The 225,833-nt window shown below is 41.1% G+C and overlaps 4 protein-coding genes and 1 long non-coding RNA gene across 9 annotated transcripts; 2 read left to right on the forward strand and 3 right to left on the reverse strand.

Moving 5' to 3' along the window:
- Positions 1–9,761: 9,761 nt before the first annotated feature.
- Positions 9,762–28,617, reverse strand: LOC117555795 (histamine H2 receptor-like). 5 transcript variants are annotated; one of them, XR_004570443.1, is made up of 4 exons: positions 28,514–28,617; positions 13,263–14,856; positions 12,150–12,327; positions 11,134–11,346 (listed from the first exon to the last, which is right to left on the reverse strand). XR_004570443.1 is itself a non-coding variant. In XM_034230773.1 (4 exons), the coding sequence occupies exons 2-4, from the start codon at positions 14,266–14,268 to the stop codon at positions 12,318–12,320; spliced, it is 1,188 nt and encodes a 395-aa protein (XP_034086664.1). In that variant the 5' UTR covers positions 14,269–14,856; positions 28,514–28,617; the 3' UTR covers positions 12,187–12,317. The 5 variants fall into 5 exon arrangements, 4 of the variants coding, with proteins under 4 accessions (XP_034086666.1, XP_034086665.1, XP_034086664.1 ...); XM_034230773.1 differs by lacking the exon at positions 11,134–11,346 and adding an exon at positions 12,937–13,108 and having other exon boundaries at positions 12,187–12,327; XM_034230775.1 differs by lacking the exon at positions 12,150–12,327 and having other exon boundaries at positions 9,762–11,346.
- Positions 28,618–31,672: 3,055 nt separating this feature from the next.
- Positions 31,673–135,934, forward strand: LOC117555881 (dedicator of cytokinesis protein 2-like). The gene is made up of 51 exons (XM_034230906.1): positions 31,673–31,715; positions 33,583–33,666; positions 33,787–33,827; positions 34,032–34,087; positions 34,179–34,275; positions 34,358–34,506; positions 34,767–34,902; positions 35,468–35,625; positions 37,511–37,592; positions 37,858–37,993; positions 38,539–38,614; positions 38,771–38,847; positions 43,152–43,402; positions 43,926–44,024; positions 44,250–44,322; positions 45,466–45,569; positions 47,037–47,235; positions 49,493–49,590; positions 49,685–49,774; positions 50,016–50,116; positions 54,234–54,368; positions 58,383–58,491; positions 58,872–58,942; positions 60,810–60,940; positions 73,057–73,199; positions 78,381–78,476; positions 109,565–109,663; positions 110,044–110,138; positions 111,451–111,529; positions 111,646–111,746; positions 112,036–112,094; positions 112,553–112,701; positions 112,982–113,067; positions 113,418–113,574; positions 117,888–117,928; positions 120,759–120,849; positions 121,942–122,052; positions 122,714–122,803; positions 123,703–123,807; positions 125,360–125,501; positions 125,918–125,999; positions 126,156–126,240; positions 127,620–127,706; positions 127,959–128,135; positions 128,554–128,637; positions 128,735–128,872; positions 129,356–129,483; positions 133,886–134,090; positions 134,204–134,309; positions 134,949–135,097; positions 135,679–135,934. The coding sequence occupies exons 1-51, from the start codon at positions 31,673–31,675 to the stop codon at positions 135,700–135,702; spliced, it is 5,505 nt and encodes a 1,834-aa protein (XP_034086797.1). The 3' UTR covers positions 135,703–135,934.
- LOC117555882 (serine/arginine repetitive matrix protein 1-like) lies at positions 80,295–102,269 on the reverse strand. The gene is given in 5 exon segments (XM_034230907.1): positions 80,295–80,615; positions 86,366–86,440; positions 88,761–89,926; positions 89,928–90,681; positions 102,134–102,269. Coding segments are annotated over 4 exon segments (1,821 nt in total). The 5' UTR covers positions 90,324–90,681; positions 102,134–102,269; the 3' UTR covers positions 80,295–80,431.
- Positions 135,935–149,477: 13,543 nt separating the features above from the next.
- On the reverse strand, positions 149,478–151,644 carry LOC117555805. The gene is made up of 2 exons (XR_004570447.1): positions 151,352–151,644; positions 149,478–151,073 (listed from the first exon to the last, which is right to left on the reverse strand). It is a non-coding gene; the product is annotated as an uncharacterized LOC117555805 (long non-coding RNA).
- A 9,545-nt stretch (positions 151,645–161,189) lies between these two features.
- LOC117555804 lies at positions 161,190–166,003 on the forward strand. Its single transcript, XM_034230782.1, has 3 exons — positions 161,190–161,300; positions 161,511–161,669; positions 161,941–166,003. Exons 1-3 carry the CDS (start codon positions 161,263–161,265, stop codon positions 162,920–162,922), a joined length of 1,179 nt encoding a protein of 392 aa, XP_034086673.1. The 5' UTR covers positions 161,190–161,262; the 3' UTR covers positions 162,923–166,003.
- The last annotated feature ends 59,830 nt before the right edge of the window (positions 166,004–225,833 follow it).

A 225,833-nucleotide genomic window follows, 5' to 3' on the forward strand; every position in this document is an offset into this window, starting at 1 on the left:
AGATTCAATGTAACAGGCGCCCAAAGTGACCGGGTAATCAGATTTTCACTAACTTGTCTAAGGGACAGACAAATGCGCGTCGGGTTCGGATGCGGCAGGTGGCTTTTTAGGCTATCACATTACAGTACTTAAACAAACTAATGGCCAACATATTCATTTAGTGACAATGGAGTTTATACTTCTCGGCTTTTTAAAATATCTGCTCAACCTGTTCGTTGACATCATTTTTTTAATATGCCTAGTAATGTCTTTATTTATATTTATTTATCTGAACTATTCATGTAGCCTAATTACATTTCGTATTTGGGTTATCCGGTCTTCTTGGCAAAAATGTTATGCTGACTATTAGATATTATTGTCAGTGTTGTATGATAGTTATAGGCTATGCCAATCTGCATTGAACATAACTTAAAAATAACGTCATAATAAATTGTCATTGGTGGGGTTGTACGCAAAAACCACATTGAAATGCAAAGATACTGTAGTGGGTAATACATTTTTAAAAAGATCCGCATCTCGCCCTTCACAATAAAGTCTTATGAAGCAATATGAGACGGGACGAGCCCGAGGTGTTTGTTTGGCAATATGGACAGACTGAGTGTTGGCTGCTCCACCTCGCCATATGTGAGCTCACCGGTGGCTTTTGATGGGGGAGAATTGGTCAGTTATAGCTGTCATCTTTGTGGACATTTTTATGTTTCTCTTGATGACATTTGTTAGAATAATTCACCGTAATTTCCACGGAGTTTGTACATCGAACAAAACATATTGTAATGTATTTAATGTATTCAAACATGTCCAATAGCTGTTTAGGACGACGTTTGCATTGCAACTGATTCACTTTTTTTGGGAAATTAATATTTGTTGTAGAGTGAAGGCAGTCCCTGCAGTCTGTACACAGCAGACGGGGTCCCACTGGTTGCAGATGTTGGGTGTTAGTAATCCGGTGTAATCCAATGATTATGAGTGATTATGTCACATTAGCTCTGACCTACCGGGATACCACCGTGACACCGGTTATCCAAAACTCACCAGTCCGCCTCCAGCCAGCCTTTCTGAATTTATTGATAGTCTGACTGCTGAAGACAGTGTCAGATCATTTCATTGCTTTGTGATTACAGCAGAAAAAGGTAAAACTAATTGATACCAAGAGCCCACTTTTTAAAAACCCACACAAGCCCGTCTACAAAGCAGCCTTGAGGTTATCTCGTTTAGGCCCAAATGTTTAGATAGTGTTTCTGCAAAGCCTGCAGCACACACGAACAATTAACACGCACATCAATCCTCGTTTTTTTCTACAGGCAATATAAAGGCTGACACCCTGATTCCAAAAGTCCAAAAAGAAGCGACAACAAAAGAGTGAAAGAGTGCGATTTGTTTGAGAAATTACCACTTGATCTGCATAATCGGGGGTCTGGGCTGCAGCTCTGTACCCGGGGGCTGCGTTTTTATTGCGCGTCTCTTCGCCGTTATCAATTTCAGCAGCGCGCCTGACTTTTTAAAAGGGGGACGAGGCCGGCTGCTTCTGAATAATGAATGACACGCTTTTATATTGTCGCTAAAGTGCCCGTGATGTTACAATATGAAAAGGCAGCGGTAAGTAATAGTGCATTTAAAAGGGATGTAGTGTATTATTATGATGTAAAAGAGAAGGAGAGAGGCGGTAGAGAGAGGGAGATGAGTGGATATCAGCACCAAGAGAGAGAGAGATTGTTTTATTACAATAAGAGGAGATGAGTTTGCCTCGCAGCGAAATGGGGACCAGTTAATGAAACTTTACCGCAGCTAACGATTTCCCCTCCCTCGCTCTAAAAACCGCCCTTATGAAATATTTAAACTATTTAATATAGGTAGTATTAAGCTGAAAGACACTGGCATCGGCCATCTGACAACATTTACAAGGCTGTGGATTTTTTAAAGTTGGGTAAACAAATCTTTACGGCTCGCTTTCCTTCAACCCACATACAACAAAAGTCGTGTAGTAAATCACCTCACGTTGAGTGCAATATAGAGAAAATGTGTTTTACTGTTGGGAGACTTGATTTAGTCTAATTCACACTTTTCTTCATACCATGCCATGCATCTTCTCACACGCAGATGCAGCAGTTAGAGGCTCATCCTATCAATATAAGCCTGTTTTGTCTGTAATAGGAGGAATAGCCTAGCAAGGCCCCAGTGTGGGGGGATAGTGTTTCATATTGACATGCTCAGTGGGATTGTTGGATGAGAAGAGAGGAATGGGATCCCCCATCAGGGACTCGGTCAGGGCCATCATCTAGCTGTCACTGGACCACTGCTCTGTACACTGAGGACGCTGTTTATTAGCCACACACTTAAAAAGCTGACAAACCATGTAAAATGTCACTGTAAATGTCAAATATAGTCCTAATGCTCCCAAGTTAAAGGGTTTTAATTACTGCATATGAAAGCTTTCATCCAAAACGTTTGTCTTTATTTGCGGAAAGATCAGTTGTTAGAGCATAAATGTTGCTGAAATAAAAACGTTGTTGTAATAATGGACCGAATAGACGGACTCTCAGTGGGGTTTTGTATACAAATCAGTCGCTTTTTTTCTGAAAGTATGATGCACATTTAACCACACAAAGATGCTTGTTTTAATGAACATTGCATTCTTGTGCACTTGAGGAACAATATGCTTTGACTCTGTGTGTGCGTGCGTGTGCGCGCGCGTGTGCGTGTGTGTGTGTGTGTGTGTGTGTGTGTGTGTGTGTGTGTGTGTGTGTGTGTGTGTGTGTGTGTGTGTGTGTGTGTGTGTGTGTGTGTGTGTGTGTGTGTGTGTGTGGTGTGTGTGTGTGTGTGTGTGTGTGTGTGTGTGTGTGTGTGTGTGTGTGTGTGTGTGTGTGTGTGTGTGTGTGTGTGTGGGTAGACCATGTAAGCCTGTCTGATGGTTGAATGCATGGCTGCCTCTTCACGCTGGTTAAAAGTCAGGGAGGGAGGGAGAGGAGGATGGAGAGGAAGAGAGTGAGAAAGGGAAGTAAGTAAACCGCACAGACGTGAATTATAGGGATGGACGGAGAGCAGAGAGCAAAGACAGGAGGGATGGCTGAGACTGAGATGTGAGAGAAAGAGATAAAGCATTAATGGGGATCATTCGGGGCTGATGATGATTGAACACATGGTTTGAGTTTGGACAAGAGAATGCACATAGCTTTGTGGTGCTTGTAAGCATGTGTGTGTGATTGCACGTTTACAAGTTTATCTCTTTTTTTTAATCTATTATGAATGCTGAGTAAAAGTTTCTCTGCCGTTTTTTGTGGAAATATTTTATTACTCTCAGTGGCTTTCAAGGGGATCTGCCATCCACCAAATGACTGTTGTAATTATTAAGTGCATGTGTTTGCTATTGCTTTAATGACTTATGACTGATTTATGTGTGTGTGTGAGGGAGTGTGCCAGTGCGGGTTTGTGTTTAAGAGCAGCTGAGTGCTCCTGAACGCCCCTGGTCGTGGTGCTAATGTGTTAATTCATTACTGCTTGTAGTCAGTTGCATTGTGTCAGAGCTGTGTTTCCCGTCTCTCTCTGTCTGTGTGCTCTCCGGTTCATAAAAGCTGATTATACTGCATGTCGCCACCGTTCCACCCATTTTCTGCTGCCTCTTGACCTCCTAACCCCTCCTGTTGCCTGCCCGCGGGGCGCTGATGCAGGGGAGGAGGGGGGGAGGGACAGAGGACCAGCTGCCACCAGCCATAGTGCTCTGGTGCCTGGCAGAGGGGAGCTACTCCAGCCCCCTGCTTCGCTGGGCCTTCTGGCCCCTCAGGGTGGAGGGGGGGGGCACCAGCCTCATGCCACCAGCCCCACCTGTCTGGCCCCAGGCGCAGTAGTGTGACCGATTAGACACACACGCTCAGATATATGCGGCCACATATGCATATTACTGCCGGATGACCCCAACAATGTCAACTCTCCAGTCACTTTGATTGCATCCAATGTGTTTATAAAATGTGTAATAAGCTGCATTGTTCTCTCAGCCAAGATAATTGAAAGTTACGCCTTATTTTAATTACAAAAAGAGCTGCAAGGAAAACTTGAGGAATGGGTTAGTGGATAAAGTAAAATAATTGCCAACTTTTAACCAATTCATGGCCAAAAAAACTAAACGTTTTACAAACATTTAAGAAGGTACTGTTTTCAACCTTTTGAAGCTCTCTGCTGTTCTCGGTTTTTAATCAATCTGAATATATTTTGGGTTTTGGAATGACAAAACAAGACTATAGGCCAAGCGATTATTCAGTTGTATAGGTAATTGTTTGTTGCAACCCTATTACAAAACAAGAAAAGTTATCTGTTTTCTAAACTCATTTGCACCAGGTGATGGGCCTTTATTTAAATTCTGCTACACACACTAACACAGGTTTACTCAACACACATGCCCCTCTTCACACACACACAACGACACGCACAAATACACAGAGGCACTTTGCTGTGAGGCGTGAAAGAGCGAGAGCTAAGTGAGGCCACTCCAGAGCGCTATTCTCTATATTGATTTCCCATTATCAGACCCCAGTCCCAGTGGAGTCATTAGTGCCGGGATCAAACAGACAGACAGAGAAGGAGACTAATACCAGTCACTTACACCAGCACAGGGAGATCACCTTACCTCCCCGAGGGTAGGAAGGCCAGAGAAGAGCAGGAGGAGGAGAGGAAATGAGGAGGGGGGGTTAGTGGACGGACGAGTGCAACGGGCTAACAGATGGAGACAGCAATGTGTAGAGAGAGAGGAAGAGGAAAGAGGTGGGGTTTTGCAGTGGAACGTTCATGGGCAAATGGTAGACACTCTTTGATCACTTTATCTGGCCGTTCAGTTTTGCCTATTGAAGCGGAAATGTCTTGTTTCACTTTCTTGCCCTTTTTTCTGCTTTTTCTTTTCAGCTAAGCATCCGCACCATCCCAAAACATGGTTACCTTTTGTTATTGCTTGATGAAGTTTTCAAGTTTTCTCTGATGGTTGACTTTTCTCGTTGTCCAACCTTGTAAAATGTAGCCAATAAAGCTCCTCATCCTCTTCCTCTCTGTCAATCATTTGGTGGTAAAGATACAATGATGAATGGTTTTCATGTAGCCAGCAGCTGTCCCCAAACCAGAGAGATACAAAAGAGAGAGAGAAAGTGAAGGAGGAATATGAAATGTGAGATACTCATTTTGGTCCCTTGCTTCATAATTTCTGTGGATGTACTTATTCTCCATGGATTCAGGGGGAGCAATGAATTCAGAGTATGAATCAACACCATCCATCTTATTCACTTCTGCCTGCCAGTGAGCCCTAGAAGTGGTGGTCAGGGTACACACACACACACACACACACGCACACACACACACACACACACACACACACACACACACACACACACACACACACACACACACACACACACACACACACACACACACACACACACACACACACACACACACACACACACACACACACACACACACACACACACACACACACACACAGCTCAGATGGGGGTGACCCTGTCCTGACCCCCCTGCTGACCCCCAATCTGTTCCCCAACCTCACACCATGAGAGACCGGGGCACACCAGGATAGGGGCACAAACACTCAAAGACGCACACACTGTCAAACACACATTGGCACACCATGTGATCTGATGGATATCTCCTCAGACAGTACCATGTGTGTGGGCAGTGTGTGTGCAGACAGTGTGTGTGTCTGAGTATGTGTGGTGCCTTACCCTCTGCCCCCTCCCACTGGTGTTAATTGATTCTTGGAGCGCTTTACTGATTGGTGTGAGGACCCCTAGAGGCGGGCCTAGTCCCCGCCGATGCCCTCTCCTCATTTGTGTAGCACCTATCTCTCTCTCTCTCACACACACACACACACACACACACACACACACACACACACACGCAGTAAACATCACTAAGATCTTTTGCTTATCCCTAAATACATGTCCACAAACTTCAAGGCACATGTGTTGATTGTACATGCACTGGTGAGAAAACACACACATACTCACTTACACACACGCACATAGACACACACACACACACACACACACACACACACACACAACACACACACACACACACACAACACACATAGACACGCACACACACACACACACACACACACACACACACACACACACACACACACACATAGACACGCACACACACACACACACACACACACACACACACACACACACACACACACACACACACACACACACACATAGACACACACACACACACACACACACACACACACACACACACACACACACACACACACACACACACACGCATCTCTTTCAGGGGGTTTTCACACCCCAGTAAAGAGGAAGCTGGCTAGCTGACATGAGCAGATTGCAAATCATATGAGACGATCCACACAGAAAAAAAACACTCTTAGAGGAGATTCAGGAACCGTATAGGTGGGCAAAGGTGTGTGTGTGTGTGTGTGTGTGTGTGTGTGTGTGTGTGTGTGTGTGTGTGTGTGTGTGTGTGTGTGTGTGTGTGTGTGTGTGTGTGTGTGTGTGTGTGTGTGTGTGTGTGTGTGTGTGTGTGTGTGTTGGTGTGTGTGTGAGTGTGAAAGAGAGCCAGAAAGACAGTAAGAGAGATGGATCTCTGGTTATTAATTTCCAGCCGCGGCCCCTGGGTGAGATGTTAATATAGGGCTGATTGTGACTAATTTCTTATTAATTGCCATCAGCGATTACACAGTGGCCAGTAATGTGGCTAATTTGTTGAAATGAATTTGGGTTTTCTGAGGCATTTTAATTGCTGCAGGTGGGCAGCCTGCACACTGTTGCCTTTGTTTTCCAGCTGGAAACTTTTGAAGTTGTCTGCTAACTGCTGTGTACAACTAGTATTAGTATTTTGTGCAAATTATATCACAATATGTATGTGTATATATATTTGTTCATGTATAGTCTTTGCAGGCATGCATGTCTGACATGCACAAACAAATCTTTGCAGCATCACTCTAAATGCCGGTGATATGTTATTCATCAGGTTTATGCATCGCCCTGCATCCATATATCTCTGCACGTTCATGATCATTACAGTAGGGACGGAGGAACATTTAAGTGGTTGCCTTTTGTTTGTTGAATGTTTATAGCTTCCGTTAGCACAGTCTCAACGACCACTGAGGAACCAGATACAAAATCCAAATCCCTCTATAAAAGAGGAGATGCCCTCTGGGCAGCCATAGCTCATAGTTGGCCTGATTTAGTGGCAGCCAGGAATCTGGGCTTGAATAAAGACAGAGAGAGCGAGGGCAGAGTGGGAGAGAGAGAGAGAGGGGAAAAGATAGCTCCCTGTGTGATAAATAGCCCCGGCTCTCTCTATTGCATTAGCCGTCCGGGCCGATAGATTGCGAGCCCAATAGACCCAGACGTATGCGATTGGTTTCTCATATAAAAGTTGCATATTAAATTCCTTCACAGGACTGAGCCCCCCAAGCATGAAGGAGGGAAGGGAGAAATGCGAGTGAAAAAGTAGAGAAAGGAGAAAAAGAGCAAGAAAAAGGCTTTTTATGAGCGGCAACACGCAGGCAGAGAGTTGGGGAAGCCGGAGAAGAAGAGGGAAATATATAATGGCAGGAGAAAAGTAGCTTGATGGTAGAAAAGACTAATGATGATGTCATGTATTTAATAGGTCCGTGGATATTGGGCGATGAGTGCAACCGTACGTCCATTTAATCAGTATTGCATCCCGATGAAGATTTCTCTCTCGTTTTGTGCTCTCTTCCCCCTTCCTCTGTTCTCAGCCGTTCTCCACATGCTAACGACCTCTCTAATTGTTTCCAAGCTCATTACGATGCTGATGTTTTAATAGTAATTAATCCGTGATTTGCCTACATGCAAACACGGGCCACTGAGGTTTGTTCAACGCTGTTTCAATACACTGATAATGCAGTAGCCTAGTCAAAGGAGACAATATCCTGCTAATTTAGCTCATCACCGTTAATTGGTTGTTAAGTGCCTTTAATTACCAGGCAGGCTTTGGGATTTAGGTCGGCAGAAAGAGGGGGATCGCTATGATTGTCCCTGCTGCTGTAATGGATCTTGTGTGAACTTTGAAAATAAGCACACTTTGACCCTCTTCTGTTTTCTATCCCCACCTCACTTTCTTTATCCTAATTTCCTTTCTTCTCTTCCTTCCTTTCCTCCATCCTCCCGTCCCATCCTCCATCCTCATCTCTGTCTCACTCCCTATCTCTTTCTCCATGATATTATTAACTCATTAAGTTTTTTTCATTATTTTTAATAAAAGATGAGTTATGGCTTTAGCCTCACTGTGGCAGCATCCCCCTACACCCTCCCCATCCCTCCTCTCTCCCTTCCCCTTCAACCATTTACTCCCTCCTCTCTTCCCCCTCCCCCCCTCCCCCCACCAGTTTTTTCCTTCCTTCTTGGCCATATTGTGCCTCCCCGATACGTTTGACCCTTGAACTGCAGTTTCTGACCTCAGTGTTGCTGGTTACAACCTTCTGGCCATCTTCTTTGCTTTTGCCTCAGCCCCTCACATCGATCAATCATCTCTCTTTTTCATAGCACTGAGCAGTCTTTAGATGGCATTCATAAGATTTATGATTCATGATTCCCTCTCTTGTGTGTGTGTGTGTGTATGTGTGTGTGTGTGTGTGTATGTCTGTGAGAGAGAAGGAGAGACGGAATAGAGGAAAGGAAGAAGGGAGCGAGTCAGACTGGAGAGAAAGAGAAGTAGAGGGGCTTGTCGATGACAGAGTTGAATAATGACAATATCTATGATTGATAGCTTATACAAAGCTAGCCGGCTGTGTGTACTGTATTGGTGTGTGTGTGTGGGTGTGTGTGTGTGTGTGTGTACATTATAGTGACAGAATGAGAGAAAGAAAGTCCATATGTTTTGTTTCCCCCACATTAATCTGATGTTAAGGAAGCAATGATGAATGGTTTTCATGTACTTTGAGCTGTCAATGGTCAAGAGATGGAGATGGGTAGCAAGTGACCAGAATTACCAGGGGACACATCATGTTTATGAAGGAATAGAGGGACTCAAAGAGATAAAAGTATAATAAATGTCTTTCAGTTAGAGAGGACGGAGTGCAGATAAGACCAACTCTGTGAGTTATTTACATACCTTGCTTCCTAGCCATGAAAAACCCAACTAAGAAATATTTACTGCATCTGTTCGTCATTTTCTTCTTCTCTGAGTCAGATGTTTGAAAAGGCCCTTTAAAGGGCAGTTAAATTATACAATGTTGTTATGATGTTAATAAAATACTCAGTACATGGAAAGAGTGGGTAATCATTCCTCCTCAAAAGTCCCTTCTTGCGCTGCTTCACTGTAAGAAATTGGGATGAGATCTAGTACTTATTCTTTGCAAAAATGCATTGTAACAATCAGCCATGTCTTAGAGGCTTCAACAGTCTGTACATCTACAGCCAAGGCAAGTGGGTATCTTCAAAAATAACAGTTTTTGTCCCTCTGTTAGGAATTATTGTTTGTGTTCTATGCTGAGCCGTGCTGTAACGATGCATCCTGATATGGTCACATTAACAAAAGCCTGAGAAAGGACATAATGGTATGTTTCTGATACGGGTAATAAGTATGCAGCATTTGGGTGACGCTACAATGTGTTGTCTGGTAGCGTGATAGGTATTTGTAATATAGTGATACAAACATGATGGCACAATGGATCTTAGAGAGTGGAGACCCTAGTCAAGGCCTTATCTCATACTACTAACATCTTCACAAATGTAACATGTAACATAACATATTCATAGTTATTATTATAGATTCTTTATTAAATAGATACATTTAATTGGTTCTTCCTTGGCCCTTGCTACACTCTCGCACAACGTTTTTTATGAAAATCAGCTACTACTTTTCCTCTTACCCTGCTGATAAACAACCATACAAACAATACAGGGGTACAGTAATAAAATGCATTCTTCATTATGTAGTACAACACAGACTTATGTGGGTCAAAGTGAGAATGGTGGAGAATTGCATTGAAACATGTATCTAATCACATTTACTAAATGGCATTTTAAAATGGCAAGTTCTCCCTTGAACACTGCTGATTCCTTATGTCAACAATCCCTATATGATTAAGGCAAGTGTAGTACTGTATGTGTATGAGAATAACTGAATGCAGGATTGATTGAAAGCTCTAATTAAAGACAGAGCTGTTTCCACCAAATCTAACAGTATAAGTGCTTTACACAAGTGTTCCTGACCTTGTGCTGTGTGTTTTGTCACTAACGTTTATAGTCTAATTGTACATGAAATAGAGCATTTCCTTGCAAACAGGAGGGAGGGGTAAGAGTAAAATCTGTTGAGCTAAATTGAAAGAATAGCTACCCTAGGTGTTATAAATACCAAGTAAGTGTTTCCATGTGGTTTAATGGCTTGTAAAAATCCTTCTATCACTTGTGTACAGCTGCTACCTTACATGCAGATGGATATTATTTGCACTTCTGTGTCAGTCCTCAAAGGAAATAGCTTGAAGTATGGAGAAGGTTAAATGTTAATGTGGCAATAGTTCGAGGCAATGTGTGCTGACAGCTGTGATGAATTGTTTCCAATGTTCTCATATTACCACTCATACAGTGTTTTCTACATCATCCCACATGATAATCCCTATCCATACTTATCTACAGTCCATCTGTATTGCCTCCAAAATGGAAGCATATATTAGATTGTTTATTGAAGCTGCCCTTTATTGGTACAGTATGGTTGCAGTTTTGTATTTTTGAGTAACGGATAACGTCCAGTCCTCAATTACCTTTACAATATCATACAATACATACACTTGCAAGCGTTATGCCACTGACTGAGCAACAATAAAGACACATTCTGTATTCAAAAAGTAGACACGTAACATTAATTTGTATGCTATACATACACATGTCGTATATTTCAACACATTTGACATGAAATGGTAAGTTTAATAATGGTCTATTTATCAACTATTTATCTTCCATTCTTTTGATTTTGTAAAACACCCATTTGTATTTCCAGGTTAAAGTTGTTATACTTTGTGTTTCCACTGGAGTGCACTCTTGAGTCAGCATAAATTATATAGTTCATACAATTAATGAGCAATAAGTTAATCAGCAGGTCTCAATCGGTCCTCCAGAGCTTCAATATTATCCAGAGTTAGTTTGAGTATATCATGTGTCACCCTGTGTGATGGCTGAGGTGAAAAGATTCCCTTAGATCCATCCACGGAGGCGTCATCTTTGTTCGGTCCTGAACGAGTAGAGGCCGGCTGTGTGTGGAAATGTGTGCCTGCTGATGAGGTGTGGTGTACATGAGGTCCAATTTTCTCCAATTGTTGTTGTTGAATTGGTGGTGAAGTGGTTGCTGACAGGTAGAAGGGACACACAAATCAAGAGGATTCATCACCTTGGGTGTACAAAATGCAGGGATGAAAGAATCATTCACTAAACCACTGTGCTTAGTTTGGATTAGCTCCTACTCAGTTTTCTGCATCAACAATCGCAAACAAATCAAGGCAGCACAGTAGTGTTTAGGAGGTAGGATGGGTGGTACAGGAGGTTATACAGAACGTTTTGTACCCATTCAATTTTTTTTTACGAAGTATATTCTGTAAACAACAATTTTATAGTTTTTCCAGCAGGTATAAAGTAAAATAAATAAAATAGCTTTTATTGTTAGTAAATGAAAGTTTGAAAAAAATAGTTAAAGTAACAAACTGTAAAAGATGATTCACGATGCTAGTTACATTCAAGCCTCATTGTTTTTTTTAAAAATGTTTAGAAAAGGTTTGGAAAGTGTTAATGTTTCAGTTACAATGTATTGAACATTGAGTACAGCTTTTACCAGGCAGCCTTACAATGTTTTGGTAATCTTGAAGAAAAAAATGACTTGCTTTAACTCTAGTTAAACTAGTACACACTTTACAAAGCAGCACATACAAAGAGCAAACCACTTAGTCGAAACTGTTCACAAAGTGTGAACAAAGACATGTGAGCAGGATGTGAAACTGGATAATGTACTTCTGAGCTGAAAGCATATTTCTTGGCCTAATAAGCATAATGCCATATGGCCTGTTGCAGCGTGGGTCTGTGTGTCACAGTTAATTTGTTCTGGGCATGACCTGCTCTGTGGGGGTTGTAGAGATGTCTGTGTCTATATTTACTTACGTCGTCAATTACCGGAGCTTCTACTGCAGTACTGAAGGCTTCCAAATAGAAAGACTGTAAATCTCTGTCTATCTTTTTGACTGTCTGTTGCTCTTCCTCTTATGGTGGATGGATCTGGCTCTTGGTTGCAACCACAGTATGAACACAGCACACCTCACCAGCACAGGCTCAGCACGACCTGCGCTCATAGAGTGAAAGATTAGAGGAGTGTTTGTGTGACTTATTCAGATTATTTGTGTTTGAAAGTAAGACAAACCAGTGCAATTACACACTAAGACATACATGTTTGATGTACTCCCCCCCTGGTGTAACAGGTCAATTTTCATTGATTTTTAGTCATTGAGTTTTATGTTACAATTTCACTGCATCATGTCAGATTCTTTTCATTTTACGTTTGAGTCATGACGCATCAGATGAATCTAGTTGAACTGTGGATGGGCAAAATTACAATATGACAATTTATCGTCTTTCAATGGGATCATATCGTGAGTAAATCATATATCAAGATATCATGATTCATAATTTCAAAAGCAAACACTAATTTAAGGTACCTAAAAGGGAGATGTGAAATATTGTGAGGGAAGATCCTCCCAAGATTAAAGTTCAAATTTCTCTTACATTTATAATTAAATTCAAACAGGATTATACAAAAAACCCTTTAGTGGTTAATTCATTTAGACTATTTATTAAAATGCCAGACAAAGTGCTATACTTGAGATATGTAATATATCAGGATACAAGATTTTGTCCATGTAGCCCAGCCCCAAGCTAAATAATAATAATGTACCTTTCATTCCCATTGACATCTGTGGCTGCAGTGCCATTTGTAAGTTGAATAGTAGCTGTGGCTGTCCCACTGTTCATTTCTTGAAGCATTAAGCTGGGCTCTGTTAGACTGGCCCTGCAGGTGGTTAGGTTGTGGTCGCACAGCAGTGTCACCTCTGTAAGATGTTCTCTGGCTGAGAGGGGGAAAGAGAACGGAATACTAAAAATTGAGAACATATAATGGATTCTATGTGTCCTCAGGAATTAACGTCCACCCAACGACTGTTAAACTGAAGAACTTTAAAGTGTAGATTTGATAGGCAAACTAAAACATTTCTTATGCTTTACCTGCTGTTAAAGTGGGAGACACTTGCCGGCTCCTCCACCCAATGTAGGTGGGGCATCTACATCTCAGTAGATGGTTGTATGCTGACCTGAAGTCCCTGTTGATGGCTCCATACAGTATAGGGTTGAGGGCTGAGTTGGCATAACCCAGCCACAACACAATTGGAAATGCTGCTACTGTGCTTGGGTCCGGGTGCTCCTTTAGGCCCAACACTGTGAACAGGATGAAATATGGCAGCCAGCACACCACAAAAGCCCCTATCACTGCGGCCAGGGTCACCGTGGCTTTGTGCTCCCGCAGAGCCACCGCTGTTACACTGGAGACCACAGTGGTAGTGGTGGAAGGATTGTTACCGCAGTTGTAGCTCGTGATGCAGGTGGGTCGGGCACTGATGATGCGTTTGGCCTGTGCCCGTGCAATGCGAAGTATTCGGAGGTAGGTCCAGCACATAGCCACCAGAGGCAGGTAGAAGGTGAGAAGAGAGTCAGTCAGCACGTAGGGTCTGTTCAGCTCAAAACGACATTTTCTCTCTGGAGCCCAAGGCCCTTGGTTCTGCACCGTGCCATTAACAGTGTTCCAACCCATTTGGATGGGCAAGAAGGACACAGCCACAGACACTGTCCAAACACCGGCCATGGCCAAAGCAACTCTCCATGGCAACACCAGTGAGGTGTATCTCAGAGGCATGGTCACTGCCAGGTAGCGGTCCACACTGATAGCCAGGAGGGTGAGGATGGAGGCGGTGCACAGCATCACATCCATGGAGATGTAGAAGTTGCAGAAGATGGGGCCGAGCGGCCAGTCGTTGGTGAGCTGGTGGAGGGCGGAGAAGGGGAGCACCAAGAGGCCGAGCAGCAAGTCTGTCACAGCCAGCGACACGATGAAGCAGTTTGTGAGGCAGCGGAGGCGTCGGGAGGCGCAGACCGCCACGCACACCAGTACATTACCACCGATCGTCAGGATGATGAGGAGGGTCAGGGTGACACCCAGCACCACTTGTGACAACATTATCGCTGGTGCTTCACTGGAGACAATCTGATGACGTCACCGCTGGAGCTTTATGTGAACCATTGCCACTTTTTTTGTTTGTTAGTTATACGCTTGAAAAGAGGTTGTGACATTTACATTATCAGCCTTAGTCTCACATTTAATGTCGTCACATTAAACACCTGCACAGGGTGTTTTAGGTGCTTCCATTTATTAAGGCGCATGCAGTCTAACCTCAATGTTTCCATGGTCCAATGTAATCCCTCCGTCGCCCAAAATGTCCTTTGCCTTAGCTGTTCATTTACTTGACTGTTTGCTGTTCTTACTGAGCTTAAAATATATATTTGTAACTTTCCTGTGACTCAACCACACAAGTAACCCCATTCACACTTGGTACAATATCCCTAAAATGTCTTGCTAGAAGTTCTTTAAACAACTTTGATCTTTTGAAAAAAGATGCAACTGACTGAAAGTCCCAAATCTGCAGAATGCCTTGCTGGTTTAATGCCTGTGATGGCTGTTAAATAGCTTTCTGTCTGTGTGGCTGATTCTTGTTGGTCCATGGCATCACGTTGGCTTCATCACCGTCTTCTTTGGCTGTAGTGACACCTAGCGGACAGAAATGATAAATACAGTTATTAATCAGCACAGGATTTCCTGCAGTCTCAGATGTTGCACAGCCCTGCTTATATACAAATGAATGATTTACGTATAGTTGATGTAATACATTCCCTCTGATAGATTATTCAACCCTAATTTGCACAACTATTCAAGTACAACCACCATAACCAAACCAATTATGGAAACATTACTCTTTTGACTAAAAATGTGGACAGTGTATTTATCAGTGCATTTTTTCGGCCCAGGATTACATCCATGTGCTATCATGGCCTCTGAGCTATTTTTTCCATCTATGTATTAATATGGTAAACGTTGGAACACACCAATGCAAAGTATTTAAAGTATTTTTGGATACAGACAGGAACTTTCATGAGAAAGGAAAATAATGATAACTCAACTACAAAACAAAAGTCATATAAATCACACAAGTCACTGAATTGGCACTAGTTTATAGGAGGTGATACAAAAATAATGAATAAGCAGCCAATGAAGACTGTCCTGCAGTGTCTACATAAACATCTGTTTAAACTCTCCATTTTTGTGTCTAAACAATTTTTTCATTTTCTGATATGTTTCCAATTATCTGTGATTAATTTAAAAGATGTATCTCCAGACTAAGAAAGACTATCTAACTTTGGCCTATCAGTACACTGACAACTCAGGCTTAATTTGTAGCACCAGGAAACATTGTTTTTTTGTAAAAGTCCGACAGTTCCCTTACACAAACACAACCTAACCAACCCTAACCATCAAAACTAAACATCTTATCCCAACATTAACTTAATTTAAACAACTATTCTAAACTTCTCACAGTCTAAAAAAAGTAGTGGCAACTGGCCAAAATATTTACACTGTGAAGAAACACACTACTTTATGGTATAATACTGAAATTGGTCCTTAAAAGGGCAGAAATATTTCATTTAATTTCATTTTTATTTGTCCTGCTCATGGTACGCAAAACCAAATGTACAATAATTGCCAACAAAACATGACTCTACCAAAACACCATTGAGCGAAAAGGAGCAGGGAGAAGAATACAATCTTATGTGACCTGCCCCTTTCTAAAAAAAACGAAATAAATACAAATAGATGGTCTGCCCTTCATAATAAAAAAATATTTCACAGCCAAACATAACAAGTATCTAAGAGAAACACAAAAAAATACTTATTTCCCACTTGACGGTTAACGGAAAGAAACAAAACAACAAAAAACAACAACACCAAAACATCACATGTATAAGGAAAATAAAAGTGCAACACCCTCATCTGAGTCCTACTGGAGAAGAAGGTGGAAAGCGGCGCATGATAATAATAATAATAATAACAATAACAACAATAACAATGGGACCTGCAAATAAAGAACAGACATCACATCAATCAAAAACATTTAACAATGCAGGACCAGAGTACATAGACTTATTCACATTCTGCTTCATATAGTCCCATCTTTCTTAATTTATACAATATCTTTAACTGAAAAATACATATACAATTCTTTAGATCCTTTTGTTGAGAATTCCACAATTTTACACCAACCACCGAAATACACATTTGCTTAAGAGCAGTCCTTGCATAAGGATGCTTAACATTTAATTTCCTTCTGTGGTCTTCCTTGTCTGATCCAAAAACAAACAACTGTTGTAAATATACTGGTAACATTCTGCTTGTTGCCCTGTGCATTACTGATAATGTCTGCAGCTCAGCTATGTCTTTGAGTTTCAAGAGTCCTGACTTAAAAAACAGTCTGTTGGTGTGTTCTCTTGAGTCAGCTTTATGAATTATTCTTACTGCCCTTTTCTGTAATATTGACAATGGCTTTATGTTGCTCATGTACGTGTTGCCCCACACTTCTATACAATAAATGAAAAATGGCAAAATGAGTGAACAGTACAACATTCTCAATGCCTTGTAATCTAGCAAATACTTTGCCTTGTTTAGAACAGAAATATTCCTAGACACTTTCGTTGTGTGCTATGTGTGATTTCCATGTCAGGTTATCATCCAGCGTCACACCTAAGAATCGAAATTCAGAAACCCTGTCAATAAAAACTCCATCAATGGACAGTGACATTTTTTCATCTTTGTTTCTATATTAGCAAAAACCATAAACTTCGTTTTATTCAAATTTAAGGTTAACTTTTTTCGTCAAACCATCTTTTAAGTTTGACCATTTCATGTCCAATACACTTTGCTAAAATGTTTAAATCATCTTCTGAACAAAATACATTTGTGTCGTCTGCAAACAACACAAATTGCAATAATGTTGACGTTTCACATATGTCATTGATGTACAAAATAAAAAATGTAGGCCCTAAAACCGAGCCCTGCGGGACACCACATTCTATGTTCATACACTCCGATGTACTACCAGCAAATTACATATTGTTGTCTGTTATCTAAATAACTTTTTAACCAATCTAGAACTATAGGTTACTTACGTAACCCCAGTTCTCAGAGTAACATGAAGTGAGATGTCTCACTATGGGATGCGCCTCATCGCGGAGCAAACAGAAGCATCAATCTCATTACGCCAATCCTGATTGGCTGGTGATCTTGACGTCAGCGTCAGGGAATTCACCCCCTATAAGTAGCTTGCGCCACGACGCATGCGTCATTCAAAATAAGCACCTCTTCTCGCTTCACCATAGCAAGGAGGGCCGTCTGGTGAGACATCTCACTTCATGTTACTCTGAGAACTGGGGTTACGTAAGTAACCTATAGTTCTCATTCATAATTGTAGCTCCCGTATTGTCAGACGAGCTTATCTCGAAAATCACCAAACCAACCAGAACTTAACAGGTAGAGCTCTGACTCAACCAGGTGCCCAGCACTGCTTGAGTCACACTGGGAGCAGAACGTCCAGCCTGTTAAGAGGCGGACAAAAGTGAGCGGCGAGGACCAGCTCGCCGCTGCACCAATGTCTTGGATGGGAGACATCCTGGACAGAGTCCAGGATGCAGCCAGACCCTGAGTCGAAAGAGCTCGCGGACCCGAGGGTGCCTGCGAACTCTGATTCGTATGAGCCCCAAAGCAATTGCTTCCACAAACCAGTGGGAGAGCCGTTGCTTAGTAACAGGCTTGCCCTTATAAGGGTTAGCCCAGGACACAAGGGGTTGGTCATTATGACGAAGCACCCTAGATCTGTCCCTGTATGTGCATAAAGCACGGGCTGGACACGGCAAATCCGGCCGCTGTTCCCCGGAGGAATACAGTGGCGGGGAGGATGCCTCAATGTCAAATGTGGTACCTGAACCAACCGCCTTAAGATAAAGGCAGGGTCAGGCTTCAACCACACTCTGTTTGCCCTGGGGCGAACTGAGTGCATGAAGACTGTACAGATAGTGCATGAGTGCCACTGGCTCGCTTGGCAGCTGCCAGGGTCAGCTTCATGTCACACTGTATTCAGATTGTACCACTCACGGGCCAGGCCCATAGAGCCAAGCGCTCTGGGTGTGGGTGAAAGATCGCCCCCCTCCGCTTGGGACAGTATGTCCCTGCGTAGTGGGAGCTGCCATGGCTGCCCGCACAGCAGCTGATATATCTCCGACATAGCTGGCCAGTGCGGAGCTATCAGGATAAGTGTGTGGCGTTGCTCTCTCACTCTGGCCAGAGTTGGGGGTATCAGAGCCAGGGGTGGGAACGCGTACAGAAGGCCCGGGGGCCAATCGTGCGCGAGTGCATCCACGCCTAACGGTGCATTTAGATCGCGCATCGAAAAGAACAGGTGACACTGAGCATTGTCTTTCGATGCGAACAGATCCACCGCGGCTCTGCCGTAACGCACCCACAGCTGGCTCACAATCCTTGGATGTAGAGTCCAGTCTGCATAAAGTGGTATACCTCTGGACAGTAGATCTGCCCCGAGGTTCATCACTCCCGGTACGTGCGTCGCTCTCAGAGAGAAGAGACGTCTACCGCTCCATAGGATCAGTTTGCGCGCCAGTGTGTGTAACTGGAGAGAACGCAAACCCCCTTGGCGGTTAATATACGATATTGTGGTCGTATTGTCTGTCCTCACGAGGACGTGATGTCCCCTGAGGAAAGGCAGAAAGCGTTTTAGGGTGAGAAACACCGCTAAAAGCTCCAGGTAATTTATGTGCGCCCGCTGGAGGTCTCTGCTCCAGAGACCCCTCACCGGGCGACCTTCATAAATACCTCCCCAACCTGTCAGACATGCGTCCGTGGTGACCACTTTCCGTGAAAGGACAGCACCCATAGGCGCACCTCGTACTAGAAAAGTCGGGTGCAGCCAGTGGCGCAGTGCCATTACGCATTTCACAGTAACCATCACTCTCGGGGTTTAGTTTTAGGGCGGCCACCCAGCGCTGAAACTCCCTCATGTGTAAGCGTCCCAGTCGTACGACCAGGATGGCTGACGCCATGAGCCCCAGCAATCGCAGGCATGATCTGAAGAGAACATGTTTGCGCAGCTGGAAAAGAGCGAGACAAGCTCTGAAAGCTTTCACTCTTTCCGCTGACAAGCGAAAAGGGCACCGAGTTCAGGTGTAAACCCAGGAAGCGTATAGTCTGCGCGGGGCACAACATGCTCTTCTCTGTGTTTATTATGAAACCCAGGTTGAGCAGGTGCTTTACGAGGACATTTGTCTGCGTAACAGCCTCCTGCTCCGACTGTGCGAGAAGCAGCCAGTCGTCCAGGTAGGTCGCCAGGCGAATACCCTGTTGTCTTAACGGGGCTATCGCGGCTTCCGTACATCGTACAAACACCCTTGGACTGAGAGACAGACCAAAGGGGAGTACTCATATTCATAACAGATCCCCTGAAATGCGAATCTCAGATATTTCCTGTGTGGGTAATATACTGGGATGTGAAAATACGCATCTTTCAGGTCGACTGATGTAAACCAGTCGTCTTGTCGCACGAGCCGCAGCAGAGATGTGTGAGTGAGCATTCTGAACTTATATATTTTTAGATATTTGTTCAGAGCCCTCAAATCAAGTATTGGCCGAATTCCGTTCCCTCCCCGTTTGGGAACGAGGAAGTACTTGGAATAGAAGCCGCCCTGACTCTGCTCGGCGGGTACAATAGATATAGCCCTCTTTTCTAGGAGTGAGAGAATCTCTCTCTCCAGAATATGGGCTGACTCTCCTCGGGCCTGCGAATGCAGAATGCCTGAGAAGCGAGGGGGCGGTGACGGTGACTTGGAGTCTGTAGCTCCGTGTAACTGTCTTGAGAAACCCAAGCAGATGTCGTGAGCATCTCCCGCTGTATGCTCCTTAGAGCCAGCTGAGATGTCACATCTCTTCCCCTCTGAGTCTCTATTTGTTGTGTTATGGGGCCCTCCAGTGTCTGAGCACTGTGGTGCCCCATTTCGACAATCCCCACCGACACAGCGCATGCGTGTGGTGGTGGTGCCCTTACGGCTCCAGCCGGCACTGCGCATGCGCGTGACGGTGGTGCCTTCACAAACCCGTCAATTGTCCGCCCTTTGAGAGAGGCCGTAGCTGCTCTCAGAAGGGGAACAGTTGACGGACTGTTTATTGTTTTTATTGTTTTTCTTTTCATTTTTTCGAGCTGCGCCCTTGGCTCGAAGCCTGGATGCGTCAGCGGAAAATGTTTTATGACAGAAAAATCAATAAGTGTGTGACATGTGTTTATGCGGACTTGAGGATGGTGTTGAGGCATCTCTCGAGGTGGCGGGAACACATTTAGAGCTGGGGAACCGTAGACTTCCAGCTCTGTCACAGAGGGGAGAAGGAGGGGCTGTCACGCCGCTCGCTTCTTCTTCCTCGACTGCTGGCCGAAATTCTGGGTTGGCTGTGCCTGGGCTGCAGCCGGAACCGGAGATTTTCTAGGCCAGCTCGCCCTCGTCCCCTGCCTGGGCTGGGGACTCGGGGCGGACTGCGACCTCTGCGTTTTCGGTATTTTGAACCGAGCAGGGTTCGGGGCAGCTTGGACGAAGGGCTGCCGCTGCGAAGGCAGCGGCTGGGCCCTTCGAGGGAGGCAGAGGTGGAGGGCCTCGTCCTCCTTCTTTTTCGACTCGCATCTCCTCTGCATGGAGGCAAGAGCGGAGCCGAAAATCCCCTCGGGAACGATGGGCATGTCAAGCACATCCTCCTTTTCCCGGTCTGGGAGGTTGGTGAGGTTGAGCCATCTAGCTCTTTCCTGCCCGTGGCCTGGACGGCGCAGCGTTGGACACGGAGACAAATGTCTGTGACCGCGGCCAACTCATCCAGAACGGCCGGTCCAGGATTACTCAACATATCCTCACAGAGCTCCGCTTGGTATGCGGTTAGCAGTGAGGAAACGTTCAGAGCCCTGGCGGACAACGCTGCGGCTCTGTAGGACCGTTCAGTCATGGTCGACTGGAAACGGTCCACCTTCGCTGGCAGCGTGGGGTTCCTGCTTGGTGACGGGCCCATCCTCGGTAGGAGGTGGGCTGCCACCAGCAGTTCCATCGGCGGTATGCGGAGCAGGCCGAGCCTCTGCGGGCGAGACCATGGTGAGGTCTCGCCGGGAGCTCCCGCCTGGTGAGGCGTGGGGCTCCGTTCCCGCGTCTCTTGCCGCCACCGGGTCCCGGCCTGACACGGCGTGGGATCCCGGTTCCGCAGCTGCCGCTGTTAGTGAGTCCCAGACCGACACAGTGAGGGGCTCAGTCTCTGCGGCGGACGCCCCCGTGTCTTGATTGCCAAACGGCGAATCAGTGGACATGAGGGAGTCCTGTTCCAACAAGCTAGCTTGGTGTGCTAGCCGTCGGTGGAGGCTCTTTCGGATGAAACGGGCACAATGCCCGCACGAGCCGGGGTTGTCGATAGCCTCCTGGGCGTGTTCCAGCCCGAGGCAGGACGAGCAGACCTGGTGTGAGTCTGTGCCTGCTATCTGCAACCCGCAGCCGCATGACCGAGCCTCCGAGTCCCTGACTCCTCTGGTGTGAGGGGGAGAGGCGTCCATCTTGTTCGCCTGGTGGCGTGGAGAGGACCCGCTCGTAACAGGTACGTTGTTGAGAGAAAAAGTGTTACCAACCCGTCCTTAATCCGGAGAAAAAGGGACGGTGTGGGTCCTTTGTTCTCAAAGAATATTGACTGGTGTGTCAATATACTTCTAATCCTTTTCTCCTCCGTGAGAGAGAAAAAGAAAAGCGTCCTCGCTACCGTGGTGTCGGTAGTAAGGGGAAGCTAGCTAGCAACAGGTGCGTAGCTAGCTTGAGAAAAATCAAAACCTTACCTTACTTTCCGCGGAAAGAAACGGCGAGGTCGATTTTAATACTAACTGGCGTTAGTATTACCGTCTTCTTGCGAAGCAGAAGGAGTAGCCGGCGAGCGCCCGTCGACCGAAATGGTTATATTTGGGTTCAGTCTGTGGACCGTTAAGCTTGTCCGGCTACTATAGAGATGTGCTCTGAAGCGAGAAGAGGTGTTTGAATGACGCATGCGTCGTGGCGCAAGCTACTTATAGGGGGTGAATTCCCTGACGCTGACGTCAAGATCACCAGCCAATCAGGATTGGCGTAATGAGATTGATGCTTCTGTTTGCTCCGCGATGAGGCGCATCCCATAGTGAGACATCGAACGGAGTGTTATGAATGAGAACTACTCCTCTCACTCCGTATCTATGTAATTTCGAAATTAATAGGTAATGGTCTATGGTGTCAAATGCCTTTTTTAAGTCAATAAATACACCTATTGTGTATTTCTTTCTTTCTATAGCTGTTGTAATTTCTTCTGTTATTTTCATTAAAGCTAAAGCTGTAGATACATTTTTCCTAAATCCATACTGACTCTCACTCAATAACTCATTTTTTTCAATAAAATTATCAAATTTTTGGACAAACTATTTCTCAAGGACCGTTGAAAATTGTGAAAGCAAGGACACTGGTCTGTAGTTAGTAAATTGGCTTTTGTCCCCTGTTTTAAAAAGTGGGATAACTTTAGCTATTTTCATGCTATCTGGAAAAATACCTGTCTGAAATGAAAGATTAAAGATGTAGCTTAGCGGTTTAATTATACAGTCAATAGTCGTTTTCACTATTGTCATGTCGATCCCATCACTATCTGTCGAAGTCTTATTTTTGCATTTGTCTACAATGGATCTAATTTCAATTTCGTTTATCTCTCCCAGAAACATTGACTGCAACACTTTACTTCCCCCAATTCCGCCATCCTCTTTTTGCCCATCGTGTTGTTTTGGAATAGTCTTTGCAAGATTAGGTCCGACATTTACAAAAAAATATACAGTACTGTATAAGCACACACACAAAAAAGATGGCTGATTTTAGTACGTTTATTTCTAATTCAAAATGTAAGCCTCAAGCATTGCATGCACTGTTTGATGAGTAAGGGATTCAATATGCTGTGTCCTATTAACAGTTAATTCCGAGACAATTATTATTATGTATCATTATAAGGACCCTGCTTTAACAAAAGAGACATATCACTGTCAAATGTTATGGTATTATGTTCACGTTCAGTTGTTTCACTGCCACCAAAAGTAAAGCTGCCATTTTAGAAGTGCAGCTCATGGGAATTCCAATCTATCTCTAATAAAACCATGAACCAACACAGTAGTTTGTTTAGCTAAGGCCAATATGTGCAACTCTGTGTAAACAGTAGCATTCTGCTGCAGCTCAGATAATACAAAGTCTGGCTGTGATTTCAATGTTATCAGATCTGATGTTGCTGCAGAAATGTCTTGAAGATTTGCACTGACTGATGAGAGCAGCTCTGTCAAATGATCAGAGCAAATGTAATGATGTGAATAAAGTATATGCAGTGACCAAATAATGGCCATTCATATGTTTTTAATGCAATGACATTTAAACATAATTACTGCTAGTTTGTTAAGCAAATACTTCTCATGTACCTTTGACAAAAAAAAGAATTTTCTTTCTAACTTAGACCTTGTAAAGAGAGTGTTATTTGTCCTTTGCAAACATACTCATTTATTAAATGGGGACAAGAGTTTTTAATGTGTGCCTGGCGGAATGAGGGTGACCACTTGAGTGTGTGTGTAGTGTGTAGTACATGGGTTTTGCGTCAGCGGGTGGTGGGTAATGTTTGCTCGTCTATTTTCTAACACTGTAATGGATACTGGGACATTTGCCAGACTTAGAGCAGAGCTGCTCACTTATCACCTCAAAGAGAGAGAGACCAAAACAGAGAGGTGGAATTGCTGGCTTCACATGAAGACGAGAATAAAGAGCATTAGACTATATAATGGGGAAAAAAACACAGAAAGAAAGGTTTTAATTACATTTTGGGCTGCATAAAACCAGAACCCCATCTCTAATCTTTGAACTCTTCTAATCTTCACTTCTTTGTTCCATGGACACATTTCTGTCACCGACTGGCGGCTTTGAACTTCATCCAGAGCAAACACTGATAACACGGCTCCTAATGTATCAAGTGCTGCTCTCAAATGCACATGACATCTCCTCCACTATATCTGACAGAGCCACAGACTGACTGACTGACTGAGACCAAACATTTCAACTTTTTTAATCAACAACATCTGTCTCTCACACTGTCAATCACTGTCCTGCTTTGTCTAACAAAAGCACCCACAGAAGCTCACAGTAGAATTGTTTTTTGGATTCGCTCCAACAATGGCCGCTGAGGAATGTCCACATATGGACATGTATTGCAGTCACTAGAAGTTTCTGAATAACCTCGTCTCAACCCTGGGACATAATGTATAAGACTGTGTGTATGTGTGTATTCACTCAGGCCTTCTGGTTGTCTGCCCTCAGTCAAATGCATTACTTATTTTTCCCATGTAACAGTGCATGTGTGTGAGTGCAGCTATAATCCTTTCCTGTTTATTTTTGCATAAACATTTGTGTTTTAATAAAACCATATTAATATACAATCCTGCCCACTCATTTATCAAGAATCACATGTAAGCACAAGATTTTGATTCTTATTTAATACTGGGAAAAAAAATGCAAGTTTCTTACATGCATTTTCACTTTATCAAATCACTGTCAGACTGTGCAGACTGTGGTTTCAGTACAAAGTCACAGTGGAAGTCATTCACCTTAATGTTGAAGTATGATACCTTTATACAGTAAATAAAGCATTGTTCATTTAGACAGTGCTCTACTTTATTACTGACATCTGTTTTCTTTCAAAAACTTCTCATTAGTTCTCCCTAATGGAAAAGGACAGTGAGTGTTACCACATCTGTTTATATCTTTGCAGACACACATGCACACACACTCGCATGTAGGCGTACATGCACACACTAATACTAACACATAACATACATCTTAATAATGGGTTTTCAGGACTGTAATGGATTGTAATGACTGCTGAGTGCTGTGTTTTTCACAGGATGTAAAGGCTGCTCTACTTTAAAAGGTTTTCTGCAGGAGAATGCCATTTCTTGTTTTCAAAAAATGACAAAATGTTGCAGCTGTGTTTGTGGTCTTGAGGACAATGCTTTGAGGGATCATCCTGGGACAGGTCGATCTTTGTGTAATACCCAACAGTTAGTGGACGTAACAGATATGAAATATTAAGTGATTAACTTGAACGAGATCCTTAATCGCTTTCTCTACCCTTCTCCTCTCTTCCAGCACAAAAACGATGCAGATGAGCCGGATAGGCTTCATCCTGCCCCATCAAGACCTGCCATTACTCAGTAAGTGGTCTGATGAAAAGAGCCCAATTTGGGTATTGAGATGAAAGGCAGGCAGAGAAGAAGTTGGAACAGGGGCTCTTTACCAGTCACGATCTGAGCTCGGAGATGAGTAATGAGGTTATTTACTTCTCAGCTGGGACTCGCTTTCTGATTTGCGACATTCTCCAAATACCAAGTGTTCAATCTGTGAGCTTTTTTCTTACCAGCCAGATGTGTCTTTTTTAGAAATAAACATAAGGAAAATCTGCTCTTTTTCAAGCCAATTATTAACTAAAGTAATCAAATGTTTTGTCAGGAATGCACAGACGTGTTTGAATTTGTTTACGCAATCAGTACACTGATTAGTTATGCACCTCTTACATCCAATATTGTTATAAGCTCTGAATCATTAGCAGGGTAAGAAATTAACTTTTTTAATGCTGTTGCTGCAGACTAATTGCACATACAGGAAATAATTTGTAATTCATTCACATCATTAAAACTCCATCACAGCTTGTCTGCCACTTAATGTTGGTAGGAGTCATGGTAGTGTCTTAAGATGACTCACTGAACCAAACCGCTTGCCTCGTCTCTGCAAGGCTGCTGACATGTGGAGAGCGTGGTCTCAGCAGTGTTGCATGACACCATGCACTTCTAATAACATGATATTTTTGGTGGTTGGTTGAAAAGCAAAGTCAAAAGGTTTTAGAAGTATTCTACATTTTAAAAAGCAAGGAATTGAATATGATTTCCTTAAGTAAGACTGCTAATAGGTACATTAATCTATTCATTAACTTGTGAAGACTCTGATACTGAAGAGGCCTACAGATGTCGAAAGTAACTTTTCCCCCTGCACTCAGCACCCGTCAGAGCAACATAATGCAATTAGACATCTGAAGCCTTCATTTATCCTTATACAATTCAATTGAGCAAAAATACTTGGCTCACTCACTTCCTTTGCGTGTGCAAACAAATCTATAATTGTCTGTATTTCTCTGAACGTGTGTCTGGGTCTGTCTTTGTGTTTGTCCTTGACAGAGACACCCAAAGAGAGAGGGGAAGCGGTGTGGGATGGTGTGTTGCCTGGTAACCGGTGTGTGTCCTGACCAGTGGAGGGACGCTGCGGAATCTTGACGAAGCGTGAAAGAGGAACACGGCACGTGACAGACGTGAGGGCACACAGGGGGGGGGGGGGGCAGACACATGAAATATGTATAGATACTAACAGCATGCATTGCTAACGAGTTCAGGTCACATGGGATGATGGATTGCATTCAAAGTCAGAGTTGTCCTGCACCTCTGTTATGACTGCATTACAGCTGTACCGTATACAATGCTTCGACTTGCAATAAACATTTCGACATTATTGTAGAAAAACACAAACTCTCACAGGTCCAGCATCAACCTGTTATATCTTAAAGCGCCATTTTCTACTAGCATCTAAGCAGTGAACTTAATGGCTGCCTATGTCCCCCTGACCCAGTCATGACACTAAACCACATCCCCTCTCTCCCCTGTGGGCGGCTTCAGCTGATACCCGCATTGCACTTGACTTCTTTGTTCTCTTCGGTTAACCCTCCCAGTTTGATCTCTATAAGTCATAATGTGCAACAATTTTTATTAAATAGAAGCTGCTATTCATAATAGAGACTCAACATTGTTCATTAAAGGCTTTCTTGTTTTAAATATCAAATGTTAACTTATTGAAGTGTCAGCTAATTTTTTACTGATTTCAGCAGCAGGCAAAGCAAAATAAGGAACATAAGGTGAATCACATTAGTTATGAACATATAAAATAAATAGCACTAACTAGAACAATTCATGATTCATCAACACAAAGGTCTTCCAATACGGATGTCACAGTACTGGGAGATTTTTTTCAGTCATCTCCCTGGAGTGCAAAGCAGGAAAACCATCACAAAAAATATTTTCAGGGATCCTTTGAATTACTTCTTTAAATAGACGACAGTACAATTAGATGACATTCCTTGGAAGTTAATTATATTCCATTTTCATCAGATGTCCCCATTATTCCAATAGATAGGGAATATTATTACTATATTCAGTCTGTGAGCCATCCAGAGAGGTCCTATCATTATGAACATTCATATCTGTTCATTTGCAATACTGATCTATCCATTGTGCTTACATACAAGGAAATGAGCAAGGACAATGTAAGAATCAGCTCTTCTTCACATTTTGGGTCAGAATATGTTCTTTCTTGCTATCTTTCTTTCTTTTTTGTTCACATCTAGTATAATTATCTATCTGTTTTATATATCTTTTAATATGGAAATTCACACTGTGTTGGTTTGAGAATATGAAACTGGACAGATGAAGCTCAAATGTAGAACTTCAAAGTATGTCATACAGCAGCAACAAGTATAAGATCACACACACACACACACACACACACACACACACACACACACACACACACACCACACACACACACACACACACACACACACACACACACACACACACACACACACTCACACACCGCACATAGCATAATCTAACTTCCTCATTTGAAGTACTGATTAAATGACCCCTTTGTATATTTGTCATTGTGCATAGTTCTCATGCTCAAACCAGGATTGCCTCAGTTTAACTCTCAACATCCACTTGCATTCAAATGTAATCTATAACAAAATGACAAAGGAAACTGCAACTGAGCTGACAAACATTCAGAGCACGACAGACGTTGGATGCCACTAACCACACACAATCTGCTTCTCTATTTTCATCTCGTTCATTCTTTATTTTATTTTGAACTTCCTTTTCAGTTTTTGCATGAACATTAACACTGAGAAACATGAAGGTCAAGTGATAGAATTAAACATCATTTATTTCAGTGTGCTGGTAATTAAGTGAAGGGTTTCTCAAATATTTGATACATTTAGTGCATTCATTATTCTTGTTTGACATCTAAAATGCAAACCAGCAAATCAATGCAGACTTACACCACACACTTGCACATGCGTTGTTTTCACACACAAGTCCTTCACATTTGATGAAATATAAAACAATGTTCAACAATAATAAAGTAGGAATTGATCAACTCACCTGCAAGCTGCTTTTCTGTTTCTGAGAAGACTGCCCTCGCTACTGTGCTCTGCTCCCTGAGAGACGAGAGAGCCACAGTCTCGCTAGTCAAGTCTGTGCGTAATAAGTGTGTGTGGGAAATAGAGGAGGGAGAGAAGCGAGGGAGCACCAGAGACTCACACACTCTCTCTTTCTCTTTCACTCTCTCTGCGGCTCCATCTATTATTGTTCTTTATCTCTTTAGGGTAATTTGCTTTTGAAATCTTTTTAATAGCTCTTCTATTCTCTTATCATGCCTTCGAACATGCGTGCCAGTTGATGTGATAAAGCAAATGCAAACTGGAGACCTGGCTCTATTACCTGAATAATCCAAGCACCTGTTGAATTCAGCCTGAATGGATTGGCCAGCTTTTCAGTCCAGTTTGTAATGGGAAGAGACACGACAAGACATGGTATTCATGCATCCATTACATTAGCTTTTATCCAAAGCGACTTACAATTACCAATTACAGGGACATTCTCCCTGGAGTAACTAAGGGCTAAGTGCCTTACTCAAGGGCACACTAGTGGTGGTGTTCCAGGTGGGATTTGAACTCACAATCTTCCAATCTTCAGCCCACCTCACTATCCATTAGATCCACCACTACCCCATCTGTTTTGGGCTTTAATTCTTTATTTGTCTCAGAAAATACCACTTCTCTCTAAACTTCAAACTGTTAAATAATGTAGGGTTGCTTTAATGCTTCATTGATAGATGGCTTAAGGGCAAATCTATGAGAACTGGCACCAGTTGCAGTAGCGTGATGTCAATGACCCGATAGGTCACACATATTTCTAAATCAATCTCTTTATTTCTGGTGCAGCCTTTAACTCAGCCTTCTCAGTATCTATTTTTCATGTGCTTTGGCCCCCGGTGTGGCTTATCTATCATTTCCAATGTCTATTCATCTTCTGGGCTGCAGACTAACATTCATAATTTATTATCACATCTCTTTTCATGACTTTTATGTGATGTTTCCCACCTTTTCCTTTTCTCTCTCATCTCCGTCTGTCTATGGAACTGTCTCAGTTCCCGTGGTCTTGTTCATAGCTGGTGCTGAATCAAATCTTTCTATGTCTCTTTTTGTACCTTTTATTTATTCCTCTCTCTGTTTCTATTCCTTCATTTATAGAATGGTTGTCTCTTCTCTGGTTATATTAGCCTGTTGCATTGGTTACTTTTGTATTCCACTCACCTCAACGCTCCGCCTTTATTTCTCCTTGTGTCGCAGTAACAAGGCTCCAGTTTTGTTCCACTACACATAACTATGCGATAACATATCTTTCTTTATCATTTAAAAAAAATGTCTTCTTTGTTTTTCTCCTTCTTTGTTCGTCTACATGCCGTCTTTCTCTCACTCTTCCTTTCACACAAATCATATGACTTGTTTTGAAGGTACATACTTGTTAATGTTATAAGCTCACCTTTCTTTCACTTTGTATTCCTTAGTGTGTTGACAAGCTCTATCTCCCCCTCAGGTTTCCATAACAACACGACCTCTGATGTGTCTGAGCTGGTGGAGGATACCTGACTGACACTCCTTAATATAGGTGGATGGTGTCATAAAACAGTATGCGATGTATTTTTTTAATCAACACCATAGTTGGGTGTTGCTTTGCTTTGATGTTGTTGGGCCTCCAGACTTCCCATACAAGGCTGTGTAAGGAAATTATAAGTATATTTAAACTGATATTGTGGCAGTTGGCATTGATACCTCAAATTCCATTAGCTTTGTATACATCTTTATTAACGGGAAGTGAAGTCACATATCTAAGTCTAGGTCAACAGTGTGTTTGTAATATCCCATATCTTGATCTGATAAGATGAAGTAATACCAAGGGAATAAAATGAAAAATAACAAATGATTTAGAACTCTACCACCCTCTTTAGGATTAGCAAAATAATCACATAATTCTTCAGGAAATCAGTCATTTGTTAGCCGCAGGCAGAAGGGCGAGACAAATTCAGCCATAGAAATGAATACGCAGAGAAAAAACTCTCTTATCCAAAATATTCTTTAATTAAAACTTTTTAACGTATCAAACAAGCTGACTAAACTCTGTCAACAGAAACAAAAATTGTAATTCATATGTTCAATTTATTTTGCCAGCTGATAAACAACCGTTTATAATATAAGCTGCAACAAATGTTTTGAATGTATTTCCTTCCTCATGAATCAAATGTAGAGGAGATATTCAACTAATTTAAATCCATGTTGATTTGCTGGCCATCTTTTTCTTCCCTGTCTTATGAGTGTGCATGAGATAAACAAAACAGGGACGCACTCACAGAAAAAAAGGTCCACAAGGAATCCTTGTTTTAGGTTTTGGTTGTCTTTGGACCATCATGCTGATTTTTTGTTTAGAAATAGAGCCTTTCAATTTTACTTCTCCACTGTTAAATACAATATGATGATGTTCCTGTTATTTTCTACTTGAAGCTTTAAGATTGTATTCACAATAATACTTGAGTGGTCTATGATTTTTGAAAAGGTCCCATCTATTATGGATGCTTGTTGCCAGTTGTTATTTAAACATTTAAAGGATGATGATCAAAGATGTGGTGAGGGCACACAGTGTGAGCTGGCAGACTATTGACTGAAGTCATCCACAGTCTACTGACTTCGCACACTGTGTCCTGTCGGGTGCATATTGTGTTAAGGTTGCATTACTTAAGAATTGCAAAAAGAATATGTTTAGATACAGTTTTGACATTGTAGGTAATTTTGCATACTATACATATCACTTTTCATCCCATCTCTAACAGAAGACACTGGCTATTGATGTTTTATTTTCACTTAAAACACAGATAAAGTATTCCACTTAGTCAAAATGAACAAAATGGAGACTTCACACACTGCGCAGGCCGTGGGTCTATAGGACTCCACCTTGTTGCACTCAACCACTTCCCCTCAACGGTCTGAAGGCAGGAAGAGAGAAGAGACAGAAGAGGAAGAGACACAAAGGGGGATGGGCTTGTCGTTTTAATTTAGAGTTACAAAAATACAGAAGTGAGAAGTTTAGTAGACACCCTCCAAATACAGAGGCTGAGAGAGAAATTGGAAGCGAATCCAAAAAAAGACTTTGCAAACTAAAAAGAAGTAGTTCTAAAAGGAAGTAGGCAAAGGGCTACATGTAGTCATGGCTCCTTGGACGAGGACCACAACAGAGCGGTATGGTGTAGGTAAGTTGGTTTGTGTTAACGTTTGGGTATCTTTGTGTGTGTGCGTTCAAGCACTTACATGTTGGTACAGTGTCTATCCGTTAGGTGTAATTGTAACCAATCTATGCTATCAATAAGAATGAGAATATGCCCTTCACTTCCTGCTTAACAGGATGTGAGCAGGTGCTAGTGGACACACATAACTTTAGGATATACACATTACAAGTATATCCCCCAAAATAAAACAAATCCTAAATTCATATTCACCTTTAAACTTCAATGCAACTTAACTCGTAAGAGTTAAGACTCTGTGGGGAATAAAATCAAGAAATGCATCTCTCTTTAACTAATGCATAAATAAGTGGCAGTGAGTAGGCAATCTTCATGCATTTTACATTATGCTTTGCATTTTCTTTGGAAAATAACTATTTTAGGTTTTGGAAAGATTGATTTTTGCTTCAGGAACAAATCGTAGACAGTTAAAGCATAACGTCTCAGTACAATCTGTAGTTATCTGCAGTGTGGGTTGAATATGGTCGAGCTGATCAGCATGTGTTGCCGTTAGATATGCGATGCAGACACAAATTTAGCAGGAATACAGAGTTATGAATTCTAATACAGATTGTTATGGCAGAGCTTCACTGCCTTGTTGCACACAATGCCTTGGTTAATCAGTTGCTTGAAATAAATACGAGATTTAATTTGCATTGTATAAAAAGTAAGGGAAGTGAAGGAAGTTGTTCTACTGCTTGAAGATTGACAGAGAAGAGGGTAGTGAATTTATATAGGTAATTTTTACCTGTTACTAATAAGATTACTGATTTAAAGTGTTGTGGACCTTCTTTATAGAGAATAACATATTCCTGGACTGTATAAGACTACAACACAGGAAGTGGAGGAAGAAAGACTGAAGCTTTTGTTTTTTACTAGTTCTAAGCCGTGAATCTAAATACTGTAAAAAACGCATAATCTTATGAAATTATATAAACATATGTCTTAATTTTCCAAAAAGTATGCATTTCAATGTATTACAGTCAATAATAAAATAAATGGTGATAGCAGTCATTTTGTAGCTGCGTAACTGATGGTTAAGTGTCTAAATCATTATGAGAGGCCAAAGTGGTGCAGACAATTTGTGGTCTTGTCAGATAGTATTTTAGTAGACCTTTTTGGACATTGTCTATTTGAATGTTATGTTATCTTGATTGCTTTTGTTATTTATTGCTCATTATTTAAAACATTAAAAACATAATTTCAATGGGTTTGTTCTTGTATATGAAAGCACCTTGCATTGACTCGTGGTTGTGGTTGAGATGTTCCTTACTGTATAAATAATGCTGCCTTGCCATTTTTAATTTATTTTCTCTTAATTGACTCGACTGTAAATCCTGCAGTGACTGAAGAGGTCATGAAAAAGGGAGAGATGAAGAGCCGTTGTCAATAATAATTTAGGCGTGAATAAACATACGGCTCTGTTGCTCATTGGTTGCTTTTTTGGTGGTTTGACAGGTGATCCATGCTGCGCTTTGGCCCGGTTGACCTGAGCTAGGCTAGCCTTTTTCAACTTTTGTTCATCTAGGGCTAGGCCATATGGTATTAAGCTATGAGTAGTTTTCCTTCATTGGCATAACAAATAAAATCATTCGTTACCCTTTGTGTTTAGCACTTATCACACAGGACAACTTTAGCCGTCGACTCGTTCCCAATAACTGGTGCACTTCACCAATCGGGCTAGCTTACTTTAGCTAACATTCATAACATGATAGCAACATATTAGCCCTGCCCAGCTAGTATACATTTGTTTATGAAGTTTGTTTTGAATAATAGTGCTATTAAACAATGAACTATCATATATGCCCCTTATCAGACTGTAACCATTTCTTTTTAGTTAAGTGGAATTTTTTCGGGAAAGGAGAAAAGCAGCTTTCCCTTGAGGTAGGAGATGCGGTCCAAATCCAGGAGGTCTGTGATGGTAAGAATACATACATATATGAAATATTGTGCGGTATGCAATGCATCATAGCATAGAAAATCATATTATGCAACAAAGATTACAGTATGGCAGAAAACTGATATTGAGTTTTTCTTTCAGGATGGTACAGAGGCCACCTGGTCAGGAACAAAGTCGTGTGGGTAAGAGCTCACACACATTAACCTGTATTCACACCAGACTGTGCATCACATTGTTTTGATCAGAAAGGTGATAATAACACATTATGCATTTCCTTCAATTAGCTTTATTCAACTGAGAGATATTTGTTCTAGTTTTGTGAAAAGGAAAGGTGAGAGCTGCTCTCATTTCTGTACATATCTCGCTTATTACTTGTTCCTTTGCAGGGAGTGTTCCCTGCCAGTTTTGTCCATCTTAGGGAGGTTGTCGTTGAAAAACGAGGGTGAGTGAACTTAAGAAGTCTTCATCTGATTCCGAAAATTATGTTCTTTGAATATTTTGTCATATTTTGTGTGCTGTATGTCTGCCTACAGAGGAGAGGAGGTTGTGCTGTCTGCAGAGATGCCCTTGGTGAAAGAGGTGACCACCACTTTGAGGGAGTGGGGAAGCATATGGAAGCAGCTCTTTGTGGTAAAAAAACAACATAGAAAAACACTTCTTGTATGTGAACGTGTGTATATCTGGGAGTAACAACATATATCTACCTATCCAGGCCAACAAGCGGACGCGTGTGAAGCAGGTCCAGAGGCTGATGTGTGAGCTTATGGAGTGGCGTTCCCAGCTCCTGTCTGGCACTCTGCCTAGTGACGAATTCAAGGAGCTCAAGCAAAAAGTCACCTCGAAGATTGACTATGGCAACAAGTATGTCTGGTCCAAAACAAAATTGCTTGTTTAGATTGGTCAATGTTTGAGCCAATTTTTGTAAACCATTCTGTTGTCCTCCCTTACCTTTCCACATTTTTTGTAACAGAACTTTTCAGACTCTTCTCCCCTTATCGTTATTTCCTCCTTATCCCTCCTTCCTCCAATCCCTCACTTGTTGCCTTTTTTCAGTCCTTTGTACACTTTCCATCCATCTCCCCAATCCTAACCTGAGCGGTATCTCCTTCTTCCCACTACAGGATCCTGGAGCTGGACCAGGTGGTGAGAGACGAGGATGGGAACATCTTGGACCCCGAACGGGCAAACGTCATCAGTCTTTTTCGGGCCCACGAGGAGGCTACAGCCAAGATCAATGAGCGCATCAAAGAGGAGCAGGTAAGGACGAAAGATGAGAAGGCAGGGCAGTGGGGAGCAGATAAAACAGAACCCCATGATGAAATCACAAAAAGTTTCAAGGGACTTCTTTGATATATTGCTATCGTTTCACTGCACTATACTTCCCAGAGGTATCCATGGGATTTTCACTGGGAAACTGTTCATGGGAAAAAGCTGTCATCAACTAGATAAAGGTGGAATCACAGTTTTGTCATTTAATTTGTTTTTATGATAAGAAAGTAGTTAAATTAAACTTCATCTGCATGAAAATGGCAGATAATATATTTCACTTAGCAATCATGTCTGCGAGCCAAGCTTTTTCGATTTCAAATTGTCTTGACTTCACTGCAGCTCTGTAAAGCCTGTGCTACATTTGAACATTGATTCATTAGTAAAAGGAGAATGTATTCCATAATGACATTCTTTCTCATGATTTGATTCTCCTTTACAAACCCATAATCTTCATGCTGCATGAATGTCGCAGAATTAAGTAGTTTGCAGTAAAGGCTTTCGACAGGCATTTTGTCCCAAGTGAACCTCCTTTAACTAATGTCCTCCCCTGCAGTCCAACATCCAGACGGACCACAGCGGGATCTCCGCACGGATCCAGTCGTCCCCCACCCACAGCCTCTACGTGTTTGTCAGGAACTTTGTCTGTCGCATTGGAGAGGACTCGGAGCTCTTCATGTCCCTATACGACCCCGTCAAACAAGCCATTATCAGGTGTCACTTTTCCTTCTTTCTTGGCTTTAGTCCCTTCCCTCCTACAGTGAGCTTTAAAAAGTGTTCTTTTACATGCTGCTGTTTTTCTTTTCGCTGTTATTCTCTTTAATGTATTTTTTTAAACGCATATTTGAAGCCCCAGATTCATATGCAAATTTGAATGTCTGGGTTAAGCCTTCAAATTAAAAATGATGTTAATGTTAAAGTCTGGCAGATTTAATTCATCCCACTGCCATGCAGTTGATTCGATTTTGTCGTGTAGCTTTGTGTCACTTTGAGATAGAAAACAAGGTGCATGACTATGAATAGCTATTGTTGTTTTTTTAAACAAGATGTCTTCGTATGGCACATATTGACAGGATTTAACTTCGGAGTCTGAATTTCATGTCAATCATAAAATAATGCAGTTCAATTAATAACATTTAAAATATGGAGAATTAAGGTGAAGTAGATTTAGCCAACACTATAATCCTCTCATACCCATTCACTGACTGGATTTATTTTTACCATACATTCTTTCATTACATTACATGTCACGTGTTAGACGCTTTTATCCAAAGCGACATACATTCAATGGGCAATCCCCACAGCAGCAATTTGGGGTGAAGTGTCTTTCCCAGGGTCACAACGACATGCTGACAGCAGTGGGACTCGAACTTGCTATCCCCTGATTCAAAGCACAGCGCACTGAGCCACAGCCTCCCGCAGCTGTATATATATATATCTCTCTTTCTCTGCTTTTGTCCTTCTCTGCTCCATTTTTGAACCCCACTTAATTACAACAAAGGGATGCAAAAAGAAGAATACAAAAAACACAAATTATAGGGCAGCCGACACTGACTGGCAGTACTGTGTGGTGGCTGACAGGGTTGATGCTAAGCCCTGTCACTCACTGTCATACTGGGTATATCTAGGTCTCAGCCACTGCAGCTGCAAGTATTAAGATAGAGCATGATCGATCATGTTTTTCTCAACATATATCTTTCACTGTTAAATCTTTGCTTACTTTATTCTGGTTTCTTTTTTTCTGTCTGTGTTCTTGTTATACTTGTGTGAATACTGCTTTATGTTTTGCTTTTTATTTTTGTTCTACCAACTCCCTCAACTTTTTTTATTTGTCTGTCTCTCTCCGGCAGAAATGGTAAATATTGGATTTTATGATAGGAGACTTTTTCTCAGCTTTGATCCACCCTGCTGAACCCATGTGTCTGTCTTGATGTCTATTTTTCTTTACTGTCAGTGGCTGGTGCTCGCATGTCAGGAAAATGCTTCTGGGAATAGATGGGATGTATTTTTAGAACAGGTTTTAATTATTATTCAGCTGCACTGGGTAATATGAATGGATCCACATGCCTGTCAGGGAACATTTTAGCTTTAGCATTTCAGAATTAATATAGTTTTCCATTAGTAAACATACTATGCATATGGTAAAGCCCATGTGACAATGTACACCAGCCTGATTCGTTGGTTTGAGTAGTGGTGTTAGTAAGTGCAATGCATTCATAGATGAGTAATGACGTCTTATATGCTAATCATTTGTTGTATTAGTAATACTTCTTAGCACAGATTATTTTAAGAATCTCTAGGGCTAGTCAAGATCATCAATAAGACACTTATAATTAAAATATGTAATAATTTATAACTGTTGACATAGTACTTCAGGAAGCATTGTGTGTTTGCCAGTATAGACATGGAACATTATGAATGCATTATATTTTGCAGTGAAAGCCTGCATAACGCACTATAGATGTAGTTTTCTTAGAAATTCTTGTTGATTATATTTATTAAAATGGTAATTGTTGATACTATGTCTCGCTGTATGTTAAACTAATGTGAGTTATAGCTTTGCAGAACACTAACAACAGTTCTTGTCATGTTTTTGCAGTGAGAACTACTTAGTTCGCTGGGGCAGCAAAGGATTCCCGAAGGAGATTGACATGCTGAACAACCTGAAGGTTGTCTTTACAGTAAGTGACCACAGGAGGGCACTGTCTCACTGTTCTTTACATCAAAATACACTGTACTTAATAAGAATGAATGGGGTTATTCCTTCTAAGAAGATTGCATTGTTTTTCATTTCCTTCCTCCCCCTCTTTCCCACCTACCCTTTTCCCCCAAACTCTTCTCTCCTCTATCTATTCATCCTTGTATCGGTTATTATCACATTCATCGTGCACTTCTTACTTTGCTTTTTGTTCTCTCTGCTCTCCTGTCTCTGTTTCTCTCCACCAGGACTTGGGTAACAAGGACCTGTGCAGAGAGAAGATTTATCTGATCTGTCAGATAGTGAGAGTGGGCAGGATGGACCTAAAAGAGACTTTGAACAAGAAGTGCACCCAAGGCCTGAGGCGGCCCTTTGGGGTGGCAGGTACTATAAGATCAGCCAGTGCTGTTTAGTTTTGGTCAAAGTTGTTGCTAAATGTTTTATAATGAGTGCAATCAACCATTAAGATATAAACTCAAAACTCTGGGATGTCTTGCCGTCATTTGACGGCCTTATTCAGCTCGGAACGCCCTGAACTCGAGCCGAGGGTGTCCAAAAAAAGACGCCCTCTCAGCCCTGGTCTGGCGGAAACACTGGCTACTGCATTGGCCTCAAATAAGCCAACCCCTTTTTTAAAAGCTACATAGAGAAATAAGACGTTTTTTGCTTGTATCCTTAAACATGGAAGCTCACTAATACAACCACAGTACTTTTTAGCACTAACACAACTAAAATGCTAATGGTCATGGCCAGCCCCTCAGGCTATTATTGGTCCCACTAGCTCCAGTCTGGTCTGTTTTGACTAGTGTGTGATAACAATTTATATGCAAGATGTTCACATGTCTAACATTGTTGACACCATCAGGAACTACTCTTTATAATTGTTTTGTTTGTCATCACTGTCACACTTGTTTTTTTGTTCTTGGCAGTGATGGACATCAGTGATATCATCAAAGGGAAGATTGAATGCGATGAAGAGAAGCAGTTCTTTATCCCATTCTTCCCGTATGTTGTATTTCCCTCTTTTACTATCAAACACTCCATGTAATTCAAAGCAATATTGCATTTTTCATGTGAAGGTTTCAGCATTTGTGAGACTTTTATATTAAACAATTTCTATGGGTTTTAAAGTGTGTTTTTGTGTGTTTTGTTTGGCTCCAGGGTAGTTGCTGAGAATGACTTTCTACACTCCTTGCTGAACAAAGTGACAGCGTCACGAGGAGACAGTGGCGGGCAAGGTACACTTCTGCATTTACCAGCTTCTCTCTCTGTATCCATGTGTGAAAGCCAGGTGATTTTTCTGGCAAAGTAAGTGGCCCTGTATGCTCTAAAGGTTCCCACTGGACTGTGTACGCTGCAGCCAATTGTGGTGAGACAAAATGGCCATGTCTCATCACATCCTCGCCTCTTCTCTCTGCTCTGTGGGTGAGAACGGAGGACATTATCCTGATGGATAGCATGAGCCCTCGAGCTGATGTTTTCATATTACTTACCCTTTATTTCTCCCTCACAAACTTCAGTCTCGCTGCCCACTGCCCAATGTATATGGCAGACTGTGACAGCCCCTATGGGTGGTACCTCATAGACGTAGCCTGCGTGTCGGACTGCAGTGTCATATCACTCAGCTTTATCTTTCCTCACGCTCCTGAAAGCCCTGGGTGTAACCTAGATAGGAAAGGACGAGCAGATATGGAAGGTTCACCTGAGGCCGGCCGATGTCTGTTCTTTACATTACTCACTCCTAATCTCTCCTTCCTCTTACTCATGTTTCTGCCACAGCACACACTGACACACATATCAAGAGTAATCCCTGTAGGTATGTGGTTAGCCTTGAAAATGTGGGTTTGTGACACAGTCTATGTACTATAGTGAAATTACAGGGCTCGACATTATAAATGGCCCGCTGGCCCGGAAGCACTATTTAGACACCCCGGGCCAGCATAACGTACTTTCCACTTGCCCGCTCGGGCCACTAAAAATATTGCTTAAAAAAACAAAACGGTCCTGTGGTATAGGTATTTTGACTAGCAATTTTGTTAAATTTAGTTTATTAACGCTACAACATAGCGTTTTGTGAGGCGGTTGTTGTTGTTGGGTGAAAACAACAGCTGTTTGCTGCACAGTGCGAGCAGGCTCCCGTGAGTGGGAGCGCGCTCGTTCACTACAAACTTTCGCGCCACCTAACCATTCGCAAAAATGTCTTTAATACCAGCGGTAACTGGCCAAGCGCCGGGCCAAAAACAATCTTCAAATAAAAGAAAGTCACCGGAGGAGTTAAAGGAGTGACAGGGAGTATGAGAAGAAGAAGGAGAAAAAGTTTCAGCCACACTGGCTTGATCAATGGAGTTGGCTTCTATATTCAATTATTATATTATACTAAATTCTATATTGTGGACACGTCCTAGAACCCTTTTATAATTTTAGAATCATAAATCTATCGATTAGATTTATGATTAGAAAATTATAAAAGTAGGGTAGACATGTGGATATTATCCGGCTGAACAAAACGTGCATTCATCAAACAGGTTCGTTTTCCACAGACCTTATTTCCAGCTATTTTCCAAAACCCTGTGGAGAAATCCCATTGCTTTTTTGTCGAGGGAACCAGCAGCTTACTTCCTGGTTTTAGGATGCGTTACTGGCTGCACCTCTCAATATGATGCCAATATAAACAAGGTCTTCTGTCGGCTCTGTACATCAATGCCGACCTCTGCTGACAAGTAAGTGAAGAGTAGACAATATAAAAGGTATTGGCTGTAGGGAAATGTCCCAGCAGTTTAGGATAATCAAGGTTCTAATCTAATCTATTACATAGCCATTACATTTATAACTCCTAATGACAGGAAGGCAGAAAGCGCATTATACTAATAATAATATTCATAATAGCAGAATTGTTTTACCAATGACCACAATATCATTATTTTAATAAACCAAATATGAACAATTGAGGAAAATGAGGAAGAACTGATGATTCAAATGTTGTAGTACAAGTAGTAATGTAGTTAGTGCATAAATTACTATTGCAACAAATGTGTTCATTTTCTTCATTATTAGTTTTTTTTTTGGACGAATGCTCCGGGCCAGTGGTTACAATGGTGGGGCCAGTGATAATACAATTCCACCGACCCGGAGGGCCCAAGCCCCCAGGAAGTGCGCCGGAGTCTGATGAGAATATTCGTAGTGGCCAAACGGCAGTACTACACTTCCGTTTGGTTGCTGGACCCGGAAACACTTTTTCCCATTGACTTACATGGGGAAAGAGTGGTCTGTAACTCGTTGGATAATTTTTGTTAAACTAAATAAACAACCCAGTATGAACACTTGTATAGCCCTTATTAAAAACATTCGTTCCTCAAGTTGTAAAAATGTGCTAATAACGTTATTCTGAGAGTTATTTCCCTCGGCATTATGAACGCGCATCTAACCCACGGGACCGCGCCGCCCGGCACGTTCATGTTAGGTGTTCAGTACTACATGAGTTTCTCTTTACCCATGGATGCACAATAACAACGGACCATATCGCCTTACTGCCATCCCACGGAGCTGTAATAATGGATATATTGCACATGTTTGCTGTAATTCATCATTTGTAAAATATTATACTACATGGGCTGTATGATGTAAATCTTGTACCGTAAATGTTGTATTAAATAAAGTTAATATTACCGACGTAGATTAACGTTCCTGTAGCTTGTTATTGCACTTGCAATTGTTTTAGTTACTTGTGGGCTACATAACATGAATAATCACAGTTACTATCCTTTTACTCCATCACATTTAAAAAAGAAATAGGCTATTGTTATTTTAACTCCACCACAGTAATCCATCACCAGCTTTACTTTTTAGATAACGTTTTAACTCACAATTGATCATAACAGGCTTCAACATATACATTTTTATATATTACCAAGTGGTTTCATGTACAACCCACACAAGTATCATGCTAAATGAAGCTCTGTTGCTTGGATATCACTAGATCCTGATGTCAGCGTAATATAAAAGTACATAACGATTGATGTGTAATTTAGCATAATTTACTAGCTAGCTGCTTACTGCCGCCTCGTTAATATAAATCCAGTACCATGCTGTCATGAACGCGCGGTGCTGTTACGTGTACGCAAATTCACGTGCTTAATGTGGACGAGCCTTTTGGACGGCGTGGTTAAAGTTGCGCATGCTCGATGAGTGCACATACGGGTACTTCTCAGGCATGCCGGGTAATCTGTGACGTTTCGCTCTCTCAAAAGTTGGGCCATTTTGTCATCATGCGCCATTGAGCAACTCTCATAGGAATGAATGAGGCCCCGCCTCCCACGCTGTATCCAGTTCTTATTATACATCCATGGGAGGGCCCTTAATGTCTACCCCTGAAATGGCTCGTCCTTTTCCATGCTTTTTCCCATAATTTCTCTGAAAGCTTTGAGAGCCCATATTCTTTAGGACAACATTCCCCCCCCCCCTTCTTTTCCACCCCTTTGACAAACAGGAGACAGAGGTTTTATAGTGTTATTGATTAGTCTAGTCTGTAACAACAGAAGACATTTTCACATCCCCACATCACCTTGAGACACTTTAACATTATGCTCCTCATATATAAACACTTATATTTTACAAAGTGGATCTCACTTTATGTTCATCTGTCAAACTTAAGTGTTTTAGGGATGCTGAAAACCTCTTAAAATGTTTTTATGATTAAGATTTAATAGTAGAGGGCCTTGAAATTCCTTTTTCATTTATTGGGCTTTAATTAGATTTTGCTTACCTGCAGAGCGAAATAAAAACTCTGGATCCCTTATTTTTAGAATCAACTGAAGTGGCAGCAATTTCTTCTTAAATGTTCTGATATTCGGTTCCACAAAGTTCTGTATAAGTAGCATTGAATTACAAACTTATAGCCCAGTGTTTTCCTATAAGCTGTTTTGGGTACTCAACTTTGTTCCCTATTAAAGTATTACAGGATAATATGTTTATATTCCTTGCTTGTGGCACTGAACAGTAATGAACACAACATCTTCAGTAGTTACCAAGGAGTCGATAAGCGATACATCAGTACGGGGATGGATATCGGATACTGTCCAGTTGATATATCGTTTTTTTGATAATGATGGACATGTAACCTTAAATTCTGGCACATGTTTTTTATTGTATTCATGTTTCTGTGGTCTTGTTTTTTTTATCCTATGTTTCTTGTGAAGCACTTTGTGAATTGTATTTCTGAAAGGTGCTATACTAAATAAACGTATTATTATTATCTTAAAATTCCACAAGGAAATGTTGCTTTTTTACAAATGTATTGCTTAGTTATTATTATTACACTTTAGATTTGTGTCATCTTTCTTAAGAGACACAATCATCTTCTGATGATCTAAAGGGGCTTATCATTAATATGTATTTTTAAGGAAAGTTAACACTGCTTAAGAAAAGGGAATAAAAGAATCGCGAGTCCCATTGCAAACATCCAGTTTTTTACTTATGAACCTGAGGAATGTACATGGGTAGAATATTAATCCAAAGCCTCTTTCTCTCCCCCGTCTCCCTCCAGGTCTGTGGGTGACTTTGAAGACTCTGGTCGGAGACATAGTTCAGATCCGGAAGGAATACCCTCACCTGGTGGACCGCAGCACCGTGGTGGCCCGCAAGCTGGGCTTCCCGGAGATCATTATGCCGGGAGACGTGCGCAACGACATCTACCTCACCTTACAGGGCGGCGACTTCGACAAATACAACAAGACGACACAGAAAAACGTGGAGGTCATCATGTGGGTCTGCGATGAGGAGGGCAAGGTCATACAGGTGAGCAACACGAAGAGATGAGGCTGCGGATACATGCGCATATTTAAAGAGAAAAGGGATTTGTGTAAACACAGATTGATTTGTGTGTCTGGGATTTGAGGTGGAGTCTGCAGGTAAGAGTGTGTGTGTGTGTGTGTGTGTGTGTGTGTGTGTGTGTGTGTGTGTGTGTGTGTGTGTGTGTGTGTGTGTGTGTGTGGTGTGTGTGTGTGTGTGTGTGTGTGTGTGTGTGTGTGTGTGTGTGTGTGTGTGTGTGTGTGTGTGTGTGTGTGTGTGTGTGTACCATATGTGTAGTGTTTAAGAGATTGAGTTGGTTTAGGCCACTGAGCAAACACGGCACTGATCAGGGGCTTATTCACCCCCTCATAGTCAGGGACACATAAACGTGGCTTTATCCCAGAATGAAAATCTATTTTTAGGCACACATGGATGAACATCACACACGCACATATGCACAAAGTCACAAACATCAAATCCTTCATCTCAATATGACACATACTTTTTTCTTTCTCTCCCTCTTTCCTAGAACTCCATCTGTTTGGGCGCAGGGGATAAGGCGGTCAGTGAGTACAGATCCGTCATCTACTACCAAGTCAAACAGCCCCGCTGGATGGAGACAATTAAGGTGTGTGTGTTTGTGTGTGTGTGAGGGAGTTGCAGAGCTAACAATTAAAATAAAGTTTGAGGTAGAATTTTACTTTTTTCTATAGAAACTTATTTTAGTTTTCTTGAAGGTGTCTGATGTTTATGTAGCTTTTGCATTCTCCATTTCAAACATAAATACCAAGAAAATAAACCTGTAAAGTTTGAATATATGTTACTTTATTTCCTATAATAATGTGTCCTCCAGGTGGCTGTTCCCCTGGAAGAAATGCACAGGATTCATTTACGCTTCATGTTCAGACACCGCTCTTCCCAGGAGTGTGAGTATCGGCCTCTCCGCCTCTCCTCTGCTCCCCTGAGCATTATGGGGCACTACAAACACCGAATGATTGGGAGCAATTTGGAAAATGGCCCAAGCCATCATTACGCACACTTGATTATACAAATCGCTGCTTTTTATTCCTGCAATGCCTGAATCCTCCCTCCACCTCCTCCCCTTCTTATGTGTTTCTACCCTCTTTAAATGTATAAACCAGAGTTCCCGTTAGAATATTTTTTCGCCGGTCAACATGTCCGTTAAAGTTTAAATCTTCCGGACAAAATGAGAAAAGTGCCGGTCAAAGGTCTTCTTTGTTATTTATTGAGCTTTAAAACAAATTGAAATGATTCGATATTAAACAAACTAATTATAGTAGATTAACTACATTATTCAAAAGTGAACAGTAATTTACAATAACACGGGAATAATAAACGGAGCGCTCTCTCCCTCTCCTGACAGCCCGTCAGTATCATGCAGCTCGCGGATCAGTAATGAGTGACCCGACAGTAAAACTAAACATATAACTAGTTTAGGTAGTTTGAGAGGTAATTAAAATAGCTACGTGTGATATTCTAACCTGAAGTGTGTGTTTTGTCCGCTCACCGCTGCATGTGATCATGCAGAGCTGCGTGTCGACTCGTCAGCAGCAGCTGATCTCTCTCTCTCCCGTCAGATTAGACTTCACTCGCGTTTATGTCCATATCGATCAGATCCAGCTAGTTCTAGCTAATGATAGGACTACCTGCTTATTAAAAGACACCTAAACAATAAGCGTCGCTATGCAACCGGGTGAGGCCGCAAAATATAGCGTAGCATTATGCATTTGTTTACATGCCCACCGGAACCCCGAGGCATTACCAACAGATCAACGCACAATCAACCCATACAGGACATCTCTTTCTCCACATTAAGTGTTAGACATTATAATTGACTATTCTTGTCTGTCACATACTCTTTTGTCTGTCATATAAATGGTGCAAGTTGCGCAACTGATGTGGTATTGCGCTAAGCGGAAATTATTTTGAACGGACACTTTGACCGGAGAGATTTAGATTTGCCGGTCTTCAGCATATTTTACCGGTCGTAGTCCGGTAATTACCGGCTAACGGGAACTCTGGTATAAACCCGTCTCCTTTGTCTCCAGCGAAGGACAAGAGCGAGAAGAACTTTGCCATGGCCTTTGTGCGTCTGATGAAGGACGACGGGACAGTTCTGCAAGATGGACTGCATGACCTTGTAGTCTTCAAGGTCAGAATCAAAAACAGAACCAATGCAGAAAGAAAGCAGACGATCAGGTTAATTGAAAAACAAATCATCATGAGGCAAATTTCAGCTCACTGATTTATCTAAAGTGGATGTGCAAGTTATAATTGAGAACCATATCCCATCGTCCTTGACCCTCCACACTCTTACAGACGCCAAAGCTCCTCTGAGAGTAAAACATGACAGGGTGAGCATTTAATGATGAGAAATTATCACAGTTTATTTGGATTACAGCCATTATTACTATACATCTGGAATAAATGTGTAGGTACAAGTTTAAGTGGCAACATACAAACTGGTAAACAACACAACCAGCGCAATAACTATTTAATGACCAGATATCATTAATAGTTATATATTCTATAACAGTTAATCAGTTGCAAGTATCATTAAAGAAGACCTAAACATTTAGTGAGTATGGACCGGAGATTATAGCCACCCAGGTTGAATAAAGCCAAATAGATTTGCTGCCAAATGAGCCAAAGCTAAGATTGAATCCCACTATTGATTAAATGCCAAACGCAATGAAGATTAATTACTCGTGATTTACTCTAAAGACCAAATGGATGGTCCCTATGTGCCCTCTTTCTCGATTATCTCTCGTTATCCCTGCATTCCTCTCGATCTCTGTGCCACTCACTCATTATTACTTACTCTTTTGGCATTTAAGAGGGTAGAGTTGAGGTTTGAGCCCCAAACGAATCTGACCTGACCTACAGTACAGTAAATCATATATAAAAAGTATAGTAGGTAAAGTATAATCACATTAACAAAACGTATACAAAATAGTAATATGAATTAATTTGATGTTGCTTATTCTCATAGTTTCCGTCTTCTCTATGTGTTCGGTCCATCTCTTCAGCACTTTCAGCAAGACAAATGCTGTACCAACAGCTGGGGTGGTTTCTGTTTGGGTCTAACCTGTCGTGGCCCCAGTGTTTCTAAAGTTATGAGTTTACAAACCGAAATGGAGTCAGGTAGAAGTAGATAATGCATTGTGGTCACAGAGAACAACTGCTGTGGAACTGGCGACTCCAGGTACTGTTTGTCATTTGTTCCTTCAGGGCTGGCCTTATAAATCATTGCCAGTGTATCCAACCCCAGTGTCTCGTACTCCTGTGTTTGCATCAAGGCAGTCTGACTTAACACAGGAAGTATAATTCCCGTCCCAATGCTGCTGCATAGCCATCAACCATCTGTGCCATCATTAGCAAGTTTTAGCATTACTGGTGTGTCAACATAATTTTTTTTTTCCATCACAATTTGTTGACCATACTAAAAGTATGGTCCCTCTCAACCTTATTGAAGAGTATGTATCTAATAAATACATTAATTGTGTTTATTTAATTATCTTTTTGAAGGTTGAGAGAGACTGAAACTTTAGTATGATTACTACATTGATATGCTGAACATTATTGGGTTAAAAATGACTCACTTACATTGTATTCTCAGGGTGACAGCAAGCGCATGGAAGACGTGAACTGCTACCTCTCACTGCCTTCGACCCGCAACAACCACAGCGACAACCACAAGGGGTCAGTGCTGAGTCGCAGCTCCAGCAACGTGTCCGGGAGTGGAGGCCTGTCCGTCAGCTCCAGAGACATCTTCTGCACCTCCACCCTGGTCTGCTCCACCAAGCTCACCCAGAATGGTAGGTGTATGTGTGTTTCTGTGCAGGTGTGGGATGTTCGAATAGCTCCTTTTTGACATTGTGTTATAAATTAATCAACTCTGGAGACTTGGAAGGGCAAAACATTTATTTCAGAAACATGCATGCACGTACGCACACACGCTCACAAAAGTTGAAGAAAGATCACGACAGAAATTATGAGGAGGAACGTATTTGAAATTAAACCTGACATGTTAAAAAAAACATTAATTAACATCTTTCAACAGAGTAATAAGCGCATGCCAAGACAATGAATCATCTGTTGGCTGATAAATTGGTAGAGGACACATCTGCTGCTTAGGGGGTTTCTTTATTTCTGAAAACATGACTGGTCTGAATACCATATTCTCTTGGGCTTACTGTTTGGGAAAGACATATTTCTCTTCAGAACAACAACATAATTAGTAGTGAAATGCAGATAAACGGCAACCCTGGGGCCAAGTTTTATTTTTAGATTCAAAGCTGTCATGGTGACAATAGCTGAAAGGTCCAGTGAGATATGAAGATGTCCAGTCAATTAATAAAGAATCAACTGTATATTAATCTGGTTGTGTGTGTGTAACATGTTACGGCCATGGGCTAGTAAGCACAGGCTAGTGGGAACTATGTGTATACATGGGTTTGATTAGTGAGGAGTGTGTCATTTTGTCCTACACACTCTGGCAGGCAGCCACACAAGCAGACTCACACACTGAAGTGCACAACAACAAATACACGCACAATGCACGTACTTTCCAGACAGTATGGAGCATCAGGCACAGGTGCAGGGAAACAGCTGTTACTGAGGAAGCCAGTCCATCACTATAATGAACATTATCCTGCAATATTAATCACCTGTACCACACACACACTCAAACTGACACACACACAAAGACACTCTCAGGCATGCATGCACACACACAGTGTGGTAAGGGGCCACCAAGCAGATGTGCGGCATGGCTTGGTGAGTCAGGAATTATTGGACAGGAAAAGCAATGAGCTTCAAGCAGGCAGCCCTGCAGGGACGGGGAAATCTGCCCCATGTCAAACTGTAGCAGAATTAATGACAGAAACTGTGGATTTAAATGTTCAGCTTAAAGTCTGAGCAGAGGAACAGGGAGTGTCCACATGACACATAATCACTAGATGAATGGCTGTACTTATACATAAGAGATGGATTTACAAAATAATATCTATTTATTGAATATATTATTTAGTTTAAGATTCAGCAACATTCACATTTTTGTTCTTTCAATCTTTATTATTCTTTCTTACCTCTTGGTCTGCTCCTACTTGTGCCTACTTTCCGCTACAGAAACCTTTCAAATATCAGTGTTCCGCTCCTTAAGGAGATGTGTGCGATGTCTTTCCATGTTCCTTCCTCTTTTTAGTTTTATGTTCTTTCTTTCTTTGTTTTGGAGATAATCTTCCAATCCTCTTAAAACCTGCTCAACTTGAAAATGTAACTCCATTGACATATGTTTAGCTTCAAACTTTATTTCTAACTTTAAACAATGCTACGAGACTATGAGACATAAAACCATGAGTTGGCTTTTCATATATTTTAAAGTTTTTACTTTATCACAATTTCCTTTTATGCCCTTTTCTGACATTTTCTGAGTTTAAAATGGCTGTGAGTTGTGGTGCGTAGATTGTGTCGCATCACATAACCTGCGATGTCCCCAACTTGATCTATTATTTTACCATTTTTTTCGTACTTATAGTTTTCAGAACTTTCACTTCTCAAGCATGATCTTATATTATTTAGGTTATGCACTAACCAGGACACAGAAGCTCACACACGCTGATTGGATTTTCATAGTAAGAGCCCCAAGTGGGTAATAAGTATTTATCCAAACCACAAACTATTAATTTCACAAAGATATGAAATGGAGAAAAGCAGCAGATTGCTGAATATCATATTGTTGCCAACCTTTTCTCTCGAGTAGACCATAAATTATGTATTTTGTACAACTCTTATTTCATTACAGCGTAACTGCTTATCAACACCAACTTCTTATCTTACTAATTATGTTAAAAGTGCAGTTTATATGTATTCTGAAGAACAAAGGGGAGACACACTGTCACATGTTCAAGGGAACACAGTGAAAATACTCAATTGAGAAAATGACAGTCTTTAACGATGCATTTGGAACACATTTCCATTTTAACAGCTTTAATCAGCATCTAGTTTTGAGCTAGACAGCTGTGTTTAAGACAGCTGAACAGTAAATGTACTCTGTGGGTCTCTTCTCTCCAGTGGGCCTGCTGGGGCTGCTCAAGTGGAGGAGTCGACCCGAATTCCTCAAAGAGAACCTTGAGAAACTCAAAATGATTGATGGAGAGGAGGTGGTCAAGGTCAGTGCTGTGAATACAAGTGTGTCTTTGCATTAAGTGTGCAGACTGATATGTGTGTGATCTCACTCTCTTCCTCTGGATGTATGGGTTTTAGTTTCTTCAGGACACTCTGGATGCCTTGTTCAGCATCATGATGGAGCACTCTCAGACTGACGACTATGACATACTCGTTTTTGACGCCTTGGTGAGTTTGTGGTGTTTGTTTACACAGATAATGTTGTGTATATCTCCGTGTGTGTGTGGCCTGTCACCAGATACAGCTGAATTTGTGACAGGCTGTCTGTGTGTGACATCTTGGCGTACCTAGCCACCTTTTTCTAAATAAACATGTCTATCAGATGATTGTACATAACTTCCTATCTGCCTTGTAAATGTATACTCCCATTTAACCATGTAGCTCTCTCTGTCTCTCTTGTGTCTGCCAGATATACATCATAGCTCTGATTGCTGATAGGAAGTTCCAGCACTTCAACACAGTGTTGGAGGCCTACATCAAGCAGCATTTCAGTGCTACACTCGCATACAAGTAGGTCACTTCCTGGATCACAGACCACTTCCTTTCATCTCATTCGGTTTCAGTGTTCATGCGTTTCCTGAATGACAGAAGCCACTGTTCTCACAATTTGTTCGTGTTACATCAGATTGTAATGTTTATATTCTGATCAAAATGTCTACACCTTTTCTCAGTAGGATCATTTATAGAAAAAAAAAAATAGAAAGCAAAGACATCTCTCTACTCATCTGCCACAGGAGACTTTATTATCAATTAAACTCAATGAGCTCATCTGGCTATTTAAGGATTAAGTCATTTTACTGTGGCCTCCATAAACTGCCAGCTGAATACTTAATTTGAAACATTTATTCTCCTTTGGTGGGAAAATGCAAGCGCTGCAGTGTATCAGCAATGTTACCTGTTTGCGTTTCAAATGAAGGATTATCTGATCTTTCCCCACTCCTTGGCATTTACGAAATCTTTAAAATCCCATTAAATAGTCAACAAAATGCTTTGTCATCAAGCCAAAAAACAGATTGTCTTGTGTTTCTTATCCCTTGCCACACGAGGACGAAAACGATACGGACCGCAATCGTTATCTAAAAAGGTCTTCCGTCCACACGCAACAGGCACCAGAAACGTGTCCGTTCCATAGACTGTATATATAGGTCCGTTCACACGAGACCGCTCGAAAGCGCTGGAGACGCTGTAGTACATATGCCAGGCCTGTAAGTGGCGCTGTAGTCCTGCACAAAAGCAGCGAAGAAGACTCCACGCGCATGGTTGCCATGGTTGCCCTTCTGTTTATTCTCCGCTGTGGACGCTCTGGCTCTTTTTCTCCCTCCCCGAGGCAAGCGTTTGCTCCTGCTGTAATTCTCTCCGGTTTGCCACCAGCAGATGACAAACACCCACCCCTCCGCCTCTTCCAACGGACGTGGGGACCGTGCAGCAGAGTTTCAGTTAGATTTTGTTTTCGCCGGTCAACATGTCCGTTATAGTTTGAAAAGTGCCGGTCAAAGGTCTTCTTTGTTATTTATTGAGCTCCCCCTCTTCTGAGAGCCCAGCAGCTGATCTCTGAGCAAGAGAGGCGGGGCTATTGCTTCATCGTTATCAGGACATGATCGTATAGGCGTAAACACGGAGCCGTTTGACCCCCAGAGCGTTTCGTTTGCAGATCTACCCACCTAGGGACCCGTTATCGTTATCTTTTTCTGCGTTTCCATGTCGGCCTTGTGTGGCCGAACCGTCTATCTGATAGCAGATACGACCGTTTTCGTCCTCGTGTGGCAAGCCCCTTAGAAAGTTGGACAGAACAGTTTAAAGTACACTACCAGAAACACATACAGTACAATCATGTGGGTTGTCTGAATCACATTCACAAAACTGTCAGTTGGGCCAATACCATTCTTCATATACAAGTTTTATACCTTTTTTGGTCAAATAAATGTCACCTGAAGATCCAATGTTAAAAGGAAAATCGGCCCTCTTTAGCGTGGATCTCCACTCATTGTTAATGATAAATGTAAAGTGAAGCAATACATTTTTTAAGTGGATGCTACAGTATATTGATATATTTGTCTGCCTCCCAAAGGGTCCCCAGCAGCCTTATCCTCTTGCCAGGCAGCTTCTGTCTCTCTCCACTGCATTTCTTTCAAACGCTCAAATAAATACAGCTGGTATCCGAGTCAGCCTAAACACTGTAAACACGATTCTTCTATAACATTTCCTGTGCCCCTGTAATCTGGGATTCTATATTTAGCTGTGCGACACGTAGATAGTTCCGTTTTAAAGCAGTTTGTTGAGCACGCCTCCTGGCTACCCAGATAAGGAGTCTGTGACCTCACCACTACAGTAGATGCCACTAAATCCAAAACACATCATTGTATCCACCTGCCACTGTAGGTCGGTGTGTGAGGGCCTTTTGCAGCACTTGACTGAACAGGATTACAGTTTTAACCCTGCCTCTGTGGAGTGGCAGCTGAAGCACTCAGGCATGCACCCAAACACATCTGCCTGCTCCTTACTCTCTGTTAATTTACTTAACTTGATTCAGTGAGTGAGACACAATATTCTTTTGCATTGCCAAAGCTTCGGTTAGGGAATTAAAAGCATTTTTTCAATCTTCCTGCCCTCTCTGCTGTCTCTCCATCACTCCATCCCTACCCTGCCATTGTGTTGGTGTTCACCCTCTTTAAAAGGGTCACTACAGCTTAACGCCTGCCAGCCCAGAGGCTGTTATGTAAAGACCTCAAACCCCCTCTCAATACCTTTTAAACTGCCTATCGCTTGCTTAAAAAAATTATAGATCCTCCTGTGATCGCATTCAAGCCATGCACTAAAACAAAACCAGGGAAGACTGAATATAATATTATAATATTGTAGATCATATATAAAAAGGCCAACCTGACAGCAGTGAGGACAGATTAAAGTTCACTTTTCTAATGGGACTTTTATTGTTTAAGACAGGGGTGGGGAACCTTTTTCCTCTCAAGGGCCATTTCAATGTTTTCAACATCCTCCGAGGGCCGTACAAATTATTGACCTCTGCTTAAAAATACTAAAATCACAGCCCACTCATTTCACCTTTCTTTCATGCTGTGCAAAGAAAAAGCAACCTCTTAATCCAGATATCTTACCATGACTCGCGCATGCATGCACGTGCACAGTTGTGGCATGACCACCAAAACAGAAAGATATGGACACAAGATGTGTGCAAATGTATTTAGTTTCCTATCCATATAAGTGGGGGGGACCTAACCTCCTCTAGGGGGGTCCGGGGGCATGCTCCCCCGGGAAGATTTTTTTTAAAATGTTGAAGTTAAAAGCATCAATCTGGTGCACTTTGAGAGCAACATTAGATCTATGGATACATCTCTCAACATCCAGATGAAACATAACTGTAAGCAGATTTTCTTTTTCTTTATGGATATTTTACAAATCACTCTCCTTTTAAACTGTATTCTTGTTTATTAATAACAACTTTTTTTTACTGTCATATAGTATTTTATACCTGTTTAATTTATTCTCTTATTTTTTTATAACTATAATGATCATATAAAGATGTGCCTTTACCTCACTGGTTGTAGAAAAAGCTTCTTATATTCGTTAGCATAGCTAGCTAACCAGATGCTAATAACAACAAAGTTATTGACTGTATGATCAGTATGACAGATCGCCACTGGGCTTACAACTAAGACACAGCCACGCAAAAACTGCAGCATGTGTACGGCTCCTTATGGGTACTGCAATTTTTGGAAGTGCCGGAGCGGAACTGCGTTCTGGTGCTCCCCGAACTACACCCCTGTCAGACAACACATATACCAGGTGAACATGGTGATGACACGTTAGGCTTGTGTTGTGTTCAAGGACCCTGACCTTGGCCAGGAAAAACAGGCACTCACTTGTTTAATTATTTTGCGGTCTAGATTTCTTTAATTTTTTGCGTGTGTGACACCAAATGGTCTCGCGGGCCGTATACGGCCCGGGTACCGGAGGTTCCCCACCCCTGGTTTAAGAGGATTGGGTAGATTTATAAAAGTAAGTGAGTGATTCCCTGTTGCTTTTCATGAAATAGAGCCATCACAAAGCCAAAACTCTCGGCCCATTTTAGGCCTACAGTACTGTCTTATTTTTACTGAATGTCATGTCATTGAGATTAGGCCGTGGGAGATTTGGAAGAGAAATAGTTCATAAACTTAGACTGAACTCTGTGCCACCCACACCTCTCCAACTGCTTTGACACATAAGAATATTCAGGTGTGTCTAAAGACGGCTGTGGGGAGTGCATGTGTTGGAGAATGATATTCCACCGTGCGTCTGACGGTGTCTGTGAGCTGTGTGAAAGGTACATCTGTTGAGGTGTGAAATACTATTTTGACATTTTTCCGGCTCAACCTCCCTGCCAGTCTTCCTCTCTCTCTGTCTTTCACTCTCACTCTGCTGAACTCCGTCTTTCTGCTCTATGGAAGTGAAAAATGGAGTTGGTGATTAATTTCCCAACCTGTGGATCGTCAGAAAAGGAGTGACAATTCCGACTGGATGATTTAAATGTTCTCCTTTTCTCCCTTCCCCTTATGTCTGGATTCTGTTTCCCATTCTACCTTTCTAACCCCCCCAATTCTATTGCTACAGTAATATAATTTTCTCCCAGGAAGCTGATGTCGGTGTTGAAGAGGTATCTGGACGTGTCCAGCCGAGGCGAACAGTGTGAGCCCATCCTCAGAACCCTCAAAGCCCTCGAGTACATCTTCAAGTTCATCGTCCGATCACGCATGCTCTACTCCCAGTAAGTGTCTGTGTACCTTTTTGTTGACTGGCCATTATGTTAATTAATACCTGTTCAATTTCTTTTAGGAACCACAATAATGCAAATAGACATTCTTGACCGCACGCAGAGCCCAGTGACTCAGCAGGAGTAATCGGTTTTGACAGTTCTGTGCGAGCAGGCTGCTGATTAGAGCACTATTGTTGCTAATGAGCATTGATGATGAAGTTCAGGGGCCGAATTATAGCTAATGTCAGGGCAGGGCTGCTGAATGGGCAGCCAACGAAACACCAGGCAGACAAAGATCCTGCAAAGAGAGACTTATGACACCCACTGTGCTGAGCCAAGAGCTGCACCGTAAGATCATTGTAAACACCATTTATAACTGCAGCGCAATAACTGATGCTGACAGATCCGAAACATGAAGCACAACAAGGGGTGTGACTTGCCTATGGGTGACGTCTGTGTGTGTGTGTGTGTGTGTGTGTGTGTGTGTGTGTGTGTGTGTGTGTGTGTGTGTGTGTGTGTGTGTGTGTGTGTGTGTGTGTGTGTGTGTGTGTGTGTGTGTGTGTGTGTGTGTGTGTGTGTGTGTGTGTGTGTGTGTGTGTGTGTGTGTGTGTTTGATAAATAAGACGCAGCCGTGTGCGTAACTGAGTGCTTGTTCATGAAAAGAATGAAAGATGTATGTTTGAATTGTTTTGGTGTATGCCTTTGTTAGTAATTAAGTTTTAGTGGTTTTTTGTCTGTGGGTTTATGTGTTTGGTATTCAAAATAAAATGGTCAACGAAGGTCTTTTTAATCTTCTCGGGGGCCTCGACGGCTGTGTTGAAATTGGTGTGTTTTTCTATCAGTGTGCTGGATTTGTTTTTGTTTATTCAGTGTGTGCGGATTTGTGTGAAGTGAGTGAGTGTGTGTTTATGTGCATGTACAACCGTCCACTAACCTGTGTGTGTGTGTGTGTGTGTGTGTGTGTGTGTGTGTGTGTGTGTGTGTGTGTGTTTGCGTTAGGGCTGCGCGATTTGGGGAAATAATCTAATTGCGATTTTTCTGACAGATATTGCGATTCGATTTGCGATATTTGTTTTTAAGCGACCCAACGGAAGAATGCGGCCATATCTCCGGCTAGGAAGGTCGTATCAACGTGCTCCCGTCTCTAGCACCCCCGCAGCCCGAGCTACGAGTGAAAGAACTTAACTTACATGAAACTTCCGTTGGGTTGCTTTAAAGTCAAGCTTCAGTTTAAGATTCAGCCTGTAATAGATGTAAAACATGTGATGGAGCATTACTAACCTGACTCAGATGGTTTGTTTCACCAAACCATCTAGGAAAGCTCCATTGCAAGCCATTTGGAAAAGTATTTCAAAAATACTTGGCAGGTGATTGGATCAATACTCTATCACCTACTATCATGGGCCACTGGCTGGTACATGTGGAGCACAGCACTTCTGATTGGTGTGGATGACTGACACACAAGAAGGAAAAAGTTTTTTAAAAATCGCAGGCTTTGCGATTTGATAATCGCATCATTTAAAATCGCGATTTCGATTTAAAATCGATTAATCGTTCAGCCCTAGTTTGCGTGCTCCACTGCTCCTGGATTGACTGAGCTTCCGTCCCCAGCCTCCCCTGGGTATCTCTGAACCGATAAAACTCACTCCCTTCTCTCTTTTCGCCCTCCACCTACCTGCAGCCGATAACAGTTCTTCTTGCTCTGCATATAAAGTTTTCACACTGAGGTTTTTCCTCCTCTTAAGGCCTTGTCATGCCAACGGAGAATTGGGTATTCAAGGGAGCCACTGGTTATTTAGGTGCATCTGTAAGGTCCCATCATCATCAAGACTACCACTCATAAATAGTTAAATAGGCGACACTGAAGATTTATTAGCTTGTCAAACCGACTTTGTGTTCATAAAAACTCTATTAGAAACGTGTGATGTTTGCTTCAAAAATATGTAAGGCACGCTGTACTAGATTTTGCTCTTTCCTTCACCTTCTGTCTGTCCTTCAGGCCCTGCAGCTTTCATATTACTTCCACTAGTCTAGTTCATCAGGTGTGTGTTTTTCCTTTTTCCTTCCCCGGAGCACTTGCTCTATATTTCTCCTCCTGTCTTACCCTTTCCTCGTCCCCCTTCTTTCCATCCCTTTTTCTCATCTTTAGGTTTACCTTCTATCTTTACTTCATTCTTCTTTTTTAAACATTCTCTCTCTCTCCAAAGCAAAAGCACACAGCATTAACATTTTCACAGACAAAATAAGTATGTTTTCTAATATCAATATATGTTCTTATTAATGCAGTTAGGATTCTGTTAGGACATCTGTTCTGTTTTCAATGAGAAGCCTTTTTCAGACTTTTCTTCAGGGTCTTTCACTCCATTTCTGTTGATACCCTGCCCTTCATGACTTTCCGTATATCTTCAGTATTTGTTTGCTGAGCAGTCTAATGTATATGTGTTATCGCTCTGCTGTGCGTGTGTTTGATGTGTGTGTTTGTGTGTTTGTGAGCACAGCTAAGCTGTAATAACAGCCTATGGTTATTTTGGCTGTTATTTCCATATATATATTTACAGGGTGTAACATGCTTGTGAAGTGTACTTTTATACAGCTCTGAAGACCATTCCACATTTTTCTTAAATCTCAATCTCTACATGTATGGCAGCCATTCCATTATTTTATCTGTTGAATTCCAACATGGATAAATGTTGCCAGTACTCAAACACATATCTATAAAGAGTACAACTAGAGAAACTGATCATTTTGCAGTGGTCTCTTCATTTTTCTCAGAGCTGTATACAGTAGATGTGGTGTGAGTGCTCAACCTGGTGTTATGACACCATCTCTGACCCTGATGCATCTAGACATCATCTCTTTACACACACTCACACACATGTTCATGCACAGACAGGGCCTGTGGATTAAGCAGGACACTGGGTCTGTCATCATAACTGTACTCTGCAAAGCGCCCAGTGATAATACCGCCGTGTGTTACCGCATAATCCCTCCCTGCACATGCTACATTTGCTGTGTGCCACATGCTAATCCTTCCCTCCAGAACCCAAAACTTCTATTATAATTAATAACTGCAAAGCTCCACTGAATCACACAGAGATAGTGAGATGGGGGGAGGAAAGATGGATGAGAGAGACGTTTCCTTGGGGTGGAGGAAGTTAAACTGGAGCGATAGTAGAGGAATATGTGGGTGTTTGTTTGATGTGAAAAAGCAGCAACAAAGATCACCCAAAGTCAGAGGAGGGTTGTTATAATCACTGCAGTTGGTACTTATCAATGTTTACTTTAACCTTGTCCACATAATACTTTATTAGTTTGCAGCAGCACTTTGGAATAGAATGTATTGAATTACAAGTCTGCACTGAGTTGGAGAATAATTACATAGCCAGAATGACTTCTTTGTCTTACAACTTTATATGTTAAATACAATATTGACCTTAAGCTTTAAATGTATAGCACCTTCACTTTGAATATATTTTAAACCATATTATTAAAGAAAGAAGCGAGGACCTGCAACCAATTCAGTTGACTCCCAATTTCTATAAAAACACATAATCTAGGAGTAATTTCCCTGTTGCTAGATAACTCTGAGACTGACAGAGAAAACTAGCTCTGGCTTGACAAGGAATCTTGAAAAAAAGTGAAACTGTAAGTTCATCAAACTTAAATGTTTCATATTTTAGTTATTCATTTGCTGACTAGTTTGTGCGTTACACTCAATATTTTTTACATAATGTTGATCAAACATTTTTTAAATAAGGCTGTTTTTGCCTTCATCTATATTCAACTTGAGTTTATTGCCAGCCATCTTTGTTTTTACACTTTGTGTCTTATTTTCTCTCCCCACCTTCCCACCTCAATGATTATCCACCTCCCTGTTGTTTTCTCTCATCTTTCAGCTCCTACCTCCATCCTTTCCTCCATTCCCCTTTCTAATCGTGTCTTGTTTTCTAATGTTTGCCTCATTCATCAGAAAATCATTCAGTTTTTCCTGTTGCATTTCCATTGATGTCCTCCTCCTCCTCCTAGGCTGTACGAGGGGAAGGAGCAGGCGGAGTTTGAGGAGTCGCTGAGGAGGCTCTTTGAATCCATCAACAGCCTGATGAGGACAGACTACACCACCACTCTGCTGCTCAGGGTAATCATACGTCTTGACCTTGAACCCCATTCTTCATCACCCAGCTCTCATTCTTACCTTTTTTCATCCTTATGCTCTATTTTATTAATTTTTTTACATGTACCTGTCTGGTTCTGATTTATCTTCTTCCTCCTCAATCCCAGACTTCTCTAATGCGATCACTATTCTGCTGCTTAAAGACATACAAACAGATCGAGTCACAGAAAGTTAAGCAGAAGAACTAGTGGCCCTGTAAAACATAAAATAGATATTTTCTCAAACTTCTGATCAGAGGTTATTTGATGGCAAAGTCACCTTCTGTTCACCAACATCTTCCACAGGATTTCAAGACAGCTTTTTAACAGTGTTTACTTGTCCTGTGTGTGTGTGTGTTTCATCAGGTTGCTGCTCTGAAGTACCTGCCAACAGTCCTGCATGATGTTGAGAAAGTGTTTGATGCCAAACTTCTCAGGTAAGCTTGCCTTTAAACACACACACCACACACACACACACACACACACACACACACACACACACACACACACACACACACACACACACACACCACACACACACACACACACACACACACACACACACACACACACACACACACACACACACACACCAGCTCCTTATCTTTGGTCTCATTCAGTGACACTGACAGGGGATATAGGGGAGCTTTCAGTTCAGCTGAGGTTTTAGTCTTGGCTTTCTTCAGTGACCCCCATCCTTCTGTCCCACACCTTCCAACCTCCTCCTTATGCCCCTGAGTGAATTGACAATTGCAGTGAAACCATCAAACAAAACCCATTTGAACCTCTTCTCTCAGGTTCTCATCCTCCTAAAGAGCTAAATGACTTGGAATGGCTAGTTGAACCTCTGTTTGACCCCGAATCAGTGTATATACCTCAGCAGTTTTTCAGGCACTCTGTTTGTCCTCTAGCAATTCCACAACCTAACAATGATCCATTCTCTTGGTATGACCTTTTTACCTTAGCAAAATATGTTAATTGATGTTTTCCTACCAGCAATGTTCCATTTTAAACACCCTTATCCTCACAGTTGTGCTTTTCACCTTTCTGTGACCCGTGTGCCTTTGTGTGTTTGGGGATTATCCACATCTGCCAACTTAAGTCCCTGTAGTGGCTCGATGTCAACACAGTGTCACGAAGGTGCTACCTAACACCTGCCACACAGACCATAACTCGCAAATACACCGGTAGAAAGGTGATGAAGGGCATAGAGTTTCAAAATCAGTGCATATATTCTCACTTTCTGTCTTTCAATTTCTCTTTTTCTCTTCCACACACTCATGCCTCCCGTCTTCTGCGTTTCTTTACCCACATGCACAAATATACCGAGCCATCTACACTTGAAAGTAAGGTCCCCATTGCATTCCTGATCAGAATGGCCTCAGGCAGAGTTTCCAAAAGCAAGCTGTGTGAATTACAATCAGTGCAAATCAAAGCCTTGTCTCAGCTTCGGTATAGTCACATTCCTGCACCTTGTAAACTCACCTATGGTGTGATCCGCCGAGCCTACAAACACAGACATTGTCAGCTATGCCTGTGTTTTGTTTGCTCTAGTTGTCCTTTGTTTGTCCATGTGGGAATATGCTGACATTTTGGGTTTTAATTACATTCTACTCAGATGATTACTGGGCCTGATAAGTCAGCCTCTGGGCCCAGCCTGTCCTCCTGCCAGCTTATGCACACCAAAAGTTAAACAAACCTTTTGTGTTTGTTAGTGGGGGTTGTGCATTTCATTTTTAATATCATCAGTGACAGTGCTGTTGCAGCCTGTATGCCATCAGTTAAGTAGACAGAAACAAAGTGAGATACAAACATGTAGACACAGGGTTTGCCATGCTGTGAGTATTCAATCTTTCTAAGTGGCATCGGGGCTTGCAACCAGGCTGTTTAATTATTCTAAAATTGAATTTCGGTGGCGTAGGGTGATTCAAACCTGTGTCTTCATTAAAGCCTGTATAGGCTGTGGCTCATTTGTTTTCATGCGGCATACACTGCTTTACCCATGTCTATGCTGCGCTGTGCTTTCAGTGGTTGCATATTTTATGACCTTAAAGAAGAAATGTTTAAAGCTTAAGTTACTGAGGCGTGGTTCCTTCTTTGATCTTTGAATCAATTCCAAGGTGGGAGAAAAGGAATGAGGAGATTATGTTCAAAACTAAAAAATACTGCAATAATCTGTGGAAAAATATATAAATATGATAAATATATAAATGATTTATTGTGCTCATTTTCAAGAAAACAAGCCTGTTCGTATAATGATCTTGCTGATTATTTATTCCACTGCCTATTGCTTTCTCTTTTCAGTGAGTTGCTGCATGACTTTTATTCCTGCATCCCCCCTGAGGTACTCCATGAACAGAAGGTGAACTCACTCCAGAAACAGAAGGTGGCCTCCATGACTGAAATCGTCAGCAGCAAACTCTTCCAGAGACAAGGTGTGTCATTTATTTTGTCTGTCATAGGCCTCAGCATTGAGCTGCTAACCAATAGCCGACTTAACGGCTGTGGGGAGAACCAATCACAGATGTGCCCAGTTCTGAACAAATACCACCGCAGTCTGTGTGAAATCCTACAGAGCATTAGTTGCTTCTCACTTAAAGGTTGAGATCGCATTAAAAGGTCTAATATACAGTGAGTAATTCCCGCCCAGCAACAGGACTGTACAGACAGCTGTACCCACTGTACTTTATGATCAGGAAGGATGTCCTTTACTTAAAAGGCTTTATCTTGATACAGCACAGTGGATAAAAGTGTGGTGCTAATACGGCATGGGTAATGTTCCATTCCCTGTAGGGCAATCCAGTAAAGCACTCTGGGTAAAAGCATCTGCCACATGGTGAAAGGACAAACTGTTGTTTATTCATGTATGCTTTATTTTCTTTCCTGCACCATACACACACATTCAAGTCAATTTCATTAATATAGGAATGACATGGCAACCTATAATCTCCAAGGAAGCAGACGATATGGAGGATGACACTCCCAAATACTTAAATAAGGAACAATGAAGGATTTTTAACATGAATTCAACTAAAGTCTTTTGAATCCTTGATATTTGCTTGATTTACTCTAAGAAAAAAGAAGGGTAAACCTACTTTAACATTAACAGTTGCTTCAGCTTGCATTCACCTTAATACTACATGGATATCTGTGTTTATTTGTCAAAACAGTATTTTTGTCAGTGGCTATTTTTTATTGAGGAAAAAAAAAAAACAGTTTGGATATTCGATGCTGTAACAAACGATTTGAATGCTGCTATGTTTATCTCCACTGTCATTACAATCAGCTCGATGTACCCCGGTCAGATACCATATTATTACAATCAGCATAAGTGGCACCGATTAATGTTCTGGTAAAGGTCAATTCAAGTCAGCAGGCTGGAATAACATGGACCTAACCAGTAAACATTTGTAGTCTGAAGCAGTGTCTGTTGTCTTTTGTCCTTGTGGTGTTGACATTCCCTATCCGCCCAGACTGAAAACATCCATGAACATTATTGCAAGCAGAAAATGAATACATGGTGTACGCCTTATTAGTTGTTGCCAGTGAATATAAATAAAGATGAGTGTTATCCATATTAATGTCAAAGGTAATACCTGCAGTTTGCCAAAGGAGAAGAAGTAATAACACCTAATGTGTGAGGCAGATAAGCAGAAAGTGTTTTCAGAGCGCAGCAGTGTCATAGTCATTAATGTGTCAATGTTCAAACCATGCCTATTGTTTGATTTCCCTAGATTTGGTGTAATTGCCAGAGACACATGTTTTTGTATGTATCGGGCTATTAAAGTACACTACACATTAAGGATCACACACTCTGCACCAAGTTCACCCCCTACTACGGTTCAGCCCTATTATGTCAGTCTAATTGGCTTGTAGTGGGCTGATAAGTGGTAGTTTCCCCTGCAGAGGACCACACAGTGATGAATAGAGTGGGCAAATGTTGTGCTACTGTATAAAACCGAGTCGATAAGGGGGACCATCATCGGGCCTCTGCAGTGGAAGAATTGGAAAAAGGCTGTGAGTGATTGTGGTACACCAAATTTGGTTTCAGACAGAAATGGGTCTGAATGAGATGGGATGCATGCTGGGCTGTTGGGGAGAGATTAAGTTACATCATGGATAGTGCAGGTTGTGTATGAGAATGCATCCATGCGCACATGGGGCAAAGACATTTGCATGTATCTGTTTCAGAGTGACTGATGACACCATGTCTCGGTGTGGGTGTATTTGTGCATTTCAGTATTTGTGCAGCGGTGCATGCTAAATGAGCGTGGGCTCTGCCTTAAACGTTGTTCTTGCTCGGTGTAGCAGTGGGTCCGCTCATCAGTCAGCCGCTGCCAGCCGAGGCAGTGGCCGGTCCACGATACGGTCCTTTGGTATTGATCTTGGCTCCGATGATTGATTCCCAAAGGGCCTCAACGACAGCCTGGGCCCTCTGGCTCGCTGTCAACATTCTCTGAGTCACACTCGGTCATCAGGGAAGGAAGGCGAGAGGGAAGAAAGTAATGAAAGTGACAGGAGAGGGAGTGATGGGAACAACAGGTAGAAAAGAGATAAAGAGGTGTATACGGCATCATGCCAAAATGCTACAAATCAATTTAGGCAAACAAGGTCTCTGAATTATCAGCCAATATGTGAAACCAGATGGCTGACCTAAAACCAGAAACAAGGTATTCAGGAGATAGGAGAGAACCGGTGGTGGTACAGAAAGAAAACAAAATAGCTTGAGAGTAAACAAGTAAGAGTTTGTGAGAGATATACTGATGTTGTTTTGTTATAAAACAGTCCAGAAGTGATTAAAGTTTAAGGCCTGCTCACACGCAATCTATCAGCAAACAAGCTTGCTGTTGGTCCCAGCTCCCTCTCCCCCCCATCCTCCGGCACACTGCTTATTTATTCATTCGTTCTTTTATACATTGGTCTATTCCATCTCGATCCCTGCCTCACCAAATGAGGTCTGACGCTCAGTCTAATTGAGATGCATTTAAGCATTGGGATGCTCATCAGACGGCTTGTATGCAAGGATGCCATTCGTCCAGGAGGCTGAAATATGTAGCACAGCTAGATTATATATGTATCATGGCTAATGGCCCCGGGTGTCCTATCACTGCTCTGCAATACATATTTAATAACCATACCTGTCTGTTTGACTGTCTGTCGGAGAGGACCTGCCAAGCTCCGTCTCCAGGGGAAAATGTCAAGCCTTTGACAGTGTAGGAGATGTTAGATGATTGAAGGGGAGGGTGTGCGACTGTGCGTGGCAAGTGTCGAGAGATCACCTGCTAGCTAATGTTCGAGAGTGAGAATTTAAAAAACAGATAACAATTAAAACCAGTAAAAAATAAAAAAACATCTCAGTAGTAATTTGATTATAAAAGTACCAACTGCAATGCAACCTATCTGTATTTTAATCATACCTTGATATTTAATGTATTTTTTACTCACTATGAAGTGCATAATGAGCAGCACATTCGCATTAGCTCCAGTTATTCCGTCACATACTGTTATTGTTAGATTTTCTTAAGTGCCGTCATTGCAAGAGGGCATCTTCTTACAGCAGAAAACACAACATGTGGTTGTGTAGGGAATTTAATCAGAATGGGGATTGGTTTAAATTATTCCTTTTTTTAAATATTTTGGTAAAAATATGCGGATCCAGAAAGTATGGTAACTACCATGTATTACTTGGTGTTACTCACTAGGAGAGCAGTCTCTATTTTTGCAATGAAGTCCTGTCACACTGTAGTCACATGTGTTCACTTTCTCCAATCATATGGTGTGTGTGTATGTGTGTGTGTGTGTGTGTGTGTGTGTGTGTGTGTGTGTGTGTGTGTGTGTGTGTGTGTGTGTGTGTGTGTGTGTGTGTGTGTGTGTGTGTTTGTGTGTGTGTGTGTGTGTCCAATGTGCAGATTTTGCCTGTTCATGTGCCCCTCATGTCCAATTGCATCCTTTGGCCGTGATTGAAGGGATTCTATTTTTTTCCAATGCTCAAAAATATGCTGGATTAAAGCTATTAAAGCAAATACTGTTTACACACGCACATATGCAGACACAGGCACAGATACACATGTGCATCTTGTGGGGGGTTAATCTGGTTTTGAGACAACATTACATTTACGATGCGCATTATGGCTCATTTTAGGCAAATTATAATGCAATCACTAACAGATTGAGAGCATTAACACTGATAAATGGGGGGGAAAGAATGAGAGCAAAAAGCAGAAGGACAGTGGGAGGAAAATGGCATTTTACTTTCCAAAATCAGGCCAAATCCCTGCTTCCATCTAATAACCCTCTGCATTTTTTCAGCCAGACAGCCATTCCACCTCCTCCATCTGTACAGCTGGAGGGAAGACAGCAGTCATGTCACCTGTCTTGTAGAACAGATGAAACATAAACCACATTTGTTTTGGTGTGATGAATTGTTTGTGCTAAGTGTGTCTGTAACATAACATGATACTAAAACCATAAAACTGAACATCAGAGAAGCTGCATTCTGCCATCTCTACTGTAAACATTTTATTTAAATGCATTATTCACATCAAGCCATATAAACAGCAGCAACCCCATTACTTAAGTGTTAGTGCTTTACTGCCGCACATCATACAATACTGTTGACATTGTTCCCACCCATGTCTATATTTCCCCTGCTGTGATTACTTAACAGATGCATGTCAGGGCTTGATGAATATGGATGACTGATGTGCTGTACAGATATTATCGTCAGGATTTAATCAGTGTTGAGTGATCTTGGTTGTTCCCGCATTCTCTACCAATCAGCATTATTGACAGGTCACTTTAAGCCTGATATATAATGATACTGAGCGGGGTTTTCTACATCTGGCCCGTAAGACAGCTTAAGATATTACCCTGTAACCAAGTGGGATCTGGCTATGAATGTAATGTATTTATGTCGTCTAAAGTAAGATTAGGCTGTGTTGGTATTCTAACATACTTTTAAAAGCAGATGTAAAACGCCAGTGTATTTAATAGTGTGAATACGCTATGTTATATATGTGAGTGTTACACTGAGTGTAAGCAACTATTTGCATGCACCACCAGAGCCTCTTATTGTTAAATATTTCTCCAAGCCTTTCTCAAAGCAGCTGGTTGAGATGTCATTTCAAAGCTGTCAGCTTTACTGCTGCTCAGGGTGTGTGATTGTAACAGGTTGCTTGGTGGTCCAGTAAGCCCCCATGTGCCCATATGCTGTATCCTTAGTTATATGGACATATTAAGAGACAGATATGTGAATCGTAAAACTCATAATAGTCATTGGCTGCTGTGCCCCCCCTCCCCCAGGCTGTTAAAAGTGTTTTTATTTGTTCTCCTCCCTACAGTATCTTTGTTTACTGCATACCTCCTATATTTTCTCAGTTCTCTTCTCCTTTCTCCTCTCTTAGATCCTACTGAGTCTTGCTTTCATATATTATTTTAACAACATTGGCTTTTGTTGCATCATATTAAGATTCATGTCACGCTGTACTCTTTCAAGATCTCAAACACCCAGCAAAAACTGCCTGCAACACCTGTCAGAAGATTTTGAAAGTAAACTGGTTTTAAAAGTGGGCTTTGTGTCCATCGAGTGTTCAACAGCAGAGGAGTCATCTGTCACAAATTATTTTAAAACTTTTGTTTAACAGAATGACCCAAAGTAGCTGAGCTAATTGTAAAAGCTTGACGGTTTAAAAGAGTTAATAAGAGATAGAGAGTCAGTGTGTGTCATTCATTAGGGGTCTGCAGAGCCTGCAGAAGAACTAAAAGAAGGATGGATGAGACTAATGGAGCAAAGTGAATGGAGTTTAATCATTTTGGGAAATGCCTCTGTCTCCCAGTCTACCTCTGTCTCATTTATATTCTGTTCCATGCTTGTGTCTCTGAGTTAATCTCAATGGAAACTGAATGCAGACAATGACAGTAGAGGGACACCACGGTCTGTGCATCAGCACACCTGCCCAGTCATTTATTTGGTACGGATGTGATTGGTTAAATGTTAACCAGAGACATCAACAACCTGACAGAACATGGTAACGCGTGTGTTTGAATGGTAACGTGACAATGTGTGTTTCCATGGTAATGGGTGTGTTTGCATGGTAATGGGAATATTGTGTGTTGTCATGGTAAGGGTTGTCTTGTCATGGTAACACGGTGGGGTGTGCTGTCAAGGTAACGTAACACAGTATGCAGCCTCTACGTTCCCGTTGCGTTACTGTTAACTCAGAAGTTATAATTCAGATATCAGTATTCACTTAGAACACATGATCCACATGAAATTAAACAGCACCACTTGGTTCACAATGCTGAAAAACTATGATGCAGAATTAAAAAAACGTCATCAGATATAGGCTCAACAGTAGGCTGCAACACCATGATATGTCCCTCTGAGAATTAGCCTGTCCACCAGTCAAAGCAGGGACATTGTTGACCATAAGGCATTCATCTACTATTGATCAGCCCCCCGCTTGGATTCCATCAGAAACGCTGTAGCAACCGATGTTTGCAAGAGACTAATTGGTCAATCAATGAAATATTCATATGGGAGAGGGAGCAGGGGAGGAAAGCAGAGATGAGATGTGGCAATTAGCGGGTGAGTCATAGACAGTGACTAAGACAGGTGGAAAGAAAGAAAAAAGATCATTTGCACGCTGTTTGAAACACAGGGGAAATTAATTGAAAGCTGTATCTAGAAGAATCACTCAGGGGATTATCTGATCAGTATCAGCAATATCATACTGAAGAAAAAATAATCGTGCTCGAGACGCCGCCCTTTACTGTGATTGTGTTTTCTTTGGTTCTGCTGACAGTGTATTGTGCCAGGTCTCATCAGCATCATAGCAGGGAGAGCATTCATTCACGCAGTCAAGATTATTTTATGCATTTCTATGAAAAGAGTCATCCCACTAAAACATTTAAATACGTCTATTTTGCACAACAGCATATCAAACAAGCTATACAAAAAAGAAAGACATGTAAACAGACAAGCACAAACCTTAATGCTAACAGAGAAATAAGTGCTTTCTATTTCAAAAGGGGTGTAAAAATGGATCAAGGAAAAAAAGTTAGGAGGGAGGGAGACAAATGAAGAATGGAGGCAGAGTGGATGAGAGGAGACACCCACTGTGACACGGAGAGATGAGAAACATGCTGAGAGAGACATTTAGTCATAACCGAGCGGGAAGACGGTTGGCTTGGTCCCAGCCCCCTCTCAACTCAAAAGATGTACTTGTCGTTGTGCCTCCATACCCCCTCATTATCATTTTTTCTATCACTCCGCCTTGCCGAAAGCAAGGGATGACAACTAAAGGAAGGGAAGAGAGAGGGATGGAGATACGAGGAAGAGAACAGTGATTTACATGCCTCTTAGAAACTGAGATTGCATCTCATTATCATTATTGTGTTTGCCTGTTAAATGAAAAAATAGAGCAAAGAAGAGATGAGCTGGCTGCTGAGCCATCAAAGCTGTTCTCTGTGTTGTGGCCTGCCAGCACGGATGGTTGTCTGTTCTCATAAACTTGGTAACCCAAACACATAACCACACGCTCACACAGGCACAGAGACATTCCAACTCACACATCAAATATCAGTGAAGCTCCAAATCAGACACAACAAGGACAATTCACACTTGGACACACAGAGACACATTGCTTTTATTAGTCAAAGGCTGAGATTACGGCTAGAATAAAAATAAATTTCAATTGAATATAGATGAGCACTTGAAGCTCTGTTGGTACGCGCTCTGAATATGTTGTGTGTTGTGCGTCAGCACCTGTGCAGATGAGGAAAAGTTGAAAAGCATCCCAATGTTAGACCCAAGATATTGATTTCCATTTGCCCATCAGCGCCTGTTGGGCAAAGCTTTCTTCCCTAACATGGCTGAATTGATTTGCTGCACTGTTACACCGCAGGATAAAACGCATAACGCAACTAAATCACACAGGCAAGTGGAACATAGAAACACAGGTGTGAATGGGAAAGGGAAAAATACACCTTTGCCATGAAAAAATTGCTTGAAAATGTTATTATTTGTTACATGTTGCATATCAAACCTCTTCAAATGTGACTAAAAGGTAACAACTGAACTGTATCCATCAAATGCCTTTCTCTGGTGCCTTTTGCAAGGTTCCTAAAATTCTTCTTCTCCCCAGCCACTACCCCTCCTCTCATCCTTATTTGAGCCGCTCGGGCAGAGTCTCTTTTTAGGCTGCTTTGTTACAAAGCTGCCACTAGCAAGCTCCACCAAACAGACCTTGGCAAAAATGGTTTACGGTTATAGGATTAGGTCCATGACCGGGGTTAGACTCTGCCAATCCTAGTGAAGGATGCCGATTTGTTTTGAGGTTTATGGTGAAAGCCTTTCACAGAAAATTAGGGCTGTTGCGATTTACCGTGATATTTAAATATCTTAATATTATTTAATGTCAGTAATAAATGCTTGATAGTATGTGAACAAATATTATAATAATATCTTACCATTTTCACTTCCCCAGTGCCCCCCCCCCCATGTGTGAGTGAATGAGTGTTTTTAATTGCTGACAAAACATACAGTAAACAAACTTAATTTCACTCATAGCATCATTCTTCTTTTTACATTGTCTATAGATGTCAGATTTATTTTTAGTATTGTAATTTATTTTACCAGTTATTATCCTGATGTAAAATAATATTGTGACAACCCTACCTGAAATGCTAAATTGCTGAGTTTTGATTGACAGATCTGAAAAACAGGGAATGGCAATCAAGAGGAAAGCTGTGAAAAGACCCATGGTGGGATCTGCTGAGAGACAAAAACAAGATGAACAATTACAAACAAAAGATGGAGCTGAGAAGATGGAGATTATAATATGCATAGAGAATCAGGAAACTCAGGGAATATACACAGCAGATGATGAAAGAGAGACACACAAGAGGGAATAATCCACCAGGAGGAGGGAAAGGAGGATATGCTGGCAGACGCTGCAGATTGTAAGAAGAAACAACATTTGCAAGATTTTTGCATTTAAATACCCAATAGATCTGCCAAAACAGTCATTTTGTTATTTCAACAAATTACTGCGACAATGAAAGGTCCTCCAGCTCAAATAAGGGAAATTGTCTTCCCTGATAAACGACTCAGTCAAAAATGATAATACTTTTCAAGTTTGTTTTGACTCAGTTAAGAAAATCACTGAAATGACCTCCGGTGGCTTAAAGAGTCAAACAAACAGGAAGCCTCCATGTTTGTTTCGACCAATTTTGTTATCCGCTGTGGGGATGCATCATTTAATTTAAAGAAGAGAACTTCTTTTTGCATATCCCTTTGTTGGTTCAATCACTCACAGTTCTCCACAGAACTTGGAGTATGCAATCAGTGCTGCAGAGAAAGTGTTCCTGGAAATGGACCTCGTTTCAAATGCCCTCTTAAAGAATGACCTCGACCCTGGGACCTGCACACACCAACGTAGCTGCTGTTCTTACAAGACTGAAAGCCCAGAGGACCTCCTTGTAGTTCAAATAAGTCCCTGAGAGAGCTTCGGTTGAGGCTGAAGCAGAAGATATTAACATTCCTGATGTTATTCCAAGCCAGGCGAAGTGCAGAGAAATACCTGCAAAGTGAAAGGCACTGTTCCACATCGCTGACTGAAGAGTATCAGCCGCAGAGATGTATTACAAAGGCAGTCTGTACTTATATCATCGAATCAGTTCATATTCAGGAGCTCCAGAGACATGATGGGAAAGGGAATGTAGGTAAAATCAAAACAGACCATTCACACCTCATCAGATCCATCAAAGTAGGATGTTGGAGATGAGCGAGTTATAATGTATTTTTAAAAATACTTTTTCAGAGGTTTAAGAGGGGAAGCTGCTGCTGACTGAACTGAGGTGTTTTACGCTGCATAAGAAACTTCCCAGGAGAGCACAGGTTAAACAGAGTGTATTCGAAAAAGCGTGAGACTCTAGTTGTTTTTCCATCACTATTGAAATTGGTGAAAATATATAATCTTCCAGTGTCAGCACGCTCTGTAGAAAGTTAATGAGTCAAGCAGATGGTGTCACTGTTGGTAGACAATGAAAATGCAGAAGGTTCAAGTACATTGCATGAGTATGCCTGCTACCTGAATATTACCAAACATTTTCTTCATTCAGAAAATAATCACAATGAAACAGGACATAAGATTAAGTCTCAATAGTCTAGTTTTATTTATTCCTTATTTACTATCTCTTTTTCTTTCTCTGCCTCATTTTGTTTTACCCAGGCTTCACTCTTTGTGTTGCCCAAGAGGAGGAAGATACAAAGTGAGACTGATTATTCCTAACTCAAAACAAAAGATTATAACCCTAAAGAAATATAAACGCACGTTCTCTCTCGTCATTAAGTGTAAAACTAGCTAGCTAGATGCCCATCTAGCCTGTACAGTATGTGTGTACATTATATTAAATGTTACACTCCATTTGCAGTAATGTCAGGCCTGAGGCTTGAGTAAATGGGTTCTTCCATCGTCCTTGACATTTATATAGGGTCATTGTAAACATAGTAGACCTTGAAGCCTGCTATCATTGTTATATTTTCATCAAGCCTGGCTCCTGACACAGTAAAACAAAAAGCATGCGATGTTTCGTACAACAGGATACCATTTCAAACCAACCACCCCCTGCTATATACTCATGTTCGCTCCCCTGAACATGTTGTACCTATAAACACCAGCTGGCTTAGTTTCTTAGATCAATAGAAATAAAGAAACATGTGGCTTTGGGGTCATTTCAGCAGGGAATGAATTTGTACTCCGGTTTAGTGGTTCATCCAGCACCCAGAAGGCAGATGGATTAATTCTCGCACACACAACACTACTGCTATAAAACATAACCTATTGTTTTCTCTATCGGAAAGGACAAAAGATGATTTCTGTTGTGATGGATTAAACAGATTTTTAAGCACCATCTCTACAGCCACAGAACAGGAGCCCTCTGTCTTTTTCGGTTAAAGACACATCTTTGTTTCAGGTTTTACATTATACATAATGGTAATCTTTTGAATTGCGTGGCACTGAGATACTACTTATTTTTGTCTTCCACACTTATCGTGAATGTTGGATTTACTCTACCTGTCCAGCCCCCTCCTCTGCCTCCATTTTTCTGAGTCATGAGGGCTTTTAGCGACTCATGTATCTCCCCTTCACTGTCTCTCTTAACCCCCCTTTCCTGTGTGTGTGTGTGTGTGTGTGTGTGTGTGTGTGTGTGTGTGTGTGTGTGTGTGTGTGTGTGTGTGTGTGTGTGTGTGTGTGTGTGTGTGTGTGTGTGTGTGTGTGTGTGTGTGTGTGCGTGCGTGTGCGTGCGTGCGTGCGTGCGTGCGTGCGTGTGTGTGTGTGTGTGTTGTGATGAAGGTCCACTCAGCAGGCCTATAAGCTTGGCTCAGTAAATAATGGAACTAACGAGCATAAGCTCAAATGAGCTTTTAATGGGCTCTGTCTACCTGCGGCTACAAGAGAGGAATGGGTGGAGGAGGCTAGGGGGTAGAATGTTTAAAAAAGAATGAGACAAGAAAGGGAGAGGTCAAGGTAGACAAATGAAAAATATAAAGATCAGTTTTTAGCAATCACCGTTTCCTTACTTTGTACATTTGTAACTGCGTCGTTTTGGTATTGGCAATTGATTATTGATATCTGACCTTGAGATAAGTTACATTTGTTTAAATTTGGATATCCCATGCCAGGTATGCCATAAAACACAAATGAGCAACACTATGTGCACATTATTTAATCCTATTATTTGAATGCAAGCTACCAGCCTTTACCTTATTATTGAAATCGCAATAACTTTATAGAAGATGTATGACCCATTCAAAAAAGGGCACATATCATGTAACACTCACATTCAGTGTTTGTGGATACATGTATATACATGTTGGTTTCTGGAGTCATTTTTTAACCAACACACTGTACAATAAATCCAACCAGTCATATTTTGTGGGCTGCATTGATCAGAAATTGTGTTATGTTCCCACTTAAGTGTTCTCGACTTTGACGTAATGAAATGATATCATTTTTTGACGATGCTCCACTTGTGAGATACAGTTAACACAGAGGCTAAAGAGAGATTATGATCAATCAGATAGATGGCACAGAGAAACATTTGGCCACAGCGATTGATGAGTTGTCTGTTCAGCTGACAGAGCAGCAGACATGCATGGCACTATAAATAGACACTTGATTGATACCACCTCATTGTGAAGTCTTGGGTTACGGTTACATTTCTTCTTCATGCTGCAGTTGCATCATTACTCAAAGTGTGCGGGCAAGGCTGTCTCCAGAGGAGCCGCACCAATTGATGTAAGGGTCCAGGGTTGAGGTATTAAAGGGCTTTTCAGAGAGGACCTGCATAAATGTAAATCTTAAGGCTCTGACTGTTGATGTGTGTGATTAAACATCTTAAGACACTCGCATCTTTTATTGGCCTGCCTAAAAGATGCAAGTAATACATCACTCTTGCAAATAGGCTGTCTGGCACTTCATTTTTCTTACAGACTTGTTTATTAAACCTGTCATTTTGAACCATCGCTGGTTTTGTTTCTTCGCAGAGTGCCGTGATGTCCTGTTACCCATGATGCTGCGGGAGTTGGGTGGGGCACTTGCCAGCATGGCTGACGGGCCTCACGATGAGAGGAGAAATAGTCTGGAGCTGCTCAACAACATTCTGGAGGTCCTCAGCCGGGACAGTGTGGTAAGACATAGAGCTATTTAATAGTAAAGAACACATAATGGAAATGTTTACACTGCATTCCGGGTGATTGTTTCAAATTAGACAGCGTTGAACACATCCAATATACTCTGAGAACATGTTGGGATCCAATTTCTTTGTTGACATTTGAATATAGTTTAGCTAGATATTATAAACTCAATCACAGCGTATATTAACACCAAGTTCCTATGTGATTCAGACTATCTCTCTACATCATTACCTCCCTCATTGTATTTCCTAACAACTTCTTTCATTTCTTCTTCTGTGTAGTTTTACTCCATAGGCCGAAAGCAATCCCATTACCTCAACAGCTGTTTGGCTGAACGCTTACAGTTTCCTGATATGTTTAAATACCAATGGTAATTTGAGGTGCAACTAAAGTGCCATAAGTGGGCCGCAACAACATAGGTTTCGACTGGTTTAAACTATAAATGTGCCAATGACCACAATAATACATTCTAGATTATTACCGCTGAGGCAGACCAATAAACAAACAACCTATAACTGAACTTTAAGCATTATTTGCTCTCATATAACATTAAACCTTCTTACACAGGATATGTATTAGTAAAGTGTTAAAGTAAAACAATGCAGGCAGGAACTAAAAAACCTTTTCTTTATCTTTTAAGGATCACTGGATGAATGTGTAATGCCCCTGAGCTCTGTGCCTGCCCAGTGCAATTTGTCTCCTAAAGAATAAAGTAAATAGCCTTAAGCTGTTTTGTTTCCAGTCCTCCAGTTGTGCAATAGTGCAGGCCTTGACCAATTCAAATCTAATTGATTGTGCCGCATACTAGTCTGTTGAAACACCTTTAATACTCACACAGAACAAATACATCAATGGAATCCATCTGAGGTCTTTTAAATTGCTTTTGCAAGGTATTGGCAACCTGCTGGGTTTTTTAAGTGAAGGTGTGGCTCTTCTTTCAGCTCTATTTGTCTGGATATCTGTAATTAAGCATGAGCCGAAACAGGAGAGGAGAGGGAGAAGTAATGAATGAATGCAGTACAATATGATGACATTAGCTTGTGCCGGTTGCGGTATAACAAAAGAAAACAGGCTGTAGCTGAGATTCAAAGGGACATGACAGGTACAAACATATTAATGTAAAAACAACAATGCCAGTAAAGCTACGTCTAATACATGCTTTATATGGCATTAGGGAAAATGTCTACTGATAGACTACCTATAAGTGTCAAGACTCTTAGCAAAACACACACTCAGAGTGAGCACTAGTTCTGATATTTATTTCTGGATTTAATTCAGTACATATTCACACCATCTAGAGTGTGTTTTGCTAGACTGCATGGTAGAGTTTAATGAGAACCCTGACCGGCAAAACCTATGCATTGCAAGAAGGGAAATAATTAAGAAGAGGAGAAAAAGCCAGATGGATGAATAATGCCAATGGCCAATCAGGGAGAATGAAAAACATTGAATGTAATGGTGAGAGAGAGAGAGCATTACAAGCTAAACAGACAGAAGTGAGAGGGTTTATGTCTACACTAATAAGGTGGAGGGGTTCTACAAGACAACTATGCACTAAACTAGAGAAATGACAGTCTGAAATTGGAATGAGGGTGCAAGAAAACAGATGGAAGAAAACAACAGAAATTGAATCAGGAGAGACAATTTTGATGTAAGAGTACATATTTATTGCCAGAAATACACATGAATGTAAAGGAGTTTTGGCGATTAGGCCCCGTTGTGCAGGAATATCATTCGGGAAGGGAGAACCGATCCGATGAAATCCCCCGGGGTCTAGACACTGGTGGTGGTGAATGGATAGCTGGGGTCGGTCTGAAGAGGAGTGGCTTAGCTTGACCCTGGATTCAGATGGACGGGAGGTGAAGAGGGGTGGAGGAGGGTTGCGCCGATTTACCTGGAATGAGAGCTGTCAGAGGGAAGAGCAGATTTAAAAGGTTTAGCGGAGCGCTATGATAGGCTTGTGAGAATAGAGCGAAGTGATTGGTTAAGCTGGGGAGTGACGCCCCCGATCACTTATTGAGAGGAGAGAGAGTAGTAACATGGAAATAGTGAATGAATGAGTAAAGAAGGTCTTCCTTGGATGAACTTGCGCTAAGCTTCATTAGAGGAAGACATGGGTGATGTGAGACTGTCTCAGTGTCTCGCCTTCTGGCCCTCTATCACTTATTTTCATCCCCTCTCCTTTTGTTTCCCACCCAGCTGTCTCTCTCTCTCGCTCAGGTTGGTACTTGATTAAGTTGTTGCACAACAGATTTCTCCAAACTGGGGAGCGAAGCATAAAAAAAGCTTAGATGTAAGAGAAGACAAAACAAAAGACAGATGCTCTAGGAGAGTTTGTGTTTAATGTATAAGTCAGTCTTGTTTGTGTATGTGAGGGATAGAGGGAGGATGCAAACAGAGAGAGACAGTAAGAATGGCTCACCCAGACTTCCTCGTTTTTTTCTTTTACCTATTCCCAAAACGGTTATTTTCACATTATTTTGCCAGCGAAAGGTAAACCAGTACAGTTTGGAATACATGAACAGAGTATCGACATCTTTGTGTTTTGCAGGAGAGGGAACGAGCATTGTGCCTCATCTCCCGTCTTCCAGCTCTGACAAACCAAAATACCAAACAGCACACACACACAAAACGAGGCCACGCTTTATTAACTCGTGCGCACGCTTTAGTAACTCGTGCGCACGCTTTAGTAACTCGTGCGCACGCTTTAGTAACTCGTGCGCACGCTTTAGTAACTCGTGCGCACGAGAAAGTAAAACGTGGCCACGTTTTATTTATTTTTCTCTCTATGAACCCTCCAGGGCTCCGTAGTTATCTTATTAAAGACTGCTTTCTGCATATTCAATGTTAAAACAATACAGATGAATGGTGGCAATAATGTTTGGGTTACAGGACAATGGATCTCAATTATATTGCTTAACAAAATAAGGAGAACATCTTTGACCATGGGTCATCTTATTCATAGTACAAGTGTTACCTAAAACATCTAAACCTTTTTTAGGATGAGAGCTACTATAAACAAATAAAACAAGTCGGAGGCTACTTTTACTCCTCTTTTTTTGTTTTTTGCAGTGTATATATTTAGCACATTTTTATTTATTTTTTTATTTATTTATTTTTTTTATTAATTTTTTTAATTTTTGTCTTTTTTTTTTGTTGCATTTTAACATATTTATATGCTTACCTTTAACCTTTGTGTGCTGTTTGGGTCTGTGGGACCGGTTTTCAGTGTTTACTAAAAGAACATTTATTTAAATTATTTTAACCTGCTTTATTTGGGGGTGGACCTCACCTCCTCTAGGGGGGTCCGGGGGCATGCACCCCCGGGAAGATTTGTTTTTAAATGCTGAAGTTGAAAGCATCAATCTGGTGCACTTTGAGCACAACATGAATTTATGGATAGAGCTCTCAACACAGATGAAAGAGAGCTGTATACTTTTCAATGATCCAATCATCTTTAGAATATGATCGCAGCCAATAACAAATCATTTAAACTTGTTTATTCTTATCTTATGTTACCTAGAAGTTAGCATTCTTTCTTTCTATTTATGCATATTTTACTAATCACTCTCCTTTTAAACTGTTTTTGTTTTTTTTACTGTCCTATAGTACACATTGGAATGATTTCTTACTTTATCTATATTAAATAGATAAAGGTGTGCTCTCCCTAGCTCTCTCGCTTGCTCTCTGTCTCGCTCGCTCACAGACGCAGTGTGCTCCTCCGTGGCGATGACCACTTGTGTTAAAAAATAATAATAAACATATTTGTAAAGTGGGGGGACACAAACGGGATTTCGAAAAGTGGGGGGACTTGTCCCCAGTGGAAATTACGCCATGCGTGTGTGTGCGTCAAGTGCAATAAATATTGCGTAAAACTCTGCCCCTCATGTGCTGTATAGGCTGGCATGATAGGCTGTTCAATGGGGCTGATGTGTTGTGTAGATTCTGCCAGAAGGAAAATCACGGTCACACTCCTTATGAAGCGGTGAGCTTCCGCTCCACATTGCTTTTCTTCCCGACTGCAACGCTGGTCCCGCAAATCAAGCAAGAACGTGATTGGTCGATATTCATTGTGGGGGGAGGAGGGGTGTTAGATAGATATAGAGTTGTATTAAAAGATAGAGTTCGCTATGATTGAGTTTTCGTTTATGCATAGGGTAGATTCTTTTAATTACATTTCCTTTTTTGTTTTGTGTATTTTTTACATTTTGGATTTGCTTGGCGAGCTATTTTTAGAACATGCCCCGCGGGCGACTCACGTTGGCCCTGCGGGCGACTAAGTGCCCGCAGGGGCAACGTGTTGGCTACCCCTTTTGAGGTATTTGACATACTGTAAGGTGTCACAATGTGAGTTTTTTCATACAGTATACCACTGCCTACTCCTTTTTATGTTTATTTGTGTTGGTTGTCAAAGCCTGCTTTTAATATGACTGACCCCTGAAATATTATCCACAATGTTTTCTTTTGCTTCATAAAACAACAAAATTGCTAGAAAAAAACATCCCTTTCCAGCTCCAGACAGTAAGACCAACCATATGTGCCAGTTTAACAACACTTGCCATGACAAATAATTGCTATATTTTAACTAGGAGAAAGAAAGTCATTTGCCTTGGGAAAGGTTTAAGCACAGACTGTTAGATACATCTTCTCCTCCTTGTTTGCCTCTGGGCAGATGGAGGAGAAGAAAGCTGACAGAAAAGTGGCTTCAAAGGAAAGGAAAAGATAGGAATAGGAAAGCAGGTCTGCACAAAAATCCACATCCACGTGCCTTTGAGGTTCAAATGTCCACACTGAGGATGATTAACTGAATGTCCTGGTGAGGCCTCTTCCTAAAAAGTGAACCGACTTGTAACTTGATTCTCTTTGTTGTTTCATTTGATCTGCCAATCATCCATTCAGAGCCCGAGTGAATCTTTTTATTGTGTGTGCAAACTTGGTTATTTTTGCTGTGAGGAGAGTTCATGAGAGGGAAAAACGGCAACAAAAACAAACCAAAAGTTTCTGAGATGGATCTGATGTTATGCCTGAGAGGAAGCTGATTCAACAGAACCGGATTCTGTTCTGCAGCTGTTCTTGTTTTTGTGTGTATTAACAATATTATGGTTCCTTGTCTATACTTCTCTCTCCATCTTTCTCCAGTATTCCCGTCATTTAACTCTGCTTTTTGTTTTCAGGGTGAAACCTTTCAACATGTGCAGGACATTGTGGTGTCTCTGCTGAGGATCATCAACCGGACGGTCATCACGATGGGAAGAGAGCACGCCCTAATCGTAAGTACATAAAGGACTGCAGAACCTCCTCTCTTTTCTCACCTCTTTCAAATGTATTCATATAAAGACCGACCCCCATCCACTCTTGTCTGCTATATGACTTCATTTTGAAACACAAAGTATTTCAACACAATGACATTTTGTTTAAAATACACACTTTATTGTACATACAAGAGGAAGATCAGGAAGAGAGGGGGATTGTGGGAGCTCACACACTGTTGGGTTAAGTAGTGAGTGTGGTGTCATCCAGTGGTCTAATTGGTGGCAACCTGTCAGCCAGAAGCAGCTGGAGTAGGTCCTTTTAAGATGTCGTGGTAAACCTCTAAACTGCTGTGAGCTAAGCAGTGTGCAAATGCTGTGTGTTTGTGGGGGAAATAATGATGTGGGTGTGTTTCCAACAGGGATGGACACTAGTAGTCTGCCAATATATCATTTGTGAAAAAATACTGTATATTAACCCACACATTTTGCTATGATATACATTAACACATGTATTGGTACAACTTAACTTTAAAATAGGATAAAGTAGCTTCACCTGATAAAAATACAGATGTTCTGTCTATTTTGTTAAGATGTGTGTGAATGATTTTAGCATTTGGTTGCTTTATTATAGCTTAATGAACCAGATGTTTATCTTATGTGAACAAGGTCATGTTTGTTATTGAGGAATAGCTTTAAAAAAAGCGTTTTATTCTGTTCAATTCACTGGGTAACTTAGTGCATGTACTCACTGTGAAACTGCAGTCACAGTTGATGGGTGCTAAATCACATGAAACAGATTATGTCTGGCTCTCCATATGTTGCACAACAACAAAGCATTCCGCTGCATGATTTTTGCAACGTCAACTTAAGCAAAGCTTCAGAAATACACAGCTAGTCTCACAGTGATCATACAGAATGTATAGGTGCTGTATTAGCTTAGGCTTTGCATGTATTGATACACATTTGAAACATGAGTACAGGCCAATAACTAACTGTTCTACCCCCTAGTTTGCATTGGTTCAAAATGTGTGTGTGTTAGGGTGTGCGTGTATGTTTGTGTGAAATCCTTAAAACAAGACTGAGCTTACATCAAAACACTTCCACTTTGGATGGTCAAAGGTGAGAATCAATCACTCTGTCAAACAACGCTGACAGCATTTTTTATCATTTGAAAAGGTCTATCAGCGTGCTGCCTATCACTTCTTCTCTTAATGTATTCTTAACACGGGCCACTGTGCTCTCCAAACCCTAATATCCATCCAGCGAGCTGTTTGTTTCCAGAGAGCATCATTCTGTCCCACATATGTCCTCTTTAGCTATTCAGTCGTTGCTACATTCATGTTGGCTCTCACAGTATTCCGATTTGTTGTTAGATTGCTTGGATCATCAAAATCATTCTGATACCAGTGCTTATAGCTGGGATTCAGAAAAGATTGATGTGGGGATTATTTCCCAGCTGTAGCGTGAATCCATCTTTGGATAAATCCGTTCATACATCTGTCCATATGCCTCACCAACCACTCAGCCAAGTGAAAAATAATACTCCTGTCTGTCATCCAAAGATTTGATGCTTCATCTCTTTTTTAATTATAATCGGAGAACAGTATCCTCACTTTGAGTCAAAAGTGAATCTCATATTAGCTGCTTGAGTCCCACAGAGGGAGGGTCATGGTCGTCCTCAATAACCCTCTTGGGTATATCAGAGAACAAAGTTCAGCAGATCCCCATTTTCTTTCTCTACTTCGTCCTGTAGTGTATATTTTGCAGAGCTGAAGATGCATTGCTGTGGGAAAAGTGCCATTTACAGGGATACTGCTTAAAAAAAAAAAGCCACCACTGATTTAAATGACACTGAAACACATGTCACACCCCGGAGACCAGGAGACCAGGAGGGGAACGCTATGTTCCACAAGTTTGAGGCCTGTAGTCTCCTGCTACACCCATATGCCTGGAAAGGTGCTTTTTCCCAGATTTTACAGCCACCAAAAACACTTCTTACGGAGCTTCTTGACACGCGCCTTGGTGCTGGGACGACTTGCGGAAGAAGGGGCTAGGGTGGGCTTGGTCAGAGTCAATGCAGGCACATCATACTCCACATCCAGGGCCTCCATCACCCCCTGGAAGTGTCCCTCCTGCTGTCGGAAATCATGCTCCACACTGAAGAGGAGAGACAGAGAGAGAAGGAGGAGGAGAAAGGAGAAGCAGCGGGAGCACAGTTAGAGTTTGAACTAGGGTCAGTTAAAGTCAAATTCATAAAAATAGCCAATTTATTCACAAAAGGAGATTAGATATGGGGGTACCGAGGAGCGTATGAGCAGAGCGTTTTGACTACAGGTATACTGTATAGGTGTACTCTGCAGAAAGAGAGATTAGAGAGAGGGATTGAGAAGAGGTGAGCGAAGGAGTTTTAGTGACATTAAAATGTAAAGTGGATCGTAAATTGCTGACAACACCTAAAAAGAGGAGCTGTACTCACGCATAATACACTTTTATATAGAGGTGTAAAACCATGTTGTGTTCTTAACTCTGATACATGCACCTTCAGCAAACGCACACACACTCACATTTTCACAGAGGTCTCACTCTGCACGTATTGCCAGCCATTGTATTCTTTCGCGCTTCATGCACCGAGAGATGACAGGCTGGTGAGACGAGTGGATTGGGAAGAGAGCAGGAAAGAGAGGAGGGAAAGGGGTCTTTGCACAAATGCTCTTCTGATGTGTTCAAAGCAGACTCTTGGCTTTCCTTTTCTATGCTTCTATATTTCCACTGCCCAACTCTCATCTCTCTCACACTTTTCCTCTCCATCTCTGTGAAGTGTCCACCGCTGTGGGTCATAGTTGTAGTCTTGGAGTTTCTTTCTCCTTTCAGTAACTTTGTTTGTGTGTGAAGGATTATGTGAGTGTGTGTCGAGTTGGATTATAGGGGAGGAGCCGCATAGGGCCCGGCATCTGGAGGTAATGAGCCACATGATGAGGCAAGGAGAGCAGAGAAAACTCCCCATCCCCTCCTACCATCACACACACACACACACACACACACACACACACACACACACACACACACACACACACACACACACACACACACACACACACACACATATGTGCTCCCCTGACATCCAACATGAGCTTCCTCCACAACAAGCCCCCCGGCTGAGTGTAGGGGGGGAAAGGGAATGTCCATGGATTTATGGAATGAAAGAGGAAAGAAGCTGATTTTTCCTTTGGGGGACGCAGCGGTGGGTAAATAAAAGAAATAGCAAGCTTAATAAAAGAGGGCAGAGAGGTCCTGAAGAAAATAAATCTCAGAGGGAGGTAAAGGAGGAGGGCAGCAATGGAGGCACAGAGGGAACGAGTCATAAGGGGAAAGTAAAAGCTCTGGTGTTCACAGAAGAAGGAATATGGCTGCCATGAATAAATAATAAAGGAGATGAGCTATACTTATACACAACATATATATAAGGAAACATAAGTGGTGCACCTTTCCCACATTCACTCAATTTATAGTCGTTCTTGTTTTAGAGAGGAGGACTTTTCTTCCTCTGTCGGGTCTCTCAACCTCCCCCTCTTTAAATTCTCTCTAACTACCTCCCTCTACCCATATCTACCTCCCTTCCACTATTGTTCGACAGATTACAGCACAGTGGGAAAAGCCCCTGCTCTTAATTCGGTCTGCAAGCTGTCATCTTCAGCTTCTTTGCAACTGTGTGCGTGACTGGGTTACTGTTGCTTCTAAGAACCTGTTAAATGTTTAAACCTTCACTTTTTGTTCAAAGTGAAGGTAAGTCATGTCGTGAACGGGGTTATACTTAGGTTGTGCATGTACAGTGTGTGCTCTTACTGCTGTATGAGTGGAAGCAAGTCTCAGAAGTATTTTGGCAGTGTGTTCATATATGTGTGTGTTTGAAGTGTTAAGCGTTGGGAGAAAAAAGAGGCCTCTCAAAAGTTCCTCTCGTCTCTCGTGATACAGATTAATTAGCGCTGACAATGGCAAAACATCTTCAGGCAGCCAAGTCCACATCAAAACCACTTTTTTCACCACAATTCATTAGGATGGATGGTTCAGTCCCACGCGTAATTTATCCTCCGCTTATGTGTGTCTCCTTCCTATCTCCCATGCTCTTTACCCAGAATCCTCTCTGAGGGCTTGATAAGGCCTCTCATCAAACAAATTGAGCTTCTGACTTCTGTGTGTCTTTGTCACAATGGGCAACTGGAAATTGTTTCTGCATATATAATGTGTGTAAAGGAAGTTATGCTGATATATGAGAAGAAAAATAATTATGAAGCAGATTCTGCATATCTGTCCAAGTCATTAACATTTTCAAAAAGCGTGAAGTATATCCGTTTCTTTGTTTGTCGGTATGTATGAGTGTGAGCATGCAAGTAAGCATATTAAATACATGCATAGACTTATCCAATAATAGCCGATTCATTTTTTGTTGGATTAATTAGCATATGTGTATACATGATTATATTTGCAACTGTGCAAAAGTGGGAAGGCAAAATCTGTGAAACTGAGAAGAGAGAAAAGAGGGATGATAGTGAAGTGAGAAAAGCAACTTGCTGTTGAGATCTGGGTAGCTCCAGGCCCAGACAAGTGGTCTAAAGATATCTCAATTCAGGGCCTTGAAAATATTTTAAAGTCTTATTTACTGTTATTACAGGGTAGTTTCTTTTAAAGGTAAAATAATAGCATTACATAGAACAAAATAGTCCTTTAAGGCCTGTAAACAGAATGTATCTGAACAAATGTCATACACCTCTACGTTTTGTTTTTCTTTCTTTCTTTTGTTGCCTTTTTAAAATTAAGTTCCATCATGTGAGGACATTTTTGAAAAACTGAAAATTGACCAGAATAATGCTTTCTTTGAGCAATCGTGTTTGTGAAATGCTACTTCAAGTGCTTTCATCTTCAGGTTATGTTCTTGTATATGAGAACATGCACTGTGTAGAGTGAGGGAGTTGTGTCTGTTAAATGTACATATGTGCTCATCCCTATGAATCTATGCTTCTATTACCATGTGGCAGTCCTTTCCCCGTGGAGTTCATTACAACTAACAAGGATCCGGCTGTGTTAATTAAGATCAAGGGGAGAAGAGAATAGGGTGATGAGGGAGTTGGAGGAGTGATGAGATGGAGAGATTAAATAAAGTGAGAATACAGGAGGGATGCAGATATGAGGCTTCTGGGAGGCTCATTTCTTTGTGAGTGAGGGAGAACTGGAGAGATAAAGGCCCGGAAAATGTTTCGTTATCCCTTGCGGCCTGCATGAAGATTTATATTTGTAAACAAGCAAAATCAGTTTTAAAGCATACTGTAGTTTAGGTCGTATACATGCACACAAAACAGTTTAAGACTAAAATGAGGTTTTGATGCCAGATTATTCCAGTAACAGCAAGTAGACTTTTCCTTTTCTTCTCTGTATAATTTTCTCTATAGGCTAGGACAGGGGTCTGCAACCTTTTTGACCAAAAGAGCCGTTTTGCCCCCTTTTCCACCATTAATTTTTGTCTGGAGCCGCAAAACATATTTGATAGCTTGATAGCTTATAACGTTGTATTTATTGTTACATCATAGACAAAAACTACAGTTTTTTTGCATTTATTATTTTTTACATTATAGAAAACTGTTTACCTCTAATAATAAACAAAGAACTCTTATAAGGAGAATACAAAAAAAATACACAGGCCTACTTTAAAATAAATCAACACAGCACTTGGGGAGTCCTCTGCACATTTGAAGAAAATGAATATAATTAAAATGGATTCACTTTGAAATAAATAAAACCTATAGCTGCACCCTAAAAAGAGTGAACTGATTGAATTATGACTGAAGATCGTCAGCTGTCTTCCTCTTCCGTGTTTTTCCTCCAATACGTAAAGGCTGCAGCACTTTTGACAACTCCTCTCCACATATCAAACATACCGGTTAGCCAGCATCGTTTACTGTGAAAGCAGATAACTCTAACCACGCAGAATTGAATCCTCTGTTCATCCGATACTTTTATTTTCTTTGATTTATCCATAGTTCGCTCATCGAGCCGGGGGTCAGGTTATTCGCCTGCAAGAAAAGGCACTGGTGCGGGACCGTAGCAGGATGTGACGCATATTTTAGTTGACCTAATTAAAACCGTTTTTAAAAATAATGTATGTGTCACAGTATCACCTCAAAATACAAGATACAATACAAAAGATACATTTTCATGCAACAAAATATAAATAGTCCTACAAATATTTTTATTTGATTTCCTTCTTATTTTTGTCTAAGCTCAAGGGAGCCAGAGCAGAGGGCTTAAAGAGCTGCGGGTTGCCGACCCCTGGGCTAGGACATCACAATCCTGAATTCTAGTTGCCAACAATTGTCGTACCCTTAATTGCAATTAATCATTCAATTGTCGATTTCTGTTTATTTTATGCCATACATAGTTGCTTTTGTTTTGGGTTTTGCAGCTAGAATTATATCCGAGTTGGTCATTTTAGTGTCAATAAATCTAAAAAGGCGCAGAAACAAGGTTTGTGTTTCAAAACAAGGTTTGTGTTTCAAAACAACAAAAACAGTTCAAGACAAGTTAATAATCTAGAGGGAGACTTCATTTTACTTTTCAAAAGTAACAAAGAAAAGACAGCTTCACTGATTATTCTTTTCTGCTTGAATGTTGCTCGTCAAAACCTGCCTGAGCAGTTCACCATGACTGTCGCTGTGTCTCTACACACTCACCAAGCCAAGAGTACACACTGATGTATTCCTAAACGGACCCTGGCTACTCTTTTAGCACCATGTTTCCATCCACACATTTTGATGTGGACAATTTAATTAAAAAAAGCTGGATGGAAGCACCAGCTCCAGCATAACGTTCCCCGGCAGAGCTGTCAAACACACTGCTGCAGCTGTTGGGGAGACTTTCTGCCTCCTCTGTTATCATTTTTCATTATAAGCAACCAACAAAGTTTCATATTAGCTCAGACAAAACAACCTGTCCGATAGCAGTACATTCTAGATATCCATCTCTGTTTCAACATTTGTTTCCAGACATTTAAACCTTTGCTGAGGACTCTTTATATATCTGGCAGACAGAAACACACTCTATTTGTCGCCTCAGTTATAACCTTGGCTTTCATTGACTTGTTTTTATGGCTCATTTTCTTATTGGCTCTGAATTTCCTTTATTGTGTTATCCTATGAATATGCTAAGCAATAACGATCAGACGATTGCGACAGGCCACTTGTATATGCTACTGTATGTTTAAACAAACATTTACAGCTTGTGTATGCAGTGCACATAAAGAGTGTGGGAGTGGGATGCAGGTGATTAGAGCGTTGGCATGTGACAGATGGAAGGATGTACAGAGGAAACCGGTTTGATTGAAAGTTAGAGATGAAAGAAAGATAGCTTGTGCATGGGATGAAATGATGGAGTGATTTACATAATGAAAAGGGATGGGAGGATTAAACTACTGTATGCGGTATCAGATAAGGATGCAGGTCTGTCAACTGCATAGGATCCGAGAATGCAATTACTTATTTAGGCCACACACACGAGGGACCACGGAAACAGGAAAGATGCATCACTTAGGTGCTGAATTAATTTGCCTATTTGCACAGAACATAATTGTGTGTCTAAATAACTTTAAGAGCATCCTCGACTAATAGGGCTTGGATTCATTTCACTATTGTTGAATGGGTTCACACACGGTTTCATATAATAGGGATATATTGTATGAGAAGTACAATTATCAGAGAAAAGGGCAGAGGCAGCAGGATACCGAGACAAAAGACGAGAAGATACAATAAAAGATGTTCTGAATAAGTAATTACAAATGGATAAGCTGAAAGAAATCAAGGTGACAAAAGGCATGCAGTTGTTTGGGTTATGTAAAGCCGTTAGTTCATTATGCCGGTTACCTGTAGATGATGCAGGCTGTCTTTTGGCAGGTGGGGCAGTTGTTAATGTCCTGGCCAGTTCTGTATGAGCTGCGCCTGCAGAAACAACACGTGTAAAACAGGGAACAAATGCCTTTTTTTACTACTGATAATTCGTTTTTATTTCACTAATAGTCACTAATAATAACAAGGATCAGGTTTTGTTGTTTAGAAAGGAAAAGGAAAGAAATTGTAATTTTGAATTAACAACAGGCTTTGATTTTCATACTGAAAGAAGTATCATTCCCTCTACTGCTGTTGTTACCATTGGTATTAGTCTCTCCCACATCAGTTGTGTTCTCTGGGGATTCTGAACGGACACAAAATAGCTTGTGATGTTTTGTTGCACCCGAACAGTATTCAGGACGTCACCTGAAGACCCTCGTGGGTTGACTGCTTGGCATTCCAGGCAGATAAATAAAACACCAAGCATTGTGTTCAATGGCTGTGTGGGTTGGTTAGTTGCATGCCAATCATTAGATGATATCAATATCATAAACAGTGTTCAGTGACAATTATCGTTTTTTTTTATAAATACCAATTTGAAAGAATACATGCTAACACATTCAAACTGTGTTATCCAGGTTGAACAAGACTACAGAGCTTTTTAGGAAATAAAGTCGGATAAAAAAATCTGATAAGCTCTTGCCGACTGCCATTTAATTAAAAGGCTTCTGTTTGGATTGGAAATGTTGGCTGCCCCTTTACTGAACTGTGTCGACGAGGGAGTGGCTGATTTATTTTGACAAAATAGTCATTTTAATTACATGGGGTGAGACCTTGTGACTGGCATCATTCCCCCCCCCCCTACAAACATATGTTTATAAAAGACAACGCCAGCAAGACAAGACATGTATTTTCTGCGAGAGAGAAAGAAAAACACAGAGCTGAGCACAGCCTCTTAGCTCAGCCGACACTTTTATCACAGCAGCCCACTTAGAGTGCTTTCATTCCTGGCAGTGCATCAAATGCATGCAGACCCTCTTACTCGCTGGTTCTCTTACTTTTCTATGTCTCTTTTTTCTCTCAATTGCATTCTCTTTCTGTCTCTCCTTTTCTCTCCTGTCTGCCCCTTTTAACCCCTATTCTCACACTCTTAGTATCAGTCATGAGCAGGCACACACTCACACACTTTGAAGAATATGAATACATATTCGTATGCAGTTGCTCACACAGGCCAGGACAGCATTTACTGTACACCGAGTTTACAAGCCCTGTTGTGCGGCTTAAACTGCATTTCTCAAAGGTAATCTGATAGGGTATAGTGAAGCAAGAGACATCTGGTAACCCCGAACAGAAAGAAGAAGGGTGGAAACATGAGTAAAGATTAAAATGATACACAAGTGGAAGGAATTGGTTTAAGGTTGTTTGGGAGGAGGAGAATAACCAATAGGCAGGATGGATTAGGAAGAAGTGGTTTGCAAGTTAGGATGGGAGAAAGACACATATAATAAACTACACTGACAGTAAAGGTGAAATGAAGAGAAGAGAATAGAGAAACAAAACAGAGTGAAAGCTGACACATGACAGCTGGGCAGAGTGATGGACAGGTTGTCAGGGCCGATAGAAAGGTGTGAGGGAAATAAAGTGATTCATAGTTGTTTGGTAGCAGGCCTGATGCATATGTGGAGAAAGACAGACAGAAAAAGGTGGTAATTAATAATGAAGGAAAGAGAGGTGCAAGGGCAGAGGTAGAGAAAAATGATGAATAGCTTGAAGCAGGTTCAAGAGCCTCGAAGAAAGGGAAGGGCTTTGATTAAAAGGAAGTGACTACGGAAAGCAAACTGATTTATGACATGGAGAGAAACAAAGGATGTGGAGCAGGAGAGGAGGGTTTAAGAACAAAATAATTAGCAGAAGAGAGAGAAAGAAAGACATGATTAGTTTGCTTTGGTGGGCAACACAATGTCTCTCAGGGACCCTTACCTTGGGAGCTTATATACCCTAAAGGTGTATAAGATGAAGGGACAGAGAAATTATCTGATAGCGTTTGAACACAGACAGGTATCGTATATCCTTTTAGAATTGGATAACACACACACACACGCAATCACACTGACTGTTCTCTGGCCTGACATTTGAAATCTATTACACAGACTTGAAAGCCTGTCGGTATATATTGCCATAGAAACTCAAGTATACTCTCTTCTTAGTCTTGCGCACTCCCTTGACACCATCTCTTTTTCATCTCTTCTCTCTCTCACCCTCTTACTGAAACAATATTGGAAGGAATATTCCTCCCTTTTTCGCTATTTGTCTTGGTCCCTCTTGTTTTGTGACATTTCACACAACATTTTCCACTTCTCCTTTTCTTGTTATAGCCTTCTATCAGCTCTTATTCTCTCCCAATTCACCCCCGGTAACTCCCTTCTCTCACCCTTCGCTGAGGGCCTTGCTCTTCTCCAGGTCTTGTATGACGTTGAGAAGCACCTTGATCTTCTCCTGATTCGACTGTAGGTTCTCTTCCACACTATGCAGCTGGCTCTCCAGCCCGCGGGGGGGCTTCCCTGTGGTTTTATCCAACAACCCTCCGGGAGCTCCATTACATTGTGCTTTCAAATGAGTCGTACAAGGCAGAGTGTGGTCCTCAAATGATTTGCTCTTCTGTTTTGTGTAGTCCTTGAGTTTCATCTCTTCATTAGATGTTGTTTGTTTGGGTGTTTTTGGGGTCCCCTGGGTGCTTTTGGTTTGTGCAACGGGTGTGGCTGGTTTAGAACAGGTGGGTTTCGAGTTTTTGCGTGGAGTGTCTGTACATTTTAAGTCACTGTAAAGGGAAGGAGCTGGATGTGTAGCAGTGATACGGACTGATGTGTGTTGGTGCGTGTGTACATCAGTGTGCTGGATTTTAGCCGAGTCATACTTGTGTTTGACGGATGATTGTGGCTCTGTTGCCTCAGCAGATGGTGTGTGTGGTCGTTGTGTATGTGCGGTAGCTGTGGTTCTGTCTGTGTTGTTGTTGTTCACTTGTGTGTCTGTTGTTTGCGTGGCGGAGTCCTTGTAATGCGTAAAGTCTGCAGAATGTGGCCTTGTCTGCTGCTTCGACTGTTTTTTGTTCTGTGTGTGTGATGTGTGGTTGGAATGTGAGCTGTGTGTTTTTGGTATAGTGTGAGACAGCTGTGGTACTTGAGAAGTCTTTAGTGATGTATGTCGGGGGGTGTTTGCTGTGTTTTTGGTGTAAGACAGAGAGTCCAGGGCAGGCTCTTTTCTTGCTTGGTTGGGAGCAATGGACGGTTTCCGTGGCGGATTAGGTAAAGTCTGGCTGGCTGATATTTGATTGACAGCCTTCCTGCGACATGCTCCTGTGCACGGTGTAATCTGTGATCGTCTCCGCCCACATGCCCCACACATGTTGGGTGGGGAAGTCGGCATCACTCGACAGGGCCGTGGCGGGGTGGCGTGCACGGTCGTACCAACACTCCCCGTCTTCAAAGCCGAGCGTTGGCCCTCCCCTCGTAGAGACTGCACCCTCCTCCTCTCCCGAGCCGGCTCCTTACATTCTGTGGCGTCAGTGCAGACCCCTCCCACTGCGTCAGAGGCGACCACAACTGCCATTTGTATACCGAGCTGTCCTTTTATCTTTAGTGTCCTTGGGTTTTGTCCGTATATTTTTTATCTGGCAGTAAACTCCGCTGCCCGACCCCTGTGACCCCATGTCGTCCTGTGTCAGGGTGTTAATCTCGTTCTCAGAAGTGTCCTTTGACACAGGCAGACTGTTGTTGTCACTTCGGAAATCTCCCCCTGTCGTTGTTTTGTCCATTGCCATGGATTGCGGGCGATGTGAGTTGTTTGGTTGGCTGCCGTGACGTTTGATGGAGGAAAGAGTCCGCAGTCCGGGAGATGTTTGCACCCCGACACTGCACAGCGGCCCCCATCTCCCCCCTGCCAGGGGAACCCCCAGCGCAGGCACCGGATTGGTTGGGTCAGCCACTCTCCTGCCCATACTCCCCCGCAGGTCGGCTCAGCCCCCTAGGGAGCTGAGCGGGATGGAGTCAAGCAGTGACATCGGCCAGCGTCAGCAGGATTATGTCCAATAAAAAAACAGGGAATGTGTCCAACATTTGTTTACCCAAATGAATTTGTGTGTTTGTGAGGCAGCGGGAGAGAGTTTGTAAGTCGAAGCTGAAGACAGGAATCCAATAACCAATAAGGCTTTAAACCCTCAATGTCCTTTCATTAATGACCGCCTTACTAGATTAGCTACTCCTGATTGGACATCACTGTCAAGGCTTTCCTCAGTTTCTAAGCAGCGACCCGCAGATGAGGAGTTGGAAGGATTCTCTGTGCATTGCGAGTTTGATCTGGGGAGAGAAAGGAAAAGAGAGAGGCAGTACATGAGAGAAACCACAGAAAGGAGGGAAACAGGGGAAAAATGTGAGATTGGCAAGAAGACACATTAGGCACGTAAAGCACCATATAAAGGCTTCGACCTCGACTGAATGCACACACTGACCAGATCGATAGAACTCTATCAACCTCTTATTAGACTAGCAGGTAGGTGGGAGGCAAAACACTAAATCTCATCAAGCCGTTCCTCTCCAGGGAGCAGAAATAGGGTATCTTGAGGGTAATAGCTTATATATCTATATATAAGTGAACCCCACCCCACCATAGCAAGTCAAAAGTATTTGATTTAGGGACTTCACACATTGTATATGTTTGTACATGAAGACACAGTGTGACAACTTTCAAATGAGGTTATGTATGCCTCCCGCTGCAGTATGTAAACCCATGATGCATCATTCCTTGACATCTCTCAGAGTTGCATTTAGAAATCTATCTGATGAGTTTGGTATGAAACTACCATATTGTTACTACTCATCATCCTGTTTGTCAGTGCGGTTGAATGTTGCTTAAACCTTAGCCTAATATATGTGGATGTATTGGTCAATGGTTTGTTAGGAAGAATGATTTAAATTCTTTGCTATATTATTTTTAAATCTTATCTTTAATATTATTGGTAAAACTTTGAATTTCAAAAAGGGAGCAAAATCAGCCAGTTTACTTGAATAACTTTAAATCATTTGAGAATTGACCCAGAATACTGAATGTTGCACTGTGACACTATGATTAGCTGATGAAATTAGGGCAATATATCAACATTTTCCTCTGGAGGAAATTGGGTCATTGCAGCAGTACACATTGCCTGGAAACATAGAAGAACAAAAAGTAAATGTACTGTTAGAGAGCAAATAAAGTTTGTTTCGATATACTGTATTTATGAGTATGAAAAACAAGATGGAGCAGAATTTGTCAGTGATTAAAACGTATCAAATCACCTAACCACACCTATTAAGCTATTTTTGGCAGTTATCTTACACCATTGTTTTGTGAGTTCAAATTGTCCGCACACAATGCAAGCATCAATATATTTTAGACGTGTTGTGGACCCAGGTCAGACATTTCAGCCGCTTTCTTTCTATAAGCCAGTATGCTGAATGCTGTTGCTTTCCAACAAATGTCTTTTTAGGCAAATAACAAGAGAACCAGAAACTATAAATTGTGCATGAAATTGAGTCCAATGCATTAAACAATCAGCAGACAGAACTCTTCTTTGTTTCTCCATCAATATGTCGTTTTCTTTTGCCCCTATCTTCACCACAGATTTGTCCTCTCATTGCAGTCAGTGTGTGATGTTAAACTGGCTGGCATACGAACGAACACACAGAGGAAGAGATTATTTCATGCCAGCTGGTGCAACATTGCAGCACAGATCCTTGTTTTCTAGGATCGAGGTTGGAGCAGTGCAATATTATTCAAAATAAATAAATGATGGCCTTGTTGTTTACAAAACCATTCAATATACGTTCAAGTTTATTCCCGTTGCTGTTCCCAGTTAACTGAATAGAAACAGAATTTACATTCATAATAAGGAATACAAATTAAATATATGTTTCTACAGTATTAACAGACTTACATTTACAAATACAATCATACACTTACATACAACCATGCATACAATAAAAATGCCACAAACACAAGATGTCAGGTATGTGTCTTTTTTTGTCAATTCTAATGTGTAGTGTAAAGTGTGACTGCTGAAGGCAGGGTTTCTGATTTCTGCACTGGACGAGTGTAAGACTGTTGCAGCTCTGTAGTAGTCGGGGTATTTCTGCTCTTGTTTGTGAGAGCAAAGCATTGAGTGGCTGTTTCATCAACATCCAATATTTCTTTGACCAGCTGAATGGCTGCCTGTCTCCTCCTGCTCCGAGGAGATAGGATGTGCGGTGGGGGGTGCAGCCTCTGGAGAGGATCCTGAGGCCCCCTCTTTGCATCGTCTCCAAGAGTGCAGCTTGGTGTGTGTTGCATCCCATCAGGAGGACACTGGTTATAAGGTTCAAAGTCTAAGGGCTTGTTTGTGGTCAGTAAAAATGACTATTCATTAAGCGTCTTGTTTGAACCGCCAAGGAAGATGTCAGATTCATGTTCAGGGTTTTCAGAGTTTTAGTCATTCGCCCTGTAGCGGTTAAAAAATATGTTCTCTTGTGGACTCATTCTGCCTGGGATGTGCCTGACTGCTGATATAATAGTTCATATGTATTCAGGATTAAAGTTATGCACACATTCACTCAAAGTAACGCTCTGTGTGACATATATCTTCTAATGTTTGAAGCCGGATGTCACATGCTTGACATCTTCACATGTTTTGTCAGCATGAGCAGAATAGAAATGGGCATTTTAGCCCTTTCCACTGACAGCCAGTATAATTATTATTGCAGCTTTTCTGGAATTTCAGTTTTCATTTATTATCATTAAATATGAAAACTGAGTGAATATAGTTTATTATGCTGGTGGTCTGCCCATGGGGCCGCTTTATTGGATTGGGAATAATTTAATTTTAGACAGTTCTCAGTCTGTATCCCTATGAACCTCTCTTCATGTTAGCTGGGACAACAGTTTGTGTGTGTGTGTGTGTCATATAGTCCTGTGCACTTAGTGCTCATGACAAAGTTCCCGGGACACAATGGTGCTCGAGATCTTCACTGACAGCTGGCGGAGCTTCAAAATATAAGCACTTTACATAAGGCACTATAGATCAAAGGATGTCTGCTTCAGTGACATATTGCTAGGATGTTAGGATCAAGAAATACTATATTGCTTTAAAGCTAGGAAGGGGTCACATTATGTCTGACAGTCTAGACTGTTTAGGATTTGTTGCCAGGGTAACTGTGGTAAAAAAGTTTCTTGCAATGGGCCACACAGGCCCTTACCCAGAGTTCACCCATCCTTTCAGGTATGCAATTACTCTGCCCAATTACCTTTTCTCCCTCTCTCATTGGGGTATAAATGTGGCATCCTCTGTGCCTTCTGCGTGTGTCACGTGTGTGTGTGTGTGTGTGGTGTGTGTGTGTGTGTGTGTGTGTGTGTGTGTGTGTGTGTGTGTGTGTGTGTGTTGTGTGTGTGTGTGTGTGTGTGTGTGTGTGTGTGTGTGTGTGTGTGTGTGTGTGTGTGTGTGTTTGTTTGTTTTTGGTAGTGTGTGTCTGTGGGAAATATATTTGCAAAGCATGACCCTCAGCCACCAGGTGGATGAGAAATGGACTGAGATGTGTTTTCGGAAAGTATTTACACATAATGATAATATTTTTCCTGAGAAAACAGAAACGGAGAGAGAGACAGACAGACAGATGCAAAGCAATTTGAGAGAGCAAACCATGTGCATGTTTGTGTGAAGGCAAGGGTGAAGATTCCAGATGTGCCCGCCCGCATATGTACAAGTGTGCATTTTTGAGTCTGTATGTGTTTTTGCCCTGGAAATCAAGTCAATTTCACTGCAGTTAATTTCCAGGCATTTGTTTTGTATGTTTTTTTTATTTCACCAGACACCAGAGCACCTGCTGCAGCAAACGTCCTCTCTCCGCTTGCTGTTCCTGCCTATTTGTGTGTGTATGTGTGTGTGTGCCATCTCAAGTCTCACTCCTCACCCCTGACCTGCAGGCTGTCAAGTGACACCATATCTTCAGAAGTCAATTTCTCTGACTCGCCCGACTGTCTCTCGATCTTTCTACCACTCTCTAGCTCTCTTTCTCTCCCTACATCTTATTGGAACAACTCCTCTCTCGCTGCCTTCGTTTTTCATCATTACCTGTGTTTGTTGTGGCACTTTTCCACTCACCGCCCCCTTTCCCATCTCTGTCGCTCTTTGATATTCTGTGCATTTCTCTCTCCCCTCATCCTCTGACTCTATATTGAAACGTTGTCTCCCACCCACATCACACCTCTGGCTGTGCAAAATGAGCGAGGAGGAGAAGGGGATGTATGAGAGGCGTCCAAATAAAAGCAAAAAGAGGAGACGGTAGCACAGGGAAGTGCAGAGAGGTGGTGTAGGGATACAGGGTGAGAGAAGAGATGAAGAAGAACAACCACGGACAAGATGAAAGTGATGCTTGTGTGTGTGTGAGAGGATAAGAAGTGAAGGCCCATTTTCCTAAGTTGAAATCTCCAAAAGTGATTAATAGGGTTGGTTAATGAATAAAGAGAGGAGCATGGCAGAGGGAGATGCGTGACGAGACATTAAAAGAGAGGAAGATCTGGGGAGCGACACATGGCAGGCCAGTAATCAATACGCGCTGCAAAGCATGCTTGAGCATCTGTCACCACACCCACAAACACTCACACAGCCTCAAAACACTTCAGGGACTTTCTAGACATATTTTTATAACATCAGTTTATACGTGCATTGAGTTTAATTTACCAGTTGGTGGATATGGGCTGTTAAAGAATTATCTTCAATCTAAGCTGTGTGTGTGTGTGTGTGTGTGTGTGTGTGTGTGTGTGTGTGTGTGTGTGTGTGTGTGTGGTGTGTGTGTGTGTGTGTGTGTGTGTGTGTGTGTGTGTGCAGCTGTGCGCACACCTACGCCCAGCAGTGGTAACAGCGCACTAAATGCTCCAGTGAATCAGTCCCCTGTTGTTTCAAGGTGAGATCATTTTTCACTCGCCGATTGACGGGTGTATGTTAAAGGGAGACCTGGACTCGCTTTACTGCTCTGTAATCACACTGCTTTTCTCGCTAACTGTCTCTCTCCCACTTACCAAGCAGAGCCGAACAAATGCAGCACTTCACCCATTTGAGACAGGGCACACGCTGCATTTTGGGTGGTGTAATTCTTTTGTTATTCTGCTGTGTGTGATCAAAGCAACAAAAGATGACTATTTTAGCTTTCTCTGATAATACAAGCCTTTGAAACTGTAAAGGTAACAGTAAATTATGTTAGGGACCATTTTGTCGTTAAGAGATGTCACTCAGGTTGGCACAATGATCTGCTAAGTGTAAGTCTGAGCTACTAGATTATTAAGACCCCTTGTTCTACTTGTTCTAATGTAATTGATGATTGGAAAGGACTGCCGTGGTGATCAGCAGACAAGCTGTCAGACAGGTCAGTTGGACGCTCATTACAGCTACAACTACCCTGCTTCACCCGAAATCACACGGTACTAAAAAGGAAACTCAGCAGAATGACTTGGAATCCTTTCCCAGCTCTTTAGAAAATACAAGGCTGCCTATGCTTTACTTTGAATGTGAAATGTATGTGCAATAAGTAAGAACATAGCTTTATGTGAGTATTAGAAGGAGAAGAACATACTAAACCTTGCAATTCATTATGTCCAATATTTGCTGCATTACAGATGTAGATGCTTTTCTAATCAGTTTTTTTGTTTGTTTTCATAATTGGTCACTGGTTTCACCTTTTCTAAAGTGCCACCATACAGTACAACGGTAACATGTATCCCTGTCCCTTAGACACAAAGAAGGATCCAGTAATGATCACCAAAACACCACTACTTAGTCAGCTTTGTGCACTCTGTTTCCGTTGTGTTTTAATTGGATACAACTGTGTTTTTCAGGGACAGTGCACTTTAATCAGCACTTCAATTGAGAAGCCAGAAGCCACAAAGGCAAATGTTCATCATCTCACAAAAGCCAAGTATCTCAGCCAACGCTGCATAATGCGAGGTTGGTTCTCAGTGAAGCATTGTCTGGAGTAGATTGTGTGCCTCGCTTATAGGATGTGTCACTTCAAGGCAGCTACTTTCAACAATGGAAACTGTTTCTATCCGGCTGGCAACATGAGAACTTAATTTTGGTCTCCTACACACATATTTGATTCAATTCAATTTCATGTCAATTATAAGAATAGGTAAATGACTTTGCTCCACAGCAATGGTTCCTAAACTATTTAGGCCACTGCAATTCTTTGTAATTGTGACCCAACACTTCATATAACATGAATAGATGTACAATAAACACAAAATGGGGTCTAAACACGAAGCTCATTTTCGCAAAATGTTTAAATTTGTTTATATTGTAGTTGCACTATCTAAAATAAACAAAATAAACCGGAAGCTATCGGCTGCATGTCACCAGAGACGAGAGAATCACATCACACAGTATATCAAGTTTGAAATGTGCAATACCTCAGTAAACCAGAAACAATTGATATCGACTTCCCACAAGCAGCTCAGCAGAAGAGTGTTTGCTCTGATTTGTGTTGTGTTGTTTGTCTCAGACTGTGTTGAGGGCTGAGATGCACCAGCATGTATTTTAGCTCTGTTCCCTGTGTCAAATATTTTCCTTGCTTGCTCCAACGGTCACTATTTTTTGGGGATTTACTGAGCTGCTGAAAAATTCCTGAGGCGGAAAGCATGTTGTGTATCATGACAACCTGCAACAATCAATAGATGTTTCAAAAGTGATGTGCCGTATTAGAAATACACCATAAATGAACAATGATATGATAAATATTGCCGCACCCTTAGCCGTTCCTCAAGGCATCCACTTAAGCCCCTGTCACACTGTCCCGAAGTTGACACCCGATGGACACACGAATATGGAATTGTGAATTTCGCACGAAGATGGCCCCGAACCACACACGAAGGCAACATTTACATTACATTTAAGACATACAACTGCCACGAAAGTAACAAAAACAATTATGTTACAGTACTATGATACTGTACTGATATTTCCGACTTTGTTCTTTACTTTATCCGTCTTTATATGTAGAAAATATTACGTTTTCTCCGTCATGTTGTTTCCATAGCAACAACAACTTCCTGTCAACTTGCCTTCAAAATAATATATTATATCCTTTTCAGTTTCACAGAACACAAATTGGGTTATTTACATAATATGTTTACATGATTTTGTTGTGCAATAAAACAACCCGATGGACACACGATAAAGGAAATGTTCAAATTCGGCTCTGATCGTAGCAACATCGGGCCATTCGTGAGGGCATCTTAAGCCATCGTATGATCGCCGGTGAAGTTTCTCAACCTCCGGCAGCAACTTCGTGAGCGGTGGCAAAATCTTTGGCATGCCAAAAGATTGCCGAAGGACCTTGCCAAGGTTAATTTTCGTGTTTAATTCGTGTGTCAATTTTGCACCTTCGTAAGGCCATCGTGAGGGCATCTTGTTATCATCGGTGCCATCGGGCATTCGCCCCGATCAGAGTGAGGGCGAATGCCCGATGGCACCGATGATAACAAGAAGGTGACACGACTTGACAAGATGCCCTCACGAGTGCCTTAAGAAGTTGCCGCTCACGAAGTTGCTGCCGGAGCCTGAGAAACTCCACCGGCGGTCATACGATGGCTTATGCCCCGGCCACACGAGGACGAAAACGGCTAAACGCATAGGATTAACGCAAACGCAATCGCAAAAAACCTTCCGTCCACACGCAATAGTCATCCGGATAGTGTCTGTCCACACGAGACAGCTCCGTTTAGCTCCAACAGCTGGAGAAGCTGCAGTACATATGCAGGAGCCTGTACGTGGCGCTGTAACTTCCTCCACAAAAGCAGCGAAGAAGCATGGTTGTCATGGTTGCCCTTCTGTTTATTCTCCGCGGTGGGGGCCGAGGGAACCGGGCAGAGTTTTTCGCCAGTCAACGTGTATTAAAGTTGAAATCTTCCGACAAAATTATAAAAGTGCCGGTCAAATGTCTTCTTTGTTATTTATTGAGCTTTAAAACAAATGAATAACGACTCTATATAATATAATAATAAAATACACGGAGCCTCTCTTTTTCCTCCCTCTCTTCGGACAGTGCCAGTGTCTGTTTCATGCAGCAGCTGATCCAGTAATGAGTGACCCGGCCGACAGTAAAAATAAACATATTTATTTATAACTAGTTTAGGTAGTTTGAGAGGTGTCTCCGTCCTGTCAGATTAGACTTCACTCGCGTTTATGTCCATATCGAGAGAAAGATAAATAATCTGAATTCAATGTGCAGTTTACTTTGACGCGGGGGTGAGCAGCAGAGGTGGGGAGAGGCGGGGCTATTGCCTCATCATTATCAGAAAATGATCGTATAGGGCGTACACACGGAGCCGTTGGACCCCCCAGAGCGTTGCGTATGCCGTTCTATCCACCTTGGGACCCGTTATCGTTTCCGCAGTCGTTTAGTGCCGTATTCGGTCGTCCTCGTGTGGCCGAACGGTCTATATGACACTAAACAGTAACGCAAACGACCGTTTTCGTCCTCGTGTGGCCGGGGCATTAGATGCCCTCACGAATGGCCCGATGTTACTACGATCAGAGCCGAATTTGAACATTTCCTTTATCGTGTGTCCATCGGGTGTCAATTTCGGGACAGTGTGACAGGGCCTTTAGGGAGCACTGCTCTAGAGCACATTGTGTGCTGTGTGTTCATATATTTACGGTACAATCTGGCCCACCATCTTTGTTACGCCTATGAGGATTAAGTTTGCTCTGAAAAAAAATGAAAAGCATGATTTCAAGTGTTGCCTCGTGTGCAGAGACCCTCAGAGCTATGGGTTGCCAGCCAACACTGTCACTCTTCAACAAGTGTGTGTATTATTAAACAGTGGTGCATAAATAAGACGGAGGCAGGAAATTAATTAAATTAGATATTACTTAATTTTGTATTAGACCTGTGAGGAGTTGTCATCCTTTTCTCTGAGGAACCCTCAGATGATGATAACAAGGATATTAACTTTAAGTAATTAATTAAAGTAAGTAAATGAAAGGGTTAACATATTAAATAAACTTCCACACATATCCATTCACCAAAAGGATATGTTGAGACAAGCTCCTCTAGCACACATTCATCCAAATAGATTGCATTTTTTCATTAGTTTCAATGCATTTGAGCTTCTTTTGCTTGTTTATGAGGGGGAAATTGGACATAATTCGTAGAGATCTACTGTTCCATTCAGAGGGCCCTAAAAGAAGAAAATTGAATGTTCTGTTTGGTTTTATGGTGTGGGGATATTTACAACCAGGTGTGAAAAGAAAAGGGCTGAAATATGGACAAAGGGCGTATCATTGACAAATCCATCTGCCAGCTTAATTAATTTGTTTTCTTGTTGGCTGGAGGAATGTGTTGGTTGAGCAGCGGAGCAGAGAAACCAATGTAAAACTGAATATTTATGAGAAATGTGCAAATATTTGAACATCAGAGATGAAGCGGGAAGTGCCGCAGATGCGTGACCATACACACGTCTCTTCATCGTGGCTAGTAGCGTGTGATGTATTCAGTTTTGGATATCTGCTCAAATGTGCATAACCCTCTCTCTTTTCTTTCTCTTTATGGCACCTCTTATTTTATGCCTCCATTTTACCTGTCCTTAATCTCTCATGGCTTTCTCTCTATCCTATTCTCTCTTGTCATCCCTCTCTTTACTGCCATATCACTCATCCTGTCCGCACATCCCATCCTATCTCTCCATCATTAACCCCCAATCTATCTCTCCTCCTCTCCCCCCCATCCTGTTGCCCCTGCTGCCCTCCTGTCCTCTCCCTCATCCATCTTCTTGCCCCTCTGACTTTCTAGATCGTTTTGATTTCCCTGCATCTCATCACCTGCTCTGTTAGCAGAGTGTCAATAGCAATAGCAATGACACAAAGATGCATATAAAAGTACACACTTCTTCTTCAAGCCTGTCTCACTGTCAATCTCCTTTAATCTCTGTCTCTCTCCCTCCCTATCATCTGTCATTCTCAGGGGGAAAGTGATGTATGTTAAGTCAATGCAGCCTAATGTCATAACCCATTGATTTGCTTTCCCTGGTCTGTAATTAGAATTGTACTGCTTCAAATTATCTCGTCATGTGCTACAGGAGCTCAAATGTATGCAGTGTTATCTCTGCCTGCATGATTTTAATAGACAAGATGAAAGGTTGCCAGGATAAATTAAGTTTTAGTTTGGGTGAGTCTCAGTTGACCTAAAACAAATATACAAAACTCCTCAATATTAAAATAATATTAGAAATACCTTCAAAAATGCCGTATAGGGTTCATCACCTATTACCCTAAGCTCACTTATTTTTGAGCATAAAGAAATGCTTATCACAAATGTTCTCCAATGTTGTCAATTTTTCTGTTTTTCATGCAACATTGAATGAAATTGATGACATTTTTTACCTTCCTCTTCAACATTTCCCCTGTGATGGACTAGATTGAATACATTTGTCTGTGCCAATGAAAGGCTGTGATAGTGTAACATAGACACATGCACACACACATGCGTAGGCACAAACTGTCATTTTAAATGATGTTCTTAACTGATTGATGAGGTTGTATAATAGTTAAGTGCATGGGTCACATCTATCCACACTCAGTTCTCTCAACATATTTGCTTATTCTCTCGCTGACACACAAACACACACACACACACAAACACACATGCACACATACATACACGCACACCCATACCCAGATGCACAGGGTCAGCATTAGTGTATAAGAGAAGGGTTATTGCATTATAATCCCATATTAAAGCTGCATTAGCTGTTCTGAGGGCTTTTAATAGCAGCGGGGAACACACACAAAAACACATACACACACATATGCACATATGTAAATCAGCAGGAGCATTTGGGGTGTGTGTTAAAAGCAAATTGTAATACATTTGTATGGTAAGACTCAAAAAGGCACGTAGACGTACTGTACACCGACGTAATCATATGCAGCTAATCCTACTGTGACAGATGGATAGGATTACTCACCTGCAATACACACACACAATCAAACAAACACACACACACACCAACATATACCAACACTGTGATGCTGTCATCACTGTCAACTCATCACTCTACTTATTTAAACAGAAATACACATACATTTAATAAAGTTGCTATAAACAGCATTTCCTGAAGTAGAGCTGTGCTCACTTTTGTCAAAGCTATCGACTCTATAGGAAACCCATTGTACCCATTATTATCTAAATATATTGATAAATCGTTTGGTCTATAAAATGTTCACCCCAGCCCCTCAAAGTCTTCAGTGAAGTCTTGTTTTGTGAGTCATACACTCAGAGGTGTTCAGGTTATTGTGATATAAAAATAAGAAAATATGTATGCCCATGTTTTCAAGAGGAATTTTAATATTCACTTTTGTATAAAAAAAAGTACTTTAATCACTATCAAAATAGTTAACGTTTATTTTCTTAATTTGATTAACTGATCTATTAGTTGACCAATCACTGCTGCTCTGATGTGTTTGGACTCCAGAGGTTAAACCTAAGGATTTTTGCCCATTCCTCCCACGGGCTCACTGTCGCTTGCTTCCATACAATCACCAGGACCTCCATTCAAGTACTGACCAGTGTCCTTAATCTTGAATGAGCTGCTTTAAAGTACAAGCTGTCGCTACGAGACCAGCGAGATTCCTCAGGGTCAAAATAGAGCATCTTTACCAAGAAGCAAACATGTGCGGCTCACGTCACACACTTCCTCACACTGTAATATCCCTAACAACTGTGTTTCATTGCATTCTGAGTCACTTACCTTCTCTTCTCCTCCCCTTTGGTCCGCATGCTTGTTCTCCGTGTCTCTCTCTCATCTCTGATAGTCCTTTAGTCCTCAGCAGCACACTCCTCTGACTCTTTACCGCTCTCTATCTCTCTCTCCGTCTCATTCTGTTGCTACTGATCCTCACATGCTCTCGGAGCCCGGTGAGCCTCCCTCCTCTCTCTCTTTCCCCCTCCTCCCTTTCTTTCACTCTCCCTCTCTCACTCTTTCTGATTCATCTCAATCACGTTTTGTTAAATACCTAATGTATGTTCTCTCTCACCCTTTCTCTTAAGCTCTTTCCTGTATCTCGAATACTGTACAGTAACTACCTTGTTACTTCCTATACTGTACCTTCTCTCTTTTTCCCTCTCTCTGTATATGTATCCCCATGTATGCTCCATTACTGATGGCTAATCCTTTGCCATGCCCTGGGTTTCTCTCTCTCTCTCTGTGTGTGTGTGTGTGTGTGTGTGTGTGTGTGTGTGTGTGTGTGTGTGTGTGTGTGTGTGTGTGTGGTGTGTGTGTGTGTGTGTGTGTGTGTGTGTGTGTGTGTGTGTGTGTGTGTGTGTGTGTGTGTGTGTGTGTGTGTGTGTGTGTGTGTGTGTGTGTGTGTGTGTGTGTGTGTGTGTGTGTGCATTGACCCTGGCATGGTGGTAGACCCAGTGAAACTTTGGCAGTGCAGAACTGTCTGCTCCTGGGAGACGAGCCAGGACAGAGTAACACACACACACACACACACACACACACACACACCACACACACACACAGAAACACACACTCTCTCTTCTATCAGTCACCTTATTTATATCTTTGTAGTCGACTGTTGCCTCTCGCTCTGTGACTCCCTCTCTCTTGTAGCTTCACCTCACTCCCCCTTCGAGCTGTTTTGTCGCTTCCCCCCCTTCTCTCCTTTGCTCCACTTAAGTCTCCTCACAGCATTCTTTCCTCTACTTTTATCTCCATCCCTCACTTCTGCTCATGCCATGTGACATCAGGTTCTAATTATGCTTCATTATGAGTGCATTGTCTTTTGTGCACGGCAGGAGTTTTGTTTCTGCAAATGAATTTCCTCATTCGTCATGCATCGGGGAAGATGAGAATAATTCGCACATCTTTCACAGGCACGTTTAAGAGTTTTAACTAGAAATCAGTATACATTTAACTATTCATTTTATATAATGAATAATGTCATCATACTTATAATATGTGTAATAAGTGAACACTAACAAAGTAAATATAGTTTAACTTTTGTGTTCCCATATTTGTGCAAGGGCTTTTGTAACTGTTCTGAGTTATGGCACTCAGTGATGCAGCTGTGTGTATGGACAATGAATTATTATGTGTGTTTGAGAGTGGTCCCTCGATGCAGCGTTTGCGTAAATGTCCCTCCTGACCCCTCCCCCATCTGAAAATAACTGGTGATGCGCCACTGCAAAGTGGACTCACCTTGGGTTGTGTTTCAAATGACCTCTGATTAAGCAAGCAAAGGTGGTGTTGTGTGTATGTGCACATTACATAAGCAGTGAGGGTGCAGCAACACATGTGGCCTCTACATGGAAAACAACATACAAGGGTGACAAAGCATGACGTAATTGTACAGAAGCTCCAAGTGGATTTTGGAGTGGCAGATGAGAGCAGAATCATGTCATTGTCGAGGAAGAAGAGGAAGAGTACAGCATGTGAGCTGGAGGTGTCCTCGTTATTTATTTCCTCTTCACATCCCTCCCTCTTTTATCTCTCGCTTCCTTATTTGTAAAAACCAATGGTGTCTTTTTGTACTTGGTAATGTGGGTCTAAGGACACATTGATCTGTTTTCTGAACATGTTCGTAAACACACACATGAAATGCATTTATTCATGCACACACAGACACCCATATTGCCTCAGAAAAGCGCAGTCACCTCACCCTGACACACACATCAACTCTAATTACATTATTATTGTGTGTGTCTGTGTGTGATACTTTTAAAAGAGCGGGTGGGAGATGAGCATGTGTCCGTATGTCTGATGCTGCAGGCTTTCAGTGAGACTGTGTTTTGTAAATGTTCTATTCTATTTTTCAAAAATGAAACATTTGAGAGCAGCGTAATGACTTGCCACCTTGAGAGGGGGGAGGACTCCATAGACAGAACAACAAAGGAGAAAATAGTATTTGAAAAAAGGGAAAGGCGGTGGGTGGCGAGGAGAGCACCATGAGTCAAGATACGGACCCTAATTAGTTCTGTGAAAGGCATCAATGGAGCTAAAATAATTTGAGAGGATGTTATCATGTCCCCCTGCACTTTAACTTAATATATGTATGAACTTGTGTATTTGGCTGCATGACCCACTTGCTCTCTTTATATTTAATAGTCCTTTAATTGGCGAAATATCATCCATGTGTACCTCTTGGATTACTTGAGTGACACTTGTGACTAACGTGACTCAGCAATTTGTGTTCCTCCTAACAGAGGAAACCCTACCGCCTAAGTATTTAAATTATGATTGTCAAAGTTAATGCTTTAATGCTCCCTCTTAATTAAAAATGAATAATATGTTAATTATATTTAATTGCATCAATCGGGTTTCACTGTTTATCCCACTGGGCGTCTCTTGGGGAGAATGAACTTTAAACAGAGAATTCAAACCAATTGACATAAAGGGAGTCTTTGTAACTTTTGGAATAGGAAATAAAACCTGGGGCATTTGCTGCAAGAGCCTTACTTTGATCTAAAGCTAATGGTTTTAAAAGTTAGCAAACCTCGGATTAATTCTTCTGTGTTGGTTATCTGACTTCATGTCTCTCGTCTAGGTGATCGTGACAAACTATGTTGTAGCATGTCGACATCATTTCATTGTTTTTATCGCCATGTTCATGACTCTATGTGTCGAGGATTGAGTCCATGCACAAGATTTACGTTCCTTACTTTAGATTTACTCAACTAGGAATTTGTTCAAACATTAGATGATGCATTGATCATAGGGTGTGGAAACAGTATCTTTTATGATGTTGCGTTGTTGCTGTAAAGATGCTAAAGAAGGTGATGCACGATGGATGTCTGCTGAAGGAAGGAAAGACTAAGTGAGCCGAGGGCCAGCTTTAAAGCCTGTGAGGCCCAGGTGAAGTATTTAGTAGCTCTTTACTTTGACACTTTTGTGCTGAGCAGTATAATGAACATTTAAACCTTGGGGAGGACCCTTGCAAGGCTTACATTTATTTCTAGGCAGGCAGGTGCATTTTCAGGTTATTGTAATTGTTATGCATCTCTGCAATTACAGTTATTAATACATTAATGAGTCCAGCTTTTGAACATGCATAAGAACACGTCCAGCTTGAGAACATGGATTTATAAAGAAGAGGAAAAGGAGGAGGACGAGGAGGACGCAGACTTTGCCAGCATCTGTGTCCTGTTTTGTCACTAATCTCTTCAATGTTGCGTAATGCCTTTGCCTCAACAAGCCGCAGCTCTCTCTCTGCCTGTCAGGAGTTTCATCATTATACAGGAGGCTCATACGGTTCCCTTATGTCTTTGAATATCATATAATGTGTTGATGAAAAACCTCCATGTGTGAAGACACCAACAGTTTATGTTCAGATATTTGGGCCCTTGAGCATTTTTGTTTGTTTGAGTTTATGCTTTAGAGGAGATTGAAAGCATAAGTCCTCAGAGAAGACCAATTACATGGAAGTAGGGCAATACATCACGTGAGGTACTGTACACACACACACACACACACACACACACACACACACACACACACACACACACACACACACACACACACACACACACACACACACACACACACACACAGTCACACATAAACATAGCAAACATGAAACCAGAAACTACTGAACTGTAGATGAAGGTGTGTGTGTGTGTGTGTGTGTGTGTGTGTGTGTGTGTGTGTGTGTGTGTGTGTGTGTGTGTGTGTGTGTGTGTGTGTGTGTGTGTGTGTGTGTGTGTGTGTGTGTGTGTGTGTGTGTGTGTGTGTGTGTGTGTGTCCTTAATCCTATTATTGATCAACCATTACACACTAGGGAGAAGGAGACGTTTTTCTGCCTGCTCCTCCCTGCTGGTGTTCTTATTCATGCACTGTAGTATAATAACATCATTTTAACACTTGCTATTAGGGCTGTGAATCTTTCAGGATCGATTTTTGATTCAGTGCATAGAGTGCTAAGTTGAGAATCTAATCCATTCTGCTTGTGGGAAATTACTGCACAAAAGCAGAGTAAGGAGTGTATAAGATTGTAGAATTGTTCTATTTGGAAATGGGATATCAATCGATTCTCAATGACGTTAACTCCCTGGTTAACACACAACGGCATACATTAGACGAAATGTAACATTTATTTATGTTACACAGTGCATTTTTACTTAAAAAGTGTAACAGGATTTCTCTATTCTGTGACTTTTAGAATAACAAGTTCAAAAAATAATAAAATCCCAAAATGAAATTGGTAGGCTTAGGCTGGCTGCCTTTTTACTTTTTAAGAAACTTGCACATTTTCAAAAATCAATTGAACACAAAAACAATGTGAAACTCGTATTCTGCTTGATTTCTTTTGTTCAGGTTGTGAATGATTTCAGAATCATAAGATGTAAGAATTTCCACTCTTACATAAATCTATTTCCTCTCATCCCTCCTTGCTGTGATGTTGGAAAAATGGACAAAAAAAAAGTATATCTCTGTTGAGTTTTCCCTACAGTGACATGAGGACATTTTAGTGACTCTAAGACAAAATGTAAGTTCAATATTAACCTTGTTCCCTCTATAGTAACTTTGACTTGCGATGAAGGAGTAGCGAGAGAGGAAGAAAGAGAGATTCAAGAAGAGAGTGTGCTGACAGGGGGTGTTTCTCAATGTCGAGGACGCTTGCTTGGTAGCACGTCTTCCGAGTCACTTGCTTCAGAAGCGAGGCAATAATCCTTCCTAGCCTCGGAAAACGAAGAATTGTGGAACAGGCTAACAGGTGTGCGTCATATGCGAGGCCCCGCCTTAAATGGAGCGCGATTTCCGCCAAAGATTTGGAAATTGGTCCGTACGCAAAGCATTGTGGGGATTTTAAGACCGCAGAATCTACACATGTGCAGCCTCGAAATTTCTCGCTACGAAGTACGCCGGCCTTGGTAGAATTCCAAGTATGCTGGACATTGGAACAGTCCTTCGGCGGGACTCGATGACGTAGTATGCTTGAAATAGTGGCTCTGGAGCAGCCTTCCTCGACATTGAGAAACACCCAGGGTCTCTGGTGTCACTGCACTGCAGGAAGAGAGTTGAGTGGAGGGGGGAGGAGGACACACACACACACCAGATAACATACACTTGTAGCTGAACAACTTTAAGTCCAAATGAAAACACTTCCCTCTGTGCTCTCATTTTATTTTGAGTTGTACAAAGTGAAAATATGTTTCAGTGTGCATACATGACTGAAAAAGTATGTTTTCTTGTAAGAATGCAGGCAAACACACACACACACACACCCTGCCCATTTTGATCAGATGCAAGCTGTCACCACGTTAGACGCCGATCATCTTTCATCTTTAATTAGCTATCCATCATCCTCCATCTCTGTCTTGTGTTCCCCTTTTGTGCCAAAAACTCTGGAGGATAATTTCACTCAAACCTTGGCTGCTGAGATGAAACAGAAGTTGCTGCACATCTGCCATGTTTTTTAAAAAAGGTTTGCGAACCTCATTCCAGCAATTACGCACAGCAGAGGGAAGGATCAGAAAACATTAATGTAAGGTGGAGGAAAACAAACTGACAGCAGGTTTAAGCAGGGCGCACTGGACCGTATTTCTGTTGTTCTGTCCTCCTGGTGCAAACCCTTTTATGTTGAAAACGGCATTGTTTCACTGAAATAGCGTCAAAATCAGAAACTGCCATTAAGAGTCAGATTCTTAATGAAATCTACTAAAACAAAGTACTTCATGGTAGTGGTCAGCTTTTTTTTTCATTTTCTTTAATTTCCACCAACAGTTTTCAATTTGAGTCCAACCATGTTTCATTTCAGCTTTCCAATTGGTTATTTTGTGTTGGCTAGACATCATTTACAAAGGCCAAAATAGACTGTATATTCCTAGAGAAAAATACAGAAAGTAGAACCAGACAAATGTCTAGAGCAGATATCAGATAATTTGAATGGTATGATGGTTAAATGACAGGAATATAATGTTTAATAGTTGTTATCTTTGCAAATTCATTTTACATTCATGCCATTGGTCATTTCTGTTCTCTTCTGGTTAGTGCAGTGGAGTTTTTATGCAGTTTTTTCATCTGTTTTCTTCTCCTTTCTTGCCTGCCGCCCCTCTCAGCCTCTGGTTGTGGAGGTTTTGCACAACATTTTCCATGAATGTTCTGCTTATAATCCAGCTCAAGGATTCTTTTCTCAGCATAAGCAGCTTCACACACATTTCAAACTTGAAACTTGTTTAAATCTTTTTTTTGCCTATCCTCATCTTTAATGTCTGTCTTACTTTCAGAGTAACGCTTGCTTCTTCTCCCTCCTCTCTCTAATCTCTTGACTCTTCATCACTTTCATCTCCTACATCCAATTATCCTTTTACCAGTCTCTGTGTGTGTTTTTGTGCACAGTTTGCACCTTGGGACATATTCAGAGATAAGTGAACATAATGAGGTTTGAATACGTTATCAAGTAACACTGAAAGAAATCTGCAGTATGTAAACTTCCTCCAAAATGTCAGCATTCTCATGTTTTGTTTTGATGTGACAAGATTTGCTTAATATGTTGTTTATATTAATCCATAATAATCACACTGTGGTTCACAAAATCATGTATTTCATATTGTATGAACGAGACCTTTATGTTGCTGCTCTGATTGACGTTGCGATAATTTGCCTCGAAAAGCTGCCGTTATAAGGGATTTTTGTTCTTTAACACTTTTTAACATATGCTGTAACGACCAATTATATTGCTTTAATGTCTATTTTTTGTATTTGTATTGTATAGCATTTCAAAAAATGTGTTTGAAATCTTCCCCGGCGGCCGAGAGCCACAATTTAAACTGAAGAGGCAGCTACTGCTCCTGGCAATGTCTATGTTTGTTGATAGTAATTATGGTAATTTGTGAATAATATTGCGGTCAAGGCTTGTCAATGCATACAGCATCTTTAAAAATAACATCACAGATCCTTCCTCATAGCCCTTTTCCTCCACGTCCTGCATGTGAGGATGTTAATGCTGCTTGCACTTTAGTATAGATTGCAGCTCAAATTAGCGAGTGACAGAATTGCTCTGAGGTATTCTCTGAAATCTACCCCAGGCAGTCTTTGACATGGTATAGCAAGAAATGACCTTAAGTGATTTAAACGTTGTTGGCTTCAGATGAATAGCACTCGGTTTAAGAGCAGCTGCACTGTGCCCAAAAAGTAATGATGCCTCTCTCTCTCTCTTTCTCTCACCATTTCCATTTGTAGTCCAGGGTGGTAGCCTGCATGACAGCTATACTCAGTCAGATGGATGATCGTCACTATGAGACATACATAGAAACCTTCGCTGGATCCTCTGATCTGGTGGTAAGTATACAGACACCTGCAGATGTCAAAATGCTAAATATGTTGAATGTTAAATATACACTGATGGTCAAAAACAACTCCCGACTGTAATTAATTTTAAAAAAGTTTGATCAGAATCAGAAACAGGTTTATTGCCAGGTAGGTTCACACATACGAGGAATTTGACTTGATGTCATGGTGCATACATAAAATATAAAACAAGAAATCTAACAAAAAACAAAAAATCTTTAAGGACACCGTAATAAAATATAGTTAAATAGCAATAAAATAAAAGCAGTAATTTACATGGAAATAGAATGCTATGAATGAATTATAGGATATGAAACAAGAAATATGTGTGATACACTCACATTCTCATTCTTTTGTCCGTTTCACTGCAGGACTTCCTGATGGAGTCCTTCATGCTTTTCAAGGATCTGATTGGGAAACATGTGTACCCCTCGGACTGGATGGCCATGATCATGGTACAGAACAGGTACTAGAAGCACACACAGACCTGAGATCTGAAACACCCTCCTACTTCTCCCAGGTCTCTGACAACAGAAAAGGCCACAACCGCCCCAGCCCAACCTGCTATTGGGTCGTTGAGGCTTGGTGTGTGTGAATTATATAAAATATTGTTGACATCCACACAAACCCACACAGGGAGAAGTTAGAGATAGCAAAGCTGGGGCTCAGGGCTGCAAAGATGAAAAAGGCTGATGTGACCAAAGCATTTATTAGTGAGCTGCTGTGGAATAGTTATTGGGCTGTCAGCTAGAAGGAAGGTTACAACTGTGTCAGAGGAATAGAAAAGGAAAAGAGGTTAAAGTTATAGAGTGAGGTGGAAGTAAGGTCAGGTTGATAAGGAGTCTGCAAACTGGGGTTAGGAGAGGTAGAGAAAGTCACGCTTGAAAGACAAAGTAAGACTGAGAGAATGTCAGTTACAGTAGCGGTGAATAACCCTGACTGATAGATGAATAGCGCCCAGGTAGGATGGCTGGGGCTACCTAACTTTAGAAATCCATCAAGTCACTACTCACTCATACACCTGCTTACCGTTTGAAGCTGCTATCAGGATCCGTTATTGTGACAGATGTTTAGAACCTGAAGCAATATCACAAACTTGTCTGAAATACCACTATGAAGTTGTGGGCCAGAGCTGCTGTCAAAGCTGTTGTTGTTTGACAAACAACAAATAAGGTGCATTTTTGATCATTAACGAATTTCCTCAATTTATTCCACATACAGTAAACATAGTTCAATCAGGAGAGATGTGATGTATGAGTACATGTTTATTATCGGGACACATGATATGCGGGAATAGTGATTGACGTATTACAGCAAGTAACTGTAATGATGTTTTGGCGATTAGGCCCCGGGTTTGCAGGATGATCATTCAGGAGGGAAAGAACCGCTCTGATGAACCCCCCCGGGGTCTAGACACTGGTGGTGGTGATAGTAGTTCGGTCCGATCTGAAGGGAGAAGGTTTTAGCTTGGCCCTGTATTAGGAGACAGGAGGGGAAGGGGTGGAGGAGGGTTGTGTGTTGACACCTGAAATGACAACTGACAGGGAGGGGAGAGCAGATTTAAAGGGGTTAGCAGGTGCGATGATTGGCTAGCCGGGGCGTAACACCCCTGATCACTTATTGAGATAACGTGTGACACCAGATGATATTGTCTTCTTGATTGAACTTGCGCTGAGCTACATTTGTTTCCTTAAGGACATAGTTGTTTCCTTAAGGATGTGTGTTTGTTTTATAAAACAATCAAACAACTGCATCAGTACGTTATTTTTGTCCATCAGAGTGTTCCTGAGAGCTATCAACACCTATGCCGACACAATGAACCAGAAGTTCCTCAATAACGACGACTTTGAAGTACAGGTAAGTGTGTATACAGGTTTTTTATAATATTGACAGTACCTTTATTTGCCTGATTTTATTTAACATAGATCTCTATTTTCTCCCTCTTCTGTTCCTTGCTCTTTCTACCCGTCTAGTTGTGGAATAACTACTTCCACTTGGCGGTGGCGTTTATTACCCAGGAATCTCTGCAGCTTCAGCATTTCTCGCCAACTAAGAGGAACAAGATTCTCGCCAAGTGAGAGAAGGGCCATTTCATTTCCTTATTTACCACAGTTACTGCCCCTGCTCTAATGAAACACTCAGTGATTTGTGATCTATTTTGGAGTCTGCATTTACCGTTTACACTCCCACTGTGCGACGCCTGTTGATAGACATTCCATTTGGTTCATGTTGGGGCAGATTAGCACAGCATTATATTTCCCTCTGGGATGTTCAGTTTCTGAAGGTGAAAATAACAGCATTCATCAAGACCATAATTCTTAAACCCATTCTCTTTCCGTCTCTATTTATGTGTCTTAAATCAGGTATGGTGACATGAGAAGACTCATTGGCTTCGCTATACGCGACATCTGGTACAAACTAGGTAAATAAATGTACTTTATACAAGTGTGGTTGCTTTGCTGCTTTTGGGAATGCAAATGTGTGTTTTCCTTCACAGCGAGATATACGTGTTTGTGTGTGTAGGTGCACAACGAAACCAAGGGGCCAGTGGAATTTGTTTTCTGTATAGCATGGTAATGAGGGTTCGCAATGTCAGCACCTTTTCACATAAATACATATAACATATTGCTCTTTAAATAAAGGGCTACTTGGTATTCTGAGAAAGCTGCATGTACAGTACAGGGTGATTTCCTTGAAATAGGAAGCCGTGTTCCTTGTTGTAGAAGGATTTTTTTTTTTTTATTAGGATGTGTTGGTGGAGGAAGACCTGGGGAACATTCCTGAGGACAACAATTGGAACAGGGGTGAACAAGGGGAGATGGTTCAGGTATGATGTTACTTGCCTTTTTCATGACGTGTGTGTTTGTGTGTGTGTTTCAGGCAGCCATAAGATCTGTTTCATCCCTGGCATGGTGGGTCCCATCCTGGAGATGACTTTGATCCCAGAAGAAGAGCTGAGGAGGGCCACCATCCCCATCTTCTTCGACATGATCACCTGTGAAAATGCACACTCTGGAAACTTCCAGAAGGTAAAACGCATCCATGCATACAGATATGTGGGAACCGTTATTGTTTGCTGCAGTGAAATATTAAGATTTAAAATGCAAACTTACTTTTGCATGTACCAAATACACACAGTGACACTGGCACACACACAGTGACCATATACATCGATTTCCTGTGACAGTGCATGAAAGTAAAAGAGACACCTTAATTATGCTTGCATAATTGATTTCTTCTTCTAGTCCTGATCTCATTTGTTTTCTCTTCTCCCCGTTTGCTCTGTCTTTCTTTGTCTTTCCTCTGTAGTTTGAGAATGAGATCATTCTGAAGTTGGACCATGAGGTGGAGGGTGGAGGAGGAGACGAGCGATACATGCAACTACTGGAGACCATGTAGGCCTGAGTATTATAACTTAAAACCATAACGGCAGCCAATAATGCTTGAAAATGTAAACTTCTTCTGTAGATAAACAAAAAGCTACCAACAAAAGTAGTGAGTGAAGTGATAGTACTGCCAGAATATGGTTTTACATTTGAGAAATTATTTAAATTCTGGCTGGCCTTGCTTTGCTATTGTCTGAAAAAATGAATTCAGAGAGTAGATTTCCTGCTAACCCTCAAATGTTCAGTTTGGATTCACATCAGCGGTTTACCAGGAATAAACTCACAACATTTGCAGCATAAAACACTGAATTTAAAGGGCATATCTTCTGATGATGAACTCACGGATGCTTGTCTTCCAGCCTGCTGGACTGTGCAGCAGAGAAGCCCCCACTGAGGCCACAGGTACAGCACTTTGTCTCCTTGGTGAAGGGACTCCTCATTCGTCTCCTTGACTACCGCACCGTGATGAACGATGACAGCCGCAACAACCGCATGAGCTGCACCGTCAACCTTCTTGTAAGTCCCAAATATTCAAATCCCTCCTCCACTAGCCTCCTCACTTGTTACTGAAGTGAGCTTCAGTAACAAAATATGGAGTTAGGACTAGGTAAGCAGTTATTTCCTTTAATAGTTTCATCATAGTTTTGTTTTCTTGATGTTTCATCGATACTCTGCAGTCTTTCCAAATCTCCTGTAAGCTTGGCATGTGTCTCCATGGATTTGCATTTATTGACACCTGCCTCGTGATTCATGCACTGTACTTGGAGTATTAAAACTCACAGCACATGTTCTGATCTCAGAAATACACACACACACACACACACACACACATCAATAAACTCATTATTCATTGAAAGACTACTATATTAAGAGACTAGTAGGTGAGTTTGTCCCACAGACACCTTAGTCAATAATCTCATCCATGCCAGAAGGGCCACACCGATTGAAGACTTCATTATGCAACACTGCTAGTACGTCTTGTCTTTCATGCCAAGGTCTTTGTAGGCCTTTTCCACTTCTGATTTGTGTGCAAAATGATCTAAATAAAAGGATTCATCTCTGTCTGGTCGCATGACTGTTTTTGCAGAGGGTTGCATCAGCTCCTGTCTACTACACAGCTTCCCTCTCATGTGATCTCCTAATCAGATTCTCCTCCACGGTATACTCAAGTTTAGTCTACCCACCTAAGATCCTCTCCACATCAGATTATGTCATATAATTCTTCCTCCATGCATTTTGCTTCTTTTATGTCTCTTTTGATATGGATTCTTTCCAGAGATTTGTTTTTGAAGATATTTCAGAGGAGTATGAGTTAATTATGGGTGGTCGTGCTCGTGTTGGTATCTTATGTGTTATTTTCCCATTAGGAGTTGAGGCTGTTGGCACATGCCAGAGATGTTTAGCTTGTTGCCCATGACAGCTGCCCATTAGCTCGTCTCTTTCATTTGTTTCGCAAGCTAAAATAAATCCCTCTGCACTCTCCCAACTGTGCCCTCCCTCACACTGACTTCACTTAGGGCGTGCACTTTCATACACACAATCACGTAGGTATCACTCCCTCATGCAAATGCGCTTTCAATGAAACACCTGTACTCTTGTACACAGACATACACACAGCTCAGGCTAAATTAACCTCTGCTAACCTTGTGCTAAAGAAGTTCCAGAATAACTTTAAGCCACCAAAAAAAGCCTGTTTGCGTGATTATCTTCATTTAAGATTTACATATGGATTTTTAAATGCCATGTGGCTGTGAGGTAGTGCCGTCATCCTTCAATCGGAAGGTTGGGGGTTTGATCCCAGCCCCTGCAGTCAACATGTCGATGTTTCCTCGGGCAAGATATTTAACCCCTAGTTTCTTCCAATGTCGTGGCCAACCGTGTGTGAATGGCACATTGCTCTGTATGAATCCGGTGTGAATGATGATTTCTAAATATAAAGCACCTTGAGGTGTCGTAAAGACTGGATAAAGGGCTGTATAAAATACAGTCCATTTAACATTACCCTTGTGTATGTTCATTTAGGAACCATGTAGAGAAGTCTCTCATTGTACTGTGTATTTGTGGTGTTCGTTCAAAATATCTGTCGATGGTGGTCGTGAACTGCATGTAAATGGACCAAAAATTGGCTACTGAAGTTAAAATGCAAAAAACAATGATCTATACCAGCGGTTTTCAAAGTGTGAGGCGCGCCTCCCTGGGGGGGCGCCAGAGAGCTTCAGGGGGGGCGCAGCGTGAGAAAAAAATAAAGACTATTAAAGTGTCACTTGCACACCTTTGGCTGTCCGTGGAGACCGAGTTCCCCCACCTCGCCAAAAAGGCTGTAAAAGTGCTCATTCTCTTCACCTCCACCCAGGGGCGGGCTGGCCATCTGTAGGAATGGGTACCGAGCCCCGGTATTAAACGGGCCCCAGGGCTGAATTATTAAAGACCGTGGTACCGTTAAGCTCCGACGTTAACGGTCTTTTTATCGGTACTGGAGACATGTAAAAAATATATGTATATGTATTATTGCTACACAAACATTATATTGCAGTTTTAGTGTTGCCAACTCCGTTTCTAATATGCAAAAAGCGTGCAAAATGCGTCTTTCTAGTATTTTCGATCTTTCAAATCCAGGCGAGAGATCTCTCTCCCCCGCCTGCTTGCGAGGGGGCGGGGCAGTTTACACACACACAGCTGCTACATGCAGCAACACATACACGGAGGAGATGGCGGAGAGAACGCACTCCGAGGTGTGGTTAAACTTTACCCATCTCGATATGGACAATCCTCGTTACCAAAAGTCCAATAAGAGTTTAGCATGTAAGGGCGGTAACACGAGCAATTTGTCTAAACATTTAGCAAAAGTGCACCACATCCAGACGGAGAAATGCACCGGATCGACTGTCTTTCTAGTAGCTCTGTAGCCCCATCCACGAGTAACGTTTCCACGTCAGGTATGTTATGTATGCTAGCAGCAACACACGGAGTTAACTCAATTATACAAACATGGGTTAATGATTAGAGGTAACAGAGTTATTTATTATGTTAAAGTTTCTGCTATTCTGTTTACAGTTCTGTCATCAGATTATTTAACACGATTTGTTAAAACATTGTTGTTTCTTCTGATATAAATAGAAAGCAATGTTAGTTTTGTTCACAATTTGTTTAGTAAGTTTACCTTCTTTTTTTCTCCAAAAGAACCGATAAGAGTACCGTTAAAAGACCGGACCGATAAGTGGTATCGATAAAAGTAGTAGTACCGTTAAAACCTTAACGATACCCATCCCTAGCCATCTGTGTGTTCTGGAGAATCACAGAACGGCCGGTCGTCAGCGGGTCGTTTTAAACTGCATCATTTAAGTTGCGCTGACAGGCGACAGAGGTTCGTTCAGCGGGCCGTTTCCACGCAGCGAGGCTCCCACCCCGTTGACAGTTCACTAGCATGCTCTACCAATTTGTGTGGGCTGGGCTGGGTGAGATTCCAGGGCAGATTTGTTGTCCGATTCCACCCCTGCCTCCACCTACCTGTGTGAGTGCGGGTTTTCCGCATTGACTTTGATCTACAGTAAAGCAAGTACCGGTCAAGGCTGCAGCCATTACATTGCATTTAGCTGACGCTTTTATCCAAAGCGACTTACAATAAGTGCGTTCGACCAACAAAATACAAACTTGAAGAAAACAGAATCATATAAGTACATCAGGTTTCATAGAGCCAAAACATTTCAAGTGCTACTCAACTGGCTTTAGATAAGCAAGTCCTTTATTAGTATATAAGTGCTTTATTAGTAATTCTATCGCTCGAAGTGGAGTCGAAAGAGATGATGCCAGAGGATGATCTGCGTTTATTCCTGTCTACATTGCATCCCCGCATCATCCGCCTGTGCGCATCAAAGACGCAGACTCATTGTTCCCACTAATGTAGGAGTGAGTGTAATAAGGAGGCAAAGTTGACGTTCAGTGTGTTGCCGGGAGAATATAAGGATTTATCCACGATGTTGAAAATGTAAAAAAAAAAAATTCTTTTTTTTTAAAACATAAAGATAAAAAGGTTTTAAAAAAGTTATTGTTTTAAGGAGGTGACACTAATCAGCCAATCAAAACGGTGCAGTCAGCGAGCACGATAGATTCGAACACAGACACGAGACAAGAGGAGAGAAACAGCAGTGAGTAATTTCAAATGGCGTGCTCAAAAAAGAGAAAGGTAGACAGCGAAAACAGAGCATTTAATGACATTTTCTCTTACTGGACCTCTTAGAAATGCAATTGAATACCCCTGCATTATAGCAACAACAACAATAATAATAATAATAATAATAATAGCAATACTAATTGGGAGGGGGGGGGGGCGCGGCTGTTCTTATGTTCTCTGAGGGGAGGCTCACCTTCCCACACTTTGAAAACCCCTGATCTATACTATATGATCTTTGAAAAAAATAGAGCAAATCAATATTAATAGGCATGCAGTCTCCTTTGACTTCACAGTGAATTTCAATGCGTTCTTTTTTTGTCTACTCTTGTGGTCTGCTGGCTCGCGCTGGTGATCGGTTCGTTTCACTCCTTTGGTCTCCATACAGTAGATGTCATTAAACTTCATTAAACTGGGAGTTTGTGCTGCTTATCTAACAAGCGCGCATAAACACACTCCCACACACTAACACACACACAGGCAATCAGAAGTATTTCAAATATAACGCACACATACATCCATTTAGACAAATAATCTTCCACGCAAATACAAAGAGTTAGTGAGTTAGTGCAGCATTTATAAATGACCTTAAAAATCTCACACACACACAGACACATCAATGTGGACTGACACTAACCGTCTTCTCCTTTCTATTTCACAGAACTTTTACAAGGACATCAATCGTGAAGGGATGTATATCAGGTATTTATGTGCTGAATTTGACATGAAATACATTTAAGTGGTGTGTTTCCACATTGTCGATGCTTGCATGTGTGTGTCTGAGTGGCCTAGCATTACTATACTTGTGGGGACCTAAATCTGTTTACACAGTCACGTGTGGGGACTCGCCTCCCTTATGGGGACACATTGGAGGTCCCCATGAGGAGAATCATTAATTTTAGGGTGAAGACTTGGTTAGGTTTAGGGTTAGGGTAAGGTTAAGGGTTAGGGTAAGGGTTAGGCATGTGTTGGTTATGGTTATGGTTAAGATAAGTCTCCAGGAAATGCATGTAAGTCAATGTAATGTCCCCTGAAGTGATGTATACATGGTGTGTGTGTGTGTGTGTGTGTGTGTGTGTGTGTGTGTGTGTGTGTGTGTGTGTGTGTGTGTGTGTGTGTGTGTGTGTGTGTGTGTGTGTGTGTGTGTGTGTGTGTGTGTGTGTGTGTGTGTGTGTGTGTGTGTGTGTGTGTGTGTGTGTGTGTGTGTGTGTGTGTGTGTATCCATAATCTGACAAGGGATTATATGAGTCCCACTGAATTAATGTCAGAATCCACAAGATCAGCTCTTGGTCTGACTGGAGGGCGAGGAGATAAAAAAAGAGAGACATGATTGGCAGGGAGGGAGAGAGAGGGGAAAATCCAGATCCCGTCAGGTCCCACGTGCATTTCTGGCGGTGGCTTATGGACCTAATTAGTTATCTGTGTGTTCAGATGTGAGCTCAGCTCTGTGGTTGGTCAGAAGCCTTCGTCTCTCATGTGGAGAATATGGTTAACATTTGGCCGGCTCCCTAGTTTATCTTAGCATATACACACAGTTTAATGGAATCAATACATTAGTCAATCTAAGTTTATTTATATTGAATAAAATCACAAATTTGTCTCAAGAGGCTTTACAGTGCAATGTGAGCATGCAACATAAAATGAACATTAGATAACTACATATAGCATGTGTTATGTTATTAAGCATAATGTTATCTTACACAGTAGCTATATTACTCAAGGCCATGCGTGGATAATAACAACCCCAAACTAATTAGGTTGTGGCTCAGGGTGTGAATTATGGACCATAACATTAGCATCTTAATTGCTTACATTTATATTTTAAATGATACAACAGTTGACTACTGAATATTTCCTTTAATTAACTGTATTATTTATCTATCTCTAGTGTTCATACTAAACTATTTATTTGCAGCAAGCAGAAGTAATGTACCTTTCTTTACTGATAAGTCAGGTAACAACTTTTTTAGAGGTAATTTCAACTATGAATTTAGAAAATGTTTTTCCAAACTTTTAATTATTATTATTTAGTTTTATTATCTTTGTTGGGCTGTCTCACTAAAATAGACAAATTATTAAAAAATGCAACTCACCTTCAGTAATTCATAATATTGTTGCACACAAAAGTAATAATCGATTAATAGAGTGTATACTGACTTTTTAATGTACTACATTTGTCACTTCTTTTATGCAAACCCACCAAATGCTGCACTGAAAACCTCTCATTTGTATAGAGTGTGGAAATGCCTGTTTAAGTCACACTTCAAAGAGAGACGTCTGTAGTTTTCTGCATTAAGGCACTAACCAGCAATGTTTCTGGTGAACAATTCAACCATAGCTTTCTGTGTTTCGATTGTGTGATTGATTCATATCACTTCATGTTAATTAGAGGGCAACATTAGATTGATCTGAAATGAAATACGTTTTACAAACCTAATGTTCCTGTAATAGGTTTCCTAACACCCAGATATGGACTAATTAAAAGCTGACTCCTGCCAATGCAATTTGAAAACCACCTGTGATTAACAGACCCAGGGAGATAGAGGACGAGAGGGAGGGGAATAGTCAGGGAGGGAGAGAGAGAACAGGAAGCATAAATAGAAGAGAGACCAAGAGACAAACAGTGAAGGGTGAGTCCAAGCTTCTCAGAAAACAACAACACTCAAACGTTAACTGGGTCTACCATAGCTTGTTCCTGCGTGCTTCTACACAATGTAACTATTATAGTTATAAAGCCAATCACCAGCATCTTTGTACAAGCATGCAACATCATTGGCTCACAAACGATGATATTTACTCCTTATTGTGGTATTGGAATAAATAAATAATAAATAACAAGGATTATTTCTATACTCGATAGTTTTGAAGTAATTTGTTCGGTGACTAAATTGATCAAAGTTTAGTACCTGGCCCAATTCTTTTAGAGAATAAGAGGAAATGGAAGGAAGAAGATGACATGAGGTTCAAAAAAGAAAGCGAGACCCTTCAATATGTAGCCATACACATTAACCCTAAGGGGGCATCCATACTGCACAAGCGTATACAGAAGATTTCTCATTTGAAAGCATCTACTGTAGAAGCCACTGCTTACTTGCTTCGTCATCAATGCCTTAGCAAGAAAGTGTAGCCTCTGGCGATCTGGCAGAATGTTTTTTTCCCGACAAGAAACAAAAATCCATCAAACCTGAAGCTGTAAAATAGTAAATGGGTTCACTAGCAGCCCAATGCTCCCATTTTCCTCCTGTCGGGCTCATAAAACATACTGTGGCTACAAAACATCTGACTTTTTACAAGACATACTTTGAATTGCCCTTCTGTTTGTTTGCATGAGTATGCCCTGCATGACCTTTCTATGTTGTGTACATATTCCAGGGTAGCTATATGGTGTGTGTGAGCATTAGACACATTGAGTGAGAAAGTGACACACTCTTGATTAATGCTGCCCAACAGTGTCATCTAGTGGATTGATGCAGAAGCTGCATATTACATTTACTTGACCTCTGTGAGTGTGTTTGTACACGTGTGTTCTCAGGTACCTTTACAAGTTGAGGGACCTTCATCTGGAGGGTGAAAACTACACGGAGGCAGCATACACACTGCTGCTCCACTCCCGCCTGCTCAAGGTAGGACACACACACACACACACACACACACACACACACACACACACACACACACACACACACACACACACATAAAGAGGGATATGTTGTCATTTTAATGCTGGAGCTAGTGTCTTGCTCTGTCTAATCACTTGTCTCTGAGCCACGAATGAGACTGTTTTTTATATGCTGATAAATGGGTCCTGGCCTCCGAATGATTAAGCTCTGCCGCTAGTTTATGGTATTGCATCGGCCACTGGTGCTGCATCACTATGGTGATTGATTTTTGGAGTCTGTATGTGTGCAGCGTTTTTGTGTGAGTGTCGGCGCGCACGTGTCCGTGTGTATTTGACCTCTTTTATAGCATACTTAGATTTCACAGAGAGGGACAGAGGAATAGGGGCATTGTTCCCTCTCTCTCTCTCTCTCTCTCTCTCGCTCTAGGAGAGCGTGTGAGCTATAGATCGATCCGCTATAGCTCTCTCGGTCTTCTCTCCTCGCTCTCTCTCTCTCATCTCTCATCTCTCTAGCTCTCTTCTCTCTCTCTCGCTCTCTCTCTCTCTTCTCTCTCTCTCTCTCTCTCTCTCTCTCTCTCTCTCTCTCTCTCTGCTCCTCTCTGTCTAGTAAGCAGTTGAACTCTATAACATTTGTTATGAACTTAATTAATCTCTAGTGTCAGTCCTGTCATGTCTGCTTCTTATTAATGGGCAGTAAGGCACAGCATGCTGTCATCCTCTTCTAACAAACTTCACTGAGCACAGTTCAAACAAGTCTGTCTTGCTCATTTTGCTCATTGTGCACTTTTACGTTTGGTTCCTAAATGAATTTCTGTGCAACTTATGTAATGGAAGATACATTATTGTCTTGTTTATATGATAAATGAGCATTGTGCGGTTTGCTTTGGTGCACACTCTGCTTATGGCTAACATTGATTCATTACAACAAACAAATTAGCCTCAAGTTATCTTCCTCTTTTGTCTTAACGTCATTATTAATGGGAAAGTAAAAGACTTGTTTGGTCTGGCCACTCTTTTTAATTCACGTTGACATACTGCATCTCACATCTCTGTCCTCTCATCTTTATGTATATCTTCCATCCTGTCTGTATTTCAGTGGTTGGATGAGATGTGCAGCCCCCAGTTTGAGTTCCACGGCTCCCAAACGCAGCGGCAGCTCAAAGAAACGCTCTACGACACCATCATCGACTACTTTGACAAGGGCAAGGTCAGCATGGTTTTACAACACAACCTGCTCCTCCATCTTGACCTCCATTAAGTAGTGTGATGATTTGAAAAATGTTGATAAACACTCCAAAATCAAAACAAAGAAAGTTTTTAGCAGGACAGTTCATTTTTATTTTCGAAGTAGCAAAACGTGTTGAACTTATTTCACAAAACGATAAAGAAAATAGTTTCTAAAGCCTCAGATTCAAGATCAGAATTCAAGACATACACTTTTATTTTGGAAAATGTTCGTTCCTTTCCTGTATCAAGTATTAAGTCATAGTCTCGTGTGTTGATGTCAGATTCATTCTGTATTCTCTATGAATGCTTTATGTTCTCTGAAGCATTGAAAGAGACATTTCACTTCACTCTCCAGAGACCTGGAAACAGATTTCACAAGAAAAATTCCCACCACAGCTGCTGCCGATTCAGATGTACAGTATTTGCAGATGGTGTAATGACTTCTTGCTCTCTCTCTCTGGTGTGTGTGTGTGTGTGTGTGTGTGTGTGTGTGTGTGTGTGTGTGTGTGTGTGTGTGTGTGTGTGTGTGTGTGTGTGTGTGTGTGTGTGTGTGTGTGTGTGTGTGTGTGTGTGTGTGTGTGTGTGTTGTGTGTGTGTGTGTGTGTGTTGTGGTGTGTGTGTGTGTGTGTGTGTGTGTATAGATGTGGGAAGAGGCCATCACTCTCTGTAAGGAACTGGCTGAACAGTACGAAAACGAGATCTTTGACTACGAGTTACTCAGCAAGAGACTGGTAATAAATGACTATCTCAAACCTTGATGCTTTATCGTCTGCACAGTTATCATGTTCTCACATTTTCCACTTTCCCCTTAACTTCCCCTTTATAGACGTTATATATATTCTTGGGTGTGAGGGAGTGTTTTGATAGCTGCAGTAACATAGCTCACATCCAGTGCACCTTTTGCGTACCGGATCTTATGTATATTGATCAATGGTCTTTGACCTTTTAACAGTAAAACAGAATCTATTCAAATTGTTTAACTGCCATTCAGTAAGTTGCTTATTGATCAGAAACTATAAATGTAACAGCAACACTTGATAGGTCATCTGCACTTTAAAATTGCATGTTTAAAAATGTGTATCTACTAAAGTATTCAAGTCCCCCTTCAATTCTGGTGTGAAGAACTCTGGTTAGAGGTTTCACAATTACTGTATGACCCCAGAAGAGTGATTCATCACTGCTAATCATATACAACTTCTAACACTTCTTACTGTCAATCAATCTTGTGTTTCTTGCTTCTCTTGCTCTGTCACCACAGCAGTAGATTCCTTCCTTCACAAATCTAACCCCACATTCTCCTCTTTCTCCCCTCCACTGAACTCACCGCCTCCCCTCCCCACATAGAATTACACTTTTACCAACAATTCAAAATCTCTTTCTCTTTTTATATGACTGCAGCAGTGGCTCAGCTAATGCAAATGTATGTAGTTATATCAATGACAGACATTGCCCTTGGTTGCTATGCACTTTATTGTTTCTACATCTATCATCAAAGCTCACAGCATTCTGCTGAGGGTGGCTTTGTCTTTGGCACAAGCTGATAAAACTGCTACGGCTGCACCATCTGAAACTTTCCCCTGAACACATCCTTTGTCTTTCTCTTTGTCCCTCTCTCTCTCTCGCTCTGCAGGAGAAACAAGCCAAGTTCTATGAAAACATCATGAAGATCTTGAGGCCTAAGCCGGACTACTTTGCAGTGGGCTACTACGGACAGGGCTACCCTCCATTCCTCAGGGTTTGTCTTTCTCATGGTTTGCTTTGAATGAATATTATGCATAGCTTTTTCACTTTTCAAACAGTTGGATCACAATGTTTCACGCTGTGTAAGGAATACAAAGGTATTACCGACTACCCTTTCTTGCACAAAGCAGTCGAAGAAAACGCTTATTCTCCATTATCAGCACTGAAGCTTAGCTATTTAAAATAGCAACAGTAAACAACTTTCCAAACACACTAGCAAGATGCTTAACAGAAGGAGGCATATTGTACCTTCAGGGAGCGTTGTTGATCTGTGGATTTCAGCAAGTTGCAGAAATAAATATTCCGCTGTTTGTAGCTCCAATATTCATTAGATGTGTTTATCTGCTTCGGTAAGGAGTCTGATAAAGGCTGCGAGTCAGTTCTTAGTAGCTCAGGGCAGTGATAAGGGAGACCAGGGGGGTATACTACGAAGCAGGATTTTCGCTTAGCCGGCTAAATTCAGGGAAAACTCCGGCATTCCGGTCCTACGAAGCTGGTTCTCTTTTTAGCAGGCTAGATCTCCATGGTAACTTATGCTTAGCGGCTAACCTGGTCGGGACCAGGTTAGGTTGCAGGCTAAGAGCTCAACTCAGTGAAAACACTGCCTGCTGACCAATCAGAGCTCAGTGTGCAGAGTTTAAAGCGATCAAGTCATATTACAGGAGAAAGGAAATACAGAAAAGCTGCCGTCGCAGGAAAGACGGCCGGCAAAAATCACCGACTGTGTGAACGTGAACATTAATAGAATATCACCTCCATCTTCAGAGCAATCTGACTATTATAACATTAGCGTTAAGAAAGCTTACTTAAATATATGCCACAACATAAGTAACTGGATCAGAGTAACATTAAGTAGCCTACAGTCCGCGGCATGTCAGCTGAGCCGTATCTGGCCGTGCAACACTCACAGTGTCACATACTGTATGCAGAAGTATTATTTTAAGCAACACATTAAGTTGACGAAACACTTGAGACAAATGTAATTAAAGTCAGATCGTGTTTTAGACGGGGCAGTGATATCATAAACCTGTTAATGTATGCATTCAAACACTTTTTCTTTTGCCAGCTGTATTCACCTTGCAGGTGCAACTATGTGGCTTTTATCCTGGATAAAGTGTTTAAGACATGGATGTTTAAAGTTTAACTTCTTCATTTTTGACTAGTATTAAAGTTCACTTTTCATTCAGGAAGTATGACGCTGTGCTGTCAGTACGCTTCTCCATGTTTGTGATTGGTCGAATGCTCCAAATACCACCCCTTTCATGTGAACGCGCACCTAACTAGATAGGAAATGGCTGGCTTGAGCGATCCACTTGATAACCAGCGTCGTAGTACAGTTTAGCGAGAGCGCGTATGTTTTGGATTAGGCCAACCGGCTAACTCAAACATATCCAGGTTAGGTTGAACCAGCTTCGTAGTATAGGCCCCAGGCCCACTTTGAGAAATATTTACAACCACTACCAACTCTATGTGTTGATCAGAGGCTACATAAGGGTTTGATTATCATCAGTATACTCTTATATAACATACATATCCTATGCCTGCAGAACAAGGTGTTTATCCACCGTGGAAAGGAGTACGAACGCAGAGAGGACTTCCAGAACCATCTGATGAGCCAGTTCCCCAGCGCTCTGCACCTCAACACCACCACCATGCCAGGAGACGACATCAAGAACTCTCCACTGCAGTGTATCCTCATGGCACACACAGAAATACACTAATGTGTGATCATAGATATACAAAAAAAGATCTACAAGCAATTTTTGGTCTTACAGTCAAGTGTAGTACTGAATATATAAAGTAGACTTTAATATACAGCACATGCTGTACCTTAAGGTTCTGTTAGGGTTGAAGAGGAAGTGTATCTTTCAGTGTTTTCGAAAACAAAATATTGGTGGACACAAAAAAACGAATTTAAGTGTATCAAAACTTATCACAGAGACATTTTTCTTTACATTAGTTGTATCTTTTGACGTAACCCTGCCACTGGATGTCTGAAGTGTTGTCAGTAGTGTAACTATCAGTTTGTAGATTTTGTCACAGCTGTGGATGTACTGTCCTGTCCAAGCTGTATTGATGTTTTCTTCCTGAGCATTATGAACCAGATATCCAGTGTTTCACAGTGCAGCCAGTCCTCGAGATTCCTCCTCGCCTGAAGAACAAACCTGTTCCTGACCAGATCATCAAGTAAGTCAAAGAGCATGTTTAACCGGTCATTTATTTCAAATAAATATGTGTTGGTGTATGAAATGACTTGAAAAATAGTTCTGACAATGTTGCAAATTAGTTTTTTATTTTCCTTGTGTGCCTTTTACCTCTGTCTCCTTCTTATTTTATGTCCAGCTTCTACAAGTCCAACTACGTGCAGCGCTTTCACTATTCCAGACCGGTGAAGAAAGGACCTGTGGACCCAAACAATGAATTTGTTGTGAGTTTTTCCATTTAGTTTTTTGTGATAAGACTTAAGACCACTGGGAAAGTGTTTCAGAAGTTATTGTGTACTTGCATTGTTATTGTCTGAAAAGACAAAAACAATAAGGCTGATAAATCCTCCTCTACATGGACATTTTATATTTATAATGCTCTGCTTTATTCTTGCTAAGGTCACTATATATTTTCTTGTACCTCTAGCATCGACCACAACTATTCCCTCTCTATCTCTCTGCTCTCAACTACCAACAGCCTTAATACAATATATATTATGTTGTATTTAATGCTGTCAAAATTATCGCGCTAACGGCGGTAATTAATTTTTTGAATTAATTGCATTAAAATATTTAACGCATTTAACGCATGTGCAGAATGGCCCGCCCCATACATCCCACCAGTGGCAGCGCCAGGGTATGGCTGGGGTACACCCATACCAAGAAATGGCTTAGCCCCACCATGAAAAATGATGTTAAAGTAAGCAAAATAAAGTCCGCCAACTCGCGCCGAGAATTGCACAGACAGCAGTTAGTAAGATTGATTTCAGTAGCCTCTTGTCTGGAAATACCGAAGACCAGAAACGGTTTTGAAAACTTTTGTCACGTAGTGATCGTCTTCTCAATAGAACATCTTTGATAATGTCTTCTGGCCAATCAGAATCAAGATAACGGCGTGGTGTTGTTGCAGGAAGTCTCGACGGAGAATACTTTTGCTGTAGTACAGGGGTGCACATAACTGGTACGCAGGTTATGTGCGTAATCTGAAATGCGTACCAGCACTTGTGTCACAAAGCGCATTTGCGTACCGATGTACTCGTGAAGCTTTTCCAGAAAAGCGGTTAGATCACCGGACGACAGAGTCGGTCTCCGTGTGCACAGACAGGGCTGCTGTTAACGTCGGTCTGTACAACGGAATTGTGCCAAAACTACGCCAACCGGCTGCGGAGGGAGACTCCCCCCCTTCACTGGAGAACTGCGCTAAAACAGCTGATCACAACGTTCACACTCTGTGGTCACGAAGTACTCCACTAGCGTCTTAATGAATTAAGACCCCACGGTTTGATGATTGATAGGTGCTCTCTTTCATTTTGACACACAGAAAAATGTTACTATAAACATGTTAAATGGATATATCCGCCTTCTTTCATTTATCTTTCCATTCCCACAACAATATACCAAAATAAATGGCATATTTTGGACATAGTTCGAATGGTGATTAATCATGATTAATTAATTTTTAAGCTGTGATTAATATGATTAAAATGTTTAATCGTTTGACAGCCCTAGTTGTATTATATTACTTTTGTATTATACTTATGTTATATACAATGTCATCTAATCGCTTTTTTCTTTATTATTCCCTTTTCAAATCTGTTTTCAGTCAATGTGGATTGAACGCACGACCTTCACCACTGTGTACAAGCTGCCAGGGATCCTGCGCTGGTTTGAGGCTACGGACATGAAACATGTGAGTCTGTGGTTGGGTGGGGGGGTTACTCCGTTTGTGTTCTGAGCTAATGCCTCCTCTTTCAGGTCTCTGTCTCACCTCCACCAATACATTTATTTTTCATTTGTTTTTTAACTGAATGTTTTTCCTTCATCCCAAACCCCCCCCCCCCCCCCCCCTCTTACTTAATTGGTCTCGTCTTCTTCCATATTAATAACAGTTCTCTCTACTTAAACCCCTTTGCTCTTTTCATCACTTGGTTTCTCCGCTCAGACCACCTTGTCTCCATTGGAGAACGCCATAGAGACCATGGAGTCCACCAACGAGAAGATTCTCACCATGATCAACCAGTATCAGGCTGACTGGACCCTTCCCATCAACCCCCTCTCCATGCTGCTCAATGGCATTGTGGACCCAGCTGTCATGGGCGGCTTTGCCAAGTATGAAAAGGTAAAGAATCAGCCCTTTCCTCCCCACTTTATAGCAGATAATGGCCATTATCATATAGATTTCTTCAAACTAATATAGGAACAGTCGAGTTCAGTTTATTATACCTATCACATAATCATGTATTAAGGACTATCTGAGCTGTAATGATGAAAATCATTATCATCTCCTGAGGCTTAATTACAATAAATTTGCATATTTCATTAAATGCAAAGATCGCTTTATCCATAACCAGAAACATTGTTAGTATTCATTCTCCAACACCATTCCGTGATTTAATTTCCCACACAGGATAAGATCAGTGAGCTTGAATGTGCACATGTGGATGGAAAAGTCAGTCATTCATTAACAAACTGCCTGGGTAGGTGAAACCAAACGCCAGGATTCTTTAAATTAGTTTAAAAATGTTTCTTTGTATCAGGCGTTCTTTACCGAAGACTTCACTCAGCAGCACCCGGAGGACAGAGACAAACTGCTGCGGCTTAAGGACCTCATCGCATGGCAGGTACTGAACACGCTAACACACACTTCACATACACACCACATACTGTAGATGATTTTATGTGAACGTTCTATTGACACCATAATATTTGTATCTATAGATCCCTTTACTGGGTGGTGGGATCGCTCTCCATGGCAAGAGAGTGATGGAGGCCCTTCGTCCTTTCCACGAGCGCATGGAGGAGTGTTTCAAACAGCTGAAGAAGAAAGTGCAGAAGGAGTACGGAGTGAGAGAGCTGGTAAGAACAGGGGAGAAGGAGAGCTGACAAAAAGTATGGAGAGATTATTTACTGTACTCTGTAATCCACAATATATTTTCTTCTGAGAGGCTGGACACAGATCTACTCTGGTAGCACTGCGCTAATTAAGCTGACCGAGACAAATTTGAAATATCAAAGTACTCACAAAAGCCTTCAAGTGTAGTGTTGATATGGGATTTGTACCTTTTAAAATGTCTCTACAACTAGGGCATGGCTCAGATGATCTGACTGGGGCTAAATGTGGTCGTTAACTGGTGTAAATAGACTGGGCCCTTCAGGAGAGATTAAGCTAATGATGGGTATGGGGGTGCTGGGCTAAGAGTACCTTGCTTGTGCTTTCCCAGCATGTTCTAATGATGTACGTCTGCTTTGTTTCACTGTCTATGAACCATGCAAACAGTGAAACAAAGCAGAAGTACAGGACTACTAGTACTTTTCATATAAAATAATATTATTTTCCAGCCGGATTTGGATGAGAGGAAGTCTACTCGTCCTCGCTCCATGCTGCGCTCCCTTCGTCAGTCCATCATCTCCATCTCCTCACTGCAGGGATCTGAATGTGGGACTCCAACCAAGCTCCATGCAGACAGGTAGCATACACATCCAACCCAAACACTGACATTGATAAACTCACAGTTGATGGCGTTACAAAACACGTTTGTTTCACTTACAATAAATATGAAATCCACAGTTTTCACATGAGCCTATGTCTCCCATTTATGTAGGGACCAGCTGTGTTTGATTTATTTTACACTACTTAAATCAGCTTTTTCTCAGTGTTAAATGAAATGTTCATTGAAAAATGGCTTTCAATCTGTTCTTTCTATATACCTTTAAGCTTCTGTAGTTGCAGAAGCTGATTCTTTACACTAGTTTTCTGTTTTGAACATTGGTATTCAATTGTGGAATGCTGTGAGCACGCGTTGTGGAGGGTATTCATTATGTAATTATGTTATTTAATTATGTTTGCGATCAATTATGTAAAGAAAATGTAAATACGAATCATTTCTGTTAAAGCAATGTGCAGTCAGTGTTACATTTTTCTTTGTTTAGTTTAGTTTCATAGGCAAAAGGCCAGGTGTATTTCTCATCACACATTAGGGCTGCTCGATTATGGCAAAAATCATAATCTCGATTATTTGGGTGAATAATTGATATCACGATTATTAAAAATGATGATCCATTTACTTTGAAAACATCCATTTATTGAAAAAAAATAATGTGAACAGTATGTTTTTAACAGTTGATTACCTTGAACTTTAAGTATAATTCTACGGAGTCCCCCTGGTGACATTGGTGAGAAAAATATTAATACGTGGCCACGTATTAATAATGCGTGGCCACGAGTTAATAATGCGTGGCCACGAATTAATAATGCGTGGCCACGAATTAATAATGCGTGGCCACGAATTAGTTATTATGTTCCCACGCATTAGTAATTCGTGGGAACACAATAACTATTACGCAATAACTAAATCCAGATAGTCTATAGAAACGGATGACTGAGTGACAACAAGTCGAGTAAAGTTGGAACGATATTGGCAGATTCACATTTCACGGATCAATAACTCATGAACAAAACGTTGTTCGGACACAAATGATGTCTCCTAAGTACCGTGGTAAGGTTGACAACAAACTACAATCACATTTTGATAAAAAAAAAAAGCCAATACGTGCCGTCCTCCAAACCATTATATTGGTCTCTATCTGTAGCCTGAGAATAAATGAGTGCTCAGGGACCGTCTGCAAAGTGCAACTCCGAAGAAAGAGAATACAATAATATTCAATCACTTCACTATTATACAGTATATTTCTACCAAACTCACTACACACATCAATAGTCTCATGTTGCTCATACTACAGCAGAGAGTTTGGAAGAATGTGCTTTTGAATAATTTTGGTGAATATTTATAGTGTAAAATCTTCAATAAATATGGCATCATCTTCAATAACGTTACTATTATACAGTATAAATATTCACCAAAATTATTCCAAACCATATTCTTCCAAACTCTCTGTAGTATGAGCAACAGAAGACTATTGATGTGTGTAATGAGTTTGGTAGTAATATACTGTAGAATAGTGAAGTGATTGAATATTATTATATTCTCTTTTTTCGGAGTTGCACTTCGCAGACGGTCCCTGAGCACTCGTTTCTTCTCCGGCTGCAGATAGAGACCAATGTAATGTGTCCAGCTCGGAGAGAGGACGGCGCATATTGTCTTTTTTTGATCAACATGTGATTGTAGTTCGTTGTCAACCTTACCACGGTACCTAGGAGACGTAATTTGTTTCTGAATAACGTTTTGTTCATGAGTTATTGATCCGTGAAATCCGAATCTGCCAATATCGTTCTAACTTTACTCAACTACGTTTCAAACCGTGCATTTTCAGCAGCCGAATCAAGTGCCTTTTGCTAAGGATGACACTGTGCTTAACTGCAAGGGATTGCAGAATATCATTATAATTCATTCCCAAATGAAAATAAAATAAAATCAAATCAAAATGATCCATGCTTCGCGATAATAGCCGTAGCCTATGGTACAGAGTTTAGCTAGTGTTGTCACCTTTATATACAGTCTATATCAGTGGTCACCAACCTTTTCAAGCCCAAGATCACCGACCTCGGCCTAGGAGGTGAAAGGCGAGATCTACCTATTACAGAATTGAGTGAAAAAGACGGCCCAGACAGTGCTTCCAATTTGAGGCCTTTTATATAATTGCATCTGAATTACTGTTACAATGAAGGCTCCATAATCAGCTCACGGCATACAGGCAGGGGTAAAGTGCTATTTTTTATGAGTGGGGGGCGGACCTCACCTCCTCTAGGGGGGTCCGGGGGGATGCTCCCCCGGGATGATTTGTTTTTAAATACGAAGTTGAAAGCATCAATCTGGTGCACTTTGAGAGCAACATGAGATCTATGGATACCTCTCTCAGCACCCATATGAAACAGAACTGTAAACAGATTTTCTTTTTTTTTAATGGATATTTTACAAATCACTCCCCTTTTAAACTGTATTCTTGTTTTACTGCCATATAGTATGTCATACCTGTTTTTCATGTATTATATTATTGTTTGTATAACTATAATGATCATATGAAGGTGTGCCGCGGAAATAATCTTTTGAATAATTTGTGACAAAACCGTTCTAAACACTCAGTCCTTTAGCTCACCTGAGCCCCTCAGTCTGACAGGAGAGGACCCTCCTCCAGCTTGTTGTGGAAACAGCTCCTTAAGTCCGTTGGTGCAGCTAGCTAACCAGATGCTAACATCACGGTCCCCGCTAGCACCGGTCCCTCTCTCTCCCTCTCTCTCTCTCTATCACGCTAAATGCGCTATTGCCACACACACACAGAGCAGAGCTTGAATGGCACAAGCACACGTGTATTTCCATGCAACTCTCTGATTGGCCTGGTGACTTGCCTCTGTTGCATTCACTGAACACGGGAAATTGCATTCCTGCCGTCCTCTCTTGTGTCATGATGAGGTTCACGTAAAGCACGGTTAATGTATTATATTATTGAGGTGTCTCAAATATACGTCAATCAAGTGGCACCTGCTAACGGGGTGGTGGATGATAGGTTTAAATCTAAAACACGTATTTTTCAAACATTATTATTTTTATTTTATTTTTCTTTCTTTGTTACTTTTTTTTTTAACGGTCCGCGATCTACAGTACCCGCACCACACTCGCGATCGACCGATCGACTGGTTGGCGACCACTGGTCTATAGATGAGAGTAACAAATGCGTCACTTCCGGGCAAAAATAACGTCTCCGCCCACTTTTAGGGGAAAACAACGCTGTCAGTTGAACGGCGGTCAATACAAATTCTGAAGTTTTTGCCAATCCGATCAGAAATTTAAGAAAACCGGAGATTTTTAGATCATCAAAGAGCCCGATTCCAATGGCCAGACAGGCAAACAATTGCATTAAGCCATTAGAAATCGACGATCGGGCTCGATATATGGTTACATATAGCAGTAGGCTATCGATTTTCATAGATGAGAGTAACATCGACGTCACTTTACGGCCCCGCCCACTTTTGGGGGAAACAACGCTGTCATTTGAATGGCGATCGAGCCTGAAGCATGGATGTATAATAGGAACGGCCTGAAGCCACAGAGTTCTTCTTTTACTGTCCTTTCTTCTTAGAGGAAGTACAGAAACACTGAACTCTGGATTATTTGTAATGTTTGATGTGCAATAAACGACACGGCAGCTTTTTGGCATGATACAACTATTATGTTCCGCCTCGCTCATGAGAGTAACAGCTGGAGAAATTACAGCCTCGCCTACTGATTTTAATTGAACCATATATCAAGACCGATTGTCGATTACCAATGATCAAATGTAATTGTTTGCCTGTCTGGCCATCGTAATCGGGCTCTTTGAAGATCCAAAAATCGACGGTTTTCAAAAAAATTTGATCGGATTGGCAAAAACTTCAGAATTTGTATTGACCGCCATTCAAATGACAGCGTTGTTTTCCCCCAAAAGTGGGCGGGGCCGTAATTTTTGCCCGGAAGTGACGTAGGTGTTACTCTCATCTATATGGTTGTCACTCAGTCATCAGTTTCTATAGACTATCTGGATTTAGTTATTGCGTAATAATTATTGTGTTCCCACGAATTACTAATGCGTGGGAACATAATAACTAATTAGTGGCCACGCATTATTAACTCGTGGCCACGCATTATTAATGTGGCCACATATTAATATTTTTCTCACCAATGTCACCAGGGGCGCTCCGTATAATTCAACTGAAAAACCAATAAAAAAAATATTTAAAAATAATCGTTTTAATTGGATTATGTTGTTTCATAATCATTGCAAGCCAAAATCGTAATTGTGATTAAAATACGATTCATTGAGCAGCCCTATCTCACATTGCATGTTCTTTTAAAAATCACTCCAAAACTACCTGGATATGAAAAACCAAGAGTTAACCTCTGACTTCCTGCTCATCCCCTTCCTGCCTCCTCACAGGGACTTCCCCCCCGATTCCCCCACCTCCGGGAGCTCCACCCTGCCGCGCTCCAGTGGCAGCATGACTGGAAGTTTATCGGAGGGAATGGTGACGGTGGGTGATGCCGAGGTCAAACTGAGGAAGAGTAAGAAGAAGAAGAAGAGGAGCAGCATGATCTTCATCACAGAGGAAAGAGAAAGGATTCATACAATGGATAGCAAACGGGTGAGAGGTTGATCCCGGGAGGAAAGGATGAGAGAGTAAAGGAATGAAAAAGACAGCAAGAGCCGAGTGTGTGAGGCGGTGCTGAGCTTTGTTTGATCTCTGTCTCCCTCTAGCTGTCCAAGAAACAGGAGTTCCGCAGTGACACCAACCTGTGTGAGCCGAATGAAGGAAGTGTGTCGCTCACTAATGCCAACTCCAGATCCCTGCCCGCCATCACAGGTGATCACAATGTCTCATGGTGCTTCATAGTGAACTGTAGTTAAACCAATGAGCCAAGAACCCATAAAGTAAAAATAGAAATGCACGCACTGAGAGGAAGTATTGCTTTTTCCCTGACTGAAGGGAAATCGTGCACAAGGTCATGGCAGGAATACAAACAAATTGGCAAGCTGGGGATTGTTGCAGTAATAGCCTGACCTAACACCAACCCGATGGAAGGTGGCAAATTAGGGAATCAGTCATGTCGGTAGTAATTGTTACAGAACTAGGTGGCAGTGCCATCTAGTTTATATTTCATTGTTTCGGTTACATGACCCTTTTTACAGTGCATCAAACTACAAATCACTGTTTCTCTGGCTTCCTGCCATCTTCGGCCAGGAAAGCTGAGCCAGCATTGACTCTGGTGTTAATACTGTACAACATCTCTGTTTAGCAGCGCTGGCTACAAGCTGTACAGCCTCGGTGAACATGCACACAGTGCCACCGTGTTGCCAGAGAACACAGTTAATCAGTATTACAGCTGCAGGGGCACAATTAGTCACTTTAATCGGCCCTGCTGCAGGAGGAAGCAGAGGATTCTTTGTTAGCTGCTAATCAATGAGACACCGACACTAAATCCTCAGTTGTTGCTCTGTGTAGGTCTGTCCTTGGCGGTGGTGGCTGGAATGGAGGATGTGGACTCTGTCAGAGCAAGGAGGGACAGTAAGAGCATGTCTGTCTGTGGGACCTCTGACAGAACAGCAGACAGGCGCTCAAAGGGCGTCATCAACCTCATCTTCAAGTCCAAGGTGAGTTCAACTGTTTAATTTCTGCTCCACAAAGAAATATCAGGTTAAAATGTATTAACGGGACTATAGCTATACTAGCGATTTAATACTTTTGAGTAAAACACTTATCCACTTTCTTGCCAAGTCTGAAAGGGGAGGGTCTATACCACTCTGATGTGTGTATGTTAAATATATACCTACAGCCAGGGAAAGGTTAGCTTAGCATAAAGGTTGGAAACGGGTGGAAACAGTTAGTCTGGACCTGTACAATAGTGAAAAGAAAAAAAAACTCTACTTTGGTTAAGTATGCTAAAGTAAATTACTGCTGGCCCGCCTCATTAGTATCATACAGACATGTAGAGAGAGAGAGATGTATTAATCATTTCATCTAGCTCTTGGGAAGAAAGTGAGTAATCCTACAAGTTCTTGCTATTTCTTTAGGAAGTAATGCAAATGTTTGTGAATGAACATTAGTCTTATGTTACCAAGACCATTCCAAACTATTTGAACAGGATATGTATTGTTGACATAATCCATTCATTTTTACCCATAACTGGGAGTAACCCTGTATTTACATTATGCATGTTTGTTTGTTTCAACAGAGCTCCAAATCAGAGAAGATGTGAAGCCCGGTGACTCAGCCAGGCAGGGCCAATCATTTATGAAATGCATATTTTTGTATTTTATTTTAACTTTACTTATCTTTACGCTTTTGTTAAAGTAAGTTCACATAAATATGCAAGCAAAACCAAATGATGCTCTCAGTCAGTCAGTCAGTCAGTCTCTCAGTCTCAGTATTGCTGTTGCCTTAATATAATTGATTGTATCTGTCAATAAAGACTATTTTTGTGGTGTGACCTTTCTCCTGGTAATTCAAATGATTTCCAGTGAAGCTAAATACCATCTTGCAGGTTTTCAATCAATTCCGCTTCTTCAAGAACAAGCAGGCACAAACAATCCCGCAGACGTGCTTGATTAAAAAGCTTATTATACGCGTTTCAGCATTGATAGGACTGACTGAAGGTAATGGGAAATAATCATTCGAAGAAGCACAAAGGTTACTGCCAAACAAGACACGCTGCTTAAAAGCTTTAACGCAGAAACTAAAACAACAAAGTCTAATACACTTAAAATTAATGAGGAGCAACAAACCTTGAAGATGGGACAAAACTGTTAGGTACTTTTAATCTAATCTTATTGTTTATTCTGCATTGGTTGGAACAAGCATTCACTTTTATTTTAATGTATAAACATCAATCTTTAAGTAGTAGTTTGAATTGTTTGCTTATGGCCTCTTTGCTCTGATTCAATCAAGTTCTTCATCTCTTTGTTGTAATCACAATTGTCTTTCTTTTTTTACCAAAATGTACTTGAGTAAGAGTTAAAGGCGTGCTGCATTGAAAGTACTCCAGGAGGGACAATTTCCTGAGTAACAATGTAACTGAGTTTCTGCGCTGGATAAGGAGCTTATACACCTGTTTCCTTTAATAACCTATAGTATTGTTTCCCAAGATGCATGAAACTGGGTGATTTATTCTTTTTTGGGGTCACCATAAATTACTTAATTTGTGAGTGAGTGAGATAACAAGCACAGTGTTTGATTTGTAGGAGCCAATTGCTTTCCTAAAGAATGTGATCGCTGAGTGAAACAGGAAGTACAGGTCTGCAGACAGACTCACAGCTTGTTCTGTTCGTCTCCCTGGATCAGAGCAGCTCTTGCTGTCCAGAGGAAAAACAAATTGATGGAGTGGTGAGCTTTCCTCCTCGAGCAGAAACAACAATGTGAGTAAGGCAAGGCAAGTTTATTTATATAGCACTTTTCAACACAAGGCAATTCAAAGTGCTTTACAAAAAATGAAAGACATTAAGAAAATGGCATTTAAAATCAGTCATTAAAAAGAAAAGCTAATAAAATAAACATTAAAAGAAAAAATACATGGATAAAAGTTACAGTGCAGTTTAAGATATGAATAGTTCAATTAAAAGCAGCAACAAAAAGAAAAGTCTTCAGCCTGGATTTAAAAGTAGTAAGAGTTGCAGCGGACCTGCAGGTTTCTGGGAGTTTGTTCCAGATATTTGGAGCATAATAACTGAACGCTGCTTTACCATGTTTAGTTCTGACTCTGGGGACAGAAAGCTGACCAGTCCCTGAAGACCTGAGAGATCTGGATGGTTCATAATTTAGCAGGAGGTCAGTAATGTATTTTGGGCCTAAACCATTCAGTGCTTTATAAACCAGCAGCAGTATTTTTGAAATCTATTCTTTGACACACAGGAAGCCAGTGTAAAGACTTCAGAACAGGAGTGATGTGATCCACTTTCTTAGTGTTAGTGAGGACTCGAGCAGCGGCGTTCTGAATCAGCTGCAGCTTTCTAATAGATTTTTTAGTGAGACCTGTGAAGACACCATTGCAGTAGTCGAGTCTACTGAAGATAAAAGCATGGACAAGTTTTTCCAAATCCTGCTGTGACATTAGTCTTTTAATCCTAGATATATTCTTTAGGTGATAGTTGGCTGATTTAGTAACAGTTTTAATGTGACTGTTGAAACTCAGGTCAGAGTCCATTACTACACCTAGATTTCTGGCTTTATCTGTTGTTTTGAACATTGCACACTGAAGCTCAGCGCTAACTTTTATACGTTCTGACTTGGCTCCAAAAACCATTACCTCAGTTTTATCTTTATTTAATTGGAGAAAGTTCTGACACATCCAGTCATTGATTTGTTCAATGCACTTACTCAGTGTTTGAATTGGAGCATAGTCTCCTGGTGAAATTGTTACGTAAATGTGTGTGTCATCTGCATAGCTATGGTAACTTATTTTGTTGTTTTTCATTATCTGAGCCAGTGGTAGCATGTAGATGTTAAAGAGAAGAGGCCCCAAGATGGAGCCTTGAGGAACCCCACATGTCATATTTGTCAACTCAGATGTGTATTTACCTATAGAAACAAAGTTGTTTCTGTCCTTTAAGTAGGATTCAAACCAATTTAGAACTGTTTCCGAAAGTCCCACCCAGTTTTCCAGTCGGTCTAGTAATATGCTGTGGTCAACAGTGTCAAACGCAGCACTGAGATCTAATAATACTAACACTGAAGTTTTGCCACTGTCTGTGTTTAAGTGGATGTCATTAAAGACCTTTACAAGAGCAGTCTCAGTGCTGTGGTTTGGACGAGAGTAGGAGAAACATTACAGCCTAAAGGTACAAAGTGGAACATACAGTGGGGCAAAAAAGTATTTAGTCAGCCACCAATTGTGCAAGTTCTCCCACTTAAAAAGATGAGAGGCCTGTAATTTTCATCCTAGGTATATGAGAGACAAAATGAGAAGAAAAAAAATCCAGAAAATCACATTGTCTGATTTTTAAAGAATTGATTTGCAAATTATGGTGGAAAATAAGTATTTGGACTATATTTCATGGCTTGTGCTTTCTCACCCTCACTCAGGTTGTTGGTGCTGATCATGTGAACAGTCATCCTGCAGGTACATCCATGCTGATTCTGAATGTATGCAACTAAACCCTTCGCAGTCCTGACTGAATATGATGAATATGAATTAGTAGCCTGTGAAGCCAATGAGGGTGATCATGTATAACCTACATTGGTAAAAGGTCATTATGTCAGAAAATATAATTTTAATTAAGCTGTGTAAATGATTCATGGATGTGGAGGAATAACTCACATTTTCCCAGTGGTGTTTTTTTTTTTTTCCTCACGGTCTCTCTGTGTCCTGTGAGAGACCAGATAGTCAGAGGGTGATTAAGAACAATGGAGACATTTTTCCTTTCCCTTATTAATACCGCCATTATCTGGTGCCACACTGACCACCAGGTCTCTGCACAGCCAATTTAAAGTTACAGAATAGCCTTTTAAAACTAGTCTAATGTCCTGTACAGTAATACTTCAGTCTGAAGTGTGGCCCGTCTGATTAAAGCATTGCTGCGTGACCACAGAGTGATTTTAGTCCAAAGATTCATCTCACTTCAACAAAAAAAGGATGGATTGGGTTGGTGGCCAAGTTAAATGATATGCTGTATATTCTCAAAGCGAATGAAGGTGCTGCATCGCTGGCCAACAGATAAATTCCCATCTAAAATAGTAAGACTGTCCTGGAAAGTGTGTAAATTCAACAAAACACTGATCGATAAAATCTCTGATGCAGAAAAGGAGACATTTATAAAACATTGAATTTTGAAATATAGAAGTACAAGAAGCTCACAAAGCCATCAGATTTATTTGAAAACTTCTTAAAACTGTGACTCATTGTTAAGGGCTTGTGGCTATTTTCATCATATCAAAGTTAATGATCCTTTCAGCTCTGTGGCTTCTTTGGTTTCCAGATGGAAAACCCTTCAAAAGCTCAACACACAACTCCTGCAATTATTATCAAGTGTTAGTTTTCGCCTCTGAAGGCATGTCAGATTCTTGTGATTTAGTTTGAAGCTTTTATTGGAGCTGTCATTTTGTTTGGTGCTATTACTTACATGTCATATTCATTGGAATAACTCATGTGCTCAGATATCATATTGCCTGCTGCATTTTCAAAACTACGGCAACAGACATGGTTGTATCTGTTAAAAGCACATAATGTATCCTTGCTCAACCTGTGCCTGTTCAATTACTGTTAACCAATATATCAGTTTAATGACCGTAGTAAAAAAGCATATTTAAATCCTAAATCCTCGGGGCTTCATTTGGACTTTCTTATGAGGAATATATCAGCAAGCACTGCTGAGTTTTCACTCGAATAGCATATTTCGTTTTTGTGTGATACATTTTGGAAAATGTAAAACAATTATGAATTTTACACCTGTTAAGCAAGCACAGGATACTGTGTTCCAAAGTTTAATAAGAAGATGTGAGTTTTTATGTCGGCAGTGTTTTACAAACAGAATTCTATCTTGCTTCTACAAAGCCCATGTGAATAACCCTAACTTATATAAGGAATTTAACCAACAGAAAGCTAAAGGCATTTCGGTTGTTAAAAAGAACCCACAAGTTAAAGTTTTACAGAAGTTCCAGACTTCCTATGACCAATGTTTGTATAATAACTCTATGCAGACTGAAGGTTTGGTGTATATAAAAAACAAACCACAGAAAACCTTTCCATCAATACATAATACTCGCTGTTAGTGTTTCCCCCTGAAAGCTAAAATCCTCAAATACTTTAAAAGCGGGTGCTTTGTTTGAAATTTCACTGTCAGGCAATAGGATTGAAGCGTTCCTGTGGTACATGGAAATGTCTTTAATTTATTTAGGATGTACTCAAATGGTCAGTAAATTGAGTCAATTTGGGTTTTTCAATGTCTATCTAAACTGAGCATTGCTGCACAGAGCCTGCTGGCCCTCAGCTCTGTGTCAGCCTTAACATTAACAAAAACAAATTAACAAGATGCAAAACACTTTTACAAAGCTAGAGACAAATTTACATTTTATAAAACAAAATTACATTAGTGAAACACTTTTACAAGAACTGAGACAAATGTACAAGTCTCGAAACACTAACATTTCCCGAAACAACTTAATATTTCCCGAAACACTTTAACATTTGCCGAAACACTTTAACAAACTAGAGAATCAAACCGGAAAGGGAATGTCCATCATACCAGAAGTGACGTACAAGTGATTGACACAAACTTAAATTTGTTTTGGCGGATACCTATGGATGGTACGAGTGTGTTTATGGTCGTTAAACATGTTTTGTCCGTTCTGTGGAAACCACCTGGGCCAAGTGACACGGTTTTGCTCATCATGATATACGTTCTCGTGCGCACGAGGAAGTTACCGGTTCGCCAAGTAGGAAGCGGAGCTGTGCCTTCGCTGTGTTTACCTTCATTAGAACAGCTAAAGAGAAACTGCAGGCTGCTTCGTTTTAAGCACACACACCTCTACACACATTGAACAGCCCGAATATTCCCCCTATTACTCGTTTTAAGAAGGATATGTCCAGTCCACAAGGCGCATGACACGTGTGTGTGTGTGTGTGTGTGTGTGTGTGTGTGTGTGTGTGTGTGTGTGTGTGTGTGTGTGTGTGTGTGTGTGTGTGTGTGTGTGTGTGTGTGTGTGTGTGTGTGTGTGTGTGTGTGTGTGTGTGTGTGTGGCACAGTGGACTAGTGCGTTGGTGTTCAGATCAGGGGTTCAGGTTCAAACCAGGGCAAGACACTTCACCCCAAATTGCTCCTGTGGGGATTGCCCACAGTATTGAGTATGTTAGTCACTTTGGATAAAAGCGTCTAACAAGTGACATGTAATGTAATGTGTGCGTGTGGTTAAAACGAAGCAGCCTGCAGTTGCTCTTTAGCTGTTCTAATGAAGCTAAACACAGTGAAGGCACAGCTCCACTTCCTACTTGGCGAACCAGTAACTTTCTCGTGCGCACGAGAACGTATATCGTGATGAGCAAAACCGTCTCACTTGGCCAAGGTGGTTTCCACAGAACGGACAAAACATTCCCTTTCCGGTTTGATTCTCTAGTTTGTTAAAGTGTTTCGGGAAATGTTAAAGAGTTTCGGCCGGCAAATGTTAAAGTGTTTCGAGACTTGTACATTTGTCTCAGTTCTTGTAGTAGTGTTTCGCGAATGTAAATGTGTTTTTATAAAATGTAATTTTGTTTTATAAAATGTTAATTTGTCTCTAGCTTTGTAAAAGTGTTTTGCATCTTGTTAATTTGTTTTTGTTAATGTTAAATCGTTTTTTCTTTGTTAAAAGTGTTTTGCTAATGTAAATTAGTTTTATAAAATGTAAATTTGTCTCAAGCTTTGTTAAAGTGTTTCACACTTTGTAATTCTCGTTTGCACTTCTCAGCCACCGCAGTGCAGTAGCAGCAAGCTCATTTACAGCTACTTTCGAAGCAATCACAGACTAGCATCATAAAAATACTCCAATATTGTTAAAAGTGTTGCAGTACCATTAATGTATTATATCACAATTACTTAGAAAGTGAAAACTGGATGGCAGACTCATGTCTCTGTGGCATCATATAGAGTTGCAGTTGTTACCCTTGTCCACTAGGGAGCAGTAAAACATTGATGTACGGATGATGGTACGGATTAGAGAAGTAGAACAAATGGTTACCCAGACCAGGGTTCTGAATCCTCAGGCAAATGCAGAAAAATAAAGCTGTTTTTATGTAAACTATTGCATCAATTATCTTCCCACCTTCAAGAAAAGTTGACCGAGGGAAGTAGTCGTTTTTCTGTATACCCGTGAGAATAAAGCTGCAGTGAATGTGCGCCGTTTTGTGTTTTACTCACAAGGAAGTGTCAGCTATAATGTCACAGCTGCAGCAACTAACTCATCCCCACTGCCAGAGTGAATCCTTCTCACCAAGATAGCAGCCATCCAGATGAAACATGAACGTAACTCACTCTCAGGCAGGGCCGCCCCTCCCTACAGGCCAATCACGCAGGCTGCATGGGGCCCCGCCTTGTGCAGGGGGCCCCGCCCAGAGGGCCTCAGCTGCTGTGCGCAGTTCTCCGCTCAGTTCTCCGCGCACCCCCCGCGAGAGTTAGAGGTGACAAGAGGAGCACGTCTGTAACCCGACACCGTTGCAATGAATCGACATCTGACCAATCACGGCTTTGATACGGCCACTAGTGCAGGTGAAGGGATGTCGGTGAAAAGACAGTTTCAGTCCGGCGCAAAAAACAAAACATGAAGAAACTAGCGCATCACTCGAAGGTGGGTTATTGTGTTAGCGATGCCATGATCTTAGGGCAGGAATACCGTGAACATAGTTAACGTGACAGAGGAATAAATACACACATACACCATCAGCTGTGCTTCAAACGGAAGTGACACGTTTTATTGCGCATGTCCCTTTTATCACGGGAATACAGGAAGTGATTAGTATAAGAGTATTAAATAAACAGAATTCATATATTACATTTCATAATTCAACACCCCCACTTACTCTTATACTGCACAATTTCTCAACATGAATTCACAGTATTAATTGTGTGAATATCATTAGCTGCGATAACTAAGTCATCCACCCAAATAATCAGAATGATCCTCTCATTTTCTATTCCTTTACTGTAGACACAGTGATCAGCTGGGTTTTGTGCAAAACCGTTCTCAGAGATGATCATGCAACATTTTATTCCAGTTTCTTCCAGATTGTTTTAACCCATACAGTGATTTATTCAGCTTGCAGACTAGCTTTTCATCTGTGTCTGACTTGACCTCAAAACCTTCAGGTTGCTGTACATAGAGCTCACAATCAATTGGAGCGTGTAAATATGCAGTTTTAACATCCATCTGATGTAGGTGTAAGTCATGTTGAGCTGCCAATTGCATCAAACTTCGTACTGATGTCATGTTTGCAGTCGGGGAAAATGTCTCCTTATAGTCTATTCCTGCCACTTGACTATATCCCTTGGCAACATATCTGGCTTTATATATCTCAGTCTTTTCTGTGTTTTCTTTGATTGTATAGACCAGTGTTTCTCAAACTTTTTCAAACCAAGGACCACTTAACCAATAAAAAAACACTCGCGGACCACCTAACTCCACAAATATCCCAAAACACATCGTTTTTTACAAATCGCCTGAAAATGGTACAATCAAGTGGCCACATGTGTGATGACGGTATTTATCTGGGCTATATCAGGCAATCAAAAGTGAAACTTAAGCTCGCTCCATTGCGGAGATATTCCCGTGAGAGTGCGGAAAACTTAAATGTATTTATTTCAAATGTGAAATTTTACCAATATACTCGCGGACCACTAGGGGGCGCTCACGGACCACCAGTGGTCCGCGGACCACACTTTGAGAAGCACTGGTAGACCCATCTACCCCCCACTGCATTTTTGCCCTCTGGTAGTGTGGTCAATGTGAATGTGTCATTTTCCTTAAGATAATTCATTTCCTCCTGCATAGCATCAGTCCAGAGTTTTGACTCTGCTGAATTCATGGCCTCTTTAAAGGTGTTTGGTACATTACACATTACTCTGTAGCAGTAGTCAATATTTACATACTTCTGGTCGTCACACTGTAAATACTGAGGTCTCCTCCTTTCTCTTTGGGGATAGCTTCTATTTTGACCTTCTGCTCCCTTTCCTGTCTGAGTGTTTGTGTCATCTGTCTCAGTTCGAGCCTCCTGTGTCTCTTTTGGACACGAGTCAGTCCCCTGGGTTTCTGGCTTGGTGGATACAAACCTTTTCTCATAAAAATCATCATCACTTGCCTCAAAATCAGTCTGTGTATGTCGCTCGACTATACTTTTTGTGACAAACTTCACTTGCCTGTGTTTTCGAACACTACCAGTGTCTGGGTTGTAGACTAGGTATGCTGGGCTGTTTTTATCATACCCTACAAAAATACCCTTCTCACACCTCGAGTCTAACTTTTTCTTTTCCTGCTTGTATGCATAGCATACAGATCCAAATATATTCATTTTCGAGAGGTTCGGCTTACGTCCTGTCAGCATATAATAAGGTGTCTGTCCTACACGTCTGTTGTAACATCTGTTACGTATTACAGCTGCAGTCATGACGGCATATGTCCATAGCTTCTTTGGTAAATTGCTCTCAAGAAGCATGCATCTTGCCATTTCAAAAAGTGTTCTCCAGTTTCTCTCAGCTGTCCCATTTTGATGGGGTGAGTAAGGTGCTGAAGTTTCATGTCGTATTGCATGTTGTCTAAGGAGCGATTGAAAGTTTGTCCCGGTGAATTCTGTACCGTTATCAGACCTTATACATTTGATTTTACCATAAGGTGCGACATCAGCAATGAATTTTTCTGTGGCTTTGAAAGTATCACTTTTAGCTTTTAGGAAATACACAAATACTGCCCCTGAAAAGTCATCTGTAAAAGCCAATGTGTATCTGAATCCCTCCTTAGCCTCTGGCTCAATGGGACCTGCTAAAATCAGTGTGCACAAGATTGAGCGCTTGCTTTAGCTCTTGCATCTGGTTGTCTGTTCCTACTCTGAGCAAATTTACCTTGAGTACACACTTCACAGTTAAGGTTAGATTTATCAATCCCACCCTTAATTTTCATCCCCTCAGTGACTTTTTCCAGTTGTGACACATCATCATAGTTACAGTGACCAAGTATTTCATGCCATGTTTGAATGTCATAACATCCATAACATGCATCGTCCTCAGCTTCACAGTCCACAGTGTTTAAAAAAATAAAGTCTATCATATTCCTTGATGTCAAATATTTTACCTCTCTGGTGAATCAGCTGGTTACAACCCTGACGGAAGTTCACTGATGCTCCGTTGGCTGTCGCTGCTTTAACAGAGAAAATGTCTTGTGGATAGGACGGTATATAGAGCGCGTCCTTCAGCATCGCTGTCACTCGTCGTCCCTCCGTGTCTTGCAGGCAGACCTCCGCCTCTCCTTTCTTCAAAGCGACACCACTTGTTCTTGTCCCGTCAGCCAATTCAACAAAGTGGTCTTTCGGTTGAAAAGTCTCATCGAACCTTTTAAACTTGTCGATGTTCGTTATTATGTGTGACGTTTCTCCGGTGTCGACCATCAGCCCTTTATGTATAACTCCGGTTACTGGACTGTCACGTACTTTAAAAACAAATGACTGGTCCTCAACGTCAGTTGCTTGTTTAGCATTGTCTCTCTCTTTGCGTCTGCAGTTTGCATCTATATGTGTGGAATTTTTGCAAAAACTGCACCACTGTCTCTGGTCTTTGCTGCTCGCACTTCGACACTCACGAGCCCGGTGTCCTTTCTGACCGCAGTTGTAGCAGGTGATATTGGGGCCATCTCTCCACTTCACCCAGCCACTCGCTTTCATAATATTATCAGATTCCTCACTCAAGTTGGCATTGTATTTTTCTGTGCTTTCATAGCTCCTCAACTTTGTTTTGCACTCACCAAAAGTTAGCTTCTCATCCCCTTGTGTAATGTGGATGGCAAACGGCCTAAAACAGATTGGCAGTCCCTTTAAAATCATGGCTATCAGCAGCCCGTCGCTAAGAGTCTCTTCAGCATTTCTCAGTGCTGTAATTGCCGTTTCGGCACGAATAATATAGTCAGTGACGCTCTCATTAGCGGCTTTCTGCAGCAACGTTAGTTCAGTGTAGAGGCTGATCACCCGTGGTTTCCCTTTCCCAGCGTAGTGGTCCCTCAATATTTGTAACGCTTTTCTTCCGTTGTCCGCTGCTTCTCTCATGATCAGTGAAAGGCTTTTATCGTCCAGTACCTGGATCAATTGCGCATAGGCTTCTTCGTTTTTTCTGATCATCAGCCTCATCCTCTTCACCTGGCTCCTCTAGGATGGCAGCCTTCAATCCTAGCAGTCGCAGATGACCCAAAAACTTTGTCTCCCATAACTCGTAGTTCTTCTCATCTCCGTCGAAACACAAACGGTTCCACCGGCTTCCATGGTCCCTCCTGGGCCCATAACCTGTTAGCGATGCCATGATCTTAGGGCAGGAATACCGTGAACATAGTTAACGTGACAGAGGAATAAATACACACATACACCATCAGCTGTGCTTCAAACGGAAGTGACACGTTTTATTGCGCATGTCCCTTTTATCACGGGAATACAGGAAGTGATTAGTATAAGAGTATTAAATAAACAGAATTCATATATTACATTTCATAATTCAACATATTGTATGAGTCAAATGTACAACTTACGAATGTTGTATAAGTCAAATTGCCAATTGCCATCTTAAAACATCAGCTGCAATTCACGACATGAAGAAGGCAGTCTCTGCAGAGCATATAGGCTAATGGAGATGCAGTTATTTCCAGCATTCTTTATTTACCATTCATTCATTATGTGATGCCTTTTATCTGCTAACGTACAGGAGGAAGAGTGATACACTGTCTGTCTACTTGGCTTACATAACAGTTAAAGTTTACAGCCTAAAAAACATGGAGCATTTGTTCCCCTTTTATTCATTTTTATGTCAATTTGCACATTTCATGGTGACGCTCAGCCTCTCCCCTTAACTCCTAACAGTCATCATCATGTCAACCACAACACAGAGAAACACTGATAGAAATGTGTGTAGTTGTTGACACATTGCTGACAGAGAGAACTAGAATACAGATTTAAGAAATATCAGTTTTTGAGCATGTCATAAGCATGTTTTGTCTGGACTATATTACAACTATATTATAATAAAACAATATAGTATTTTTATTATTCAATTGATTATGATTATGATTATTAGTAGAAGTAGTTTATTTGCATTAATTATGTTTTTATCTTTTTGAGGCTAGTATTTGGCAGGAAATGCAAAATTCACCTGTAAACGCATACTGAACGACATACATGCACATTTACCATTTACCTCACTGTATAAAAAAGTAACCGTTGATAATAATAATAAACAGGAATTATATTTGCAAAGTAGCCTACTTTGTTTCCACAAAAAAATGTGTTCACTCCTGTCGGTTGGGGGGGGGGGGGGCCTCATCTCACAATGTTGCTTGGGGCCCCAAGTTGGCCAGGGGCGGCCCTGCTCTCAGGGAATCATTCTGCGTCACAGCTAATATAGATGGGGAACATTAAGTTCAGGAGAAAATACTTTTTCTGTTCTCATAAAATCCAATGTGGCTTTAAGGTTATTGTGTTTACTCCATCCAAAGTTAAACGTAGGCCTATGCACACAGACTTTGGTCAGCAATGTTTTTAACTATGTTCCTTTTTTCCAGCCAAGGTCTTAAAATCGAATCCAATTGTCTTAAATGTTTTTGTGCAAGAGAAGGATAGTTGGGTTTGAGGAACAATTGCAATGTTTGTAACATCAATTACTGTGTCCTTGGAGTCTGGTATAATATTAGAGAAGGGGGGGGGGGGGGGGGGGGGGGGGGGGGGGGGGGGGGGAGTATAGCACAACGGCCACATACTGTTGCAGAAACTGTTACAGGAGTAAGCTAAGTAAAGTCACCTTAGCATCTGGTTTTCTCTATGTTTATAATTCTACGCACACACTGTTTATTATATTCTTTTATAAATGAATGGCTGGGTTAGATGTTTGAGTTTGTGTTGTGAAATTAGCTCAGTTAAAACCAAATTTCACACAGGGCAATCTGTCTAAATTGCTCCATAACACAACAGCTGCCATTGATAATTGGCTCTGGGGTTGACAAGAGTAGAAACAGTATCAAACTGACTGACTTTACTTGCTGCTTCTTAGTTCATTCAATTATTATAGTTTAAATTATTTGTCATGCCAAATTACAAGACACAAGTTATTTACAAAGATATTTATAAATACAAATTATATTGTATATATGTTGGCATAAAATCCTTTGAAAAAGCATAAATATTCAGACTATCTGTGTCTGTTTTTTCTCTTCATCCAGCCTTTGTCCAGATAACTGACTATTTTATATTTCATGTTTCATATAATCTTACTCATACTGCCCCCTCCATATTTACAAAATGTATACCTATTCTTAGCTTACAATTTCACCTTTATGTTTTTTTTCAGAATTAAAAATAAATATGTAAAAAATGACCATTCCACGTCGCCTTTATATTGAAGCTCCCCATCCAGCCTGTAGAGTGCAGTGTTGACATGTGCCAGCAGTGAGCTCCTACACTCGCATAGAGGAAGCTGAAAATAGGCTGTTCAATAGAGGACACAACTCCATAAATCAAATCTAATGGCGTGCTGGTTATCAGCCAGCCTTCTCTTCCCACCCTCTGCTCTTCCACTGTCAGCTCACGTTCCTCTGCTTGCCTCCTTGTAATTGTCTTGTTCTTACTTTGCCATCACATCATCCCCCTCGTTACTATCCCGCCCCTCTCCCCCCTTAAACTCTGGCAAGTGTCCTGATCTCTCTGACAGGTTCCACAAACAGCTGATGGGGAGCAGAAAGTGGAACATAGCTGCTGTGAGTTTTAATGGGGCTCCTTGGTAATCCATAATCTGACAGCTCATCAAAGCAGGCCATGCTGCTCATGTTCCCTCGTTCTGGGATCACCTACCAGGATACATGTGAGTGTGAAGTACCACATGTAATCTCTGCCTTCAGGCTTGGGAGTTTGAGCAATGTATATGTTTAATATACACTGTAAGCCCGGATAAGTTGAATCTACTTAAAAAAATAGAGTAAAGTGGTTGCCTTTAAAAATGTAAGTAAAGCATTATGAAAACTTGAGTAAACTTAAATTAATCAAGGACTTTAATTGTTATTTGAAGTACAATCCACTTCATGTCAAGTTGATTTTACTTCTATTTTTTTAAGTAACGCATTATGAAAACTTGAGTAAATTAAACTTAAATTATTCAAGGGCTGGAATTGTTATTTGAAGTACAATGCACTTCATGTGAAGTTGATTTTACTTAAAATATTGTGTAATATCAATAGTTTTTTTCCAATTATTTAACTTATAATTTTTAGTTGAAAGTGGTTACATTTCGTATTTATATTTTGTATTCCGTCAACTACAAAAAAGAAAAAAGACACAAATAAAGTGTTACCTTTTATTAAAACTTGAGTGTTTCATTTGGATACAATGAAATTGAGCTTCCTATACAAACTGTGGCAAAAATATTGTACCATACATTTTCCTGAGAACATTTTTCACATGAAACAATAGCAATCTCTCTATATATATATAATATATATCTATAAAAATAGATATATAGATCTATATATTTATTATGTAGAGCTCTGAAAAAATTAAGAGACCTCTGTAAAATTATCAGTTTCTCTCGTTTTACTATTGGTAAAAACTGGATTAACATTTGTGTTTTATTCTATAAATTAATGACTGACAACATTTATCCCAAACTCCAAATATTCTCATTTAGAGCATTTATTTACAAAAAATACCAAATGTTCAAAGTAACCAAAAAATATGGTGTTTTCAGACCTAGAATAGTGCAAAGAAAACAATTTTTAAAATTCATTTTTCAACAACACAATACTAATGTTTTAACATAGGAAGGGCTCAGGAATCAATAATTGGTGGAATAACCCAGATTTTCAAGCACAGCTTTCATGCGTCTTGGCTGCTCTGCAACACCTTTCACATTGCTGTTGGGTCACTTATTAAGCCACTCCTGGCACACAAAAATCAAGCAGCTTGGCTTTGTGTGATGACTTGTGACCATTCATATTCCTCTGGATCACATCTGGATTGACCTGGCTGTGGGGCATGGAGCATTGTCCTGCTGGATAAACCCACCCTCAGCTCAATTCAGGTGTGAATGGAGGAAGACCAGATCAAGACCCTGTCATGGAACCGTTGGAACCCCACTGAAAACCTCTGGATGTGATCCAGAGGAAGATGGATGGTCACAAGCCATCAAACAAAGCCGAGCTGCTTGAGTTTGTGTGCCAGGAGATACATAAAGTCACCCAGCAACAATGTGACAGACTGGTGGCGAGCAACCAAGACGCATTGAAAGCTGTTATTGAAACATCTGGGTTATTCCACCAAATATTGATTTCTGAACTCTTCCTAAGTTCAAACATTAGTATTGTGTTGTTTAATAATGAAGAACTTGTTTTCTTTGCATTATTTGAGGTTTGAAAACACAGCATTTTCTCTATTATTCTGACCAGTTGTAATTTTCTGCAAATAAATCCTCTAAATGACTTTTGGGAGAGATGTTGTCAGTAGTTTATAGAATAAAACACAAATGGAAATGCCAACAAGCTTAATAGGTCAAACAGTGCAAACATGCAACAACAACAAAATGCAATATGGAAGCCTAAATACTTGCCATATGTAACAGTAGCCAACTTTTCAGAACCCCGTTTTACAATGTAAGCTGATTTTTCAAAGTCAGAATTTTGGGTGCCAGCTCAACTTTACCAAGTTTTAATATCACCTGCTGAACAAAGTGGAAAGTGTTTTTCATGCACTTTGGGTACTCCATTTGCAGGGCATAAATGAGTATGAACAGGACACAGAAGGCCTGAGGCAGGTTAGCCGGTCCATCCATCACCACATTCCCCTACAAGACGATTGCCATGCTGGATAGGTTGAGCTGAGGATTTTCTCCGGCAGAGGATTCCCAGTGGAGTTTGACTGTACACCTCCTTATAAGCCGCATCCTAACAGAGAAATAAAGAGATTGACTTAATTCTACATCGTCCACCAAAAAGTAGCTTCCACTGTTTATAATGAAAAGCATCATACATATTTAAAAAACGTATCATATTTCATTTATATTGCTGGTGAATTAGTTAAAGACAATATATATAAGGAATAGTGTAAGTTAAATTTAGTTCCGTATTTTTTTAAACTCTGAATAATGTCCCGGGTCAATTTCACCCAAAAATTACCAAAGGGTGCAAAATGTGAACATAACACAAGGGTTAAAGTAACTTACGGTGCAGGTCTTGAAGAAGGCAGAAGACTCATCCCCCAATTTTCCCCGAACACAAAGGCATCTGATGTCTGTTGGCTCAGTGACATCACATAATGAATGAATGAATGGTAAATAAAGAATGCTGGAAATAACTGCATCTCCATTAGCCTATATGCTCTGCAGAGACTGCCTTCTTCATGTCGTGAATTGCAGCTGATGTTTTAAGATGGCAATTGGCAAATTGACTTATACAACATTCGTAAGTTGTACATTTGACTCATACAATAACCCACCTTCGAGTGATGCGCTAGTTTCTTCATGTTTTGTTTTTTGCGCCGGACTGAAACTGTCTTTTCACCGACATCCCTTCACCTGCACTAGTGGCCGTATCAAAGCCGTGATTGGTCAGATGTCGATTCATTGCAACGGTGTCGGGTTACAGACGTGCTCCTCTTGTCACCTCTAACTCTCGCGGGGGGTGCGCGGAGAACTGAGCGGAGAACTGCGCACAGCAGCTGAGGCCCTCTGGGCGGGGCCCCCTGCACAAGGCGGGGCCCCATGCAGCCTGCGTGATTGGCCTGTAGGGAGGGGCGGCCCTGCAGACCCCTCTCAGGCTGACAGGCAGGTAGGCCATCCAGCTATTTTAGCCGGGCCGGCTAAAATGATTGGTCGTGCTTTTTACAGTGCTACGGCTTCCACAGATGAACATTTTGTATGTATTTATTGTCAAAGCATTTCATATATGCATTGCTATCGGGATGTTAAGAGCATTCCATTGAATATAACAATAAGTGTTTCTGAAATAAATTGCATACCCCACCTTTAAGGGACGTTAATCAACAACATCTGAAAACGTAATGTGGTCGCTAATGTTAGCTAAATGGCGTCTCACCTGATGTAGTAGCACAAAGCAGCCGTCCAAGCGCCACCCTCCTCTCCCTATGATGGAAGCCTGAGACAGCCTGTGGCAGGTTTCTAGCATCCGGCGTTCAATGTGGGGTGGTGTCCGACTCGAGAAGGGTCTAGCTGCGGCCGCGGACAGTACACGACGGTACACGATGGTACACGACACGCCCACCTGACACGACACTACGGTGGCAGAGAAGGGTCTAGCTGCGGCCGCGAAAGTTGTACTTCCAAATATGGTCAGAAGAGAGCACGCCCAACACGTGAGACGCTGACGCAAGGATATTTAAGGAGACATGGAGGTTTACAGAGAACAGACAACAAACAATATGGCGCACCGAGTACAGGTAATTCACGTATTGTGGTTTTAGATATAATTACATACTTAGGTTCTCGTTTGTTTGTCGATGTGGCTGTTTAGCGCAGTGTAATTGTGTTTAATTTTGCTATATATATATATATATATATATCTTAGCTTGACATGCTCGACGTTCAGTTAGCATATATGCTAACGGAACATGTTAAGAGCATTCCATGGAATATAACAAAGTGTATCTCGAGCCGGTTTCTCAAACTTACCTACTGCTCCTTTAAGTACGGAAGGATTGTTATAGTCAGAAAAGATCGGCTTCCTTAAAGCTGAAGTTGAATGAAATAGCCAAGTGTCAAACGCAATCAAAAGGGAGACCGAGATAAATCTTCCTCGTTGAACTTTTTCCAATAACATGATTTACTTTATTTGCATGGTCTGAACGTGTTATTGGCTGTTATTTTCTACAACTGTGTTCCCTGTTCTGTGGACTACAGTTGGCGGTTCATGTTCTGAATCTGAAGCAACAGAATAACACACCAGGCCTTACAACAACGTTTTGTTCCCCCCCTTTTTTTCTTTTTCTTTCACTATAATTTCTGATGTTTGACCTAGTTTTGCTCTTGCTTTCCCAGGGGTGTTGCACAGCAAATCATTGCAGGATCCTGGACAGAGAAGACTGCTCTGGATTTTGAGGTGTTTGCAATGTCACTATCGTATTGTCACAATTGGCTATTATGCTCTTACTAACTTTTCTTCATACAGGGGCTTCCGAAGCAGACCCATGGGAATGACTGTGGTGTCTTCATGATAATGGTGAGTAAGGATAAGCCCGTGATTGATTGCTCCTTAACACCTTTCATTTGTAAATACATGCAATAGTGATTCACCACCACTTAGACCTGACAAACGTTTTGTTTGAATCCCAATGTTCTCTCACTTTATGCACTTGCAAATAAACAGGTGTGCAATAATAAAAGGATTTAAGGAATGTTCACGTATAGGTAGGCCTCTCGTGCATCTTTCTTGTGGCGTTATCACCTCCACATTTTATTGGAGGTGTGTGACTCACCATAAGCCGTCACATGTACATTATGTCTTGCATGTGCTAATAAAATTCTCATTACAGTATGCCTGGTATTTTGCCATGGAGGCCAGCTTTGACTTCAGCATTGTAAGTATTAAGGAAAGAAGTCACATTAAAATGCTATAACAAACTTAATGAAAATTGATGCTCTTTCTTTAGCATGACATGTCTCTCCTGAGAAGGTGGTGGTGTGTTATTCTGGTGGAAAACTTTGGACTGGAAGGGTATGCTGCAGTGCTACAAAAACATTTGAATTTGTAATTGTATTATCAAGAAGATTTGGGGGGGGAACACCTGGCTCTAAAATGCAACCTTCTGGTCAAGAAAATGTGTCTTAATTGTAGGTATGAAAAGAAGTTTGCTCACTATAGTGAGGAAGGCAGGGCGACAATGTCCCACCTACATTCAGGATCAGTCGTAAAAGGACGCATGCAAGCAGCACCATGGTCAGTGTATCGCTCAATGTATCTATGACCCTGTGTGCCTGTTTCAGAATGGGTTACTACTCCTAAAACACATACTACATAGAACTTATGGTACATGCAACATTTGTTTTGTGTGGTACTGTGTCATTCTGAATCGAGCCTGGATCATTTTTGGAGGAGTTAAACTGTGCATGTAAAGCACTGTCAAAATAATGGTTGACTGTCTGATGCCCCTGGACACTGATGAGGACCACTCCTATAACAAGAGGCCTTACAGCTTCCTTCCTAAAGAGTCGGTTAGTGAATGGACACATTAAAGTGTACAACCCCTGATGCATGTGATTTTATAATATTACATATGACTTCTTTATACCATCTTGTCTTATCAGTGAGATGGAACTTTGTTCTCATGACCTCACCAAGAACATGAGTGAGGAAGCGCACCAAAGGCTGAAGGACTTGTGAAAGATTCCGAGGAGTTTTTAAATAGGCTTAAAACTCCTGCAGGTCAATATTTTTTTAAGTTGACCAGCTCTGATTTTCCATATGATGTTCTGTTCAATAAATGTTCATTGAGGAAAACGGTAGCAGTGTCTTATTTTATATACATCACAGTGAATGCTGAACTTGCCGGACCATATACTGTAGTTGAAAGTACACAATGAAACACTGGCTTGCTTGTATCAAATCAATACAATTCCCACATGCCCTACCCCGGAACCTGCGGTCTTCAGACTCTGGCCCCCCGCACCAACCTGCGATCCTTCGGGGACAGAACCTTCAGTATGGCAGCCCCCACTCTCTGGAACGCTCTCCCTGCGGAGATCTGCAACATCCCCACGCTTGACGCCTTCAAAAGGGCCCTCAAGTCCCATCTGTCTGCCAAGGCCTTTGCCCCAAATCTATTTGTTGTTTTGTTCCTCTTTTTAAAGCGACCTTGGGTCTCATGAAAGGCGCTATATATATCTTATTATTAATACATCATTGGAACGGTACCTCCAGTATTCCTACATGACAAGCATTGTTATAATATACAGTAAACATTATTATAAATTTTAAAAAAAATTATAAAATGTCATTCTGGCTTTCACTGTTCAAATTAGATGTCAACCATCAAAATGGTATAAGGGGTTCCAAGGGGTTCTCAAACGGATAGGTTATTAATGTATTTGCCTAATAGTTGCTTAAAATGCTACAATAACATGCCATGTACGATCTATCAGCCACCGTAGGCGGCGTAGTAGGGGGCGTGTCGTCAATTCGCTTTTCATGCCTCTCAGCCACCGTCGTGTCAGGTGGGCGTGTCGTGTACCGTCGTGTACTGTCCGCGGCCGCAGCTAGACCATACAGTGTTGCCAACTTGGCGATTTTCTCGTTAAATTTGGCGGATTTCCAAAAGCCTCCGGCGACTTATTTGTGTCAAAAGCGACTAACGACTAATCTAGCGATTTATAATGGTGTTATTAGCGACTTTTCTGGTGTTTGGAGACTCACATTGTTCTGCAGTTAACGAGCCGCGGGTACTGCCGTGAGCCCCGCCTCCCTCCCATAGTACTCACAGGCGCTCAGACTGACAGTTGCCTGGCCGCAGCAGAGCTGCTGCAGCAGTCAGAGCAGAGAGGAGACAACCACACTCCCCCGCGTCGAGACTGCAAATGAATTGCGCATGCGCCAACTGCCAAGCCGTCCTGGTTTTGAGCGGGATTTAAATGTTGATTGTAAATGTTTCTTCACTCACTTTCACACTATAATAAATAACTGCCTTTGCTTTGCTTTGCCTCACACAGCCTCAGTCACTCAATCACCTCGTCCACTGTGTGTGTGCTTCTCTGTGACAAGCTAAACATCATGGCAGTCTAAATTGTATTCTCAAAAATACAGAAAGGAGTGGGAATCAAACCCTGAGTATAAAGGATGGTTTAAGCCATTTATTGGAGATGACACACGGGCATACTGCCTTTATTGTAAGGGGGATTTCTATGCCAAACTGTCATGTTAAAACCCCAAAACATACTCAAAAGGCAAAGACATTTCTGATCTACTGTCGTCTGGATTTAACTCCGGTGGTTTCAAGTTTTGATCCTTGAAGGGTTGGGAACGTTTTTTGCCTACAGCCGCCATTACATGATATGCAAATTAGGCGATGACGTCATTTAGCGACTTCTGGCGACTTTTCGGACAGCCAATAGCTACTTTCCTTACTATGGAGTTGGCAACTCCATATTGTCCGACTCACACGACTAAAAGAAAGGTGACAAAACCAGCAACTGGGTGAAAAAAAAAATCTATGTCTTTCAGTGAACACGAACAAGTGAAAAAAGTTCAGCACTATTAAAACTATCTGCACCTCGTAGCCTACTATCGCTCAGTAAAAGTTAACAAAAGCGAGGAAAACACACATTGCCTCACTGCAGTAGCGTAGAAGTGCTGCAGTTAAGTGACGTAAATCAAATGAAAACTTAATGCGGTCGCTATTAAAATCTAGATCCCTCCGCGGGCTCCATGATCACACTGCGCCCCCCCCCCCCCCCCAATGACCACCTAGCAGCACATTATACCGCTTATTACACGGCTACATACTAAAAAAACAAACAATTCATAATATCGATTTTAAAATGATTTAATTGACTTAAAAATGATCGTAATGCTTCCGCCAAAAATAAAAAGTCCGTTCCACGGCGCACCAACGAATGGAACTTTAATTCAGAAAATAAACGGCAGCATTATTCGAATTTACCTGTAACTGTCAAAGTCTGTTAACATTTTATTTTTCCTCTAACAAGTACTTAAACAATGCGAGAGAAGCCCACACCGTGTTCCCGCCAGTTGATACTTCCTGTGGCTGTGTTACACCCAAAAGTACGAGAATTCAACCAAGCCCTGTTAGCTAAATCACTCACCAGATTCAGTAGATACGGCAGCCGTGCAGCGTCCTTCCTTTGGAAGCGTAGACAGCGCGGTGAAAGGGTGCAAGTCCGGCGTTCAAAGTGGGGTTGCGTCCGACTGAGAAATTGCGAGCTGGAAACGTGGCTGCAGCACATTAAAAGATCCTTCTCTTTCCCATAATGCATTACGAACATGTCTAAAACTTAAAACACAATGGTGAAATCAATACTTTATAGATTGGAATACTATATTTGGCTTGGCACCAGCTCTCCCTTTAGCCTCCATACAAATAAAGATTTGTCCTATAGAGTGGTTCCTAAAATTATCCTTTTAATGGTGATCAATATTGTAACAAATGAGATCAGTACTTTATTCACAGGTGAATACAAATCTCTTGAAGAATTATTTGTTAACATGATGTAAAGATTGAAGCATATGGTTCTACTCTGTCATGTCTCCCCCTTTATCCCTCAGTGTGTTTTAGGATGATTCTCATTTTACTTTAATAGTTTCCTCTTTACTGCTATTTTTAATTTACCAATTGATTAATTCATGGTTAATACAACTTTTTTTCTTCACTTATTTATCAAGTCAATTCAAGTTCTTTAAATGTGCGCTTATAATAAGTGTGTTTATGTGTAAACTCACTCATTCCCGTTGATTCCCTTCCCCTCTGGTTTATCTCACATTCTGCTCGACCATCTCCTCTGATTCTGACTCCTCCCCCTTTATCCATCAGCTGTTGAATCCATTCACTAAGTCTTTGAGGCAGCCATCTGCCCAGCTACATCTGCAGCAGCCCCCATCATGCCGCGGTTTTTGTACTGCTTTGCATTTCATCTCCTCCTTTACAGTCTCTCTGCTGCTTTATGGAGGGCGGATTCTGCTCTCATGTCCCACACTTTGCTCTTGTGCCAAATCTCGTGGCTCAGCTTGGAACTTCATGCCCTGCCTGATGGACCGATGAGAGTAGATCTCTGCCTGTCAGCAAGCTGTTTGGTTCTGGATGCCACAGGTGGAGATAGTTCTGGATGCAGTTCTTATTGTTGTTGTTGGTTCAGCTCTGGTTCTCTGTCTGGTCTATTGAGAAGGAGCAGTCTCCTGGTTGGGATAGGCCTTTGCTTGCTCAGGCGGATCGGGGTCTTAGCCGTCTGACATGCAGAGAGAGAGAGTCCAGGTCTCGGGACGCATTACCTATAGAAATTCTAGCACACTGAGGTTAAATAAATCCAACCCTTTCCACTCTGTCTCTTTCTAATCATACTATTTGTCTTAGTAGTTAACTGCCATCTAAACAACACAATTAATGTCTACTAATGATATTACAAAAACTCCCTCTAATAATCGTTTCGTCCATTGTGACATATTTACCCAAACTAAGTTTTTCAACACCTACATGTTTCCAGCATCGCATATTTCACACACTATGAAAGAACCTCCCTGTACTTAAAAATCCCACTGCTTGGTTAGAACAATAGTAAACCTGCAGAGCACACTAATCAGATCACAGTAATGTAATTTGACCCAAGTGTAGGCCTATGTCGTTCCTAAAAATGTTAGCAAACACCAAACTCCAACTACAACATTTATAGATAAATTGATTTAGCTAAATGAAATCTTATGTAATTCAAAATGTGACAAAAGAACAATGATTTGTCTTACACAAGATTGTGGTCTAACAGAATGACTCTTGACCTCATGGGGTCAAATAACTTGGATGTGGATCATCCTGAACATGTGGCCTGAAGAACAAAAGGACCTCTTAACATTAACACAATGGACTCTCAGAGATGAGATCTAGCCATGAGGTGGCTGACTTTAAAATGAACTGTGACAAATAAACCACATGCGTGTGGGTACATTATAGTTTAGAAATATAACACAAAACAACACTACATTCAAATAATAACCATTCAAATTAGCTTTGGTGAAAAGCATGAAAAACAAAACAACTTAATCTACTCTCATTGTTTGTGTACATCTTTACTCCAACTATTTCACCATCTAGTAATGCCAATTGGCTGGCCAACTAGCTTAGCAGTATAGTACTAACCTCATGTGACTGGGGGAAGGGGAGGGGAACACTCAACACATGCGGATAAAAACCACACTGCTTGGAGACTGAGTTCAATACAAATTAAACCATACGACTTGTAGTCTGGCTTCAATAAAAAATGTAACCAGCCAAGGCCAGTTCATAACACTTAGAGCTGAACTTCACTGTTGTATGATCAATACAACTCCTAAATAACATTACAATATATATTTCTTACAGTGAGTTTGTTATCTAATGTTTAACAAATTCTCCTCTTTCTATGTCTAATCTAGGTGGAATAATCCACTATTATATTTAATTTGAATCGAACCTTAACCTGCATGTACTTCATATACTCAGCAAACCTCTTTTTACTTTCCCTCAACGTTACTGTATGCAATTAAGTTCCTCTGAAATATAATTAAGTACAATTCTCAGTTAATGACAAATACCACGAAATTCACAATGCAATGCAATAGTAACAAGCAGTTCTCAAAACTTCTCATAAAAACCACAATGTGACGTAACTGTATCCCACAAAAACTATGCTAAAAACAACAAATTATAGTTTCTTATTTATTTAAATATCTACCACCTCAAATCACACATTGATCTATTCATTTTCAATGTTATTCACTCCAACTTCAGATCACTCGTTGATCTTTCACTCCTTGCTTTAAATTCAACGTTCAGCAGCCATTTTCCAGACATTAGAGAAAAAGAACAAGCAGTCTGGCTCCGGGCTGCTGCACAGCAATTAGAGCAGAAATGGGGAGTATGGTATCCTTCCATTATGACTTCGCATTTCTTTATCTGACTAAGGCCATTCTATGTTCAATAATATATTCTATTCATTCACAAGCACATAAATATATCCTCCACGCTGTCTGGTCAGCTTTTAAGATGCGATATTTCTTTCAACAGAATGGGCGTTAACAGAACAAGACAGTGAGAAATCCGTTAATTTCAATGGCTTTTGAAGTTCGAGTTTCTCCTCTTGGATTGTTTACATATAATACAACTGCAGTTCCTATGAGACTGGAAAGTATTATTCAGATTGGTCACGGATGGAGACTCGATACTACCATTTGACCCCCCCAGGAAGTACAGCCTGTGAGAACTCAATATCTCCACTAAGCTAGAGACGCTATTAGGCCGCAAGGTGAACCTCGAAAAGTCCTTTAGAAAAGAAATCCCGCTCCACAGAAGTGAAACTACACAATCTTTAGTTCATAAAAAAGAACGATTCATGCTTATCCACCAAAAAAAATTTCGTCGCTAAAATTCCTGCCAATTCTTCTAGGCACGTAATTATTGGCTGAACTATTCCCTTCGAAGCGTAATAATATCTTGGTCCAAAGTCGTGCCACGGTTCATCACGTGATCGTGCTACACCAATTGGGTAGCTGCATATTGTCAACAGAAGTGAAAGATGGCGGCCGCCATGGTTTCATCGAGTAGCGGAGACGAGGAAAACGCACCAGAAAGTCTCAAAAAGTCAAAATTGTCAACACACAAACATTGTTACATGCATATTACGTCTGTGAAGCACGAAAAGGTTGATTGTTTTACCAATACAAGATGGAATACGTACAGGACAAGCTTACAACGGTCGCTCGGCTTGAAGGGAGACTCTCGGAACGTGGTGGCTGAAAACCACAAGCACTGTCTTGATTTCGAGTTCGAAGATATTCCTGAGGACGCTGGCTTCCACCACACATGCTACATAAGGTTTACCGACACAAAGGCCATGACGAAGGTGGAAAGACGGCTCGCACGTGAGGGAGATCAAGACGTTAGGGAGGACCTTGAGGTCGAGCCCATCCCATCGACGTCTCGCAGCACGTACCGAAGCCAAACAGAGAAGCTACGATCAAGGTCAGGCCTGCCAATCGCAGGCTCTGGCCCCGTCCTTCCTGCCCTGTGCATTATATGCAAGATGAAGGAGAAAATGATCATCAAAGCAGGCAAGCGACAAAGGGATCAACTGTGTAAGGCTGAAACATTAAAAGCAGGTAAGCAAACCCCCTCCCCCACCCACACACCACACACACACACACACACACACACACACACATTCTCTGTGGTTGAATAACTGAAAGGTACAATTATGTGTGAGAGATACGTCAACAAACTCATTGAGTTGTCCTTTTTTTCCGTTTAGGCAAATTGCAGAAAGCTGCTGAGAAGAAAGATGACCAAAGTGTTCTTTTACATATAAAAGACAAAGACTGTGTGGCTCTGGAGGTGCGGTACCACAAAAGCTGTTACAGTCAGTACACCATGTTTTTGCTGAGACCTGACAAACCAGAGACAGAACAGTAAGTTATTTCTCCTTGGATTGCTTTACCTATTTGCACTACCACCAGACTGAAGTCCAGGTGTGTGTCGGCGATGGCTATATATATATATATACACATACACATACTTAACATTATAAGTAAACATCCAATTTCCTTCTGTTATATGTGCACACAATCACAACACTTATTCATTTATCCATTTATTTACTTCTCATTCATGTGTTGTAGGGATGAGGCAATGTTTGATGCCAGTTACAAGCTGTTCTGTGAGAGGATCATCCGCCAGAGGCTGCTTGTCAACAATGAGGTGCTTAGAATGGGCCAGCTGAGGCAGGCCTTCATTGACATGGTGAAAGCAAACGAAGGTGTTGATGCTTCAAACTACAGGTAACTGCAATGTAATACAAGTCTTATTATTTATCATGTGCAAGGCCAGCTTTAAACAAAATGTGTATGACAGGCCTGTTTGGAGAAACCCCCATGATGTGTAGTGTGTAGTGTTGTTTGTGATGATGTGGGCCTTTATTTGGCTTCTTTGGTGTTAAATGTGCTGTATGGCAGATAGGTTCTAGTCTGTAATGTCTTGTATCACCTCCACCACTCTGCTTTTGATGGTACTCCTGTGACTCGTAATTGTCACTGTTTTGTTGTGTTACAGACAGGATCTGTTGAAGAAGAGGCTGGCTCAAGATTTCCCTCAGCTAGCGTTTCACATGCCCACCAAGCGCAACGTCTGCGAACTGGTTTTTGCTGAGACTCTGTCAAAGGATGCACTCGTGGACATGCTACCAGATCCATCCGGTACGGAAACAACACAGTCCAGTGAATTGAGCCAGACAGACAGCGACAATGAAACAGGGAGAACAAAGTGCCAAACAACACATGAGGACACAAGGACACTGTATACAGCAGCGTTGTTTTTGAAAAGACTGCTTAGTGACACTCCTGGCATGTCATGCCCATGGCCTCCCACTTCTGAAAATGTAAATGTCACTGAATCTCAAACTGTTGTCCCCATTGGACTATACAATCTGCTCAGCTGGATTATAGGTTCCACTGAGGAGCCAACACTGGATCATTATGTCAACATTGATGATGACGTACATTTGAAAGTGTTGTCTGTTTGTCAAGACATTGTGTACCTTGCTTCCAAGGGCCGCAAGCAGACACCCAAGTCCTTGGCTTTAGGTTTAACTGTTCGACATTTAACTGGATCATCACGCATTGTATCACTGCTTAACAGACTGGGACATTGTGCATCATGGGACACAGTTTTGAGTCTAGACACTAGCCTTGCCCAACTGACACTAGTAGAAGGCAGAGACAAAATACCGAAGGGATTCTCAAAGCGGACACCCACAACACTTGTGTGGGATAACATTGACTTTGGTGAGGAGACACTATCGGGTCGTGGAACTACTCACCATACAAATGGAATTATGCTCCAGAGTGTGCCCGGCGAGCCTATGTCCACAGCAATCAGACAGCCACTGAGAAAGGGAGTTACCTCATTCATAGCCCCCCCCCCCAATGCCTATACAACCTTACCATCAGTCCAAAAGGCAAGGGCCACAGAACTTGTGTCAACCAGTGCAGTCAGCGACATGCAGAATGGACACCCACTTTGCTGTACAAGCTGAAATGGCATATGCTTTTGTGAAGTCCACATGTACGGATAGTTGTACAATCCCAAGCTGGACAGGGTTCCATACACTGCTTCAGGATGAAAACACTCTGCAGAAGTCCGCATTGTATTATCTTCCAGTCATTGAAGCCTCACCAACAGAGATGTCAACAGTCAACACTATCCTGAAGCGAAGTGTCCAGATTGCTGACCAGCTAGAACTGGATCATATAGTTTTAGTGTTTGACCAGGCTATATATGCCAAAGCACAGCAAATACGCTGGAAGGATGTTGAGTTTACAAAGCGTCTAGTGATTAGACTAGGTGAATTCCATACATGCATGTCCTACCTGAGTATTCTAGGCAAAAGGTTCGGAGATGCAGGACTGCAAGATATCCTCATTGAATCTGAAGTTGTTGCCCCAGGATCCATCAATGGGGTACTCAATGGCCATCACTACAATCGCAGCATGAGGGCTCATAAACTTCTATATGAGAGTCTGCAGCGCATCCGGTTTATCACCTTCATGGACTCCTTGCCACCCCAAGAGAGAGCTGCGTGCATGGATGTCATCACTGAGATGGAATGTGCCTTTCCAGACAGATTGATGGATGTTTTGAGTGCAGATCAGAGGTTTGATAATATGTGCTCGAAATATGCAGACTTTGTGCAGAGGAGGAGTACAGAGAATGCAACATTTGCTTTCTGGAGCTCATACATTGACATGATGCAGCTACTCCTCCTGTTTGTGAGAGCAACGCGAGAATCAAACTGGCAGCTTCACCTGTCAACCGTCCGGTTAATGATGCCATGGTTTTTTGCCTACGATAGAGTAAATTACGCTCGATATTTACCTGCATACTGGCTGGAAATGATGAATCTGCCTGTCACACATCCCTCTTGCCACAGTGACATGAATGTGAAAGGCCAGTGGACTGTCCAGCGACAAAGTGTTCATGGATTTGCCTCCATTGCTTGCGACCAGGCTATTGAGCAAACGCTTAACAGAGATGCCAAGACCAAAGGTGGCTGGACAGGGATCACACAAAATCGGTCTGCAGTGTATCGCTGGATACTGTCACAGCATGAAAGAGCCGCGATAGCAAGACAGTGTGAATCAATGGCAGGGATATCTCCTGAGCTACGGACAAGAAAAGACCTGGACAAGACACGCATCTCTGCTGATGCAAAGGCTGTGAGTAGAATCTTGGACACTATTGATTCCATGCTCAACCCTTTTGATGTACACCAAGACGGCATTGTGTGTCTTAGCTCTGGAAGAGTAGCAACAGGAGAAATCACAAAGGATTTGCTTGTTGCCTCAGAAAAGGGTGAAAATGCTGTAAAGGAGTTTATGGAGCAGAGACTGTTATCCAAAACAGTTGACATATTTGCCCCCATAATATCACAAAAACTCAAGACTCTCAGTGATCAGAAAAAGCCCCCCAAAAAATCTGCAGCAGGCAAGGAAGTGATTTTGCGTGCTGACAAGAAGTTATTTTCCAGGCTCCTCATCCTTGGCCAGAGCAGGAAAATTGAAATGAGGGAAATTCTGTCATATTCCTTGGGAACTGTGTCATATCCATTAGCAAGTGCTGATGGTTCACTTGCCAAAACAAACAAATCAGCTCTCATGGATCTATTGCAGAGCAAAGGTGGAGAGTGCTTGGTTGACAAAGTTCCAATAGGTGGTGCCATTCTTTTTGATGGCATGGCAGTCATGCAGGCCATGCCATCCAGACCAGCAACATTTGGAGAGCTTGCAGAGACCATACTGCAGAGCATACTCCAACTTGCTTTGCATCACAAGTGTACACGCATTGATTTTGTCACTGACCGGTATCCACCCATCAGCATCAAAAGCCTAGAACGGTCCCGTAGAGCTGATGCAGGGTCACAACTAATAACAATCTTCAGCCCAGATCAGAGAACTCCAACCCAGTGGAAGAAGTTTCTCTCTGACGGAAAAAATAAGGAAGCACTGGCCGAATTCCTTTATGTGGCATGGACACATGCAGACCTCACAACAGTGGGTAAAAACCTCAGCTTGTACATTGCCCATCAAAATCAATGCCACTGTGTAACTGTCATGGAGGGTGTACAGTCTGTTGATGTTGTTGAAGACCTGCAGTGTGATCATGAGGAATGTGACACACGGGTGTTTTTACATGCCCAACATGCTGCACAGGAGCACAAAGCTGTCATCATCAAGAGCTCGGACACTGATGTGGCAGTCATTGCTGTAAGTCTGCAGGCAGATTTGCCATGCAGCTTATATGTGTTCACAGGGACTGGCAACAGGACACGGATCATTGACATTGCCATGGTGTCATCAGCTCTCGGAACCAGTGTGTGTTCAGCCTTGATTGGAATTCACACGTTCTCTGGGTGTGACTCCACAAGCGCTTTCTATGGCAAAGGCAAAAGAAAGTCATTTGCTGTTGCATGTGAGAAAGATGACTACCTTAAGGCTTTCAGAAGTTTAGGTACTAACTTTGACTTGGAGCAATCAACATTTGCACTTCTTTGCCGGTATGTATGTCACCTGTATGATCAGCCAGCAGCCGAACATGTAAATGATGCTAGGTACAAGGCTTTCTGTATGGCATCATCGGCCTTGCCAGAATTAAGCATTCCCCCTACTCATGATGCCCTCCATCAGCACTGCAAAAGGGCAAATTACCAGGCAGCAATAATGAGGTCCTGTCTCAAAAGAGAAATGAATGCTCCATCACCTGCTGGATATGGTTGGGAAATAGAGGATGGGAACTTACACGTCACCTGGATGACAAGAAATCCTGCCCCTGACAGTGTGTTGCATGTGATACACTGCAGCTGCAAAGAGTCTGCCTGTGAGAAAGGCAGATGTTCATGCTTCTCTGCAGGACTCTGTTGCACAGACTTATGTCGTTGCTCAAATTGTGCAAATAAAAAAGAAACAGAGGAAGAGAACGATGACTGCCCTGACACTGACAGTGAGGAATAGGAATAAAAGAGCCTTCTTTCCATCTTTCTTAAGCTCTTTTCTGTTCTTTTGGTTTTAGTGCCTGGCCGACGCGCTCACACATCACTCATAGATACGTTTGTTTTTGGTACTAGAACAGAGTATAATCAGCAGGACTCTTTTAACCAGCTGAGGCAATCACAGCACCAATCAGCCGCTCCGCCCAGCTTGACACCAATCAATTATACTACATTACATGTCCTTCTACTGTTTTCTATGTCATACCTTTTATATTTGTAATAAATCTCGTTTTTATGGTTCATCAGTGTTGTTTTCATTTGTGGAGGGATGAATGAGTAAATAAATGAATCAATGGACATTGGTATAAGTAAGGCAAGGCAAGTTTATTTATATAGCACTTTTCAACACAAGGCAATTCAAAGTGTTTTACAAAAAATTAAAGACATTAAGAAAATGGCATTTAAAATCAGTCATTCAAAAGAAAAGCTAATAAAAGAAACATTAAAAGAAAAAATACATGGATAAAAGTTACAGTGCAGTCTAAGATATGAATAGTTCAATTAAAAGCAGCAACAAAAAGAAAAGTCTTCAGCCTGGAAGTACTGCATTTTATTGATCTAAATTACTTAACGTAACAAGTTAACCTTCTTCTTGGACGCAGAAATCAAGTCATGTTTATTTTAAGAGTGCATTTAACGTGTACAGGGTAACAACAGACAGACAAAAAGTCCTCAGTCTAATGGAATAATCCCAATGAACCTAGCGATGTGAACATGGCAGTCCAGGAATGATAGTTTGATAAATATGAGTTTGATATACTTTATTAATCCCCGTGGGGAAATTGTTTGTAGCTGGAGTTGGCTGATAAACGCTGCTAGTCAATGTTGATTCGATGGTCAACTCTGTTCCCAGATAGTAAAACCTCTCACAAATACCGCGTATATAACGCAAATACCTCGGACTTAGTGATGTATTAAGACATATGACAAAACATGACATAAAACAAGCATACAGCACTGTTTAGAATCCATTTGGTCTGGTTTAGCGTAACCATGGCGGCCGCCATCTTTCACTTCTGTTGACAATATGCAGCTACCCAATTGGTGTAGCACGATCACGTGACGAACCGTGGCACGACTTTGGACCAAGATATTATTACGCTTCGAAGGGACTAGTTCAGCCAATAATTACGTGCCTAGAAGAATTGGCAGGAATTTTAGCGACGATATTTTTTTTGGTGGATAAGCATGACTCGTTCTTTTTTATGAACTAAAGATTGTGTAGTTTCACTTCTGTGGAGCGGGTTGAAACGATAACAGGGTTCACCTTATGGCCTATATGCCCTTCCAGCCGTCAGAGACTCGATACCTGACGCTGAAAATACTTCGCTGCTTCACTTGTAGCTAACGAGTAGCCGTATGATTCTGAAAAATCTACGAAGCTTTTAACCGTTGCTTTATTTATTTTATAACTTACCTACGCTAAAATATGTATTGCATTATACCGTCAATACTATGACACTGGGAAATATCTTTGACAACTCTAACATTTAGCTTAGCCAATTTACAGACCTTCGATAGAAACAGGCGTCCGTTTTACCTTTCAGTTTTAGGATCCTGGTTTTAGTTGTCAGAGATTATTCCAGGCATCTCCCTCCGTCCGCTGGCTGCTAGTGTTTTCCTCTAAAAAACCCTACTCATGACGTCACCACGTCGGCACGTCCTCACGTCGGGGTCACCATTTTGTAGGAGCAGATATCTCTGCTCCGCGCCGATCCTATGAGTTTGTTTTAAAAGAAGGAAAACTCAAAACAACCAGGATAGGGGTTAAACAATAATCTGTTTTAATGATAAAACGTAAGAATACAAATACACTTCTCAAAGGGGTAGGCCCACCCCCTGCTCTGGTCCAAATGCCGGGAGAACCTCATCGTCTTGACGGCAGGAGGAAAGAGGCCGGACACCAGGACTCAACAGGAGATATTGTAAAAACAAGGGAGGAGCTGTGTGGATGCTACCCCCATACAGGTCATCTATTGGCCCATATATAAACGATGGGCTTTCGTAGCGTATCAGCGCGCGCCAGCCGAGATGATCCGGAAACAGTCTTAGTTTGAAGCAAAAACATCTGGTATTTCTGCAGCTTTCACACACACACATTCTTCAGACTTCCCTCTCTCTGCTCCCCTCCCCCATCTAGTCTCCTGTCCTGCACAACTGCATCTTATTTCAAATAGAGTAATTTAAGCACATTTAAGCCTACTTCTTCACAATGTTGTGGCAATTTAGTACTCACAACATGAAAGAATCAAACAGAGAAGTCAATAGAATGCAAACACCAGTATAATTGAGCAGTTATTATACTGCAACGCACACACATTCTACCCTCTGCTGTCTATAGCAGTGGTTCTCAAATGGGGGTACGGGGACCCCTAGGGGTACGTTGGAGTACTGCAGGGGGTACGTGAGATTATTTTATGTTAATGAAAAAAACAAACATAATTAATGCATTTAAACAAACTACTAATAGTAGATTAACTACTTTATTCAAAGGTTTACAGAAACTCTGGATAATAAAATGGGGAAAATAAACGGGGTGCTCTCTTTTCCTCTCCCTCTCCTGACAGCCCGTCAGTCTCGTGCAGCTCGCTGAACCTGTAATGAGTGACCCGACAGTAAAGAATAAATATATGTATAACTAGTTTAGCTAGTTCCAGAGTAGATAAACTAGCTAAGTGTGTTAGGTCTAACTCTTAGTGTATTTTGGTCCGGACGGACGGAGCTGTGATCATGCAGAGCTGCGTGTTCTCTGTCAGCAGCAGCTGATCTGATCTGTGGGTTTTATATTAACAGAGTTTCACATATTTCAAAACGCGAAGTGTAATAACTGCAGTTTGCCTCCCTGTCAGAATGACAAAGATCCTCAGTGAAGCACAAGCCCATGTTTCTCACTACATTGTAAGTACAACTTATTAAAAAGATCAGTTCAATGCAACTAATGTCGTCTTAGTGTTATTGCATGATATTAAAATTGGTTTGCCATGAATTTAGTGATGGATTGTAAACATTCTAAATGTAGCATATAAGTGTTTCTCAGTTACAAGGTTGTTGTTTTAATAAATCAGACACTGATGGTGCAGCGCTGTGCTATACCTCTTTATATAGGCATTTTTCCCCTAACAAATAGTTTTTGCGCTGATCAGGGGGTACTTGGCTGAATTTCTTTTTCAAAGGGGGTACATTATTGAAAAAAGTTTGAGAACCGCTGGTCTATAGCATATGTCTATATAAGGATATTTAGTTTTCACTCCTCATGTCTCCAGCTTCTTGTTCATATAAACTGCTACTATTAAATACAAAGTACTTAAGTACACACATGAATATATAAAAACACACTTCTTATATATCAGGGGACATTAAAATGAATATACCAAAAATTACACTGTATTAAACTTCCTGCTATAATGTGTTCATTTAATTCTCTTCAATAGTTATCTGTGTTTGGAGGGAAAATAAACTTAATAACCTGATGAAAGAGCAGGATGTCTGCCTTTCGGTTTAGTTCAATAATTGTGTGTATCCAAGCATTCATTCCACCTGCTATGAAGTATTAAGCAGCAAATTGTTATCAGCATGATTCAGCATTTTTAATCAGCAGTAACAGCACTACAGCCCATTCATTTGTGTGTAATCAGGTTGTAGCACACAGCATGCTGTGCAGTTGAGCATTCAAGGTAAATTAATTAAACCCTGTTCTTTTTGTCTTAAACTATGAGAAATAGTTGAGCATTTTAAGGTGAAAACCTCATTCATGCTCTTGTCAACAGTTAGATAAATAGAACAATCACTCGCTTGTCTGCACCAAGTTTTGCTGAAAAATTAAATCCATCGCTGAAGTGCAAAAAAAGCAGTTTCTCGAATGGCCACTTGAGGCTGGTTCCAAAAGCAAGTCAATCACCACAGACTCATTAGCCTTATTTTAAATTTCCAACTTTGCTGCAGAAATAAACATATTTAAAGCCTGGCACAAAAATAGATGTTGGTCTCTAAAGTACAGAAAACGGTACAGAGTTGAATGTATACATACATAAACTGTTCAAATAGTTTTAGGTTTAAAGTTATGCATAATTGCAGTCATGGCAGCCTTGATTGACAGACAGGTGCCATCAGAGGTTGCTGGTTACTTGCTGTGTCTGTTGCGTCACCCTGACCTGCCTCACTCCACCAACAATAATATAATAATAATCCTTATATTTATTATAGCCCTTTCTCAATGACTCTCGAAGCGCTTTACAAATACACACACAGATAATGGTCATCTACTGTGGACAATACCCACAGGAGCAAATTCGGGTGAAGTGTCTTGCCCAAGGACACAACAGCCTGACGCAGTGGGGCGGGAGCGGGTTTCGACTGGAGTTCCCCAACGCCCCCTTGATCTGATGATCAAACGCACAGACCACTACGCCACCCTTCCCTACCTCCCAATACACATATTTGCCCATTTTAAGATTAGTTTGGAGTAAGGAGGAGACACAACATTTGAGATCCACAGTGTTGTTTCATAAACTTATCGGTGATATCAAATAAACTATATCCTGTGGTGATTGACATTATTCACCCACGGATCTATGGGTTGGGGTATTGTTCCGCACGGACATTTGAGTGAGCCGGACTTCCTGTTTCCGCCGGTCTTCGCTTCCCGGGCATGAAGTTGTTTACATGTGTGTTCAGATGCTAAATAAAAGTAGAGCTTGTAACTTTGATACCCCGCCTCCGACTCCCGTCTCTCGGCACTACAATCCATACTTTATACATCTATTGTCTATGTGCTTAAAATGAAGCTATAGCCAGTAGCCAATTAGGTTAGCAAAAAGACTGGAAACTGAAGGAGGTAGCTCTCCTGTCTCTCAAGTTAAAGGGATAGTGGAAATCCAAGAATTTTGGGTTTAACTTATGTATTTGTATTCAAAATAAGCATAATAAAACAATTTTTTTTAATTTCATGCGCCTAGTTTCATTTTATTTTCAATTTTACTGCGCCCTCTCAATGAAACGAAATACTTCGGGAATCTTCGGGTGATGACGAGAGCATAGGAAGACGGGCACAAACAATGGCGGACATTCAATAGCATTTGCATGTGAATAGCCGAGTATATTGCCATAAATATGATGATTGATTATCAGTAAAAAATTCTACGTGACACAACGACATTGGATTAACCTTGAGATGCGTTTTTATTCCGTTGAACACAACTTTTGATCACAAATCAAAAAAGGTAAGACGTAATTATTGTAATATTTTTGGAACCGGATGTTGTTTACTTTCTCTTTTCTGGCTGATAGCTATAGGAATTCGAGGTCTTACAGTGATGACATTACATGTGTGGAATCTGTGGAGTCTCAGCTTTAAATCGTATATCTTGTTTGTGCAGTTAAGATAGTAATAAGGGCATTTCTACCGTGTGTTGTGTGTAAAAAAGCGTTAGCATTAGTTAGCATTGTTTCGCTCAATGCTAATTCAAAGGCTTGGTATTACGCTTGTGTTTTTTCTAGCTAACAATTGTTCTTATTGTCAGTTAGCGGAGTTTCTTACCTTTAAAAGGGTATGAAACATTAATAGTTTCATAAATGTTAAGAAGCCCTGAGACATGTGAGAGAAAAAAAACTGTGGGAGGGGTCCACTGGGGGGACCTTCGGGATTAACTGGTTAACAATGATTAATATTTGTAAAGGCTACAGATGATCTTAAGATGCGTGAGCTATGCTTAGGGACCTACCAGTCAAGATTATTTGTGCGTAGGGGTGCATCATCTGGCGCCTGGTCCTGGTCATCCTCGCCATTGCCCATGCCGTGAACCATCACCTCGGGCTCGGGCTCGAACAAATAAGGACGTAATGGTCCATCGTCTGGCTCAATATTGTCACCATCGTCGCTTACTGAACCGGATTCAGATTCAGTTCCTAAAACGACATTTTCGTAGGAAAGCCGAGAGGATGTTTCTGATGTTTCGCTATCATCACTGGATACCTCGTACAATCCTTCTTCTTTGTCTGGTATATTTGCCCTTCCACGTTCATTCTGCATAGACGCCATGGTTTGTTATCGTATCGTCTTCCTAAGTTTTCGTCACTTCCGGTTTGGCTGAGTCGAACATTTCGTTTCTAAAAAACTTCGGGGAAGCTGCAATAAAGTGCTTCTAACATGCGTAAGGCATTTATTATATATTTTTAATCAGGTATGATTGTTTTGGTACGTAATTATGCTTGTATATAAGTTAAAACGAAACTATTTGAGGTTCCATTTCCACTATCCCTTTAAAACAAACATGCCAGCACTTAAAGCTCTCTATAACACACTGTGGATGTTTTATTATTGGAAATATGTCAATAGCTACTTGATGGATTGAGACAAAAGTTTATCCTACAGCTTTTGGTGATCACCTGACATTTCCTCTAGCACTACAAAGAAGTTGACATGTTTTTAATTAATTTAAATATCTTGACATTGATTGGATGGATTGCATATTAATGCTCCCCAGACGATGAAGCGTAATCACTTTTTTCCTCTGGCTTTGCATCTGGGGGCATAATCAAGTTAAAACGTTAATTTGTCCAATACTCCGGTTTCTAACCAAATACTAGGGAAACTATATGGTACATTATATATACTGTAGGTGTCAGATATACACCTACAGGAGCGCCTTGGGATCCCCCAGTCAGAGCTGGTTGATGTGGCCAGGGAAAGGAAAGTTTGGGGCTCTCTGCTGGAACTGCTACCCCCGCAACCCGACCACGGATAAGCTGGAGAAGATGGATGGATGGATGGATGTCAGATATATACAGAACCTGTCTCTGATTGGCTCGAAACACCAAACAGATCATTGTAGCATCCCATAATAATCCCCTCTGTTTCAGGTTTCAACCCTGTTTCAAAAGTGCTGATTCTGTCTGTTACTTTAGATGAAAATAGAACACTATACTTCTGAATTACTGCGTCTAACATGGGACATACAGTACTATTTTTTAAAGTATAAGTATCATAACAGTTAGTGGTTAATGGGGGAGTTTGGAGGGTGTTTTAACACTTATGGGGAAGAAAATAAGGGTAAAATTGTGAGGGAAATCTAATTGTTGTTTTGTTTTGTGTAACGTAAACTGCAAATGTTAGCATGTCATTAGCTAACAACTAGCTTGCTAGCTAGCTAGCTTAAACCCAAGGCAATTATAAAATGCATTTATGGCATGCTAGCATTTGCAGCTAGCATGCCATAAACTCATTTTATAATTGCATGGAAGAAGTCAGATTGAATTGCAAACCTAACTTCTTCAACTGGTAAATTGAGTAAAAGTAAATCTTGTACTTGAGTAAAAGTAGAAGTACTCAGATCATAAAAAGTTACTGTATGCAGCTAAATACAGGATATAATGTGTCCTCCCAAGCTTCCTTGTAGTCAAAATGTCAGCAAGACGATAGGGATTTAATCAACTACACTGTAAAAAAGGATTTGATCATTAAGTTATTTTAACTTTTGTCTGTAAGTTACTTCCACTTAATATATCAATTTATTCAATTTCTACTTAATTTCATAAGTTGTAATTATTTCAACTCAGCTCTGTAAGCCAGTTCAATGACCTCTACATTCTATGAAGTCAATTTGACTTAACAGTGTGAGTTGTGATGTGTAATGTTCTGGAACTTTCTATGGCCTCTTAACATGGCAGTAGTGATGACATATTCCTGCCCGGTGAAAATAGTCCCGGTCTCATAGTTGTTTTCATTCATTGAAGGCATTTAATTATTTTTTTTACGATATACAGCAAGTATATACCGAGTTCGATTAGCCATTATCAAAAGAAGAACTTCAACCAGACAGATTGATGACTACGAAAAGCTAAGCGGCGGATGAATATGTTTTTGTAAATCGATGTGACATGATTGAACATGAACATGAACAGCGTACGGGGTATACGCAGATCTTATCGGCTGATGAACTACTGATGGACAGGCAAAGTGAGGTGAGTGTTGCATGTTTAATGGTTTCAGGCAAAACGAAAAGTAGCTAAATGGAGTTAAATCAACACCTAACTGGTGTTTGAATGTTTATAAAGAGATTTTATTTCAGGGCAGAGTGTTGTGAAAATGTCAGTTTACCAAGCTAACATTACAGGATTATGATTATCTAAACTTTTATTAAATAAATACGTTTCAAGCATTCTTACTCTTATTTATGACGCTTGTGTTTTTAAAAAAAAAGGTTTGAATGGTAACTGCCTATGTTTGTAGCTTAATTTAACGAGGTTTTGTTTGTTCGTTCCAGTAATTAGCCATGTCCCGGCTCTGTTTGGCTAAATATTGAAGCTAAATTAACGTGTTTCGGTGAGGTGGTGTGTGTTAGTCATGTCTTGGCTCTCTGTTCGGTCAAATATTAAAGCTACATTTGCGCGTTTCTGGGAGTTTATATGTGTGTGTTCCTGCCAGTAATTAGCCGTGTCCCGGCTCGCTGTAGGCTACGGCTAAATATTGAAGCTAAATTAGCGCGTTTCGGAGAGGTTGTGTGTGTTCCTGCCAGTAATTAGCCGTGTCCTGGCTCGCTGTAGGCTACGGCTAAATATTGAAGCTAAATTAGCGCGTTTCGGAGAGGTTGTGTATGGAAGCAAACAAGAGACAGAAGTATTTGAATTTTATTAGACACCGAATTTATAGCATTGAAAATAATTACTTTGAAAATCATGTATTGCAAAGTAACGTAACGATCACTTCGGTTAGATAAGTCAAGTAGACCATGCTACACTATACGAAATACTCTCTTACAAAAGCCCTGCATTTAAACATGTTAATGTTACTTTAGTAAAAGTATGCTAGTATAATTAGGAAAGTGTTGTTAGAGTATTTAAAGTAGACACAAGTTATACTATTATATTATATCATTTGATGTATTGTTATTACCGATGCACGAGTTGACTTAACTGTTGTAGTTGGAGCTCATTTGAACAATGAGCTAACTAATTATTACTTTCATAATGGTGTAATGTGCCAACTATTTTCTACATTAATAGATGAAGGTCTGGTTTGTTCAAACTCTCAAAATAGTAGGACCAGAGCCCGAGAGACTCTAGGGCTCTGAGTAGGACATGCTGTCATAATTACCCAGAGTCCGAAGTGACACCTTTACAATGTTAAAGCTGTTAGTTAAATGTAGTGACGTAAAAACTAAAGTATTCAAGATAGTGTAGTGGAAAAGAGATGTTTTTTTTTTTTTTAAATGTTACCAAAACAAAATCTCTTGTTTTGGACTGACAGTAATGATTCAAGAAATAGTAGATAAATAAATACACACACATCAATTTGTTGTGGATGGAACACAACAAATGGTGCTCTTACCTGTGATGCCTCCTCCACACATTATAACCAGACTGTATCATTCAAACTATAAGTAACAGTTCTAGCTACTTGACTTCAGACAAACAATTCAAAAGACAAAATCAACACAATTTATTGAAAGACCAATCTTTATTTCTCTCCTTTTGTTTGTGTTATTAAACCCTGTCAATCTAAAAAACTGAGCAACTCAACAGTTAACTTTATATTTCTTATTGTCCAAAGCATCTATTACACTATTTGTTCCCCTCTCATATTCACAGGATGGATGATTAGAGACTTTGGGGGAGACCTCAGCTTTATGAACGTCCTGTCTGTTGGTTTGGCCGGAGAGGGCTGAGGGTCTTTCCCTGCGAGGAGTCCTGCTCGCAGGGAAAGACCCTGCAGATCTGATGGAGGAGGACCAGACCTGATGGAGGAGGACCTGCACCACCTACAGAACTTAGCCCATGCTGAGCATAGCTGTTACCGCCTGCACAGGCCTAGCCTGTCAATTAACAGATTAACATTTAGTGTAACTTATTTATATTATTTCGTTTTTATTTAAAAAAAAAATGGTGATGGTTCATGCTTGATAACTTTTAGTTCACATTTCAATAAATTGTATTTGCACTCCTTTTGTCCGTTATTCTTTCTGAAAATGTTAGATTACACATTCACATCCGACTGAAGATTGGCACCATTTATTTATGACGTTCCAAACTCGGCGGCACAAGGCACAAGTGATGTGAAGCTCAGAAAGTGAGGCAAATGCATTTGATCAGCTGACTTTTTTTTTGCCAAACTTTATAGGCCTGACAATAATCACACTGTCTGAGGTGCAACGTAAAACACAAAACAACACAAATGAAGTTCCTGTTAGACTACAAAACTAGTCAGTGTGCAGGTCTTTGTGTTACAATATAAGTGTCTCTTAGTGAATGTCCTGTACTGCTCTTAAATCTCATAACATCAGCTTTTCCTTTCCCTCTTGGATGTTCTTCTGGACCCTCAGAGAAAGAGAACATGGTGAAGCAGTCCAGTCTCTCAGGCCTGTCCTTTCCTAACAGAAATATCAAAAAACATATTATTGCAGAGCAAGTGTGTTATTTAAGAAAGAGGTGTGTTTGTTTGTTCATAAATATAATGATTTTTTTATTTGAATGTGTTTTTTTAAATCCAACAGTGTACTACAAAGATAATCAGATTATGAATCAACCGTTCTAAATTCATCAACATTGAAATAAATGTATTATTAAAATAATATTTAACTGTTATCAAAACTTAGTGCAACTGTAGAAGCTTGCTCTGTTCGGTTGTCTCACTGAAAGACAAAGGGTCGCAGCTCTCACTATGTGATGTTGCTTGGTAAAATGTAAATGTAACCTTTTGCTAATAAAGTCCACTCAACTTCACTGATGTGTAGGTGATCTAGTATTCAGCCATGTTTAATGGCATGTCTATCAGTGTATTGGAGTCATTACTTTATGCATTCTTTGTAAAGCATGAAAAAGGTGTACCTTGGAATCCGTGCTGAAGTTCTCTGCTGCTAGGACTCCAGATCTGTCTCTCCTCCTCTGGTCCAGCCTGTCTGGATCACCTTGAGGACACTTTGAACAAACAGATGTAAAGTTACATGCATGGGTTACAGACTTCTTTCCATGAAAACAACTTGTTATCTTCTTTTAAAAACAGGTCATAATCTTATTGTTATACTTAAGAAATTGCTGGATATCACAGTCCTTATACTGTATCAGTTTGATTGAGTATTATTGTGTAGGTCCTTTTTATTTTACTGTTACTTTGGATGTGTTTCTCATGAGTCAGTCAAATTAATTTGTTTTCATATGCCATATTCATATGTATCACACACGTAAGGGTAACACACAAACCTATTGAACAAATGCAATGCAATGGATAAGCTTCATTTCCACTGAAGTCACAGATAACGTCATATATAATATTTAAACAAATCATTTCCTTGTCACTAAAGCATTGACTACGCTATTCATCGTCCTTAAATGCAGGAATTAAGTTACATGTTCTGTTCTACAGCCACGATGAGGCTGTTTCTCAAGTGTGATGATAATACAATTAAAAGAGGCATTGGTAATAATATTAAAAACAACAATGTTTGGGTCGTTCGTCGGATAGGCGGTTAGCTGCAATAAATAACTCCAGTTCAACAAACCATATTACAATATCTAAGGGAGCGTTATTTCTGGACCATCTTGAAATGTGACGTTCATATTTTAAAAAAGGTACACATATTTCATTGTGAGGTTGATTTAATATACACTAAGCCTCTCTTCAACAATACGTTGACGTTAGCTAGTCTATTTTATGCTATAGTAGAGCATAGCGAATTTAAACGAACCTTAACAATGCATACCGTAACCTAACTAGCAAACTAACTATCTAACGTACAAGGATGACCTTATTTTAGCAACCTCGCTCAGAAGTTTTTTGGTATACAGTAGCATCCCACTTAATGTTTTACACTCTTGGATGCTACGCATAGCATCGTTAGCACAGATGGAGCTACGATTGCTCAAATGCTACCCCAACTCTAAACATTCATTAACGTTAGCTTAATAAAAACACCAGTAACATAACATAAAGTACGCAGGGTTGACTTACCGAAGAAACTGCATTCATGGACGGTCTGTTTCAACCGCAGATAGATCCTATATTTGCAGGACGAATAGTCCACCAGGAACAACACAACAAACACGGCCGAGTTCAAGTAGTGTTCTCCTCATGAGCTGAGCCGCTGTAGCATCACGGAGCTAACGGAGCTAGGAGCAGCAGTCCCGTTGTCATGAAGGGGGAATCTAACTATATACAGAATATGTTTTTGTAGATCCAGGCTAGAAACATGTTCATTTTCTGATGTTAAGTTGGACATTTTAACAAAGGGTCTACGGGAATTGCTCCCATCTGCATCCATCGCCTACAGTTTGCAGCATTGGGCTTCACCGCACTGTCCCGGGGTTTGCCGCTTGGCTCTGATAGGCCAGAAGTCGGTTTGATTGCATTAGGGCTCGATTGCTTATCCTGTCTGAGTAGCCCGGATGAGGCTGCATCGCAATTTTTGACGTCGAATTTTACACACCGAATTTTTTTACATCGAATTTTAAACACCGAAATATTTGACGTCGAATTTTTTTCACTTGAATTTTTGGGATCTGAATTTGAACATTCGAATTTTTTTAACTTGAATTTTTACATTTTTATTTCACATAGATAAATTCGGAGCAAAAAAAATTCAGATTCATGATTTTCAAAGTAATTATTTTCAATGCTATAAATTCGGTGTCTAATAAAATTCAAATACTTCTGTCTCTTGTTTGCTTCCATAGTTGTGTGTGTTCCTGCCAGTAATTAGCCGTGTCCCGGCTCTCTGTAGGCTACGGCTAAATATTGAAGCTAAATTAGCGCGTTTCGGAGAGGTTGTGTGTGTTCCTGCCAGTAATTAGCCGTGTCCCGGCTCTCTGTTAAGCTAACAATTGTAGCTTGTTAGCCCCTGCTATGTTCTAGTAGCTGGGCCACGGCTTTGAAATGGAAGTCATTTGTGGATAAGTATAGGGGATTTGAAGATTGTTTTTCGTTAAAGTCGAGCAAGTGTTAAAGTGATTCTATCCTTACAACGTTTTTCTGGTTCAGCTCACGCTAAACCTGCCCAGATATGGAGGGGGTGCCTCGCGCCGTTGAACGAGTAAAATGCTAATTGTGTTCAGAAATAGCATTTATATTGTGTACGAATGCTATGTTCCACTCTTGAAATGGAGACACATTTGTATTTCTGCTTTTTAGAAAATATTTTATAAAAAATGTACCTAAATGTGTGTTCTCTATTACAGGTACAGATTTTCGAAGATTTCCGTTTTGCTGCAACTGGATGAAGTGGACTTGTAAGTTGTGCAGGTTTTCCAGTTACAATGAGAAGGCAATTGTTAAAACTTGGATACATACAGTCGTCTTAAAAAGTCGAAGAAGGGTGAGGTCAACTATTGTCCAGATCTCCCTGAAGGATTGAGTAGTGATGACATGGAAGAGAAGCGTCAACAAATGGAGATGGAAATGCCCAAAAAAGACCCTGATCACCAATTCATTGAGGCATTGATGACTGATACCTTTTCTCAGCTTCGGAGAGAGATCGTTGGAGATCAGCCACTGATCACAGAACTAAAGTCCAGATGGCCAGCTCTGTTCAGTGAGAGACAGGTAATCAGTCATACAATTGTAAATTCAAACTATAAAGCATCTTATTTCATATATTTTATCGGTCTTATTCAATCATGTGAAATTTGAAAACTTTAAATCAAGCATGTAGAGAGACAACATTATCACGTTTATCAATATTATTGCAGATTCGAGTCAATTGTTAAAAAGCTATTCAAAAACACATCCTTTTGCATGTTAAAGACGGGTATATCATTTTGAATCAAGTTCTACGTTGCACTTAACATTTAAAACACGACTATACTTAAGATTGGGATCTCTTGTCACCAGCATATGCCATGTTTTTATTGCAAGAAAATGCACAGTTGCACATGCATGCATCTTGGAGACTGTTGGTAGAATATTTTCTATATGTCTGTGTCTCCTCAGATTCAGGCAGAGTTCAAGAGAATTGTCACTATGGACCTGCTGTCATCGTTTCTGGATGGACTTGATGGCCTGGCCCCAACATTGCTGGAGGTCTACAAAGGTGCATCCAGGACGGGAAAGAAACCGGCACTAAAAGGCATTTTGGACTACCTTGAGAAAGATGTAAGTGGAGATGCTGATGACCATAATTTAGCCACCATTTGTTTGCTACAAATGTTTATATCCCACTGCATTTGTTGTCCTGCAGAACACAAATGAGAGGAGGAGGACTGCTGCTCTCTTGGGACTATCACACTACTTGTCTGGTGAAAATCAGGCAAATGTCATCAGGATGTGTGATGTAAGATCATAATTGTCTTTAATTACTTTATGTAATTGTACATTTTAACATAAATCACCCTGTGCCCAAAGTTTCCTTCAAAAGTAATGTTTACAATTACCTTAATTTAACTAAAATAATTGCAATAAAGAATGATACATTTAATATAAACAAAAACAGCAAGAAAATAAATGTTTAACTATTAAATAATATAAATAAATATATAACTCAAACTGTGAAAAGGGAGGCAATGAGGCAATTGAAATGATGTTCCATCACATTGCACTTTAACACTGTGAACTGTAGATTTGAGCTTCTATGTTTATAGCAGAGGCCTCTTAATTAGCTTTGTAGATAAAAAGTACTTGTAATACACTGAGCTCACTTTTATTTCTCCTTTTTTAAGGCTCATGGAGACACTCTTGAGGAAGCCATGAAGGGGATGCAAGTTGGTCTACTGATAGGCTACGAAGGTGAACGGGATGCCTTTCCTCAGCAGATCTTCAACGTGGCAGTTGTGGTCGAGGAGACCATTGTGTTCCACAACCTGAAGGATGTGGCTTGCGGCTTTGCGATGCTTCTTGGACTGATTTATTGCTTGAATCTTCAGTATCCTCTGGAAATGAAGTTTTCCTTTGAGTTCCTCCAGAGGGTTGTCCTGAAGATACAGCCAGACCAAGCCTCTGCCAAAATACAAGGCCTAAAAAACAAACTAGCTAGGAGGTAGATCGTCAAACAGTGTACAGTTCAATTTGGTGTTCTTCATTTGTATGCTATTTTTGCCTCTACAGTGACATGTTTTTAAAAAATAAAAATGTTTTAGGTTAGTGAGAATTCCATTAATGTTTGAAATGTCACGAAGAGACTTGGATTTTAAGAGGACATTGTTGAAAGAGTCCTCTCCTGCTGATGTATAGAAAGAACTTAATGTTCAAAAAGCTCTTTGTTTCGTACCGTTTGCACTGCACCCTCTGTCCTATTAGTCAAATGAATATATTATACATATATTAGATTTTATAATGTGTATGTTTGTTGTGTGTGTATGTATGTATGTATATATATATATATATATATACTTGAAAAATAAAAATATTTCAGTATCTGAAGTAACTTCAAGCCTTGATCTCCTTTTATATGCATGTGGGTGATGTTTAATGTTCTAAGTTCAGTCGGTAAGAAGTTTAAGGAAGCTGGGGAACTTGTCATTATAATAAGAGTTAGAAATAGAAAACACTAGTTTACTTAACATGAAAATGTAAGTTCGATTGCTTGAAAACATGAGTGAACATAACTTGAATTTGTCAGTCGGTATAAATATAGTGAAAGTTATCCTAACTTAGAGCTGTGAGTTAAGATAAGGTAGAAGTTAAAGTTGATTTGACTAGATAATGAACATTTCTTGAACCTATAATGTAAAAGTGTGAGTTTCTTTAACTCACAGTATTAAGTTATAACAATGAATGATCATTAGTAAAATAACTTGTACTACTTAACATTGTGAGTTCACTTAAAGTACATTTGTACTTTAAGTCAACTCATATATATGAGGCAGCCCTTGAACTTATGTTTGTAAGTTAAAACACCCTATTTATTTTTACAGTGTAGTATCCTGCCTACATTTAGTAAATCACAACAAATCAGGTATGGAGTTATACAAGACTATCTGGTAAAAACAGACCAAATCTTTCTATGGATGTCAGTTTTTGATGTCCAACAGCTTAAAGACAAAATGAGAGAGCAGGAGGAAAAGTTCTCAGAAGACCTGGTCGAAAAACACCTGAGATGGAGAGTGAGAAACATCAGCTGAAGGACGAGAGAAGAGAGATGGAGACTACATTAAAACAGGTTGAGGAATCCAAGAAGAAGCTGGCGGAGGAGAACCACAGCTTGGAGTTGGACGTCAAACTGAAGGACCGGCAAGTGAAGCAGTTTGAGAAAGACATGGAGGTGCAGGAAGAAAAGTCCTCCAAACAACACCAGAGCTGGGAAACCAAGACCGAAATAAAGAGGTCACTCAGGAGAAGGAAGACCTGGCTCAGAGACTTCAGAGCCAGGCAACTGAATTCAAAGAGATTCAGGCTCAATTACACAAGGCAGAGGATGAGAACAACCTGATCTGGGAGACAAAAGTCCAACAGCTTGAAGAGGAGATGAAGGAGCAGAAGGAGAAGTGCTCCAGAGACCTGACCCAGAAACACCAGAGCTGGGAGACCGCGGTTCATCTGATGGAGACTCAACTGAAACAGGCGAAGGACGAGAAGGACGACTGAGCTGGGAGGCTAAAGAGAACAAGATGGACGACGAAAAGACACTTCTGGAGGACCTCTGTCTTCACATGAAGAATAAGAGCAGAGGATTCTTCGCTCGCAGGAGAAGATGCAAGAGAAGGAGATGAGTAAGAAAGCAAAGGGGGAGAAAGAGGAGACGGAGGAGGCTGGACACCAGTAACTCCCTTTTCCTCTCTTCCCCTTTTCATACTCAGTGTTTTCTCCTGGAGCTCAGGTTTTCCCACAATCTGTATAATGGAATGTAAAAAAACTCACTATTAAGTCCCTCCCCATTAACTGTACCTACTTCCTGCTACCTCACCCTCTCTCACCTTCCTCCATCCTTTATTTACTGTACCTACTTCTTACCAAACTCTCTCCTCCCTCCCCTCCCCTTTTCATATTTAGTTTTTTTTTGTTGTATTTAGACTTGATTTTGAAATAAAATGTTAATTAAATGTATTATGTGTATGCCTCACTGTGTATACAGTTTATATTAATAACTGTATGACATGTTGGTTACTAAAGTACCGGTATCTGTTCTATTTATGATTTAAACAACTTTGAATTTAATAAATTCAACAACAATAGAAGATGTTTGTGCAGGTTGTTCTTGGTGTTTTTATTTGGGGTTCAATTACATTGTTTTGTTTTTGTTGTTTTTGAAAAATGTGTTTATTTCATATCAGCTGTTAAAGTGTTCAAAGCTCAGGGTTTTTAAACGTTATTTAAAAGGTCCACTATTATACTGTTTTTCATCAATACATTGTACAGTAGAACAGCTAATCGCCTTTTGATTAACATCTGCAACAAGTAAGTTAAGCAGTTCATACACAGTTTGCAATACAGCAACAATTTATCAATTTAAGGGGGCAGATAGGATGATGAGATAATTACATTTCCATCTTGTTAAAAGTTAAGTAATGATGTAGTTCCCAAGTGAAAAAAATTGCTCTTAAAAATTAAAGTGGTGCAGAGCTGTATTGGGAATATATCTTGGACTAAGACCATACAAATTGGAACAGATCTCAGGGCTCAACCTGCCTGCGCTGTAACACGGCAGGCAGGCATCTGATTTCTACCAGACAGGAGCATTGAAGGCAGCAGCTCTTCTTCAGTTTGATCAGATGTATCCTCTGTGGCTTCAATTAAAGTGTGGGAGGCAGGATTCATGTCATGCTGCCACACGCTTGATACAATAGAAGTGAGACGAACAAGCATGACATTCACAGGTAGCTGGGCAGGCAGCAGCACATAATGATGAGGGAGCTTGACAGTAAATCGACCTCCTAATTGATAATGGTCATACTGTATGTAAGCTGAGCGGATGCAATGTGCGGTGCCACACGAGTTGTGGGCCTAGTGTCTCTGTACATGGTTTGCTACCAGATATGTCCTTGCCCTAATGACCATCTGTGCATAGCAGAGACACAATGGCTGCAGAGAAGAGGAAATGGAGAAAGAGGAAGATGGAGGGATTCTGAAAGGAGAGGATATTGTATGTCGGTGGAAAAAGAGTAGCAGTGGTTTCTTTTTGTAATTTTAGAATGAGATAAAGTTCAGACAATGCAATCAAAATCAATCTTAATTTAATTGATTTCAGTCTGCATGCTTGGATGCTGTGTGCATGCAAAGAAGGCTTGTAGTGTTGACCCTATTTACCGGATCTCGTTGATGCTTATTTGGCAGATCATCTGTCACTCCAGGCCCTGACCTCTGATCTGCCCTCTGTCGAAAACCGCATCTTCAAGCCTGGAATTGTGATTAGGAACTCAATTTACCGAATGCAAATCCCTCAAGAGACGCGTCACACCTGTGGGAAGCCTTGCTCATTTTGTGTTTGCATTCATGAATTTGAGCAAATTGTATTTAACTCTTCTCTTAATTTGTAAACATTGTCAGTCCTCAAACATACTTCCTGGTTTCCACCAATAACAGGCCTCTATTCAGCCGTTGACTCAAAGGTCTGGACACAGGCACACGGGAGTGCAATTTATATACCCCAATGCATTGGGGGATTCATGTACATTATAAATAACATTATTGGCCTTAAGCTTCTGTTAAACAGTGTGTGCACTGTGCACACAGCATAGAAGACTTTGACAGGATTTAACGGGATTGTGTGAAAAGTCACATCTTGGTCATTATTGTAAAATTGTTGTTTTTGTGATCCACGGGGAAATGAACATACAGTACGTCTCCTGGGAATCACCCTGGATATCCGACTGTCCGCCCACTGATTAGGCAGTTGTCACCAGAGGCCTGGTTGCCAAGGTTACAGCCCTCGGTCACCTCCCGTTGTCATCCACTTCCTGCTGCTCTCCACTCTCTGCTGCACTCTCTCTCTCCTACACTCTTCTTACTTTCAAAGGGCAAGTGCTCACAAACGTATTGTCTATTCCCTGTGTGTGTGTGTGTGTGTGTGTGTGTGTGTGTGTGTGTGTGTGTGTGTGTGTGTGTGTGTGTGTGTGTGTGTGTGTAACAGCACGTTTGTGTTATCAGTCACGCAGAGTGGTCACTGTCTCCCCTGGTGAAGGACTGGGATGCCAATCTGTTGCTGCAGCTCTCAACAAGTCTGTCTGTACTGAGCTGGAAAGACAGACTGAGAGAGAAAGAGTTGTAGGCCTACTTTTTTACCCCACTCTTATTTTCCCCTCAAACTGTGTTTTTGTTCAATTTTGTATCCATTCTCCCTTATGTCATTTCCCTATTACTTGCTTTGCTGCTTCCCTCTCTAGTGCCCTCCTCTTTTGCTTCTCTGGTATTCTCTACTTTTCCTGCATGATTTTCTCCCTATACATTTTTCCTTCTTTCATCATCTTTGCCCTTTCCTACTTCAACACTTCCTTTTTTGCTTTTCTTCTTACTATACTACCCTTTCCCTAATCTTCAATTTTTTTTAACATTGTTGCAGGGAGATATAGAGGTATGAACAAGAATTATGTCCAAATGGGGATAAGAGATGCAGACTCAGGCATCAGCCCCAAATATACCAGAGAAAGCAAAACATATTAGAAAGACTAACTAAGATTAATGGAGAGGAAGAAGGGAACATTGCGGTGTGTGTGTACGAGACCAGGGAACAAAATCCTCAGGTGCAACTGCGGCTTTTAGGAAATGTGGTTTTAGGCTGTTCGTCTATTCTGTTTAGTTATAAACTAAATGCTCCACAAATAACCTTAAACTCAGAGAGACAAACAGAAATGACTAGATAAAAGATTTGTGATCCTGGGCACAGACAGACATCTGACCTGTATATCTGCAGATGAGAACGACATTTCCTTTGGGAGAGTGGCTGAGGCTGAGGCTGAGGGTAATTGCAACCTGGCAATAAATGGAGAATAGAAAAGGACAGGGACATGGTTTCAGATCAGACTTACATTTTTTAAAAGCTCCATTCAGATCCAGAAGTGACAGTCCCTGAGCCTCGGAGACACCCTGCTCCATCTGTGTGTGCTTGGCTGCCAGATGGATGCTGAGCTCTGCCCGGCCCATATGAGAGCGATACAGACCTTAACTCACAATTACCCACCTGGAACTGTGTGCGTGGCAGAATATATCTCTTTCCTCTCAATGCACTCACCGGTGGTTTTCCTTTGTCTTTATTCTTTCACTCTCACTGTTGTTTGTTTAGCTTAAAACATATTAAAACTATTTGTAATGCTTGCCATGTCAATTTTGAAATGTGAATAGAACCAGACATTTAGGACTAGTCATTTTAAATGTAAGTTGTGAGTGAAAAGTACAGTAAGTTATGCCCGTCACCGATATTTATCGCTGTCTAAAGCTGCTCTTTCTGTCCATTTGCTTGTTATTCTCTCAGCATAATAGTAATTTGTGTCAGAGTTTATGGAGGACAGTCGATCCCCCAGGACTGCTTGTCCTCTGTGTGAGTCTAATTAAACACAGCTTTCTCATGGCGCCCCTCCTTCTTCTAATCCGTCTTTCTTCACCTCCTCCGTCTCACGTCACTGTGATGCACGGTGGGTTCATTAATTACTCTGGAGTTTCCAGATCAGCATGCTCCGACTCAATGTCAACCAGTGAGAGAACATACAAGCACTTGTAGGAAATGTATGCAGTAGCGATAGCCCTATGTTTGTATTATTGGTAATGAAAGGCTGACGGAGCTGTCACACATGTTGTTTTTTACTTAGACAGATGGATCTATGTCGCACTTTCCCATAAGTGAGCGTGAGTGGCTGCTTTCATGTGAAGTGACTCACAGGTTCAGTCACCATTCCCTGTTCTCTTAGATCGTGAGAAGCCATTTCTCATCCTCTAGACTGATATTGTTTCTGACAACCAGAAGAAAAAAAAGAAAGCGCTGGTCAAAATATAGACTCTTTAAAAGCCATATTCAATCTCATGACAAGAAAACAGCTAAGGCTGATTCATAGTTTCAGATGCTGCAAAGAAATACACTGCAGTGCACAACATGTAGGAAAGCCTTGCTGAAACTCAGTCTGACAACAATTAGGACTACCACTACAAGCTACTAGGACCATACATTTTGCTTTCAAAGGAACTAAAAAGGCAACACAGAAACATTTAGATGTGGATCTGAATGTCAGATGGAATTGATCCAATGGCTGCATCAAAAACATTGGGATACCAGTTGCTTCATAGTATATCTGTGCCATGCAAGTCCACTATTACAGAGACTGTGATTTATATAAAGAGCAGAACAAAACTCATTTAATTTGCTTGGTATAAATAAACATTTTGTACTTTTTATATCATCAACTTTATTTATAATCATGTGGAGGTATTTGAGAGAACTTACATAAAAGTTACAATACCTTGAGGGAATGGAACTCCCTTGGACTCTATGGGAGAAAAACTACAAACAAAAATCTTTAAATCTCCCACTTGGAACTATTATTGAAGAGAAACCAAGGTGTGAACATGTACATTAAAGCAGATGGTCGGTTATAGCTTGAATAAAACTGGAATGACTTGGGGGGGGGGGGGGGGGGGGGGGGGGAACTTAAATGTCAGGATCAGCAGGGGACTTCCCCAAAGACTTCGCCTGTTTCTTCAAGTTTCTCGCCAGAGGTGAATTTATCTGAAAGGTCCTGCTGAGAGGATCTGCTGAGAGGATCTGCTGATATCAGAGCGGGGGATGTTTTACACTAATGCTTAGGAGAGGGACCAGATGATACAAGCTAACACATGGATTTATATGTTACCCTTCTCTCACACTTTAAAAGATATAAAAGCAAGTACAGACAATATTGTGTATTAGGACTGGCAAAAGAGTTGCTTACAACCTGACATAAGAAAAACGTTAGAGATCATGCTGTGTTCATAAACTGTTTCTAGCTACATTAACTTATTGACTTTGTGTTGTGTTGATTGCTTTTCTTGGCTCAAGGAAATATTTACGATTACACCACTATATTAGATATTCCAACCCAAACCAATATTCCTATGTACTGAACAAGTTTAAAACAAACCATAAAAGACACAGGTTGCTGGAAATTAATAGAACACCAAAATGTTTTAGAAATAACTTTCGCATAAGATATTACACGTACTATTGTTGTTGAAATAATTGAAAGTGTTGTCGCAGCAAGCAACTCATAGCAGAAAAAAAGTACATTGTAATTAATAACTGTAACAACCTAAACACTAATTCATATAATTAGTTACACCTGTGCTTTTGCCTGCTCTGAAAAAGGTCTAGCTGCAGCAGATACTATTCCTCACTGGCCAGTAAAGTTGTGAAGGGGGTAGAAGCATGTGTTAAAGTAAGTCATAAGTTTTAAAATGTGGGAAATAACACAAAGAGCAAGGGCGGGAGAAAGGAAACGTGTGTCAAAAAGTGAGGTGGTGAAAAAAACATTCAAAAACCAGGTGACGGAAGAGAGAGAAACTGCGAAATAATACAGACTCTTTGGAGAGAAAGTATATGTCCTGTGTTCGAATGTGAGTAATTGAACCGTGTGTGTGTCTGTGTGTGACAGTAAAAGTGTTGAAGACATCACCCTCTTTGAAAGCAATTATCCTTGGAGCAAGTGTCATCAGATTGGTGACAAGATTTGTCGGCCCTTGCCATTTCAGGAACAGGGCTCAAATCTGTGATCTGGCAACGCACTTCAATTTCAGGCCCCAATAAATTAAATAAAACTACAACCACAAAATATGAATAGAGCTAGGCTATCAGGAGCAATGAGAACAAGGGTTCAGGGCCCTCTGGTCCTCTGAGAGAAAAGAACGAGTGGGTTTTATAATTTCCCACATTTTAATAAGGGATTATTGATTACATGTTATAGCCTACTTCCTACTCCAAATTAAAATACTTTTTTTTTTCAAGGAAATTGTTTTAAATAATTCGTTTTATATATTTATTTTAACAACAAGGTTTGATTTGAACAAGTAGGCTAGTAGATGCTAGTTTATTGAACAGTAAAGGTCACAGTGCAATATATCCAAATGTCTTTGTTAGAGAGGCTGTGATAGAGGTTTTGTGGCAGAGTGCTACTCACAACGCTGAAGTTGGCTTCCGATTCAGAGCATCCAATTCGGCAGTTAAGGGGAAAGTTAAGGGACATTTAATTTACAGCGCTGAGCGAACAATCCTCCAGTAGGGCCTGGCTAATTTCGTGGCATCTGCAGGCTGTGGCAAGTACTTCCGGCATCTGCCACAGAGGCCGCTACTCCGTGGTATCTGTGGCAAGTACTTCTGGCAACTGCCACAGAGGCCGCTACTCTGTGGTATCTGTGGCAAGTACTTCTGTAATCCTCCAATCCTCCATGTTTGAACCTCTTAAATCGCTGCATAGCCGATTTATTTGGACTGGATTATCCCAGAGAGTCTAAAGATTATTTAGAACGCAGTTTGAGATTTGTGAAACCTTTATTCTATTTGTGAAAATACAAACAAGGGAGATTTCAGTGCTTTTTTCACATGTAGACCAGGTCCTGATCTAAAACCACTATACCTAGACTCATCAAATCTGGACTGGATTATCACAGAGAGTCTAAAGATTATTTATAACCCAGTTTGAGATTTGTGAAACCTTTATTCTATTTGTGAGAATACAAACAAGGGAGATTTCAGTGCTTTTTTTTTTTACATGTAGACCACATTAGACCAGGTCCTGATCTGAAACCACTAGACCTAGATTTATCAAATCTGGACTGGATTATCCCAGAGAGTCTAAAGATTCTTTATAACACAGTTTCCGATTTGTGAAACCTTTATTCTATTTGTGAAAATACAAAAAAGGGAGATTTCAGTGCTTTTTTCGCATCCTGACCACATTAGACCAGGTCCTGATCTAAAACCACTAGACCTAGACTCATCAAATCTGGACTGGATTATCCCAGAGACTCTAAAGATTCTTTATAACACAGTTTGAGATTTGGGAAACCTTTATTCTATTTGTGGAAAATACAAGAAGGTATAAAGGCTTGCCCAGCTGGGAGGTTCACTCTCTGATTCTGATCCTGACCTGCTGCAGCAACCTCAGCCTTCCACCTGTGTTTGTATTTTCACAAATAGAATAAAGGTTTCACAAATCTGAAACTTGGTTATAAAGAATCTTTAGCCTCTCTGGGATAATCCAGTCCAGATTTGATGAGTCTAGGTATAGTGGTTTTAGATCAAGACCTGGTGTGGTCTACATGTAAAAAAAGCACTGAAATTTCCCTTTTTAAAATCTCAAACTGGGTTATAAAGAATCTTTAGACTCTCTGGGATAATCCAGTCCAAATAAATCGGCTATGCAGCGATTTAAGAGGTTCAAACACGGAGGATTGTTCGCTCAGCGCTGTCAATTAAATGTCCCTTAACTGCCGAATCGGATGCTCTGAATCGGACGGACATCCCGGGGAAAAGCATAATCCATGGAGGGGATCTCGGGCGGATGGCCCGGGGCAAGGCAGAGTTTGAGGAGGGGGTGTCGGGCAGACGGCCCGGGGGCAAGGCAGAGTTCGAGGAGGGGGTCTCGGGCGGACGGCCCGGGGGCAAGGCAGAGTCCATGGAGGGGGTCTCGGGCGGACGGCCCAGGGGGAAGGCAGAGTTCGAGGAGGGGGTCTCGGGCGGACGGCCCGGGGGCAAGGCAGAGTTCGAGGAGGGGGTCTCGGGCAGATGGCCCGGGGGCAAGGCAGAGTTCGAGGAGTCAGGGGGCTGAGCTCGAGGGCGAAGACCACGGCTGGGGAACTCAGGAGGCCGGGCTTGAGGGCGAAGGCCGCGGCACTCAGGGGGCCGGGCTCGAGGGCGAAGACCGCAGAGCTCCGGAGGCCGGACAGGACCCGGTGTCGGCCAGACAGGCACCGGAGCCGGTGGGACAGGCGTAGACGGGATCCTGGACATGACCTGGGCTGGTGTCAATGGGACCACCAACGCAAGGAGTAGGAGTAGGCAGGGCCCCCGACGGAAGAGGACAAAGGAGTTGGCAGGACCCCCGGCGAGACAGGTGACGGCGGGGCCTCCAACGGGGCAGGACACAGGGTTGGCAGGACCCCTGGCAGAAGAGTAGTCGGCGGGACCCCCAATGGGACAGGACACAGGGTTGGCATGACCCGCGGCAGAAGAGCAGTCGGCGGGACCTCCAACGGCACAGGACACAGGGTTGGCAGGACCCCCGGCAGGAGAGTAGTCGGCGGGGCCCCCAACGGGATAGGATACACGGTTGGCAGGACCCCCGGCAGGAGAGTAGTCGGCGGGGCCTCCAACGGCACAGGACATAGGGTTGGCAGGACCCCCGGCAGAAGAGTAGTCGGCGGGACCCCTAACGGGACAGGACATGGAGTTGGCAGGACCCCCAGCGGAACCTCCAACGGCACTTGAGTAGCGACTAGAGAAGGGATTGGAGAGGGGACTTGAGATGTGACTTGAGAGGGGACTCGAGAGGACACTCGAGAGGGGACTCGAGAGGACACTCGAGAGGTGACTTGAGAGGGAACTCGAGAGGTGACTTGAGAGGGAACTCGAGAGGTGACTCGAGAGGTGACTTGAAAGGAGGCTTGAGAGGAAACTCGAGAGGTGACTTGAGAGGGGACTCGAGCGGTGACTTGAGAGGGGACTCGAGAGGGGACCTGAGAAGGAACTTGAGAGGGGATTCGAGAGGAGAGTTGAGAGGAGACAGGAGAGGGAACTCGAGAGGAGACTCGAGAGGGAACCTGAGAAGGAACTTGAGGGGACTCGAGTGGTGACTTGAGAAGGAACTCAAGAGGAGACCTGAGAAGGAACTTGAGAGGGGACTTGAGAGGTGACTTGAGAGGGAACTCGAGAAGGAACTTGAGAGGGGACTCGAGAGGAGACTCGAGAGGGAACTCGAGAGGTGACTTGAGAGGGAACTCGAGAGGTGACTTGAAAGGAGGCTTGAGAGGAATCTCGAGAGGTGACTTGAAAGGAGGCTTGAGAGGAAACTCGAGAGGTGACTTGAGAGGGGACTCGAGAGGTGACTTGAGACGGTCGGTACGCCGACAGGACATGGGGAGCTGGCGTCGGCCGGAGAGCCAACAGGAGACGAGGTGCTGGAGTCGGCCGGTACGCCGACAGGACTCGGGGAGCTGGCGTTTTGGAGGCTCCGTGGACCTCCTAAGGCAAGGCGGGATCCCAAGAAGGGGTTTGAGGCTGGCACTCAGGGCTGCTAGTACAAATTCTTAGCTTCTCAGGCAACAAGCTCCTAAGCCAGGGCCTGCTGTCAACCTCCCTGCGTGCCTCGTTAAGGGCAGCCTCTTTAGCCTCTCTGGATGAGGCCCTCCTCCAGTCATTGAAAATACACTCCAGATTGTATTCAAGCTCATAAAGCTCCTGGCTAAATGAAAAAACTGCTGGGTCCATACTGGTCTGTTCGTACTGTCAGGTTTGGGGAAAATAGGACCCAAGTGCAGTTAAAAAATACAAAAAAAGGTTTGTTAACAAAAAGCGAGCTTTATTATAAAAAGCCGAAGGCATGAAAAAACAAGAAACTAATTAACAGAAACAAAACCGGGGAGCACGACAGACAGGAACAAACTTACATACGGGAACAGGCAGGAGACACGGACAAGCATGGGTGACAGTGACATGAAATGACGACGAACAGACATGGAGCACAGGGGAAGACAAGAGTAAATACACAGAAGGGTAATCACAGGACAAGACACAGCTGGGCAGGGGAGGATAAACACAAGGGCAACAGGTGAACACACTCAGACAATTAGACACACCAGGGAAACTAACGACAGGGAGGAAAAACACAGGGAGAGGGACCAGACATTATACAAAGAGGAAAACATTTCAAAACAAAGGTGGAAAACATAAATCCAAAACCATGACAGTGTGCTACTCAAAGGTGAGCTACTGTAGTGAGCAAACACGTTAGCAAACAAAGGAACATGCTCTTATTTTCTTTTGCATTTTCTTTTCAGGATTATAAAAGATTCCATTGAGTACAGAATCATTGAAGAGCTATCAAGCTAGCAACACAGCTAACAGGAGGTAAGTGGAGTCTGCTTTAAAGTACGTACAGTCTGTACTAGCTTACACAACCGGGTGAGAGGTATTTAGCCAAAAATAATGAAAATTGCTGTGTGGTTTTTCTATAAGGCCTTTAGGACTGTTGTAAATTACGATATTTTAGTTTATTGAGTTGTTTAAAAGCCTTGCAAAACGTGTTTAGCTAGCCCAGTTTAACCAGCATGGCTCAGGTTTGTTTCTTGTTTTGTTGCTACAGTGAAGACGAATTGGTGACAACTGAAAAGTGTGAAATGGACAAGACAGATTCTTCAAGAAGAAAATAAACAGTGTCACAGACTGTCGTAAGATGGTAAATTCACACAAACAGTCTAGCTAACTGTGAAAAACAGGAATAATGTGTTATTAAGCAACACAGTCTCAAGGCATTTCATGTTATAGTCACAAAATGAATCTATTGATTCGTGTTCACCAACACGATTTTTTTTTGTGTCACACAGAACGATTTTAAAAGCAATAATAACAACAAATTAGAAGGAAAAACAGATTAAAAAAATACAGATTTCAGTATTGTTATCTATGTTCGTTATTCTCGCGTCCAGGAGAGAGGCTTTAAAAGGAGACTAAATGGAGTCTCTGGCATAAGTTTCAAATGGTTACTTTAAAAATATGGCGCGGTAATGTTACAAGCAGAATATTGTTCAGTCAGGAGAGAAAGGCTGCAGATTCCTCTCGCAGTGGCGGCCGTGAAGAAGAGACCCCACAAACATTCGTCCTTCCCGCTTGCTGGGTGTTTGCTCCTCCTCTCTAGGGGCTGTGGTGATGTAGGAGACTTCCCCCTCGTTCTTCTGTGTCCGATATTGCGTTAAACAGAGGATTTCGACATTTTTCATTCATTGTATAACTAGACACGCCTCTTCTCCTCCTAATCTCTTTCATGACTTTTCATCTAAATACATTTCAAACGCTGAAATCAACACTCTAAAAAATACAGGAAATACTTCACAGCATTTTGGTTTCCGGTAGTTCCGGATGTCTTCACATGCTACCCACGTCTGTAAACAATAACGTATTCAAATAAACTGTACCTTCATTTAATATTCAGCAATAATAATCTCTTGGTTCAATTAGTTGTAGTGTTAAATCAGTAGGTTTCGGTGTGCATCACTCCATGTCATTTCGCTGCTAAATTCACATCTATAGGAAATGGTATATTAGCCACATGCTAAATGCTAACCGGAGATGAAGGATTTTCAGAATAAAAGCTTGGAATTGAGAACTTCCTGTTTTTTCCAGAATAAAATAGCATTTAAACCTTATATATACAGTCTATGATTTAAACTGACGGTATGTTTAAGCTACCAAACATTGATTTTAATTTCTAACAGTATTCTGACAAAGAACGATTTTAGAAGCAATGTATTTCTATTGGTAGTATGTTTCTTGCCGGCACCAAATAATAACAAATTAGAAGGAAAAAAAGATGACAAAAAATACAGATTTCAGAATTAATTAAATTCCATTTATTTTCCTCGCGGACTGCAAAAAAACTCAGATTTTTTTTAATGAACCACACAGCTTCTGGTATTCCAAGACCCGACCGGACAAACATATGTGGTGCAGGCACGAAACATACTACCAATATAAATACATTTCTTTAAAATCGTTCTGTGTTACACGAAAAAGAAATCGTGTTGGTGAACACGAATCAATAGATTAAATTCATTTTGTGACTATAACACGAAATGCTGTGAGACTGGGTTATTAAGCTAAATGGATCTTTAAAGGCAGATTTGGTAGCCTAAGTGCTTGCATCCTGTTGACTAATATTTACCAGAACCTATATTTCTCTTTAATACATTTCAGGTATTGTAATAACATAATGAAGCTAATTTAGGTCAAGTATGAAGGTTAGCTGTGTAATGTGGTGACCACCTATTTATACACTGCGTTCATAATTCACACATGGAACTACAGTTGGGTATTGTTAGTAGTAGTACCAATCCCCTTTCAATCACATTAGTATGCATGAAAAGTGACAGGTGGTGTGACAGGTCGAGAAAAAAATGGCCGAGAGACGCCTCGAATGGGGTTTTTAATCAGCCTGTGCCAACTTACCGCCACACGTCCGGAGTGCCAGTCAAGAAACGAATGCAGCAGCAGTGCGGGGGGTTCAGACGCCGAAAGATCTGTGCACAAACTTATCTCGTGCCCTCTTTTGGTCATGTGCGCGTTCATGTGTGTTGGAGGAGGGGCTCTGTGAGGAAGTGGCTGATTTTCCCCCGGTTTGACTGCAAAAGACTCTCACTCGAACTGGTTTCTCCAAAAATGACCTACCCCTACCTTTAAGAACAATTAACACACACACACACACACACACACACACACACACACACACACACACACACACACACACACACACACACACACACGATGGAGTTGGCCATTTGATGGGAGTTTTAGAGATAAGCTTGGGATGTTAATCTATATGTTGATTAGGACACTCTCTGTGAGGTGAGAAGCGAGGGGATGGAGTTAGTTTTAAAAAAAAGAAACCTTACACTTTCAGTTGTCCTCTCTAAATTAGATGTAAGGTTTTTTTCAATGATTAGCGTTAATTAAAGGCTATTGTTATTTTGTTTTATAAAGGGATAGGAGTTCAACTTTTAAAAATTGCACAGGATCATTCTAAGAAGAGTGAGAGGGCTAATGAGCCAGCACCATACCTCCTCTATGCATTTTCTTGACCTGTATCTGATCTTGAAAAACTTGACTCTTTTTAAAAAAGTTATTTTTCATCTATCATTTTCAACCATGCAGCAAGAGATCAAATTTAAGAATAAGTAATAGTTTGTCACGATTTTACGGGAAATAGTCAGTGCGCGATGTCACATCTTAAAGACAGCTTGAACTGGATAAATGGTTAGTCTTTTTTCAAACATACCGTACGTTCTGCATGTTAGTATATCTGGCCAATCGATTTAGTCCCTACTGCCCTAGACGCATGCCCTCATTAGGGAAGTCACGCTTTGGGAAGAGGTGTTTCATTTCACAGATCCACCTTGATTGTTGTTGTTGTTAGGGGTGAAGGAAGAGGGACGGGGGAGGAAAATTCAGAGGATGAAGAAGCAGAAAACATAACTTGTTTGTAAAACGGACAGCACGTCAGTTTCAAGAAAGATGACACCGTGTTTATGCATGACATGCAAAATATCTTGAAGCCCTATAAAAAAAAAAAAAGGTACAAGTATATTGTGTTGAAAATATCGCAAAAAGTCGTAATTTTGTATAATGTATTAGTTGCATGTTGTATTTTGCTAGAAATCACTATGTAGTTTTTCAAAAAAGGAGAGAAAGACAAAAAACAAAATATCACAGTATGTTGAAAAAATATGAAAAAGTAATGTGTTTAAAATAACATGAAAGAAATCAAAGTAACGCTTCTAAAAAACATATATTTTAGAAAAGTAATGTAATGTCATGTCAAGTTATCAAGACTGCTGTGTTTCATCGAAACAGTATTAAAATCACAAACTTGCCTTTTAGAGAGACATAAAGAAAACGAATTCCTTACAAATTAATGAATATTTTTCCCGGTTAAAAAGGTTTGCATCCATTAAAGTGTAACTAAAAGTATCTTAGTAACACAAGAAAAGAGAATAAAGCATTGATGTCAACAAAACTGGATGGCTCCATTGAAATAGCGTTAAAATCAAAAAGTGCCTTTAAAGAAAATGTATTCAGATAAAGTATTTTATTTTCAGAAATGGTTAAGGTTTTGCATACATAAAAAATGTATCTTACAGTTCCTTTGTGAGAGAATTACACACAAATCTGGAGAGTGTCACTAAAAAGTTTTACACAGGGACTGACATTCTGTATGGGGGTTTCACACCTGAGCTGCTGCGGGGGGAGGGCGTTGAAAAGGGGGTGAGTATGTTTGGCTCTCGGGGGATGGTGTGTTAAGAGTCACAGTCTTAAAGAAAATCTGTTCAGAAAAAGTACTTAACTTTCTACCAGTTGTAAAGTTGTCATACATATAAAAAAAGTAAGAGACTTACTGTTCCTTTGTGAGAGAATTACACATAAATCTGCAGAGTGTCTGTAAAAAGTCTTAAAATCACAAAACTTGCCTTTTAGAGTCAGATTCTTAACGAAATCTACTAAAACAAAGTCTACTTCATTATCTACTTTTCAGCTTTTAAATACAAAAGTGTATCTTTCAGTAACTTTCTCAGAGAATTTAAGCATAAATCTGTCAAATGTTTCAAAACAGCCTTGTTTCACTGAAATAGCCTCAAAATCACAAACTGCCATTAAGAGTCAGATTCTTAACGAAATCTACTGACACACAGTCTACTTCATTATCTACTTTTTCAGCTTTTATACACAAAAGTGTATCTTTCAGTAACTTTTTGAGAGAGTTAAGCATACATCTGTCAAATGTTTCAAAACAGCCTTGTTTCACTGACATAGCCTCAAAATCACAAACTACCATTAAGAGTCCGATTCTTAACGACATCTAAGGACACAAAGTTTACTTCATTATCTACTTTTCAGCTTTTATACACAAAAGTGTATCTTTCAGTAACTTTCTCAGAGAATTTAAGCATAAATCTGTCAAATGTTTCAAAACAGCCTTGTTTCACTGAAATAGCCTCAAAATCACAAACTGCCATTAAGAGTCAGATGCTTTACGAAATCTAATAAAACAGAGTACTTTCATGGTAGTGGTCAGCTTTTAAAAAGAAAAGTGTATCTTTCAGTAACTTTTTGAGAGAATTAAGCATACATCTGTCAAATGTTCAAAACAGCCTTGTTTTACTGAAATAACCTCAAAATCACAAACTGCCATTAAGAGTCAGATTCTTAACGAAATCTATTGACACAAAGTACTTCATTATCTACTTTTCAGCTCATTAGATAATTAATCAAAACTTCAGTATTTAGTGAAACATTATGTTTAAACCATACCCTGAAGAAATCAGAGATATTCCCCGGTAAATAATGATTGTATAGCTCTTTTTGATCAAAACCTGTATATTCCGTCAGGCCGCTGCCATTTTGCCCATTTTCAGTAGTCACGTGATGGTCGTGACGTCATCCATGCGTTCACTTTGTAAACACATGAAAACATGGAGTATTTGAGTTCGGACTCGTCAGCCGAGGAATACGTTTTGAGCAATATGAAGAGATTGGATGGGGGAATTCAGCCATACAGGTTCGAGCCTACTTAGTACTACTTAGTAGATACAATGATTTTGATTACTAGATATGTATGCATGTAGTACCACCCTTGCTAGCGATTCCCTCTCTAGTTTAGCATACTCAGCCTCGTTGTCCCTGGCCTTAGAACCACGATTTTATGGGGCCGGAAAAACTGGGGGAAAATACCCACTAGCCGGTACTACGCTATATGGAAAGGCCACCAAAAACTGGCCTGGCCTGGACGATAAAGGACGTTTAAACGGGGCTACCCGCTGCAATGGAAATGCGCTATAACATACCTTATTCTATATAATGAAGTACTTTGTGTCAGTAGATTTCATTAAGAATCTTTGACAGATTTATGCTTCAATTCTCTCAGAAAGTTACCGAAAGATACACTTTTGTATTTAAAAGCTGAAAAGTAGATAATGAAGTACTTTGTATTAGTAGATTTCGTTAAGAATCTGACTCTTAATGGCAGTTTGTGATTTTGAGGCTATTTCAGTGAAACAAGGCTGTTTTGAAACATTTGACAGATTTATGCTTAAATTCTCTGAAAAAGTTACTGAAAGATACACTTTTGTATTTAAAAGCTGAAAAAGTAGATAATGAAGTATTTGTGTCCGTAGATTTCGTTAAGAATCTGACTCTTAATGGCAGTTTGTGATTTTGAGGCTATTTCAGTAAAACAAGGCTGTTTTTAAACATTTGACAGATTTATGCTTAAATTCTCTGAGAAAGTTACTGAAAGATACACTTTTTGTGTATAACAGCTGAAAAGTAGATAATGAAGTACTTTGTTTTAGTAGATTTCGTCAAGCATCTGACTCTTAATGGCAGTTTGTGATTTTGAGGCTATTTCAGTAAAACAAGGCTGTTTTTAAACATTTGACAGATTTATGCTTAAATTCTCTGAGAAAGTTACTGAAAGATACAAGTTTGTGTTTAAAAACTGACCACTACCATGAAGTACTCTGTTTGAGTAGATGTCAGCACACAGGGTCTGACAGAAAAAAAACATAATGTTTTGAACATTTGACAGATTTATGCTTAAATTCTCTGAGAAAGTTACTGAAAGATACACTTTTTGTGTATAAAAGCTGAAAAGTAGATAATGAAGTACTTTGTATTAGTATATTTCGTCAAGCATCTGACTCTTAATGGCAGTTTTGTGATTTTGAGGCTATTTCAGTGAAACAAGGCTGTTTTGAACATTTGACAGATTTATGCTTAAATTCTCTGAGAAAGTTACTGAAAGATACACTTTTTGTGTATAAAAGCTGAAAAGTAGATAATGAAGTACTTTGTGTCAGTAGATTTCGTTAAGAATCTTTGACAGATTTATGCTTCAATTCTCTCAGAAAGTCACTGAAAGATACACTTTTGTATTTAAAAGCTGAAAAGTAGATAATGAAGTACTTTGTATTAGTAGATTTCGTTAAGAATCTGAATTCTTAATGGCAGTTTGTGATTTTGAGGCTATTTCAGTAAAACAAGGCTGTTTTTGAAACATTTGACAGATTTATGCTTAAATTCTCTGAGAAAGTTACTGAAAGATACACTTTTTGTGTATAACAGCTGAAAAGTAGATAATGAAGTACTTTGTTTTAGTAGATTTCGTCAAGCATCTGACTCTTAATGGCAGTTTGTGATTTTGAGGCTATTTCAGTGAAACAAGGCTGTTTTGAACATTTGACAGATGTATGCTTAATTCTCTCAAAAAGTTACTGAAAAATACACTTTTCTTTTTAAAAGCTGACCACTACCATGAAAGTACTCTGTTTTTTATTAGATTTCGTAAGGCATCTGACTCTTAATGGCAGTTTGTGATTTTGAGGCTACTGTATTTCAGTGAAACAAGGCTGTTACACTTTTGTGTATAAAAGCTGAAAAGTAGATAATGAAGTAGACTTTGTGTCCGTAGATTTCGTTAAGAATCTGACTCTTAATGGTAGTTTGTGATTTTGAGGCTATGTCAGTGAAACAAGGCTGTTTTGAAACATTTGACAGATTTATGCTTAACTCTCTCAAAAAGTTACTGAAAGATACACTTTTGTGTATAAAAGCTGAAAAAGTAGATAATGAAGTAGACTTTGTGTCAGTAGATTTCGTTAAGAATCTGACTCTTAATGGCAGTTTGTGATTTTGAGGCTATTTCAGTGAAACAAGGCTGTTTTGAACATTTGACAGATTTATGCTTAAATTCTCTGAGAAAATTACTGAAAGATACACTTTTGTATTTAAAAGCTTAAATATAGATAATGAAGTACTTTGTGTCGGTAGATTTCGTTAAGAATCTGACTCTTAATGGCAGTTTGTGATTTTGAGGCTATTTCAGTGAAACAAGGCTGTTTTGAAACATTTGACAGATTTATGCTTAAATTCTCTGAGAAAGTTACTGAAAGATACACTTTTGTATTTAAAAGCTGAAAAGTAGATAATGAAGTAGACTTTGTTTTAGTAGATTTCGTTAAGAATTTGACTCTTAATGTCAGTTTGTGATTTTGAGGCTATTTCAGTGAAAACAAGGCTGTTTTGAAAATTTGACAGATTTATGCTTACATTCTCTGAGAAAGTTACTGAAAGATACACTTTTGTGTATAAAAGCGCACCACTACCATGAAGTACTCTGTTTGAGTAGATTTCGTTAGGATTCTGACTCTAAAAGGCAAGTTTTGTGATTTTAAGACTTTTTTACAGACACTCTGCAGATTTATGTGTAATTCTCTCACAAAGGAACAGTAAGTCTCTTACTTTTTTTATATGTATGACAACTTTACAACTGGTAGAAAGTTAAGTACTTTTTCTGAACAGATTTTCTTTAAGACTGTGACTCTTAACACACCATCCCCCGAGAGCCACACATACTCACCCCCTTTTCAACGCCCTCCCCCCGCAGCAGCTCAGGTGTGAAACCCCCATACAGAATGTCAGTCCCTGTGTAAAACTTTTTAGTGACACTCTCCAGATTTGTGTGTAATTCTCTCACAAAAGAACTGTAAGATACACTTTTTATGTATGCAAAACCTTAAACATTTCTGAAAATAAAATACTTTATCTGAATACATTTTCTTTAAAGGCACTTTTTGATTTTAACGCTATTTCAATGGAGCCATCCAGTTTTGTTGACATCAATGCTTTATTCTCTTTTCTTGTGTTACTAAGACACTTTTAGTTACACTTTAATGGATGCAAACCTTTTTAACCGGGTAAAATATTCATTAATTTGTAAGGAATTTGTTTTCTTTATGTCTCTCTAAAAGGCAAGTTTGTGATTTTAACACTGTTTCGATGAAACACAGCAGTCTTGATAACTTGACATGACATTACATTACTTTTCTAAAATATATGTTTTTTAGAAGCGTTACTTTGATTTCTTTCATGTTATTTTAAACACATTACTTTTTCATATTTTTTCACTGTGATATTTTGTTTTTTGTCTTTCTCTCCTTTTTCCATTATATTTTTTGAAAAACTACATAGTGATTTCTAGCAAAATACAACATGCAACTAATACATTATACAAAATTACGACTTTTTGCGATATTTTCAACACAATATACTTGTACCTTTTTTTTTTTTTTATAGGGCTTCAAGATATTTTGCATGTCATGCATAAACACGGTGTCATCTTTCTTGAAACTGACGTGCTGTCCGTTTTACAAACAAGTTATGTTTTCTGCTTCTTCATCCTCTCAATTTTTCTCCCCCGTCCCTCTTCCTTCACCCCTCACAACAACAATCAAGGTGGATCTGTGAAATGAAACACCTCTTCCCAAAGTGTGACTTCCCTAATGAGGGCATGCGTCTAGGGCAGTAGGGTCTAAATCGATTGGCCAGATATACTAACATGCAGAACGTACGGTATGTTTGAAAAAAGACTAACCATTTATCCAGTTCAAGCTGTCTTTAAGATGTGACATCGCGCACTGACTATTTCCCGGAAAATCGTGACAAACTATTACTTATTCTTAAATTTGATCTCTTGCTGCATGGTTGAAAATGATAGATGAAAAAGAACTTTTTTTAAAAGAGTCAAGTTTTTCAAGATCAGATGCAGGTCAAGAAAATGCATAGAGGAGGTATGGTGCTGGCTCATTAGCCCTCTCACTCTTCTTAGAATGATCCTGTGCAATTTTTAAAAGTTGAACTCCTATCCCCTTATAAAACAAAATAACAATAGCCCTTAATGAACACTAATCATTTAAAAAAACCTTACATCTAATTTAGAGAGGACAACTGAAAGTGTAAGGTTTCTTTTTTTTAAAACTAACTCCATCCCCTCGCTTCTCACCTCACAGAGAGTGTCCTAATCAACATATAGATTAACATCCCAAGCTTATCTCTAAAACTCCCATCAAATGGCCAACTCCATCGTGTGTGTGTGTGTGTATATGTGTGTGTGTGTGTGTGTGTGTGTGTGTGTGTGTGTGTGTGTGTGTGTGTGTGTGTGTGTGTGTGGTTCTTAAAGGAGGGGTAGGTCATTTTTGGAGAAACCAGTTCGAGTGAGAGTCTTTTGCAGTCAAACCGGGGGATAATCTGCCACTTCCTCACAGAGCCCCTCCTCCAACACACACACATGAAAAGAGGGCACGAGATAAGTTTGTGCACAGATTTTCGGCGTCTGAACCCCCCGCACTGCTGCTGCATTCGTTTCTTGACTGGCGCTCCGGACGTATGGCGGTAAGTTGTCACAGACTGATTAAACCCAATTCGAGGCGTCTCTTGCCATTTTTCTTTTTTAAAAAGGTGACTTGGTAAGTGGAAATGACTGTCTTTTTATTTAGTTTGAGCATATTTCTATCTTCATCTAATTCCACCCCCCACTATCTGCTGGCGTCATAGCCACAGGAAGGGGTGGAGAAAAGGGGGGAGAGGCCTGGGCTGGGAGGGGACGGGTAGACAGTCTCACGCATAACTTCAAAGAGACACCTAGATTAACATCAAAGGCTTATAACACACCAGTGTGAAAATCACACCTGCCTGTTATAACACCTCACATCAAAGGGCAAACACCAAAGGCTAATTAGATTAGACAACAAAGGGCTCTGAGGGGCAAGGACTGTCTTAATCAACACATCAAAGAATTAGACAACAAAGGCGCTACCCAGGGGGCATTTCACACATACCTGTTATAACACCTCAACCCTCACATCAAAGGATCTCGAACAATGGGAGGCGGGACTTAGCTCATTTGCATAAGTAGGGAGAGGTGTGACCTGTCACACCACCTGTCACTTTTCATGCATACTAATGTAATTGAAAGGGCATTGGTACTACTACTATTGTTTCCACACGGACATGTTTTGTGTTGGTCTATATATATTGTGTGCCCTCCTCTCTTCACTCTCTTCTTCCCGGACTGCAACCGGACAACATGACCTGAGTTACTCTCCAATAAAGTACTCTTTTGCACCTTCCTTGCACCGCCTCTGACTCCCTATCTCTCGGCACTACACTGGTGACCCTGACAAGTCTCGAGAAGTTTCCGGGACGGACCCGAACACGGCAAAAGGAACTCAAGTTTCTTTCTCGAAATGCTGGGGATTTTTTGGAATCGTCCATGGCTGCCACCGCAGAAGAGCTGGGGACGTTGCTTGCCAATTCCCGCATCAGCCTTCCATCCAACAGGGGGACGATGCACGACCTGCTGGGTCGACCAGCAACCCGATTGCTACCTTGTGGGCTTGTTTCTTCGGGGCATGCGGCTGCACGTCCCGGCTGTGCTAGCTGACGACGACTAGCACTCCTAGACCCCGTCTCACCTCGACGGTTTCGGACGTCGCCCATGCTGCCATCGGACGCCACTCACGTTTTCATCGGCGCCTGGGTGGCGCACTCCTGGACTCCGTCTCGCCTCGACAGTTCCGGACGTCGCCCATGCTCCATCGGCTCATGGGTGGCGCGCTCCCGGACCCTGTCTGGCCTCTCATCTGTCCACGGCTCCTTCCTCCCAGGGAGACTGCTCCTGCCTCCCGGGGATACCTCAAGGCTTGCCGAGGATTTCGTGGCCGCCGCCGCTGTGCGTCTGCCTGCGGCCGGGTTGCTCTCCTGCTTCCCGGGGATACCTCAACGCCTGCTGAGGACTTCGTGCCCGCCGCCGCTGCGCGTCTGCCTGCGGCCGGGTTGCGCTCCTTCCTCCCGGTGGGACTGCTCCTCTCTTCCGGGGATACCTCAACGCCTGCCGAGGACTTCGTGCCCGCCACCGTTGTGCGTCTGCCTGCGGCCGGGTTGCGCTCCTTCCTCCCGGGGTGACTGCTCCTGCCTCCCTGGGATTCCGCTCCGTCCTTCCGGAGATTTCATGCCCGCCGCCTCTGTGTCTTCATCTGCGGCCGGGCAGCGCTCTTTCCTGCTGGGTTCGCCACGACACCTACTGCGGCCCCCTTACGACGGCCCATTCCAGCCCGCTCCCGGTGGGGGTGCCCTCGCCCTCTTTGGGGCCCCTACCCTCTCCTGCGGCCCCCTTTCGTGGCCCGTTCCATGGCCCGGCCCTCACCTGCGACCCCACCCTCCTCGGCCCCTGTGGTGCTTCCTCCACGGACGCGAGGATTTATTTTGCCATGTTTGAATTCTGGGGGGGCTTGTGTGGTGACCACCTATTTATACACTGGGTTCATAATTCACACATGGAACTACAGTTGGGTATTGTTTCCACATGGACATGTTTTGTGTTGGTCTATATATATTGTGTGCCCTCCTCTTCACTCTCTTCTTCCCGGACTGCAACCGGATAACATGACCTGAGTTACTCTCCAATAAAGTACCCTTTTGCATCTTCCTTGCACCGCCTCTGACTCTCTATCTCTCGACACTACAGTAAGCTGATTTAATATTACTGATGAATGCAGCTTCATTGACTCTTTTGTGTTTGCCATGCAGAATGCATCATGTTTCACACAAAAGAATGTGCTCCTTTGAGGTGGACACTAGGATCAATAGTTCAAAAGCGTCTGAATCTATTAGCATAATAAGATCAATAACTAATTAGGAACAGCACACGTCTGCCTTTAGAATCAAAGTTAAATTAATGATTAAATTAATGATGGTAATGATAATGTTTAATGCACCCCAAGGATTCAAAATTAGCTTAAAAATAATTCCGTGAATATAACTTGATAGATAAAGGAAAATCTGAACAATGAACCCGTTAACTCCTATAGACTTTAAAGAGTTTAATTGACCAGGATTGCCATGCCCACCAAACCTTTCATCTCTCATTATTGGAAATACTCAGTATGCATGGGAATATTATCAGCATCTGTAGATAAGACACTGCATCCTCAGTAGATCTCAGATACCAGCCACACTGTACTGCACATCACTAGAGCTGATATTCATATCCACTGGTAGATCAGACCTGCTGCCACAGTGGGAGGAGATGGAGACAGATTGCGTCGTTCCTTCTCCCAGCTCCTTATCACAACAGCCACACTTATCTAATCCCAGTGGAATTATGTTATTAGAAGCCCGAGGGAGAGACAAATGACTGGATATGCAGAGAAGGAAAACCGTGTGAGCTGCATAGATAGAGTTATTCCAAGGTCATGGTATGCAATTTATGTTAGGATCATTTTTATTATATTGATACAAAAAGGTGTGCTACCCTCTTGAAGGGAGGGGCTGGGACACACATTTAAAATGTAGCTTGCTCTTGTTGGCTTCTCCAAAATTGCCCACCCCAGCTTTATGTGCTCACAGTGGGAGAGATTACAGTAAACCTGTGGTACTACAAAAGAAGCATGCTGGGTATTATATTTATCAGTTGTTCATAGCCAACAATAGCAGGTGTGTAAAAATGTGTCAACCATGAAGACAGAAGGACACATAAATCCTTCCAGCATTAATACTGTAATAGCAGTAGTTGTGGCTTGATCACAGCAAAGTGGGGGCTAACCATAAACAAAGTCTGTCACTGAGTGAGGGATGAAGTGAGTACAAAGGTGATGAAGTTGCTTGTGTTCGCTCCATCAAAATTAATAAGTGCGTCTGGTGGCTGTGTTAGGATTTTCTTTCTTTTAATTTAGAGTACTGCAGTCCGCTAACATGCTGAATGCATACTTTTTTGTCATACTGACATAACTTTGCACCTTGAACTATGACTCTTTTGCTCACATTCATTATTGTCTGTAGCACAAAATGTCAATAAGCAGTCAGCATGTTTTCATCTTTCTGAGCTGTCTCTGAGGCTAGGTGAATCTGTTGTATCTTCCGCTGCGCAGAGAATAGTGGGTCACGATAAAAATGGCTATAAAAAAAGCATGCTGGCATGAATAGTTCAACATTTGACTAGATGCAGCTGGATATTTGCATGTCGCATTGGATATAGTATGTATCGTGACATACAAAATATTGTTCCTAAATAGTATGGTAGTATGGGAACTCAAACACATCCTTAGTATCGCTGGTGACGACTTTGCCTCTGCCATCAATCAGCTGATCCCCTTTACTTCCTCAGTACATTGTTGCTCCTGGGCAACACGTCTGTGACTTTCTGCGACACTTCCAAAAAGATTAGGAAGTCACAGAAACAACTGTGATCATTAAGTGTCTAAATGCTTGTATCTTTAAGGTACCTTAATTGTGTGGTGACAAGGTTATGTGGAAATTAAAAACTAAAGTAGCCAGTCTTTAGGGGATGAAACATGGGACATAACCAAAGTACAGTACGTTCTCAATGGTTGTGTTGGAGGAGCACCACATTCTCTTGCCCCCACCTCACTGTGACGTGGTAGACAAGTGACCCTGCAGTCATTGTTCGCTCTCTCCTCTGTTTTATTTAAATATGCTGGAGGGAGAATTCCAGCAGAGTCTGAGGGTGTACTCTTTTATATGAACAGTACAAAGAGAAAACCTTTGAATTTCTCTGAGAACTGCAGTGAAAGTTGCAGCGCTGCATGCTTTTGTGTTGACAGTCAGTCCAGCAGAAGATGTTCTCTGTCTTCTGAAAATTCTGTGATCTCAATAATTGAAATGTAACTTCAGCTGCAGTGGCACAATTGTTTTTTTATCTGTTGATACTTAAAAGTAAGGTAATTAAGTTTGTGCAGGTGTGCACACTACATTTGTGGGAAACAGTGTGTGTGTGAGAGAATGTGAACAGACCCTATAGTTAATGCAAACTTAATAAGCTTCCTCTGTGTTAAGGAATAACAAAGCAAAACAAAAGTGGAACAAACTGTATCTGACTTGTCAATTATGATTGCAGTGGTACACAAAAGAGTAGTGCGTTCATATTTCTCGCTGTCAGGTTGATAGCAGAATGGGATTGTTGTGACAATGGAGGTCTCATCAATCAAGATAACACAACAACCCAGTAATGGAACCTATATAATGTGTCAAACATGGCGACTCAAAGGACACAATTCAGTGTGTGCTGAGGGTGTGTTTGTGTTTCTCCCCCTGAGAGGGTCAGGAAGAGGAAAAAAAACACTGAGAAGGGAGGACATTTCACAACACACACATTGTGCTCTGATTGTTTACGTTTCAGGTCACAAGTATTTTAGTTTAGCATGTTAACTCCCTTCAAACGCATTACTTGTCAATATTACATTGTGGTATGATTGCATATTAAATAAACCAGATGTTATAAGGATGTTTTGCTTTCCACAGAGCCATAATAATTATGGACTGGAATAGACTATGCAAGCATGAGCTTACATTTGTACGTTATTTTATTAAAGTTTGACACATTGGACAGTATTTCTAAATTATGCAAACATTATACATGATTTTGTAAGTTGCAGAGAAAGCGAGGTCCGTCTGGTATTAATTGCTTTATGCCTTGAAGTCACTACCCAGGAAAAATATTAATAAGCAGAATGATGGCGCCTCATAAATCTTTAAAAGTGTGTTTGTAGACTGTGCTTAATTTTTTATTACAACTTGATAGTGTGTGTGTGTGTGTGTGTGTGTGTGTGTGTGTGTGTGTGTGTGTGTGTGTGTGTGTGTGTGTGGATAATAGCTGTCATAATTTACCATTAGGTCTTTATAGGATATGATAGCTGTTTAATAAGCTGCTATATTCATCCCCAGGGGGTTTATGAGCACATGCAATATATTATTACTGTGTGTGTCTGTTTGTGTACTGTATGTCTGCACCATACAGTCTATGGTCTGCACGCACATACGGTGTAACTTCTCTCTAATGCATTGTAATGACTGTAATATGTTCTGAGTAATGCACATAAGTGTCTGCGTACAGTCGTTTGTTCTATGTCTCAATGTATTAATGTCTTATTAATTAGTTCCTAGTTACATTTCCTTACATTTGGCTGCTTTTGCTTCAGTTTCCTGCAGGTGAATGATGAAGTAATCAATTAAATCACTGTGTAATACGAGCAGGCTGAGGTTACTTTTTTATGACTAGCCATCTGGAGCACGTAAATATGCTATACCACATCAGGGCGCCAGAGGGATTCAGTATTGGAAATTAGATTTAGTGTAATCAAGGAGCCTTCTGTAATTTACTTTCATGTACAGTCCCTGCACACATGTATACCTAACTATAAAGCAACAAATGTGTGTGTGTACAGCATGTCCTTAGCATATCTCAATAGCCATTCTTCTGATTTACCTCACATTTGGCGGGTGTATTACTAGGAACTCAAGGATGTGTGGTGTGGAAGTTGGTGCAACTTGGGCCTGCGGCACATTCGATAATGATAAACTTTGAATAAACAAGTGATAGCACTTTGTGCTGCAACGTGTGTAGGGTTCAGGGTTCTGTGGACTGAAACGAGCATGTAGGCCGGCCTTGAAAAGACTCGACTCAGTCACTGCAGCTAACTTTGCTGAGTGATGCTGGAAATGCTAATGTTACAACTGAACTACTTTTCACTTCCCTGAAATCAACAAGATAGACCTGATGGATTTTCCATTGCAAATCAAATAATCAAATTCAATTAAATTGTGCAACCGATCGGCCAATTTGAAAATGGATACCTCGGATAAGTGCAGGTCAGCGGTATTTGTGACAGCGAGTAACCATAACTCAGGCGTGTTTTTTAGGGATAGATCAAGTGATTTCGGGATCCCAGCTTTTTCTATAACTGGGCATGTTTTTTTTAGCAGTGATGGAAGAAACAGTATAGAGTCATGATAATAATGAATAAAAATGCATTTTAGTTCAATTGTTAGATATCTGAGTGAGTTTGCCATATAACCATTGACATTTTGCTGTCCGGAAAATGTATACTGTTTTCTTCTGAAGTACGAGTACATATTATTTAAGTAGTAAGCAGTTGAAGTGCTTTCAATAAAATGTGTTACATGATATAATGATTTATTAATCAAATTATTTGCTATTACTCCCATATCAAAATGGGGCATTAGACACCAGTGAGATACCTGGTGTAATTCGACATGCATCAGTTTACAATGACATTTGTAATTTTATCAACATATCAATTAAATTAGATGATAATGACTGCTTACACTGTGTGAGGGAACAACAGTGAGAACAGAATACTGTTGTGTATGTGTGGCTTTTAATTTCTGAAATAGGACGCTTATTTACAATGTACACTACTGTGAGTCAGATTGCCGAGACCTGTCTGCAGTAAACTAATGAGCAGTCAGCCTAGCAGCAGCTACAGTACCCTCGCTAAAGAGCTGAGCTGGCATATTGTTGTTTGTGTTTTCTAATCACTTGACAGCTTACTAATACTTTAATTTCATATTTATTCCTCGAGATCATGATATCTTTTGGTTGTTAAATAGGGGTATGTAGTGATTGTTTTTGACGATGAACAGTGACTCTGAAACGTTTTAAAACATTTTGTCAAACACACGGAGACATAGATGGAGTGTGCAGATAAATATGATGCTAACACACACTGACACATGCAAACGCATTCATATATTTGTCTGTATGTGGATTTTTTCAATTCGCAAATACTCCCACTCATTAGTGCACATATACGCATTCATCATCATTAGAGATGCGATTAGGAAAGAGACTTCGGGGTGTTTTTCATAATGATTCTCTCTGATGTCTTTCAATTTGCCTCTTTCAAATCAGGAAATATTTCCCTTTCATCTTTTCTGCTAAACTACATTTGTTTCTTATGTATCATCTCAAAGTGAAATCACATTAAACCCAGCTGACATCAGAGCAGACAGACCAGGGAGTTCTGTGAGGATTTTAAGTATCTGAGAAAAACAGTCTCCATTGTGCTTTGCTGGTTGTGATCATAGGTTGTGATGCATTGCAGACAGCTGAAATGTGTCTGTATGTTGTTGCCCATTTCAGCAGCAAATGTTACTGTTATAGAGTCCTCAGTGTATCTTTATGTGCTGATGGCTAACTAACAATGTACAGTGTTTAGGAGTGTAGTTTTAACCATGGTTCGGTTATCATCGTCTCTGTAGGCAGGGTGTCTCAAAGGGAAGGTGTGTTAGGCTCACAGGGTACCCATGGAGATTTGGGCAACAGATTGAATTTGATGCAGACATGTGTTTTAATGGTCTGGCAAGCACATTCACCTGTTATCAAATGAAGGAGAATGCCCCACATAGAAACACAGGCATACAAACACACACACACAGTAACTATGGCCACCTGTTTTACTGCACATGTTGACCCCCCCCCCCCCTCCCTCTTGTTAATCTCTCTCCCTTCATCAGGCTGCCTTGCCATCCGTAAACATGTTTCCAATATGATCACCCTCTTGCTTTGTTTGTACAACCCTTCCCAATTTCCCATTCATATTTAAACACTCTTCATGCTTTAATGATAAAGGCAATTGTGTCTGCCAGCAATCTTTGGCTCCGGTACAGCAGCACAACTGGAGCTGTCTGCAGTAAACACTCCTCCAGCAATCAGCCATGTGATAAAAGCTTGCTCTCCACACTGTAGCAGCTTTGCTCTGATTGCTTTTGGAGTTTGCCTTATATTATCTTTGTTGAAATGTAAATGCTCTTGGAAATATGCTCGTACATGCATTTGAATGATGTCCAGGTTACCCCAGGGTGTAGTTCAGGGCCAACTGTGCTCTGTGATTTTAGCAGTATGCAGAGAATCACACATGCTAATGCCAGGAGGTTGTTACCATGAATGTTAGTCGCATGTTTGTTCAGGATCCATGTTCCCATAGTACATGTGTACATGGATTGGAGAGGGCAGAGCACAGAATTAATATATCTACTGATCATCTCCAACTTTTCCAAAATCTGCACACATTAGTCTATTTTTAACATTTACCACTCATAATTTGAATATGTCTTTTCATCTTCATCATCTGTTAAAAATCAGATCTTTTTAAATATGAGCGATGAAGCCGATAGTGTTATTACATTTAGTCAGAGAGATTATACAAGGTCAAGGAATGAATACTGTTTCACTCTGCTGGGATAAATTGAAACATAAATGTTAGGGAGATCAATCGTAATCCCCTCACAATGCTTCAACTTGAATGTTGTCATCACAAGCTTAGCTGTATCTTTACCTGCATGCTCATCCTCTTAACACATTAAACGTCAGATGCTTTGTTGTTACCTATTTCTTCAAAACTTCTATCCAGCAAACAGCTTACGGACAACATTGATTTTACGAAGGTGTCATGAGGTCTGTGAGTTGAAATACAGGTGATTGTTTGAATTGGCTGGACATTGCTCTCAACAGTAATGTATTTTCCCCAAAAACCTTTTATTTGCAATCAATAGGTTTTTTATGAGGATGTTTGTCCTCCTTCTGCTTCCTTTGTTTTTTAGGGGGGGAAGTTTATTTGCTATAAATAAAGAATTAAGTGTTGGCCGTTTAATTCCAGTGGTGACAGAAATAGAATCATGGGTTAGTTTGTAATGACTTATTCAGAGAGCCATTTATCACTGTGGAAGGCTATGATTTTGGATTCTTCGTTTCTTATGTGTTTTCTGTCTCACTTGATCAGATGGCTTCTAAAGTACTTCCACCCTCAGTGGCGATGCAGTAAACACTGCAGGCACTCTACCCTTGTCCATTCTCACCTTTTTTATTCTTGAGTGTGAACACAAACTATAATCTGACCTGTCTCTTTCAAAGGGATATTTGTGTTTATTTTCCCTGAGGAGAGTGTGTACTTTTTTTTACACTCGTTAATTACATTTGTCTGAAGTTTGAAAGAGGGAAGTGGAAGAATAATAGTGGAAAAGAGGAAAGGACGGGGGGTGAGTGACGGCGAATCCTGAGTCTATGATGAACGCTAATGAAAAATAATCTCTGGGTGAGAATTAGTCAGGAGGCTAGACACTGCAAGTGCCAGTCTTATGTGCCCTCTTCTGTCATTCCTCCCACATTCTCCTCTCCTCTTCCTCCCTACTCCCATTATCAGGAAGTCCTTCCATTTCTCTTCCTCTCTCTCTTCTCTTTGAAGACTAAAAGCAGATAAAGGGGCAAACAAGAAATGAGGGTTTCCTAATACCCCTGAATGTTCTATTATAGTTATCAGGCCTGGAGACGCTTGACAAATTTAATTAGCTGTGAGGAAAGACCCTATTCATCGCTCTGTATAACTACCTCGGAAACTCTGTTTGCAAAGACGAGCAGCACTCCACTTCCTCCTTTGAAGCCGTCTAAAAGCTTCCCTGGGTTTCTCAATGGAGCATCTGCATTGTTGCATAATGGAACAAGTGACCATTCAGAATGAAAAATGACTCTACGCTAATGACGGTCATTGTATGTGCAAGAATAGAGGAGTGGGCTGGTGAGGAGTAAAATGCCATTACAATTCATTTCAATCCGACACCTTTGTATGTTTTTTGGCACATAACTCCCCATTTGTCATTTTGGTTTAAGCTTAAGCTACTCTTACTGCGTTTATGTCCTCTTGTGGACTTCAACATATTTGACCTGATTTGGTGTTCTTGTAAGTGTTTCATTAAATGATTGATTAGCTTAAAATCTCATTCTGTGTATATTTGTATTATTGATTGATGCAATCGTGCTTTTATTGGTTGTCAGAAATGTTCATGTTATTTACAATGTATCCCCAATAGACTGAATTTACTTCAAGAGAGCAGAGGAAGAGAAAAAATGGATCCCAGTCTACATAAATTAGGCGGTGAGTAAGTGTAAGGGTTTCAGCTTTACAAACTTGACATTTGTTTTCTTTATTTCTTTAGTTTGGAAGCAGTGTCATGTTATAATGGTTGGTCTTACATACCTGAACATGTCATGAACATACCTCAACCACATAATGAGAAGCGCTAAACGATATGAAGAGTGGGAAGAATAGTGAGTGGACTTTTAAGTTTGTATTTTGTCAAACTACTTTTTCCAAGGTCATGTGATTCAGCTGATTAGTTTTAAGCTTTTACTAATAACAATCCATTCTTAAAGAGATTGTGTTTTATTTGAAGATAATACAGAATTAAGAGAAAACATGATGCTGGCTTTTGAATTTAAAGTGCAGTCCAGGGAAATTATGGGGACCAAGGGCAAACATGACCCAAGAAATCTTTGAATGCCCCTACAAACTGTGATCAAGGGTCCTACACCGTGCACTCACACATGATGTATTCTTAGCAAAATAAGCACTTCCCTGCACAAAGAAAAGGACGCGAGATGACGGGTTGCTATCCTGCTGTATTTACGGGAGAAGCTGTCGGGTCGTTAAGTTCCCAGTGTCCAGGTAAATAGACATAAGAGTTCCGTTCATTATTTTGTATGTACTCTATTTTGTGATTGTGGATGACCTTGTACATCCTGGATTCAATTTAACGCAAGTCCAATAAGTCAAGTGTCATTTTCACACATGCTTCCTTAGCCTTGGATGAGATCATAAAGATAATGAACATCTGTTGAGCCCTCTGCCAGATTCTGTGCTTTTGATATATCTTTAAACTATGGTTGAATTCATTTCTGTGTAAGTGATGAATAAGATGTAGAGGATTAATTGGGATTGTATCACCTTTTGTCCTGTCCCTTTGTGGGGCCTGAAACACTGAGAAATATAATGTGTGAGCTTGGTTTTCTCTGGAAGTTTTTCCTTGTACGATGTGAGGGTCTAAGGACAGAGGGTGTCGTTTTTCTCATACTGATATTCTGAACAATCTGTGCTGTTGTATTTGCTGTAAAGTGTCTCTACTGTAGGCTATTTTTATTATATGTACAGCACTTTGGCTCGACCAAAAATCGTTTATAAATGTGCTATATAAATAAAACTTGATTTGATTTGATAAAACAAGTTGAATCTCTAGCACTGCAGGGGCAGCCATGTTAATTACACTTTGTGTCTTGTTTGACACCGTTTAAATGATTGATCAAGGCTTTATGTGAGGGAGAGAAAGATAAAGAGGAGTTGAAGGATAACAATTCCTTTTCTTTTTTTTTACATCCTGGGATTCATTGTTTTCTTTGCCTACAGTCATGGGTAAAGCCTCTGAGCGTAATGCGGTACGAGTGAGTGAGTTACTGAATGAACAGCCTCATTTAATATTGCTTATGAGTAGTGTATGATCAATCGTTGGTTCTATAGGGCCTCTTCTGTATGGTATTAAAGTATCTAGCATCAATTATTAATGGGGGCATATTTGAAATATCTTTTTGGCTTTTTACCTCAAACTATTGATTAGTTGGTTTAGATTTTTCAGTAACTCTAAATGTTGACATTTGTTTATAATGTTTGTTAGTTTGTTTTAGGGGCAAGAACAGGGTGTCCTATAAATGCTGCAGTTGAGTAAAAAGGAATTAAAGATCTCTCTTCTCTCAGAGAAGGGACAGTCTGCATGTCTGAATGTGTCTGTTTTTCTTCACACTCTTTTCATCTGAGAACTACGCTTTTTCTCTCCTAAAATGTCAGAAGTTTGACGCCCTAGAGCACCACCAACCTCTAGAGTCATAATTACTTTGCTAGTGCTTTCTTTGCTAATCAATACAACCTTTAAAAATGTTGCACTGTGTGTGTGCCTATGTGTGTGTGTAGTGACATGTAATGAAGATATATATTTTATAGCCCTCAACCGTGCTGCTCTCCCTCTCGACTCCTTTCACGTCCCCTCCCTCTCTGAAAGGGTGTTGCTTGTGCTGTCTGTCTGATGAGAGGTGAAAATGCAATTTTGAAGTTTAAAATGTGCAATTTCTCGGCTCTGGAGGAATTATGTAACAAATTCATGTTAGTTTAGAGAATGGGGCTTTGTTTTGTTGCAATTACTTTTTACGGCTGTATAGGAAAAATAATGGAGAGATTTTAATTTCTTTCAGCCCTCGGTGTTGATTGTGTTTTCAGATTTCAGCTGATAACAGTTTCAATGACGGCCATGTGTATTGTAAAAGTGCTGATGTGTGATTTGGGTTACACAGTGAAAATAATTAGTTTTTGCAATAACTGTGTAGAGCCTCACAGACAATACACAGCTACAACTCAGTCACACCCGTTGTCTTCCTTAATCAGTTGTGTAGTTTGCAATGTTATGTAGTGTTACTGAAAGATCAGATGCAGTAGTAAGCATAAAGTAGAAGACGTTAGAGAGAGACACTGAGACACACGTGACGGCTCTGCCCCATGAATGATAAGCCATGCAATTCTCTGGCAGCTCTTCATATCTCCTCTTATGCTTGATTGTGGGGACTGAATAACCTTCAGGAGCAACCCCCCCTTCCATCTTTATTTTCGCCCCAATTTAAACTTCAAGAGGTTTCTGGATCGTGCCTTGCACTTGCTTTTCGACACTATTCCAAATCAGCCTTTTATTCTTATATTGAATTCTCTCTAAATGTTCGAATCCCTAATAATGTGTGAGCTGATCCAATTGTCCGGCTCCTTGGGGAGATGTGATATGATTATGGGAGTGAGGGAGGTGGTGGCAGGGGGGTGACAGAACCAAAATTAGTAATTACTTTTAGTAATTCATTACAGAATAAGTTGGTGCAGTTCTCGTATGCTTGCTTTCACTGCTGGACTCTTACTCAGCTGAAAGACTCCTGCAGATCACAGTATACGTTCTGCTGCAGTAAGTAAATCTAACGTTCTCATAGGTTATTATTTTCTCCCTCTTTCTCTCCCTTTCAGCCTACCCCATTTTGTGCTACAGCACACATTTTCAAATCCAGCACATTTCATCCATATTTTAAGCAAGACCTTGTCTTTTTCCTCCATTCTCCAAACTCTCAGTCTGGGGGCACATTGAAGAGGATTGACAGATGGTATGGTGTTTGAATTTGACGGACAGAGAAGGCTTTAGGCAAAACACAATGGAAGCCGGAGAAAATGTGAAAGTAATTTATAAAAGGAGTAGAGGCAAGATAATTGAGAGGCATGGAAGCTCAATGCAAATAATGTGTCTCTACATTGTGTGTGAGTGAAAATAAAAGTCCTGCCTGTCCTGCCCCAGGCAATGAGGAACACCTACAGTAGGACAAAGAACTTGCCATGTTAGGGAAAACATACATACACACTCATCTCTATTTTGTTCTTATTGTCTGAGAGTCTAAAGACATGCAATTAAAACTGTGCGTCAAGTCATTTTTAATGTGTTGGTTTCAGTGCCTGTTTGCTTCTCCGTTGGCACACCACAAATACAGAAACGCATTCACATGGAAACGTCCTGTTAAAGTAGCAGAGACCTACAGAACAGAAGTTGATTAACGATGCTCACTTTATGGGGGAGATGTTTACCGTGTAAAACGCATTGAACCCAGGGTTCAGTGACTGTGCTCTCCCTGCCTCAGAGAGAGGAGTCTTCATCATTAACTATCACACTGTAAGACGTCTTGTAAAATAAGACAAGTGCACACAGACAAGCTGGCATACACCTCCTCAGGTTTACAGCCTGAGATCCCCCGTTTTCTTCTTGTCTTCTCCTGTCATTCCTATTGTATCCCAGACACCTTTAGCCCTAAACTAAACTGTTATCTTGTCAGAGGAATACAGCTGTTAAGACATGAATCTTTCCCTTTTTTTTCATCCTTACTAAATCCTTCTATCCAGAAATGTTCAGCAGCTGCATGCTCTGTATCAAACACCTAGCTGTACTCCTTCAACCTTTGTTTTATATTTTGTTGATTTCTATACTTGTGTTATAACACGTTTTTTCTTTCTCCCAAAAAATAAATCCTGAGAATTTTGAATGTATTAAAGGAAGTATTTCGTTAAACTTGGTCTTGTGTAATGGAGAGCACAAGGGAAAACATAACAAAAAGATGATCCTGTTTCTTAGAGAATGCACTCACAAGACTTTTTGCTTTCTAAATGTTTTTAAATATAGACAAAATGTACAGCAACAAACTCAATGGTGTACAATTAAACTAAGGTCTAACTTTTTTTACAAAATGGACACAACTCCTAAGAATGAAGCTTTCAATTAACTAAACATTTACAATTAAACAGCGATGGCCGATGTAAGTGGTGCATGGACTTGTGGGACGGCATTATCTCTAGCTTTGGTAAAGGATGGTCCAGTGTTCCCTATGCTTATGGAGATAGGAAAGGAAGCATTGAAGCACATTCCTTAGCATTTAGTGAACTTGAACAGCCCTTATTTTTCTATTTAGAAATCTATTTAGTATGTTAGTACGGCATGGAGATTTAGAGCTGAACCAGAAACACACAGAAACATGTTTCTTAAAAAATATGGTCCATGGCTTCAGTGTTTGCATCTACCATTCCATTTTCAAGCATATCCGTTTTTTCCTCTTTCATTTAAATGCCTCGGTCTACATGGCATGATCATTAGCTGACACTGGCAGGCAATATTTTACCTCATTTCATGCCTGGGAAAAAGTGGACATCTCTTTTGAATTTCAGCAGTCAGTGCAAGTTAGTTTGTCACTCTGCCAGGTAGGCAGTGGAGCATTGGCTCATGCAGTTGTGCCGCTATGTGAAACGGTTATTGAAGCGTGGCATTTATAATGGGGGCTTCTACTGAGAATATTGCCCCAGCAGACTTTTCTCACAGCTTTGATGTGTTTGGATCTGTTTGGCTGTAGTCAGTAATTGCATCAAATGTGTGGTTGAATGTCAATCTATATGTACACTGAACAAAAATATATATGCAACACTTTTGTTTTTGCTCCCATTTTTCATGAGATGAACTCAAAGATCTAAAACATTTTCTATATACACAAAATAACCATTTCTCTCAAATATTGTTCACAAATCTGAAAAAATCTGTGATAGTGAGCACTTCTCCTTTGCCGAGATAATCCATCCCACCTCACAGGTGTGGCATATCAAGATGCTGATTAGACAGCATGATTATTGCACAGGTGTGCCTTAGGCTGGCCAGAATCTCAGAATTCTGACTTTTTCCTCAGAACAAAAAAAAAATTATTTTTCAAATCCTCACAAAAAAAATGTATGTGGCCCTAATCCTCTTCCGTACAATAAGTACCTAAAATCAAGTCTAATAGAAAAAAAATCCTGGTGATTATTTCGCAGATAAACCTATTAACCCACCCTCTTAAAAAAAAACGGAGCCATAAGATCCAGCTCCCTTCAAAGAGCCGTAATTCCCATCACTACAAGGCACGGGCCGGCGCATCTCGTTCAAAGTAATCCCTAGCCATATGAACTTTGACCCTAGGTGATAGAAGTAGGGGACAGAGGTGAAGAGGCACGACGTGTCTACGTCAATGCATTGCCTGGAACACTGAGGTAGTCTATCTATTGCACCACGGTCACCCTAAACCACGATTTTCTAATCCTAATTGGGGAATTTCCCTTATGCTGGTGTGCAACCGCGAGGGAGAGTAGTCTGCACAAAATTTAGATGATACCAGAATATGATCTCTAAACCAAGGAATTCAAAACTAGAGTCCATTGGGACAAAGGTGACATTGTTCTAAATATATCTAAGGATTGTTCGCTCTCAATGCTTTCCTTTTTGATTAACGTATAGAAGCCATGTAAAGCATGATTAACAGATTAACTGATCAACATTAATCAATTTTTTTACAGATTTGTTCGGATGAACAAGTTTAGACGTTAAAAGCATATATTCAAGGTCAGTCTAATCACATAAACACAAATACAAGCGCATCATTGAACATGAGTGTGTGTTAGTTAATATATTTGATATTAGGTGTTCCTTAGACTGATCACTCAGATTTGATTGGATTGAAGGGTTTTTGATTTGAACTTCTGGTTGTACTGCTTTATGTTTTCAAGTTTAACTTTTATGTTTTTCACATTTTCTAATCAAATATTTTACTTAATATGTGGACTTTCATTTTAGATTTTAGAGGATTTCTCTTTGACTTTTATGTTCTTTTTGCCTATACATCCAGAGCTCCGGCTGTTTAGCCGAGGGAGCCGCCTTAGTCCCAGTGTTGATCCTCTCAGCATAAGCCACTGGTGAGGATAATTGATGGCAGGTATTACTCCAATGATTTGCTCTGCATGGTGAATAGAAAGCATTCCCCACTTCAGGGAGCGCTAAATCACCAACACTCTGTCAGCAAGAGATACGCCAATGTGCATTTACTTAGGAATAACTGATTGTTCTGGACTCACCATTTCTCAATTGGATGTTAACATGGTGAACATCTCACGCACATCCAAGCACATTGATTCAATCAATCAATGTTTATTTATATAGCCCAATATCACAAATGTTACATTTGTCTCAGTGGACTTCACAGTTTGTACAGAATATCAGCATGACAATACGACACCCTCTGTCCTTGGACCCTCACATCGTACAAGGAAAAACTTCCAGAGAAAACCCACAGTTTAAAGGGAAAAATGGGAGAAACCTCAGGGAGAGCATCAGAGGAGGGATCCCTCTCCCAGGACGGACAGACGTGCAATAGATGCTGTGTGTAAATCGAAGAGATAATACATTTTACAGCATAGGTAGACCAAATGTTTGGAAATGCATGTGTCTATAATAAGAAGATGAATCCACGAGGATGTCAACAATCCTGTGGGAGCCATCAGGGAAGTAGTATGATGAGAGTCAGGCAGGACCACAGTGATAGGTTCAGCCACGACTCGAAGACCAGGACTCAAATCCAGAACTCAGGATAGAGGATCCAGGACACAGGACCGCAGCAACAGGATCAGCCACGACTCAGGATCCCGGCGTAGATAGACACCAGAAATACATTTGGGTTATTCAGAACATGAGTACACAGGTACAGACAGACAGAAGAAGTAAGGTGTCCCCCGACAGTCTAAGCCAGAGGTGCCCAGTACGTCGACCGCGGGCGACCGGTCGACCGCGGGGGCAATGCTGGTAGATCGCGAGTCATTCATAAAAAAAAAATCCTGTTCCGTTAAAATAGACAAAACAGGTTTTGATCCCTCCTCCCTTGGCCTCCCTGCCACTTAATTCAGGAGTTTACTTGATTGACAGAAAAAGCGACCTATCGCTTTCCAGTCTGTTAACCCAGAATGCAAAGCGATACAAAATCAGTCAAGTGCCGGGAAAACTCAAATTAAGTTAAAGAGACAAACAAGAGACAAACAACCAAATGAGTGCGGGACCGAGCAAGAAGCTAAAGACAAACCACTTCCACACAGAATGGGAGGAAGAATATTTGTTTGTGATGTCACATTCAAAGGTGATTTGCCTTATTTGTAAAGCAAGCGTCGCTCTGCCAAATAAAGGTAACGTGGAGAGGCATTATTGGAGTGTTCACAAGGCATATGACAGCGACTTCCCTCCGAGTAGCGAGTTGAGAAAGGTCATGTATTATTGCTACACAAACATTATCTCGCAGTCTTAGTGTCGCCAACTCGTTTCTAACATGCAAAAAGACAAACAAATGTCGGTGTATTTTCGATCTTTCCAATCGAGACGAGATCTCTCTCCCCCGTCTGTGCGCGAGGGGGCGGGGCAGTTTACACACACGCGGCTGCTACAAGCAGCAACACACGGAGGGGATGGCGGAGAGAAGCGCTCCAAGGTGTGGTTAAATGTTACCTGTCTTGAGGTGGACAATGCTCCTTGCCAAGATAGTTCAGCATGTGAGGGCGGTAACACGAGCAATGTGTCTAAACATTTAGCAAAAGTGCTCCACATCCAGACTGAGGAATGCACCGGGTTCAACTGTCGTTCTAGTAGCTCTGTAGCCCCATCCAGAGTAACGTTTCCACGTCAGGTGTTATGCTAGCAGCAACACACGCAGTTAACTCAATGATTCAAACATGGGTTAATGATTATAGGAAACTGAGTTACTCTTTATTTGTTAAAGTTTCAGCTATTCTGTTCACAGTTCTGTCATCAGATTATTGAATACGATTTGTTAAAACATTGTTGTTTCTTTTGATGCGAAATATTATTTATTTAATTTAAATAAAAAGCAATGTTAATTTTGTTCACAATTTGTTAATTTAATAATATATGTATTTTTTGAATCAAGTATTCATCTTTATTGTCTTCATTGTTAGTTTCCACATGCCTAAAACAACCTCAAGCTAAATCTAAAAGTTGATGGCTAAACAAGAGGGTTTGAGAAATTGTGCAAGGCATACAGTAATAGTCTGAATAGTCGATTAATCGTTTCATTAATCGATAGATTAATCGATTATCAAATTAGTCGTTTGTTGCAGCCCTATTATCCCATGTATAAATAAAACGTGTTATTCAGCAACCCTTGCAATTTGGGATTTTATTTTTGGTTGGTAGACCTCGGTGAGCTGGTCCTTTCAAAAGTAGCTCACCAGCCCAAAAAGTGTGGGCACCCCTGGTCTAAGCCTATAGCCTATCAATTATTTTATTAGAGGAATAAAGTTAGTTGTCATTTGGTATTTTGGCCATCTAGGGGCAGTATTCATTGGGGTGAAGAGGCGTTTTTTTAAATGGACTGCAAGCTTTAACAGTCACTCTGGCCTTGAGAAGGATTAGTTTCAGATTCTCCCTTTGGCGATTTACTGCACATTCAATTTAAAACATATTAAACCTTGAAATCTGGCTTCTGCTGAATTTTTTAAACCCTTCCAAGGACAAACACACTTCACAAAATGTAAAAAAACAAACATATTTCAGATATATGCATTTGGGCTTCATTTTGATTAAATGCAGTGAGTTTGTATGCTGCTCACTCACTGGGGCACACACACAAATCTGAGTGTGTGTTATATGTAAATAATAGATGGCAATTACTGTGCACCTAATGGGGAATTTCAACAATTCATGCCGTTCCAAATGCTTTTATTTAATTCAAAGTGAATATCTTAATGAAAAAACCTTTTTTCCTAGAACATTTGTTTGCATGAATTTACATTGTTTTGTTTGGCGTGTGTGTGTGTTCATAATAGCTTCAGTTTTGGTCTGTGAATTAGACACCTACACACTAACACACACACGCACAGTGTCTGATATCTTTAATAAAGGCCAGTTGGCAGAATACCTTATTAAATGCTCTGTCACAAGTCATTCATCAAACCCTGAACCAGGCATAATAAAAGTTTCGCACACTTCAAGGCCTCTCCATTTGCTCAGGACCAATAAAATATGCATAGAGTTTGTATTGACTCCAATATCTTCCAGCTATTTCAGCCTCAGCTGGTAAAGATCTAAGTGGTTGGAATAGCAGAAAGAGAGAATACATTGAACATACAGAGGACAAATCTGTAGGGAAAAGTCCCCGTCGTCTGCTGTCCTCAGTGAAGGTAGTCTGTGTCATTGATCAAGTGCCCAATAGAATTATCATGAGGTCGATGTAGGGTGTGAGTGATTGGCTTTCGCACCCTCTCCTCCTGGTACACTTATTAACATTGATGGGGCTGTTAAAGTCAAAAGGACAGGAGACCAGGCTGCTCTGTGTTTTCTTGTGAAAGCCCAAATAATGCAAAGACCACAGTGACATTGTTTTGCAGCAAGAAGAGCAGTGTGATGTGTCGATGTTGTTAGACGACAGGACGTTTATACATCGGGGCTCCACCCACTGTACCCATAGAGTCCAGTAGAGGGCGGAGCCTGTGTGATATATAATGGGGCGTTACGTATTTAACCCTAGTTATATAAGCACAGGCGGAGCCCTCTACCTGGGGGCCCTGTCTTTCCTATGCCGCTCGCTGAAGAGGGTGTAGGATGGCAGTTGGGAGGCGCAGCAGCCTCATATACTGTGGGCCTGCGCGCGCATTCAGTTAGGCTCGCCCCGATTGGCCGGCTACGTTTATGCAACTCAGTAGATGAATGCTCGCATAGCATGGTAGAGAGTAGTACCCATAGAGTCCAGTAGAGGGCTCCGCCTGTGCTTATATACAGTGGGGCAAAAAAGTATTTAGTCAGCCACCAATTGTGCAAGTTCTCCCACTTAAAAAGATGAGAGAGGCCTGTAATTTTCATCCTAGGTACACTTCAACTATGAGAGACAGAATGGGGGGAAATTATCCAGGAAATCACATTGTAGGATTTTTTATGAATTAATTGGTAAATTCCTCGGTAAAATAAGTATTTGGTCACCTACAAACAAACAAAATGTCTGGCTCTCACAGACCTGTAACTTCTTCTTTAAGAGCCTCCTCTGTCCTCCACTCGTTAACTGTATTAATGGCACCTGTTTGAACTCGTTATCAGTATAATAGACACCTGTCCACAACCTCAAACAGTCACACTCCAAACTCCACAATGGCCAAGACCAAAGAGCTGTCAAAGGACACCAGAAACACAATTGTAGACCTGCACCAGGCTGGGAAGACTGAATCTGCAATAGGTAATCAGCTTGGTGTGAATAAATCAACTGTGGGAGCAATTATTAGAAAATGGAAGACATACAAGACCACTGAAAATCTCCCTCGATCTGGGGCTCCACGCAAGATCTCACCCCGTGGGGTCAAAATGTGGGGGGACCTAGTCAATGACCTGCAGAGAGCTGGGACCAAAGTAACAAAGGCTACCATCAGTAACACACTACGCCGCCAGGGACTCAAATCCTGCAGTGCCAGACGTGTCCCCCTGCTTAAACCAGTACATGTCCAGGCCTGTCTGAAGTTTGCTAGAGAGCATTTAGATGATCCAGAAGAGGATTGGGAGAATGTCATATGGTCAGATGAAACCAAAATAGAACTTTTTGGTAAAAACTCAACTAGACGTGTTTGAAGGAGAAAGAATGCTGAGTTGCATCCAAAGAACACCATACGTGAAACATGGGGGTGGAAACATCATGCGTTGGGGCTGTTTTTCTGCAAAGGGACCAGGACGACTGATCCCTGTAAAGCAGTGTTTCTCAAACTTTTTCATACCAAGGACCACTTAACCAATAAAAAAACACTCGCAGACCACCTAACTCCAAAAATATCCAAAGACACATCGTTTTTCTAGAACAGATTACAAATCGCATGCAAATGGTACAAACAAGTGGCAACATGTGTGATGAAGGTGTTGCGCTGGGCTATATCATGCAATCGAAAGTGAAACTTAAGCTCGCTCCATTGCGGAGATATTCCCGCGAGAGTGTGAAAAACTTTTATTTATTTATTTCAAATGTGAAATTTGACCAATATACTCACGGACCACTAGGGGGCGCTCACGGACCACCAGTGGTCCGCGGACCACACTTTGATAAGCACTGCAAAAGGAAAGAATGAATGGGGCCATGTATCGTGAGATTTTGAGTGACAACCTCCTTCCATCAGCAAGGGCATTGAAGATGAAACGTGGCTGGGTCTTTCAGCATGACAATGATCCCAAACACACCGCCCGGGCAACGAAGGAGTGGCTTCGTAAGAGGCATTTCAAGGTCCTGGAGTGGCCTAGCCAGTCTCCAGATCTCAAGCCCAAAAAAATCTTTGGAGGGAGTTGAAAGTCCGTGTTGCCCAGCGACAGCCCCAAAACATCACTGCTCTAGAGGAGATCTGCATGGATGAATGGGCCAAAAATACCAGCAACAGTGTGTGAAAACCTTGTGAAGACTTACAGAAAACGTTTGACCTCTGTCATTGCCAACAAAGGGTATATAACAAAGTATTGAGATTAACTTTTGTTATTGACCAAATACTTATTTTCCACCATAACTTAAATTCTTTAAAAATCAGAGAATGTGATTTCCTGGATTCTTTCCCCCCATTCTGTCTCTCATAGTTGAGGTATACCTAGGATGAAAATTACAGGCCTCTCTCATCTTTTTAAGTGGGAGAACTTGCACAATTGGTGGCTGACTAAATACTTTTTTGCCCCACTGTAACTAGGGTTACAATACGTAACCCCCCGTTTCCTCCAGTGTAGCTGACGCAGTATCTGGCATCAACTAACCTGTCAGAGAGATGCTAGGTTTTTTACCAGATGCTACAAACAGCTAGCTGGTGAAGCCACAGATGGGGAGGACAATGAGACCCCTCTATTGATAGAAACAATTAAAGAAGGAGGAAGCAGTATTTAAAGAGAAAGATAGCATGCTGTCTTCACCACACCCTAGCCACGCTCTATTTGAATGGACAGGGGATTTGGTTTTTATACTTTAATTCAGTTTGTCCTCTTGTGTGTTCCTTAGCCTCTTAAGCCCGAGGGTCCCCCCAGTGGACCCCTCCCACCGTTTTTTTACGAGACTATGTCTCAGGTCTTCTTAACATTTATGAAACTATTAATGTTCCATACCCTTTTAACGGTAAGAAACTCAGCTAACTGACAATGTGAACCATTTTTAGCTAAAAGAAACACAAGAGTAATACCAAGCCTTTGAATTAGCATGGAGCGAAAAAATGCTAACTAATGCTAACGGACTTTTGCACAGCACTCACGGTAGAAATGCCTTTATTACTTATCGTAACTGCACAAACAAGATATCCGATTAAAGCTGAGACTCCACAGATTCTACACATGTAATGTCATCACTGTACGACCCCGAATTCCTGGAGCTATCAGCCAGAAAAGAGAAAGTAAACAACATCCGGTTTCAAAAATATTACAATAATTAC

Source organism: Gymnodraco acuticeps, unplaced genomic scaffold (assembly GCF_902827175.1).
Source record: "Gymnodraco acuticeps unplaced genomic scaffold, fGymAcu1.1, whole genome shotgun sequence".
NCBI classification, from domain to species: Eukaryota; Metazoa; Chordata; class Actinopteri; order Perciformes; family Bathydraconidae; genus Gymnodraco; species Gymnodraco acuticeps.

Excerpts from the sequence above, each read along its gene's own strand:
- LOC117555795 (XM_034230775.1), bottom strand. The coding sequence starts at position 14,268 with ATGTTGTCACAAGTGGTGCTGGGTGTCACCCTGACCCTCCTCATCATC. Across the intron at positions 11,347-13,262 it reads GTCTCCCACTTTAACAGCAG|CAACCACTTCACCACCAATT; the intron begins GTAAAGCATAAG and ends TCTACCTGTCAG.
- LOC117555881 (XM_034230906.1), top strand. The coding sequence starts at position 31,673 with ATGGCTCCTTGGACGAGGACCACAACAGAGCGGTATGGTGTAG. Across the intron at positions 128,136-128,553 it reads GCTTTGCCAAGTATGAAAAG|GCGTTCTTTACCGAAGACTT; the intron begins GTAAAGAATCAG and ends TCTTTGTATCAG. Across the intron at positions 134,310-134,948 it reads ATCCCTGCCCGCCATCACAG|GTCTGTCCTTGGCGGTGGTG; the intron begins GTGATCACAATG and ends TGCTCTGTGTAG.
- LOC117555804 (XM_034230782.1), top strand. The coding sequence starts at position 161,263 with ATGTTTTTGCTGAGACCTGACAAACCAGAGACAGAACA. Across the intron at positions 161,301-161,510 it reads GACAAACCAGAGACAGAACA|GGATGAGGCAATGTTTGATG; the intron begins GTAAGTTATTTC and ends CATGTGTTGTAG. Across the intron at positions 161,670-161,940 it reads GTTGATGCTTCAAACTACAG|ACAGGATCTGTTGAAGAAGA; the intron begins GTAACTGCAATG and ends GTTGTGTTACAG.